Genomic DNA, 254,821 nt, shown 5'->3' on the forward strand with positions numbered 1-254,821 from the left:
ATTCTTATATCCTGACGATAGATCACAGAGTGTGATCCAAAACGTTAGTATAAAAACTCTCCCACAATCAAAACAACAAATCATCAGATTAATAGACTGTGGAGATCTAATATCATTAATCAATCCTTCAGCCAATATCATTAGACTTACCAGCATTAATAAGTCCGAGATTGTTTGCAGTGGTGGAGAGAGAGCCACATATGGCTGCCACCTTGAGCACACTGTTCTTGCCAAGACCATTTGCAGACTTCTTGTAATGTGGAGCATTCCAAGCCTGCTCCATATATTTCTCTGCTACAACCCTCCCTCCATTTTTATTACTTCTCCATGCAAAGAGCTTGCTTAGCCAACCCCACTTAGAAGTCTTGCCTTCTCTAGCCATTATTCTTGATAAGGCTTCTTAGGCAGGCTCAGAGGCTTGATTGTTGAGTTCCACTCCTTCAAATCCTCTATTTATAGGAAATCTAGCAACATTATTGTTTAATTACAGGCTATGAACATGCTTTCATTAGGTCTGGGCAGATGTTTTCTCTCTCTTCATTGTTGGTCGAACACATTTTACTCGTGGGTTTGTATGTGCAATCATATTGTTCCTATCATAACCCCCACATGGATACATTTTGAGATTTGTCTACTCTACCTTTACATTTATGACATTTATTTTATTGCCTTTACTGGTCCTCGTTTTGGATTGTTGTAACTATTGTGTGATCACCTTTGGTATAGATTTTTGTTGAGATTGTGTGGATGATGTATTCAGTAGATCTTAATAGTTCATTGTTTTATTTGTTGTTTTATTTGGATAGATGATAAAAGGGTCTTATCTTGAGGTATCATTTTTGGTCATATAATGAATATATTGTATTGTATGTAAAAAATTGTAAGAACATTTAATATCTTCACATATGATATAGATAAATGTTTTATTATATTATAAGATGAAGGAGTTATTTATGACAGATTATGTGATGCATGTAAAAACATGATTATAGTGAGTTGCATAAAATGGATGAAGAATCTTTATCTGATAATAGCTCATCGTATGATATCTTTTTAATAAAGATAATGAGTTCAAAAGAGGGCGTGGGTCATTAGAAATCTTATCCAAGTCTTTCTGGACCTTTTTTGGACCCATGATAATGTCTTGTGGTGGTTTTTGGGACCTCATTGAGTCTATATATCAAAAGCTTAAGATGGAGACATAAAGAAGATTTTATTATAATGATCTTAAATTTTCTCTAAAGGAGCAAAGAATTGATTTCCATGTTAGACTTCTGGCCTTGATATTGTATTGTCACTTTTGTTGCTCGAAATATATTGGCTCAATGCTTTTAAGGTTGAGTTTTTTTGAAAGGTTTATCCTAGGATTTAAATATGTGTAACTCAAGTCTTTTATAAGAATAGTCGGATGGAGCGCAACATTCGAATTTCAAATTCCCTGCAAGGCGGGAACTCTAGTTCCAATGGTGGGAGCGGCCAGAACGATGGAGCTGGTCCTATGGGGGAGAAGGATAAGCCTCTGGGTATTCCGAAGGCGGATGATATTCAGCAGGTTGTTGGTACTCTGCCAGAGAAGAAAGTGGTTTCTAAAATCACGGGGGGGGAGTCCAGCCCACGTGAAGAGGCCTTGGAGATTGGAATCGAATCTAGAAAATGGTCATCCCTTTTTGGAACAAGACCAACTGGAAAATCCTCTTTACCTCTTGTCAAGAATATATCTGACCCAACCGGTGGTAAGTTCGCTCTCTCTATCCCTGATTCGGTTCTGGTTCATAATATTAGCAGCATGTTGAACTCCCTGGTAGGCAAGTTTATGGGTCTGCGCCCAAACATCAAAGTTGTTAGGGCTTATGTAAATATGAAATGGGCTTTGAAAGGTAATGTTGAAACCTCGGCCTTGCCCAAAGGCCTCCTTACCTTTTCTTTCTCATGTGAAGAAGATAAAACAAGGATTCTCTGTGGTAGTCCTTGGATGGTCGGAAAGATAGCATTGGTCCTTCGGAAATGGCATCTGAATCTAAACATGAATGATTATCTTCTAGCGCAGGTCCCAGTTTGGGTAAAGTTACCAGCTCTGCCAATTGAGTATTGGGCAGAAAGCATTTTCTCTGGAATAGCAAGCTCCTTTGGCGAACTCCTCTCAATAGACCCAGTCACAACCTCAAAAAGGAGGCTTACTCATGCTAGATTTTGTGTAGGGATAGCTCATAATGCAGATATGCCGAAAGAGATAGACATTGTGTCAAAGCTGGAAACGTGGAAGCAACTGATAGAATACGAATCTATCCCCTTTGCTTGTTTTCATTGCAAGAAAGTAGGTCACTGGGCTAAATCTTGTGCTCTCAAGCCTAAAGGGGAGCTCAAACAAGCCAAACCTTTGGCTGAAAGTAAAAAGGCTCCAGAAAAAAAGGTATGGCAAGTCAAAAACTCAGAAAATAAGGAAGATGACTTTGTTGATAATAATCGCTTTCGACCCTTGGGGGAAAATAAGGAAGTAGTATCGTCAACCCCCGTCTCTAATCTCCCCACTCAGGAAGTCTTGAGGAAGGAGTTAACGAAAGTAAACAACCCCCTGGAAGGGCAGATCCGAATAGAGGAATCTAAAGGACAACCTGAATCCTTAAAAAAAATAGTTGAGATGGTAATTGCTGATACTTGGCCAGCAAGGAAGCGCCCAATAGAGAGGAACAGCCTGAGGAAGGGGAGATCACTGGCTCTCAAGAAGAAAAGACTGACTCTTCCCCGCTTTTGATCCGCTCTGAAATGCAAGAAGCCCATAAATGTGCTATATTGGGAATGAATCTTTCAGATTCATATCAAATTTCTAAAACAGTCAATAGTACTTCATAGGACTCCAGATTTCCTAATTGGGGTAATGAAGAAGAAATTTCCAGAATTCTCAGTAACCCTGAAGCTATTCTTGAGAAAGAAGTTGACTGGAAAATACCAAAATACAGGAATAAGAAAGGATCCACTCCCTCGGCTTCTCAATTAAGGAAGTCTAGTAGAATTGCTCAAGTTGATGTCGGGTATGTTTCCTCTTCTCCAGGATGACCTTCAAACCACAAATTTAGAGACAAGGAGGCTAGCAAGAACATAGCAGATGGGACTCAGAAGACTCTGAAGGAGTTAGGAATTGGTAAGTAATTATGAAGATCATCTCTTGGAATATTAGGGGACTAAATAATCCCCACAAGCATGATATTATTAGGAATATGATAAGGGATAGAAAACCTGATATTTTTCTTATTCAAGAAACTAAGATGAGTAGAGAAATGGTTGAATCTTTGAAGTTCTTTAAATTTGGAAGCATAAGTGGTGGTAGCTCGGAAGGTGCCTCTGGAGGCATTACAACCATTTGGAATCTCAATAGTGTTAAAGGTCATGTTCTTATTCAAGAAAACAATCTCTCTTGCATAAAATTTGAGCATTTAAAAGATGGAATATCTTGGATCCTCACTAATATTTATGCTCCTAATACCTTGAAAGCTAGAAGCAATGTTTGGAAAAAAATAATGGAAATAAGGGACAGCTTCAAGAATCTAAGCTGGCTAGTCATGGGAGACTTCAACACTCCCTTGAGAGAGGAGGAAAAATTTGGAGGAAGCCCCTCTTAGCTGGAAAGTAGACTAGCCCTCATGGATTTTATAAACTCTCAGGCTCTCAATGATGTGGATATACAAGGATGCAATTACACTTGGACTAACAGGAGGACTGGAAATGACCTTATTCAAGTTCGCCTTGATAGGGCTCTTATTTCTTATGACTGGCAAGAAACATTATTACTGTTCCCTGTTTGCTCACATCCGGGTTGGGTCTGACCATTATCCCATAACTTTTTATGCTGACCCTATAAATATAAGAAGGCACTTTCCTTTTAGATTTGAAAAAATGTGGACTCTTCATCCTGACCTCATTCTTAAAATTCAGGAATGGTGGAACATCAAAGTTGAGGGCACTGCTATGTATAGAGTTGTGAAGAAACTCAAAGGTATCAAAGACAATATAAGGTTATGGAATAAAAAAATAACTTTGCAAACATTTTTGAGGCCAAAGGAAAAATTCAAGAACACCTCAATAAAATATAGGTTCAAATTCAGAAGGATGGTTTCTCTACTGTGTCAATTGCTGAAGAAAATAAGATACTCAAAAAATACCATGAAATCATTGCTAAAGAAGAAACTTTTTGGAAGCAGAGATCAAGATGTACTTGGCTGAAGGAAGGAGATAAGAACACAAGATTATTTCATATGTCAACTATTAAACATAAAGCGGCAAATAGGATCACTAAACTGGTTGTGGACAATGGGGAGCTGGTTATGGAGGATGAGATAAGAAATGAGGCCAAAAGATTCTTTGTTGATCTCCTTTGTAGGGATCATAGACTGGATATTGATGCTCAAAGCTCTTTCCTAAATAATATTCCTAGCCTCATTGATGAGCATATGAATGCCTCCCTTTCTTCTATACCTTTGAACCAGAAGATCAGAAATGTTGTCTTTTCTTTTGAAGTTAACAAAGCACCCAGACATGATGGCTTCCCCATGTTCTTCTTCCAAGAATTCTGGGATATTGTTGGGAAAGATGTTTCCAATGGAGTCAAAGAATTTTTTGAGGCTAGAAGACATCTGAAAGAGATCAATGGTACCTTCATTGCATTAATCCCCAAAATTCAAGGTGCTAACTCCATGGATAAGTTCAGGCCAATTAACTTATGCAATTCCTTTTACAAAATTATTTCTAAGGTCCTTACTTCCAGACTCCTAATTGTTCTTCCTCCTCTGATTAATCATCAGCAAAATGGTTTTGTGCCAAGAAGACAAATCCTTGTTTCCATTATAACTGTTCATGAGAATATCCATTCACTTGTTACGGCTAAGAAACAAGGTTTCATCCTAAAGCTTGATCTCTCTAAGGCCTATGACCGGGTTGATTGGTCTTTCCTCATGAAGGTTCTTTTGGCTTATGACTTCTCTACCAAATGTGTGGATCTTTTCAAATAGCTTATTACCACTACCTCCTTTGTTGTTATTATCAATGGATCTCCCTCCACCTTCTTTCAAGCTTCTAGAGGACTAAGGCAAGGGGATCCCATTTCTCCTATCCTCTTCATAATTATGGCTGAATGTTTTGGTAGATCTATGGAAAGTATGGTGATGAGAGGAATTTTCAAGGGTCTCCAACCCTCTTCAATTGATCACACATGCTCCCACCAATAGTTTGTGGACGATACTACTGTCATGGGGGACTCAAGCATCTCAGAAGCTAGAACTCTCAAGGACACCCTATGTAAGTTTGCTTCTGCTTCTAGCCAACTAATCAGTTGGGTTAAAAGCAAAGTATTTTTCATCAACACTCCTGATAGGAGACAACTTAGAATCAATAGAATTCTGGAATGTTAGATTGCTGATCTTCCGACCACTTTTCTTGGTCTCCCTCTGGGCATTGCACCACCTGATTCCTTTTGCAGTTCTCTGGTGGACAAATTTCAAAAAAAACTTGTTGGATGGAAAGGTGCCCTTTTAAGTCAGGCTGGAAAGCTCCAACTTCTAAAAGCTTCTCTTCAAAGCATTCCTATTTATGCCCTTAGCCTCTTCAGAATTCCTGTTAAGTATTTTGATGCAATTGAGAAAATTCAGAAAAAATTTCTTTGGTCAGGGGTCAAGGAAAAGAAAAGAATGTCTCTTGTGGCTTGGGAAAAGGTGTGCAGACCGAAAAGTAATGGAGGCCTGGGCTTGAGAAGAATCTGGACCCTCAATGAAGCTCTCTTGTCTAAACAGGTTTGGAGACTGTTCCACTCTGACAGTGAATGGTGTAAAATCTGGAGATGTAAGTACTCTCTTTTGTCTTCTTCTCTTCCATATTTTATCAACTCTGATTTCAATATGAATGTGTCCCATATCTGGAATCATGCCTTTAAGTGTAAAGACAACATTGCCAAAGGGGTTAAATAGAATGTTGGCAATGGTAGGAAAGTTATATTCTGGGAAGATCCCTGACTTTTCGATAAACCTTTGGTTGATATCCCTAAATGGGCTCCTTATGCTCCCTCCTGTATTAGAATATTTGGCCCTTTTGTTGAGAGGAATTGGATAGGTGATAAATGGAAGAACATTGAAAGTATTCACCTGGGCCTTATTAATCTTAAGAACCATCTTTCTTCTATTTGGCTAAATAAAGAGGAAGACTCCCTTATTTGGAAATTTGAACCTAAAGGCAACATCATTGTCTCTTCAATGTATGGTTTTCTTGCCCTTGCCCCCTCAGAGAATCCTTTTTAGTCTAAAGCTTGGATAAAGGGCCTAATCCCTAAAATCATTTTTTTCTATTGGACTATCCTTCAAAATAAAATCCCGACCTTAGATAATCTTAAGGGTAGAGGCTTTTCTTTCCCTAATAGATGTGCTCTTTGTCTTAAGGAGGAAGAGTTTGTGGACCATTTGGCTATCCACTACTCCTTTACTGCTTCAATTTGGGAAAGACTTCTTAAGAATTTTTGCATTGATTAGGTTTTTCCTAACACTATCAGTGATTTGTTTCATTCTTGGAATTATCACAGGGCTAACCCCTTTTTGAGATCTTTGTGGCAGCTATCTCTCCCTCACATTCTGTGGGGGATATGGAAAGAAAGGAACAACCATATTTTTAGGGACACTTCTCCCTCCTAGGACGTTGTTTTCTAGAAAATTCAATGGGCTATTATGGAGAACATTGGTATCATTGGGAATCCTTGCATTTCTGCCAACCCCATGGAAACTCACATTTTAAGTTCCTGGAATCTGAAGAATGCTAGTAGTTCTGATCCCACTCTAAACAAAAGACTAGAAGCTAGATGGCATACTCCCCCACATGGTTGGCTCAAAGTCAACTTCGACAGTGCTGCAAAAGGCAATCCTGGTCCTACGGGATGTGGTGAAATCCTCAGAGATGAAAATGGTAACTGTAAGGAAGTGATTGATGTTCCTATAGGGAGTCAAACTAACCACAAGGCAGAAGCAATGTCTGCACTCCAAGGTATTCTCCTGGCCAAAAGATGGAATTGTCCCTACCTATGGATAGAAGGGGATTCTAATAACATCATCAAATGCCTAAAGGGAACCTCTAAGCCTTCATGGACTATCAATAACATAATAAAGGCTGCTAGAGATCTCATCAACACTTTTGAGAAATGCTTCATATCTCATATATATCGTGAAGCTAATGGTTCTGCTGACTAGGCAGCCAACGTGGCGGTCAATCAAGATAAAATGATCACATGGAAGGGTAAAGAGCACCTCCTCGATGACATCAAATCAATCATTTTTAAAGATCGATACAATAGTACCCCAAAGACCATAAATGGACAAAGTAATGATGAAATGGATTAAAAGGAGTGCTATTAGTAATTATAATAATGTAAGTACCATTTATTGCAAGATTTATGCTATCGCTTCCCATGCTTTCTGGGTATATTTGGTAGTTCCGAGAAATTTCTTGCCTAAAGTTCTCTACAATTCTCGACCTTTTGCTCTGAATAGTGAAAAAATGGGAGGAAATCAATGACGCTATGAACCCAGCAACTGCAAGGAGTGGAAGCAAAAGGAGGCTGTCTAGAACATTTTGTAGAAGGTTGGTTTTTCAAAGTTTATGGAGAGGCTCCATGGGCGCGATGCCACAGTTACTAATTTCTTCTGTAAAAACTAGAGAAAGGGCACTCTAAAGATGGGAGATCAATCAATCTCCATAGATGAAGACCTTATTGCTCAAGTTACAGGTCTCCGCAGAGAAGGAAGCAATTACTACATGTTGGGCCCATATAAAATTTCCATTCCATATGCGTCCTTGTTTGAAGTAATGCTTATCTAGTTCATTGGTCAAGAAATTTGTTTAAAATTTTGGTCATGTAATTCAGTCATTGTTAAGTTTTACTGCGTTGAAATTGAGCCTTGAACTTGAACCTTTTTGGTTCAAGGTTCAAAGTTCAACGGGCGTTGTTTTGAATGTTTTACCTCCTGCGCAATTTTTTGTCTTACTAGTCCTTATCGACATTTTGCATTCTCTGAACCTTGAACTTGAACCTTTTTGGTTCAAGGTTCAAATTTCAAGATTTGTCATGTTTGTGTTGTGCTGCGATGGTTTCGGAATGGTCAGAGTTTTATGTATAGGTTTCTTGGAAGACATGTGACTTGCCATGTGGTGACGACGCAGACTTTTAGAACATGATAAACGGCCACCGAGGGGAGGAATATTCTCTCTTCAATGATTTGAAATCTACCATTTATGGCAAGTATGTGTGAGGATCCATTATGTCAGAAGTGAACTGACTTAACATTTAAGGCATGCTTCAGCGCAATCATTTCAAAGTAAGGTCACATGAATCAAGAGTAATGAAGGCAACTTTTAGTAATGATGGGTAAGATTTTCTCGGCTTTACAACTGAGTAGTTGTCTCATTGGGATTATTATTTTCTTGAGAAGATTTTGAGGAGGAGTTTTCGAAGTGGGAGAAATAGGCTGCGATAGAGGTTTACAGAGTATAGAGGAAGGTATGTTCAACAACTTTCTAAATTACTGCAGTTTGTTTTAAAAGATCTGGGTATTCTGTTAGCTACTTGTTTCTGTTTCCACTTTCCTTCTTTGCCTAGGATTAATTGGGGAAAACCACAAACTAAACATGAGACCTATTTTACCCAAATTGATGAGATCATCTTCCCTTGTAAGCTCTTTACCAGAGTTAGGTGATACAACATTAGTTCAGCTGGATTTAGATGTTTTTCTAGAAAGAGTAAGGAATTTAGGTGCAGACCCCATGATGAGAGATGTAGCATAGAGGGGATTATTAGAAGTAGCCACCTTTTCCACAACTACTCCTTGCCCTGAGTTAGTCTTAGAATGTATGAATCATTATGACAAGGGTAATAGATGCATAAGGAAAAATGATGGTGAAGTCTTGTTGTCCATTGATAGACAGAGAGTAATGGCAGCCATGGGTATTCCACTCCGGGAACCCTATGAAGATTGGACCATTGGTAAATCCTACAAAGTTTTCTCTAAGAAAAAGCAGTATTATAGAACTGTTATTGCACGGAATTGGCTCCTAAAATTCCAAAAAGGGGGCTCGAGGCTGCCGAGACCTCTAACCCATGAACATTTAATTCCTACAATTCGAGGCTTGGTAATACTGTTGAGCAGGGTAAAGGATAATTCCCACTCTTTTTACTGGGAGGACTGAATGTATTTCTTCATCCAGGTCACTCTAGATAGAAGTCGGTTCATCAACTGGGGAACTGTCATTGTAGAAAGGTTACATGAAGGTTTGAGTAATTATCTGGGAATGCCTAATTTTTATATGTCATCCTATCTGTTATTTATGCTTGCCTGTGTGAGAGAATGGTCTGGGTTGTCTCATGTAAAATGGGTTCAAGGCATGAGAATTTATGAGTATCATCCTAGTCTCACTTTGAAAGGGCATGTTGATGATTATCTCTGTTGGAATGATGTTTTCATTTGAAGGCTAACCTTTGAATTACAAGGTAATTTGCATAGAAGAATGTCTGTAGAAGCAGTTGAGCTTGTTAACATATATGGCAGTTTCTTTATACAGTTTAGCCACTTCACTTACCTAAGAGTTGGAAGATTTAAAGGTGAACCCTTTAGACTACCCAGGTACGTTTTAGACTCCTACATTTTGATCAAAGTTTCTAGGCATCTTGCTTATGTCACAAAAGATTATGGTGAGGACTCCGGCACAAGTGAGATTTTTCCCATTGATTTAGGCCATTATAGCTATACGTCAGTCTTTGATGCACTAAATCTTGAACTAGAATTTAAAAGGTTTCATTTGAAGACCTTTGTGAAAAGGGATAACTTTGATAGTAAAGGTTTTATTGCTCAGTATGTGAAGAAGATGGTACCTGATCAACATGTTCCTTAGTTGGAGGATTATTGGGAGGGTTGCCAGGATGAATTTGAAGTACGGAGAAGGAGTTGGTCCTAATTAACTTTGAAACAAATTCATGACATGAAATTGCGAATGGATACCTTGGGTGTCACCACCGATGATGAAGACATACTTGATTCAGAGTTTATGAAGTGGGTCCATGATGAACCTCTTCTAGAAGTGGATTGTAGCAAGAAGATGGGAGATAGTATTCAGACACGCACCTTCACTGTAATGCGTGGGATGGAAAATTGGCTTAGGAGTTGCTGATTTCATCCGCCATGAGCAACCAGTTCAAGAAGCAAAAGTGGAAAGAGGAGTACCACAAGTAAAACTTCTATTTTGACTAACATTCTCATTTCTGATGCAGGAAAAGGACAGGCAAGGACTAAAGAAGAGAAACTTGAGATCAGGGTTGAGCTTTCTATTGCTAGTCGAGTGACCAGGTCAAGGTCCAAGAAGAGTTTCCAGCCGCCGGCTTCTCATCTCATTCTGGATTTGGATGCAGAAGAAACACTGTGCAAGATGACATCCCCTGTTTCCAAAGCAGACAAGGTTTCAATTGACATAAATACTATTTTCCAGGACCTAGGGACACTCAAAATCCAGTCTCATATAGACCATGCCACACCACCATCCTCAACAAGATTTCCACCAATGCCTTCAAAATAACTAACTCTAGCACCAAAATGGTTAAGCGATTCAATCACCAGGAAAAGGAATGTGGTTTCGATTTCAGTATCAATGGAGGACGCTGCGAGTAAATGTGTGGGAAGGTCTACAAAGCCCAAAAAGTTAAAAACAAAGGCTATGATTGATTTTGACAAGAGCACGAAGCATTGGACTGCAGATATTGCTAGACTCGAGTCCAACAAAGATGTTGCTAGGGCTTCTGAAGAAAACTACATTGTTGAACGAATTAATTTTGGGGTCGGAACCAAAGCTATAGATGTGAAGCATCTAGAGACTTCGACTAAACAAATTATCTCCTGTACTTGGAAGGACGAGAGAGATAAGACTGAGTTGAAACAAAGTTTAACACAAATGGCCCACTATATTCATGCTTTGTAGAATAGCCCATTACCATTGTCCCAACATTCAGGAGCATTAAGTCCAAAATCACCTAGCAATCAAAAAATCTTGGATGAAGTTCAATGAAACAGGATGATTGCCGAGGTTTTCTCAGAATGGCTCACCTTGATCATGCATCAGGCAACTAATTACATAATGGATTTGGTCCAGATTTTCAAAGAAGCCAATGAGGTCACCAAAGCATTGGACTCCGACTTGGTCTCGTGGCAGAAGGAGAAATCTAAGTGGGTTGTGATTTCAAAACAGATGCGTGATATTCAACATTATGGTCTAATGAACTTTCTTGCTGAGAATCAAGTGTCGGGATTAAATGAGGATGTAATGTTTATTTGTAAGGAGAGTATTGAGTGGCTTAACAAAATTATTGAACAAGGTTATAATGAGTCGGCCAGTCTGCGTGGAGAATTAACGGCCTTAAGGGCGACCATGCAGAAGGACTTACACTGCATGGATGTCCAATTACTTAAAGAAGATAGCAAAACCCTAGAAGACACTACGGAGATGATTAACCAGTTTAGTAGCCACATCAAACAAATCAAGATGGAGAAATCCTTGTTCGTGGAAGACTTTACGAGGATCTCTAAAGTGGAATCAATGCTTACTGTTTGTCTCGATCACTTGGATTCCCATAGAGATAAAGTGCAGATGGTGAAGAGAAAGAAGGAGCTCTAGAAGCAGAGAGTAATTCATATCAGTTTGCCACATGTAACTATAATCCAAGAGTTTTCAAAAGTGCATCGAGAGTGGAGCGCAACGAAGGCGGTGATGGTGTCCGTTCAAGACACCAACCCGAGCGATCACACTGGAACTGAGCAGACGACATGACTAGCACTGCTAGCAGTTGTTTGCCAGCGAGTTTAGTTATTTTGCTTAGTTTCGGTTATATAGTTAGGGTTTCTTTCTATTAACTCTTGCGAGTTAATTTTACTTTGGTTAAAAGGAACTATTGGGTTTCGTGACCTATAAATATGTTTTGTAATGACTTTGAAGAGGTTCACTAAGTTTTTGAAAAGACTCTTTAAGATTGGCTAAAAACATTTTGTGTATGTAGAAAGTGGATGACCATCGATGAATGCAAAATCTTGTTAACAGCTATTTTCGGTTTCAAATCTATGTGTTTGATATTTGAAGTTTGATTTCTGTGTAAATCTATTTCGAAGAAGGGGTTGTTATACTTTCTATGTGTGTAGAAAACTATTGGCAAATTTCATCTTTATAAACTTTTCATTTTGTTTTAGTGTTTGTATGAAGTCTGGCGGCTTTATATAAAAATTTATATATGGATCAGTGCTTGCATTCATTTTGTATTGACTGGTGTATGCAATTGCCTTTAAGTGCTTTTTGTTGAAAAGCATTCTATTGATTGTATGTAATTTGGAGTCGAACGAATATTTACTAGAGGGAGTTGTACCTTAATTCAGAGGTTAATCAATATAATGATTTTCCAACTGTTTGGTAAAAAGTTTGTCTGCCTTTCTATGATCCGCAGTGCTTTAAGATTAAAAAAATAAGGAAAGACAAATATGTTTACCAACAGATTTTTGGCGACTCTGCTGGTGAGCGAATAGAATAATTGATTTTAAAACCAGATCATCATTATAGTGTACTCTGTTCTTCATAAATGGTATTGCCTCTTGAATGGTTTTTGCATGTGTTGCAACCAAATCTAAACTGGGTACAAGAGGAACAAAGTAACATTACCTCAAAGTTGGATACTCTAGCCTAGAGGCATAGAAGAAGTCGAGCATAGTATGATAAAATAAGTGCTCTTCTTAGCGAAATAGAAAGATAATCGGATCAGCCTGTGTTAGTCTTTGAAAGAGTAGTAGTTCCTAGGTTTTTCTTTATCCACATCCCTGATAATCAATTCCAAATTCCCAGACATTTGTTGCCCTGATTGTTCCACACTGGACTCCAGGTCATATACTAGATCCCAGAGGAGGGGGGGGTTTATGATCCCATCTTTGAAGAATTGCAGAATTTAAATTTCCAATCCACCATCTCGCCCAAATGAAGGGCGAGGAGTAGACCTCCATCTCCTTTTCCATCATCACCTGCGTCTCCAGTTTGTCAAGCATTGGTCCTGCATGGTGTCGCCTTACCAATTTCATTTAATCCTACTCCTCTTAATATTATTCTCCCAATGGTGGCCAACAACCCGTGGGGGGCAACTGTAGGCCTGTTGAACCTAGGTTTGAACCTTAATCCCTTGCCAAAAGTTTCTAGAGATCATTTTCCCAAATTTAGCGGGGATGGTACGGTCACTATAGATGAACATTTGAATGCTTTCAATGTAGCCTGTGGAGTAATAGCGGTTCAACATGAAGATGTGGCTATCAGATTGTTTATCTAGACATTGACAGGAGTGGTGGCTGATTGGTTTTATCATTTGCCAAATAGTGTGATAACGACCTAGCAGGATTTGAAGACAAGATTCGAAGCTAGATTCAAGGTAGCTGAAGATGAACACTCCTGCCTAGCTCAGTTATCCCAGTTGAAAAAGGAACTTCCCGAATCCATGAGGGACTTCATAGCGAGATTTGATAAGATTCTACACAAGATTCTGGTCAACCAAAAACCTTTAGATGATAATCTCAAATGTTTTTTTATTAACTCTATGCCCTCTTAAATAAGTTTCTTGATTCATAGGCAAAGGGTTGCAAATTTGAACGCCGCTAAAACCCTCGCAGTTGAATTAGAGGATGATTTGATCAGTACGGGCAAACGGAAACCCGAAGTACAAACATCCAATGCCCAACCCACTACTTCCTCAGATCATGTTATTCAACGGTTAATGAATAATGTAATTGCCCTAAATAGGGAGACTCCTAAAGCAAGTACTTCCTATTCCCAACCATATCAAGATGTTCCTAGGAGATATCCTAATCAACAGGGAGGAGGTGGAGGAAGACAATTACAATTACCCCTTGTTCAGCAAAGACTTGCTATTGAAGCACCACCCCTCAAGGTAAATTCTTGTGTGTTTCATTTAACTGATGAACATGATGGTTCTTCATATCTAGAGATGGTTCATTTTTTGCAAATGATCAGTAAAGGAGAAACAATCTTAGAAGCAGATGAAGGAGGTTCCCAAAGTATGCCTAGCGACTCTGAAATTCATTATATGGAATATGTCTCCAACTCAGAAAGGGGAGGAAACATGTTGGTCTCTTTGGTAGATTCCTCATACGCAATTCTTACAAGAACTCAATAGAATTTGAAATCTCAAGATGTTGTAACACCCGTACACGGTACTGAGAAAGGAAAAGAAATCTTGACTCGTCATGGAGGTATGTCAAAAATGGTTCCAGGAGTTGCTCCTTCAAGTTCTGATTCTTTTACTAACCCTTTTGATATCATTGAGTTTTGCAAGACATCTTGTGTTTGGATTTCTTCGGCCGAGTATTTGAAATTAAACCCGAAAGAACTAGATAGATTGGTTGAATTTGTCAAGGGGGTAATTCCCATGCCTTAGCAAGTGAAACCCAGACACCCATGAGTATTGATTCTCTAGAACATGCTAATGTCAATCCTGCTCTAGTAATTCTTGTGGGCTCATCAGAGACTGTTCCTCTACAAGATGATCTGCTCGAACCCAACTTTGAAAATAAACCAGAACCTTTCTATGTGTCCCTATATATTAATGGGCATAAGTTGAGTAATTGCATAATTGATTCGGGAGCATCCGATAATGTCATGCCTTCAGCTGTAGCAAAAGCTTTAGGTTTAACCCTAACAAAGACCTTTGGCAAATGTTACTCTATGGATTCCAAGCAGGTTCCTTTATTAGGGCAAATTAAAGATGCGCAGGTTGCCTTAGTAGCACATCCTGCCAAAAGAATCAAGTTGACAATCCTAGTGGCTAACATTCCTGTTAGCTATGGTATGTTGTTGAGTCGCACTTTTTGTAAAGACATGGGAGGGGAAATTAGGATGGACTGGTCTCAAGTGATGATCACAGTTGGAAAACAGAGAGTCCTTTTGCACCCTGAAACGAAGGTTAAGTACGCAGTCTTTCCCTCAGATGATTTGAAAGCTCAAATTTTGTATCAAGATTGTGGCTTTGGCAATTACATGATATCGGCTAAACCTTAGGATGAGAGTATGGTATTGGATGCAGGTAGGTCTAATGAACTCTAGTCTATGGAATTTGATGGGAGTTGTTCCTCTTCTGGATCAAGGGTTGGGGTCATTTTGATACCTCCCTGTGGAAAGGTCATTCCTTATTCTTTCAAGTTGGAATTCCAAAACATGAATAATACAGCCGAATATGAGGCCTTGCTATTAGGACTGGCTGAAGCAAAGAGGTTGCAAATCAAAATGTTGAAGGTGAGAGGTGATGCAGAACTTATTGTTAAGCAGGTGAGGGGCTTATTTGCGGTCAAAAATGAGAGATTGAGACACTATAGGAATCATGTTTGGGATGAGATTGAAGCCTTCGATGCTTTTTCAATTGAAGCCATTCCTAGGGAGTTTAATTCGAAGGTAGATTCTTTGGTGGTATCTGCAGCCTTACTGGTTCCACACCCAGATTTCACAATCGACACTTACAGGGTTGAACTAGTTTATAGACCTAGTGTCCCAGATAATTCTGAATCCTGGCAGGTGTTTGAAAATGATAAATAGATTCAGAACTTTCTGCAATGTGTTGATATTTTTACATCCTTGTTTTATGAAGGTTCAGAGACAAGTTGTAAAGAGTTTTCTCCTAATACACTAGAAGAAGTACATGATGGGATGTTGTAGTTAAAAGGGAATAAAATTCCAAAGGGTTTAGTTTCTCTTGAACGTCTTTTCGACAAGAAAGATGGATATGTTAAGCAAAGAGATAAGGAAGCTCCTGTAGTTCAAAGCTTTGGGGAGTATGAGCAAATTAACATTGGTACCAATGAGGATCCTAAATTTTTTAATTTTGGAAAATGTTGTTCTGAAGTGGAAAGAAGGAAGTTCATTGATTTGTTGGTTGAGTTTAAAGATGTCTTTGCATGGAGTTATGATGATTTGAAGAACTTCAGGGATGGTAAGTTTCAACATCAAATTCCTTTGAAACCAGGTGTTAATCCATTCTGTTAGAAGTTAAGAAATTTTAATCCAAATGTAGTAGAAGCAATTTTTCATGAGGTTGACAAGATGTTGAAGGCCTGAATTATTTATCCTCTACATCATTCTACCTCGATTGCGAACATAGTTCTTGTTCGGAAGAAAAACGATGAGATATGAATCTGTGTTGATTTTAGAAACTTAAATCAAGCAAGTCTAAAAGATAATTATCCCCTACCTGTGATGGATCATATTTTACAAACTGTTTCCAGGTCGGAGATGATGTCTATGTTGGACACTTTTTCTAGGTATAATCAAATTAGTGTTGCGGAGCTGGATCAACACAAGACAACCTTTATAACTCCCTAGGGTACCTTTGCGTATAATAGGATGCCTTTTAGGTTGATTAACGCAGGAGCAACTATTCAAAGGGTGATGGATCTTTCCTTTGGACATTTGAGGGATAAGATTATTGTGGTGTATTTAAATGATTTAACTGTTTTCTCCAGAAAAAGGAAGCATCATGTGCGGGATTTGAGAAAGGTTCTAGTGAGATGTAGAGAGCATGGGGTATCCTTAAACCCTAAAAAGTCTATTTTTGGTGTCATGGAAGGAAAACTTCTGGGACATATCATTTCGCAGGAGGGAGTAAAAGTTGATCCACAGAGGGTAAAGGCAATACAACAGCTTAGTCTCCCCTCAAATAGAAATGGAGTGAGGTCCTTCTTTGGACGGGTGAACTTCTTAAGACATTTTATTCCTGATTTTGCTGAAATTACCAAATACATTGTGAATATGATGAGTGAAAAGGTAGCCTTTAAGTGGAATGAAGCTGGCAGAAAAGATTTCAAAGAGATTAAGAAGGAAATTGCACATGCGCCTACCCTGGTAAACCCAGACTTTAATAAGGACTTTATTATTTATTGTTATGCATCAGAACATACTATGTCTAGGATTTTGGTGCCAAAAGGTGAAGATAATGAGGAGGTGCCAATTTCCTTTATGAGTATTCCCCTGAAGAAACATGAGTTGAAGTACTCACAGATAGAGAAGCAAGCTTATGTGGTGGTAAAAGCTATGAAGCAGTTCAGGTATTATATACTTCACTCACATGCGATTGTTTTTGTTCCCAATTCTGCAGTAAAGGTTGTTTTAACTCAACGAGATGTTGGCATCAACAATAGAGCATCTTGGGTCTCCAAGATACAAGAATTCAATTTAGATATCAAGCCCACTAAATTGGTCAGAGGACAAGGCCTCTATAGATTGATGGTAGAGAATGAGTCCAAAGAGGAGGACAGTTTACCTTTAACCATATTCGTTGATCATCAGGATTCTTGGTTCACCAATGTGGCGTATTATATTACTTATGGAGACTGTCCAGATCATCTTTCTCCTAGGGAAAAAAAGAATTTGAGGTTGAAAGCTGCAAAGTACGTTATCTCTAATAACATATTGTACAAGAAAGGTTTAGATGGCACTTTCCTCCGATGTGTGGATAAACCACACCAAGAAGCTCTATTGAAAACTTTCCATAATGAAGCATGCGGGGGCCACTTTTCCTCTATGGTTACTGCATACAAAATCTTGAGAAACTGTTACTATTGGCCAAGGATGTTCCGAGATGCATACGCCTGAATGTCGAGGTGTGAGAAATGCAAGTTGTTTACAGGTAAACCCCAGATGGCCGCCTTGCCTTTGAGGCCCGTGGTAATTGAAGAACCATTTAAGTAGTGGGGACTAGATTTTATTGGTCCTTTGAACCCCATTTCCAATGTGGGGCACACTCACATATTAACAGCAACAGATTATTTCACTAAGTGGGTGGAAGCTATCCCCGTAAAGAAAACTACCTCAGAAATTGTGTGTACATTCCTTAAGGAGAATATTCTTGTCGGGTTTGGAGTCCCTCAGAAAATAGTCACAGATAATGCATCAAATTTATCTTCATCTGAGTTGAGCTTATTTTGCTATGATCACGGAATTTCTTTGGCACACGCTTCTGATTATTATCCGCAGGGTAATGGTCAGGCATAATCAAGTAACAAGAACTTGAACAACATCATGAGAAAGTTGGTAAGAGAAAATTTCAGGGATTGGCATAAGAAGCTACATGAAGCACTATGGGTAGATTGAACTTCACCAAAATGAGCCATAGGAATGTCACCATTTAAGATGGTATATGGTATCAGCGCACAACTCTCTCTTCCTTTGGAATTAGCGGCTTCTAAACTACATACGGTAAGATGCATTTTTCCAGAGCTCTCTTGAAAAATGAATCATGTACTTAACCAAGATTGAAGAAGAAAGGGAGAAGCTGGTTGACAAGATTATAGATCATCAGATGAGGGTTAGAAAGTTTTTTTATCAGAGAGAAAGGCCCAGAAAGTTCATGAAAGGGGACCTGGTGTTATTATGAGATAAAAGGAGGGAACCCAAAGGTGCTCATGGCAAATTTGAATCGCTATGGAAGGGGCCTTATGTGATTCACGAAGTAAAGAGGCCCAATTCTTTTAAACTTTCTTACCAGGATGGTTTTGAACTTCCCCTGTGCTATAATGGGCAAGACTTACAATTGTATCAATTGTAAATAGGCATCCCTTGTTAGTTTGTACATAATTTCATTTATGTTGTGCTAGTCTAGGTGTATCCGTTTTTGTTGAGAGATGTGTTGGGTCTCAAATCAACAGATTGGATAGGTTCTAAGGAAATGCCAACTCCTATGATCAAACCCTCCAGTTGACTTGGCCAACTTATAGAGTGAACCTATTTGGTTACTAACTCTCTCACTTTAGGCTCTGCAGAACCTAGGTGGGTATACCTATTCACTAGTTGTTTTCAATGACTAGTACCTTTTATAGTAGATTAAGTATCTTGATCTGGTTTCCTCCTATCTCACAATGGCATAAGTTCCTAGGATGGAGATATAGCAGATGAGTTCAAGATTGTTGTTGTGGAAGCTATTTGATCTTTGTGCTTAGAATTTCATATGTATACACTATTGCCAACTTACTCTATGCTTCCTACTCAATTACTCCTATTGTAAAATAAAATATGATGAATATGGTGATAAGTTGTAATTTACAAATGGCCAGTGCCTTCTTTGTTGTCTGGGCTATAGAGTCTTTATATTGCCTTAGGACTTATTGTGTGAACTTGTGAGACAGTTTTTAAACCCACCCCTTTTATGGATCTGTCAGTTACTATTTCTTATGAGATCAATTGAATGCCTATATCATAAGTTGCTTGAATGAATTTAACCCTACCTTTAAGGGACCATCCAGGTAAGCACTGCAAACAACAATTACAATTCGCAAGCAGAACTTTTATTTCAACCTTATGACATACAACATAAATTTCACTCAAAGAATATGAATAACCTTATCTCCTTTAGATAATATCACAAGCGACTGCTAATAAAAAAATGAAATAATCCACAGCACATATGCAAAGAAAAGACAACCAATTATATTATGTATCCGTCAAAATTTGTGTAACAGAAAACTTACAAGCTATCATATATCACTGTATTGTTGCTATCATCTTATCTCTTATTACAAGAAACCTTTCTCATATATATATGAGAGCAAAGGCTATTTATGAAAAGACATGTCTTTTCGAAATACTAACTGTCAATTTGAACATTCTTAACAAACTTCAGTAAAAAGAGATTAAGCATCCCTAAATGATGAATGTAATCATCTTCCTTAAAAGTCTTGATCTTGATGCTCTGTTTCTTTAATTCTTCTCCCTGTGAAAGGTATTCGAATATCATCTGGTTGACGATAGGGGCCATGTCTTTGCTTCGATCCAATCTTGACAGAGCCCGATCCTTGACGCTCAGAAGTTCATTCCAAAATTCATTCATAGATATCAATTCTCCCTCTTTATAAATCGAGGGCATTCCAATAGGGTTCCAATCATCCAATTCTTTAAGATCTCCTTTTAGCACATCTTCGAATTTAACATGATTTTCCATATACAAAGTCCCTTTTGTTTTCTCCTCTAGTGTCATCACATCAACACTGTTTATCACTTCATGCAATCGTGCTTTTAACCTTTCATGCTCTCTTAATGCCTTTATGGTCACAGTGTACACCCTCCAATAATGTTCAACATGGATGAGCATGGTATTGAACCTATGTTCAATGATATCATTAACCATTTTATCCATCTTTTGTTGAATATTACTCACCTATTTGGCAGCCTTCTCTGCTTGATATTTCCAATATAGAACATTAGAGACATCATCCAAGCTTCGTCCTGTGGGATATGCAGCATATTCATTTAAAGGAGTCCCTGTCTCAAATTGCAATATCCTTGTTTGTAGCCTCTAATTCTCCTCTTTAGTTCTTTCATATAAACCCTTATAGGTAATGTTTTCCCTGACCAAAAACTCTGTCTGATCCAGATTTGATTTGGCTACATCCAAGTTTAATTTTGCAGTGACCCTAGGGTCAGTCTTTCCTACCTGATGGACCATAAGGTGTCCAAAGGTTTCTTCAACATCTACAATGATTGGTCTTTTTCCTCTCGGATATAGTGCCCATTGTAGGAGAGCTTTTTGATCAGGATCATACCCCGAGCCCATGAACAATTTATCTACTTCTTGAGGCAATACCTGTTGATTTGTGTCTTGCTTCTTCAAGAATCCATCAAACAGAAGTGTTGAATTTATATCCCAACCTAAAAATATGATAACTCCAGCCTCCTTTAATATTTTCCTCCCCTTCTCAGGGGTCATATCTTTCATGAGAGCATCTATCTCATCTTGCAGCCTTCTCATCTGCTCTTCTTTTGGTCTCCTAGCCATAGTTCGTCTCACATGAGCCCCATTGTATTGGTATAAGAATGAAAGGAATTCTCCTGAGGAAGCAAATTCATCATCTGCAACAAAGTCTTCATGCTCTATCATCCTTATATCAACTATATCCCTAATATTAAAATCACCAGTTTCCACATCTACCTCTGCTTCAAAACCAGGTGGATAATCTTCTCTAGGGGAGTCAGCGGGGATGCTACTAGCAGTTGATTTTGGTGACATGTGAGCCAATGGCTTACTATCTCTTCCAATGTTGACAAAATGGAGGAACTGTGGGGGTACTCTATGCATAATCTCTTCCTCATGCTGAAGTAGTTTTTTGGCTATCTCCAAAGGATCTTGGAGGTTTCCAAGTAGTTCTCCATCCACCATCCCCCTTGCTCTTTTCCACTTGAAAGCTTCCTAGTCATCTTGCTTCTTTCTCTCAAAACCTTAGCCTCTTCCCTTTCCAAGTTCCTTATTAAATCATCTGGCATTTGAGCCACATGTATTCCAGCCTTTAGCTTCTGTGATGCCCTTGCAGCTCTTATATATCCCTCAGGATCAAAGTTCTCTCTAGGATCACCCAGAGTCATGACATAATAATCCAACTTATTTTGAAGTAAATGATAACTTTTAGAACTTTTAACAATGAAATCAGAAAACACCGGTAACCCTGGCACAATAGATTGTTTACCAAAATCTGTGAGATGTTTGGCACTAACAGCAGATAGTTGTCTTACAATCTCTAGACTAGCCACCCTGTTTGGCACTGTAATTGGAAGCATGTATGGCTTTCCTTCATACCCAAAAACCCTGATTTCTGTATGATTAGGGTGGCAATACCAATCACCCCAGTTGTGATCAATCTGAGACTCTGGAGAGAAGTCTTTTGGCCTGAGGAATCTTTTGATTTCAGGAGACAGAGCATAATTTCTATGTTGTCTGAAGGCTGCACTGAGTGGTTTTACAAAATATTCCTAAAAGTGCCAATACTAGTTGTTTATAAATCTTTGATCCCATGTAGACACCCACAACTGGACTGGCTTCTTCAAACCATTTTTATCATAAGCTCTAATGCTAAAATCGTCTAACTAGAAATTGACTTCTTGTCCACAATAAAGAATAATGTGCATTAATAAGGAATACAATGAGAAATGAACATTTACAAGGTCTCCTTTTAACTTCTCCAACCCATGATTTAGGGCTTCTGCAACATAAGTGGCATGGTCAAACGGCCTAGGGTCTTTTGATTGTAGATCAGCACAGAGAACCATAACCCCAATATCCATGAGAGGATGAGCTTCTAAGCCTAATACTTGAGCTGCAGCATAGTATGTATACTTGAAATACGGATGGAATTGGTTGACATCAAAAGGCACCTTGTCATCTTTACTGAAAGGAACTAAGGACTTTCCCACTTTTGGTCGGTGAATGGGTAGTCTCCATTTCCTATAGATGTCCTGTAAATTGAAGAACTCTTGCGACAGCTTCTATATGTCAATTTTCTCTTCTACATCCCAGTCTAGATCAAACACCATATCAATGGTCTATTTGTTAATTACCACCATAGGATTCCCTTGGTAGTCACATATGGTTTTTTTTTTGGGATCATAACAATCTACTAGGGCTTTGATTAATTCGACATCCACAAATACATTCAGAAATGCCAATTTCCCCAAAAAAAATTTCCACAGGTTACTCACGGGCTCAGGAGCATCCCTTCTCTTGTAACCAAATAAGAACAACTCATGTCCTCTGATTTTAGTCCATATGTCTCCTAAATGTTCAAATCTATCTTCCAACCCTTCCTCTTCACTTTTGATTTTTTTGGACCTCACACTGGATGCCGGGCACTGGTCTAACAGATCCTAAGCTAAAGCTCTACCCTCCTTTTTCTATCATTTGGGTTTCTCTTCAGGGTTCAATTCCTTTCCTTTCCTACTCTTTTTAGAAGAAGAAGATGGTTCCATAATTTCAATCAATGAGAGATATCACACTTACTTGGAGAATTGTCGAGCTCTTCTGACTGTTGTTTACAAACTTCAGCTAACTCCTTGTAGCTTTCCGTCTTCTGCACCAAAGTCTGGTTCTTATGAAAATTCGATCAATTCAGCTGTAACTGTGTGGGCAACTTGTGCAATAGTTAATGTCTCTGTGTTTATAACAGCTACTCAAATGTTTAAACTTAATTGCAGATGTGACATCCTCAACTTGAGCTTTTAATTCCTTCGCGGGAAGTACTATTCAGCTGAAAAGATTGTGAATCGAGATTTCGATGAAACCCCTGTCTTTGGTTGAATGCTTTAACCTTTCATCGAAAGTTCATTTTCCTCGATATCAACTCATCGGTGAATGGCCCTTGTCGAAAAACCATCTTCTAGTCTCCTTGAAATCATCCTTTCTTCGATGAAGTCTTTTTCGATGAGTTATTCGTGAGTCTCATCGAAATCATATTTCGATGAGTTTTATACTTCGGTGAAAGTTCACGCGAGCCTTCTAAAATCTTCTTTTCTTCGATGTCCTTCTTTTATCGATGAAATCCCTTTTTTTTAATCGACATATTGTTATCGATAAGATTTGCTTGTCGATGAATGCTTTTTAAGCTTCCTCAGCAATTTTATTTCCTGGACTTCACCTTTTATTGGCATTTCACTTTTCGATGAAACTGGGATATCGATGAGTGGCTTCCTTCATCTACCGAAAGAGATATTTTGCCGAAGACATCTTAACTTAGTGTTTTACACTTTGTGTTTTACTTCGATGAAACTATTCTTTCGATGAAACTCATTCTGAGATGCTCGACATGATATTTTGGCTCATGATCTTTTAGCTTTCGCGCCTTTGGGAAGATTTTTAAGTTCAAATATATTGTTCAATAGTGGCTCTGACTGAGGATGGAGGCATATTGTGTATGTCTTCAAGAATTCAGAATCTCTGGTTAGCGAAGATACATTTTGACAAGATATGGTATTTACAATGGAAGTGGATCAAATCTACTGTACATATAACAGAATATATCAAGAAAAGAAGTTTTTCAAGAATTGTCCATGTACTGGCAATTCTTGGACTTCACCTGTTGCACTTTGGAGAAGGTAAGAATCTTCTCCTTTTTTATCCATAATCACATATGGTCCGATCCACAAGGCCTTAAATTTGTCATGCTTGCCTTTGTCTTGACTCCTGGCATTCCACATTAAGACCCAATCACCCACATAAAATTTCCTATCTGCTGTCCTCTTGTCATACAATATCTTCATTTGATTTTGGATTTTGATATTCTACTTCTGAGCCTCTACTCTGACTTCATCAAGCTCTACTAACTGCATCATCCTTTCTTGTGAGGGGTCCTCAACATCTATCCCTTCTTGAGTCATGAATCTATGTATAGGCAAGAGATTGTCCAAAGGCAATCTGGCTCTTTTGCCATAAACCAACTCAAATGGAGATTTTCTCATAGATTTCTTCACTGTTACTCTATCTGCCCATAATGCAAAACTCAACTTTGAATCCCATGCCTTCTTGTTGTGTCCTAGCATCTTTTTAATGATCTTTAGGATATTTTTGTTGCTTGATTCGGCTTGCCCATTTCCTTGAGGGTGGTAAGGAGAAGAATGAGATATTTTGATACCATATTCTTCACAAAAAGTGTTGAATTCTTCAGACCTAAAGGACATACCATTGTCTGAGATGATCCTTGCAGGAACACCGAATCTAGTGATAATGTTCTCCATTATGAATTTTATTACCACTTTACTAGTGGCCTGTCTAGTGGGTATTGCCTCTACCCACTTGGTAAAATAGTCTGTAGCAACCAATATCCACCTGTGTCCTCCGCTGGATCTTTCTGATATCTCTCCTATGAAATCTATTCCCCATTGCTGAAATGGTTCTTCAGCTAGCATTGGTCTTAATGGGAGTGACCCTTGATATTTCATTTTGCCTGAAAATTTTTGACAAGCTTCACACTTTCTGACATATCTGTAAGAGTCAGTGAAAACACATGGCCAAAAGTATCCAGCTCTCAATATCTTGTGTGCAGTAGTCCTAGCCGAAAAATGACCACCACAAACCCCATCATGCATTTCTTGAAGAACTTTCTTTGCTTGGTAGTCATCTAGATATAATAATAATATCCCATCTCTGTTTTTCCAATACAAGTCCCCATTGACAATCACATATTTTGCAGATTTCAGCTTTAAAGTTCTTCTCTGATTATCAGTCATACCATCTAGACATTTCAAGTGCTTAAGGTAATACATGATATCAGTATACCATGTTGTATTCTCAATACTGAAGCTAGCTTCTTCCAACCCTACTTGATTTACACAAGACTCCTCAATCTCAGTTCTTGTCATGAGTTTGGCCAATCCTTGACCTTTGATAGCTTGTGAAATTTTGAGTTCAATGTTGAACTCTTGTATTTGGTTGATCCATTTACATCTTCTGCCCGTGACCTCAGTTTGTCTGAAGATATCTTTCACTGCTGCATTGGGAACATATGCTACAACTTCAGCCCCTACTAAGTATGCTCTAAACTGTTTTACTGATTTGACCAAGGCATAAGCTTGCTTTTCATTCAACTCATATTTTATTTCTGAGGGGCTCAAAGACTTGCTAAAATATGCAATGGGCTGCTCATACCCTTCCTGATTCTTTTGGAGCAACACTGCTACTATTGTGTGACATGAAGCGAATGAGAATATTATAAAAGGCTTGCTAAAATTCAGAGAGATCAGTACTAGTGCTTCTGAAATTGCTCTCTTGATTGCTATAAAGGAGTCGATTGCTTCCTCAGTCCAATCTATTTGGGCTCCTTTCTTTAACATCTTTATTATAGGTTTTATTATGTCTGCAAAATTTAAAATAAACCTTCTTACAAAATTTATTTGTCCTAAGAATGATTGGATGGCCTTGATGGTTCGGGCAATGGGAATCTCATTGATAGCTGCCACCCTTTCAGGGTCAATTCTTACCCCTTCCTTGGATACTATGTGTCCAAGTAATTTTCCTTCTTCTACACCAAAGTGGCATTTTTTAGGGTTCAAGGAAATCCCATACTCTAAGGCTTTCTTGAATATCTTTTCAAGGTGCTCACAATGATCATCGGCTTTCTTTGAGTATGCAGTTAAGTCATCTTGGTATACTACCATGATTATATCAATCAATTCTGCAAAAGCCACATCCATTGCCCTCTGAAATGTAGCACCAGCATTAGTCAATCCGAATGGCATTCATGCATAGACATAAGTGCCCCATGGAGTTGTAAAGGTTGTCTTATATTTTTTAGTTTCTTTAACTTTCACCTGATTGTAACCTGAAAACCCATCCATCGTAGACAATAACTCACACCCTGTCACCTTCTGCAACATGTTATCCATATTTGGCAATGGATAATTGTCCTTTAGAGATGATATGTTTAAGTTTCTAAAGTCCACACACAATCTAATATCCCCATTCTTCTTTCTGACTGGCACCAAGTTAGAGACCCATGTGGAATATCTGTAGGGTTCAATAATTCCTGCATCTTTCATTTTTATGATCTCTTCCCTCATTTTTGGTAACAGTGTTGGATTAATAGGTCTATGCTTTTGTCTAAATGGTTTAGCTTCTAGCTTAAGTGGTATCCCATGCTGAAAAAGATCTTCTCTATAAGCTTTGAGATCTTCATAAGACCATGCGAACATGTGTTTATACCTCTTTAGCAATGTTGTCAGTTGTTGCCTCATGGCAGAAGTTAACCTTTTCCCAATAAAAACATTTATGGGAGTTTCTTCATTTCCTAAATTGACTTGTTCCACATCACTTTCTTTAACAGCTGATCCTTTAGTCTCAATCACATCCTGAGTATTGAAAGCCCTTTCCAATGCTACTAGGCCTCTTGGTAATTTGTTTGACTTCAGTTGTATGATTTCATGTCCAAATAACGTTTCTTTACCTTCAGTCTTTTCCATAAAGTCATTGAAATTTATAGCCTAAATCTGATTGTGATCAACACACTGTAAGAATTTCAGCAGGTCTACATCATCTTGAAACACTTGCCAATTATATAAGTTGGCAGGAACAGATGGTCTTACTTTCATCTCTACTTCAGATATCCCAGTTAATGTTATATCATTATGCTTCAATGCAATACTGGCCAAAAAGTCTGCCATAATGTTCTTTGATCTGTCTATCCAGTTTATTTGAAAAGCATCAAAAAGTTCTATAGTATCCCAGACAGCATTTCTATACTGTTTCAATCTCAAGTGCTTTGAAGTATACCTCTCCTTCACTTGTGAGACTATTAACTCTGAGTCACCAAATACGCTAAGTAATCTAATTCCATGTTTAACTGCTATATTAAGACTAGTGAGTAAGGCTTCATATTCCGCAATGTTATTTGTGCACTCAAATAACAATTTGAAAGAATATTTTTAGGTTTCCCCTGTGGGTGAAATAAATAAGATTCCAGCCCCACTCCCTTCCTTGCTACAAGACCCATCAAAGAACATTTTCCACACTTGATCATCCTTTCCAGCTATACATGATTCAATGGGGATCCACTCGTCAACCTTAGGTTTTGTCAACTACACTTGGAAATTGTCCATATCAGTTTGCAAAAAGCATATTTGATTTGTTGATTCTTCCATGTCTTCTATGATATATGTGGACCGAGGTTCCCTATCAATTTTTACCTCATGTCCATTGATTGGAATCATAGCATATGATAAATCTAACTACACATACCCACCAATCATGTTCGACCATTGCCTAGATAGCAACATCCCATAGTTTGGAGGGACATCCACCACTATAATATCTGTTTTGTACGATGCTTCTGGACAAGCTACCAATTTGAATTCTACATCATTCATGATACCAACCACTAGAACTGACATTTTGTCCATGGCATAACACTTCCCAAAGGTAGTATCAACTTCCAATCCAAGCTCTTTCATCACTCCAACAGGCATAACATTTATGGCTGCTCCTGAGTCGATCATACAATTCTTCACTTTCTTATTGTTTACCACCAAAGTGAGATAAAATGGGTCTACTTGTGTTGGGTTTTTGGTTATGGTGGACCCTAAATATATAACTGGGGCCATTTGTTCATTATTGTCACCCTTTGGAATCTCTTGTTTCTGTTCATTTACTTTTTCTTTTTTGATACATGAAATCATCTCCAAAGTCTTATCTCTGTATTCAGGAAACTTCATTATTTCCATCAATGGAACAGAAACTTTTAATTGTGTTAATGCACTTGAAATTTCAAATGAAGTAGAGTGTTGTGCTAAAGGAAATTTTGCTATCTCTTCCTTTTGAACATCAGAACCCCTTGTACTATTCTTTGGTACAACTTCCTTAGTCTTAGCTACTTTATTTGTTTACTTGAGTGTCTCATCAGTTTCTTTTATAAAAAGACTAGCAGGTTTACCTTGCTCTGGATTCACCATTCTATTCCTCAAATCGTAAGTCCTTTTTGCTTGTGCAACGGCAGAGACTGTAATTCTTCTTTTCTCTTCTTCAGTGAGGATTCTGAGCTTAATACCTTCACCTATGTTGGTGATTACGGGTAACACAGAGCACTGATCAATGTTCATGGAATCTGATCCTCCTTCAAAGGATATCATGTTAACAGTCGGGTTGCCCATATGCTCCTCATAGCCATTCTCTTCCTCCTGCAATCCTCTTGCTACAGCACACAAAGAAGGAGCATGTGGCATATTGTAAGCATAACACCACATGTCATCATCTTGAGCGTAGTTTACTATTCTTTTCAAGGGATCTGGGACTTGTTGGTTATCCTTATGGTTCCTGTCTACTGGTCTTCCATCTTTCCATGTAGTGTTATAGGGCATATCATGCAACCTGGGCCTTTCAAGACGATAATATTGTTGCTTCTCTGTTTTGTTTACCCTCACAGATAGATCTTTTATAGCATTCAAAACTTTTTCAAGCTTATCCTCATCCTTGTTAGCTTTGGGTGCTTTAGGATTGTACAACCTTGCATCTTCTCTCTTTCCCACTTTACCAGCAGCCTTCCTGTTATTTTCTATAATAATGGCAGCTTCCATAACATCCCGGAGGTCTCTAGGATTTCTAGTTCTCAACTCATAGTTTGTTTTACTATCATAAGCATTGATGTAATATAGAATGCTTACCTCAGGTACTGGCTTCATCCTGTTGGGAATTTTGTTTAGAACCCTATTAAATCTTTTGTTAAAATCTACCACTGATTCATTTTGCTCCTTCTTGATGCTAATGATCTCATGCAAAGCAAATTCAGGGCTGTTATGGTCTCCATACTGTTCCAGGAATAAGCTTTTGAATTCTGCAAGACTTCTAATGGATGCATCAAGCAACGCTCTAAACCAATCTCTTGCATCTTCTATTAATGACTACATAAATAATCTGATCTTAACATCTTCATGTGGTAAACCAAAATCCTCTATTACTGCATCAAAAGCCTTACAATGAGATTCCCCTGTAATTGCATTACTTCCAGTGAACCTTGGTATTGCAGTCCTGATTTCATTCAGGATAGGATATGGGTACACCATCATTCCTAAGAAATCAAACTACCTCATTCGTTCCATATTAATTAGCCCATGCCCCCCATGAGGATTCCTAAAGTTTTGGTACATGTTATCATATAAGGGCATTTGATTTAGATAGGGAAAAGGGTATCGATTCTGGTATTGATGTTGAAATTGATCAGGGGGTGGACATTGGTTATAAAATTGACCTTGAGGTGGAAACTGGTTATGAGCAGCAAAGCTATTATGTAAATTTTGTTGGACTGGTGGTGCACTTGATTGCACATGATCATTCCTTTTGTTACTGAACAAGGGGTTCTCATAAGCTTTAAAATCATCACTCTTTGTTTTACTCACTCCCTGATCTGTCTGAGCATTTTTTCTGTAATTGTTTACATCTTTATTGAAGTCGTCCTCACCAACATTTATGCCTAATTTAACACATAACTCCAAACACTCCTGAGTCCTCCCAGAATCTCTCTTTTTAGCAGCTGCCTCCATCATCTTTCTAGTTAAATGTGTAAATCTATCTACAGGATCAGCCATACCTGATCCTGATGAAGGTGATGTGTTTTGTCTGGATCGTGCTTCGTGATATTCAAAACCAGGGGGAATTTGATATCGACCCTTTTGGGCTCTATATGCTGCAACCAAATCCTCGTTTACTAGGCTTGAAGTAGTTCCTTTATCCTGTTCTCTTAAAGGTGAATGTTGGTTGTTTTCATACTTATACTGATTGTACCTTTCTCTCATGAATTCATTCATGGATTCTTCTTTGTTTTTGTTCTTTCGTTGAGAGAAATCTAACTGGGATAAAGGTTGTCCTTTTGTGACTGATCTCCTTCCGTGCATAGATATTCCTCTCCCCTTTTTTTTAATTTAGAGTCGCCACCTCTCTTCTTAAGAGGAAAGTTTTTTCTTTCTCCTGAGTTCTCTCCCACAGCAGAGTCTTAATAATTCATCACTAGCAGAGTCGCCAATCTGTTGGGTCTCAAATCAACAGATTGGATAGGTTCTAAGGAAATGCCAACTCCTATGATCAAACCCTCCAGTTGACTTGGCCAACTTATAGAGTGAACCTATTTGGTTACTAACTCTCTCACTTTAGGCTCTGCAAAACCTAGGCAGGTATACCTATTCACTAATTGTTTTCAATGACTAGTGCCTTTTATAGCAGATTAAGTATCCTGATCTGGTTTCCTCCTATCTCAGAATGGCATAAGTTCCTAGGATGGAGATATAGCAGATGAGTTCAAGATTGTTGTTGTGGAAGCTATTTGATCTTTGTGCTTAGAATTTCAAATGTATACACTATTGCCAACTTACTCTATGCTTCCTACTCAATTACTCCTATTGTAAAATAAAATATGATGAATATGGTGATAAGTTGTAATTTACAAATGGCCAGTGCCTTCTTTGCTATCTGGGCTACAGAGCCTTTATATTGCCTTAGGACTTATTGTGTGAACTTGTGAGACAGTTTTTAAACCCACCCCTTTTATGGATCTGTCAGTTACTATTTCTTATGAGATCAATTGAATGCCTATATCATAAGTTGCTTGAATGAATTTAACCCTACCTTTAAGGGACCATCCAGGTAAGCATTGCAAACAACAATTACAATTCGCAAGCAGAACTTTTATTTCAACCTTATGACATACAACATAAATTTCACTCAAAGAATATGAATAACCTTATCTCCTTTAGATAATATCACAAGCGACTGCTAATAAAAAAAATGAAATAATCCACAGCACATATGCAAAGAAAAGACAACTGATTATATTATCTATCTGTCAAAATTTGTGTAACAGGAAACTTACAAGCTATCATATATCACTGTATTGTTGCTATCATCTTATCTCTTATTACAAGAAACCTTTCTCATATATATATGAGAGAAAAGGCTATTTATGAAAATACATGTCTTTTCAAAATACTAACTGTCAATTTGAACATTCTTAACAAACTTAAGTAAAAAGAGATTAAGCATCCCTAAATGATGAATGTAATCATCTTCTTTAAAAGTCTTGATCTTGATGCTCTGTTTCTTTAATTCTTCTCCCTGTGAAAGGTATTCTAATATCATTTGGTTGATGGTAGGGGCCATGTCTTTGCTTCGATCCAATCTTGACAGAGCCTGATCCTTGATGCTTAGAAGTTCATTCTGCCACTCATTCATAGATATTAATTCTCCCTCTTTATAAATCTAGGGCATTCCAATAGGGTTCCCATCATCCAATTCTTTAAGATCTCCTTTTAGCACATCTTTGAATTTAACATGATTTTCCATATACGAAGTCCCTTCTGTTTTCTCCTCTAGCGTCATCACATCAACACTATTTATCAATTCATGCAATCGTGCTTTTAACCTTTCATGCTCTCTTAATGTCTTTATGGTCCCAGTGTACACCCTCCAATAATGTTCAACATGGATGAGTATGGTATTCAACCTGTGTTTAATGATATCATTAACCATTTTATCCATCTTTTGTTGAATATTACTCACCTGTTTGGCAGTCTTCTTTGCTTGATATTTCCAATACAGAACATCAAAGACATCATCCAATCTTCATCCTGTGGGATATGCAGCATATTCATTTAAAGGAGTCCCTGTCTCAAATTGCAATATCCTTGTTTGTAGCCTCTAATTCTCCTCTTTAGTTCTTTCATATAAACCCTTATAGGTAATGTTTTCCCTGACCAAAAACTCTGTCTGATCCAGATTTAATTTGGCTACATCCAAGTTTAATTTTGTAGTGACCCTAGGGTCAGTCTTTCCTACCTGATGGACCATAAGGTGTCCAAAGGTTTCTTCAACATCTACAATGATTGGTCTTTTTCCTCTCGGATATAGTGCCCATTGTAGGAGAGATTTTTGATCAGGATCATACCCTGAGCCCATGAACAATTTATCTACTTCTTGAGGCAATACCTGTTGATTTGTGTCTTGCTTCTCCAAGAATCCATCAAACAGAAGTGTTGAATTTATATCCCAACCTGAAAATATGATAACTCTAGCCTCCTTTAATATTTTCCTCCCCTTCGCAGGGGTCATATCTTTCATGAGAGCATCTATCTCATCTTGCTGCCTTCTCATCTGCTCTTCTTCTGGTCTCCTAGCCATACTTCGTCTCACATGAGCCACCTTGTACTGGTATAAGAATGAAAGGAATTCTCCTGAGGAAGCAAATCCATCATCTGCAACAAAGTCTTCATGCTCTGTCATCCTTATATCAACTATATCCCTAATATTAAAATCAACAGTTTCCACATCTACCTCTGCTTCAAAACCAAGTGGATAATCTTCTCTAGGGGAATCAGCGGGGATGCTACTAGCAGTTGATTTTGCTGACATGTGAGCCAATGGCTTACTATCTCTTCCAGTGTTGACAAAATGGAGGAACTGTGGGGGTACACTATGCATAATCTCTTCCTCATGCTGAAGTAGTTTTTTGGCTATCTCCAAAGGATCTTGGAGGTTTCCAAGTAGTTCTCCATCCACCATCCCCCTTGCTCTTTTCCACTTGAAAGCTTCCCAATCATCTCGCTTCTTTCTCTCAAAACCTTAGCCTCTTCCCTTTTCAGGTTCCTTATTAAATCATCTGGCATTTGAGCCACATGTATTCCAGCCTTTAGCTTCTATGATGCCCTTGCAGCTCTTATATATCCCTCAGGATCAAAGTTCTCTCTAGGATCACCTAGAGTCATGCCATAATAATCCAACTTATTTTGAAGTAAATGATAACTTTTAGAACTTTTAACAATGAAATCAGAAAACACCAGTAACCCTGGCACAATAGATTGTTTACCAAAATCTGTGAGATGATTGGCACTAACAGCAGACAGTTGTCTTACAATCTCTAGACTAGCCACCCTGTTTGGCACTGTAATTGGAAGCATGTATGGCTTTCCTTCATACCCAAAAACCCTGATTTCTGTATGATTAGGGTGGCAATACCAATCACCCTAGTTGTGATCAATCTGAGACTCTAGAGAGAAGTCTTTTGGCCTGAGGAATCTTTTGATTTCAGGAGACAGAGCATAATTTCTATGTTGTTTGAAGGCTGCACTGAGTGGTTTTACAAAATATTCCTAAAAGTGCCAATACTGGTTGTTTATAAATCTTTGATCCCATGTAAACACCCACAACTGGACTGGCTTCTTCAAACCATTTTTATCATAAGCTCTAATGCTAAAATCGTCTGACCAGAAATTGACTTCTTGTCCACAATAAAGAATAATGTGCATTAATAAGGAATACAATGAGAAATGAACATTTACAAGGTCTCCTTTTAACTTCTCCAACCCATGATTTAGGGCTTCTGCAACATAAGTGGCATGGTCAAACGGCCTAGGGTCTTTTGATTGTAGATCAACACAGAGAACCATAACCCCAATATCCATGAGAGGATGAGCTTCTAAGCCTAATACTTGGGCTGCAGCATAGTATGTATACTTGAAATACGGATGGAATTGGTTGACATCAAAAGGCACCTTGTCATCTTTACTGAAAGGAACTAAGGACTTTCCCACTTTTGGCCAGTGAATGGGTAGTCTCCATTTCCTATAGATGTCCTCTAAATTGAAGAACTCTCACGACAGCTTCTACATGTCAGTTTTCTCTTCTACATCCCAGTCTAGATCAAACACCATATCAATGGTTTGTTTGTTAATTACCACCATAGGATTCCCTCGGTAGTCACATATGGTTTTTTTTTTTTGGATCATAACAATCTACTAGGGCTTTGATTAATTCGACATCCACAAATACATTCAGAACTGCCAATTTCCCCAAAAAAAAATTCCACAGGTTACTCACGGGCTCAGGACAATCCCTTCTCTTGTAACCAAATAAGAACAACTCATGTCCTCTGATTTCAGTCCATATGTCTCCTAAATGTTCAAATCTATCTTCCAACCCTTCCTCTTCACTTTTGATTTTTTTGGACCTCACACTGGATGTCGGGCACTGGTCTAACAGATCCTAAGCTAAAGCTCTACCCTCCTTTTTCTATCGTTTGGGTTTCTCTTCAGGGTTCAATTCCTTTCCTTTCCTACTCTTTTTAGAAGAAGAAGATGGTTCCATAATTTCAATCAATGAGAGATATCACACTTACTTGGAGAATTGTCGAGCTCTTCTGACTGTTGTTTACGAACTTCAGCTAACTCCTTGTAGCTTTCCGTCTTCTCCACCAAAGTCTGGTTCTTATGAAAATTCGATCAATTCAGCTGTAACTGTGTGGGCAACTTGTGCAATAGTTAATGTCTCTGTGTTTATAACAGCTACTCAAATGTTTAAACTTAATTGCAGATGTGACATCCTCAACTTGAGCTTTTAATTCCTTCGCGGGAAGTACTATTCAGCTGAAAAGATTGTGAATCGAGATTTCGATGAAACCCCTGTCTTTGGTTGAATGCTTTAACCTTTCATCGAAAGTTCATTTTCCTCGATATCAACTCATCGGTGAATGGCCCTTGTCGAAAAACCATCTTCTAGTCTCCTTGAAATCATCCTTTCTTCGATGAAGTCTTTTTCGATGAGTTATTCGTGAGTCTCATCGAAATCATATTTCGATGAGTTTTATACTTCGGTGAAAGTTCACGCGAGCCTTCTGAAATCTTCTTTTCTTCGATGTCCTTCTTTTATCGATGAAATCCCTTTTTTTTAATCGACATATTGTTATCGATAAGATTTGCTTGTCGATGAATGCTTTTTAAGCTTCCTCAGCAATTTTATTTCCTGGACTTCACCTTTTATTGGCATTTCACTTTTCGATGAAACTGGGATATTGATGAGTGGCTTCCTTCATCTACCGAAAGAGATATCTTTCCGAAGACATCTTAACTTAGTGTTTTACACTTTGTGTTTTACTTTGATGAAACTATTCTTTCGATGAAACTCATTCTGAGATGCTCGACATGATATTTTGGCTCATGATCTTTTAGCTTTCGCGCCTTTGGGAAGATTTTTAAGTTCAAATATATTGTTCAACAAGTTGAACCTTAGTCAGTTGAGCTGTGAAACCAAAGATCTTGTGATTCATTGCTAGGTACTTTACAAGTCCCAGTCCCCATGCAGAGCCACTATTGGGCCCATATAAAATTTCCATTTCATATGCGTCCTTGTTTGAAGTAACGCTTATCTAATTCATTGGTCAAGAAATTTGTTTAAAATTTTGCTCATGTAATTCAGTCATTGTTAAGTTTCACTGCATTGAACTTGAACCTTTTTGGTTCAAGGTTCAAAGTTCAACGGGCGTTGTTTTGAATGTTTTTCCTTCCACGTGATTTTCAGTCTTACTAGTCCTTATCGGCATTTTGCATTCTTTGAACCTTGAACTTGAACCTTTTTGGTTCAAGGTTCAAAGTTCAAGATTTGTCATGTTTTTGTTGTGTTGCGATGGTTTCACAAGGGTCAGAGTTTTATGTATAGGTTTCTTGGAAGACATGTGACTTGCCATGTGGTGACGGCGCTGACTTTTAGAACATGATAAACGGCTGCCGAGGGGAGGAATATTCTTTCTTCAATGATTTGAAATTTGCCATTTATGGCAAGTATGTGTGAGGATCCGTTGTGTCAGAAGTGAAGTGACTTAACATTTAAGGCATGCTTCAGCGCAATCATTTCAAAGTAAGGTCACATGAACGAGGAGTAATGAAGGCAGCTTTTAGTAATGATGGGTAAGATTTTCTCGGCTTTAAAACTGAGTAGTTGTCTCGTTGGGATTATTATTTTCTTGAGAATATTTTGAGAAGGAGTTTTCGAAGTGGGAGAAATAGGCTGCGATAGAGGTTTACAGAGTATAGAGGAAGGTATGTTCAACAACTTTCTAAATTAATGCAGTTTGTTTTAAAAGAACTGAGTATTCTATTAGCTGCTTGTTTTTGTTTCCACTTTCCTTCTTTGCCTGGGATTAATTGGGGAAAACCACGAACTAAACATGAGACCTATTTTGCCCAAATTGATGAGCTCATCTTCCCTTGTAAGCTCTTTACCAAAGTTAGGTGATACAGCATTAGTTCAACTGGATTTAGATGTTTTTCTAGAAAGAGTAAGGAATTCAGTTGCAGACCCCATGATGAGAGATGTAGCACATAATGGATTATTAGAAGCAGTCGCCTTTCCCACAGCTGCTCCTTTCCCTAAGTTAGTCTTAGAATGTATGAATCATTATGACAAGGGTAATAGATGCATAAGGAAGAATGATGGTGAAGTCTTGTTGTCCATTGATAGACAGAGAGTAATGGCAGCCATGGGTATTCCACACCGGGAACCCTGTGAAGATTGGACCATTGGTAAATCCTACGGAGTTTTCTCTGAGAAAAAATAGTATTATAGAACTGCTATTGCACAGAATTAGCTCCTAAAATTCCAAAAAGGGGGCTCGAGGCTGCCGAGACCTCTAACCCATGAACATTTAATTCCTGCAATCTGAGACTTGGTAATACTATTGAGTAGGGTAAAGGGTAGTTCTCACTCTTTTTACTGGGAGGACTGAATGTATTTCTTCATCCAAGTCACTCTGGATAGAAGTTAGTTTATCGACTGGGGAACTGTCATTGTAGAAAGGTTACATGAAGGTTTGAGTAATTATCTGGGAATGCCTAATTTTTATATGTCATCCTATATGTTATATATGCTTGTCTGTGTTAGAGAACGGTCTGGGTTGTCTCATGTAAAATGGGTTCAAGGCATGAGAATTTATGAGTATCATCCTAGTCTGACTTTGGAAGGGCATGTTGATGATTATCTCTATTGGAAGGATGTTTTCATTGGAAGGCTGACCTTTGAATTACAGGGTAATTTGAATAGAAAAATGTCTGCAGAAGCAGTTGAGCTTGTTAACATATATGGCAGTTTCTTTATACAGTTCAGCCACTTCACTTACCTAAGAGTTGGAGGATTTAAAGGTGAACCCTTTAGACTACCCAGGTACGTTTCAGACTCCTGCATTTTGATCGAAGTTTCTAGATAACTTGCTTATGTCACAAAAGATTACGATGAGGACTCTAACACAAGTGGGATTTTTCCCATTGATTTAGGCCATTATAGCTGTAGGTCAGTCTGTAATGCACTAAATCTTGAACTAGAATTTGAAATGTTTCATTTGAAGACATTTGTGAAAAGGGATAACTTTAATAGTAAAGGTTTTATTGCTCAGTATGTGAAGAAAATGGTACCTGATCAGCATGTTCCTCAGTTGGAGGATTATTGGGAGGGTTGCCGTGATGAATTTGAAGTACGGAGAAGGAGTTGGTCCAGATTAACTTTGAAAGAAATTCATGACATGAAATTGCCAATGGATACCTTGGGTGTCACCACCGATGATGAAGATGTACTTGATTTAGCATTTATGAAGCGGGTCCATGATGAACCTCTTCCAGAAGTGGATTGGAGCAAGAAGATGGGGGATAGTATTCAGACATGCACCTTCAGTGTAATGCATAGGATGGGAAATTGGCTTAGGAGTTGTCGATTTCATTTGACACGAGCAACCAATTCAAGAAGCAAAAGTGGAAAGAGGAGTACCACAAGTAAAACTTCTATTTTGACTAACATTCCTATTTCTAATGCAGGAAAAGGACAGGAAAGGATTAAAGAAAAAAAACTTGAGATCAGGGTTGAGCTTTCTATTGTTGGTCGAGTGACTAGGTCAAGGTCCAAGAAGAGTTTCTAGTCTCCGGCTTCTCATCTCATTCTGGATTTGGACGTAGAAGAAACACTGTGCAAGATGACATCCCCTATTTCTGAAGCAGACAAGGTTTCAATTGACATAGATACTATTTTCTAGGACCCAGGGACACTCGAAATCCAGTCTCATATAGACCATGCCACACCACCATCCTCATCAGAATTTCCACCCATGCCTTCAAAAGAATTGACTCTAGCACCAAAATGGTTAAGTGATTCAATCACCAGGAAAAGGAATGTGGTTCCGATTTTAGTATCAATGGAGGACGCTGTGAGTAAATGTCTGGGAAGGTCTACAAATCCCAAAAAGTTAAAAACAAGGGCTATGATTGATTTTGACAAGAGTACAAAGCATTGGACTGCAGACTTTGCTAAACCCGATTCCAACAAAGATGCTGCTACGGCTTCTGAAGCAGACTACGTTGTTGAATGAATTGATTTGGGGGTCGGAACTAGAGCCGTAGATGTGAAGCATCTGGAGACTTCGACTAAACGAACTATCTCCCGTACTTGGAAGGATGAGAGAGACAAGGCTGAGTTTAAACAAATTTTAACACAAATAGCCCACTATATTCATGCTTTGCAAAATAGCCCATTACCATTGTCCCAACATTCAGGACCATTTAGGCCAAAATCACCTAGCAATAAAAAATTCTTGGATGAAGTTCAACGAAACAAGATGATTGTCGAGGTTTTCTCAAAATGGCTCACCTCGATCATGCATCAGGCAACTAATTACATAACAGATTTGGTCCAGATTTTCAAAGAAGCCAATGAGGTCACCAAAGCATTGGACTCCGACTTGGTCTCGTTGTAGAAGGAGAAATCTAAGTGGGTTGTGATTTCAAAACAGATGCGTGATATTCAGTGTTATGGTCTAATGAACTTTCTTGTTGAGAATCAAGTGTCGGGATTAAATGAGGATGTAATGTTTATTTGTAAGGAGAGTATTGAGTGGCGCAACCAAATTATTAAATAGGGTTATAATGAGTCAGCCAGTCTACGTGGTGAATTAATAGCCTTAAGGGCGGCCATGCAGAAGGACTTACACTGCGTGGATGTCCAATTACTTAAAGAAAATAGTGAAACCCTGGAAGACACTATGAAGATGATTAACCAGTTTAGCAGCCACATCAGACAAATCAAGATGGAGAAATCCTTGTCCGTGGAAGACTTTACGAGGATCTCTAAAGTGGAATCGATGCTCACTGTTTGTCTCGATCACCTAGATTCCCATAGAGATAAAGTGCAGATGGGGAAGAGAAAGAAGGAGCTCTGGAATCAGAGAGTAATTCATATCAGTTTGCCACACGTAACTGTAATCCAGGAGTTTTCAAAAGTGCATCAAGAGTGGAGCATGGCGAAGGCGGTGATGGTGTCTGTTCAAGACACCAACCCGAGCGATCACACCGGAACTGAGCAGACGACATGACTAGCACTGCTGGCAGTTGTTTGCCAGCGAGTCTAGTTATTTTGCTTCGTTTCAGTTATATAGTTAGGGTTGCTTTCTATTAATTCTTACGAGTTAATTTTACTTTGGTTAAAAGGAACTATTGGGTCTGGTGACCTATAAATATGTTTTGTAATGACTTTGAAGAGGTTCACTGAGTTTTTGAAAAGACTCACTTTAAGATTGGCTAAAAACATTTTGTGCATGTGAAAAGTGGATGACCATCGATGAATGCAAAATCTTGGTAACAACTATTTTCGGTTTCAAATCTGTGTGTTTGATATTTGAAGTTTGATTTCTGTGTAAATCTATTTCAAAGAAGGGGTTGTTATACTTTCTATGTGTGCATAAAATTATTGGCAAATTTCATCTTTATAAGCTTTTCATTTTTTTTTAGTGTTCGTATGAAGTCTATCGGCTTTATATAAAAATTTATATATGGATCAGTGCTTGCATTCATTTTGTATTGACTGGTGTATGCAGTTGCCTCTAAGTGCTTTCTAGTGAAAAGCATTCTATTGATTGTATGTAATTTGGAGCCGAACGAGTATTTACTAGAGGGAGTTGTACCTTAATTCAGAGGTTAATCAATATAATGATTTTCCAACTGTTTGGTAAAAAGTTTGTCTTCCTTTCTATGACTCGTAGTGCTTTAAGATTAAACAAATAAGGAAAGACAAATTTGTTTACCAACACTACAGAGACAGGAAATCGAGCAAGGAGGCCATTGAAAGATATCCTGAAACGACAAAGGAGAAAAAGCGCCTGGTTAAGCTAAGGAAAACTTACTATCCACCTAGGGCTTTTGTTAAACCATGGAGGGAGGTCTTATTTGCTATAATGCGTTATGTAACTTTGGATGGTAGATTCACAAAAGTGTATGGCTACCATTTTATTTTGCTGAACTATTTTAGGTATGATAAAAAAGTTAATATCTCATATTTTTTCTTGTGTTCTATGGATGCTACCATTAAGGCCCATAAATAGAATCCTAAGGGTGATACAACCATGCATCAAGGTCTCATTGTATTAATTTATGACCACCTAAAAGCCAACCAAATAGCCCGCCCTCAACCTTCTATCTCTGAGTCTGAGGAGGAAGGGTCGGATTCTATTTTTTCTATGGGTGAGGATTCAGATAGTGATTCGATGAGTGAGTTCGAAGAGAGTCTGGATGACTCTGAAGTGGAAACTGGTAAGAAAAGAAAACATGTGAGAACCAAGCCTTCCTCCTCGAAGGGTAAGAAAAATTCTAAAGATAAAGTTCTTCAAATTAGCTCCTCCTAGGAGGAAGAGGTCTCTGAGGATTCTGAGAAGGAGGAACCCAAGTCTCCTTGGAAAAAGAAAAAAAAAATTTCTATTCAGACAAGGAACAAACAGAAAATACATGATGTCAATGTTATGGAGCTTAAGGAACAAGTGCAGAGAAAGAATCTGGATGTCAACCGAAATTTGGAGGAGGAGACCACTAGGGAAGGTTTTGAATAGAGAATTTGAAAAGTTGGTAAAATCACTGTTGGAGACATCCCCAACAAGGAAAAGGACAACTCTGGTGAGAAATCACCCTCATCAAATCCTCCTCTTGAGGGTTTGAAAGGCTTTGTGGACATCATTGATTGGATAATTACAAGTTACAAGAAAGTTGTGGAGGATATTAAGAAGCTCAATCACAGAGTCCAAATCCTGGAGACTATCAGTTTTGGCGGAGGCAAGTCAATGTAAGAACAGGTTGGGGATTTGACTAAAACTATCGCCAGAGCCGAAGAGATCAGAGATTCCTTTAACCCCAGGTTCAAACAAATCGAGAAAGACCTGACTAAGAGGAAAAATAATGAGATTGGTATGGATCAAAGAATGGAGGAAACTAATAAAAAAGTCAATAAAATTGAAGAAAGCCTTAAAAGCATTGCAGAACAAAGTTTAAATATTTTGAAGGCCTTAGCTGGCAATACGAAAATCCTCATCAGTAAAATGGAGGAGGAGAAGGACTCCCTGAAGATTGAACTTGACATTGATGGAATGGGAGAAGTGCAAGGACCTAGAACAAGGACTAGAGGTAAAAAGAAGGAGAAAAAGGCAAACAAGGACATGGAAGAATTCAAAGTTGTCGCAGAAAACTATGATCAGCTGGTGAATAAGGCGGAGGATCTCCTTAAGTCTTTTAAGTTGTGTTGTGTTTTCTCTGGTTTTTCTGCTCTGTCGTTCCTTTCTTTTGTTGTCTTTTCAGTTGATTGGTTTTTGCCAATTGTTTTGTAAGTTGTCCCTAGCAGATCTGGATGCTTCTTGATGAACTATCTTATGCTCCTTTGTTGAAAGTTTCAGGTCCTTAAAACCTGTTTTTCTTATTAATCAGAACTCAAGTCTTTAATATTGTTTTTCTTTATTCTTGTTCAACAATTAATTTACATGTCACTAAATTGTTTTTGATATAATATGTACAAGCCTTTCATTATGGAGCCAACTATTCTCCATACAAAATAGCAATTGATGAAAACCACAAAATTTGCAAACCACAACGGATTTTTATGTGATTTCCACTAGTTTGATCCTCTTAATTTGTCTTCTCAATGTTATTTTATAACAAAATATCTACTGAAAAACAATTGTGTTATGTGAATTTGTGTTTTACAATTGTGTTGTTTTGTATGGAGAATGGCCATTGCCTTTCTTTGTAGGGTCAATGTAAGAAATTTCTACATGTCATTTTTTCTACTTTATGGTCATAGATTCATGTGCATTTGTATCAATATTAGTTTAAATTGTAAATCTTAAGATATTAGTAGTGCAAATGTGTTGTTTTGCTTTCATTTAGTATTAAATCCACGGCTTTAGTTGTAGGAGGGTTTGTCTTTGTCATGCTCCTAAATGTTTAGAATGGAGAAGATTGAGAAAATTGGAGTTGTTCACGTGGTTACATGTTGCAAATTGTTAAATTGAAGCTCCTAATTGGTAGTGTAGAATTTTCCTTTGATTTCATGGGCTTTCGATTATAGTGGGTGTTTGATTTTAGCCAATTGATTATATGAGAAGCCATTAGTTACCTAGCTTCTATAGTTGCATGGATGATTCTTAGGTTGCATGTGCTTGCATAATGATCACATGTTCTTGCATGTGGGTTGTATTGCTTGCATATTGATGTATATTATGGATCTATATTGTACTAGAGTTACATGGATGGATACATGTGAACTGCATATGTGTTTTCATTATATGCATATTGTAAATTCATGGTTTTTAAGATCTATGGGTTATAAATTTGTGATACTCGAACATTTGGAATATGAATATAGTGGTTGGAAATTTATAGATTTTTTAGATGTGTTGATAGATTTTGATTTGTATGCATGGTTTTGTATTTTTTTATATTTAATCAAAATATATGGTTTTATAGATACACAAAGAGCTTTTTTGTTTAGGGTTTTCTAAATAATTTGCTTCATGCATGGTTTGAAGATTTTGTTTGTACCTTTCTCAATATACTTGAGTGTTGTATTCCTTATTAGATTCTTGAGCTATGGTTGTTTCATGTTGTAGATTTTTCGTGAACATATATCATTTTATATATTTAATTTTATTTAATTTACCAATCATTTTAAATTTCTAATATGAAATGATTTGCATACAAAATAGAATAAATTAGAATTGAAAGTTAGTTTTAAATCTAGACTTTTGTCTTTAACTTATTCTAAAATTATAATTAGTCATTGTTGATTTTTTAATAGAAATTTAATTTATTTGTATTAGATACTAAATGTTTATAAATTTTAAAGTTAAATGTAAGCTTAAAAAATATTGTGGTGATTTGATTAATAATTTTAGATCCAATAATACTTAATCTCACATAGAAATGAATTTGTACTTAAAAGTAAATAAAATATTTATTATTAATGCTAAATTTATAATATTCCTAACCATAACCCTTATAATACTTAATTATGGTTTAATTCTAGCCCACAGTGCACACATAACCAATTTTAAAAAAAAAAATCATAGTTATAGTTAAGTTATTAGACACAATACAATAGATTTGATCTAAATAATGCAAGAACATAGCCTAACTAATTACATTATGCATCATTTAAGATATGATAAATCTTAAGGTTAGGATTTGCATTGTGATTCAATTAATTTTACTAATGTTTGCAATCTATTAATTATATTTTTAAGGTATATGTTTTATTAATATTTTAGATCTAATGAATTTTTAAAAAGTAGTTTTATTTTTATTTAGTTATTTTTCAATTTAAAATATTTATTATTTATTATAAATAAATAAATTATTATTTTTATTAATATTTTTATTTTTGTATATTTTGACTTTGCTTTTAGTTTATTCTATTTTTATTTTTATTTTAGATTTAAATTTGAATTTATTTTTTTGGTCGGTAAAATATTTATTTTATTAATAATATTTAAAAAGTCTAAAATACAAAAGATGACATCACTAGTAGTATCAAAAAACAATTCAAAACCTACCATACCTACCTACCAACGTGCGGGCATAACAAAAAATATCACCCATGCTACCACGAACCCACAACAAAACTATTCGAAAAGGAACAAAGTTTTTACAAAACAAACAACAGAAAAAACTTGATGCTCATTCACCATCCCCATCAATACGCAGTACCTCTGCATTACTTTGTTTGCAAGACCTCCTTGTCTGACGCCCGCCCCTAACACCTTGACCATGCACACCTCAACCCCTACCTCTGCCCTATGGATGACCACCCCTCTAATAATCTGCCAGCTTATACTTGAGCTGAGATCAATCCATCATCTCCCTTCATAGTCCAGATGCCAACACTTTCTCCCTATCAATCACATAATCTTTGATAGTTCGCCACCCCTCCATGACAATGCACCTACGAGTATTTCTACCCTCCATAGATTTCCACAGAAAGAAAGGATGCACATTGGGAGGGTAATCGAGAACCGCCACCCAATCACTGAGAGTCGTGACAAACCCTCATCCTGGCTCTGCCAATGCAAGCAGGGCATCCAATCCCACCCTCCATTTTAGTTTCACACTAAGCTCCATTATTCTCTTCACCTCTTGGACAATACTGCACTCCAAGCCCCACACACAAAACATGGACAAAATGTCTGTATTTACCCTATACTTCATGTTTGCAAGCAAAAATCCATATCCCAAAACTTGACTGACCTGAATGAGAAAGAAGTGGTCATCTGTAGTGAATACATTCTTCAAATGGTCATTTGTGATTTTCCTCCAAAAAGCCATTTGTTGCTTACTTGCTTTCAAGCTGAAGTTGGCCTCCATGGGAATAGATTACCCATGAGCCGCTTCTCTAGGAAGTTTCTAGACCAAATCCAAGAAAACACAAATTCACACAAAGCATAAATAAACACAATATCAAACTTGAAGCCTCAAAGCATGTGGGCAATAAATGTCTGAGCTCCCACACTCTGCTACCTCAAAAAATCGCATCCTTCCCTACGTTAGGGCCGCCAAAAATAAATGAATCAAGACTCGTATCGATGCCACACATCACCAAGACCAATGTCAAATCAATGGCATCAAGATCACCCTGCCAACTTAACCACCAACTTGTACAACAAGTTGGCCAAAACATTGCCTTCTATGTACACATGCGAAAGAGTAAAAGATTTAAAACCTTCTAATTTTCTTTGAATAATTTTGATCCACTTGTCAATTTTCCAATCATGGGCGCCCCCATTTGCAATTGCATTTATTACTATTTGAGAATCCCCTTCTTGATGCAATTGATCAACTTTTATCATTTTGATAAATCAATTGCCAATGTTGTTGCTTGCACCTCTACTACATTGTTTGCCCCATTCTCCAATTTATGTGAATCTATGACAAGGATGTTTCCATCAGAGTCCTTAGCAACACAACCTGTCCCCAAAGGTCTAGGATTCCCTTTCAAAGCACCATCAAAAGTGACCTTCACCCAACCTTGTTCTGGTTTGATCCACTCCACATATTCCCTATACCTCCTAGGATTAACCCTATATTGCCCATTAGCAGGCAGATTTAAGTTTAAAATTTATTTTTTATTATTATGTCTTTTTACGAAATTATAAATAATAATTAAAATTTATTAGAGTTAATTTAGTTTATAATTTTTTTAATCAATCACAGTCAAAGCAGTATTTGCTTTTGAATGGAGCTATGAACCAGTGAGACTACATTTTTGAGGGGCATCATCGTCATGTTTGTTCGACAAGAACACCCTTATATCTTCTTGTGTCATCTTGTCTTCCATGCCCAAACATCACCTTCTCTCTCCTTGTGTGTAGGACACATGGGCCTCGAGTAGACTCGAACCCAAGACCTCCCATGTAGGAGGCTTGCAACTCACCGTTGTGTTGTGGGATCATCCCCCTTAATTTAATTTATAATTATTTATCTTATTAAAATTTAAATTTATTTTAGAACAGTTATATTTTGAATTTTTCTTTTAATTTATATAATACATTTAATTTATCTTTCTATCTCTCTATTTACCTTCTCCTTCTTCCTCTATGTCTCTCTCTCTCTCCATCTCCACATTTTTCTCTCTATCTCTCTCCCCTACCTCTATCTCCTTACCTCTTCGTGCATCTCTCTCTCTCTCTCTCTCTCTCTCTCTCTCTCTCTCTCTCTCTCTCTCTCTCTCTCTCTCTGTCTCACTCTATGCCTATCTCTATCACTCCTTTTTATCCTTAGCTCTCCCTATCTATACCTCTCCCTCTCTCTCCTCTCTATGTTACTCCCTCTTTCTATATCTCTATATTTCTCTATCCTCTATCTATCTATCTCTCTAAATATTGTTTGCACACTTCTTGTTGCTCCTCTACATCTCTATCTCAATATCTCTCACACTTTCACGCACACTCCTTGTTTCTCTCTCCTTCTCCCTCTCTATCTCTATCTATATCTCTCCTCCCTCTCTCTTCTCTGTATTACCTCCTTTATCTCTCTCTTGATCCCTTTAGCTCTATCTTCTCATCTCTTCCTCTCCTTCTCTATCTATATCTCATCATCTTTGTATTTCTTTTTTAACTCATGTTTGGATCCCTATAACTAGATGCATAGTTCATTTTAAACTATCACTTCTTGATTGAGACCTTGGTTGCACAAAAAACATCAATTTTTAAATGGCCTACCAATTGAACTTACACACTAAACAAATGTATGCAAAATACACCAATTTTTTCCCTAATTAACCTTTCACACCTTTTCGGCATACCCATTGCACACCAAAGTGTGATTGGTAGTTATACAAATGATTGATGTAATGATATATTGATTATTCTCAATTTATAATTGTCTTATCTATACTCCCAAATTAACCTTCAACACTTGATAATCAGATGGCTAGAGATCTCTTTATCTTTCTACTCAATTAGAGTACCAATTTTTTTATCCTTGACTATGGTGTATTAGTATAAATTAATAAATAGCTATATTTTTCTTTGCTTGAGGTTGGTTGTATAACATTGTTGAAATTGATTACAAATCCATTACTAAAGGTTTGGAAACCCTCTTTATTTTCTTGGTAGTGATATTAGGCCACATAAAAAAATCAACAAGAGATGAATCAACTTCTTTTAACTCTTTCCCCTACTCTTAGAATCTTGAACATTTTGCACATAAGCTTGTAGGGGAGGAGAAGAAATAGGTGGTAATTATATGCAAACATTAGAAATTAGATGAACCAATTTCTTAATTTTGCAATTGTAGTTGTATATTCTAGAGATGGGCATTTCTTTATATTTTCTATATCAAATTGATCAAATATAACATAACATTATTATCCCTTTTTAAAATGTTTTTATCTTGCTTAATTAAGGGATTCATAAACCTTTTTTTTCCCTAGGGCAATAATTCCAACTTTAACTAGTCCAAGGTAAGGAGCTTTCCTTGCTATAAGATAAACTGGATATGAAGTCATATAGAAATTTTGGCATCAGGTTTTCCTAATCATTTATTTCTAATTTCAAGGATGATAGTCAAAAATTTGAACATCCAAGGTTAAAAATTTCTAGCACTTTGATTTCCTACTAGTATATTTGAAATGGATTAAAAACTATTAATATTTGTTTGGTAATTACTCACAGCTGATCTGGCTCCAAAATGGCTGACTAACCTTTGTGTTATACACACAACTGAAAAATAAAAGACAGAGCTAATTTTGTCAAGCATGGCCGAGATCTATAATTTTTTACTTACCCTCGTTTTATGTAAAAATCGTGACGTTTTTGGAACCAGATTAACTACAGCCCTTGATTAACACCTTAGGCAACCTTAAATCATAGTCTGGGTGCCTTCAACAATAGTTAGGCATTATACTTTGCATGATGAGAAATTTGAAATGTCTCCTCAAACCACTATTGCATGATATCTAGGAACACTTACAAACCATCTTTAAGGTAAATATTTAAGTTTCTTTTAGATATTTGGTGTGTTTTAACAATCCATTTTTGGATATTTTTGCAATCCACGAAGACACCCCAAATTCCATTTTGTTAATAGCATGCAATCAAGGGCGTTCGGATGAGAACACATTTCTTTAAGGCATTTTGTCAATCAGTTCGCGTGCCTTGTCTAAGCTTACACATTTTGCATACATCTACTTTGGCAATTGCAGCTACATCATCTCTGTGAAGGATGTCCATACCCTGTTACAAACCTCTCATTTTCTCACAGGCCAGCAAAGGTCACAGAATCTGACTTTATAACAGCCAATCACATTTGGTTGCAAGTTTTAAATCCTTTTCACAAACGTTTTTTGTGCATATCCTGCAACCATAGAATTCCATGAGACCACGTTTCTTTGAGGCATCCGATCAAACAGTTCGTATGCCTTGTCTACACTTCCACATTTTGCAAACATGTCAAATAGAGCATTTCTAATTGTGGCATTTGATAATAATTTCCCTTACGTCCTACTTTAATGGATGTCCTTACATTCTGCTTTAATGGATGGTCATACTTTGTTTCAAAGCTCCCATTTTGGCACAGGCAGAAAGTACGTTGGCAAATAATACTGATCAGAATGGAAGCATGTTTGCTGCATTGACTGCGTTGTGAGGATACCCATGCCTCTTTTCTGAAACCACTTCCACACGCATTCTGAATCAAAAACACAAAGCATGTAATCACTGAAGTTTGATTTCTGATATTTCTGCAACTGATCACAGGAGTAGACTAACATGTGAAAAATCCGAAGAACCAACCTGCTTGACACGAAAGTCATCTGGTAGTGAAATAATGATCTATGAAAATGGCAACCCGGAAAATACAACGCTGTGCATTCAGAAAATCAGAACAAACTACATTTGGTAATAGCTTGGCAAAAATATCAAATGAGGTGTTGGGACTCTACAAACTGAGCAGTGAGCATATGAATGAGGAGAAAATGCAGGAGAACAATCCATTTGCCCTAACAATCAACTGGTTGCAAAATATGAATGCAAACAGGAAGCTACTTGGAAGAGCTGATATTGTGCAAACAACAAATTGGAACCAGAAGCCTCCAACTTGACCTTTCAAAAACTAATCAAACTCAAACATGGGAGTCTGAAAATTTGCAAAAATGTTTAGTTAGGATAGGTGATCATGATCCTAAGGGCTTCAAATTACTAATCTCCAAATTGGGCTACTCAGGCAGATTTGCAAATGTGCAGACTGAAAAATTTAAGAAACTGCATTTGGAATGAGATTTAGTTAAAATATCAAATGAAGTTCTAAGGTCTTAAAAATGGGTAGAGGGGTGTAACACCTAAAAATGTATCATTGATCATGTACTAATTATTCGTCTAAATTAGTTAAATAATTTTTTAATTATTTAATTCAATTTTTTCATTATCTTATTAATTATTCTATTTCAATTTTATCATCATTTAATCATTCAATCATTTTCTAATGTTAATTATATATTTATTATTTAATTAATTGTGATTTTTAATCCTTCAATTTAAATAATCTTTATTATTTAAATAAATGCATTTTCAATTTCTATCTTTAAACAAATTAATCATTAACTCTTTTCTAAATATTAATTAAATATTTATTATTTAATTAATTGTGATTTTAATCTTTCAATTTAAATAATCTTTATTATTTAATTAAACTCAATTTCTAAATAATTAAATAGTTTCTTTAAATTATTTAATTAGCTAATTAATTATCCAATTCCAAAGCCCCAAATTCTAATTTCATTAATTCTTCCAATTTCTTCTAATTTCATTTAATTCTCTGAATTCAAATTCAAATTCATATTTCTTCTAATTTCTCCTAATTTCAAATACATGTGCATGATTTCAAAAATCAAATTGAAAATCAAAGTCAAAATTCTAAATATATTCAAATAACAAATTGAATTTAAAATAAATTCAATATTTGAATTAATTCTCATGCAAAGATCAAATTGAAAATCAAAGTCAAACCGCAAGCACATGCTAAATTAATTAATTAATTAATTTAATTATCTTTTCAATCGCGATTTCTATCTTCCACTTTGCTTTTGTTCAAAAAGTTTTCAATTCGTTAACTATTCAATCTATTTTAATTGATTATTTCAATTAATTGATTAATTGCATCATTTCTTTAATTCTCTCCAGTCATTCTTTTTCTATCTTCTAGTTAGTTTTTCCAAACTAAAGTTTTCTTTGACATCAATCAATTATCCTCCAATCATTCATTTTCATCTTTCAATCACCTTTTTTCTCAATCAGTTAACTTAATTATCTATTCAATCAATTTTGTTCCACCTCCAAATCAACAGTTCAACTATCAATTAGCATGTGAGCTCACCTGAGTTCCACCTCTTGATCAATTTGTTCCACTTCTCAATCAATCCTCCGAATAATCTATAAATTGAGCATTCAATCTTCATTTTCAACAATCACGAGAATCACAAACTTTGAATCTTTGTGTCAATTGCAGGTTGTCAGCGCAATATTTGAGAGCCACCATACCACAAAAAGAAGAAGAGCAATGGAAGACATGATGCACAATAGGAAGTTCTACATTGTTTAGATTTATTCTATTATGCATCTATTTTCATTGATGTTTATTTTAAATTCTTTAATTGAATAGAGATTCATGATTTCCCTTTTATTTTTAATTGAATAATGATGAATTTTAGGATACACATTTTGGTGAACGCGACGTGAATCAACAACTAATTAACCTTCTCTGTTTTCTGTGTGATTTGTGCAAGTCGTATAGATTTTTTATATTTTTTGCAGGTTTTGTACGGATTACTAAGCGGATTCAACAATTACACAATCACATTTACAAAATCACGCAGTTGCATAGACAGATTCATGCAATCGATCACACAGGGTCACGCATTCGTGTAGACCCCATCACGCAATCGAGATAATTTTGTCACGCATTCGACAGGGTTATGTCTACTTTCTGTTTGTCTGGTTTTTTAGTTTTTTGTCCTCTTTTCTGATTAAATTTTGTATGAAATTGGGTAGATTTGAGAATTGTTTAACCTTGTTTGATGTTTTAATTATGACATCTTATGGCACGTAAGGTACAATTCAGGATTTCAAGTGCCAAGAAGACAAAGGAACAAAGGAGACAAGCCAGACGCTATCAGCAAATCCTAAAGGCAGAAAAGAAGATACAAGATTTAGAGGACCAACTAGTTATTAACAGATACAATAGCCTAGTTCTCTCATACACTTTGAAATGTGATTTAATTAATATAGAATGGTTTATAAGAGATCTTACTAGGGCATCACAACCTGTTTTGCAGTGTCCTGATCAGATTTAAAGTCTTCTTAATTTTTTGTCTTGTATGTTATTATGTCACGCATTCACTCTATCAAAATCACGCATTCGCTTTGTCAGAATTACGCATTCACTTTGTTATAATCACACAATCGTTCTGGTAGGATCACGCTTTCGCTCAGGTATAATTACGCATTCGTGCATTTTATAGTTAAGTTTTTTGTTTTCTGTGGATTTTTTTGGGTTACTAATTATCTGTCTTCAGCATGTGGTGAATTTATAGAGAAGATCAGATCATTACTAAATCATAAACACTCATGTTCTCACACTTCAATTTTGGGGCTTAAAATAAACCTAGTTAAAATGGACATGCATGCTCTCATATTTCAGTTTGGTGTTATAAAATTGACATGCACATACGTATTTCACACCTAAATTTGGGTTTTAAAATGAACGTGAATCAGACTTCTCAACAGAATAAATCACATTTTTTATTTTTTGAAGGGAAAGAACTTTTTATTGTGTTTGGGGTGGACCTACTATTACATCAACTACCTTTCCACCCACCTTCAGGGTCTTGGGAGAGAGGGAGAAGGTGATAGCAACACCCACTTTTTCATTTTAATAGTGAGGGGTATCTTTGACTAGGGATTTCATCACCCAACAAAGGTAATTCAAATTGGGATGTGTTGGGGATATCATCTTTCCCAGCATACTCTTGAGCGGGTTTTTCGAGCCACTATATAAATATACTAGTCAGGCGGCTAGACTATTGAGTGAATTCGACGTATATGGGGGTCTTCCCTACACCAATAAGCTTAACTAAAGTCTTAAGTGGCTTGCTCTGAGAATCCATTGTTGGATCGGGATCCCTCAAAATTTACAATAAGAACCAACTTAGTAGCCCAAATCCCACATCCAGTGATTCCGAGAGTGCAGACCATACCCCATAGATACCCTTCATGTACCTTGCATTATGAGACAAAAATTCCTTGGGGATAAGATCTTCGGATCTTCAGGGTAAGAGGGACTGACATGCCCGAGAAGTGTGTGCCATGGAGTGGAGCCAGTGCTGCCAGACTCTCTATCTATCTATCTTGTTTTGATATTTTATTGTAAGGGCCTCATTGAATGGTTTCCACTTTCCAGCCTAAGATTGTCTTATGTTCTTTTATGTGTATCATTGTACCAGACCAGTATTGAGAGATTGTCTTATGTTCTTTTATGTGTATCATTGTACCAGACCAGTATTGAGTCAATATTTGGGCTATTTCACGCCCTACCTTGCGTATCTCTGAATTCTCAGAGTTGGTCAGAACACAGTTCAGTCAGCTATATCCACCTTCAAACAACTACTCTCATATTTGAAAAAGAACAAACTTGTCTTACAAACCAGGATTACTTGAAAAAAGTTTAACTTGAAACATCAGGCAGTCCTGTAAACTCCAAAATTTTACATACTTGTGACCATAGACAGTCCTTGCATAGTCCTCATTTACATCCTCATATACGTCCATAGAATAAGTCCTTGCATTTATGTCCTGACTCCTTATTAGCGTTCTCATATACATCCTTAGAATAAGTCCTTGCATTGTCCTCATTATCATCATCATTTACGTCCTTATAATCTTTGCATAAGTCCTTGCATTGTCTTCATAATTAGTCCTTATTAGACCTCATATACGTATGTCTTAGTTTGTCATCATTTGCATAATCATCCTAAAAAGTCATAGCATGTGTCCTAATGGATCTCCCAGGTGATGGTTTGCTCCCTTTTGAGAAACCTAATCTAGTGCCAAATGGCAATCAACGAGAAATTATTGAAAGCTTAGATAACTTGGCTTGGCAATTAAAGACAAGTGCACCTCAATACATAGGAGTCGAGTACGATCTAGATAGAGAGTATAAAATTGCTCGTAGAATTGATAGAGAAATTGCTGCAGAACTTCTGAGAGAAGAACTTGAAAAATTTGCGTTCCAAAAATCTTAAAGTACTCAACAAGTCTCGCGTCCTAATCCCCAATAGAGAGTCTGGTCTAGTGTTGCCTATTCCTCATTTAGGTCTAGAGTCTTGCATTATCGTCATCTTGCATTAGGTTCTAAAGCATCCTCATATAGAAGTCTTAAATGCCTATCACAAGGTCACAAAGGGCAAAAAGTAAAATGGACCCAAACAATGACCCATTAGTTAATCCAACTTGGAACATGGACATATCAAGTAGTCAACTATCAAATCCTCATGCAATGCCCAAAATACACGAGTTACAAAAAAATTTAACACGTCTCAACAAGACCCACATGTCCTTATGATTCTAGACGCTCTTATACATAATGACAGGGACAAATATCTCTTGTTGTTATTACAAAATGGTGCCAAGTTACATAAAGATTTTGATGTCACAACAATCTTATCACCAAGAACTGCTTTAGGTCCAAATAGCAGCCAAATACCACATGTGCCACAAACACAAGCGATGACCTCAAGTTTCTCTCAGAATGCACCAACATCATCTATACAAACAAATGGTGTCAAACCCAAGTTCTCAAGCAAGTGCGTCATCCTCAACAATAAACGTTAGCGCACCAACACAAGCTATCATAGCCTCTCACACCACACCAGTAATGTCAAGTGTCTCGACACCTATTCAAACACAAGTTTCTCATACAACAAGTGCGACTCAACCTCTGGTTTCCTATTCCATAAGATCTACATACAATCATCAGAATACAAACCCAGGTTCCACTAATATAATGAGTACAACCCAGTCAAACATGGGTTCACATTTCGCTAATTTCATAGTACCTAGAGGAACCCATAACATGCAGAATTATAATTATGGTACCTTTCAACAACCGCCTAGTTATACTACCACGAATCCTTTTGTGGGAAATATACACGCACAAAGTGTACCACTAACTCAAATAGATATTTTGACCCAACAAGTATAGAATCTGCAACAACAGATGACAACTATGCAAACTGGTAACAATAAAAAGAGCTATACAATGCAGGACTTACGTCCTTATCCTTTTGATCACACATTATACATGCCACCTTTCCCACCGGCCACCATATTTTAAAACACCGAATTTTGACAGATACCGAGGGAAAGGTGATCCTAGAGATCACATCAGAGACTTTTTCACTGCATGTATAGAGGTTGCAACTGAAGACACTTATCTAATGAGATTGTTTCCAAAAAGTCTCGGAGGTTCAGCTTTGGAGTGGTTTTCACATCTCCCACCAACAATCACATCATGGGGTGAATTAGCTAAACATTTCAGTGCTAACTTCTCGCATAACATTGAAACCTCAGTTACATTGATGGTCCTATGTGCCGCAAAACAATATGAGAATGAAACATTTGTGTCTTTCATACAAAGATGGAGAGCTCTCTACAGAAGGTGCAAGACTATTATTCCCAAAACTGAGCAAGTTGACATGTTTACAAAAAACTTAATCCCTAAAATTAAGTACCCGATACAAATGCAATGTTTGACCACATTTAAACAAGTCACTGAAAAAGCCTTAAAGTGTGAGAAAGGACTAGTAGAACAAGGTCTCATAAAATATGGGAACAACAACAACAATGATAAATCCAAGTTTTGGTCAAGAAACAAAAATGTGACCAATGATGGTGTTGTAGATGCCCATACAGTGAACAAAATCAACCAATTTTGTCTTTACAAGGCCCAAGTCAATCATTTAGTCCACATACAAAGAATAACATTGTATCGACCAACACAAACATTTCACAAACTATGAACATGAAGTTCCCAAGGGTAAATGCTCCAAAAAGGAATTACACACCTCTAGGGGAACCTATTGAATCGGCGTTAAAGAATTTAATACAGACAAATATAATCACTTTGCTAGAAGTTAGAGTATATGAACCAAGTCCTTTCAAACCTACATGGTGGAATGATAACGATTTCTGTGACTATCATCGTACAAAAGGTCACAAAACTGCTAGTTGCTATAAATTGAAAAACTTAATCCATGACATGATAGTTCAAGGTGACATCACAATTGACACCAACAAAACTTCAACAAACACGAATCACACCATCTTTAAGGATCCATTTGTCAAACATGATAAAGGTAAGGCATCTACATCGGGAACACAAGACAACACAGCTAAGTACACAAAAGTCTCGTATGACTATACTATTCATGCTATTAGCTCAGGAGATGTAGTAAAGGGTGATTCACAACAAGAACTTGATGATGATGACAAATGTCAAGTGACTTATGACTATGATAACCAAATTTTCATGATGTCAAAAGCACAAAAATATGATGAAGACAAGAATCTTTGTCTTATGGACTAGGGGCATGAAGAACCATTTTATTCAAGATGGTTTGAAGATGAACTTATAGCACAAATCATGGATATCAGACTTGCATACAATTACTATAGGATTGGATATGAAATGAACCTTGATAACACAACATATGTTGCAAACAGGTCCCTCATAAGAGATAATAGAGTGGCTACAATCACAATAAATCCAAGAGACAGAGGTTGTGCAGTAGTCACTCGCAGATCAAAAGTAACTTTACAAGGAGTACCATCCAACCCACCACCAATAGTAGGGACCTATAATGTGGTTGAGAAACTCAAGAAAACCTCAACCTAGATATCCCTCTTTGAACTATTACGTATATCACCAAATCATAAAGCTATCTTGGAAAAAGCACTTCAATATTCACTAGTTGACAGAGATATAGATGAAAATGCTTTCCAATCCATGGTGTGGAATTTGGCTAATGGTACCCGTATTGTATTCACGGAACAAGATGTTCCTAGTGATAGACTTCTCCATAATGACCCGCTACATCTAGAAGCTTACATACATAAGAGAAGAATCATAAGAGTACTTATAGATGGAGGAGTTGGTCTTACATCTATACATTAAAGTTGGTTAAGGCATTAGGTTATTCTGAGATTCATATTGATCCTTCAAAAAGAATAAATATTAAAGCATATGATGATGAAGAGCATCCTTCAAAATGTGTAGTTACGCTACCAATGCAAATAGGACCTATAACAATAGAGGTTACTTTCCAAGTGTCGGACAGAGAACTAGGGTACAACATGTTATTGGGCCGCCCATGGATTCATGCCATGCAGGCCGTACCATCAACATTTCACCAATGTGTTAAATTCCCATACAATGGCATTGAAATCACCATAAAGGGTGATCCAAATCCATTCCAACACTGTAATCACTTAAAGGCAAGTGTAGATAATCAGGTACCTATTAATCAAGCAACACCCTTCACTACACAAATGAAGTCATTAACGATCACAAAAATATAGAAGAATACACCTACAACATTTTCTTTGAAGATTAAGGATGTTGGTTGTGTGGAATACTCCATTTCAAGTACCTCGAATGGAAAACAGTTATCTCTTTCTCCTAGGTCTTTTGGGAAGCCTTAGAACACAGTAATGAAATAAGATAAAGGAAAAGAAATAGTAAGATACGCAGATTCATGCTCTTTCATTAGGTGGGGAGACTTACAAGAAGAATCTATGAATGAAGATGTCAATCGCTGGATATACAGAGAAGAAGATGACATGACAATACCCAAGTTACCTTTAGATTAGTATAGCAACAGATTCAAGATGCTACAAAAATATGGGCGTGATGGTACCACAGGTTTGGGATTACAAAAGCAAGGAAGATTAGAACCTATTTTACCGAATGAAAACCCAAAGAATCAAGGGTTAGGATATAAACATGTATCAAATATAACAGAAGCAAGACAACGTACTATAGATATACTAAACAAACCAAGGCTACCGTTAGATTACATACCTCAAAATCAATTATCAGCACGAGTATTTCCCTCTTCATTTCAGAGAAGTGAGAAAACACCAACATCTCCTAGTATGGAATCAGATGGTGAAAATATGAGACAACTTCTACAAGAACCTAGCACACAGTCACCCAGCAATACAATATCTAAAACATCCTCACAAGCAAATATGGTTACAGACACGGGCTTAGCACCAATAAATGAGCCTAACCCTTGGTTGATGTCAATAATTTTGCCAAGGTAAACAACTCAAGCTCCACCCAATGAGTCAGATGAGGAAAGACTACGATGACTTATACCAGGTTTAAGAAGGGTATCCACCATACAAAGGAGGTCCACAAATCTATAAAAAACTTAGTTACAAGAACAAGAGGGGATAAGTGATACAACCTCAAAAAGGTAAACGTACATAGAAAGTGTGACAGATTCTCATGACTATGAATTCCTATCTGATCATGATGTCATCCCACAAGCAATAGACACGACAGAGGACCACAAATTGCCTATTGATGATGAAAATATATCAAGTCACCCAAATAACCAGGTATGTGTGTTATCATAATCTTTCACAATAGAAGGAAGCAATGACTTACCCCTTATACACTCACATTTGATTGATTGGGTACGAGAAGGAAAACCAACTCTAGATTGGTTTGAGAATGATGAAGCTATTGCAAAATTCCTTGGTGTCAGAGAAGGGTTTCCACAAGGTGATCATAAGACAGGATGTTCTATAGACCTGGATAGAACAACATACTTTTGAAAGGCAAGTGCCTCCATGGCAGAAGATGAAAATGAAAGTGATTGCAATGGCAAGAGTGAGTTAGACAACCTCCCTATTGAAAAAGAGAATTCAACATTACTTATGGAAGAGACTCAAGAAGTCAATATAGCAAAAAGAGAAGTTGTATATAACATCCACTTGGAAAAATCATTAAACCAGGACAAAAAGGACAAGTTCATACAGTTTTTCAAACAACGTCCGATCAATTTCACTTGGTATTATGCAGATATGCCAGGCCTAGATCCAAAATTGGTGTTACACCATTTACCATTGCTACCAGGAATTAAACCATACAAACAAAAGCTAAGAAAGATGCATCCATAGATTGCTTTACTAGTCAAAATAGAACTCCAAAATCTTTTGGATGTAGGCTTCATTAGACCTATTGACTATGCAAAGTGGATATCCAATCTGTTACCTATGACTAAGCACACTAGGGGCATAAGAATCTGTACCGACTTCCAAGATCTAACAAAGCATGTCCTAAGGAGGATTTCCCATTACCTAACATAGACATGATAGTTGACTTAACTGTTGGGAATGAAATGCTTTCATTAATGGATGGTTTCTCAGGATATAACCAAATCAGGATTACACCAGAAGATCAACACAAGACATCATTTACCTATCCATGGGGAACATACTACTGGAACGTCATGCCATTTGGTCTTAAGAATGTAGGAGCAACATATCAACAATATCATGGAATACTATGTGGATGATCTACTGGCTAAATCACATACAAGAGAAGATCACCTTGAAGTCCTTGCAAAGATATTTGATCAATCAGAGAAATAAAATGTCTAGTTAAACCCGAAAAAGTGTGTGTTTGGTGTAATAGAAGGCAAACTTTTAGGCTTTATCGTGTCTAACAGAGGAATTGAGGTTGATCTAGCAAAGGTCAAAGCAATCCTGAATATGCAACCTCCATCAACACTCAAGCAGTTAAGAGGGTTACAAGGGATATTATAGTCTATAAGAAGGTTCATAGCACAATTAGTAGATAAATGTCATCCATTTCAGTATTTACTCAGAAAAGGAGTCACCTTCAAATGGACAGAATAGTGCCAAGAAGCTTTTCAAGCTTTAAAGAATTATTTTCTAAATACTCTAGTATTAGTTCCACCTACTCAGGGAAACCCCTATTACTATATATATCAGCAACAAACTCATCTTTAGGAGCCCTAGTGTTGGCACAACATGATGATCAAGGAAAGGAAAGAGCAATCTACTATATAAGTAGAACTCTAATTGGATATGATCTTATTTTCATTCCTATAAAACGAGCATGTCTAGCAGTGATCTTCACATCTCAAAAACTTAGACATTATATATGTTGAGTCACAAAGTCCAACTCGTTGCACGCTTTGATCCACTCAAATATTTGTTAAGCAGAACAACATTGACTAGAAGATTGGCCAAGTGGGTCATAATTTTAAGTGAGTTTGATATAGAGTACGTGGACAGAAAGGCAATCAAAGGGTAGATTATGGCAGATCAGTTAGTAGAGGCTCCCTTGCAAGATAGTCACCCACTACTAATAGACTTTCCTGATGAATCGATGTTTACATTGACAACATCCACCATGTGGAAATTATACTTTGATGGATCCTATACAAATCATGGAGCTGGAGCTGGGATTCTTTTCATCACCCCTCAAGGTGATTATATCCCTAAGTCATTCAGAATAAATTTTCCCTGTACAAACAATATAGCTGAATATGAAGCTCTCATCATAGGACTTTGTACTGTTGTACAATGGAGGATAAAAGAATTACAAGTCTATAGTGACTCACAACTGATAGTAAATCAAGTCAATGATGAATATAACACAAAAGATGATAAATTGATGCCTTATAAACAAATGGTAGAAGATTATAAAGAACACTTCAGTAACATCACTCTTGAACCGATTCCAAGGATACAGAACAAGGCATTCGATGCCATGGCTACAGTAGGGTCTCTACTAAATATGCTTAATAATGAATACCAGTTTGAGTTTATTGTAGAATAATTGATGGTACCAACATATGAGATTCCCTCATTAGAATATGTATGTGTAATTGTGGATCTTCAATCCGCATGGTATAATGAGATATACGCACACTTACATACTTAGTATATGTCTCCTGATTTGTCTAGAAATCAAAAGAAAACTCTCATTCGACAAGCATCCAGACACACTATTATTGCTGACATATTGTATAGAAAGGGCCTTGATGGAAACCTTCTTCGATGTCTTGACGAAGTAGAAGCACAACTTGCCCTAAAAGAGGTACATGATGGAATTTGTGGGGCGCATCAAAGTGGCCCGCCACTATCAAAGAAATTGTTAAGAACTGGATACTATTAGCCAACTTGGGAAATGATGCCAATAAATATGTACAAAAATGTAGACAATGTCACATGCATGGAGACCCCATTCATGCGCTAGCACAAGATCTACAACCTATCACATCACCCTGGCCATTTTCACAATGGGGGTTAGATCTTGTTGGTAAAGTTATTCCCACTTCTTCCAATGGGCACCAATTCATCTTAACGACTACTGAGTATTTTACTAAATGGGTAGAGGCAATCCCTCTTACATACACCATCAGTAAGAAAATAGTGAAATTCATGCTTAATTACATTATTTGTCAATATGGTATTCCAATGTGTATAGTAATTGATAATGGACATCCATTCAAGAATCTAAAAATGAGATAATTGTGTGAACGATTTCAAATACAACAAATATTTGCAACACAATATTATCCACCAAGAAATGGACAAGTAGAGGCAACAAACAAGACAATATTAAAAATCCTAAAGAAAGTTGTCACTGATGTAGGACGGGATTGGCATCTCCAGTTAAATCCTTCTCTTTGGGCTTATAGAACAGGGGTACACACACCTACAGGATAAACACCATATTCATTGGTTTATGGTACATAAGCAATACTTCCTATTGAAGTAGAATTACCATATTCAAGAGTCTCCTTAAAATATATCATATTAGAGGAAGACTATCGGGTTGCAAGATTACAAGAGCTTGAAATGATCGATGAAAAGAAACAAACTGCTTTAAATCATTTGCAAGGTTACCAGAACAGACTGAGAACGAGTTACAATAAACGAGTATGCCCAAGGAATTTTGACGTGGGAGATCTAGTTCTCAGGGAGAACCAAAGTAACATAGAAAAACGTGAAAAGCTAGGGAAGTTTGAACCAAACTGGCTAGGCCCTTTTATCATAACAAGGGTTATAGGAAATGGAGCATATAATTTGGCTACCATGGAGGGAGATCCACTCCCTGACCCTATGAACAACATGCACCTTAAATGATATTATATCTAAGGGCTAGGTTAGTTTAGGTTTTTTGCATCCCATTTTATTCAAAGCACTGCATCACATATAGTTTCTTTTTCAAATGCATCACATTCATAAAATTCATGCATCAGCATACATATAGCAACATCAATAAAACAAGGCAATTTTTCAAGTTTATCATTTGTTTGCATTCAAGAGAAACAAGGGCCATCTCCTTTCTCAGATATTCGAACATGAAGTCTTTGAGGTCCTAAGGTCTTTCATTTTCAACATTACCCTGTGATGACACTTTACTTATGGTTGGGTAGTGATTTCACTATTTGAGACTTGTTAACCCAAAATCTATCAATTGCTATATCTCAAACACATTAACAGATTGAATTTAAAATAAATTCAATATTTGAATTAATTCTCATGCAAAGATTAAATTGAAAATCAAAGTCAAAGTGCAAGCGCATGCTAAATTAATTAATTCAATTAATTCATTCATTAAATCAATTAATTAATTAATTCAATTATATTTCCAATCTCTATTTCTATCTTCCACTTTGCTTTTTTTTCAAAAAGCTTTCAATCAGTTAACTATTCAATCTATTTTAATTGATTATTTCAATTAATTGATTAATTGCATCATTTCTTTAATTCTCTCCAATCATTCTTTTTCTATCTTCTAGTTATCTTTTTTCTAAATAAAGGTTTCTTTGTCATCAATCAATTATCCTCCAATCATTCTTTGCCATCTTTCAATCATCTTTTTTCTCAATCAGTTAACTCGATTATTTATTCAATCAATTTTGTTCCACCTCCAAATCAGCAGTTCAACTATCAATCAATATGTGAGCTCACCGGAGTTCCACCTCTTGATCAATCTATTCCACCTCTCAATCAATCGTCTCCAATAATCTATAAATTGAGCATTCAATCTCCATTTTCAACAATCACGAGAATCACGAACTTCAGATCTTTGTGTCAATTGCAGGTTGCTAGTGCGATATATGAGAGCCACCATACCACAAAGAGAAGAAGAGAAATGGAAGCCATGATGCACAATAGGGAGTTTTACATTGTTTAGATTAATTATATTATGCATCTATTTTCATTTATGTTTGTTTTAAATTCTTTAATTGAATAGGGATTCGTGATTTCCCTTTTGTTTTTAATTGAATAATGATGAATTTTAGCATACACAAGGGGTATGCCAATATGTTGCCAACATTGGGGAACAATTGGTATGTCATGACAAACAACCGGTCATGAAATGTAACCTTCGAAAATAGGCAAGTTGGACAATTCTGAAAATGTGGAGGATGCAAACCATTTGAGCCCTCAAACTAGGTACTTCAAAAATTGATCGAAAATGATTGTGAAGAGATGCAAATGGGTATGGACACTTATTGATAGGAGATAAATATGATCCCAAAACCACTTCTCATAACAATCACCAAGAATCAAGTTATTACCCTTCAAAATGGGCGACTTAGAAAAGTTTGCAGGGGTGTTTCTATGTGTCACAGTCAATGTTCACATCAAAAACACTTTGAATTTGAAGGTACAAATAGATACTAGGCATGGAAATAAAGCTTCTAGCTATGAGTAGACTTCTATTTTTAAATCTTGATCTTGAAGTGGAGGAGCAATTTCCAGAAGTTGTGGAATTCAATAAAGGTTTCCTTGGAGCACACTTCATTCTATTTTCTGTTGTAGGTATAGTACAACTATTCTATAACAGGTCAATGTATGGAGTACCTTTTTGGGTTTGCTTGGTGAATCTTCGGTGAGGCTGAGGTTACATGTGACCTTTAGATTGGTATGGGGTAATATTGTATCACATTCGAACAAGGTTTACGCTAATTAATGATATTAGATTTTTATAATTCATATTATTGATTGTAATTGTTTTTTAGATTTGATTGTGTGATAGTTTTTATATCAATATTTCAGATCATGCTTTGTGATCCATCATCAAGATAAAGTGTGATTAAAAATATCGATACAAAAAATATTACACAATCAAATCTAGAAGCAATCACAGTCAAAGCATAGGCTACTTTTCTCTTGTTTTCTTGGTAAATTCTAAGTAGGGTTAGGCAATGTTGGGACCAAATACATTTAATATTTGTAGTAAGGATCATGTTTGATTGTACATTGTAGAGTATGAGACATTGTATCACCGAGCTTCTTCCTTGACACATTTCACCACAATCCTTGGGGAGTATATGTAATTTTACGTCGCTTTTTCTTTATTTTTGGAATTGATTTGAGTTTCATTCCAATGGAGTATATGAGAATTAGAACCACATTCCGTGTATGTAAGGACCCACTAGTCCTAACCCTATACTAACTATCATGTTTGAATCATTAATTACAGTCTAAATAAATTTCCATTAATACACATGGGAGATTTAAGTTAACTGATATGCAATTAAAATAAATAAAGTGTAACTTAACATTCATGTGGTGAAATTTAACATGCATATTATTTACTTATCATGCAACGTAAAAAAAATGAAGTAGAAGTAAAGTTCACATGAAATAACATGAAGTTAGTTTTACATGCAAATCCATAATTGATTCAACATGATCAAGTTAACTAATTGAAATTAAATACGAACATGCAAGCATTATGAAATGAAAATTAACCAAAGGAAAATAAGTCATGTGCAAAAAGGACACAAGTTAGTGGGTTAGTAGGTTAGTGATTTTTCTCTTCTTTCTATTAGTTATGTATTATATGGTGACTTTCTATCGCATTTACATCATTAGACCCCATGGGTCCTTTACTTAGCTTTTTCATGAGACCATACAAGTCAATTACAATAAAGATACAATACATTTTATAATCATTACATATGATTCTCTAAATCTCTGTCTCTGGATGTATCATCTCCATTGCCATCAAACTCACCTCCATCTGCAATCTAGAAGATAGACATATTACCCAACCATTTTATCCTCCCAACCAAATGAAGCTTACGCTTCCCGGTGCTCATGATAAGCTCTTGTCCCTCACGATGGAGTTTCCTAGCAAACTGGAACCAACTGTCAGGAATGGAACCTGTGCATGCATGTAGTATCTAACAACCAAACTGTTGAACCTAGTTACATGTGTTATGGCAGGGAGAAAATCAAATAAATTATTGGCCAATGTTACCCTATTGGAGTAGGTGAAAATAAAATCACCCTTTCCTAGTTCATCCATAATCAAGCACATCTTTCTAGTGCATCCATTATAGACAGTAATTAGGATAAAAAAATTCCCCAATTATGGACACTTATTATTTTATTTTATTTTGAAAAAGGTGGTAGTGCCACTTAATATATTTTATTATATAAAGTTGATTCAAAGAGCTCTCGAAGAAAAGAACCAGTAAGAAAAACTTTGATCCTTGCTCTACAATACATAGAAAGGTTGTGAGATTTAAATCTCAAATATGCCAAAAAATACAATATCTTATAGTGTCCAGAATACCGAGTGCCATAAAACATCCCCCAGTATCGAATGCTTTCTGGAATATATTGAACAAGATGCAGTCTGAACCAAAACATCACGAGAGTTGTACACATTTACATAGCAGTCCACAATCTGTCTCACTTATGCATTTATCCAACTTACAGTCCAGCACGCTTCTCAAATCGATATCCCTTCATAATATATAGATACAGCAAAACCACAGGACCCTGCACTTATAATACTACACATACCAATTTATATCATTATGAAAAATACCACTGCATAGCTATATGTAATATTATCCTATACCCATATCCTCCAAAAATTTCCCCTTAAGAATTGGATAAGAATTGAAATCAAAATTCAGACCCATCATATTAAGTTCCTCCTTGGAACTTCCCATATTTGCCAAATGATCTGCAACCCAATTCCCTTCTCTATACACATGTGAAATGGTGAAGTTTGTAAATGTATCAATTAGTGTCCATGCTTGTTCAAGTAAATATCTTATCTGCCAATTATCAATATTTCTCTTTATACAAGCATTGATAATAATAGTTGAATCGCATTCAATGTGAATATAAGAGATGTTCAATTTTTTCACTAGTAGAATACCTTCAAGTAAAGCATATGCCTCTCCAAAGTTGTTAGTACCCGGTGGAATAAAAGCAGATTTCAAAGCAAAAACACATCCTATGTGATCCCTTATGCATACTCCTATCCCTGCATCACCTGGGTTCCCTTTAGAGGAGCCATCAAAAGTTAATTTGAAATGCATTGAATCCGAAGGACACCATTTCACTTTATTTCTATCAATTTTACTAGTTCTCACTCTCGGAAGACAAGGTGATACAGGAATAGAGATGCCCTTCTAGCAATTAATAACTTGACCATCCCAAGAAGTAAATTCCCTATTTAAATTGAACTGATTTTAAACATGAGCATTAACCAGTTTTGATACTGATTTTTCAAGAAGTAATGAGCATGGACACTTATTATTAGTATTACCAATATTATAATTTAATCATGAACTTTAATTAATCTAAGTTCCAGAATTGAGATAAATATATATAAATAATCAAATCTTATGTACTTATATATATATGAATCAAATTTTAATTCAATTGGTTTTGGAAGGAAATCAAATCCAAAAGCTAATCAATCTTATAGTATTATCAAGGCAAAATTAAGAAATCTAATAAAAAAATTTAATTCATCTACTAACTATGCGATTAAAACAAGATCCTTATCAGCATGTTATTGAATCCCTAGGATCGATCTATTGTCTATATTTTCCAGAAGTTTTACACAATACTATGTTGGATATTGTTGTTGCTAGGATATGTTGTTTTTATTGATGTCAACATATTATTGTGTTTTGGTATTTCGGTGGTTGCAGAGAGTTAAGTTGGTATTTGATCTGTTGTGCTCCAGTATGATTATATCTTTGATTGCAGATTTGGGAGTATTTGGGATGTTCATGTGTATCTTCAATTCATATGGTTCATGATTTGGTGCTCCACAAGTTATCTTTCTTGTCCCAATTGATGTTGTTGAGTGTTCTTGAGTATTAGTGTATTGATCGATGGAGATTTGATTAAGTGGTGTTGGTGCAGCTATTGCAGATGGTTTCAACGTGCTTGTTCATGTTTCCTAATTGTGTCCTATTTATTTTGGTGGTTCGTGTTGATCATTATGCACGTTATTGAAGATCTTATGGGTCTGATGATGTTCTTCGTGTTATGCGGTATTTTTCATGGTGTAGTGTGTTGTGGATGATCTTGCCAGGATTTCTTGTGGTTTTGCATGTTTGAGGATTTTATTTGGGTCCATGCTATGTTGTCTATGGCATTGTATTGGTTTAGTGATTGATTTATGTATCGTGTGATGTAATTTTGTAATTAGGTCTTAAGGGTTGAGTCGACCTTGTAGTCAAGGTTGATGATTTGTATAAATGGGTGTTATATTCATGTAATTTGGGTGTGTGGTTGTGTCTGCATTATCGAAGAGTGGTGTATGTGCGAATAAGTGAATTCATCTTTCGGTGTGAAGTGTTGAGCAAAGATTGTTGCAGGGTAGACAAATGAGCTTAATCAAAACTGTCATCAAGCATTTGGAGATGTTATTCTTTCAGCTCATGTAAACCAAATTGTTGTCCAAATGTTATTGTAAGGTAGTGAACCTTCGCAGAGGGTTGTATCCTTTCAAGTAATTATATTTTCAGCAGTAACCTCTAGGAAGTGTGCCTGAATGCATGTGCATTCCCCATTGTAACATTTACACATACTACTGCAGAGTATCATCTTAATGTGAGTAGGTCCCCACCATGGTTTTTCCCTCAACTGGGTTTTCAACGTCAAAAATCTTGGCGTTATGTGTGTTGTTGTTATTGTGTTTATCTTTATTCTTGTTGCAGTTGATCAAATCTAAATTTGTGTTTAAATTGTCTAATCCGGTGAAAACTAATTCACCTCCCCACCTCAGTTTTCCTTCATTGTTGTTGCCAACATACTAAATTTTACAATTTGAAAGAAGTCATGGATGAAGAGATATTCAACAGGGAGAGGAGAAAATACGCTTCCCCTTTTTTTTTTTGCAGATCAGGGAAATCATAAGGAGGAATAGCATGATTTGAAAGAATCATTTTATCCACTCAATCACAGTGTGATCGATTCAAGCTAGAAAGGGGAGAATTGACCAAATTTTGGTTTGGCAAGGTTTTTAAGAAAACAAATTTGAAAAGAAAACAGTGATGAAAACTTTTTCCCCTTGCAATGTAGAGGTAAGGCAAATAACTCATAGATACTCTATGCCCCACACAACCCAATTTGGGTGGTTTAGATCTACAGACGAGAAATTGAAGAGAGAGGGAGGGAGGTGTTTTCATTAATTGCTCCCAAAATAAATAAAAAACTTCAAATTGCCCCTACAGTATTACCAAGCAGCTCGTTTTGGACTAGCTGGGCAGAAAACGGTGAGGAAAAGGGGGGTGTTTACCTTACATACAAACCAAATCTTTTTAAAAACTATAAATTGCCCCTTAGAATTTTTTGTGGAATAAATAAAAGGAGGAGGTGTGATAAGGATGTGAAGTCTGCATCAATTGAATCTTCAACACAAATTGTCAAATGACAAGTATTTCAATTTCATAAAACATAGTAAAGAAATGAGGTGTGATGACAATAACACAAAAGATTACCTTTTAAAAGCGTAGAGAGAGAGGTTGGTGGTCTTCCTAAGTTGAACACCTATGTAAGGTTTTCAATTTGCAGAGAGAAGTTGGGTGATTTCTTCCTATGTGTGTTTTTGAATGGTTCTAGTTGCTTATAGGATTTCAGGCTGAGAAATTAATTCCTAAATGCATGGATTTAATTGATTTAAAAAAATTATATAATAGGGAGTTAAATGAGAATAATTGATTTGTAGCAATCAATTATGAATGCATGACTTATGCATTCCAAGCTTAATTTTCTAAAGTCTCAATTAAAGGGAGTTTACTCTAGCCTATCGAATTTTAATTTATATTTTAATCTTTTATTTATTTTCTAATTTAATATTTTAACTGTGCATGTCAATTATTATATTTTAATATTATAATTTACTAATTTATTTATCAACTATAACTTTAAAATTGATTTTTAATAATTTAACTTTCGATGTAATTAATTATTATATTTTATTTATTTATTTACTTACTTTTAAATTGATTTATTTATTTTAATTTTTTATAATTTAATTTATTAAATTATATTTAATTTGTGTTTGCACAAGGTTCCTTTTCGTGCGTTGTTGCCGACGAGGTAGGTGACTCCTCCTCAATCATATGCCTGCCTTCGACAGTTAACCCTGCAACCACCTCACACTCGACAAAAACGTCAAATCATGATAAAAATCATTATAATCATCATTAACTATAAAGTCACTAATAGTATTAAATATCATCAATATCATTTAATAACATCACAGAAAAATGTCCTTACGCACATTTATTAGCATAATATTATCAAATGTTAATAATATCAGTGTTTGGAAAATCAAAGCAATCTAAAACTTAGGTGTCTAGAAGGGGTCGTGACATCCTTCCCCACTAGGAAGAGACATCGTCCCAATGTCTTATTACAAAAATATGCATGAAAATAATAACTAAATCCATCAAAGTAAATGCAAAAAAGAACAGTCAATATTCTCAGCGTTTTCCTATGTAACATTGTCCCCTGAATATTGGTCCCATTGGACCTTATACTACAAGATCTCTCTCTTGCACAACTAAATAGTGCATCTATCAATAATATGAGTGGGCTCCACTAGCACCACCCCTGGGTTTTGTACCTGTAGTGCACGCCAATCAAGAATATGAGAAATATTGGGATGATAGGGCTTAAGCAATGAAACTGGGATGATAGGGCTTAAGCAATGAAACATGAAAAACATTGTGAATCCGGGCAAGAGTAGGCGGTAAGGCAAGTCGGTAAGCAACTAGATTAACCACTTCTAGGATGTCAAAAGGCCCAACATATCTAGGTGCCAATTTTGAGGACTTCTCAAAAGAAATGGAGCTCTTTTGAGGTCTCACCATCAAAAAAGACCTTTTCTCCTTCTGAAAACTATCAGAAGATCCTATTCTTATCTGCATAGCTCTTTTGTCTATCAACTACTTCCTTTAGTCTAGCTTTTATCAACACCTTCTATTCTTCCATCTCCTTAAGAAATTTTGGACCAACTAAAACTTTGTCTTCTACTTGGTCCCAGCTGATAGGTGTCTTGCACTTGCACCTGTAAAAAGCCTAAAATAGTGTCATGCCTATAGGTGAGTGATAGGATTTGTTGTATGCAAACTCAACTAAGGCAAGAAAATCTTCCCATTTGTATTGTTGATCCATACAATACATCCTCAATAAGTCCTCTACTACCTAATTTACTCTCTCACTTTGTCCATCTCTCTGAGGATGATAGGTTGTGCTAAAGTTCAACCTTGTCCCTAAATTTGCATTCAAAGTGGTCCAAAACAACAAAGTCATTCTTACATTCCTGTCTAAAATTATTAACGGGTATGAAGTGAGCTACTTTAGTCAATTTATCTACTACAACCAATATCATATCATGTTTATGCCTAGGCATAGGTAGTCCCTGAATAAAATTCATACTGATCACCTGTCATTTTTAATTTGGCACATGGTGTGAAAATAACAATCTTGTTGGATGCAGATGCTCATCCTTGACTCGCTGGCATTCAAAACATTGCCTCACATAGGTTATCACATCCTTCTTAAGTCCCAACCAAAAATATAAGGGTTTCATATCTACAACCATCTTATTCACACTAGGGTGTCTAGAATAAGGAACATTGTGCATTTCCTCCATGATCAAATCCCTTAGCCCTCCTTTGTTAGGAACATACATCCTCCTCATATATGTAAGGAGTCCATCTAGCACAAAAGTGTATCCATCAAAATGATGGTCGGAAGGATTAGTTTCTAAGGCGCTCTTGACTAACTCATAATGTTCATCCCCTTGGAGATTATCCAACACCTTCTATCTCAAGGTAGTCCTTGTGGTTTCTATCACTGCTAGGTGCCTTCTTTTGCTTAGGGAATTGGCCACTCTATTTTCCTTTCCCTTTATGTAGTATATGCCAAAATCATACTCACTCAAAAATTATAGCTATCTTCTTTGCCTTGCATTCAAATTAGGCTAGGTAAAGATGTACCTTAACCCATGATGATTAGTCTCTAACTCAAATGGCTTACCCAAGAGATAGTGTCTCCATATTTGTAGAGCATGAACAATAGCAGCCAATTCTAAGTCATGAGGTACATAATTGACTTTATGATGCTTCAATTTTCTAGACTCATAGGCTACCACCTGTTGATTTTGCATTAACACCCCTCCTATTCCTTCTCCAGATGCATCAGTGATAACTGTGAATGATCCATTTGGGTCAAGTATGTTGAGTATAGGTGCTAAGGTCAACTTTTGTTTTAGTAAGATGAAAGCTTGCCCAAATTCCTTTGTCCAATCAAATTTCCTTCCCTTCCTTTGGAGTATGGTTATAGGAATTGCAATCTTAGAGAACCTTTTTACAAATTTCCAATAATATCCAGCTAACCCTATACAGCTACGGACCTCAGAAAAATTTTGAGGAACTAGCCATTTAGTGATTGCCTTGATCTTTTCTGGATCAACAAAAACTCCATCCTCATAAATAATATGTCCTAGGTAATGGATTTTTCTTTGGAAGAAGGTACATTTACATAATATACCATAGAGCTTGTGTTCCCTTAATCCCTACAACACTAGCCTTAAGTGCTTCTTATGCTCCTCTATTGATTTGGAATAGATAAGAATATCATCTCTAAAAATCAAGACGAAGTCATCTAGACAAACTCTAAAGACACTATTCATAAGATTCATAAAAGTTGGTGCATTTGTCAGTCCAAAAGGTAACACCACAAACTCATAATGTCTATAGCGAGTTCGAAAGGTTGTCTTATTTATATCTTCATCTTTTATTCTAAGTTGGTGGTATCTTGACATGAGATCAATATTTCAAAACACCGTTGCACCTTTCATTTGATCAAACAACTCTTCAATTTCTAGAAAGCGGGTACACATTCTTGATGGTGACTTTGTTCAACATCCTATAATCAATGCATAAGCGGAGTGTGCCATCCTTCTTCTTGACAAAGATTACTAGTGCTCCCCATGGTGATACACTTGGTCTGATTAGGCCCTTGTCCATTAACACTTTCAGTTGTATCTTTAGCTCATACAATTCTATAGTTTCCATTTTGTAGGTTGCCTTGGATTGAGGTTTAGTTCCTGGTTGTCGATCAATGGTAAAGTCAAATTCCCTCTTGGGAGGCAATCTTGATAATTACTCGGGGAAGACAACTTGGTACTCTCGAAGGATAGGGTGTGCATCAAGTCCATTTTTATCATCCTCCAAGTCCTTGATGTGGACTGCATATATTTCACAATGCTTCCTTTGGGCCCTCTTAAGTTGTATTCCTGAAATATGTCTAAGTTGCAAAGGCTTCTTAACTCCTTGTATCTCTACTTGATTTCCTAAATCATCAAGGCATGGTATAATTTTGTCCTTACAATTCACTATGGCCTTATGATCAATCAACTAATTGATTCCTAAGATGACATCGTAACTTCCTAATGGATCTCTATAGAGATTTACTTCTGTTAGGAAGTTGGGAAGCTGTAATTCACTGCATGCTGAATATCTGTCTACCCTCTGCTCTACCTAGTTTCCATATTGCACATTCCAAGGTTTTGACATATAAATAGGTTTAATATTCAACTTAGATACAATTCTAGAATCCACAAAACATTTAGTAGCACCTATGTATTTAATAATGGAAAGTGCATGACCAAAAAGTTTACCATTAAGCGAATATGTGAAGCTTGGAAATCTTCTTGACAGTTGTCAACTGGAGCATGAATCTGGTATTGTGGCTGCCTCTTCCCTCCTGTCTCAGTTGTGTGTTGATCGCACTAGTTAGCATAATTTGGTTTCCTCCACAAATGAAACATCCATCTCTAGGTCCCTTCTTATACTCTGACTTATCCTTTCCATTGTTGTTGTTGTACCTGTTATTGATTGTTCCCTCTATTATTATTCTTATTGAATTTTTGTCCCTTACTGTCCCTGGTATTGTTCTTCTTTATGTTTCTGATATGTTGAGTTCCACCATTTTGATTGTTGTTTTGAAACTTCCTCTTCTTAAATTCTGAGTTTTTGTTTCTAGCTTCATATATTTGTTTCAATTTGTGTTCCTGCATAGTGGTCTTGTCAAATGTTGTTTTCATGGTTTCAAGACTATGCATTTCAACTTCCACTCCTATTTATGGTTGCAGTCCTAATATGAACTTATGGGCCCTAAAGTTCTCATTCATCTGATATTGTGGTACATACTTCAATAGGAGAAATTTTTTCCCAATATTGAGTCACTGTCATGTCTCCTTGAGTCAGTTTCTAGAATTCGTTTATCTTACTATTAAAGAAGTGTTGTGGAAGCCAGCTCAAAAAATGGATCTTCCTCAAGAGGTTGAGCTTTTTGCAGAGAGGACCAAAGCTCTGATACTAATTGTTAGACAATTCAAATAACCGGAAGACAACTGAGGGGGGGGGGTCAATCAGTTGTCACAGATTACTAGAACCATTAGCAATTAAAACTTTAATACCAGAACCCAAAACATTAATACTAGAATGCTTAAACCAAATACCAGAATAGCAGTTAAACCAATTAAGCATAAACAATAATCACAGAATAAATACCATCCACATGACACCAAGATTTATACATGGAAACCCGATAAAGGGAAAAACCACGATAGGAAGCCTACCCATAGTCTAATAATACTTTTGCAGTAAGTATGTGAATTACAATTTAGGGGTTTGCACTTGTAGCAAGTCCAACAGCCTAGAGCGCACTACTCATCATAAAAGGAGCCTCATTGACTACATAGAAATCCGGAGAAGTGTTGAACTACAAAAGATATCATCTCCTATACCTGAGTACAGTTCTGGTTAAGCTCAATACCAGAGGACTAAATCCTCTTACATTAACCCAATTCAATCTCCAATGATCAACCAAATCCTCTGCCTGAATGATATTACATTATTCGCACATTGCATCTCCATATCCCTTGATCTCTATCATATATATGATCTACAATGAGATCTTACATCTATATATACAAACCCTCGACCACAAACAATCAAGTCAGCCACCAGGCAATAAACCAATTACATAATAACAAAACATGTCAGCCTTAGACCAAACAAATAATATCCAACACATAAGACATCCTGGAAATACATCGAGAGGTCCAGTCCACATTTTACATTAAGTCGATCCATAACCTAGATCAACTGGGACCTAGTATAGGTACACACGCTAAAGAAATGATCTCCATTCGCCAAGTCTCGAACATGATCACCATCAACATCCTGAAACTTCACAAAAGTTGCAACACCACTTATGCAATTCATCAAATATCTTCATCAAAATCTCTACCGGTGAAACCCTCATTGGAACCAGAAGCCAAGCTTCTAATCAAACAGGATAGCATCCAATCATTAGACCAAAACCAACTTACTGAATATGAACATGAGTATCATGAATAATCTAATTCCATAACCAAATCATACCAGAGCCTATCGGACCATGCCAGATCTAAACCAACCAGAAACCACTCATCCTAACGGGACCAGAAGGGTACCAGTAAAGCATCCAAACAACTATTGTTGGCATCAATGACAAAACATCAATGCAACACATAATCAATTCCTCCAAATGCCCAACACATCCACTCATTCTTTTCTATTCCACTCATAAAAACACCTTTATTTCTCAACAGAAATATGTTCTTTCAAGTTCCATCCAACATCCACCTCCTAAGCAAGATCGGGACATCCCTTCCATCCTTCCTAATAATCTCTTTCCAAGTCAAGATCGAAGTATCCCTTCACCTTCATGTCCTAAACAAGATCCCATTATTTATTTGGATCCTTATCAAGATCAATCTTTCCCTTCATTTCCATGTCATAATCCTCCATTTCTCTCATAAGATTCCCTCTCAAATGAATCTACCATATCTCCTAGTCTCCCTCATGATCTTGATCCCTCTGTGCAAGTTGTTCATGAACCCCTTGTCAATTGAATCACCAATCTAGATCATACTACACAGGACAACTTATCAACTATTGTATGTGTGCCATCATCAAATGCCAACGTGGTGACAAAAACAAACATAACACTAGCTAATGCGATCAACACCTAGTTGGCTTCATCATAATCTTCAAGTGCATCAATAAAAACAGGCATAGCGCCCACTAATGTCACAACTTCGAAACCAAAATATTTTTTCCTCATACAACCACACTTGAAAGACTGGGGGAAAGAAGATTTACCATAGCTGAATTGGTTTGAAAATAAGGGGGCTATAGCATAAACTATACATGAAAGACTCTCATCTGGATATCCTATTGAAAAAGATAGGTTCATCCAACTCTTCAAACAAAGACCATTGAATTATCTACACAAAGTTCATACCAACTCAATAACAACATGCACCTACAAAGATATTGCATCTAAGGGTGGGTTCATTTCAATTTTCAACATTGTAGTTGCATATTTCTTTACTGCATTGAATTGCATATCTTCATGCACCATAGTTGCTTGCATGTCATTATTACTTTCTCATATAGTTGCATTAATAAAAACATGATAATTGTCTGTGTCATTCACCTGTCTGCATTGAAAGGAATGAAGGTTGTATCATTTCCTAGATACTTGTTCATGAAGTCTTTAGGAGGCCTTTAGTCATTCATCTTCAACATCGCCTTGTGATTAAGCTTTATCCTTAGTTGGGTAGAAGTTTCACTATCAAGTCTTGTTACCCAAAATCTATCAATTTCTATATCTCACACATTAATCAAAAGCTCTAAGTCATTACAGATACCTAGTTGGTCATGTGGCTAGTGAAAAATCTAAAATTCTACTTCAGTGTCATTGTGATTTTCATACCAAGTAGGTTTCATTACTTACAAGTCAAGGCAAGAAAATGAAAAAAAAAATGCTATGCCAATTTCCATCTCAAGGCAAAATAAAAAATGATATATTACTGAAATATCATGCATACAAGTGCGATAATAAAAGGCTTGATTATGGGAACATGCAAATAACTCCATCAGAGCTTTGGACGCCTGTTGGCAATGGAGCAATATTTGAGAGATTACGGCGCATAACCTCATCGGAGCCCTAAAAGCTTGCTGGCAGCGAGGCTCTATCCAGGATGCTTTTGAAGTTAGAATAACTTCCATAGCTAGCCACATAGGATTCTAAGGGTCTTTGATGGTTATAAGAGTCAGAATGAATTCAAATGCACACACATTGGCAAAAGAAGATCAAAGTTTCAAGAATTGATAGAGAAGTTTTTTGGCCTCTGTTCATAAATATTGGTTACACAGTGTGCTAGATTGGATGATCTAAAGCCTTTTGAGAACAGATTGAACTCTTATCTCTGAAACGTTTCACACCTTCAATTTAATCAGTGCATTTCAGAATGAGGAGCACACACATTCATCCTTGTTTAGGAACTGCATCTTCATATCGCATACTGCATTAGCATAATTTGTATTTGAAAAATTCATTGTCTCCACCACATTCTATAGATCATCATGTCATCACAATTTTGCATACTTGGGGGGCATAACTAAAAAAAAAAAAAAAATCAGATAAAGTCCTGAAAAAAATCTTAAACATTCAGATAAAGTCCTGAAAAAATCCTAAACATTTAGATAAAGTCCTAAAAAAAATCCTAAACATTCAAATAAAGTCCTTAAAAATCTTAAACATTCAGATAAAGTCCTAAAAGAATCAAAACATTCAGATTAAGTCCTGAAAAAAAAATCCAAAAACATTCAAATATCGATCCACAAAATACAAAAACATTGAAAAATCAAGCTCAGAAAATGGAAATACGCAATTGATATTAAAATCCCATGCAATTGAGAATATTTATCTTCAATTGCTATTAAAATCCATTGCAATTGCTATAAAAATCCACCGCAATTGCCAGAAAGGGGCAAAAACACAAAAAAAAATCAAAAAGTCAACAAAAAAAATACAAAATCATTGAAAAAATCAATTGAAAACTTGTAATAACATATCTCACAAGAATCAAATATCCTAGCAGATATCCAATAAACACTTCTCATGAAGTTAAACAAAGGATACAACTATCTTGTCAAAACATCTGCAATCAAGCTGATCAACTGTCTAATCTATCGAATCACTATCAAACTATCAACGTGATCACCATCTTGTCTTAAACCGAATCAGTACACTCGAAACTAGACAGGTTAGTCTTAAACAAGGTCCAAAACTTTTGAAACCAGACATTATCAAAATCACATCAAACATATCAAAGAAAACATAAATCAGTATGACTACTGCATTTTTGTTCTCGTTGGTTTTATCTTTTTATCAAATTGGCGAAGATCATTTCTTTTAGCTACTCAAGGATGTCCAAAAAAGTGACTAGAGGAGTCATCATGGGCATGATCCTTTTCTATGTTTGTTGTTTGTGGTTTGAACCAATGAATTTCTGGGGCAATACTTCTAGTGGGTGTATGTGATTGGTATGTTCATTCGGCAAGAATCCTATGCAAAAATAAAAGTCGAGGATATCTATGCATGTGACTACCGCACATACATCAACCCTTGGTGTTATTCCTTGAATGGAGGGTTCATTCCTTGTCTACTATGTGTTTTTTCTTTGCAATGAGATATATTTACATCTTGGTTCTTCATACCCTGGTGTACAAAGCTTCATTGTTACATAATAAGGCTCAGTGATGAAAATGTATTGCACTATGAATAAAGACAAGAAGACTATTCATCATCATCATATCATTTCATTTTTCTGATCTCATCATATTGATTGTATCAATCAATATCACTCTCTCATCAAGCATCTTTTCTTCAATCAACTTAATGATTCTTTCTATTATTCTTTCATCTAACATGATCTCTCTCATCACTTAATTCTAATCTTTTCATCTATGATTCTATCATTTTCTCATATCAACTATTCTATCTATCAATCAATTATTATGCACTTTCATCATATTTTGATCTATCATTTATCTTATGCGGGATGTATCCTTTATGAAACCAGACGTGATCATGTATATTTGTCTTAAACAGGATATATCCTTCTTGAAACTAGACGTTTTGATCATTTTTGTCTTATACAAGATGTGTCCGTCCTGAAACCGGACTTTATCTTTATCTTATCAATCCCATCAATCTTATCATTCAATAAATCTACAAATCATTCTAACCATTTCTTTTCTATAATCAAAATCATTCATGTCATCAACTAACCATTCTTCCAACTATTATATAACATTATTCTTCTTTCAAGAGATCATTCATGTCTTTAATGCACAAACAATCTCTCAAGTAACCAAATATTTTAAAATGGGAACTAATATTTTCAATTGCGAACTAATATTTTCAATTGCAAACTAATATTTGCAATTGCGAGCAAATAATTCAATTGTGAATCAATATTAGCAATTGCAAATTAATATTAGCAATTGTGTATAAATATACACTCAATTGCAAATTTGCTAATTTTTGCAAATTTACACATCAATGAAAAAATTGTGAAAAAATAGACAAAATGTGCAAATTTTTTGAATGAATCACCAAACTTCACATTATCGATTACAAGGATATTTCCGAAAAAATGGTCTTCATTCCACAATTTTTTGACCACTTTTTTCGAGGGGGCATTATACCCTAGTGTCACCGAAGCATACTGGGGCAGAAATTTTTCATTTTCTTTGAAACAATGTCGTTTTGACATTGTCTCAAAGAGGCACAAATGTAGACACCTAAAAATGTCTCATTAATTCTACACTAATTATTCATCTATTTAATTAAGTAATTCTTAAATTATTTTATTTAATTAAATATTTCTTCTAATCATCACATTTAACATTTCTAATCATCAAATTCCTATCATTTCATCATTTAATCAATTAACCCTATCTCAATGATTTTATTTTATTTTTGATCGGTAAAAGGCCGAAGCCATATAATTTTATTAGATTAAAAATTCATTACATCGCATTACAATCCCCGCTCAGTGCGGGCACCGGTGGGAAAGAGCGGAGAGGAGAAAACCTTCATCCTTGCCCAGGACATTAAGTCTAGATACAAAAGACCAATTATGATTACAGCATTACAACTTAGCAATATTATGAGATTATAGCATAATCAATACAATATGTCATCCTATAATGAACATTCACCTACAGGCCCAGAAGATTTACTATCCCTTCTCTCAAATTGAGGCAAAGGTCTGCCTTCGGGGACCACTTCTTATCAATAGACTCTAAATACCTTTCCACTATTGTCAAGGCACTCGGACTAAATGAAACCTCACATACCTGCAAAAACCTTCAAACCTTCCCTATAGCAGACCACGTCATGAATTGTTAGCCAATATACAATCGCATATCTAGGTTGCCAAGCATATTCCATAGCTGTTGTTGCAACCATAGATCTTTAGTATTGAAAAAGCACATAAGTATTGAGAAAAGCCCAAATCCTTAACATTTCCTTCATCTTGATCATAATTAAGACAGACATAGAAATAACCTAGCCTAGATCTGGGAGATAGAGAATCTCTCGCCCAAAAAGATCTTAAAGTCACATCACTTCTTTCAAAAAGTCCTATTCATATTTGACTATTTAGAAACCTACTCCTTTCAGAAAGACTTAATCATATTTGATTTTCAGAGACCAATTTCTTTCAGAAAGTCAGCTTATTTGAGTCACCAAAGAGAATTTTAAAAAACAATTATCCCCCTTAACATCAGAACCAAGCAAAACCGAAAGAAGGAAAAGAATGAGGAGAGATATCCATAATTCCAGGAGAGAATTAACAAAGAGTATCCTTTCCATGCTTCACAATTCTCTTTCAGAAAAATAAAATAGAAGTGGTCAACCTCCCCACCTCTATCAAGGCCTAAAGCTACAAAAAGATATATCATCTATGCCTTTGAATCTAAATGCCTAACTATATATAAATATACGCATACATATATATATACATATACATATATATATACATATACACACATATATATATACATATATATATATATACATATATATATATATATATACATATACACACACACACACACACACACACATATATATATACATATATATGTATATGTATATATATATGTATATGTGTGTGTGTGTGTGTGTGTGTGTGTGTGTGTGTGTATTTATGAATATAAAAGATGAGAGCACTGGTTCATCACACAGAGCCAAGAATTTAAAATACTATAGGAAGCTTAGTTTTCAGACATAATCTATTAAACCCACAAGCACGGCCCATAAAAGTCACACCAAAATTTAGAAGAATCATTTTAGGGCAGATTGAGAAAGGAAACTCATCGAACTAAAGATAGAAAAAAGCATATCTAAAGATAGAGCAACTATCAACCTTAACATCCATAAGTCTTTAAAAGTTAAGTCTGAAATAAAGTAAAAGTATTACAGTAAACCCTTTAAGAATCAAAAAGTAACGATAAGATAAACCCGGGACAACAGACCAACTATCTTGTCTGACACCTTCTCGCCCGCACCTAAGTTACCTTCTTTCCTGAGCTAGCCAGATAATTATCTAGGCTAGAGGTAGGGACGGGAGGGATGACAATGTCATCCAGGACAACTTCAATGTTTTTAGCTTCTAGATAGTTGGTCATCCACCTATTACATGACGATTTCCTAATATGCAAAAGCCACATAAGAAAGAAAAAATTCCTTCGCCTAGTCAGATTGTAGGCCACAAAGGCAGTCATATCCTCAATTTTCAGGATTCGAAATCCAGGCACCGGGTTATTCATTCGTATGAGTATATCATAATTGCAAGGCTTTGGTGTAGTTAACTCATATTGACAACCACCCTTTCAAGTTCACCCAGCAATTCTTTCTTGAAGACACTTATGCATAATTTTATCACAACGTCCATGTCCTTCTCATAATGCATAGCCACCACTAAGAACATAGCAGCAATATCAGAATTAGCCCTAGTGTGGTCTTCATTCGTGATATATTCCTCCCCAAGAATTTTCATGACCACCCTAATAACCAGGACATTCAGGAAGACCAGAATGCCTTTTTGTCTTTCTTCCTTAACTTCCCCTGTAAAAGCCATTTGACGCTTAAGCCCTATAAGCCTTAGCGAAGTATCCATAATGAGCTTTGAGTTTCTCAAATAACCATCTTCTCAAAACAAGCCCTTACTTATCTTAATTGAGTTTTGAAAGACGCCGAGAAATACAACTCATCTTTCTCAGTAAAGGACTGATTTGATCGCTAAAGAGTGTCAGAGGAGTGAGGATGAAGGGTCACGATGCAAGTTAGACAATCTCTGGGATCAAGGTAATAAATACCGCCACTGCTAGTTGAGCGAGCTCCTTAGTATTAGTTGGCTCATACGGCAAGGGAAGTCACTTCATCAATTCTAAGTATGCCGCCAAAGAAGGCAATACTCAAGATAATATGCTGACAAGATGATGACATAATAAATATGTTTAAAGGCATCTAACTACCCCTTTAAACTAGTAATATGTTTGTAGATGAATGTTACCATGTATCACCATATATATAAAATTCTATATAAATACATCCATAAATTTACATATACACTTATTAATATATATATGAATCTAACAACATCATTATCCTTTATGCATATCTGTATATAATATTTATATATGTATATTAATATATATACATCCATACATATATATGTATGTCTATATATATATGCATATCCATATATACATATATATACCTATAAACATAAATTCTTGCAATAGATGGCTCCGAGTATATTAAAATTGTATAAGTAAATATATGAGTATATATGTATATATTTCTATATATATGTATGTATATATATGTATGTATATATATGTATATATATGAATATAAGAACATATACAAATTATACATTGTGAATTTTTCCCGAATACCTTTGATATTTATAATCAGAGTGATAAGGAAGAGGATCGTGCTCTCATATCCAACATGTCTTAGAATACTCGGGATTTAAGACATGCAAGATAAAATTTCTCTACAACCTTCGACCTAGTCTTAACCATTTGTCACTTACGAAACCTACTACCTCTTAAAGGGGAGGCTAGGTCAAGGGACGAATCCCTGGGGAGATACCAAAACCTAACTAATAGAGAACAAAAGCCTAAGAGTCTAAACCTTACAACATATTCTCAAGACAAGAGGGAGGACTCTATCTTAACTTATGAACCGTCCAGCAACCCCTGCATTGGCTAATTCATCCGCCCTAGAGTTACCTTTTCTATAAATATGATTGAAGGTTGTTTTCTTAAAATCCTTAAGGAGGCTTAGAGCTCTTGACAAGATCGCATTCAGCTTCTAGTTAGGAAGAAAACCTTTTCTAAGGCCACTGATAATAATAGTTGAATCTCCTTCAATGTCGAGCTTACTAATGCCCCTATTTTGACATAAGAGGAGGCCTTCAACTAAGGCTAAAATCTCTACTTTACTATTGGATTCAATCCCTATAGGTTTGGCCAAATTAGTTAATTCTCTGCCATCATCATCATGTAGACAACACCCGATCCCTGCAGGACCTGGATTCCCATGAGAGGCACCATCGAAGTTAAGCTTAGCCCACCCTGTTTTGGGGACCTTCCATTTGCAGGCTTCTCTTAACTCCAATTCATTATAATTTCTTATTCCTACAAAGGGAGGGATCTTTAGACCTAACCATTTGCTTCTCATTTTCTCATCCTAGTATGTCATCTCAGAAAGTTTGCTAGGAAATTTAGAAGTCCTGCTATTAAGGGTTTCTACTACTGAGGCCTCAATTTTATTCACAAGTTGGAGCCAATCCAATTTCTTATCCTTAAAGAGTCTCCTATTGTGTTCCTTCCAAAGTTCCCAAAGAACCAAAGATGGGGCCAGTTTCCATAGCCCTCCAAAGAGGGAGTGTTGATGTAGAATGGGCCATGCTTGAAACATTCCAAGAATGGAATTAGGGAGAGTTGAGCTCCATCCTAATTTGTTACATAACCAGAGCCAACAATTGGAGGCATAATTACAATTGAGGAGGATATGATCCTTATCCTCTTATGCCTTTTCACATAAAGGGCATCTACTGGGTCCCTCAAAGCCCATTTTCCTAAATCTATCTGTCGTTAGAATCTTATTTTGGAGAGAAAACCATGAAAACAGTCCTGCCTTTGGCAAACACATCTTATCCTAACATAGGACTGAGGGGACATAAGTGCTTGAGAAAAGTTGCTGACTAAGGAGAAGATTATAACCATCTTTTGAGGTGTACTCTCCCAATTTTGATCCATCCCAGACAAGAGTATCTGACCCCCTGTTGAAAGTGGCCATTCTCTTATTAAGAATGTCTTGGAGCATCTATTTTTCCCTTACTGGGATATCCATATGATCTAAAGATTTACATTTCCAAACCTTAACTAGATCTTTGTCAATTAGCAATATGTAATCCTTAACATGCCTACCTCATACAAATTCCAGCACTTCTCTAGACGACTCAAGGTCTACACTCTTATGAAGGGCCTTGAAACCTCCCCAAGATTTTTTCCAAAAAAGGGCTTCTTCACCATTGCCTAAATTCCAAGATAATTTATCTAAAAAAACTTTCTTGTATTCCAACATAAAATTCCAAATGCGAGAACCTTTCGGGGGAGAAGATTCCCTAAAGAGGCTAGTATGGTCCCTACCTCTAAGATATTTGTGGTATAAGATTTGAACCCACTTGAGGTGGGAGACCTGAATATTCTCCAAACTAATATGAGCCCCTAGTGCTCTACTCTAGTCCTTAATATTCTTAATTCCAATACCCCCTTCTGACTTTGGCCTACAGATCTTATCCCAAGCCATAAGGAAGATATTTTTCTTCTCCACAGCACCTTGCCAAAAAAAAGACCTAAGATGTCTATACAATATTTCCTTTTGGACTGAGGGAGGTTTATACATGATAACTGGTAGATTGGCATCGCTGCCAAAACCGATTTGGCCATGGTAGCTCTCCCAATAGAGGATAGCCACTTGCCTTTCCAGGTTTCTACCTTATTCCTAATCCTATCTAACACTGAATCCCACAAATTAGACAAACCATTAACCTTATCTAGGGGTAGACCTAGATACTTGTAGGCAAGCCTACCCATATTAAAATTCAAAACTCTATAGATGTCTTTTTGTAAGTAGACCTTAGTGTTAAAAAAGAAGACTTCAGATTTAGATGGATTAATTTCCTGTCCAGAAGCCTTAGAGTAAGAGTCTAGGATCTTCTTAAATGCCTTTGCTTCTCCTAAATCGTTGAGCCCATATAACATACTATCATCCACAAATTGTTGATGTGTGGTAGGATCTAGGTTGCTAGTAATTCTAATTCCTAAAATCTGACTACTTTCCCTTGCTCTAGAGATCACTCTACCCAATGATTTCGCCATAATGATGAAGAGAAAAGGGGATAAGGGATCTCCTTGTCTTAGACCCCTAGAAGAGCTAAAAAATCCTTCAGGATTTCCATTAACTAACACTAAGAATTTAGGCATTGAGATGCATTCAAATATCAAGTTAATCCATGAAGAGGGGAATCCAAAGGCTTCTAAGAATTTGCACAAGAATCTCCATTCCACCTTGTCGTAGGCTTTCCTAATGTCTAGTTTTAAGAGCATACTAGGAGTTCCATTCTTCTCAACAGAGTGAATGGCCTCCTAAGCTATAATAACCCCATCATGAATAGACCTCCTGAGGATAAAACATGTTTGTTCTTCGCTAATAAAAAGAGGAAGGAGTTTCTAAAGCCTATTAGCTAAGGTTTTAGTAAAAATCTTATAGATGATTTTACACAAGGCAATGTGTCTAAACTCATCAAAATACTTAGGCTTTCCTTCTTTGGGATGAGGGCCAAAAAAGTATTATTAATTTCTTTGAGGCTAGTACCTGAGTTCCTCATGCCCTCAAGAGCACTCGTCACCTCCTCCCCTATGAAGGACCATCATTTCTGAAAAAAAAACTAGTCAAGAAGCCATCTAGACTGGAGGATTGAGTTGCTTCTACTTTCGCTAAAGATAATTTTGCAGTCACATTATGAGTTTGATCCTTACTTAGTAGTTTTGGAATACATTTTAAAAACTTGTCTTGGTCTGAGCAAAGAGAACTCCAATCAGAGTTGAGAATATTGGAAAAAAAGTCTATTGCCTCCCTCGAGATGATCTTAGGATCTTCCACCTCAGAGCCATTACACGTCTTTATCTTAGAAATTCGGTTAATGACTCTTCTAAGTTTCACACTATTGTGGAATAATTTAGTGTTCTTATCTCCCTCATCCAACCACCTCTCCCTGGATTTTTGTTTCCAAAAGACATCTTTTGCAAGAATATTTTCTTGTTCAAGAAGGAGTTTCTTTTCTCTGAGGAACAGAGCTTCATCCATCCCTTTCCTCATTACTACTTCGTTTACCTCCACTAACTCTGCTTCCACTTGAGCCTTCTTGTCAAAAATATTACCAAAATACTCCTTATTCCATCGAATGAGCTTATGCTTAATTATCTTAAGCTTATTAACTACCTTATAGATCCCAAATCGAGAGACCTCTGCCTCTTTCCACCATTCCTCTAAAATCCTAAGAATATTATCGTCTTTCAGACACATTTATTCAAATTTAAAAGGACATCTTCTTGGTCCTAAGTTGCCAAGAATGCTAAGTTGGATCGGAAAATGATCTGAGCCTGAGAAAGGTAAAATTGAGGCTTCTAAGGTATAAGGAAAGTTGGTGAGACTACCCGTTACAAAGAGCCTATCAATTTTTTCTGCTATGTTACTAAAACCTAACCTTCTATTGTTCCAAGTAAAGGCATCCTTAACCAAGTTAATCTCTATCAGGCCACTACGATGGACCCAATCTACAAAGTCTAAAGTTGCTCTAGAGATTTTACCTATGCCTCCTCGTTTCTCACATTGATTCATGATAGCATTGAAGTCACCTCCTAAAATGCAAAACTGACCCTGGGAGTTTGTGAATTCTTTGATTTCCTTCCAAACTCTTCTTTTTTCCTCATTTAGGGTTGGCCCATACACATTAATAATGAGAAAATATAGTTTGTGTTTCAAGCTGGTAACCCTGCCACTGATCCAATTGCCTTGAGACTCTAATAATGAGAACCCAATATTGTGTGGGTCCCAAATAATGGTCAGACCTCTAGAGGCTCTAGTGGTTGGGACACCTATAATATGTCTAAAGCCTAGTCATTTACCAAAGGAAGGTAAGTCAATTTTCTCTAATTTGGTTTCCTATAACATAACTAAATTAGGACTATAGTTAGATATATAGCATTTTAATATCTGTTGTTTGTTAGGGGCATTTAAACCTCTAACATTCCATGATAATACTTTCATGGTGTTGTGGGAAGGACCTTCCCCTTCCCTGCATGAAACATATTCATGAGTTTAACCTAGCCTTCAGCTATACCATCATTAGCTCTCAGCTCCGATAGGGATTTCCTGCCTCTCTTTTGCAGAGCTTGGCACAATCTGGAGTGGCCTTTTCCCCAACCCATTGTTCAATTCATAAGGCTTCAAAAGTTGCACCATTGTATTTCTCATCTAACTCTATTATGAGGGCTTCCATATCTGTGACCTTAGGGGGATGGGTAAAATTCATAATCCCTTTCCTTAGCAACCTTTTCTGTAGTTCTAGCTCATCTTTGTCTACTATTTCATCCAGTAACTTCTTCGGGATATCCTCGGTGACTGAATCACATAAATAATTGATAATAGAGTTTACCTCTTCCTCTTTTCGAACCAAATCTACCTCTTTTTCAGGCTTATCCAAACTATTGGGAGGTCCCAATGGTTGGGAAGAACCATTTTCTCCCAAATTGCTCCTGACATTCGAACCAACATCCTATTCAGGGATAAGAGTCATATCTTCCTCCTCCCCAACACCCCAATAACCAGTATCAAGATTGATTTCACCCTTTCCATCCTGAGATAAATTTTTGAATTCTTCCCTTATGGCCACTTCAAGGGCACAAACGTTCTTCACTTCCTTAGAGTTAGAAACTCCCCCCTGCTTATGCTTCAGAATATCTTCATGGGATAGCAAGGGAGAGGGATTCATCCCCTCATCCATACTCTGGTCACCTATAATTTCCCCTTCTTCTACCCCATCATATTGCCCTATCGATGGAGGGTTATCCTTAATCACAAACCCTCCCTTTTCCAAATTGAAACAAATATCCAACTTAGGGATTACTCTAGGGTTTTGAGAGGGAAAAACTTCTAAGACCGGTTCGGATGCTAAGTCTAGATCTAGAATCCCTTTATAAAATTTAGGGCAAATCTGGAAAGATGATTCCCTATTCTGATATCAATAGGGCTGAGTGAATTCACACTAATATCCATATTAATTATCAATACACAATTCAAATACTTCCTATTTTTGTCACTTATCTCTACGAATTTTCCTAAATGATTACCTATTTTCCTAATAATTTCCAAATCTATTAATTCTACTGGTAAGTTGGGGATCAAAACCGGTCTATCTACTTTAAATGACTCTACTTTTTTTGGATTGAAAGCAGGTTGCCATTCTAAAATTTAAAATCAAAGCCTTTAAAAATTAGAGATTTTCCTGTTAAGAATTCATTCTTATGCCTGGCATTTCCACAGTCAATATAAAGAAAACCCTCGGACAAGATAGCAATACTAACTATCCAATTGAAGGAAGACTTGAACCAATCCGCAATTACCTCTGTCAAGACTCCAAATCCGCACCATCTAGCAAAAACCCCAAATGTTTTGCAAGATTATTGAATCCTTTCAACCAAACTGTCATTGATTTCCTGCAAATTCTTCTCTTCTGAATTAGGGTTCGACATCATATTAGGCTTAACCTTCGTGGGTTTGGGAGTAGACAGAGTTTTGGGATCCTTGCCTTCCTCCACAAAAATCTTAGGTCTGGCATAATTACAACCTGACCTCCAATTATCCAAATTCCCTTTATATTTATTGTTATATGGCTTGATCCAAGGAACAAGTTTTACAAAACCTTCCTCAAGATTATGCAAATGGGTGAACCTGTTGGAGATAGACGACATGATAGAGCCTTCCTAGTGAAGGGTATTATGTTTGCCATGATCTCCATTTCTAGAAAATGGTAAACCTTTCATAGCACCCCTCCGATATCTCCTTGGTTTCACCATCTGCCATTCTGATTTTGCCTGAGGCAAACGAGCCCAGTTCACCGAATTGCAGGTTGAAACCGCATATTTCGTTTGCTCGAAAAAACATTTCTGTCATTCGAGGTCTGGATGTTTTCGCGAAGGAAATCGTAGCCATTTTTTTTCCTAAAAATATTATTATCAAACAATAATAATCCTATCTCAATTATTAATTAAATATCAATTATTTAATTAATTGCGACATTTTCCTTAGTTAAATAATCTTTATTATTTAATTAATTCAATTTCCTATGATTAAATAATTTCATTTAAATTATTTGATTAATTAATTTAATTCTTCCAAATCCCCAAATTATAATTCCAAATAATTCCATCGAATTTCATTTCATTTTTCCCCAAATTTGAATTTCACTTAATTCCAATTAATTTCATTTCATCCAAATTCATATTTCATCAAATCTGAATTTCAGTTAATTTCATATGCATTTCAGCATTCGAAGGTCCAAATTCAAATCCAAATTGAAAACAAAAAACAAATTCAATTTCAAAATCCTACAGCACATGCTAAAATCAGAATTGATTGATCAAATCAGTTATCTAAACAGTTAACTCAATTAACTCATCAATCTCCCATTTTCACTCAAAATCAGTTTTATGACTAATCAATTATTTTAGTCTTCTATCCATCTATTTAGTCTACTGATCAATCAATCCACTTATCTCTCCAATGCATTCAGTCTTCTTATCAATCAATTTAGTCAACTGACTAGTCTATTCAGTTCACTAGCCAATCTATCTAGTTGACTCCTCAATCAACCATGTTACCAGATCAATCAATTTCAGTTGTCTATCAATCAACACTTGAATTCAAATTCTCACCCCTTCTATGTTGAAAATCTATAAATTCAACCTCATTCTTCAATTCAATCTAGAATCATAGTCTTCAAAATTGTTGTCCATCTTATACAGGAAATCAAGTGCAATACATGAGAGCCATCTACACCAACAACAATGGAGAAGAACAATGGAAGCATAAGTGGAGAATAGGGAGTTTTAATTTGGTTTAATCTTTCTATTTCTATCATTTATTTCATTGCATTGTGTTTAAAATCAGCTTAATTAGTTAAGGATTTTTGTGATTCGTCCTTTCAGTCTAATTTGCGTAGATTTGATGATTTCAAACATGAATAAAGTACCATTGTCAGAAATCAAAGTGGAAGGTATACCAAATAGAGAAATAATATTATCTAGAAGAAATTGACAGATTACTTCAGTAGTAGTGGATTGAAGAGGAACTCCTTCTACCCACTTCGTAAAATAATCTGTTGTAGTAATGATGAAAGTATGCCCTTGAGATGAAGGAGGGGAAATTTTACCAATGAGATCCAAACCCCATAAAGAAAAGGGCCAAGAGGCCACTTGTGACCTAAGTTCTTGTGTGGGAGTGTGGATCAAATTGTTATGTTACTGACATTGATGACACTTTTTAACAAACGCAAAGAAATTATTTTCCATGGTTTTCCAATAGTATCCCATTCGGAGCAACCTTTGAACCAGATATTTACCACCAAAATGTCCCCCGCAAGCACCTGAATGTGCTTCCTCAAGAGAAATCAACATCTCAGTTTTGTTCAGACAGCGAAGGAGAAGACCATTATAACCTCTTCTATAAGAACAATAGAAAGGATAATGTATCTCGCAGCTAGCTTACGAATTGTAGCTCTAGCGTTCTTACTTGTAGAATCTGAAAAAGTACCATCGATCAAATATCATGAGATGTGAGTACCATTCATCAGAATCTATAGCCCAACAATAAGCCACATCACTAGGATTATCAATAATAGTTGGAGAGGAAAGATTGTGAATAATAAAATTTAAATCCACCAAAGGATACGAGAGAAGTGACACATGCCATCACATCCGCATGTCGATTATCCTTTCGGGGAATGGGCTCCATGGTGTAAGAGGTTAATTTTTCTAACACTGATAAGGCCAAATTGCGATATTGTGATAATTTGTCATGTTTAGCTTGGTAAGTTCTTGTAACTTGTCTTATAATCAATTGTAAGTCACCATAAATATGCAAATGTTAAATAGTTAGAGATAAAGTCACTTTAAGACCAGAAATAAGGGCCTCATACTTGGCGATGTTGTTAGTACAGAGGAATTTTAAATGATAAGATAAGGGAATAGGTTTTCGTAATGGAGATATTAAGATAACACCAACTCCCAAACCCGTACGACATTTAGATCCATCAAAATACAATTCCGAATAGGTTTTTGTAATGGAGATATTAAGATAACACCAACTCCCGAACCCGTATGACATTTAGATCCATCAAAATACAATTCCCAAGTTTTATCAACATCAATAGGAAGAACAAACTCATCAGGCAAAGATTCTTGATTGGGTAATGTAAGAGGTGAAGGTGCATCAGCTAAATGGTTGGTCAATGTTTGACCTTTAATTGCCTTTTGAGAAACAAATTTAAGGTCAAATTTAGTGAACATCATCACCTATTTTTCTAGACGTCTTGAGAGATCAGTTTTAAAAAAGAGGATGCTTTAAATTATCAAATTTGACAATAACATGAATCTCAGCATTCAAAAGATAGTGTCTCAACTTCTGAGTTGCAAAAACAAGAGCAAGAAAATGTCTTTCTATTCTAGTATATTGAACCTCATAATTGAGTAAAGTGCAGCTTATATAATAAACTGGGCATTTTTTACCATCGCTATTATGTTGCGCCGACAAAGTTGTGAGAGAATGAGAAGAAGCAGCGGTGTGTAGAAGAAAAGGTTGAGTAGGAATAACAGGTTTCAAGATAGGAGAATTATCCAAATAAGTCTTCAAATCTTCAACGCTTGTTGACAATCCTCATTCCATTGAAAGGTGATGTTTCTCTTAAGCAATTGAGTAAAGGGGAAAGTTCAATCCGCAAGTTGTGAAACAAACCTACAAATAGCTTGAATTTTTCCTTGCAAACTTCTCAATTGAGAGATGTTTCGAGGAGGTGGCATGTTAACTATAGCATCTATTTTATTCGTATCCACTTCAATACCATGATGCGATAATATGAACCCTAATAGTTTTCCACCATCCACACCAAAAACACATTTTTAGGGGTTCAAGCACGTTTTGTATTTACAAATTCTTTGACGAAGGATCTTAACATGGTCTTGACGAGATATAGACTTAGTTAAGATGTCATCAACATAATCTTCTAAGGTTTTATGCATGTAGTCATGAAAGATGAGAGTCATAACACATTGATAGGTAGTGCCAGCGTTCTTCAACCCAAAAGGCATCATAGCCCAACAGAATGTACCCCAAGCAGTAGTGAAAGTAATTTTGAAGTGATCTTGAGGATTAATGAAGATTTGATTATATCCTGAGAAACCATCCATAAAAGATAACAAAGCATGACTAGCAGTAGAATCTACTATCATAGCAATATTTGGAAGTAGAAAATCATCTTTCAAAGAAGCCTTATTGAGATCTCAAAAGTCGGTGCACATCCTAATTTTGTTATTAGGTTTGGAAACAACAACAATTTTGAAATCCAAGGGGAATAATCAATAGGGTGAATAATCATGCATCTAAGAGTTTTTCAACTTCAACTTTAACAAGCAAAGCTATTTTGGGATTCATCTTTCTAATTTTGTACTTCACGGGTTTAGCATTTGTAATTAAGACAATGTTTGAGTGACAATTTTAGGATCAATGTTAGGGATGTCAGAATAGATCCAAGCAAAGATCTCAAGAAATTCATGCAATAGTTCAAAATATTCTATTTGTTCTTCATCAGTTAGAGATTTCCCCATTTTATAATCTTCTCTTCATTACAAGGATCCATTTTGACATCAATAGTATCACTTATAAGAAGGTTACTTTGTTGGGGAACATCCATTGGCTGAGGGATTTCCTCTAGCATCTCATCATTAACTTTAATAATTCAACATCTTTCCCAAAGTATGCTTCCGCATTCAAACAATAGGAAAATCCACGATTATGGTGTTATTGAGGAAGACTATCATAGGCTCCTAGAAACTCGGCCAAGGAATCATCAGTAGAGAAGACATCCAAGGGAGGTGAATGAGAATCGAAATCAATGTATTCAGGATGTTTCAAGGAAAATGAATTAGGAGAAGATAAAATGACATTAACATTAAGGGATGGTCTCTTAGAGGCTTTGGTGGTTTGAAGGGATTATATCCAAGTCCAAAAGATGTTTCACGAGCGTTATTTTCTAAAGGAACTTTTATCCCTTTTTCTTGAGCACCACAACCATTACCATTATATCCACTCTTAGCTAAGATGTGAAAACCATGACCATAAAGAGAAATCATTTCCGTAAGGGAGGGTGGAGCCTCATATGTTTGAATGTCTTAATCAGTTGAAGTGGAAGTGGATGGAGGTGAATATTTTGAAGCAACCACAAAGTTGTTAATTAATAGCTTGGACAAAGTGGGTTAATTTTTAGGTTCATCCATATCTTTCTCCTTTTCAACCTTAGGTTCTCTTGGAGGGACTTTATATTCTCCCACAAAGGTAGGCGTAAAATCTAAAGATCCCCAATCATCACCTAAGAGGACCACCTTGGGAGAAGTGGTCACTTCGGGAGAAGATGGTGATTCAATTTGCGTGGAGCCTTTCTCAGTAGTATTGGACTCACTAGGAATACTTCAAGAAGTAGGGATGTTTGAAGAAGAATTAGAAGTAGTTGAAGGAGAATTAGAAGTAGTTGAAGAGTATTTAGAAGATGATGTTTGCAAACAAGCTTGTAAATTATTATCGGCAAACAAAGTATACATCTTGTTGTTGTAAATGAACTTAACTTGTTGATGCAAAGTGGAAGGAACAACTTGCATACAATGAATCCATGGTCACCCTAACAAAATATTGTCATTCTAATTATTGGGCATGACATGAATAGGTGTGGGTAAAATAACTGGTCCTACCTTGATAGGTAAGGTTATAATACTTAACAAAGACCTAGCCACATTATCAAAGTCGTGAATAGTAAGAGAATTTGGTTTAATAAGAGATGTGTCCACCTTAATATTGTGTAATAAACTAACGATGTACAAACATTAAGGCCAGAGCCATTGTCAACTAGGGTTCTTCTTATAGTGTTACCATTAATAAGAACAACAATCATAAGGGGCTCATATTGGTGTTGAACCTCATGAGAGGATAATTCATCTTGTGTGAATGCTATTTGAGCTTTAGGTGTTGTCATGAAGTCAATCAAAGAAGCCATATTATTAGGTGTCACTACAGGTGGGACATCTAAGGTCTTTAAAGCATCTTGTAACATTCCATGATGCATAGATGAAGTTTGAAATATATCCCAAAGAGATATCTTGGCGGGAGTAGCTTTAAATTGTTCAATAAGGTCATACTCCTTACCAATAGTTTGTCAAATACGAGGTTCTTGTGGAAGAATAGGTTGAGAAGTAGGAAGTGAAGATGGAATAACCAAAGGAGGATTAGGTTTCCTATTGTTCCTTGTGTTGTATGTATGAGCAACCAAATTATAACTCTATCTAGTAATTTTTTTAGCATACTCATAAGGAGTCTTAGTGGGATATCCTCCTTGCAATGTAATAATAGGTTTATTGGGATTGCAAAAGGCATCATTACTATAACCACCTTGAACCACAAAGAGAGGCTTATTAAGAGGTTGTGATATTGGAGAAGGACTGGCACCTTGAACCACAAAGAGGGGTTTACTAGGAGGTGTTTGAAAGTTGTGTTCATTCACATTTATCGTGTTAATTAACCTCTTAGATGTGTGATCATTGTTTGAAGAAGTTGTAATAGACATGAAATCATTAAGAGCATCATCCAACATAGCATGGTCATGTCTACTAAATGGCTTGTGTTTAGACTCAAAAGGAGACAATTAATAATAAAGCGGATTGTTATAAACCATCATGTTAATAGATTTGGAGGATGACCTAGTAGGAATGACTTCATGGGAAGAATCATTCATCTTATCTTCATCATCACTATGAAATGGCATAGTAACAAGGTTGATTAATCTTTGGCAAAATGTTGGTTTAGAAGGCTTAGGGTATAAAAAATCATCAATAGACTCATCAAGTTCTTCCTTACTAAATGCATAACCATCATAAGCAAATGCATCATCATATGAATGAAAATCTTGCAAATAAAGGTCCGACATATTTGAAATGAAAAGTGCATATAAAACCTAAAACACAGAATGCATTCGATATTATTTTTGATATTTTTATGTTTTTGAACAAAAATAAACATGCAATAACTAGATCTAATTGAGAAATGCAGATCTAAGAAGGTTGGGTTCATGTCAGGTTCACCAAAATGTGTAAAGAGAAAATGGAATCGGGTAAATTAAGACCTAATCCCACTCTCATTCACACATTGGAATACAAAAGCTCCTAATGAGATGATTCACTTTGACTTCCTCTTATGAAAGAGAGTTAAGGAATATATTTTAGGGTTTCTACTCCTTTGCTGCTATAAAGAGGAAACGAGCTAAATGCAAGTAAATGATGAACTAAGCTAGGGAGATGAACAAAATTGATGACATAAACTGAAATAATAGAAAAATACAGAACTAGAAATGAGACACAAACTGTAGAATAGGGAATGAAACTTATATGTGCACCTATCACTAGAAATTGGGCTAAATTGAGATGAACCAGAGCGTTGGACGCTTTGGTCTCGGTTACTACACTATCCTAAAACTCTGGAATCTGTAACCTGAAGCTCTAAGACACAAAACTGCCACATAATGCCCAAAAATGTAGAGGACCAGGGTGTTGGGTGCTCTGGTCGAGGACCAAAGCACTAGGCACTACAATCCTAGGGATCTAGGACCTCCTTCTAGATCTAGATTTGTACTTGCAAATTTTGGATTTTTTTAAGACCATTACTTCGTCGGATTTCTATACCTGCACTTGCAACTTGAAAAATGGTGTTTGGGTGGCTATATAGGGTTTTGCCTTAGTCAAACCCCTTGTTTTGGTGATTTCCACCTCCATAAATATCCAATAATGTATTGAAATGTGTGTTTGCTAGAATCTTATGTGTTTACATGATCCTAAATGAGCTAAAATACAATATTAGAGTTCTACCCAATGTTATGAGTATAAACCCTAGATGTAAATGGGAATGCTTCAAATCACCAATGTAATAATGGATCTATAGCAATTATGTAGATCTAAAAACAAGTGTTGTGAACTCATATGAAGACATGAAAATAACATGAAACCATACCAAACCCTAAGGGAGAGGTACAAACCAATCTACAGTCAGTGATCTCCTATTATTCTTCAATATCTCCAAAGCTTCAATTGATGATGAAATGGTTTATGTAGACTTGATGAATGCTTGATTTGTTGATTGAAGAGTTCACATAACCTGTAATTTCACTTCACAAGATGCTCCTTCAATTGCTAGAAAATGGATCATTCAAATGAGGAAAGGAAAGACTATATATATGAAACCCTAACTTTGTTTTTGATCAAAGGTCAACCTAGAATTGATATATTTTCACACAAAGCTGGATTTAAACATTATAATACCATCAAAACATGATGCTAAAATTTGGGGACAAAAAGTCGGGACCAATGTGATTCACACTGGTTCGATCAACTTTTTTCCAAATTTTTAGGGATATGAGGTATTATGATTATAAGGTGATTCCCAAGTTGGTGCGACAATTCTAGGTGTTTAAATATGCAAAATCAGGCCTTGAAGGTTGAAATAGGACCTAATTAGGGCTTTGATGAATTAATTGATTAAAAGGATAAAATAAAAAGGGGCACACTTAGGGTCAAGGGGGCAATTTTATGATGTGTAAAGTGATAAAAGAGGACTTTAGATTTAATTAAATTAATTAATTAAATGCTTAAAGGAAATTTAAAATGCAAAATGCAACACACTAAATCAGGTGCTAGCCTAAGCGTGGAATTGTACCACCCAATTAAGGGTGTGCAATTTATGAGGCTACAGTTTTGTCTAGAACATTAGCAATTCTAGGCTTAATGTTTGCATTTCTTCTTCCTTAGGCCACTGAAATGGGGCCATAATCACATTTCGACATGATTCATCAATCATGTCGAGACCATCATCTGTTCATCTTCAGGAATTTGTAGAGATAAATCAAATGCAACAATTTGATCCAAAGTCAACCTCATGAAATCCCTTATGAGGACCTCCCTTTCATCAACACAATCTTCCCAAAAATCTTCTAAATGAGGCACATGAAAATATTGGCTTGCTTCATAAAGATTATTTCTAACATAGCCATTACTATCAAAATTGTTCCTCGAGGGCATGGAGCAAAAAACAAACTCGGTTAATAATTGCTCAGAAAACTTAGCAGCTTCATTACTTTTACAAGTACAATGGGATAATCTTAAAGGAAAGGTATATCCCTTATTTGTCATGGCTACATATTTAATGTTAACAAAAGCCATTTGGTGACAAAGCTCTAAGAACACAAGGTAATTAGAATCATACCTTGGCAATTTCAACGGGGCATTTTCGTAACCCTGATTCTTAGATAGGAGAAAGTGCTAAACTGGATATATAGTAGCTACCAAACTACATTATCAAAGAGAGAACTTTTGTTGAAAATCTTCTCTCTGAGGCTCTCTCAATTCTTCTCATAAGGGTCATGAAGAAGGCATCATGGATGCAAGAAGCTTTTTTCATGCCTTCTTTCTTTTGCAGATGAGGAAAACAATTATATATAGGGATGCCTTTCGTGATACAGCCTTCTTTCCTTAAACCTAGCCAGACTAATTCTCCAATGGCTAACACATCGAACAACACAAAGCATAGATTAAATTGTTGCTTCTTACTGAAATTCACCAACTATTCATGCAGGAATTCACTCATAAAACTCACCCAATCCACATAACGGTTATCATCACAAATAGTCAAAATAAACTGACACATCCATTATTAAAAATATTCCACTTCAGGTTTCCCAATGGTGCGATACAACAATAAAATCATGTCGGTAATATCATCCCAGAACAACTCAATCTTTATACGATAAGGTAGCTTGGATTTGCCTTTTCTCACCACTTTCAACCAGTTTTGAGCAATATGGAAGAAACACCAATCTATCTGATTTTGGAAGAATTCCTAACCCGTCTGCAAAGAGACACCCACATACTGCTCTCTTTCAAGTATTTGTAATGCAAGAGCCATGAAATCAACATCAATTCTTGCTACTGTAGACCAATTCAAGCCTCAGGTTTCACAAGAGTCGGGATGATAATTTTGAGCACATGCAAAGACTAATTCAAGATATGCAATTGCTGGGGGATATCCTCCATCTTGCAAGAGCTCGCTATCTATAATTTTATGTGCAATGGGAGACCTATTTTGATTTTGTAACCTCTTAATGATATCACGAAAGGAAAAATCTCCAATATCTGGGCCTCTCTTATTTTATCCAAGTGGTTTTTTATAGGGTGCACTACTTTAGGTTTCATTTGGCTCAAAAGATAGTAAGATAGTGCTTCAGCAATTACAAAGGGAGTTAAATTGAGAGTCAGTGTGGCAAGAATATAGCAGAAATGGGTACTCATGAGCATGAATGCAAGAAACTCCTTTCAATTTCACCTACAGAGATTTTATTTTTCAACTAAAATAATTGGGATAACCAAAATTTCCTTTCAAACCTAATTTTTAAATACCTGCAAACTTGTCGTTTCTCACAATTCTCGAACTACTTCAAGCTCGTCTTTCAAATACAAAAAGGCTACATAAAAAGCTGATGACTATATACACACCTGGAGCATGTAATTATTTTATTTATGATGGCTTCTTGTATTGTCTAGGTAATTTAAAAATGAGTTGTCATGTCATTCATTAAATGCTCTCGGTATGTAATGTTTGTTGATGTCATTATAGGAATGTATTTACAAAGCGAGCCCCTTGTTCCATTTGGGATAGGGTCATCGGTAAAAACTTGAACCATAGAACCATCAAAATGTGTGTGTGAGAGTTCCCTAAAAGTGCAACTGACCAATAACCATGACATGTGAGGACCCCTTGTTAATCTTCGCGAACTTACGTTTACCGAAGATCGAGTGATTGGGTAGAACAAGACTTTGGGAGTTCATCAAAGTTCTAGGGTTAACATTCCAACCTATATTATTACAGGATCGGTCAATCAGATGTCTCGAGAATTAAAGGGGCAATGACTTGTTTCCAATAATTTTTGAAAGACCGATGGGGCGACACATACTCTTAAGCCTTGAAAGGTAAAGAGGGTAACATAGGTTTACGGCACAGAAAGTAAAAACACCATACTGAGGCCTAAGTGAGGACAAAAATTGTATAGGGATACAATTTAAAATACTACATCAAGATAATTTGTTTACATAATATGTATTTTATAAGTATTGGTATTCAAGGATATTTCTCAACCATGACTACATTGCTTTAGAATCTTCCCGAGTAAGAGTTCCATGATTACCTAAGGGAATAGTTAGGTTTTTGTGTACTAATGAACTAGTTTAGGTCTGGTATGCATTGCCCAAAAGGTATTTTCTAATTTCTATTTTAAAGTGTACTATATTGTGATCATTGTTGATATTTTTTCTTAATTATTATAGATGATTGGAGGGTAAAAAAATGTGTTTTTTACTAGTCAAAAAATGAAAAAAATTGTGTTGACTTTTTACTTGGGTTGGGTATTAGTACATTTAGTCATGGCAAACACCTGGGCAAAACGGATATCAGTTGGCAACTGATCCAATTGGATATAGGTTACTAATCGATATCCATTACGTCGATGATTCTACATATATTAATATAAATTTAAACAAATATCCGATTTTGGATCAGATATCTAATCTAATTGAATATTTGTTTGCTTTGAGACCACAAAAAGAAAAAACAAATTCATCGTGTGTCATTTTTGCCCACAATGGCTCTTGACCCAAGGCAAGACCGAATGGATATTAGAAGGCAAAACCGATATTCATTCTTCCTAATCAAAATCAACCTCTAGATTGATCTAAGTTAGGTTTTTCAATTGTTTTCTTTCTTTTTTGTTTTTTTTTTCCATTTGTTTTTTGTTTTTTATTGGAAATTGGGTTTTTTAATATGAATTATGGTTTGTATACTAAATATTTTTTAATTTGAACTTCAATCATGGTAGATAATCCAAAACCTGTACTACCAAACTTTGCACCACCAAATCCTCCCTCAATTCAGGATTTGATTAATATTAATTTGACTGAGTTGAAGAACATTTGTGGGTTGTATTATAGGCACCCTTGTCTATCCTCAATGACAACCACATTAGATTCAATAATTTCTAATGTCAAAACCCTCACAATCCAAAACAGTTTTGTTCTATTGTGGCAAGGGTCATGAGGCAACACTATGTCAATGGGTTGTCATATGACGAGGTCAAGGATATTGAAATTAGCAAAGCCCAATTAGTCACATTATTTGTCAATCCTAGAACTAGAAAAGTTGTTGATGTGTGCAAACCAAAATGTTCTATTAAATGGTGCTAGCATCAAGGTATAGTAGATAACTTCTGGGATCGTTGGTGGATGGTTTCTAATAAACCACCCAACAACAATCTTGATGTCTCTCTATATTTCCTTTGCAAACTATATGCAGAGTTTGTCCTAGGTAAGCATGTCAATTACTTTGACATAAGAAATTTTCAGCGTGTGAGTAGAGGTATACCCTAAGATAGACTAGGGGCACTTTGAGTAGTGCAGGGCCCATATGTTTTACCTCCTCATCTTGCTCCTCCACCTCCACTACCAAATCTAGATATTATTGCAAAGATAGCCTCGCAGAGCATATTGGCTATTCATTCTTTCACTGGCCATTTGATTTCTCAGACCTCGTCACTCGCTCAGCCACAGGACCTTGATACTCCTGGTGGATCAAGTGGTGTCGGTATAGCCTCCTCAGCTCTACATATTTGTGTGTTGCATACTTGCACTATGTGCAAGGACACATGTTTATGTCCTCTTGGACAACCTATCAAGCCACCCATTGACTCATCTGATTACGAGGTGCACAATATGGCTACTGTACCACATGAGACGGAAATGATAGGAGTATATCGTAGAGATTTGTCGCATTCTAGAGATAAGGAGCATCTTGGATCTTACTAAGATAATGTAGTGGTAAAACTTAACTTGTAATTCAATAGTGCATTTTATCTTAGAATTAATATTTATAAGAGATATCAATAAGTACTAATATCTATTTACGTGGTTCATTTAACAATTGATGATGGAGGAGGACATGACACAAGTCCAACATGGCACCATTTATGCCATTTTCATTTTGCCTTGAGAGTTAGACGATATACATTTTTGCACGTAGATGTTTACAATTCTTTTATTGTATACATGCATATCACTTAAATTGTCATTAATTAAATTATATATTAATTTATATGTTTATCTTATTTTACTCTTGTAGGACACTCCTAGTATGGTCGAGGTGCAGTGTTGTCCAACCTCTGGAAGTGCAATGATCGACCAAGGAAAGGTAATTAAAGGGAAGTTTAATTGAATTAATAGTTTAAAGAACTTATATAACTTATAATTGTAGTATGAATTAAAGATGTTAATTTTTCAAATGTATTAGATGATTATACATGTGTGCATAGATTGATAGTCTTACATAGTTATTTTTATGTATAGACACCTATTGGTTATACATCATTGTTGACTACTCCCACAACACTTGAAGAAGCATCAGAAGAGGTACCCCAACAGGTATGTGTTTCCTTTATACTGTAGATACATATATTTAGATAGATAATTATATATTAACTTGTATCAACTTTATGTGATATGAACATATAGGCTTATACCCAATATGACAATGTCATGGAGCCTCTACCACTAACATATGCCAGGACTCATGGTCGTTCTAAGGGAGTACCATATGTAAAACATCTTTTGGAGAGAAGACGTAGAGTTGAGGTAATCAAGAATTTTATTTTAGATAAATTATAGTACAAAATATATCTATTTTGATGTTAATTTGACAATTATAAATTATATTATATAATCAATCTAACTTGTGGTTTGAATTGCTATTGTGCAAGCATGTTCAAAGCCACAAAATACTTCATAGAGGGTCGATTTTGATGATCCCTCACAAGTTGAGGATGTGCTACAGACATGTAGTAGTCACTTGTGGACATGTGTATAGCTATTTGGCATGTGTATTTTGTATATATCACGAGATGACATATGTCACATTTTGTAAAACTTTGTTTGACTTCACGTTTATGCCATTTTTTGTATATGGTCATACACAATTATTGTATAATTTGATACATAAAAGTTGATATTAATTCTAATTTGTTCCTCATGTGCATGTCTTCCTACCTTTGAAACTTTAATTTTGAATGTATGATTAGTTTGAAATGGTTATGTTATGAAAAATAGCATGTTATAGTATTTTAATGATATTGCACTTCAATAGAACTTATGAATGACAATCAATATTCCATCTAAATTCTAAGTGTTAAAATTTGGCTGCCTTGGGAAAATTCACCAAATTATATGACCATTTTGGTATTGTTATTAATCATAACATGGACGCTTAGTAATGATGGATGACAAGTAATCAAAATTGGATTCAATTTCATGTTCTATCTCCTTTTCTCTTTGTATTGCATCCCTCTTTTTCATAGATACTATACTATGTTTTATTTGCACTATTATGTGATGTTTAGACAATGTTAATTGAATAGCAGTTCAAAAAAAAATTTGAGAAATGATTTTATTTGTTAGATAATGATGTTTTGAATTGCTATCTAATCATATATTCATATATGTTAGAATGATTAACGAGATTTTGGGCTAACTACATTCTTATGACCTAGTCGTTGCAGCAAACTCGTTGTCCTCTGAGAAGGGGGGGGGCGATTATCATTAGGTAGAGGATGTAAACTGGAAAAAGGTAGATTTGCCATCTAAGTCTCTTAAGCCTGTTAGTAATAGTCTTTCCAGAGATGTCGGTGTCTTAGGTTGCTAAGTAGTGATCTAGATTTCCAGTTTGTCTAGCCCTAGATTGTCAATTGAGTTGTTAGGGTTCCTTCTTTAATGTAAACTCATGGTGTTGACTCAAGCTTTCGTATTACTAAGTTCAAAATTAAGAATTGATCAATTAAATCATTGTGGACATGTGCCACATAATAAAGATAGCACAAGATCATTTTTTTTTGGTTGGTAATATATATCTTTTATTAATAGAGAGTGAATTACATATCAACTTTTCAAAGTATCAAAAGGCCTACATTATGCAGGCGATCACTATCTAGAGCCCTACCACCTACCAACCCACCATTCCATCAGAACAAGCTTTCAACCAATTGGCTTTCTTAAAAATTGCCAACACTTACAATTTTTCAAAGGGTTTCATACAAAAATTTCCAAAATTGAAACCCAAAGCTAGCAATGCAAGGCAAAATACAAACTACTTGAAACCCAGACTTCAGAAACTACACCACAGACATCCTTCTTAATAGATATAACAATTTACATTAAAACATAGCAACTCAACATTACATGTTCAATCATTTTGAAACCAAAAAGACAAAACAAAAAGACACAAATACCCCGAGACACCTTACCCTCCAGAAACTAGGGCACGCTTGGAGCTTGTCCACTTAGTCCTTCACTAGCATCGTTCCACACTTCACCTCTCGCAGCAACACTGGTGCATACTATCACCCTTTTCTTCTGCTTCAACCTCCGCACACCAATCGTTTTCCTCTTGCCCTTGCATCCTTCACCAATTTCCTTGCCCTAAGGCTTCACCTCTTTCTCTTTCAAGTAGAGCTTGAGAGAGTCCTAGCCGATGGCCACTTCCGCTTTGTGCTCTTCTCTGTTAATCCCAAAAGGCCACCGCATGAAGGGCACCAATTCCCTCAGTTCATGAATTATGTCAATATCAAGCCCTTCACCCACATCAAAGCCTTCCCCAGGCATGGCCATATCCAACAACTCCATCAACCCACAAAGCCAGTCATCCTTAACACATTGTCGCAACACCTGGACCAAGACATCTTTTTGTTCTCCCAACTCCAACCCCATGCCATCATCATCGACACCACGTCCACATTCGCTCTATATTTATGCATTGTTTTAAGAAAACATTCCCACGTCTCCATTATTTGCACAAAGGCATCATCACCAAACTTGAAAATACACTTAATTCTCTTTACAGAGACTTCCCCCACAAACACCAACTGCTACTTGTTGGTATACAAAGTAAACGTAGCCTCCATGCCTTTCAACACCTCATCAACCATCGCCACCAGATGCATCCAAAAATGGGCCCAAAAACCTATAAATAATTCCCCATCACATCCCCACATTCTCAGTCTTACCAAATAATTAATGCATTTAAAGGCCCCATTGTATGCAGCCATCCACATCATCCACCTCTAGATCTCTGAAATATTTGACATGATTTCTACCCACCTCTTCAAATGATGTCACCCACTTGGATAGAACGTCAGCAACTTCATTGCCTCTCCTTCTCACATGTGTGATGGTGTAGTTTCTAAACAAATTTAAATTATTTTTTAATTTGCAAATAAATTTATTTAAATACCATGCTTGAGCTTCACCTTTAATGATTGCATTGGTAATAATTTGTGAGTCACCTTCTAGATGTAGGTTCTACACACCCAATTTAATCCCCCATTGAACAACCAAAAGAGTCACTTTAGCCTCTGCCTCATTATTCATACTCTGAGAGTTTTTGAGCTCCATCACCAAAACATTCCCCTTCCAATCTCTGATCACAAACCCTGCACCTGATACTCCGGGATTACCCTTTGAAGCACCATCAAATTTTGCTTTATACCATCCTTGTTGAGGTACTTCCCACTTTACTGAAAGCCGAACATCACAAGTCAGATTCACCTGACAAGGCCCATAAACGAGCTAAGTACACCAAGATAATTACAAGAGTGTTGGCAAACAAAAAAGATATTATATTCAAAATACTTTATGACTCCTACATAGGAAAGAATTTAGAGATTGGGTAGCAATTTTTAATCTATTATTGGGATTCCTAACATATGTGGTGCAATAGGGGGAACTCATATCAAACTCTAGGTTCAACCAAAGAATTCCTACAATCCTAATGATTATTTGTCAACCCATGGTTTTTAAAGTGTGCTTTTAGAAGGGGTTTGTGATGTAGACAAGGGACGTGCTATGATGCATCAAAAGGATTAGATGTATTTCAATCAAGCTCAAGGAAGGGGAGCTTTCACAATAGCCTAAAATTCAATTGCGAGGATGAGCGATTTCAAGGCTTGTTCTTGTGGGCAGTGGTTCCTTCTCTCTTAGTGCCTCTTTGATCTCATATATTCAATTTTAATTATAGAATATGCACTAAAGGACCTATTCTATTGAAAATTTCTAGCAAGTATCTTTATTTAAGAGATGGTCCCCTCATATCGTTTCATTTTTATTAAAGCACTTAAAAGAGAATTGCTACCAATAAATGATACTTTTTTATTGAAGTTTTATAAGCTTAACCACAAGATATTAAATTATGAGTGAGAATGTTTCAAATTCTAAAACCTTTTATGATTAAGTTTTTACAAATTAACCATTACGAATTTTCAAGCTAGAGTGCATATCGGACCATATTCATATATGATGTATCCACTTTTTATAAATACTTACAATGCTGAAATTCACATGCCTCCATTTTGTTTTGGACCATTTTGAGAGAATGTCTCAAACCAAATACATTTCAATAAATAGTACAATCTTGTGCAAAGTTGAACTTAGTGCACTTGACTTCATCTCATCTATTTTGCACACCTTACATTTATTACATACCTCATACCTTAGCACTCGTTCCCCACGTTGATCCTGCCACTTCATTGTCATAGATCAATCCCCCATCATTCACTCCCCACCTTGATCTTGCCACTTCATTGTCACGGATTAATCCCCCATCCATAAATGTGACCCCTAAGATTCAAAAGATCAAATTCAATTTTCAGCCAGCTCTTATTTTATTCTGACGTTAAGCCAAAATGGTACATATTTTGCATGATTATTGTTATTCACTAGAATAACACTTCAATTAGTGCATTAAAAGAAAAAAAAATTACTTCAAAATCATCATCTAGAACATTTGCACACTTGCTTCTTGCTTGTTGATCTTAGCATGACTGTAACGTCAGTCCTATCAAGGGGGTGAATCTAGGAGAACATGACACTTGCAATTAGGTGATCTCCCTTGAGTGCTTCTAAACAATGCCAATCCTTCACATTCAATGCAGAGTGATAATTGAGTGAACTGGGGAACAAAATCATACAAACCAACAAGATCAAATCTGCAAACTACAAAACAGATCCACAGTTCAACTAGGAAGCAATCAAAAGTCTGCACAAAACATCATATAGAAGACACATTAAGAGTATCGATTTTCCTATACTAGATCATCAAAGTCAGTGCCACATCAAATTTGTTCATCTGCGTCATTCTTAGAGCTAAGTATTGTCAACCATCACAATTAATTTCCTAGCTTGGCATTTATTTCTAAATTTATCTGTATTCCTCGAGCTATCTTCTATTAATCTAGCTTATAACTCATGCCAAGTTATATGCATTTTATTGGATAAGCCTACAATAAGCTTAGAGAAAGGCTATTTTCCTTAATTCCATAGGTTAAGAATACATCTTATTTTTTAAGTCTAAAAGATAATCTCAAGGGTTATTTATTGCAAATTCATTGATTGTTTTGGTAGTAATTTGGTAACTTGTGAAAGCAATTAGAAACCATAGCAAGTAGATATTTATAAAACAGCAATCAGTACATCTCATTTTATAAGGTTAGGCACCCTAAGCGATTAGAAATACGGATAGAAAACCATGTTGTTCTTGAAGCTTTTAAATTGCTACATAGATCTTGGGTTATGTTATGGTCAGCTCATGAGATGCTCGGTGCTTCTTCATAAAACTTTTTAACTCGAGTTAATTGATAAGTGGGGAGACAAAATGCAGGTGTGAGCCCATAGCCTGCATCTAAATTGATATTTTTTCTATCATTTGAATTCATAAATTTCAAACATGCATGAGGAAAGGAAAGGTTTAAAACACAAGGGAAAATATTTGTATTAACATAAAACTCGGGACTGATCCAATCTTTTTCCAGGACCACAGAAATTAGAATAAAGCAATATCAGTAACATGATATACATCACTGGAACATGAACATGTTAGTTTCATTTAAATCTCCAGAAAATTCTGGAAGCAAAATATTGATTGGTAAGGGTACATTAAAAAAAACTATTGTCAATAATATGCATTGTCAGTAGACACATCCATGCCATTTTACAGTCTAGGCAGCATCTCCGAAAATATCTTTATATATTTTCCATCCGTATCTTGAGGATCAATCAGTTAAAGATAATTCTGACATGGATTACATCTTTACAAAATTTCTAGTATATACAGGTACATGAAAGGATCTCCATATGCACCCATGAGCATCCAATACATAGTGAATCGCTTTTGCCTCATTCTTACCCTTGCAGGAATCTAGGGAATGAATTCTTAAAGCATCCACCAAACATAGACCTAGAAGATGGAAGTGGCTCTATAATAAAGAATTTCGAGTCCTATCACCTTGATTTTTCTGAACCCCTGTTCATAGCAACGCAATACTAGCTTCCATCCCAATTTATATGTATCAATAGAGAGGCAAACCACATGGTATGTCTTCTCCATCGACATATAATTATAGTCCAGGATATTGAACTTCAACTACAGGGAAAAAGAACACAGAGTTCCCATGCAAGGGTTTTCCCCCTTTACATGATAAATTAAGGTTACAGAGTGCATAAGTTGACAAATAATGAACATATTCTACAATCATGCCTTGGAATCACGAACGGACACATGCAAATCTTGGTTGGGAATCAGAGGATCAACCTTTGCATGCATGCAGAGAATTATTGAAGCATAACACTAAGAACAAGATAGGAAAAATAATAATCGGACCTTTCCTTTTTCTCTGGAACCTAAACAATGGATCACTGTTGAAATTATCTGTAAACACGAGCGGCTGTTGTTATGTACCGTCCCTTTTCCAAATCATATATTGTCTTCACATTAGGTTTTCTCCATCTTGATAAAGACCATGCTGCAAGTCCTAGTAAAACTAGAATTGCAAACAATGAAAAAAATGTAAAAGAATCTTCCCCAAGGATCCACGAAGGTTGAGCTGATGACAAATCTTCTATAGTATGCAAAATGAAAGCTCCCAAAGCCCAGTCAATTGGAACATTTCCCACTTGATTTGTAAACCGCACCCTGAAATAAGATATAAAAAGCTTATTTTAAAATCTGGTGGAAAATATTAATCAGACAGAAAATTTTGGAAATTAATCAGACAGAAAATATTTAGTATCTAATATGAATGTCATGCTGAAATCATTTTAAACTGTACATATTAAACATCTCTATGTATATCCTCATCATAAATGCATCTTAATACATTGGCCTGATTCTCAAAAGATAGTGCATCTCCCAGGTGAAATGTGACTGCCATACTAGCACCAAACACTGAACCTTCATTTCCCTCTGAAATTGCATGCTTTTGCAGTAACTGTTGGCACAGGTGAGAAGCAAGTAGAACGTGGATTTTGTGAGAGAGAGCTGAGGCTAAAATCTCCATAATGTTGTTAATTTCTTGACCAAATCCCAAAGGTTAAACGGCTTTTTGGGACCAGAAGTTATTTATAGATATGAGATAGTATGCTATAGGAGAATGGCTCCCTTTTCTCCTTTTAATCATGCATCTTGCAGATCTAAGGATTTTTACAACCTAGAATCAGGAGTCATCCTCTTGTGGTAAGGATTGTACACAGATTTCTGCAAAGGCCACTAGGAATAACAAAGTTTCTCCAATTTGTCTTTTAGGGGATCATGAGTTAGTTGTATTTCTAAGTTCCTAGCCCTCTTGTTAATGGTGTGACTGTAAAAATTGTTTCTTCTCAGCCCCAAGCCATTAATGATATGTTAAAGACTGCAGATTTGGTTCATCGAGGTAAAGCTTTCCGATACTGAAGATTTCATCTCCCGTCTTAAAATGAACTTAAAAATTGTTTCTTCTTAGCCTCGGGCCATTAATAGATTCTAAGAAACTTAAAATGAACCCTAATGGTATATGGCAAGAAAGTATGAATACAAAGGATTATCAAAACATTTCAAAGCCTAACTCGGATTCTCACCTTTAGCTAATGAGGAAGTCTAGGCATTAAATGAAGAATAATTATGCAGTGTAAGATTAAATCAATTTAGATGTCTCTTTTTGCAACAGCAGCTTGAAGAACCAACTGGTCTTCCTGAGATTGTGATGTTCCCATATTGTCAAATAATAGTAATCTATATTTGAATATGATTATGCATCAATTATTAAATTATGAATTTATTGTTCATTTGAATTAAATATTATTATATTTGAATGCACCTCTTAATAATAAACAGATTATTATATTATATATTTCATTAAATAACATCTTTTAAAATTCTTATTAATATTTCAAGATCATTAATTGACAAATCCCAAAAAAGAAATGATCATCATAGAAACCATAAATAAATATTAAGGAAACAAATGAATAATCATTCAGCATATTCAAATAATGGCAGACCAGATCTGACATATCTGACACATGTCAGATCTGTCTACCCTTTGCATCAATTAAATCATTAAAAGGCAATGATCATATTAACATTTGTTAAATTATATTCTAAGTCATACGTTTACATGCTGCAATTTGATTAGGGGAACATAATAGTTTGTTGAGCACAACAAATAACTAATAGAGATTAGTAAACAGACACGTCTTTTTCCAATGGGTATAACCATCGATTAGAGACACGATTTTTCAGCGATTAGGGAGGGTATAAGAGACTCATTGCCATGCATCTAAGGAGGCATCGAATGGGGAAGGAGAAAGGCAGTTCGGTCAATTAACATTAGAACAGCAGTCACCAATCTTTATTGGTAAGAAAGATTCATGATTTAATATTGATTGAACATCATTGATCAGATCAAAACCAGAACTGTTATTAAGTTACAGGCAGTAACATCCTTATTCCTGGTGGAAATGCATGGGGATGTGCTTAATACGTATGCTTAATATATGCAGCCTCATAATATTCTTATTCAGAATTTAATAGTAATATAGGTATGACAGTCATTCATATTACATAAAAGATTTATATAGATTTATATAGTACAAAATAAGGATAATAGAGTTATATATGATAATGATGTTAGCAAGATTTATAATAGTTTGATATACATATATATATACTTAAAATAATATTGATAAGATTATATGTATATATATTATTATGGATATAATGAATTAGTTACTTGATTATATTTCCTTAGATTATTTATATATGTGCGTATGTCTTATCTCGTAATCAATCAAAGGAATGAACGGAGGAAGTACGTTAGGGAATTGCAGTTTACCGGTTCTCCCAAGCTAGGTAGGCCACCCCAAGGGATGGAATTGTCATAGTGAGACGTTCCTGCCTCTTGTGGGCCAAGAGGTGAGTTGTCATAGTAGGATGCTGCGCGCTCTTGGGCTTAGTTGGGTTGAGCAGTTTACAGGCGCCCTCACAAGGCTTTCCTACCAAACTAAACTATGATTGAATATGGGTAGAAAGACATGTTTATCATTCTATGTAATATATTTGCTACTAATCCACGTATTTATTTGTCTAATCCTAAATTTATTGAACGACTAGATGAAGTCACTCTCATAATTTGAAAAAAAAGATAAACTATATTGTGGAATTACTAATTTAGTGCAAAATTCAGGTAATCTCAAGTTGGGGACATTACAGAGATTCTGTTCTCAAATGGAAAAAACAGCAAACTATTAAAAAAGAGATTTCTGATGGCCATGTAACGAAGCTTTTCCTAAGAAATATTAGGAAACCAGCACTTCACTTGAGATTGCAAGGACAGTTCAAAAGGGGTAAAGAAAGTTTCTAAAGGTTGTCCATAAAATAAAATCCTTATAATTTGAAAAGGAATAGATGCAAAACCATTGCCCTGGGAGGTTATCTCCCCATGATATGCCAGTGGCCAGCTAGCATTTGAAAGATAGTGCCCAATTTACCCAGCCTCCCTGATCTATATGGTGTGCCCTGTACTTCTATGGTGTGCAGTCTGGATACACACAAAGATCAAAGTGAAGCTTTCTATCAATAATGAAGCCCTTATTTGTGCCTGGTTGGTATGCATGCTAGCTCTGATCCAAGCACTTACTAAAGGAGGAAGCCCCCACATTTAGATCCAGTCATGAGATCAAGTTTTTTTGTACTATTTTGCATAGTTTTTTGTTTCCTTTCTAGTTTCAGCCTTCAGGTAAAAAGAAGCTTTCCTTTCCATGGCCTATAAAACAATGCATCGTAATGTTTTATGGAAGTGATATTAATCTTCATGCAACCACGTGTAAGGAGATTCAAAATGCTTATGATAAACAATCTAGAACACTTGTCCTTGAATCCTTATATAAAAATACTAACGATAAACCATCTAGAACACGCTATGAAAAGAAAACAAAAAAATACAAAATATAAAAGAAATAACAAGAAAACCATCTTCAAAATATGGGGGATTCAATATGATAGCACTATCCTTTAGGGACCAGATTCTACTGCCTATAGTCCATATGGACCAGAACAGAACAACAATTAACTAGAACATGGGCATGTACTTTAGTTAATACCATGGTAGTTAGAATTGTGGGACAAAGGCATCACATGCTCCAAAATCTTTGCCAATGGGGAAAGCAGCTAGAAGGTGAAAAGCCCAAGGCAGTGGATTACATTTACTGTTGCCCCTCCCCCTACTGACAAATGCTTAAAGGTACTTGTGTGCTAAGTGGGCTCCCTTGCCTTGTAATTATTTCCAACATAGATGAGAAAAAATGTCATTAAAGTAAATGATTATTCATGGTGATCATCTCAAGATAACTTTAAAACATCAGATCATAGACAGAAATAACATACTGTGAGACTTGTATTTGACATATTTGACTACAACTGACAGAAAAAAGACAACATATCAAATCAAGCCCAAATGTTTTTTGTTTTTATTGACCTGCTATCAATAAAATGCGTTGATCCTAAAGACCTTCAAGAAACCCTGCCAAATGATAATAAAATCCAAGCACTAGAAATTATCAGCCATGAAATAAAAACATGTGAAACCAACCTCACTTAGCTTATTATAGAACAGTGCATAAAGCTTCATAGTGTTATTACTGGTATCAATTAGTGATACAAATTCTGTAGTTATTCATATCCAAAAGAATTCAAGGTGTTAACTACATCACCGTGTGCCACTGGATCAAGAGGACTGAAAATTGAAATATAATGCTACCATCAAGTTCTTCTGCAATGAGACAAGCACTAGCTTTCCCACCAACTGCTGCATAGATATAAATCTTCAACCAACCACCATCTCTTTCAAGCATAATTGATAATGATGTAATGAAAATTCCTTTTAAGTTTAGGGTTAGGTTTCCTTCCACTGCTTTTACTAATTGATCTTCATTTTTATTACATTTTATTGTTTTCAAGTGCAAAAAGGAGGTTTCATTTTGTAGCTTCTAGCCATCTTGTGATATCTGTGGAATTGGAGATCAACATTAGATTTTGAAAACAATCTTTTGAAAGACTTGTAGCGTGTAGTCTATTCTGATAATTTTTACAGTTATTGCTTAAAAATATAGTGTATTTATGTCGCCAATATTGCAGAGTATTTTATTTTGTCTCAATTTACAAATGATATGCAAGCTTAATCTTGCTGCTCAGAACAACAATGATATCTGCAGATCTTTATTCATAGAATACCTTAGAAATTGAATTTTTTTGATGTCTGATAATGTAAAAGTCTTATTTATACTTCACTGGTGATTTTATTAGGGTTTCCTTTGTTACTGCCAAATCGAGTGACGTCAAAAGAAAGTTTGACAGATGAATGACAATGTTAAATACTGAATTAATAGAAAGGTGGCTCTAATAACTTAAATAAATTTCATGGGGTAAAGCATAATCTTATCAATTTATTTTTGGGTAAGGTTTGAAATGGTGGACTTGAAATTCACTGAAAGCTTTGGATAGCTTGGGATTAACAGTGAAACTTTACTTACCATGAATCTATGGAGTGCATTATGATAAAATATTTTGCTCCATGTGCAGTGAAACTTTATCTTCAAATTATTATCCCACTAAGCCTTATGAGTGTGGCTTTTAACTTTACTTTTCGCTTATATTCAATTATTTATGGCTTGCCACATTTCATGTATTTAACCCTTGGAGAAGGAAAATATCCAATTTGTAAGCTTCTATTCTGTAAGTAAAGACCTACAAATATCAATTTCATGCTACATAACAATAATGTTAGCACAAAGTTTTCTTTATTGTTGGTAAATAGAAAAAAAACGTCCATGATGCAACATCAGCAGCATATATATAATATACTTTCAACAATCTATATAAACAAAAAATAAGACTAATTAGTAACACGTCTTTCAGAGGACTGATTCTAATATCAGATCTCTTCTCCCTGCACACATATAGCATATTTATAATTAACAAATAGAAGATAAATGAATCCAGTCCTCTTTATATATTTCAGTCTTCTTTTAACAAAATTAATCCAACTGTGAGAAGCAAAATAGTAAACTCATTGCTTTCTCTTGCAATCTTGACACAAGTATCAATTGTGGTTGCATCAGATATTTAATTCAATCATTTTATTTATACATTTGAGACAAGGGGCTTGCCACAATTGCATTGGGAGTACCTGTTTTTCATTACTTGCATGTTCCAAGTAAGATGAAGTGTTCTTAATTTAAAGTTTGACCACTCACTTGGACGATAGTGTTACTGAAAGAGGTGTTTCTTGTTATTGTAAATGTCTATAAGTGTACTGCACCAGGATATATTTTTTTGGTAATTGATAGACACCTATTCCTAGTGACTGTGGTGAACCAAAAACGTGTTGGGCCTAGATGACTTCTAACTTAGTAACTATTGATTGGATAGCTAGAAATATTTACAATTTGCTAGTTAAATAGTGCTGACAAATATGGACTTCTATTCACCAGGAATTATATTTAGAAACTATGTTAATCTATAATCCTCGTTGAAAAATAAGTCCTACGCAAACTAACTAGGTTGGTGCACTAATCAAAAGGACAATTTGCCCCCACGAAGATTTCAACACTACAGGAATCCCACTGAAAATTATACTATTTACTCTTCTTGATCATCAATATATATTTATCAAAGAAAGTTTACAATTGTAATTTTATACCCTAGGTTTGTTAATCAGATTTATATCCTTTGATTATGCCCTAGATTGTAATCAGATTTGTAGCATTTTAATAAGTCATCATTCAGTAAAAAAATCAGAAATGAAGTAAGAAAACAGGAGAGAAACACACATACCCTGGGAAAACCTCCAAGGAGGAAAAACCCAGCATTAAAGACCCACAGGTCAGATTATATATTCTCCTCTAAGATCACAAGTACAATACTTAGCTTCTTTGTCAGATCTGATCCTTTTGTATGGCAGATCTGCACTTCTAAGTTCTTCATGTCTGTACCAAAACAGCCTATGTCCTCTTGGACAATTTCGCACAAGTCTGAACAATTTTGCACTCCTCCTTGAGAATTCGCACCTTATCAGACAGAGCTGATTCGCTTTACTTGGAATTGAATATGTTTGACTTGCAAAGTGTCTTTCATTTATATGCACCTTTAACTCTTATTTGCAAGTCGGCCTCCCTTAAATTTTGGTGCCAATATATATTATTGTGGCGTGTGTATTTAGGATAGCGTGAAGAATAGGGCTGGGCATAGACTTGGGGTCACATTACCCTTTAGGATAGGGCCCAGACCTAAAAGGGTTAGGATGTTGCCTTAAGGCAATCCGAACCCATATATAGCCCTAGTTACAAACAACAACAATAAGGAAGATTTCTTGTCAAATCTCTTCTGCATAAGTTGAATGGTTCCCATCTCAATTATGAGACTTCTCTCTTCTATTTGGAACCTTGCCAAGAAATTCAATTAATTTTGGACAGAAACTTCTGTCTGCAATATCAATTGATAAAGGCTAGTCAGACGAGAAACAAAGACATTGTTGGAACAATCTACGAACCAAGTCATCTAAAGTGTACCAATATAACCTATATATACTCCACTACAGTATGCAAGTATATTTACAACTTAGAGAACATCAGATACATAAAACTAAAAGGGGACCAAACCAGATCAGGAATAACACCATTTGTAGATGGTGATAAAGTATGTAAATAATTTAATATGCTTAGAGTCTTAAAACCAAATGGGGCCCATTGATTCTATTTGAATTGATTGTGAGATCCACTGTTGTAAGCATTTCTGTAACTTACTAATTCATTTTCAGGATTTGACCTTTGCCTTCAGCTTATGAGTCTATCATGCCATTAAACTTGTGCTTCACTTTATCCAGCCAAAGATGTAGACTTGATAGGATATGTCTCTTGGTTTTCTCTCCAGATCATCTGTATCTTTAAAACGTTCCCACTGAACAATTCTGAAAGGTCAGATCAATTGATGACTCAGAGGTTACAATTTTAGACGAAATGAAGTTCGCTTTCTTTTCATTTTCTTGTTTGAACATTTGTTCCGATTTATCCTTCTTAAAGTTCCAAGTGAAACATGGTTGAAATATGAGGGATTCTGTTCTTTTTTAAGTTAATGAAAAATCCAAAGGGCCTGATGAGATACCCAATCCCCACTGAATTCTATACGGTAAAAGAAAACATTATTTAAATGGTCTCCATAATTTTTGTTTAGGAGCCTCATCTGTTAGCTCTTTGGGGTAGCACTTCATTTTTTGTGTTTTCAATTTTGAGCTGGTGAGCCATTACCGAAGGCAGGTGAAAGGCAATCATGAGAAATTTGAGATCTACAACTTTGATTAATGTTCTAAATGAATCTCTGATGTTAGCATGGAAAATTAGACTCATACTACCAAATTTTGATTTCTGATACTCTTATTAGTTTTCTAGATGATTCATTTAAAAACTTCATGGCTGGTTGAGAGGACATGACACGGGCTAAGCATCAGAAAAAAAGTAAGAATAAGGAATCCAAAAAATTTAAATCCTTACCTTTCATCATTCATAAAAATCCCAAGACTGTCATTCAGTAATGCTACAATGTACGCTGATGAAAAACAGTACTTCAGCAAATCTTCTTTGTCAACATCATGGTGTTTCTGTTGCAAAACTGCCCAATCTTCACCACAATACTGTTCCCCTGCTTTCTCTATGTCAGAAAGTGAAGCCCTTGGGACAAGCCCAAAAAACTGTTGTTGTGAGGGCATAGAGAACAACATTAAAAACCGTGAGCTACAGAGGACAAGTGAGAATCCAAAAGTTGTGTCTCGTTAAAAGAAAACATTCCACATACCATCTAAAATATAGTGGTAAAATAAAAACAAATGGATAGGTTGCATAAACCTGAGATGTATAGACAAAATTTTCAGTTGCAAAAAAATTTCCATGCAACTCCGGTATTCGCTTTTTACCAGTTTTACAATGCTTCCATAAATATTTACACTCCTCTGTATCATCTGTATAAAATTCACAAATCATGAACTGCTCAGAATTCAAGCTTATTACAGAAAGGCAAACTACATTAACACATCCTCATAGACATAAAGTGATTGTTATATAGGCTCCGTCAATATTACTAAAACAAAGTAAGGCCAAATCACTAAGTAGCTATTTCGAAAATAGAACAATCACAAGGTTCAGTTAATCAATGAATATTGTCTAGAAAACATAAAATACTGAGTCACCTGATTTGTCGCAGGAATTAATTAGCAGTTCTAAACATTAAAACCCAAGATATGAACAATAAAAGCATTAAGCAAAGGTTTTGAAAACTGACTAGACAGAACTTTTAACCATTCACCTATCAAAAACAATGGCTTTGACCATAGTTGGAGCCTTTGACAAAGCTAAATATTACATTAGACAGAAATTAGAAATTATAGGATTGATGATGATAATTTCATTGATGAATCCTTTTCAAGCAATGATTTAGGTGATTCAAAAACTGATTTTTGATGCATGGTCTTATGCCTCAGCTCCATTCAGATTAGCTGTAGGTCCAAAGTATCATGTAGTGAAAATTTCAAAATAATAAGAATGAGAGGCATCGCTACATAACTCAAAATAAGTGGTTCCCTCAAGCAATTTTATAAACATGCCACTGTATTTTTGGAATGAATGCAATAAGCCATTTGTATAAAATAAGGGTTATACGTCAACAGAAAGTAAATGAAGGTTTTAATAAATGCCCAAGAAATATATCACATATCTAGTCATACACCATGTTAAATATACAATCACAATCACTCGTATCACTGATTGGGATATGCTGTAAGAGAGATACTATAGAAGAAAGATTGTTTACTGAATTGACCCCAAACAAGGAGTGATTAATGCCAATAGCTTCTTTGCACTCAAAGACACATCTTAATTGCACTCCAAGCATAACTAAAATTTCGATCTCCATAAAAGCCCAAAGAAAATGAAATAACATGCAAATCAGAATACCTTGCCCTTGGCTAAGTAATCCCAAGGCCGCATTTCTACATTCTGAGAAGTTTCCTCTTGAATGGACTGCTGAAAGTTTCCCATTGTCGGTTATCACTGAACCAGCAGGAAGCTGCAACAGTTCTTCTGAACCCATGGCATAACCTGTTGGAGTACAAGGATCTACCACAACTCCTTTCTCAACTGAACAAAAAGCACCCAAACAACAAGATTTCATTAAACATATAAAATAGATATGCATCTTTACCAAGAACAATATCATACAATCCAAACACCCTCCATCAGAAACAGATAAAAAATTCCATTCCTCTAATAAAGATGTACCTTGCAATTAGTCTGGAAGATGTGTATCCAAAATTCAACCTTTAATTAACATCTTAACAAGGTTAATCTATATTGGTATATCCTCTGAATTATCAAGAAAAAACATAAAAACTTTACGAGTTTGAATAATCAACCCTTTTTAATGTGAAAGGGGTTGGCCTAACAATGTATTAATAATTCTATAAGAAGCTTAATGCTGAAAGCCTGAAACAAAATGTTCCTCTACAGACTCGTCGTTCCTTGCAGAAGCTACTTAAATTTATACTTATTTTTCTAATTTGTGAAATGCTTTAACGACACCCCTTCACATGTAATTTATTCATCTTTTCCCCTCCTTAGAAAGATGTCCTCGGAAAGATGAAGGTGGATATGTTTAGCTGTCCTCTAAGTTGGCATCTTGTGCAAGTTATATACCCTAAGGCATCTATGAATGGTTAAAATCTTCCCACCAAGACAAATGCCTTTCCCATAAGTGGGTAATCCCTTTTATCTATGAAGAACTCTTATTTGAAAATTTTCAAAAAGACTGAATAAATTTTTTGATAAGATTTGAACAAATTTGGAACCTAGACCTAGTAGCTTTATAATTGGGAAACAAAAACGAACTAGCCAGTCCTCCAGAAAAGATTTAATAGAAGTGAAGAACAAAAGATTGAAATAGATTAGCGAGCACTAATTGCAAAGCAGATTTTAACCAGATTTGTGTGAGAGCTATGAAGAGAATTCACACAATAAAATTTGCAGTAAGGATGTACAAAAAATTGACAAAAGCTTTTGCAAAATCTGAGACAGTAATAGCTTTATTACTACAAAGGTCATATGAATAGCCTCCAAAGAACATCATATTTCTATAGCATGAGAAGCTTTATCCAAAACCTAAGATACCGGTTCTTGGCATTTTAGGCTGGGTCCGGGTCCTAGTTCTTGCCCGGTCCTGGTCCTCCCCGAGTTTTCCCTGGGTTCCACCCGGCTCCTACCCACGTAGATGGGTTCTCTGTGGGTCCACACATCCACCTGGGCAGGACCCGGGTGGAACCCAGGGAGAACCCAGGTGGACACAGAAGAACCCAGGCCCATGGGTTCCCAAAAAACGGGCCCATGGGTCATAAAAACACAAAAACCAATAAAAAAACACTTTTTTTAATATTTTTTTAACATGTAAAACCATTTCTCTCTAATCTTTTCCAATATGCTTCATCGGTCTGCTCTGAATTCTGTTCTTATCCTCTACATAAGGCTGCTCATATATTCTCTTGTTCTATCGCACCAAGTTGTTCTAGACTACTGCAGATCTGCTTTTATTTATGTCCTTATTCTGTTCATCCTTTTGTCCTAATTCTATTCTTATTCATCTCTGTCGTGCTCTATTTTAGGATCCTTTTTTCGTGGTTGAATGATGTTGTATTAAATTATTCTTTGTAATATCTGATATGTTTATAACTACTGTAATATATCATTGCAGAAGTCACATTGTATATTTCATTTTTGTATGGGTTGTATCATTGTAATAATCAATAATGGTATTGATAGCTTATAAATTACATAGTTATATTTTATAATTTTGATGTTCAAACATATATATATATATATATATATATATATAAAATAACATATATATATGTGTGTGTGTGTGTGTGTGTGTGTGTGTGTGTGTGTGTGTGGACAAAACCGTACCCAAGATTTATTTTTTTTGCCGAATCCGTACCTGAATCCGAACCCAAACCGGTGACTTAGTCCAAAACTATTCAAGAATTACAAGCTTGATGGGGCAAAATGCAGTACTCAGACTTTAATGTGCATTAAATAAATGGCTTTAAAAATGGTCTTTTAAAATTCTACCTATAAAATAAAGTATGGTGAAGATTACTTAGGGAAAACAAAACAGGACTACATGTCAAGAATCCAAGACAGCAAGTGAAGAATCCAAAGGCATAGGCTTATCAATCTCTAAAGTTCATAAAAAATTCTCATTCAAGAGGTTCTCCAAAAAAGGTCTCCTTTGTTTCTTTTATGTTCCTTTCATAAGCTTTGTAGGCAGCTAACTTTGGAGGCTGCACGATGTTGGTTTTCTGCATATCTCAAAATAAAAGTATTTTCACGTGTGTGACCTTTTATTATTAAAACAATGCAAGTTGCTTTACAAATATCTTTGATTAGCTTTTATAGAACTTAAACTCCTACCAAATAAGTTTTTAAATTCATAATATTCCAATTTGTTCAATCCGATTTTCAATCAATGGCGGAAAAGATTTCTCAAGATGGAAAAGGAAGTGACGATGAATACAGGTCATGGACTAATCTATTGATCAGACAGTTAGCTGGGTGACATTTGATGATGTCAGAACTTGTTCATCACTGACCCTTAATCTTACAAGATCCAATGATTGGACAAGCTTTGCAAGGTGAAGAAGAAAGACGTTTGTTAATAAATTATTTACTTGTGATCATAGTTATCAAATCCAGTTCAATCCAGAATTTATTGGACTCACTAGAATTGGTTTACATCAGGTTCAATCCAACTTTTTTGGACAGGCCAGATTATCCAATCAGTATTTTCCAATTATTTGAAATTTTACCTATACCTTTTTTTAAATTCCAGAATTTTTTTGATATCCTAAAGGAATCAAAGTTTTCAATCTTGGTACTGGTGGTTGTCATGGAGGTAAACAAGCTTTTATCCAATTGGTTAGAGCAGGTAACTTACGACATTTTAGGATGTAAGAACTCTTGGGTCACTGTTGTGACCATTTCACACATCGCCCCATTAAAGTGGGGACCCCCTCTTTTTTGCTTTTATTTTGCCTGTTCTTCTCTCTGCTTTAGGGTTTTGAATTAAATGAGTGAGTCGTCTGGATTAGGTTTAAGCCTTAGGGTTTCCTTTGATATTTTCAAGCCGAAGTCCAGTCCAATTTTTGACAAATTATTAAGCATCCTCGCATTGATTGCAATTTTGAAATATGATGAGCCTGCCAGGAAGTCAAGTTTGTCTCAGGATGGGTCCAGTCAGGTTTTGAGGGCAATTTCAAGTTAGGTTTAAAGGTGTTAGCATTTCAATGATTAAATTATGCAATTTTGTCCAGGTGAATTTTGACCAAATTTTGGAAAGTTTACTAACTTGCCCCTGGCCTTGGAAATGGCCTAATTTTGCCTTGTCAAGTGATTGAAGACCAAAAATATGGATATTTTAGCCTATAGAGGTGAAATCGCCCCTGTCCCTCACCCAGGGACCAGGGCGAAATTGATATTTAATGCAAATTGGTTATTGACTGGCTTAATTTGTTTTGTGCAGGATCGCCAAGGGATATGATCGAACACGAATTGAAGATTTTGAAGATTTCGAAGACTCAAAAACGATGAATTTTGAAGATTCAAAACAAGATCGCTCTTGTCCCTCACCTAGGGACCTGAGCGATTTTCCTCAAACACATCTCCTTGGACATTTTTGGGATTTTGACTCTTGGTCATAGCTTGCAAAATGATGATACCTTTCCCAGCAAAAGAGAATTGAGATAAAAATTGTAAAGATTTGACCCTAAGGACCAAAATCGCTCCTATCCCTCACTGAAGGACCGGAGCTTGTTTTTCAGAATTGCACTACCCTTGCAGGACTAAGACAAATTTTTGATTGGAAGAGGTCAAGGAGGGCACGTTTTGTCCATGGAATATAATTTGAGCGACCAACTAACAAGGAAATATGCTAAAATGACAAGGATCGCTCCTGTCCCTCACTGAAGGACCGGAGCTTGAAATCCAAACTTACGTTGTCCACACAAGAGTTAAGTGATTTTGCGATTTAAGGAGGTCGGGAGAAGAAGGCTTTGTTCATTGAATATAACTTGAGCCGTCTACGAAGTTGAAAATCAACCCAAATTGGCTAAGGCGCTCCTATCCTTGACCAAGGGACCAAAGCGAATATCAAAGGTAGCTCCTGTCCCTCTCCCAGGGACCAGAGCGATTTTCCCTCAAGACATGTTTTTGGCCAAAGTAAAGCAAATTTCAAGCTTGATATGAAGGAAAGAGGGTATAGTCACTCCGTTGAAGATAATTTTGAAGGTTGCAAAACACAAAGTGAGCCCATAATGGCCAAGGTGCTCCTGTCCCTCTCCTAGGGACCAGAGCGATTTCCTCATAAGGCAAATTTCCCGCAAAGTTAGAACGAATTTTATGTTGGAGATGAGTGAAAGAAGGCACAATCAACCCGTTGGAGACAATTTTGAAAGCTGGCGAAACACAAGTGAGCTTGTAAATGCAAGATCGCTCCTGTCCCTCTCCAAGGGACCAGGGCGAAATATAGATTGTCAAGACTCCCTCTCCAAGTTTGGTCGGATCCAAGCCAAGGCGCATGATAGAGATGATATTAGGAACGCTTCGAAGAGGAACAAAGTTGCAAAGACCACGAGAACTTGATGGAAATGGCCAAAGCGCTCCTGTCCCTCACCAAGGGACCAGAGCGAAATATTCAAGAGTGCCTAATTCTAAGATGCCGCTTTCGTTTCAAGCATTCAAGATGGAGTAAGCAATGACATTTTACGCCTTGAAGACAATTTGATATCAATATGATTGAGGATTTGCGCCATGGACTAAAATTCGCTCCTGTCCTTCACTAGAGGACCAGGGCGATTTCTATTAAACTAGTCATTTCCTTCCAAAACCATATCAAGGCGAAGTCATGCAAGGTTCGAAATGTCTTTAGGAAGACGATGGATAAGGAGTTAACGTCAAAAGTCGACAATTTTAAGCTCAAGTATAAAATTCGTTCCTGTCCTTCACTGGAGGACCAGGGCGATAATCTTTGGAGGAGCTCATTTTGTCTTGGAAGGCAAGTTAAACATGCATAGAACAAACAAGGATGATCCTTGTCTACCTCGCAAATTGAATTGGCAATTAAAAAGGCAACAATCAAGGATAAAAGGACAAAATCGCTCCTGTCCCTCACCAAGGGACCAGGGCGAAAAACACACTGGCCAACCTTCCTCTCCAAATTCGGACGAATCCAAGTCAAGACGCAAGGCCAAAGTGATGTTTAAAAGGTTTCACGAAGGAATGAAGTGACAAAGGCCATCAAGTTGATAAAAATGGCTGGGGCGCTCCTGTCCCTCTCCAAGGGACCAGGGCGAAAATGCTTTAAAATGCACTCATGTCAAAGATTGAATGGATCAAGCTCGAAATATTCAAGTAAAATGCCATTTTGGGCGTCCAGGATGAAGTGTTGAACGTGAAGAGCAAGAATTACAAGGCTAAGAAGCATGAGGCGCTCCTGTCCCTCACCAAGGGACCAAAGCGATATTACTAATGTCCCAAATATCTCCCATGCTAGGCGCCAATATCCTTCAAATTGCATTAAATTGCCAAATTCACTAAAAAACTTGAAATACTTTGAAATTAAATTGGCATTTAATGAGGGCGCCTAACATTTATTAATTGATTTTAGCCTTTTAAAAAATCGAAATTCAATTGCAAAGGCATTTAATTAATTAATTAAATTATTAAATGAAAGGAATGCGCTTGGGGTTTTATTTTAAATATTTTATAAAGGTCGGCCTCCTTTCTATTTAATTTTGTTTGTTATTCGCTTCATTTACACCAAGTCGGCCTATTGGAGATTGCCAAGGTAAGCGCCTATATAGTGGGGGGGTGTTGAGCGATTTTAATCCATCATTCATTCATTTGTTCAAGTGCGATTTGGAGAAGCCATAGAAGGAGCGAAATCTCATCCAAGGAGAGGTGCGAATCTTGATCCAAGGAGAGGTGCGAAATCTCAATCCAAGAGGGAGTGCGAACTTTGTTGGAGGTAGAGCGAATTGTTCCTCAAGGCATTGAAGGCTAAGGGTGGTGAAATTGCTAGAGGAAGCTCACATTGAAGACTTCGATCCACATTTTGCCTAGCAAATTCCTTAAATTTTGCATCTTTTTTTAGAGCTAGTTCTCCAAGAAGGGTATGGTGAAGATCTTCCTAGCCTTTTTTTGAAATTTTGAAATTTTGAATTTCCAATTGCATAATCGTCATATTTAGGAAATGATAATTCAAAGATTTATCATGAAGTTTCCTAAATTTAAAGCTTAAACTTGATCTATATTTTTTTTACGCTCCAAGGTATATTGCTCATTATGAAATGTTGTGTAGGTATCACGATGGCGACCCCAAAGGCAGGAGCATCCACCAGTCGTCCAGCCCTCATGAAGGAAGATCAAAGGAACGAAGAGTTGGAGACCAAGATCGTGTCGAAGTGGAGCAACATTGGAGATACCAACTTGGGAAACTTCAGTGTGAAGAAGTTTCGAGAGGTCCCTTACATTGGGAAGCCATCACCTGTCGCAAGGAGAATAATTGAGAGTGGCATTATCAAGGCGGTCGGCTTCCCTCCAACAGTCCAGTGCCATGAGCTAATGATCGAGTGTGCCCGCCATTATGACCCACAGTCAAGATCGATCGTGTCCAAGGAAGGAAATACTTTGGCTTATCTTTCAGATGAGGCTATCAGTGAAGCTCTCCACCTGCCAGAACATAAAGACATGATTTACAAAAGCTTGGAAGGAGCTAGATCCATGTACGAAGATGATCCAGACACTTGCTTGAGCATCATCAACAAGAATTGGCTACTCAAAAGTCGTCCTCGCCTGAGCAAGATTCCCAACACACCACATAGGATCGACTTCCAGGAAGAGTACAGAGATTTGATAACCTTACTCAATCGAGTTACAGGGGCTCCTCAAGCCTTCTATTTTGAGAAGTGGATGTTCTTCTTCATCCAAGTGATAGTTCAAGGAAAAGGAACAATTCATTGGGCTAGAATCATTAGCCATTGCTTGGACGTACAGTTGAGAAGACTGAAGGCTACTAAATCCTTCCACATGAGCTCGTACATCATATATGCCTTGATCAGGAGTTTTGAATATGCAGGACTACCTCACAGAGGATCGATTGGAAGAGGACCTGGAGAAGTCAGAGTTTGTGAATCTTATGTTCATTTGCATCATCCACCTGGGAGTAATTACAAGTTAGTCAATGATACCTTCACAATGAACATCACCAAGACACTGCAAGGCGGGATTCATAATCGGCTATCTCAGGAGGCACAAGAACTTGTAAAGAGGTATGGTGCTTGGTTTATCCAATTCCAGAAGTTTACATATATCAGAGTTCATGGGTGTCCTTTACCTCCATATATGTTGCCAAGATATCCGACAGACAGGATAGTACTACTTGAGGTAACTAGGCAACCGGCAGCTTATGCGAAGGCATTCAGACATAGACATGGAAATGGGATTCCTGTACCTATCATACTAGGAAATTCAGTTGAGGTATGTCCTAATGTTCCAGCTTTAGATGATGCAGAAAGGGAGTTGGCCTTGTATTCATTTTCATTCTTTTCATTGAGAGAGAATTTTGATCCTTGTGGACATTTAGAGGAGACAGTTGGTAGAAAATACAAGCATGAATGTCAGGTAGAAGACTTTTGGATGAATCTCTCAGATGATTTGGAAGTGAAGAGAAAGATGCATTCCAGATTGCCTTTGGATTACATCAGGAAATGCAAAGTTTACAGAGTGGCCGATCAAACTCAGGACAGTGGCAGGCACCTCCAATCCTCTTATGATAGAGAGGACAAGGCAGTAAAGATAGATTGGAATGAACCTGAGGTTGTGGACTTGAAGACTCTGATGGCTCCAGTTTTGTCCTGTACTCGCAGATGGGTTGATGTGCAACATCAAAAGTTGAGAGAGCAAAACATATCAATGACTTTTACTTTGGAGGAAAGGTCGACAGAAGGAGCAAGCGTAAGTGAGGGCCATCCTCATCCTAGAAGCACAAGCGAAGGCAATCCTCACCCCAGAAGCGTAAGTGAGGGCAATCCCCATCATAGAGGTGCGAAGAGGAAGGAAAGACCTGAGAAAAGAGAATCTTCCAAGAAGAAGCAAGAGGCCAATCGAGATCGCTCATCCGGCACATCTTCTCGACAGGAGAAGAGGACACTTGAAGTTGAGGAATCTATGGAGTCAATGGTTCAGAATGATAAACCTGAAGAAGGACAGGCATCTCAACGATCATCAAGTCAATCTCCCCAGGTCAATGAGCTACATGAAGACAAGGATGATGATGAAGCAACATCTCCTCTCCGGAAAGAAGAGTCACTACCTAAAGAAATACAAGTTAGAGAGACAAGGTCCGCCATTCCAGATTGGTTGAAGGAGAGATTAACAAGGGTAATTGTGATCGAAGACAAAGATAATGTGATTGATTTAGATAGCCTTGTTGGAGATTCTCAGGGAGTAACAGAAAAGAGGAAGGCCACCAAAATGTCCAAGATGATCAGAGATGAGACAGGGTCCAGGAAGTTGCAGATAGCTACACCGGCAGTGGACAAATATGAAGGTGAGATCCTTGCAGAAGAATATGATGTAGAAACCGTTGAGCTTGGTCCACTCACCACCGAGCAAGCATTGGATGAGGCAACTGATTCATTTGAGGCACTTAAAGATAAACTTAAGGAAGAGATGGAAAAGAGTAGGAAACTTGAGAGGGAGGTCAGTGCTTGGAGAGGCTACTTTAGCCACCTCAGTCAGCCTTTGGGACGTCAGGATCCAGCAGTATCTCCTGTGCAAGCACTTCCCCTTGAATCAGTTGGTGAAGCAGAGAAAGTTAAGAGCTTGGTCCAGCTTATGAGCTCTTGGATTGACAAATCCCATACAGTTGCTGTCGAGTTTGCAACAAGAATGATGCAGACCATTCATCGGGCTATCCAGGTCCTTGAGATCATCCACAACCTAATGATAACAGTAGCCGCCTTTGCTCATACTAAAGATGTTATCATTCCTGTCCTTCAAGTAATCAGGCAAACTCCAAGAAAGATCTTAGCACAAGAAAAGATAATGGATGGAGGAGCTCATAATTTACTCCAGTGGTCTACTTTACTCCAGATGAAGGAAGTTCTCTTCGAGGACACCAGCACTAAATGCAATCAAGTAGAGGAGGTCATCCATCCAATCCAGGACAAAGTGTTTGGGGTTTTATGTACTATTCTCGGCAGAAGGATCGAAGTTGAGACAGATGTGGATCTTCAAGAATTAGAAGAAAGGGTCAAAGTCATCTTTTGCAAAGATGAGAATGTGATTACAGATGAGCAAAGAGATCAAATGTTTGCTACTATGCTCCTGATTGAGAAAATTAAGGAACTCGAACCTGAATGGGATGCAGCTCTTCTCAAGGCCTTTGATCAGATTATTCACTTGGAGGAACGAATGAGGAATCTTCCTAAGATTCCTATTGCTGAGATCGAGGGAATCGTGTCCAGATTCATTGCATATGCTAAAAAGGAGCATTGGAAAGGGAATAAAGTTCTAGAAGAGAGGTTGTTATAGATGACATGGCACCATAATTGTCATTGGTCTATGTTTCCTAGATTTTTGTGCCAAATTAAATATTTGGCTATGCATTTAATGTTGTGCAATAAAAAGGGAACTTTTGTAATAAAACCCTAATTAGGGTTTAGGTGTCAGAATCTCAGCCATTGATCTTCTTTTGATCTGGGTTGTTCATTGTAATTGAGGATGCTATATATACCCTCACTCATTTTCATTTTGTCATTAGAAGAAATTAGAGATTAGAGAGAAAATAAGAAATAGATTAGAGCTTTTTGGAGAGAAGAAAGTTATTTTGTAGCAAGATTGAGTTTGAAGAAAGGATTTCAAACAATTGTTGTCTATTTTGGCTTTGAGATCAATAAAATATTGAAGTTATGGTGTTTTATTGCAATTCTTGTGGCTATCTTCATGGTTGTTCATTTTCTTGAATCATTCTCAATTGAAGTAGTATTTAAGTTTGAAGGACTAAGTGTTGGGCTTGATTTTGGTGAGATTCACGTTCCAAACCACTAGCTTCTTACTGATTGTGGGAACGCCTTGCGTGGTCCACTGGAGATACCTGAATTACTTAAACCTTCAATCGTCATTGAGCATTGGATATGTGCCTTTGTGGTAGTGTCCATGATCCTTGATGAATTGAAAAATCATTTGTTACCTTAGAAGATCGCATCAATTTTAGTTGGGTTGTTACTTCATGGCAATATTGAAATTGGTAGAATCTTGCCAAGTCTAGCCTACATTGGGTCATTCATAGGATTAGATTAGAATTTATCCCTTGCAAACCCTACCTTTTGATCTTTTTGAAGAAATTGTTAGTTTTAGGAAAACTTGTTCCTGCAGCTTGGAGAACGTAAGGCCCCTTGATGAAACAGCATTCACAACGACCACTGGTGCTTATCCACACGTAGAGACCCTACATAAAACAACATTGGAGTCACCCTGATTGATCCTTTTTTGCGACATCTTCAGCAATCAGAGGCTTTATTCAAGAGAGGATAAGGTACCCTTGGGTATTTTATTCTGTGTATGATCGTGTACAAAATACACGTCAACAGTCACAAGTCCTTAGATAATGAGGGGATCAATGGTAAAGCTTGTAATAAAGTTTTAAAACAGGATCTAATCCTAGCTTTCAGTCTTCATAAAGATAGAATGAAAAGTGTTGTTGCTTTGAAATTTTAAGTTTATTATGAGTGAGAAAGCACCTGCTACTAGATTGATTTTGGATCAACAAATGAGATTAGCTTTTTGACCCCAGCCTTTGTTAAAAAATCTATTTTATGAAGTTTTCACTTTTGTTTTGGAAAAAATATTCACAGGCACTTGCCTACAACCTAGCTGTACAGTGGCTGGCATTGGGAAGAGACAAGGGACTACCACCCTTGACCCTGTAATGTGTAATGTCCCCTATTAGGATATTTCTATATTTTTGCCCAATCACCTTGTAAATGCACAGGTCTGCTGTTTATATCAATCTGATCTGCTGCCTATACTCAGATATATATGTGTGTACGAGAATCCTTTCTATTCCATCAGGTCTGATTCTCTGGTTATTGATTTAATGTTTTCTCTTCTTTTCCTTCAATGCCTGCTTGATTGTTGTTTGCAGATTTGTTTTTGTCTTCTGATCTCCTCGATAAATGTTCATATCATTCTTCCAGATTTTCTTATAATTCTGATTTAGATCTGCTCCTAAATCTGCTTTTAATGCTTTAGATATTTTGCTCTATTCCATGGATCCTTCCTTCTCAAATGAAAACTTCTTCCCTTTATATCCTCCAATGTGAGGGAGAGTCACACCTCTTCATAATGGTCATGACCTTTCACAATTACCACCCTTCAAACGGGTCACAACCTAAGATACCGGTTCTTGGCATTTTAGGCTGGGTCCGTGTTGTGACGTTTTCACACATCGCCCCATTGCAAATGGGGACCCTTGCTTTTTTGCTTTTTAGGGTTTGTTTTTTTTAGGTCTTTTAGGGTTTTGTTAGTTAGTCTTTGCATTTTGAGTGCTGTCGGGGAGATCAATAGGATAGCAAATTTGGCTAAGTCTGAAAGCCCTGATCTTGAAATTTGGCTAAGTCTGAAAGTCCTGATCCTGAAATTTGGCTAAGTCTGGAATGTCCTGATCCTGAATTTGACTAAGTCTGGAAACTGAAAAACCTCCAAAAACTAGATTTTGCAATATAACTCTTGGAGGTCTGAAACCACTCTCAAACATCCTGAAAGTATATATGGAATATAACTTAAAGTATAAGCTTTCTTATACTTAAATGTTATATTCCATAAAAATTATCCTGATGGAGAGTTCAAAAAGTCAAATTTCGCTCCTGTCCTTCACTGAGGATCCAGAGCGAAAAGCGCTCCTGTCCCTCTCCAAGGGTCCAAGGCGAATCGCTCATGTCCCTCACCAAGGGTCCAGAGCGAAAAAGCTTAGTGGAGTCATTCCTGACCTTGTTTGGACAAATTGAGACATCAAAGGCATGAAGGAGGACGTAATCAACCCATTGAAGATAGTTTTGAAAGTTAACAAGGCATAAATGAGCTCATAAAGGCCAGGGCGCTCCTGTCCCTCTCCAAGGGACCAAAGCGATTTTCCCTCAAGACAAGTTTTTGGCAAAAGGAAGGCAAGTTTCGCGTTTGAGGTGGGTGAAGGAAGACGCAATCGATCCGTTGAAGATAATTTTCGAAGCTAGCAAAACACAAGTGAGCTTATAAATGCAAAATCGCTCCTGTCCCTCTCCCAGGGACCAGGGCGAAAAACACATTAGCTAACCTTCCTCTCCAAATTCAAACGAATCCAAGTCAAGACGCAAGGTCAAAATGATGTTTAAAAGGTTTCACGGAGGAATGAAGTAACAAAGGCCATCAAGTTGATGAAAAATGGCTAGGGCGCTCCTGTCCCTCACCAAGGGACCAGGGCGAAAATGGTTCTAAGGAGCATTCGTTCCAAAAATTGAATAGATCAAACTCAAGGTTTCAAGTAAAATGCCATTTTGGACGTCCAGGATGAAGTGTTGAACGTGGAAAACAAGAATTGCAAGGCTAAAGTGTAAGGGCGCTCTTGTCCCTCTCCCAGGGACCATAGCGATCTTGTTGATGTCCATTATCTTGCCATGCCTAGGCGCCAATATCATCTATGACACATTAAATGCCAATTTCGATAAAACCTTGAAATATTTTTGAAATTAAATTGACATTTAATAAGTGCGCAAAACATTTAATAATTAATTTATGCCTTTAAAAAATCAAAATTTTAATTATAAAGGCATTTAAAATTAATTATTATTAATTTAAAAATAAAATTGGGGCGCTTGGGGTATTATTTAATATTTTATAAAGGTCGGCCTCTCCTTTTATTAAATTTTAATTATTTTTGGCCTGCTTTCCAAGTCGGCCTATGGAGAGATGTAGAAGGTGAGCGCTCTATATACTGGAGGTGTTGTTTCACAATTCAAATCATTCAATCATCCTTTCAAGTGCGATTTGGAGAAGCAAGGAAGGAGGTGCGAAATCTAGCTTGTGTGGAGCGAATTTCTACCAAGTGTGGAGACTAAGGAAGGCGAAATTCATCTTGAAGGCTATTGGAGAGGCGTATTTCTTGCTAGATTGGAGGATAATTTCCAGATTTTTGAAGACATTTGAAGGCGAATTTCCAGATCTTGAAGAAGCTAGTGGAAGGTGGAGTTCTTTTCCAAGCTAAAGGAGGCGCATTTTGCTAAAGGGAATCTTGATCTACATTTTCGCCTAGCAAATTCACCTTATTTTTGCATCATTTTTTTCTTAAGAGTTTAAAACTCAAGAGGAGGTATGGCGAAATCATCTTGACACCCTTGTTCAAGGTTTGATTTTTTAGACATTTGTTTTGGAAAATCTAAGTATTGCGTAGTTAATTAGAAAATGATAATTCAAAGATTTATCATGAGGTTTCCTAATTAAAATCTTGAATCTTCCTTTTAAAGTTTAATTTTTAGATTTCAAGATATATTATTAATTGTGAAATGTTGTGTAGGTGTCAAGATGGCGACTCCCAAGCTCGAAAGATCTACAAGTCAGCGAGTTCTCATCAAGGACGATCAAGCAAGGACAAGGGCGACCTCCTCCAGCCTAGCATCGACAAGGACGACCTCCTTCGATTAAACATCAACAAGAGCGACTTCTCCAATCCAGTATTCCAAGGCGAGGTACATCAATCATCCTACACATCAAGGACACAAGAAGTTAGAACAAGGGTTTGTTGAAGAAGTAGATAGTGCCAGATGAATTAATTAAAGCTAGCTTCTCAACAACATCAAGTTGAATATTTACCAAGTTACAAGTGTCAGACGAGGTGGCATCCTAGTCATCACTTCTCCAGTCAGTGTGGTCCACCTCAGCATGTCTAGATTCAATGTACCTAACTCATGGAAGGTGGCACAAACTCCGATGTACCTACCCCGACTATCCATTGGTTGATTTTTCCAGAGAGGACATGTGTCCAAGCAATACAATTATTTCATTGGTCGAGCATTAAATGTTATGTAATGGTTGTAACAAACCCTAATTAGGGTTTTCATTGTTGAATCTTGGCCATTGATCTCAAATTGATCTAAGCCATCGAATTGTATTGAGGGCACTATATAAGCCCTGGCATTTCATTTGTAAAGGAATTAGCAGTTAGAGAGTTAGAAGATGGTTGGAAGAGTTAGAATATAGTTGATAGAATAGCAATTAGAGTAGAGTAGAGAGAGAAGGCAAAGATTGTTGCCAAGATGTTGTTGTAAAAGACTTGTAACTTCATTGAAGAAATGGTGAAATTTATGGGTTGATTCGACAATTTGCATGGTCTTTATACTTCTCATATTTGATTTCATGTTATTAGATGAGTGGAAGAAATGTGCTTGATTGATGGTGAAATTCATATATCCATACTACTAGCAGTTTGTTGATTGCAGACTTGCCTTGCGTAGTCGACTGGAATCATTCAGCTTAAGCTTAACTTCAATTGTCGCCTCTTCATTGATATGCATCAACCTGATGGTGTCTATGCCTGCAGTGATGATTTGAACATCATAAAGCTTTCCTTCGAAGATCACACTAGCCTTGTGGAGATGGTCCTGCGATGTCAAAACAAGACCTAGTTAGAATTTCATCAAAGATCAATCATTGCTCCTACATTCTTAGTGTTAGGATTAGATCCTTTCCTCGCCCTCATCTTTTTTCCTTTTTTTTCAAGTCAAAGCTAGTAAGATCCTGTGTTCCAGCAATATTCAAAGCAGATCAGAAGTTCAGGCATCAAGTGTAAGTCCCCTTGTGATTCCAGCAAATCACATCATACCACAAAGAGCTTATCCACACGTAGAGACCCTACATACAAGAACCTTGAAGTCATCCTGATTGATCCTTTTTCGCAATATCTTCAGCAATCAGAGGCTTTATTCAAGAGAGGATAAGGTACCCTTAGGTATTTTATTCTGTGTTTGATTGTGTACAAAATACACGTCAACAGTCCGGGTCTTGGTTCTTGCCCGGTCCCGATCCTCCCTGGGTTCTCTCTAGGTTCCACCCGGGTCCTACCCAGGTGGATGGGTTCTCTGTGGGTCCTTCGTGGAACCCATCCACTTGGGCAAGACGCGGGTGAAACCCAAGGAGAACCCGGGTGGACCCAGGAGAACCCAGGCCCATGGGTTCCCAAAAGCGGGGCCCACGGGTCATAAAAACACAAAAACCAATAAAAAAACACTTTTTTTAATATTTTTTTAACATGTAAAACCATTTCTCTCTAATCTTTTCCAATATGCTTCACCGGTCTGCTCTGAATTCTCTTCTTATCCTCTACATAAGGCTGCTCATATATTCTCTTGTTCTATCGCACCAAGTTGTTCTAGACTACTGCAGATCTGCTTTTATTTATGTCCTTATTATGTTCATCCTTTTGTCCTAATTCTATTCTTATTCATCTCTGTCGTGCTCTATTTTAGGATCCTTTTTTCGTGGTTGAATGATGTTGTATTATATTATTCTTTGTAATATCTGATATGTTTATAACTGCTGTAATATATCATTGCAGCAGTCACATTGTATATTTCATTTTTGTATGGGTTGTATCATTGTAATAATCAATAATGGTATTGATAGTTTATAAATTATATAATTATATTTTATAATTTTAATGTTCGAACATATATATATATATCAAAGTTCCCAGACTTGGACTCGGCTCTGACTCGGCTCGTGACTCGGCAACGACTTGGCAAAATAAGAAAACCTTGAAATTTAGAGATTTTTAACGATTTAAAACTTGTTTCATACACCCATTATTGAATTAAGCTTAAAAACACTATAACATCATCAAATAGAAGCTAATTTGATCACATACATAAACATACATCCATCACATGCGTAGAAATGTAAATTGTAGCTGAAGGAATTAGAAAACATAGACATATAGAGTTATAAATGTTGTCCGATGTATATAAAATCCATGACTTCCAAAGTTCCCAAACATATATGTAACTGTAAAGTGTAAACAAAAACAAGTCTATGGTTCAGGCTCTAGCTCAGCCTCGTCTATCTGCCTCCTAGAAAGGCGTCTAAGGTAGGTCCTGGATTACTAAGTAGCCATAGTCTCTACCTGCGATGTGCCAGTCTAAGTAGCCATAGGTGATGTGCCTGATCGTGCTCAATCCTCCTCCTCTGCCATAGCCACAGCCTCAGCCTCTCTGTTTGCCTAGTCAACCCACTCAAGGTCCTCATCAGTGAAGACTGAATTGGTGGACTCAGTGAGCCAATCAGACTCGGGGTCGACTTCCTCTAGAGTGATCGGAGAGGAGTCAGCGTCCAAAATTTGTCTGGTCCTGAGACAGAGGTTGTAATGAACAACGACTAGATCATTCAACCTCTCCACAGACAATCTATTTCACCTCTTCGAGTGGATGTGCTCGAACATGCTCCAATTGCACTCACATCCAGAAGCGCTGCATTACAACCTCAAAAAAATCATTAAAAAATGTTATGTTTTTTATGTTTTTTTTACTGCACTTTTTTAAGTGACGTCGATCGGGTCACAACCCTCGGACTCGGCAAGTCTGGTGAATCATGCCCCCTGACCCGTTCGAGCCCGGGTCAGGGTCACCGTGACCCGGCCAGGGTCACCCGGCCCGCTGACTCGCATGACTCGCCGCGAGTCACGGAACTCTGATATGTACATATATATATATTGCTTGCATTTTTTCTTGTTTGTAATTATAAATTGCTTGCATTTTTTCTTTGTTAGTTCTCTACAAACTGGGAAAAAAAGCCACAACCTTATGGCATCCACATTATTTTATTCATAAGGTCGTATTAAAAAAAAATTAAGTTGCACATCTAGATCCTTTCAGGTGTTGCAATGCATCATAGCTGTCTACAACTCAAATTTGTCATCAGTCTGGAGATTAACCGAGTAATTCAAACTCATATGGCCAACCCTTGTTCAAGTCCTCTACCAAAATGGAAAATATGCCCCCCACCATCCCTCCCCCCCACCAACAATAAATTATTGAAGGATGCAATTTTCTGGTTATTATATATACTTTGGTTAATATGTCAGACTTATGACAGTTCTAATGTTATTTCCCTTTGTTTAGCTCCAGTAGGCTCACCATATGTGTGAGATCTAAGTTGCTTGCAAGTTGAAAACAGATAAGTGTTAGACCCAAATCCCGCCAAATTGTGGGAAAAGTTAAAGGGAATGCGGTAGCTTAAAAAAATATGATTTTGATATTTATAACATCCGAGCAACACAGAATGCTCTTCTGAAAATAAATCACTTAAGAATCCCTTCAAACTGATGAAGAATGAAGAATAAAGGAAAGGGATATTTATGAAATTTAATTGCTTTCCGGGTTTCATTTTTTAAATTTTCTGCTTATTGATTTTTCCTCTAATCATCTTGATTCTTAGACAAATAATTTAATACAAAAGATGTTTTCATGTTTTTCCCCAAGTTATCCTACCAATACCAAACCAGCGTATCAATATGACAATACCCATACCAAGCAACTTTGGTCTTAACCGTTAGGTTGAAAATGATTGCCATAACCTGTAAATTTACAAAAGCTTTTATATTATTATAATTCTTAATTACCAACTAAAAAAGAGAATGCAGACACTGAAAATGGCACTATATTGTTTTATGAAATTTAAAAGTAACAACCCAAAACCCACTTATGCTTTGAAGAGAAAAACAATCAGAAATAGATCTTTTGAAACAATAATGTATTTCCATTGCACAAAGTCAAATACAAAAAACAGTCCTCTCTTAACGCAATGCTTACTATGTTGCAAGGTGTGCACCCTTGGTCTCCTTGTGTTGTGCAGCGTAGCCCTCAGGTTTGTGACATGGCTTAACCGCCTCCTGTGGATTCTATAAGTCTAGTGGTTGTATGGGGCATTAACAGGTCAATCTTTTGGTGCAACGGCAACCACACTTGTAACAAGTGGTATCATAGCTTGCGCTGAGGGCGGGTTGGTTGCAAGGTGCAGCCCTTGGTCTCCTTGTGCTATGCAACACAACGCTCGGGTTTGTGACATGGCTTAACCGCCTCTTGTGGATTCTATAAGTCTAGTGGTTGTATCATGCATTAACAAGTCGATCTTTCGGTGCAACAGCAACCGCACTTGTAACATATTGTTCATTAAAAAAACTAAAATAAATCATGAAGGTATTGTTCCTCACTAAACTGTAGGTAGTCTCCCTATAGGGAAGTTGCCATCAAGCTAAGCTATTGATAATATTCATTAGTAAATCCAATTAAAATATAAAGTGGTAGAAAAGGACCCTACAACAAGCAAAGGAACAAAGAGTAAAACTAAATCACCACAGCAAATAAAGAATAACAAAGAGTTAGACCAAAGTGGGTAATCTCTAGCCATAGAATAAAATAACAATGAAACCAAAATCTTGGAGCAAAATGCATAATTCTAAACTCAATTTATCAATAATATTACCATTGGGGAACGCATAAAGAAGCCTCTTACGTTGTCAGCTATTGCAATTCAAAGGCTTTAAAATTAAAACATCTATAACAACATTAACCTTAACAACAAAAAACAAAAGACCCATGCTGCAACTGTATTTTATATTGTAAGTTCCATAAAAATCATCAGGAAATCCTATATCCCCATAGTGCCTGTTGGTTCCAAACATATAATAACAAAGAAATGCTCACAAAAACAATGCAATATAAGTATCATTATCTTGAACTCAACATACATGCTCTCTAAGAGAATAGGCTTCCAAGTTGTGAAGAATATATAATATGCAAGAAGAAAGGATACCTAAGTTGATAAGAACTATTACACTTTTATGTCAAAACTGAAAAAAGCTAACCATCTACAAAAAGTGCCACTCTTTAATACTGAATTGTATTTGTTAAATATCTACACTCCTCTCCAGCTATCTTCTTGACACCAACAAATGATTTTGGCACTACAGTTACTGCTCAGCATATCACTATGCCTGTATCTGTAAGATTTTGGTACCTATAACAATCCAATTACATCCTAGATAATTCTCATTCCCTGGGCCCTGTGCAAGTAATCTTAGATATTGCAGTCTTGGGTAGTGTTGATATGCTTTTTATGACACCTCAAACTCAAAATAAATACTAAGTATCCTATCCTCTCCTGAACAAAGACTCCTCAATTGCTAGACTGTGTGATCAAACGAGGTGACTCCAAGGTTTCGTTAGTCAAGTCTTGACTTTGCAAATGTATAGACTCGGTTATAATGATGTGATATGCTAGCATCACAAAGGGACTTATGTTTATGAATCACAGCTGAAACTTGATCATCTGATCTAGAAATTCAGTGATGCTTTCTTCCTACACTAATCCGAACTCAAACAAAAGGCAAAGGGGAAAGGTTTTAGAGAAACTAATCTATGCTAACACCTAAGGACAATTATAATAACGGATAATGCTCTAATAGACGAACTCCTTCAAACCAAGTTTTGCTTCGTCATGATAACAACAACTACACAAAACTGATGCGATCTCCCAAGGAAATGAAGGATTTTTATACTGCAAACCATTCATTCAAATACCCAATGCTGAAGCAATCCAAATGAAACATTCGCAATTGAATTATTGCAATAATGAGGTTCAAACTAACTTTGCATTGTGACTTATAATCAACAAACCACAAAAAGTATGAACCAAGGAATTCATCACATGTCATCACATTTCTCCATTAAGATCAATGAACTTGACCTAACTGAGAAGTAACAAGAAATCATGCAATATGTAGAACACAACACAAAGAACCACCATAACTTCAATGAAACTTATGTGTTGATGTCAACATAGTCTTGGCAACAATTTCTTCTTTCTCCTCCTACTCTTCTACTACTTTCTAAGGCTATCCACTATTATCTATTGTCTATTGGTCAACTATTCTATTAACCTTTACAAATGAGAAGGCTAGGCCTTTTATAGCTCTTCTATTACAAATGAATGGCTCTAATTGATTCTCAAATCAACGGCCAAGATTTAACAATAAAACCCTAATTAGGGTTAGTTACAATTAACACCCTCTTGACCAATAAGATAATTATATTGCTTTGATTACAGGTCCTTCTAAGTGAAGGATCAATAGGAAAAAAGGTTAGGTACATTGAATTCAATGCGTGTCCCACCTTGAGCAATATCTCTTGATACTCAACATTATCAATTCCAGTGTGATGATTATGGAACATATTCCCAAATTACATCATCTTCTAGCTTTGATTAACTCTTCTGAAACTATCTGCTCAAGAGATGCATTCATTGATTTCATCGTTTGCACTTGCACCTTCATGATGCCAATACTTGATCTTCACGTGTAGTCATAGTTGTGTCTTCCATGCACATTTGTTAGTTTGTGCATGATGTCCTTTTCTTATTGTATTGACCCTGATTCTTGGAGAAATCCAAGAGTGTTGTAGCATTTCCTTTGAGTCTCTTCATTTAATTTTTCTATGATGTTGATCTCTTTCATGTTGAAATTCTGATGCATCATTGGGGCAACCTCTATCATAATGTCGTGCAAGCCTTTCTTTCCCTTCATGTATATGGATCTTGAATGCTTGACCTTGATCTCCCTTTGTTGTCATTGAGTCCTCTTCCATGCATCTCATCATTCATGCTTGTAAATTTCGATCTCTTTGTTACATTGTTGAACCTTGCATCTAGGCATGAGTTGCACGTCTTCATGTTGGTGTGGAACTGTTCATCTTGTCAAGTTCTCCATTTGTTCACCATCATGGTGAAGTCTTCAATCTTGTACCTATGCACCCTTGATATTGTAATGCTCCATTGGCTTTTGCATCTTGAAATCACCTTGCATTGCTGCTCCACTCCTTGTATCAGATTTGCAAAACAAACACATACTGTATTAAAACATTAATGTGAAATCTAATCTTTAGGTCTGATTTTTTCTTTTTAGGTCTGATTTCATTTGCTCTCCAAGGTCTGCTGATAATTTCGCTTGTAATCAACCTCGAATTCACTTTGATTTTGATTCTGATTTGTCTTGCTAAGTGACTTAAATTGATCAAACTTGATTGTAGGTCTGATTCTCCTTCCCATCAGCTGGACTTGGCCGTAACATTTCAGGATTTTGGGGCAGTCGTAAGATTTTAGGATATTGGGGCAGTCATGTAAGATTTCAGGAGTTTGGGGCAGTCATGTGAGATTTCGGGATTTTGGGGCAGTCATGTAAGATTTCGTGATTTTCACCTACTTGTGCAAGAAATTGAATTTCATGATGGATCATGCATTGATTGTTGGGTAAGAGCAGATATTCACACTGTTTGTGCAATAAAGCAAGGTCAGAAATCCACTATGCTCATATATAAACTAAGGGCAGAATTTACTAGTGCTTATGTATGAATTGAAGTGGTTGCAACATGAACAAGAACTGAAGTTGAGCAAACTTTCACCATACTTATGCATAAAAGTGGAACTTTCACTCTCTCATGCATAAAAGAGGAACTTTCAAGGGCTCACGCATAAATTCATCACTTCACACGCTTAGCAATCTTTGCAAGGCAACATTGGGGATACATAGGTTAAAAGTATTATTTGCAAGACATCTAGCCTCACCTTTCAAAATCTTCACTTTCAATCCCAAAAATATTGCGAAGAGAACACTAAACTAACTACAAAATATTGCCAAGTGAACGCTACACTAACCAAAACACCTAACCTAGCCAGCGAAAAGAGGGGTTCCCATTTTGCAATAGGCCGATGTGTGAAAACGTCACAACAGGTAGAATTGACACCCATAAAAAAAAGACTAAACAAAAATAAAAAACACAACATAAACATAACTACACCTCAACCAACTTTTGTCAAAACCCCCATCCTCCTATTCACCAAGCAAACTCAAGCACCTAAAAACCCTAGAATGCACCATATGCTCAGGGTTGGAATTGCACCAAGGTACTGTTCTAATTTCACTTTTGATGTTATCATTAAGTTACATCGATGTCAGTGCTCTTTTTTTGCCAAGAGAATTGTCAAGCTTGCAAAAGAAAGGTAAGTTTGTTATTTTATTTTAGTATGAAATTTCTTTCAATTTTTTTGGTTCTTTAATTTTATTTTCCACAAATAATGGCAACTTCTAATTTTATTTTTTAGCGAAAATATTGGAGTTCTATTAATGAGGCATTGTCCATTCCACACAAATCAAGACAACTACAAGAATTAGGAACATCTTCACTCACTTGCTACATTACCCAGGGACATGTCCTAGACCTGAAAAAATCATCCCTATCCTAGGGACAGTCCATGGACATCCCCTAGGCATCCCTAATTTGCAGGAAAACCCAAGAAACGTCCCAAGAAAAGGAAAACGGCTTGGGCCACTACCGGATATGTCTAGCCATCCCAAGGATAGCAGAGGACGTCTGGGATGTATCCCCACCGTCTTGGGGACAGTCGAACATCCCTAGTGATGGCCCAAACTAACAAAAAAAACACTTTAAACATTTAAAAAAGGCATTTTTTATTTGTTCAGTGGACGCCTACCTCCCAGCTTGCCCTAAAGGAAATAGAGCTCTCATTTTCACTCATTTCATCATTGTCAGTGAAGAAAAAACAAGAGCAGCAGCACGATTTAAAGGGAGAAGTTTTCTTTTGAGCAAGGATATAAGGAGCCAGCTGGAAAAGAGTTTCAATCGAAGAGTGGGGCTGCAAATCCTTCAAATAGGTAAATTTTTCCTTTCATTTTATTTTTCAATTTATTTTCAAAGTTTGAAGTATGAAATGTCTCATTTTTTTCATTTTGCATTTTGCATTTTTTTAGTTCAAAGTTGCATTCAATCCCAAATAAACATGAGCAGCAGTAGCATAATTGAATAACTTGCCAAGTACTCACGAGCCAATTCGCCAGGCAAGTCACTTGCCAGCAAGTTTTTGTAAAATTCACGGCAATTTTTGCTTGAAAAACTCCTGAATAAATGCAAAATATCATGACTTTTCCTTGAAAAACTCATCTAGTTTCATAAAATTTAGTTTTTCTTGCTTGTAGTTAAAAAAAATGATTTTCAAGGGTTATGATCTTCACTCTCTTTTCTCATTTTCTCTAAAAAATTTATATCATTCGGTTTTTCTCATATCTAACTCTTTTTGTAGCTTATCATTGTTGCCCCTCAAATCCATTAGGGTCTCCACTCCCAAATCGCCAGTAGTTATTGGGATCTCCTTTCACATCTTTTGGACCCCATGTTGGGGGTCTACGAGTGGAGACTAGAATAAAATTCTAATTTTGATTTATATATGACGGAAATTAATGATATGCTCAACAAATTTAATAATGTGTTTTTTCGAACAAAATTTTTAAAAATTTATGTATTTTAAAATGTTCAATAAATTTATTGAGTTATTGCCGATTTTTTCATATGTTTTTTGGCGAGTCCCGAGTTTTTAAAAATTTTCGACCAGCCAAGTCCGAGTTTTTCAACTATGGATAGTGGTAGTGAGAATGCAAATGCAAGTATTGAGGATGGTAGTAGACAGAAACCAAACCTATTTAAGTGCCCTTCAAAAACCATGGAAAAATATGCAAAGGGTGAAATATCCCCCTAGGGATATTAATTCCAGAATTTTGAACAACGAACCACATAAATACAACATACCATTTGCATGTAATTGATTTTTCAATTAATCCAACAAATTACACTAGAAATCATTAAATTCCAGATTGAAACAGAATTTCTAAAATTTAGATATGAATATAGCCTCAAATCTTTAATAGAACAACAACAGCAAAATCCAATCATAGCCATAGAACTTACAATCTGATTGGATAACCAATAAATAAATCTTGAAGTACAAAGTGAGTCACCTGCGTGATAACTTCAACTGACAATGGGTTTTCGTCCACTGCCTCTAAGCTCGAGGGTTTGCATCCTCAAACCTGCTGAAATCTAGAGCTTCCCAGAAACTCTCCAAGAGAATCAATTTCCAAACATAAAACCAATCATGCGAAAATGAGCCTCTCCAAGTTATTAAATAGCTCAACCCTGTGACTCTTCGTTCGCCCACTGCCTGTCTCTTGGAATTCCCTTCTATTTATTAAATGACTTGACTTTATAATTCGATGTTGAAAGTCACTTTAATCTGCATTAATAAATAATTAAATTCAGTTGTCTTTTAAATTGTTATGTTTTGACAACTTAAACTTAATTATTTAAATGGATTTCCTAATGTCCCAAAAAGGAGACGTTACAATCCTCCCTCCTTAAAGATTGCTTGTCCTCAAGCAATCATGTATCTGCTTATCAATACCAGGATCCCAAACCATCCTCAGGAAGACTGTTCTACTAATCCAATGTGCCACACTAATTAAAACATATGTATACCCATGGTGAAGCAGCATATCTTGGTCCATAAGAGTCAATGCACCAAACATGTCACTGCCTAGATCCCATATAAATCTGTAGAACCTGCTATAAGCAATGAAGGAGTTTGTCAACCATTCACCCGAAGTAACCGTCCATGCATGTAAAAAAACCAAACTAGATGAAGATGAACCCCCTAATGCCAATAAACCAAAATGAGGGAATACCCAAACTCACTACTATAACTTTGATCAGCAACATAAATGATTTCAAACATGTCACCAAACCAATGCCAATCAAAGAAAAACCTCTCACACTCCATCTCTATCCAAGAGAGGCATCCTTCAACACTCCCATACCACTGAGTCGCTAATGTATTTAATGCAAAATCAGGAAGTGCTATATGATTCCAACTAGGACAGCCACCATTCCATAAGAAATCAAAGAGTATGAAGTCACCAAGGAACAAATATATCGCTGCCCTATCAAGAAAAATCAGAGTTCCGTGACTCGCGGCGAGTCACGCGAGTCAGCGGGCCGAGTGACCCCTGTCGGGTCACGGTGACCTTGACCTGGGCTCGGACGGGTCAGGGGGCGTGACTCGCCTGACTCGCCGAAGTCAGCAAGTCACTCCTTGACTCGCCGAATCCAAGGGTCGTGACCTGGCCGGCGTCACTTAAAAAAGTGTAGTCAAAAAAACAAAAAAAACATCACTCTAGAGGAAGTCGACCCCAAGTCCGATTGGCTCACTGAGTCCACCGATCCAATCTTCACTGATGAGGACCTTGAGTGGGTTGACTAGGGCAGAGAGAGAGGCTATGGGTATGGCTATGGAAGAGGAGGATAGAGCATGATCAGGCACAACACCTATGGCTACTCAGACTGGCACATCACAAGCAGAGACTATGGCTACTCAATCATCCAAGACCTACCTTAGACGCCTTTCTAGGAGGCAGATAGACGAGGCTGAGCCTGAGCTTGAGCCATAGGCTTGTTTTTGTTTACACTTTACAGTTACATATATGTTTGGGAACATTTGAAGTCATGGATTTTATATACATTGGACAACATTTATAACTCTATATATCTATGCTTTCTAATTCCTTTAGCTACAATTTACATTTCTACGCATGTGATGGATGTATGTTTATGTATGTGATCAAATTAGCTTCTATTTGATGATGTTATAGTGTCTTTAAGCTCAATTCAATAATGGGTGTATGAAACAAGTTTTAAATCATTAAAAATCTCTTAATTTCAAGGGTTTTCTTATTTTGCCGAGTCCGAGCCGAGTCCGAGTCTGAGGAACTTTGAGAAAAATTGATGACAATGTCAAGATTGAGGTGTGTATGTCTTCACTGCCCAACACGGATAACTCTTGAAGGTCTGATTCACTACAAGTGTCATCAATAAAATCAACTTCTTCACCCATGGATTGATCACCATTAAGTGAAATTTCAGAGCTGGTAAAGACCTACTTATCATCATCCTGGAGCATGGCTTCTTCCAAATTTGAAAGCTCATAAGTAGCCGCTGTCCCATGACTGAAACCGCTCTGAAAACTACTTATATACCTTGTTGCCACAGCCATTTCATTGCTGCAAATTGTTATTTCAACATTAAAATTTATGGGTTTGTTTCCTTGCTGGTCCTTCTGCTCTTCATTGTTATCAGTTGTACAACAAATGGCAGGAACATTGTGAATTGTTTCATCCCTACCAATAGTATTGATCCCTTCAATGATTTGCATCATCTCCATGCTCTTAAGATTATCTTCTTCTTCCTTAAGTGTCGCTGTAGTAGAAGTCTGATTTGCCGATTTGGATAATTTATAATGCATCAAACTCAACTGTAAACAAAGCTCGTCCACCTCCTTCTCCTTATCTTCTGCAAACTTAATAGCAAGATGCATGTCCATAAGCAGCTGCAGATAATCTAATTTCATCTTTTCAAAAGCTTCTTTGATTGTGCCCAACTGAGTGCTAGTGATTCCACTTGCAACTCCCTTGTGTCTCTCCTCAACTTGTGTTTCCCAAATAAGATCCTCAATGTACTTGTGAGATTCATCAGCCCTAGCTAGGACTTGTATAACCCTTCCCTCTATGACTAGTAATATGTCCTTCAAATCTTGCAATGCTAGGGGCTTTGGTTCAAATTCATCTATAGTAAATGAGCTGTCACATATCAAATTTTCTGATTGGTTATCAATTGTAGAAACATTTTCAGATTCATCTAGCTCACTAGAGGATGGCATGCACTCCTCGTGAAGATCAACTACGGTAGCAACATGATCATGAATGGGTTTATTAAAGAAGTTTTTATCTTTTCCTCCTTTATCAATAATGACTTGTAAATCTCCAATGAAGAGTTTGGAAAACCCCTCACCTGAAGCGATTGTTTCTCCCTTCAAATTATCCACCTTAGCTGATTGAAAGCCATTATCCTTTTTGCTTTCATCATGCCCAATAAGAGATGTACTCAAGGCTGTAACTTTAGCTTGCTCCTCATGAGACGTGGAAGCACTCTCATCTGTAATTCTGCCCTCATTACCAATTGGCTGCAAAGTATTTTTCCCTTTATTAGTTCCACAAATATGATCAAGTGTCCAAGCTTTCTGACATTTGAAACAAATCTGATCTCCTCATTTGGTTCTTGCTCTTTTTCGGAGATCCTGAAACCTGTAAACCCATGGAGATTAGTTCATTTTCAGTCATCTGTTCCCTAAACCTTTCAATTTTCTGCTCAATCAACCCTTTGGAGAACTCATAAGCACAATGTGAGACAACCAACTCCTTTCTCCAAATAGCTAACAAATCTGATTGCAAATGCCTGCAGATATCATCATCCTCATCTAGGATCATGGACAATATGTCAAACATATTTGTTTTCACCTTATCTGAATGGTGTTTCCTGATTTCAGCAATAAAACAATTGAGCATTTGAAGAATCAATTCTTCACATTGGAGATCCAACATAAGGTTGAATGATCTTGTCCTTGCCATAATTTCTAAAATTTTAGCCCTCTTACCAAAAGTAGGGACTTTGACATTATATAACCCATGTAGACTCTCCACAACCAGCTGTAGAACCTCTTTCATTGTATCATCATCATAAGGTTCTCCGAGTGTTATAATCCTCATGATCTCAGAAAAGCAAGAAGTAACCACCAACTTAATCTCATCATCTGGATGCCTTAACCACCTGTGTTGTTTCAAGGTAGTCAATATAGGAGACATAGCTAACTGCAACACATCACAAGGTGACTGCTCAATAAGGATTAAACAGTCTTCCACCCATTTAAGCTCGCTCATGACATCATCCTTAGATCGTAATTGATCACTGAGCTGAGTACCTACTTCATAGAGTGATCTTGCCAAATGTTTAATATCTTCAATTGCCATGGTTCAAACTGAAAATCAGAATTGTGAATCTTAACGCTATCAATTTCTCAAACTATCACAGCCACAATTACAGTGTTTACATGGCCATTGCAATCAATACAACTCCCTAAAATGGCTTATAATTCAAAATACAGTGGACAACCAAAGAACCTATGCCTTTTGTTGTAGAAGGAAATGATTCCAAGGATGTTAGACCTGCAGTTTTTGCTACTCATCCCAACACTCAATAATGTCCAGCTCTGTCAATCAGGCTTTAGCAGACATGCCCAGCACTGTGCAAAATGGATTCACGGTGACTCTACGACTCACCCTTCTCTACAATTCCAATGGCTACACTCAATAACAACGCGTCCCTGTTTTCCCAAAACTAGTCACCGAATCCTTGTAGAATTTGTTCAAACAATTGCAATGCTTTCTCCCTGTATTTTGATTTCTTTGTTTCTAGTTGTCTTAGGTAAAAATGACTGATTTTTTCCCTATTTGTAACTGAGGTTAAGTTGTTCCTGGTGCGTTTGGTGTTTGATGATTTACATTCATGAATATTACCACATTCAAGAACAGAACATTAGTATTAATTTGTCACCAGCTATCACAAACTGAATTCCATGATTTCCAATCTTGATTTTTAAACAACACAACTCCCATCGAGTATTCATTAGTCCACTTACAAGTTACGATTGACAATCCTGACATGTCACCATTGTAATTAGAAAATCTGAAGCTTGAGGTTAAAAGAGCCTATACGTTCATTGGAGAATCAACCAGTCAGCTCAAAAACTCAACACGCCCCAACTCCACACTAATCAGCCCAGGAATCACTCCACCTGAGAACTAACACCACTGCTTGCAGCTGCAGTCACCACCACGTGACACCAAATGGGTGATAAACTCAGTCAAGACATGTTCTAATTGAAGTTAGCGGCAGCTAATCACCATTGTACCTGTGTTCTTGCTTGTGGGTAGACCACACCCCCATTTTACTCCTTGTTGGACCACGAACTGGTATCACTAACTCCCATGCTGTGTAGAATGACCAACTTCACGTGAGCTGCTGCCAATCAAACTCTGCGACTACCTCTAGAAAGGTTGTAATATGTTACGCCTAACACAAAATGAACTAATTGCATCAAACCAGCGTTGGAAAAAAATATAATCCTACATATTCGCTTTGTCTAAGACTCTCAGCGCCATCCACCCACTTGACCCAGCGGCATATTTGAATAGGGAGCCATTCTAATCCTAGGATATACGTTGTTTCTACTGCAGCAATTCCCACGTGAAGTGCAGGAACCAAGAGACAAGTTGGACAAGTATTAGCAACAGCCTTTAATGCTTGGACTGCGAAATAGATGCAAGGCTAAGATACCAATTCTTGGCAAAATGGGCTAGGTCAGGGTCTTGGTTCTTGCCCGGTCCTAGTTCTCCCCAGGTTCTCCCTGGGTTCCACCTGAGTCTTGCCCAGGTGGCTGGGTTCTCTGTGGGTCCTGCCACAAGAACCCAGCCACCTGGGCAAGACCCGAGAGAACCAAGGCCCGTGAGTTCCCTAAAACAGGGCCCATGGGTCATAAAAACACAAAAATCAATTAAAAAAACACCTTTTTTAAACATTTTTTTAACATCTAAACCCTAAATTTGCCCCTTATGATGGATGAAATGCATCAAAACATATATATAATTTTGATGTTTGAAAATATATATAATATATGTGTATATGTGTGTGTGTGTGTGTGTGTGTGTGTACAGAAACTCGTATCCATACCCAAGAAAAAAAAATTGTCGAATCCACGAATCCGTACCCGAATCGGTAACTTAGATGCAAGGTGATTCCCTAGTGTTGATCACAACTCTTCCCACAGCTGAGCGGAGATCACTTTCGAACTTCTTCACTGACCCCCTGTGCTGTGTAGTGTGATTACCAATCTCCACACTCAGTGCTTTCCACTTCGATCACTAAAGAAAGGCAGATATAAAGTTCTCCATTCAGCATGTAATATGGAACGACTCTTCATGCCATGAACAATTCCTCTTCCATCATTTAAATCAGTAATATTCTTTTCAAAGACTATTGTCTTCAGCACCTAGCAAATGAAATATTATCGCACTTGGAAGCTTAATATTAAAGCTTTGATTAGCCCGAGTTGATATTCAATAATCATGACTTTAACAATTAAAAATATATCTTTCTAAAGTAAGGCACCAAATATTAAGCTTCAAATTATCAAATCGATAACTTAAAAGATTCCTTTGATAAGATATTACTTTATTTCTTAATGCCGAATTGAACTAATAAAACTCAGCACCACACGGTATTTCCAATAAATGCTCTGATTCTCCAATAATGATTTGCCTATAAACAAATGAGAGTCCTCATTTGAAATTGACGATCTTTCAAATACCACGACTGAGGGGCTCTTGCTAATGAAAAAAAACGGCTACCATACGTAGCACTATGACTGGCTTAGAGTCCAAACCGCCCACCATTTATTCCCACGAACGGAGAAGTTGAATCCGTTTCCACCAAATGCATGAAATCTTCAGTCCTGTCACCTCTTTCGGGTACCAACCATTTGCTCACGGCAACAGAAGATGAATCGTCAAAGCAAGGAGACGCACAAACGCAAACAAATTGCCATCCAAGGAATGGTTTCATAATTGAAGATTCATGAGCAATTCACGCCTTATGTTTTCTACCTGAAGCATGCTTGAAGGAATACCACAGTTTAGCATGAGTCTGGAATTGAGGAACTATCCACAGGAGATAGCCACCGACTCACACCTACAAATGAAACAAGCCTGCATTTCACTTCGATTTCATCATATGCTTAAGCCCATAATCATTCTCGCATGGCACTTTATTGAATCGGCATCCCTTCAATAGTCACAACGGATACACAAGAATCGGGTCCAACAATATTAGAATATCGGCCTCCTCTAGTATCACCCAAAATAAATAATCTCCAACGGTTGTAGTTGGGATAAAAAATTCAATTGTAAACTTCGCTTTCAAAATATTGTTTTATTTTTTTTTACAATTTTAAGGATGTCATTTTCCCTTCCCGTGGTGAGATAAAAATACATTGAAGGATTTTTCCCGCGCTATTCCAGTGCCATGTGAGAATGAATGATGCTTCTGTTGTGTTAGCCCTGAATTTTGACCCCATTGAAGAACTTTAGGACACTGTAAAAATTTTAAAATTAGATTGGTGGGAATGTTCCTTTTGAGTTATTAATTTAGCAACCTGATCAACATTAATTTTATTTTATTCAAAAAGGGAGGAAATGTCATCTTAAAGGTGGGCCCTTGATCCTTGTCCACATTGCTCTGACAAGAAACTTATACAAAGAAAAAATACCCTTTTCCTATAGAGGTGGGTCTCATGCATTATGGGGTCATTCAACATACGTGGTTATTCCAAAAGGTGTTCCTCGAAAAGGAGCTTGATACTCGACAGAAGACGTTTCTTGGTCTGGCCGAGTCATATTACAAAGAGTTGGACACGTGGCTGTTTGAAGGGCCCCACTCTCTGCTTAGGTAAGCTCCGAGTTTTACGATTGCAAAAAATTAAAAAACCATTCAGGACTCGGTGGGAATCTTTTTTCCACTTCAACGAGTCTCGGGCAAGCAAGAAGAGGATAATGTGTGCTGAATAAAGTCCGAGCTGGCAGCTCGACACTCGGTGAGATGCCAGAATTGGTCTCAGCAAGCCCCGATTAAAAGGGAAGTGGACCGTGTGGTGATTGTAAGGGATGAGCCGTCAACTCGGCACTCGGTGAGATGCCTAAGCTGATTTCAGCGAGTTCCGAGTTCAAGAAGATGGTATGCTAAGATGCGAGGAGGATACAAAAGGATGACGCGTGTCATTCTCAAATGCCAAGACAGATTATACGAACAGTTGCAGACGGTGATCAAGTCAATAGCAGAGGCCAAAGTTGGCATGAGTGAAGTAGAAACACACTGCATTCTTAAGTGCGAAATGTGTGATCAAGAAGCATGAAGATCACAGCAGAATCGTCCATTCATGATGATCCTAGATGGAAAAGTAATAAGTTTATTGTAGACGATGGGACAGGGAGATCAAGGTGACAGGGATTAAAGATTTACATGGATAAATGTAGTGATGATTTTTGAAAGATGACTAAATTGGTAGTGGAGATAAAACATGGATAGCTTTGAAAAAGCATATAGCAGGAAGATGGCATGCATGAGTAACTGCATGAGAATAAGCTTTCTCTAACCCCAAATCTCTATAAAAGGAGGCATTAAGCTACGGCTTAAACCACTAGTTGTCACAATAGTCCTGCATGTTATCATGAAAATGGTTGCAAAAGAAGGATTCTCGTTTGTAAGGCAATATTGCACGTTCATGATTTTTAAGTTCTATGATACGGGATGGGAAACATTGAGACTAACTATTTTACAACCGAAGGGACCTTGAAAATGTGTTGGACAACTGAAGGGGCCTTGAAAGGCCCTTTCAATCGCAAGGAGCCTCTCAAAGCTAGAGCCTCTCAAAGCTTGTCCACATTTTCCCCTTCACCACCAAATGGAAATGAGGCAGTGGAAGAGGGGACAGAGGTGATAAGAGCACGAGGGAGTAGGTTCAGGCGCAACATTTTGTTGAGTCTGAGAGATTATTGAAGTTGTAATTGCCCCTCTGAGTAGAATACTGCTCTTTCAGCTCCTCTTTCCATTCGAATGGCTTCCATTCTAGAAGTATGAGCTCCTCCTTTGGTTTCAGGGATACTCCACTTCTTCGGTCGTGGAATTTCTCATCAAAGTTGTGGAGCTCCTCTGCTAGTAGGAATGGTGCAAAGCATGCCTCCATTGAGTTATCTGCCATGCGATGGTGGCACGGCTCAAAACAGTTAGGTGACAACAGGATTTCACTTTCCATCAGGCAGTTAAGACGCGCAGGCTAGGTTTTTTGTCTCTTTTGGAACCAGCAAGGTGGTCTCTTTTGGCACATAGGAATGACGTGTCAATTTTAGAATTAGCTAGTTGTAAATAGCCTGTAGCTTGTGCATTCCTTAATACCAAGGTTGTATTAAGGGTTCTGAGTTTTTTTCATTTTCTGGCAGTTAGAGTAGGGTTGTGTATTATCTTTCGTTGGAGGAAAATTCCTGAGGGAATGAATGTATTAAATTTTCAGTAATTTCAATTAGTATATGAGCAGACTGTTAAATTATTACAAAACTGTCTCCATTTGTATTTCTGGATTTCATATGAACTGAAATATTAAGTATGTTTTGATTTGTCTTGATATAATTGTATGTCAACGTGTGACTGTGTATATGGGTTTCCTTCAAGGAAGGAACTAAAGTCTGTATGCAAATCATTGTGAATCTAGGAAATAGTTCATGGATTAATAAGAATGGTTTATGTAATAACAGAAGGAGCCACATTAATGTAAGGCATTGATGTTTGAAGAGCTCCCTAATTTGAGGCCAGTTACTGTTAGGATTTACATTTATGACCTAAGAATTGACTTTGTGCCCTAGATAGGCACTAGCCTGTTAAGGTCCAGGATTTGTTTCAGAAACATCTCTTTAAGCAATCTTCCCTCTAACCCTTTCTTTTTCTCTTAAAGTTTTCTATTCTGTGTGTTCTCGTATATTCTCAGCGGTAGAGCAAATGGGGTTTAAGCTCAAGTCTAGAGAAACGCATTTAATGTCCTTATGTATTTGAAAACATTCCATTTTTTGCAGGCCTATAGGTAGAAGTGTTGCTAGTTCATTGTTTACGTAGGCCCAAAGTAGGAACACCCTCTTAAGCATGATGGAGCTCGAAGTGAAGAAGGTTGTAAGAGCCTTGTTAATATTGGAATTCCCTATCCTTAGTCTGTTGATAGTATATACACCACATTGAAGGTTTTATCCCCGACTCGAGATGTGATGAAATTCTTAGGACCGAGGGTTGCAGGAAAAAACACCAACACGCTGCGACTGGTAAAATATTATATCGACCTTCTCTGCAATACTCCTCAAGGGTCAGGTCGCTTCGTATTTCTTTGCCAAAAATTGGATTCAACCACATAAAGTCTCTACCCAATAGTTCTATCGCTCCACAAAAGTTCAGGCCACAATATTATAATATTAAATTTTTCTTCAACTCCATCATGAAGCCACTACTTTTCAGAAGCATAAATCCTCTGGAAATTGCAGAGAATAAATTATTTTTGTTATTTCTGAAATAAACCCTTTCATAAAATACCTCCAATTTAGACCTCAAAACTTCTGTAACTGTCTTTGTCGTTACAAAAAAAGAACCCTCAAAGGTTGCAGAATTTTTTTTAGCTCTGATACCATTGAAATATCCCCCTAGGGCCCTAGGGATATTAATTCCAGAATTTTGAACAACGAACCACAAAAATACAACATACCATTTGCATGTAATTGATTTTTCAATTAATCCAACAAATTACACTAAAAATCATTAGATTTCAGATTGAAACTGAATTTCTGAAATTTAGATATGAATATAGCCTCAAATCTTTAATAGAACAACAACAAAATCCAATCATAGCCACAGAACTTACAGTCTGATTGGATAACCAGTAAATAAGTCTTGAAGCACAAAGTGAGTCACCTGCGTGATAACTCCAACTGACAATGGGCTTCCGTCCACTGCCTCCAAGCTCGAGGGTTTGCATCCTCAAACCTGCTGAAATCTAGAGCTTCCCAGAAACTCTACAAGAGAATCAATTTCCAAACATAAAACCAAGCATGTGAAAATGAGCCTCTCCAAGTTATTAAATAGCTCAACCCTGTGACTCTTTGTTCGCCCACTGCCTGTCTCTTGGAATTCCCTTCTATTTATTAAATGACTTTACTTTATAATTCGATGTTGACATAGAAAATCACTTTAATCTGCATTAATAAATAATTAAATTAAGTTGTCTTTTAAATTGTTATGTTTTGACAACTTAAACTTAATTATTTAAATAAATTTCCTAATGTCCCAAAAAGGGGGCATTACAAAGGGCCTTTTCAATAAGAAAAAACCTCCTCCTATATGTTACAGCTAAGGATCAAAAGCCAAAAAATTCAAGGGGGAGTAGGGTGGGGAATTGTCATGTTTTCTTGACAGATTTTAGAGGCAGCTACACAAGGGTAAGGTCTCAGTTTTTCGTACACGTCGTGGAGTTAAAGTTTGTTCAACACTAAAAGATGATGAGAAGATAGAGTGACATAGATTTCACATGGAGGCAGAAATGTGGGCTCAAGGTGTGGCAATGTCGGCACCTTTTGCAAGTGCACAATCATCTTTGCCTACGTCATCCACAATTTTAGTAGTCAAGTTGGCACAAGAGGAAAGAGGAAGATGAGAGGTGATGACAAGGGAAGGTCAATTGAAGCTATGTTTAATGTGCAAGCATGAGAAGCAATAAAGTCTTCCATTGCCAAATTCTTTTTTCTCATGCCATCCCATTTCATGTGGCCCATTTCTCTTACTTGAAACAAATGACCAAAGATGTAGCCATATTGGTCCCTCATTCATACCCCATGGAGATCATAAGCTATGCATTACCCTCTTAGACAGAGTATTCCAAGTTTAATGTGCTAATGGAGGATATGAGGCAAACTTGGATGAGGACGGGTTGCTCAATTGTGATGGATGGGTGGACTGATGTTAGACATTGGCCACTCATCAACATCATAGTCACATCCCCTATTGGTTCTTATTTTTGCATAGCCATGGATTGTTCAGGGAAGCATAAGGATACAGACTTCCAATTTACCATTTTAAGAGATGCCATAGAGGAGGGTGGGCTCTCAATGTTGTACAGGTGATCATCGTATCAGCACATGTGCGCCAATCAGTTGGTTTGATGGTGGAGAGTGCTTACAAGAACATCTTTTGGACCCCATGTTGTGTTCATACATTGAACACTGCATTGAAATACATAGGGAAAATAGACTGGGTGAAGCGAGTGTTGGTAGAAGCTAGAAAAATTCAAATGTTCATTTGCAACCACCACACCTCACTTTCTCTCTTCCAATCATTTTCAAAGTACTTACTCAAACTTGTTGAGACGGGGTATGCCACCTCATTTTGTTTCAATATATAGAAACATTGGAAAATTAAAATTCTGAAACTTCAAACATTTGTATTCCAATTATATTGAGCCTTCTATTGCGTAGTTAAATATGGTTATATTAGCTCAAACTAACCATATTGGATGGTGGAAATGGCATGGGAGGGATACACCACAATTGAAGATTGTTGCCACTCCCTTACTTGCACAAGTAGTCGGTTCCTCTGTTGTAGAGAGGAATTGGTTCACATATGGCTTTATCCACTCCATCAAGAGGAATAGACTTACCTCTAAGCGAGCGGAGAAGCTAGTGGTCGTGCATAGTGCTCTTTGACTTTAGGAAGACGTTGCCCAGGTTGATGAGGAGACACCAAGGGGATTGGTTGGGATTCATTGGATAAGGTGGACCATGACAGTGGCAATGACTCAGAGGACTCTGATTTTGATGGGATGCAAATTAGGGGCAGCAGTGTACTTCGATTTTTTGTATTTTCATGACGTAATTGAAAATGAAACTATACGGCAGCAGTGTATCCTTTGGGCATTTTGTTATAAGTTTATAATTTGTATGTTATTTTTTAATATCACATGCATATTGACAACAAATTCTAAATTCTGAATGCATATTGAGTGTTGACAATGAATTTTAAACACAAATGTTATAAGTTAAGGTCCTATAATGTATATATGCCTGCTTTATCCATGTTTTCATATAAAAATTTAAAATTTCCCTACATATTTTTTTTTTCCCTATATTTTATATAGCCATCCCTTTGCTGTCCACTAGCCGTCCCCAAAATTGGCTTGAAAAATCGGAGACTTGGAGGCACGTCACCCTATCCCGGAAACTCAAAGTAACCTTGCTTGCCTAGTGATTACCATGAAAGGTCATAAATTAAATTATACCTCTTTCACTCTGTGAACCCAGTACCATGTGATGATTGGGATGCCTCATAATGATTTTCTTTTTGTTATCAACTTTTGTCCAAGCCATCTGATTTTCCTCAACTTTATAATCTGTAAAATAAAATGAATCATTGCAAGAATGATTTATAGAAGCCAGTAAAGATTGATGAAAATTAGCAGCCACTCCCCATTCTTCTTCATTAGACAATTTACATGCTCACTCTTCTATTAGAGACCTCATTGATGCCTGCAAACTCACCAAATTTCTAAATTTACCAGAGACCCTTGTTTCCATTTCATTCATGAATTCACCTGAAATTTTGTTGAAACTGGCGAGAGATAACAATATCTGAATCTTTTGGAGACAAAGGAGTTGAACCTAGCACCTACTCTTGCTCTCTCACAGCCTTGAACCGTTACCCTTCATCTGGTTTAGAATCCAAGGATTTCAAAACAGGCACAACTCGCTTTACTAATAGATGGGAGAAAGAAGCTTCCTGTCACCAAGTGACCTGATTTTTGGCTTAGCCATCATAAATTCTAAGGCTTAAACAATGCCTGCAGCAGAATGGGATATTCTTATTATCTAAAACTTGTTTCTAAATCCTATCTTCCACCTTTAACCAAATCTTATCATGAAAACCTTTGGATATATCTAACTCAACCTAAATCCTAGCCACAGTTGAATGAATCAAACCATCTGTTTGTGGGTCAGCTACCAAAAATTTATCTGGCATATTGCCAAAGCCCTGAAAACAAACATCTACCCAAAACTGCCTACAGAGCTAATGTAACCTAATCCAGACCAGCATAGCTGAAAATGTTTCAATCATCGGATTGAATGCAGGACACCATGGCTTTACAAGAAAAACATTCTTCTCTTAAAACCATGAGCCATGTTTTCAAATATAAGATATATCTTCTATCATTTCACACAACACAAAGAAATCTTGAGCACTAGGATAAATTTCTATAGAGCTTTTGATCTTTTCTGCCTAGCATTTTGAGATCCACAAATGCCGATCTGCCAATCTTGGCCAAAGAGCATGAAATCTGCATATTAAACCTAAGTTGCTAGTCCTAGTATAGGGATGGGTATGCGTACGGGGTTCAAGTATGGCAGTTTGATTTTTCCTTGGGTACACCATATAGGTACTGATTCAGCTGTATGTGTTTGTGTCTGTGTGTGTGTGTGTGTGTGTGTGTGTGTGTATGTGTGTATTTTTACTCTAGAGGTATCCCCGCGACCCAGCCCAATGCCCAAACCACCTTACCTTGGACTTACTGCCAAGTTGGGTCAGGAAGGGGCGAGCTAAGGCGAGACTAGTCCTCTAGGGTGTACGCAGCCGCCCACAAGCCACATGCATCGGGCGAACCCAAACCTCGGAGTCGAACCCGAGACCAATGGGGAGCAAACCTACGGCCCAAGCCATCTCCGCTACTCATGCGGGCTATATATATAGACCATGGTTACCGAGAGACCCGTCTCCTACCCCTTGAGATGTGTCTTCAATACTGGCGATGTCCCCGGATACTTTTAGATGCATACGGTGTTTTTGGCTACCATCTCCAAAGTCTCCAAATTGATGTCTCCCACCAAAAACCTTAGGGCAAAACACAATAAAAGGCGAATAAATAAAATAAGCCTGCAGCAAAGCAAATTCATAGGGAAATAACTAATAAGGAAACCGCATCGCAGGAAGACAAAAATCCATGCAAAGTTACAGTGATCAGATCTACTGACAATGTAGACTTTTTGAGAGGGGCATAAACTCTTGCATGACTAATTTCCTGACATTGTAATGGTCTAAAGAGAAATTGCCTTTACTATTTAGCCAACAATATTGAGTGTGCTTAACACCTATATTAACTTAATTTTACTAAACCATTTAGACTGGCTATGGTACTAGTAGAATGAGCAATTTTAATTTCAATTTTTGTTCAATTTTGAACTTAATGTTACCACTATTCTCGTTTTCAAAATTCTCTGTCATCATATTTTCTGAAAATTATTAAATTACGTTAAAAAAATTAGCATCTCCAAGTACCCCCGTCTCCTGGTAACCTTGATAAAGACATATATCAACGCATGTGTGTGTGTGTATAACTCATAATTGGCAATAAACAAAATATAAAATATTTAAATACCTCGTAATTTTGAAAAAAAAGTAAAGACTTATAGATTCATAATTCAGTGACTTGTCAAATGTAAAACAATGAAAATTACAATTGACATTCAATAATCTTCATTGAGAGCATCAAAGTCAACATTTGGTTCAATTTCAGTTGGACCATAATGATTTAAAATGCTACTTCCACTAGCCATGTCATATGGCAAACCCAACGACAAACCAGACCCATATGGATATGCGGGGGCTCAGGGAGAACCCAATAACATAGTATTTAACCTCTCTTTGCAAATTTTTCTTCATCATACAAAACTTCTTGACTCAAAGCAAGGATAGGCTGCTCATCAAAACACAGAAAGATACTCTTCTCCTGCAAAGAGTTTGTGATAGCAGTTGTTGCATCTGTGTTATCTTCTTCGGTTGTATCCTCTAAACAATTAGCCAACAAAGATCTAGAATCAACCTGCATAGATTTTTTTTTGGATAAATCTCGAATCCCAGATTTGCAACCCTGTTTACAAGGACTAGGAAAGGCCATGGTTTTCTTCTGAACCAAAAATTTGGGGCCCAGCTCTACCACATTTGTCATTTACAAATTGCTCTACAGGATTTGCAACAATTTGGACAGGAACATCCATTTGAAAATGTCCAACATTGATTTATTGATTTAACTTTTAAATTTTTAATTTATCATATTCATTTTATACAATATTTCCCCAAGTTTAAGGGACATCAAAAAAATTCCAAGATTTTGGGAACAGCAGGGAGAGACTATTTAAATATTAATAAAAATTTCATATTTAAAATTTTAAATAGACATAAATTAAAAATAAAAACTTAAAATAAGTGAAAAGATGCAGAAATTTTAAGCATCTTTGAGCCTATTTTTTTCTAATCATTTAAATAGTGGTTGTAATATTATAAAATATAATTTTTTTATCTAAAAAATATTTGTTAAAGAAGGCTAGAAATTGTTACAAAAACGATTAGTTGTTTGTATATTGATAGTTAATAATATAAGGTAGTAATTTGTATCATAGTTGAACTACTCGCCAAGGCTCGGAAAAAACTCGGCAACTTAAAAATATGCTTAAATTTAATTAGAAATGCATTTTTTTGGGCAATCAATCGAAAACAGGCCATCCAAAGGGTGGTTTCAATATGTGTTGTCTGCCATGGCCAATCCAAGTCAATCCAATTGCAAAATTCAATGAGGAGATGCATCCAATGAGTCAATAAATGAGTACACAAAAGAAACAAGCTGATTCTAGATATATTTGATTGATTTAAATGCAAATTGGGTACAAAATAGCATCCTCATGTGGAATGTTGATGGACAATAGTCTGAAACAAAATGAAATAGCAAATTGTTTTTGTAAAACTAAGAGTAAATACTACATCAAAACATTTTACATCTTCCTCTTCCCACCTCTAGTGAAAACGAAGGGAGAGATAGAACTAGAGGGTCTAGTCCTAGGAGTCTGATGTGGCTCCTCCACCTCGCCAAAATGAGGTTGAGGGTGGCACCCCTCGCAAGGGTCTAGGGGTGAGAGAGACAGAGGTAGAGAGATAGGTCTAGATCTTGGAAGAGAGGAGAGAGTGAGATAGAGAGTGGTAGAGGGAGAGGATAGAGCAAGAGTGATAGGGAGATAGATAGGTATAGAATTAGTGGTAGAAAAAGAGAGTGAGATAGAGAGAACGAGAGAATGCTGATAGGAGCCTACTAATTACTGAAATTTGACTAAGTTTGAAAATTTAAAAGATCTTCTAAAACCTATATTTTTCATTATAGCTCCTAGAGATCTGAAACCACTCTCAAACATCCTACCAATATATACATGAAATATAACTTAAAGTGACATATTGAAATGTGAATTATACTTAAATGTTATATTTCATGTATATGTTTTGATGAAGAGAATGAGACTGACTTGTAAAAAAAATTAAATAATTTTTTGACGTGTTTGGGCCTCTTTTCTTTTATGCAGATGGGTTTTTTCCATAGACTCGCCAAGTTTTTGTGAAGAACTCACCAAAAACTCTACAAGTTTTTGTGTGAGTTTATGGAGTAAATACTCGCTGAGAAGAAAAACTCGCGACTTTTTTAAGACTCGGTGAGTACTTTGCGAGTCTTCCATCTATTTGTATATTGATCTCCTAATTATTCATGTCTTAGTTAACAGCGATTTGAGGGAGTTATTGTACACTTAGCTACTTATGATTGAGGGAATTAGTTGTCCGTTAGTTTCCATCATTTATGGATTTACTACCAATAATTTGGGGGTGCTGGAGTTGGGATTATTAAAAAATGTGTAATGGCCCCTTTTAGGAGGCTGTCAATTCCCAAAGAGCAACATATATTACTACCTAGTATATTACATTAATTCAGAGTAGATAATTAAAGTTGCTCATAATTCAACTTAATGTTGTCATTACTCCAATCCTAACTCCTAATCCCTTCTCATTCTTAATCCCAAAATAGGGCATTGGCTTGTCTAGAGTGCTATGACACCACCTCCCTAATTCAGCCCGGACATCAGGAACATCAGTCCTTTCATCCTTGGCGCTCTTTCATCTTGGAGTGGATTTACTCTGCCTCTCCCTAACAGCACCCATCTCCCTTGGAGAATAGAATTAGAATTGATTAAGCATTTAGACCGTGAATATATTTTTCTTTCAATTATTAATAATTATGAATGTATATAAAATTATGTATGACTCTCATACATATTGCAGTCTATATAAATATTACTATTAAATTCTGCATAAGAACATTATCAGGCATCATAAATTAAGCATACATATTAAGCACATCCCCATGCATACCACCAAGAACAAGGATGTTACTGCCTGTAACTTAATAACAGTTCTGATCTGATTTGATCGATGGTGATGTCATTGGAGGCTTTTGATTCCTTTACTTTATATCTCTCAATGTGAGGGAGAGGTCACACCTCTTCATCATGAATGCCCTTTGGCAAGAGATGCACCATTTCACCACTAGCCCCCTTTGAAAGAGTGCAATTCTTCATTATTTCCGCCTTTTGAAAGGGACACAACCTTTCACAATCAGATCTGCACTTTTGATTCCCAAATTATCCCCCTCTCAAATGAGGTTCTCTTCTCCCTTTTAGATCTCATGTTTGAGGGAGTCACAACTTTTCATTCCATGTCTTTTGACCATTCATTAACTTAATTAAATTTTTGATTATAAGGTAATGCTGCTACAATAGCTTGGTGCTTGAGGATGAAACCCTTCAGGTGTGAACCTAATCATCTTGGGATGAAAGCCCTCAGGAGTAGTATGTGGTGCAGAACAATAGCAGGATTGGGCTGGTGATCAGTTGGCATACTGCAGTGTCTTTAGGCGTATAAATGAAATTCAGATCTGTATGCTGGGCATTCTGAATGAGTTGTATTTGACTAGTTGCTCTGCATTTGAATGTATGTGTTTTCATAAAGATAATATGAAAAATATTTCTTGTTTGAGTCTGTCAAGATTTGAGTTCTGTATGCATTGTTTAGGTCATTAAACCTATTATGTAAGTTGATGTTGATGACATCCCTAGAAAGCAAAATATAGTTACATATTACAAACAGCAAAAATTTACCACTTTCCTCATTAATTGAACAAAAACTGCATTAACGAAAAATTGCACCAACATAGAGCTGATACAAGCAATAAGTGGAATATGCATAGCTCTAACAAGTAATGAGTCACAAGATATCATCATAAACAAACAACCATACAAAATTCCATCCAACAAGATGCTTTTGATAAAATGACATCCAAATGCTCTTACAAAACTAATCTGGTAGCGTGGTGACTTACACGAATTGAGTGCCCCTAGAACAAGCATTTGGAGCACTCCTTCCCATGCTGCTTCCTGTATGAAACAAAATCATAACGTCAAGTATAGCTTAAATAAATTCATTTTCACATTGAACAATGATATTCCCCTATTGTAGGTCAGTAGTAATGAAAAATTGCTATCCATCAAAACTGACATAATTATCATAGAGCACACGAAATAGATACCACCAAACAGAGAGTCATACACAAAGAATAAACATAAATCGGGGTTGTCAGGACAGAAGATGTCTGCATTAGATGCCAACGGTGGTACTAATCCCCAATCAATTTTTCTTTGCCAAAGATTTGTATGGACTTGAAAATATACCTATGTTAAAGAAAGGAGGGATTTAGAAGAAATGGTGAAAATAAACATACAAATAAAAAGATAAAAAGTTCAATTACACTTGCAGAATTCTTACAAAGAATGGCCATAAAGCCAGTTGACACTGTTAAACTCTCAAAAAGTACCCTACAAATGTCTGAAAACGACTAGTGTACCAAGTAAGAAAAAATCAGACTTGACTGTACTGGCTTTCCAATTGAATCACGCTGAAAGAAGTTGATGGAATTAGTCATGAAATACCCATAGGTATATTTACATCAAACATCACAATCAGTTGTGAAATGTCGGATTTGTTATTGTGGCCTTATTTTCTGGAAATGGATGATGAGATTATTGTTCATGGTCACTGCCCAACAATCATGCCTACACCATCTATGCCTTATAAAGTTGGAAAAATGAGTTTCATAGAAAATTTCAGTTTTAGAACATCCACCATACAAGGATAGTCTAGAATAAAAAAAAAAATAGAAAATATTCATCTACCTTTAGAATGATGATAAAATTAAATACAAACAATAGAGAAGATTCCTTAAAAGTTACACCACTGAAGAGTTTAAGATAAAATTTTGGCAAAAGAAAGAACTTTTTTGTGGTTATCAAGTGCCTACAAGCCTTTGAATGCAATATTGCAGGAGCAAAATTGAGCAGCAAATAGTTTCTTCTTAAATATGGGGTGCTTTGGCTGGAATATTTGTACTAGAAGCTAGTTTGTGCTTGGTCATCAATCTTTTAATACTTCCAGCTCAGCTTGTTAATGGGAAGTGAGTTAAGTTCTAGAATGCTTAATTTTTTCAAGTTTTAGCTTGAAGGTTGTTTAATGCTTTTCAATTTGAAGTTTTATTGTCAATTGATTTTCAAAATATTAAAAACAATAAATTTGCAACCACTTGCATGGACAAATGACATTTTTTATCTGCACCATTATTGTATTTCACCTTGATTTACCTATTCAGAATTTAGCATTTTGGAAATCAAATTGTTTAATTCTAATTTACTGGATTCTCCAAGGTAACCTATTGTGTGCATTTTACCTCTCCTAACACAAATCCAAGCTTTCATACAGCATACAAATATTATACTTCATAGATTCAGCTACATTCATTTTGATCTTCTCCCAAACATAACTGATATCCCTGATATCCTGCTGAAAAATTCTCCTATTTCTTTCCTTCCAAATGTTCCAGAGCATAAAGATGATGTTAGTTTACAACACGGACAGGAAATAATGACCATGAGGCAGATGGCTCTGCCATGCTTGAATCAACTGTTCAAAGGACTGAATGTTGACCCATGAAAGATTAAACAGTTTAGATAAAGACTTCATTGTCCAAACATAAAACACAACAAAAGGGGCCATACAAGCCACATTTCACAAGACCATCCCCAGTTAAGATTCTTTCCTTTAGCACCAACCACACAAAGAAACTCACCTTGGGCCAGAGAGCAGGCTGCCATATGAGTTTGAAGAAGTCCTTCAACAGTTAGCACTTTGACATTTGATTTCATTGTTATTATCTTTTGGGAACATTTAATGCAACAAATAGATGCACGGGGTACTTTTTATCAAATTACTGGATGGCACTGCCCCCAAGATCACCTTATAAATTTCCTGGCCTGTCATTGAAGAAATGTCATGTCCTCTATATTCTTGTTAATTTCTATTGTTGGTGTTATTAAAATAGAAGTGTTTCTCAACACTATATATATATTTATTAATAAAAATTTAACTTTAAATATAAATATATAATATAAACCAAATTTTGAAATTTCAAACTTCGCGCCCAAATTTGGGTCCTATGGGACCTAAACGAGCAGGTACAAGTTGGAGCTTGGCACACATTTTCATTCATATTTTTGGATTTTAACAATTCGCAATTTGTGATCTCATATCTGCATCAAGGACAAAGTCCCTTGTTGGCGGATAGCAATCTATGAGGCCAGAAACTCTCTTAGCTTGCAGTTCAGAAGTAGGACAAAAACCGTAACCTCTATTTGTGCAGTTCTAAGTATGGTGCTGCAATTGTGCAGAATAGGTTAAATTGGTGTGTTGTAAGTAGCCTAGCAGGGCACTAAAGTTTTCCCAGGCAAGTCATTGTTGTCAAGTAACCTGGAGATGCATGTATATACCAGATCTGAAGATATTAATGAACCTGCAGTCAAACACGTAGATCAGGCATTTTGCCCACCTCTACACAGGACAGCAAGCAGAAATCAGGTGGATTTGAGGATCAAAATGAAACCCTAATGCTGTTCCAGGTTGCCAGTACTCACAGTCAACACCATCTGAGCAAATTGAAATCCTTTCAGGCTTGCAAGTTACAGCAATAATTATTTGCAAGAAGAATTCATTGTCAACCCCTTTCGAACAATGCAACAGCCCCCTTATATATACATGAATCTAAAGGGCAAAAGAAATTTTGCCCAAACCCGAGCACGAACCCAAACCGGTAACTTAGGTTTCCATCCAACCTATGTTATTGCATAAATGTTTTGGCCCTACCAGCTATGTTCATAAGAAAATATCAAAATAACAAATGGGAGTTTCCTGAGAACATGAGCAGAAAAGAACTTTGGAAACAATGAGAAAAAAAATACATGCAGAACTGTTTCCACACATATGGAAACAATGAGAAAAACAATGTATATGTTATCACAAGTATAACTAATTCTTTGAGCTTGCGAAGGAGCTAAAATTTTGAATGAATTCCGGAAGCTTTAACCTATGCAAAAGAAAGTGGCAAGTTTTGCAAGGACAAAGCAAATGGTGGGTCTGAAATTATTTTGGTCAAGGGAAATAAAATCAGAAATTGAAGAAAATTAGGATTAGATAACAGGTCAATGTTGATGCATGAAAAGGCTTGTTGATGTGTGCATACCTTGATGTGTTTGTAATGTCCCCTTCTCCTTAGTGATCATTCAGGTGTTGATTAGCCTATTCTTTTGTTATTCCGGTAGGTTGATTCGAAGATATAAGGGATGAGAGGCTGGCATTGTCAATTATTTATTGATGGAGAAATAAATAATATTACTCTGAGCCCATAAAGTAATATTATAAGGGAAAAGTCACTTTTGGTTATAAAATTAAATTATAAAAATAAAGTGACTTAAGTTATGAAATAAAGTCATAAAGTGACTTTATTAAGAAGGTAATAAAATATAAAGTGACTTCATCATAAAGGCAAAGTTATAAAATGAATTTATAACATTTATTAAGCCTTCTAGAAGTAAGAAGAACTTCTTGGAGGGAAAAGTTTATTAAAAATCACACATTGTGATATTGAGGTCCAACAGCAGTTTAGAAATTCTATTTAAGGGGTTTCCTTCCTTCTCCAAGGATTATGATATGTGATTGTTTGATACTTGATATTTCTCCTTAGTTGCTGGTGTGACAGTGACAGCCATTTCTGAGGACGAAACCCCTTGGATATTTGTAGGTTGGACGGAAACCCAACACGACTTGTGAGGTGGATTTATTCAGAGTTCATCATTGAGCTTATTTGCAGAATTTTGAGCAGATTGGTGGAAGTTCCAGCTAGGGTTTGGACACAATAATAGAGCCATGTTGCAGGTTGAAGGTTAGGTGAATTTATTTGATATTTCTAGCTAAGGCAACCTCTTGTAGGGCATGTTTGGAAATGATTGCAGAATTGGGTATGTGTTGCATGTATTGTTTGTAAATTTCTGAGTAATTGCAGCATCAAATGCTATAGTAATAAGTGCCAAAATTCACCATTCCAATAGTAATATATAAGGGTTTACAGTTCCATTGTGAAAATTCTGTTATTTATATTTATTGCACGTTTTTATCATTGCATGCACAAGAATATTCAAGATATGAAATAAACACCAAACATATATCTAAACAAATTCATAAATTCCATCAAAATCCAGACAATAGGATATTTCAGTGTTGCTATTCAAAATTTACATAGAAAGTATTAACTTGCATTTTAAACTCATGTAAGACCTCTTCAGTCATTTAGCCAGTTTGTTCTTGAAGCTCCTTGTGCATCCCAAGATTCCCCACCCATGGTAAGAATCAATCTCCTGGTATCAGCTTCCCATGTACCCCCATACATAGCTTCCACTGTCAATCCCCTAAGTATTTAGATCAACAGAGTCACAGACCAATCACCGTAAGCTTTTTGGATCAACAGAGTCACAGACCAATCACTGTAAACTTTTTGGACTTGTGGATGGTGCTTTTCCACAAACCAGTTCAGATTTGATTCCATTTCTATGGCTAGCTTTTTTCAATATGTGTAAATGTACTTCGGTAAATTCAATTTTAATATTAAAGAAAAGTCACATGCTGATAATCTGTATGTCAATATTTAGTAGTTAGAACATATAATTAAACATGTGATGTACATTTTCCAGGGTATAGCTATCTAACAATAAACACTAATTTACTTCAGTTTATGACTTCTATATTTTTCCTAATTTTTTCGATATGGATCCCCTATATCCTGTCAAAGACTGTCCCTTATTTCTTAACATGAATTTTTTTGGGTCTCACTACACTTCCTGAAAATTCATTCACGAATAACCCTCATCCTCAAAGCTTGAAGAAATATATGAAGTGATGCATATTTAGGATACGAGGCAAAGAAAAATTCTACCTAAAGGTACCTACAATCATGTAATTCTGCAACAATAGGTGCAAACCCACCTTTGTGGCCATACGGACAAGCATAACATATATTTGTGACCACAAGGGAAAAGGACTTAAAGGTTGTCATACATTAGACCATCTCAGTATCTGCAGCAGAAACTGTTTGATCATGAAGCACAAAATATATTCCTCAAAGGACCTGGCTTTTACGTATTTAACATCAAAACGTGAAAATGGCTTTGTAAAGGAAAAAAAATGTCTTGGGAGGTGGAAAAGCCCTAAAACATCTTACCTGACCAAAATGAAGAAAGCTCTGGCTATAAAGATCATATGTAACTCCTCCCAACGTTAAAATATGCAAATCCTCAGGGTCAGGCGATTTTTCTGGTACAAATGTAACCTGCAGTTTAGAGATGCACAAAATAAATATGAACATGTTCAACAACCTTAAATTATAAGTACCTTAACTAAATAATTTCAAATAGCATTGCTGATGACAAATAATTTACTGGACGAACTTAGAAGAACAAATAGAAAAATGGTACCATGCATGACATTGGAAATCTAAACATTTCACATAAAAACTTCCAAAACCCATGTTGATACATAAGAAGGTAGTTGCAAAACATAACAGCATCAATCATGAAATTCATCAAACTTGATACATAGGAATCTAGGCTTAGAACTACAGGCTTCTGCCAGCTTTGTTTACTAATGATCTTTTGCATTATTAATAAGAAAACAACATTACGTTTCATCACACAAAACTATATACAAATGATTACTCTCCCTTTAGTTCAAATTAAAACTTAACTCATTAAATTACTCATCAACAACATAGCAAGACATATAACTACAGCATGTTCAATAGGTATTAAAAGAACCATAGAGAACCCTTTCTTTGGTTTGGCCTTGATGACATACTTCAACTGTAAACCAGACACAATGTTGTGTTTGAATACCTCTATATGTTTGCTGCTTGGTGATACCCCAAGTAAAAATTGAGTAAAACCTAAACATAGATATAAATGTGGAACCAAATCTTCAACAAGAGATATGAATAGATTATTAAATTGCCATTTTATGTTTCCTCACACTACCTTCAAGTAGCATTATGTCATTTGCAACTTGCCTAACTAGTTCTTTCTTCTTCATATGCATACTGCATTCTTCTGCATATGGATGTGTTTGAATGTCTATGTAAATACAAAAACTTGTGTCTTCTATTATTACTATAATATCAAATGGCTTCTATCAGCCATCAAAGACTCAGATAAATTGTGGTGAAGCATATCTACCACCTTCAAGAACATAAATCTAGTACCAGCTAAATTGCAATAATTGGAATATTAAAATTTCTAACACAAGGTGTATTAACCCTAGTCTTTGGATTCTTGGAATGACCACAAGCAGCACAAAAATTGGTATTAATGAGAATCTATAAACTCGGTGATGATGGATCTCAACCAGGGTTACACGGGCTTTCCTGGTCATCCATGTGACCTATGCATTTCAGATGTGTGGGGATTAGTCAGGAAATGTCTACTGGGTCATCCCCAAAAGAAATGGGGCTTGTACAGAGGAAATGACCTGGAGAGTTGGAGACATTAATGTCCCTGGTGTCTATTACAGATTTTTTTTAAACAAACAAAAATGAGTGAGCTGATTGCATGTGTTGAATTTTATCATTTTCCATATTTTTTAAGCTGACGTCCACATAAAAAGAGAAAAAAATCCCATCACTAACATTTTTAAGATGCATCCACATCCTGAAAGCACCATGGAACACAGATATCAACTAATCAGACATCTCGTTCAAGGATAGTAAAGCAATGAAACTGCAAAGAACCAATATTCTCCTGTAAATTCTGTGATGTCTGTCAAATACATTAAATAAAACAATTGCATACAAATGTTTAGCCTCACTAAGCTAAAAACTCCAAACATGTTTGTGAGTTGGTTCGATGTAAGGAATTTGTGAATTAATCCATTTAAATTTTTTATCATCTACAAAATCTTTCCATAGAAGAACTTTATGTTTATATTATTTGAGCTTCATTTACTTGGACATTTATAAGAACACATATTTATCTGCCTCTCTTTTCAGGCCAATGTTAATTGCAATCTAAGGTTTCTAATGTTATCAAATTCCACAAACGTCCATTCACTGCATCAGGTGATCCATACCACTGGGCCCAGGATGGTGGCACATAGGACATCACAATAACCTGGCTACTAAATCACTCTACTGCTAAACACATTCAACATAATAACACACAAACCATTACATATTCACAAGGACACAAACACGGCAAGATCCATCCAATCAATAGCAGGAGGAAATGCATCTTAGCTGGCTTGTCTAATTAGAAAGATGAAAATCCAATCATACAAGCCTTGAAAAATGCGGCACACCAACTCTACAGGATCCAGATGAGCTGTGTAAGTTGCAGTGTTGAGATACATGACACTAATCTACAGATGTGATAGCACTGAGGTGTCAAGCACTGTAATTGGACCTCGGTGATTTGATCTGTAGATCTCCAAGACCTTGACAAAGATGATAATGAGGATGGCATAAGGCTTTGCACAAACCTGGATAACACAATGTGTAGCACGCCTCTGCAGAACCCACTGACATGGCATGCCAATTTGGGGTGGACCAATTAAAATGAGTTCCATTTGACATGCTGTCAAAGGTAGCTGGTTTGTTAATAATCTAAAAACCATCAGATTCACATTCAAGTACAGTTAGGTTGTTGATAGAATAGAAATGCAGTTTTATTTCAGGGTCAAAAATAACATAGCAGACTCATCAAAAAATGATATTTTAACATATTTGGATACCTCTCAAAAAGCTACATAATTATAAAAAAATGGCAGCTCATTTTGAGTATGTATACAAATGTTATTACCTCTGCAGATTTCAGGGATGGAAAAATGACAGTTTTGGCCACAACTGAATTCCTCTTACTAGTCTGACTGCAGTTAGATGTGTCCCTAAGAGAAAAGGGAGCTACTCATGGTTTCAGCTGCATCAGAATTCATCACAGGGTGCCAATAACAGTTTCTGTCTTGATTTGCTACACACAGGGAAATATAGCAGAACTGAAGAGTCTATTCACATAAGAGCTATGTTCCACGGGGACGTGTCCCCTGCCCTTTTTCCCTCATACCCGTACTGGGGACAAAACGGGGACGCTGGGACGGGAAATTGCCGTTTCCTTGGGGTCCCATTTTTGGCAAAATCATCAGGGACGTTCCGGGGACTGCTCTTGGGAAGCAGGGGACGGCAGGGAACGACCAGCTGTCCCCAGGACAGCTGGCCGTCCCCTATGACCCAGAATTTTTTAAGTCAAATTTTTTTTTAAAAAACACATTTTTAATTTATAAAAGAGGTTCGGCTGGTCCAACCAAGACCCCAAATAAACATTAAAATATAAAAAACCCTAATCTAATGCATAATACAAGCAAAAGGAAGAAAAAGAAACTCATTTTGACATTTGCAGAATAGGAAAAGAGCAGCAAGAAGAGAAGAAGCAGCTGGTTAAGGAGTGAACAGCAGGTGAAAGAGGAGCTTAGGCCATCAAATCTACTTCACTAGAGGTATGTTTTTCATTTTGCATTTGTTTTTGTAGTTTGTTTTAAGATATTTCCAAGTATTTTCAATTTTTTGAACAAAAAGGGAGGGCATTGTGGGTTTATTTTCTTTATTTTTTAAATTGCAGCTCTATTTGACATTCTCATTCAAACAAAATCATGAGCAGCTATGAGAGTGGTAGTGACAATAGTGATAGTGAGAATGAAGAAGTTGAAATTGAAGAAATTCAAAGAAAGACATAGAACTAGAAGAGAGGCAGCCATTGGGGAGACTTCACGAACTATGAATGTAGCAGGGGCAGCAAGTTCAACCACAGCCCCAAACCCATTTGAATGTCCTTCCCAAATCCTCAAAGAGTTTGCAAAAGGCCCATTCAACCCCAAAAAAACCTCTATTACAATATGCTACAAGAATTGACAAAGATAAGAAAAAAAATTCAGGGGGTAGTAGAGTATGGGAGTGCCATTTGTGCCACAAACAATATAAGGGCAGCTATACTAGGGTCTATTCCCATCTTTTGTGGTTAGGTGGTCAAGGGGTGAGAGGTTGCAAAAAAATAACTCAAGCTCAAAAAATTGAGGCAACTAGATTGCATATGGAGGGCGAAGCATTAAGTAAAGAGACTTCAATAGAGAATATCAGTTTGCAGCCTAGTGTGTCAAATTCAATGGATAGTGCTTGTCATAGGGGAGAGGGTGCCATTTCTAGTAGAGGAAAGGCAAAGAAGACTAAGAGAGAAACTAATGTTTATGATTTGTTTAACAATCAAGCACGCGAGAGGGCTGAAGCCTCTATAAACAAAGTTTCTTTTTGCTCATGGTATACCATTCCATGTCTCACGTTAATAATATTATAAACAAATGTTCAAAGATGTCATATGCGCTGGCCCCTCATTTGTTCCACCTGGAGAAACTAAGCTACGCACCACCCTTTTTTTCAAGTCAAAGCTAGTAAAATCCTGTGATTCCAGCAAATCAGACGTTCAGGTCATTGAAGTGTAAGTCCCCTTGTGATTCCAGCAAATCACATCATACCACAGAGAGCTTATCCACACGTAGAGATCCTACAACGAAGAACCTTGGAGTCATCCTGATTGATCCTTTTTCGCGATATCTTCAGCAATCAGAGGCTTTACTCAAGAGAGGATAAGGTACCCTTGGGTATTTTATTCTGTGTTTGATAGTGTACAAAATACACGTCAACAGAATTGGCGCTAGAAGGAGGGCGAGTACTATCATGCCTCGATCATTATCAAGCTGTTCATAGATAATCATATTCGCAAGGAGTTGTGCAGAGCTTTTGTCCCTCCTCCCGTGCACAACAGAATTGGCGCTAGAAGGAGGGGGATCGCGATATTTGTTTGAACTACTGATCCTACCAATTCGCAAGGAGTTATCCAGGACTTTTTTTTACCCTCCTCCACGCTCGACAGAATTGAATTAGGAGTGCCTGACAGCGAACACGAACTCTTGAATCCAAGGAAGATCAGTGGAAAGCTTTTTCTCAAACACTCGACGGAAGTGATACAAAGAAGGAAGGTGATCATTGGATCGTCAGTTGGACTTACGCAAGAAGGAATCAAGCTGGAACCAGTTGAACGTTCAAGTTGAATCCGAGATATTCAAGATCTCTCTTATTCTCGAAAATCAAAAAAAAAAGTAAAAAATAGAAAATCAAAAAAAAAATCAAAAAATCAAAAAATCAAAATAGAAAGATTTCTCAATGGAGCGACAACAGTTTCACGAGGAGCAACAAGTTGATTTTCCTGAACTTTGGTGGAGATTAGATATACAACTTTATCCACAAAGATTGTCCGAGTTTGCAAAGCCAGGGCAGTGTCGAATCCACGAGACAGAAGAACATGATGAAATGCATTGCTTGAAGTACTTATCAAGGATGGAATCGGCAGCGCAGGGAAAAATCTTCTTTTGGGATGTCCCAAGGCCAGAAACAGAAGAAAGCAATTTCAGTGTCCCAGAAACCAAAGATCCTCTTCTAAGCTTCATGTGGATGATCGAGAGTCAACTCATTTTGGATGGTGAAATGCGCTTAGAAAACATATTGCTACCATTGTGGTGTAGAATTCACAACTCACCTCACTCTGAATTTACTTGCTCAATATGTGAAATGGCTATCAATCAAGTCAAAAACCAGTTTGGAATGCCAACTTTGTCCGAGGAAGAATGCATTATGAACAAATCTTGGGGTGCTCATCTCGCAGTTGAATTTAGGAGAACCTATGAACAAGACATTGCTCCAGCATCTGATTGTGAGAAGGATCAATTGTACGTTGACGATACAAATGCACCTGAGGAACAATGTATAGATAGCCCACCATGCCTTGCACCTGAAAAGGAATACCATGAGACAAAAGTTGAAGAATCAGTTGAAGATACTCTAGCAATAACAAAGGAAGATCCAGGAGTTGAACAAGCAATTAAAGGAGAACATGACTCATTCCTTGAAGAATTCTCGTTTATGCTACAAAAGGAGATCCTTGAGATTGAATTGCAAGAGTTTTCAAATGGCCTCATTGAAGAAGACAATCAAGTTGACATATTGAATGAAGAATCCAGATATGAAGAACAATTCGAAGGGGCGCTTGAAGATTTCATCACTCTCGTAATATTTGAGGAAGCATTGAAGGATCTTGTAAAGGAAACACAAATGGAATCACTGCCAAATTTTTTTCAAGATAAACAAGTTACTGTGAGTGATATGATCCATCATCAGCTCCGACCTCCCGAGACTATACTTGAAGAAGAAAAGCCACCTGAGATTATCTTTGATCCACTAGAGGAGATGTTTGAAGCTCAATCCATCAAGGAGACTCTCATTTTTGAAGATATGCTAACAAAGTTTCATGAAGATGCCTGGTTTATGCAAGATGTCTCAATGAAAACAAAGAATGTTGAGCTATTCGAAGGGGCGCTGAGCTTGTTTCAAGAAGAACTTCCTAATCAAGATCAACATGTTGTGGATGCTCGTGGAATAGTTCATCACCAATGGCGACCTCCTGAAGCAGTTGGTGACCTCGCTTCCGACAATGCAGTTCCGTATGAGCCTGAAATATGCCAGGTTGTCTCTTTCCTTAATCCTAGCTTTGAAAGTTATTATGATTTTGATTATGGGGATTTTGGGAAAACAACTTGCATCTGGATTGATCATGGTCCTAACGAATTACCCCAGTTGATCATTTTGAGTGAAAATTTGCTTGAGTATGAGAGATGCATGGTGAGAGTTTGTCTTTCTGTGTTTAAGGATGAATTTGCCCGACTGAGAACCATCACGTTTGCCATGCTCCTGTTACACAACCTGAGAAATCATGTAAAGTCATGTACATATTTGGCTTCTTTGAGTCATGTCGAGTCTAGGACTCTTGTATATAGGTTTAGAGTAGGTTTTCTTTTTGTGTCTTTAGTTAGAGGTCTTTTGAGCCTTGTTCTTAATTTGCCTTGAGTCATTTGACTCATGATCTAGTGTTGGCTCAGGTAGTTTAGTTGTTTGCCTTCTTTAGATAGTTTGTTTTTGATGTGCGCTTTAGCTTAGTTTGCTTTGAGTCAGTCCGTCGGTCGGTTTGCTTTAGTTTAGGTGTCTTTAGTGGGAACCTCCATCTTGTGAGAAAGGTGTTTGTGTTGTTGCTCACACGTTGGCGATATCCTGGATCTTATGTTAGACTCATTTCTTAGATATCTATTCATGAAGTGCTCGGAATCCGAGGTTGTTCCTCTCCAGTTTTATCATCTGATCAGGACCTGTATTTGACTTGGAAGGGAATCATTTTCTGTATCTTGATGCCGACATTTGTTGATTACTATATCTTTACACATTAATAGACTCTGAGTCATTATGGTTTTCAGGCAAAGCTGTGATTGGTGAAAAATCTAAAATCTGACTTTAGTGCCACAGCAATCCTCAAACCCTAGTAAGCTTCACTGCTTACGAGCCAAAGGAATTGACGGAGTGAAAAAGCAGTATCAAAAGAAAAAAATGAGAAAATGAAAGAGAAAAATGAAGAAAAAAGAAAAAATGAAATGCAATGAAACATCAAAATTGGCTAAAGGGGAATATGCGAGTAACTCCATCGGGGCTATAGACGCCTGGCTGGCAATGGAGCAATGTTCGTAAGCTTGCGGCGATAACCTCGTCGGGACTATGGACGTCTGACTGGCAGCGGGGCTCTATCCAGGATGCTTTTGAAGTTCAGATAAACTACGTAGCTAATCACAGGGGAACCTGAAGGTTATAATTGTCTTGTCGAGAGGAATGAATACACTTGCACACACCTGGGTAATCAAAGACTAAGTGTCTGGATTTGGTTAAGGATTTTCCTTCCACTTTGAGTACATTTTCTAATCTCCTGATAAGTTGGGTTGAATTTTCCGGAGGTTCTAGGTGTCAATTGAGTCTTTATCTCTGAAATGTTTCAGGAACATTTATTCAAGGTGGCGCTAGATGTTGTGACGTTTTCACACATCGCCCCATTAAAATGGGGACCCCCTTTTTTCGCTTTTGTTTTGCCTGTTCTTCTCTCTACTTTTAGGGTTTTGAATGAGTGAGTTGTCTGGGCTAGGGCTAAGCCTTAAGGGTTTCTTTTGGATATTTTTCAAGCTGAGTCCAGTCAAATTTTGAAAGTTATTAAGCGTCCTTCCGAGGGTTGATTATTGAAGTAAGATAAGTATGTCTCAGGTTAGGTCTAGTCAGGGTTTTTTGAGGGAAAATTCAAATTTTGTCTAAGTGTTAGCATTTTGAAGATGAAATTGTATATTCTTGCCTAGGTAAATTTTGATCAAATTTCGGAGGCAAGATGATGCCTGAAACACAAAAAGTGCTCCCGTCCCTCACTAAAGGACCATGCCACTTTTTCAAGATAATTGATTCCTAGCCTTGAAGATGACCTAACTCTGCCTTGTGAAGTGATTGGGGACCTAAATTTTGAATATTTTAGCCAGAAAGGACAAAAGTGCTCCCGTCCCTCACCAAGGGACCAGAGCACAAATGTTATTTTATGCATATTTGTCACTGACTTTTCTATTTTGTTTTGTGCAAGGTCTTCCGGAATGATAATTCGACATGACTTGATACTTTTGAAGATTTTGAAGGCACAAAAATGGTGAATTTTGAAGGTTAAAAGAAAAAGTGGTCCCGTCCCTCTCCAAGGGACCAAGGCAAAGTGCTCTCGTCCCTCACTGAGGGACCAGAGCGAAAAGACTTATTTGGGCCATTCCTGGCCTTGTTTGGTCAAATCGAAACATCAAAGGCATAGTGGAGGACTAAACGAACATGATAAAGCATCCAGACTTGATTGAAAACAATAAAATGATGAAGTTTTTGCCTAGAAGGTAAAAAGTGCTCCCGTCCCTCACTGAAGGACCAGAGCACTTTTCTTTATATGCACAATTTTAGACCTCTTTTGGACATTAACTTCTATTCATAGCATGAAGTAAGATGAAATCTTCCCTAGCAAAGAAATTTCGAGGTGAAAAGTGAGACAATTTGGCTTAGAACGCAAAAAGTGCTCCCGTCCCTCACTGAAGGACCGTGCCACTTTTTTCAAATTTGCACCATCTTTGCAAGGGTTAAGGGAAGCATGTTTTGTCCATTGAATATAATTTAAGCAGTCTACAAAGGAGTAAATCAACCCAAATGACAAAAAGTGCTCCCGTCCCTCACTGAAGGACCATCCCACTTTTTCAAGTTTCTCTTCATTATTCGATATTTTATGGCAAAACTTGACTTGGATAAGAGGGAGAAAGGGTGTTTTATGCCTTAACCACGATCGAAGGTTTAAAAGACAGAGAAGTATGCCAAGAAGTCAAAAAGTGCTCCCGTCCCTCACCAAGGGACCAAGACAAAAAGTGCTCCCGTCCCTCACTGAAGGACCGTGCCACTTTTTCAAGTTTCTCTTCAAGTTTTTATTCTGCAGATTCAATAAGGCCTTGAATTCAAAAAGGGGGAATCATTTTTATTCTGCAAATTCAAGGATAAGGTAGTATTGTGTGGAGACTATGGGCTTTCGTTTTGTTTTTCTTTTCTTTTTTTTTTAAAAGTGATCGCCGAACATTGTTTTACTGAGTTGTGTATGTGGATGGGAGTCGAAAATGTTGGTGTTGGTTTTTAAAAGAGTTGATGCATGATTTGTTTGTCTGTTGTGATAACTACTCTTCTTGTGACTAGACGGAGTTTATTTGAGACGAGTATGATGAAGGAGTTGGCTTTGTGATTGATGAAGGAGTTGGCTTTGTGATTGACTTGAGCATGGTGTTTTAGGTCATGCGATGTTATGAGTCAAGCATGATGTTCTGAGTTAAGTATGAAAATCATTTTGTAAAAGAGTGTGTGGTGTTAATAAAGGAGGCAAGAGTAGATATATAAATACAAGAAGATCATTCCAGACCTGTGATGAAGAACAAAAAAGGGAATTTTGTGGGAGACTTATAGTCAGTTTCACAACATAATTGAAGAAGGATTTGTTGCAGATTTTCAAGGAGGTTATGGAGTCGAGCATGTGTGATGGAGTCAAGCATGTATGTTATGAAGTCAAGCTTATCAGGAGTCAAGAATTGTTTTCGGGGGGTGTGTAATTTTTGTATGGTTTCAGTATATGTGAGTTGGTGCTCACTTATGTAATCAGAGTTGGTGCTCTCAGTGAATTGGTGCTCACTTATGTATTTATGAATTGGTGCTCACTTATGTATTTCTGGTTTGGTGTTCATTTGTTAATTGAAAGCTATTGATTTGTAGTGGTTTTTTAACCAAAACTGCTAAGATATCGGTTCTTCCCCTTTTGGCCTGGGTCCGGGTCCTAGTTCTTGCCCGGTCTTGGTTCTCCCCGGGTTCTCCCTAGGTTCCTCCTGGGTCCTTCCCAGGTGGTCGGGTTCCTTGTGGGTCCTGCGTCGTAGGACCCACAAGGAACCCAGCCACCTGGGAAAGACCCGGGTGAACCCAGGAGGACCAGTGTGAACCCAAGCTCGTGGGTTCCCAAAAACGGGGCCCACGGGTCAAAAAAACAATAAAAAAAGACTTTTTAAAATAGTTTTTAATTAATAAAACTCTAATTCGCCCCTTTATGACTTTTTAATAAAGACTTGAAATTTGAATATTATCTTTTTTGCAAATTATGAATATGATATTAGACTTTAGTTATTAGTTTACTAATTACATTTGCGATATATGAATATTTATTGGCATTGGCAATTATGGATTTATCATTTATCATTTATGTATGGAAAGTCACATTGTATATTTTATTTTTGTATGGATTGTATATATTGAACATATGTATTATATATATGTACGGACGAACCCGTACCCAGGAATTTTATTTTTTTGCCGAATCCGAACCCGAACCAGTAACTTAGACCGAAAGGATTTTACACGTGAAATTTTGTGTTCTCCGAGTTGATGTTTGCTCTCTCTATTCTATATCTTTGTTTTATGTGGTTTCATGTGTTTAGAATTTTAAAATACTGATTACCCCACCGCGACCCCCACCCCCAAGTATTTTTTGTGTGCTTTACAAGTTGCCCTTTGATATGATTTTCTTAATCATAAGAAGTTGCTTACCCTTAGAGATGCTCAAGCAATCAATTGGGAAAATACCAACATGTTCATTGATTCTATTGTACTATGTACTAGAATGGAATTTAAGTTTATTGATTGGATGAAGCTAAATGTGTGGATCAATTCCTCTTTGTTGTATAAGAACTAGCACCTTGTGAAAGAAAATGAATGGCAAGTAACCTCAACTCCAGTGCATCCTTGCCATGCCATGTCCACCATCCAATAGGATTAATTTGAGCTAATATAGCTCTATCCGACCTCACCTCTGGTTTGTTGAAGGTTGGACCATGAAGATTGATAAATGCAAGCCATTGCGTGCATTGTAAAATAGATTCCTCTTCGATGTACATTTTCCCAAGGGCCTTCATAAAGCCTTCTTTCACCTCCTCATTGTGAGATGGAGGCACTCTCCTAGGTCTTGTTGCATACCATTTGGGATTGAGAGCATAGGCTGCCATATGAAGCGGGGTGTTCATAGTGTTTCGTCGTTGCATCACAATGGACCTAAGATATTCCTCATAAAATCCCAAAGTAGGGTCCTGTTGATGTGTTTTTTATGCACATGCGAACATAGAATAAAATACCTAAAGGTACCTTATCCTCTCTTGAATAAAGTCTCCGAATGTTGAAGATGTCGCGAAAAGGATCAATTGGGATGACTTCAAGGTTCTTTGTATGTAGGACCTCTACGTGTGGATAAGCTCTCTGTGGTATGATGTGATTTGCTGGAATCACAAGGGGACTTACACTTGATGACTGAACGTCTGATTTGCTTTGAATATTGCTGGAACACAGGATTTTACTAGCTTTGATTTGAAAAAAGGAAAAAAGATGAGGGTGAGGAAAGGATCTAATCCTAACACTAAGAATGTAAGAGCAATGAATGATCTTTGATGAAATTCTAACCAAGTCTTGTTTTGACATCACAGGACCATCTCCACAAGGTTAGTGCGATCTTCGAAGGAAAGCTTTATGATGTTCAAATCATCACTGCAAGCATAGACACCATCAGGCTGATGCATATCAATGAAGAAGCGACAATTGAAGTTAAGCTTAAGCTAAATGATTCCAGTTGACTACACAAGGCAAGTCTGCAATCAACAAACTGCTAGTAGTATGGATATACGAATTTCACCATCAATCAAGCACATTTCTTCCACTCATCTAATAACACGAAATCAAATATGAGAAGTATAGAGACCATGCAAATTGTCGAATCGGCCCATAAATTTCACCATTTCTTCAATAAAGTTACAAGTCTTTTACAACAACATCTTGGCAACAATCTTTGCCCCCTCTCTCTACTCTACTCTAATTGCTATTCTAATCACCTTCTAACTACTCTCTATTCACTAACTCCTTTCTAACTGCTTCCAACTGCCTTTACAAAATGAAGAGTCGGGGCTTATATAGTGCCCTTAATACAATTCGATGGCTAAGATCAATTTGAGATCAATGGCCAAGATTCAATAATGAAAACCCTAATTAGGGTTTGTTACAACCATTACATAACATTTAATGCTTGACCAATGATAAAATTGTATTAATTGGACACATGTCTTCTCTGGAAAATTCGACCAATAGATAGCTGGGGTAGGTGCATCGAAGTTTGTGCCATCTTCCATGAGTTAGGTACATTGAATCTAGACATGCTGAGGTGGACCAATCCGACTGGAGGAGTGATGACTGGGATGCCAACTCATCTGACACTTGGTTGATGTCAATTTGATGTTGCTGGGAAGCTAGCTTTAATTGACTCTTCTGGAACTATCTGCTTCTTCAACGAACCCTTGCTCTGACTTACTTTGTCTTTGATTTGCAGGATGATGATGTATCTCGCCTTGGAATGCTGGATTGGAAGAAGTTATTCCTGATGATGCCAGATCGAAGAAGGTTGTCCTTGTCGATGCTTGACTGGAGGAGGTCACCCTTATCCTTGCTTGATCCTCTTGGAGGAGACCGTCCTTGATCTGGCTTGATTTTCCAACTAGGGATCTCCATTTGATGCCTACACAAAATATTAAAGTTAGTCTTTTGAGCATCAAACCTCAAAGCATGAAATTTAAGACCTTTCAAAGGTAAAACTTAAGATATTAATTTGAAAAAAGTCATGATAAATCCAGAACTATACATTTTCAAATTAATCATGAATGGAAATTGGATTTTCAAGACTTAGATTTTACAAAATTGCAATGGGATCACAATAAGTCTTGAATAAGAACTTCAAAAATGATTCTTCATATCTCCTCCTTTGAGTGCTTAACTACAAAACCTTGAAAAAAATGATGAGAGAAGACCGGATTTTGATGGACAAGGCTTAGTTTATAGTCCTCCTTTGGATGAATTACGCCTCCATTAGTCTTCAAAAGAATTTCGCCCTCCTTAGTCTTCAACACTTGGTAGAAATTCGCTCCAAACAAGCTATATTTCGCACCTCCAATTTGCTCTCCAATTTCGCACTTAAAGGAATGATTGAATGATTTGAAATGTGAAGCAACACTCCTCCAATATATAGAGCGCTCACCTTCCACTTACCCATGAGGCCGACCTAGCAAATAAAAGGTGAAATAATAAATAAAACCTCAAAAGGAGTAGGCCGACTTGTCAAATAAAGGCAAAATAATGCCTTGTGCGCTCAACTTTTAATTTTTTTGATTCCAAAATTAATTTTAGATGCCTCCAAGGGAATTTTTTATTAATTTCAAGGCTTAAAAATTAATTTATTAAATTCAAAATGCCTTAATTTAATGTGAATTTGATTCAAAATCTCCAAAGGGCTCAAAATTAGCAAATTTGGTGAATTCGTTAAGAATTTCAACACTCAAGCAATGTAGAAAATGAAGGATATCACAAATTTCGCCCTAGGCCCTTGGTGAAGGCCAGGAGCGATTTTTTATTTTGTGACTAAAATCCTCAATTTTCAAAGGCAATACAATACTCATCAAGTTTCTTGGGGTCCTTTTGCCTTATCTCATCCTTGCCTTAGCACAATTTTGAAGAAAAGTTGTAGTTTTTTGCAAAAATCGCTCTGGGCCTTCAGTGAGGGTCAAGAGCGCTTTTGCAAATTTAAGCTTGTCCATGCCTTGTTGTTTCTCCCAATTATCTTCAACGGATAGAACACACCCTCTTCCATTTATTTTAATCACAAAATTTGTTTTGTCCTTGCAAGAAAATTGCACTTTTAGAATCTAGCTCCGGACCTTCAGTGAGGGTCAGGAGCGCTTTTGCAAATTTAAGCTATTTTCTCACCTTTCCCTTTGAAATCACCTTGATAAGGAAGAACTTTCCTTTTTCATGCTATGAATAAATCTTTAAGCCCAACAAGTGATAAAATAATGTGTCTTTCAAGAAAATCGCTCTGGACCTTCAGTAAGGGTCAGGAGCGCCTTTTGCTTTTTGGGTTGATTTCCTCCTTTGTTGACCACTCAAATTATATTCAACGGATAGAACATGCTTTCCTTGATCTCTTCCAATCATAAAATCACTTTGATCTTGCAAGAACAGTGCAAATTTGAAAATCAAGCTCCGGACCTTCAGTGAGGGTCAGGAGCGCTTTTGCCATCATGATCAAATTGTTTCACTTTTCATCTCGAAATTCCTTGGCTAAGGAAGATGTTATCTTGTTTTGTGTTATGAATAGGTTTTCATGTCCAACAAAGGATAAAATAGTGTGTCCACAAGAAATTCGCCCTGGGCCCTCAGAGAGGGTCAGGAGCGATTTTGATTTGTTGCCCAAAATTCATCATCTTTAATGCTTTCCAACCTTCAATTTGCATCAAGTGATGTCTAATCTTCTCTTCGGGAGACCCTGCACAAAACAAGTTAGCCAAAATTAGTGCTAAAATAAACTTAAATAAGATTCTCGCCCTGGACCCTCAGCAAGGGTCAGGAGCGAAATTTACAATCTAGGCTAAATTGTTCAATCCTTTAGTTTCAAACCACTTCACAAGGCGAGGTAAGATCATTTTCAAAGCCAGGAACAAGATTTCAAATTCAAGCGAGTTGGCATATGATGTCTACAATGAATTTCGCTATGGACCCTTGGAGAGGGTCAGGAGCGAAATTCCTAATCTTGGCCAAAATTCATCATTTTCTTCAAGGTTTTCAATCAATCCCAAAGTCCAAACAAAATGCTTTGCAAATCAAAATTTGGTCAAATAAGGCCAGGAATGAGTCCTAGGTTGATTTTCGCCCTGGACCCTCAGGGAGGGTCAGGAGCGAAATTCGCTTTGGACCTCCTGAGAGGGTCAAGAGCGAAATTTGACTTTTTTGAACTCTTCGACAAGATAATTTTATGGAATATAACATTTAAGTATAAGAATACTTTAAGTTATATTCCATATATACTTTCAGGATGTTTGAGAGTGGTTTCAGACCTCCAGAAGTTATATTGCAAAATCTAGTTTTTGGAGGTTTTTCAGTTTCCAAACTTAGTCAAATTTCAGGATCAGGACTTTCAGACTTAGCCAAATTTCAAGATCAGGACTTTTAGACTTAGCCAAATTTCAGGATCAGGACATTCAGACTTCATCACTTATCAACTTGACCTAACTCAAGCAGAACCTGCTATCCAGGTGATCCCCTTGGCGACACTCAAAATGCAAAGGCTAACAGACAAAACCCTAAAAGACCTAGAAAACAAACCCTAAAAAGCAAAAAGCAGGGGTCCCCATTTGCAATGGGGCGATGTGTGAAATGGTCACAATAGGTCCCTACAATGAATTGCTTGCTTGATGTGTCCAAGCATGTTATCAAAGGTATCAAGAGTCTTTCCAAGGCTAGGAGAGTCAGTATCAACACATCTAACCACTCACACAATAGGCTCAATAAAGGAGCAAACATATCTGCAAGAGCAAACAAGTTACAAAAATTATAGTCATCAAAAAAATGGAAATATTTTACAAGTTAGAAACATTAATAAATTATTAAATTATTATATTAGAAATTAAATAATAAAATCAACAATTTTCTTACCTCATTGTGGACCACCAATCATCATCAAGGATTTTTTGTTTCACACATCTTTTCAATGTGCTTGCCTCTTGCCATCTACCCCACTCTGCATTGACCACCATTAATTGCAATGCCTCTTGAACCTCAACCATCCTCTCTGGCATATCTAGTCTCCATGGGCTTGAGGAATCCCTACCTCAAAAATGTCCTGAACAAAGCAAAATAATTGCACATCTCTAGCCTTTCACACCATTGCCTTCACCCAATCTATCTTCCCAATGTCCTTCAAGTATTGTTCAATGCATGAATAGAACATGGGGTCCAAAAAATGTGCATATAATCACCCTCCACCATCAAGCCAACTAGCTTACACACAAGCTAAGTTGATCACTACCTGTACAACATTAGAGGCTCCAACCTCTTCTATGGCATCTTTCAAAATTTAAAATTGGAAGGTTACTTCCTTCCTTTTGCCCAAACAATCAATAGCTCTAAGAAAATAAGAGCCAACTAAACTTGTGACAATAATATTGATGAGTGGTCGATGTTTGATATTGGTCTACCCATCCATGATGATGGAGCATCCATCCCTTATCCAAGTTTGTCTCATATCTTCCATCAACACACTCACCTTGGAATACTCTCTAATCTCTATCAAGGGGCGTGGTACATAGCTTATGTTCTCCAAGTAAAACAAATGAAATACCAGCAGCTATCACATCTTTGAACATTTGTTTAAAATATGGTGAACATGCCACATGAAATGGTATGGCACAAGCATAAAACTTGGCAATGGAGGACTCAACCACATCTCCTAATTGTCTGTTGAATATAGTTGCAACATTTGTAATTTTTTTCTTTCCTCTAGTAGAAGTAGAAGTAGAACACTCTCCCCCATGAAATCCAACATCTATGGATCTTGTAAGTAATGATACGCTAGGCTGCAAACTCTCCAATGAAGTTCCTTACTTTTTTGCCTCGCCCTCCATATGCAATCTAGATGCCTCAATTGTCTCAACTAGAGTTATAGCTACACGACCATTCACCCCTTTACCACCTAACCACAAAAGATGACAATAAACCCTTCTATAGCTGCCCCTATATCCTTTGTTGCACAAATGGCAAACCATTCTCTACTCCCCCCTAAACATTTTTTCCTATCCTTATTGACTCCTGGTGCAAATTGCAATAGAAGTTTATTGAGGTTAAAAGGCCCTTTTGCATAGTTTTTAAGGTATATGGAAGGACATTCAAATGGGCTTGAGCTTGCTGGACATAGTAAACTCCCACGCCCTAAAGAACCCCCAATGCCTGCCATATTTCTATGAGTTCTACTTCTAGGTCTACTACTTTCTTCCATCTGAATCTCAACCTCCTCACTATCACTACTCTCACTGCTGCTCACGATTTTTGTTGTTTAACAATTTCAAACAAAGCTGCAAGTTCAAATAAAAGGAAAAAAAAATTACATTGCCCTTCCTATCTGTTAAAAAATTTGAAAAAATACAAAACAAACTGAAAAACAAAAGTAAGATGATGAACTCACCACTAATGTAGTGGATTTGATGTCCTAATCTCCTCTTTCAACTCCTATTCACTCCTCTTTAACCAACTGCTCCTCTCTTGCTGCTCCTCAACACAAGTTTTAAAGTTTTTTTAGAAAAAGTTTTAGTTTTGGTTTTGGTTGAAGGGGCGGGGGGTCCTTGTGTGCCCAGCCATGCCTTTTTTTAATTTAAAAATGTTTTTGTTTTTTTTTTAAATGGACTTTACACCTTGTTGGCGAGTAGGGGATGGCTAGCTGTCCCCTATCATCACCTAGCTTTTGAGAGCCATTTCAGGGACATTTCCTATTTTCTGGGTAAACAGGGGACAAGAAGGGGACATTTCCAAGTCGTTATGGAGTCCCCAAAATGTCCCCTGCAGAGGATGAGGCAAAATATGGAAGGGACACGTCCCTAAGGAACACAACAAAGTTTGGATTATTTTATGGTATCAGAAGTGGGGATTCTGAGAGAATTCCCAACAATGGAAAATGTTTTCAAAGAAGTAGAATTCAACTAGCCAGAGTCCTCAATGATCAATATTCCAACTTATCAAAGACCTACAAATTATAATAGAATGTTTCCTAAGAACCTATCTTTTCCATGAAATGTTGGGCTTTATTAAAATACTCAAAGGAAATAGTTATTCGAACTACAAGGATTTTCTATGGTGGAATAGATACCAACATTAATGACAAACTTCCTTGATGTGAGGCTAATAGTAAAATATGGCTGAAAGATCAATCAATCCTTGTGGTCATCATCACCTTACAGCTTGTTGATGTGTTTTTTAGGCACATGCAAACACACAATAAAATACCCAAAAGTATCTTATCCTCTCTTGATCAAAGTCTCTCAAATGCTGAAGATTTGCATAAGGATCACTTGAGACAGCTCCAAGGTTCCTAATATGTCGGGTCACGACGTGTGGATATGCACAGTTGGTCGTTGTGATTTGTTGTTCCTCCAAGGGGCCTTACGTTGAATAATTGAATGCTTGAATTGTTGGAACTTAGATTCTATCTACTTGCTTGCAGAATTAAAAAAAGGGGAAAAGGCATAAGGTTTAGGAATTCTATTCTAATCCTAAGAATGCAAGAAAAGGCTGAATGATTTGATGGAATCCTACTGGGCAAGGTCTCACCATCAAATCGAACAATTTGACACCAGCTCAGTGCGATCTCCTAAGGTATAATTCAAAGATGTTCAGATCATTCCCATCAAACATTGATTACCATTCAAGTTAACGCATAAACAATGGATGTATAACAATTGAAGTTAAGCTCATATAATTCCAGTTGACCACGCAAGAGGCTAGTGGTATGGACTAAATGGATTCCACTCTAATGCATTCAACAATTTCCTCCATTCAATCTAATCAACATGAAAGTAAATGAGAAGTAGAAACCATGGGACTTGTTGAAATAACACATTTCACCATAACTACAATGAAGAGTATCTCTATTTACAGGTCTTAACAGCAATTCCTCCTCCTATTCTTATCTAACTTCTAACTACTATTAATCTCTTATTTTCTATTCTTCTCCTATTCACTAATTCTCTGCTACTAACCATTAACCTTTACAAATGAAGAGCTTGAGCTTTATATAGAGAGCTCATTACAATGAGTGGCCAAGATTGAACCCCATCAATGGCCAAGATTTTAGAATGAAACCCTAATTAGGGTTTGTTACAACAAACTTTATTTTGGCCAATGAAATAATTACAATGCTCGGACACATGTCATTTCTTGAGTGTTTGACCAATAGATAGTGGGGGTAGGTATATTGGAGTTTGTGCCCCCATGGGTGAGTTTGATTCATTGAATCAAGACATGCTGATGTAGGACTTTCTCTAATTAGTGGAGTAGTGAATGGGATGCCACCTCAATTTGTACTTGTAGACCTCATATCTCATCATAAGCAATATCCCTTGATACTCAATGTTAGTCACTTGCTCAATGTGGTGATGATTGGAAGCATCATTGTGGTCAATTCAATCTTCCATCTTCGCTTGCTTATCTTGCCTTGAGGTGATTGTATGATCTCTCCCTTATACTTTGGAGTTTTGCCTTCTTCGTGTCATTATGATTCAGTGAGGGTTCTTGAATACCTCAAAATCCTTCTTGTGTAGTCACCTTCCTTGAAACCCTGGTGCTTGCCGATGAAATCTTCCCTCTTGAAGACATCTTCCTTGCATCCTGAACCTTGACCTTGATGTAGAAATTTCTTCCTTGGAGTACTATGTTGATCTCCATACAATCTGCCCCCTTTGATCTCCTCCTGTACCACCTGCAAAACAAACAAATAGGTATCAAACACACATGATATATTATTACCTTTACACTCTCTCTCAATTTGATATGATCTCTGATTTTTTGTGTTGCAGGTCTGATATGTGCATCTATGGAGGAGATTGCTCCTATTGAGGAGCAAAGGAAGCCATTCCAATTGAGTAAATCTGCTCCTTGCTGCCTGAATTCGCTGTCCTTGTTGATTGAAGTTCGCTGCCGATGCTGATCTGATTCACTGCCGATGCTGATCCGATTCGCTGCTCTGCTCTTGTAGAGAAGAAATTCGATTTGAAATGATGATCTAATGAACATTTTGAATCCCCTTATATAGGCGTCTAAGGAAGAGATGTGTCTCTTAGGGGTGAAGGCCGACTTGGTTTTAATCAAATAAAATTAAATTTATCTCCTCAAGGTGACCGACTTGTTACTTACCTCGTGCATTTTCTTTTTGAATTCAATTTTAGGCGCCAAATGTGTTTGTATTGCATTGCTAGGCGTTGTATTTGAGCACTTCGCTCCTAAAGGGGAGCAAAGGAACTGATTTTCGCTCCTAGAAGGGAGCAATGGAATAGGAATTCGCTCCAAGATAAGAGCAATGGAAGTGACTTTAAACTCGGCTCACTTAGCTAGATTTCATCAATTTTACCCTCTTATGTCTTAAGTTTATCACCTTTCTTATGAGAGATGCTTCAAGTGATCATCAAAATTGCCTAGGAAGGAATTTTCCTCTCATGAAGGAGCAAAGGAAGGTGAGTTCACTCCTAGAGGGGAGCAATGGAAGCAAATTTCGCTCCTAAAGGGGAGCAATGGAAGACACGTAGCTCAGTTTTACCCACTTACCCTTCATTCATCAGCTTATCTCTTAATTTTTTAGTCTCCATATGCAAAAGTCATCAATGGATGCTTTGGAGATGATTTCGCTCTCATGAAAGAGCTAAGGAAGAGTATTCCACTCCTGAGAAGGAGCAATGGAAGCACATTTCGCTCCTAAAGGGGAGCAAAGGAAGTCATTGCAATTTAGACACTTAGCTCAGTTTTCATCAACTTACCCTCCATTCATCAACTCATAAGCATCAAATCACCTTCATGTGAGATCTTAGAAGCAAATTCGCTCTCATGAAAGAGCAAAGGAAGGTGATTTCGCTCCTAAGGAGGAGCAAAGGAAGTGTTTTTCGCTCCAAGACTCAAGCGATGGAAGTGACCTCAAATTCGCCCTCTAGCTTGGTTTGATCAACTCATTTCTTGGTATTTTACCATCCATGCATGTGAATGTGTCAAATTAACCTCAAGGAAGGCCTTAGAAGCAACTTCGCTCCTAACCAAGAGCAAAGGAAGGTAAATTTGCTTCGGATGAGGAGCAATGAAAGTAATTTTTGCTCCTAAAAGGGAGCAAAGGAAATCGATTCATTTCTTCATCTTCCTTCCTTTCATTTGTCAAAACCATGATGCATTTACCTCTTTCAACGATCAAAATGATGTTAAAGGTACTAAACTTGCTCATCACCCTCAAATATGAAAAGGATGTCCAAATCGCTCCAAGATGAGGGCAATGGAAGAGGATTTCGCTCCTGAGAAGGAGTGAAGGAAGTCAATTTCGCTCCTGAGAAGAAGCAAAGGAAATGACCCCTATACTTAGCTAAATTCATGATTGCTGATTGAGGATTGAGTTCATTGCTTGAACAAAGACATGATAGGATGGCCTAAGGTATTTGAGATGTCTTAGAAGGCTTGGAGAGGAGGTTCGCTCCTAAGAAGGAGCAAAGGAAGCAGAATTCGCTCCAAGAATGGAGCAAAGGAAGTAGAATTCGCTCCAAATGAGGAGCAAAGGAAATTTTCATACACTTCGTCAAATTTCGCTCCCGCAACCTTCCTCTCAATGAAGTATAATCAGATTACTTGGATGATGGAGGAACTTATTCAATATCTAGTGGAATTTCATCCAAGGGTTTCACTTATCAAACCCCTTTCTTCTAATCTTGCTCAAATGACACCTTACTCGACCTCTTCCACCTAATCTCACATATTGCTCCTATGAAGTCAAAGGGAGTGACTACTAATGACATGGAAGAGCAGAGGAACTCACTTCACTCCCCTAAGAGGGCAAAGGAAATCCAAATTGCTCCTACGAGGGAGCAAACGAAGTGAAGATCGCTCCTGCCAGGGGGCAAAGGAAATTTTCCCATAGTTAGTCAAATTTTGCCCAACTAACCTTCCTTACCTTCTATGCTCAAATTGACACCACTTGACCTTCTTCCAACCTAAGGAGGGAGAAATGACTCTACCATTGCCTAGCCACCTAAGAAAGTGCACTTCTTCAAACGAAAGGCTAATAGCAAGAGATTCTACCACTATCCTAGAAAGCAGAAAAAAGTGGGGGGTCCCCAATTGCAATGGGGAGATGTGTGAAAACGTCACAACACAACTATCATTGAAAAATACTAAAATAACTTGGAATAGAGGATCCAACAATAAAGGGAGGAAAGGATATGAGGAACCACCAAATAAATTATAGTTACACCCCATTCTGGGACCATATTTGCATGAACAAGAGGAGAAACATGCAACTTTTATAACTAGTTTAGAAATCATGGCTCTATGCTTGAGCAAGAATTTGACCATTTTTTGCAATGACTGATTTGGTTGAAAGTAAACCTTAGGTTGTCCTGAATATCAAATGCCTGTTCTATATTGGGAAGCATTAGAATCCATTGCCTTATTTGCTAAAGTGAAACAAGTTGATGCCAGGGTTCTATATTGTCATTCATGGATGGAACTCTCCAAATCACCTAAAACTTTGTAGCTATTGATTACAAGTTTTGCAGTTGGTCTTCAAACCACTCAAAGAAAAACACTTCAAGTTCTCTCAAGGTTATGACCTCAGATATGTTAACGGTATAGAACGGTAAAATTGACAAAACAATGAGATTCATTGTTCTAGTGGATGGTAATCTAGTAAAAACCACTTTTTGAAAGGTGAAAATCAGACAAATTTTCCTCAGCTATGTAGCCAAGGAACATTAACAAATCATATCAAAAGCTCTAGTAGATCCGCATAACATGTTCCTATAGACATTTATTCCTAAAGAATCCAATGGATTACTGTGTTTGGCTATGTGAATCCAGAAGAAATCAAGATTCGAAAAAGCTTAAAGAAGTTGTTGAAAGAGCCCAAAATACATCAACATGGAACATTTCTTTTAGGAGGGGTAAATTTGTAATAAGACCAATATATTTTACTAGAAGAATGCTAGACAAAAGAGAAGGTTGATTGTGTACAAAGAATAAGCTTATTCTAATAGGATGGAATAAGAATGAAGTAAGTTTATTTAATGATGATAGGAAGAGATTAAAGCATATGTTTATTCTAGGAAAGTAGAATAAAGACAAATAAACCATTCAAAGATTAAAAATTGTTGTAGATTAATAAAGCAACTCAACTCATACAACGGCTAATAGTTTTAACAGGATAGAGCAAGGGCAAGGCTTTTTAAATGAAAGTCTAATACCAGAAATATGTCTACATATAGAAGAAGGCTTCCTTGTTAATACCTAAGGTAAGAATTATTGTAGTGAACATTTATTTCTTAATGTGTCCGACCTTGTTAGACAAGCATTTAAAACATTAAAGATCAGTTTAGGAGGGACTTAGCTAAGAGCTTTGGCTGAAATGTATATTATCCATATTGGAACTGAGTTTTATTAAATTTAGGGGTTCGCTCTCACTCACCTCTCTCGTTGTCAGTCAAGACAAAGTTCTTTTATAATTAAATTTTCTTTCAGAACAGAAACTCTTTGCACATTTTTGTTTTCAGAATTCTGATCATTTCACAAAGATTAAATGAGAAACATCAGGAAATCAGTTATTTTCTTAAAACAGATTTACAAACATTTTATAAAAAATAGAGAAAAAGAAATATTAACAAAATCAAAATTGACCAGAAAATTGGGAAAAATTTTCTTAACCCCGATCTAAATGCCTTATAATAGACAGCAGACATACAGTTCAAGTTTTAAACTATTATTAAAGTAACAGATATTCTACAGAGAATGAAAGATTATACCATATTAGATGGCACTGAAAGTAATCAAAGAGTGGAATCTCATCATTATCAAAATATCATCTAGAAGGTAACTCAATCACCATGGATTAATAAACCAAAAATGCTGCATAAAATTGAGAATAGTGTGAAGATAAGAGATTAACAAAACCTGAAATGATGCCCCACCAAGTTCAATTATTCCAGTCGTCTTATGTGGGTTTCCTCCTAGAGTTCCAAGTGCATAATTTGCAGCAACCCATGCAAATATTCCTTCATCTGCACCTGTCTTGTTCATGAGAAATAATAGTGTGTTCTTCAGTCAGCAAAATATTCAAAGATGAATATAGAATTGAGAACACAGCCGATAATTAATAATGCAATTTAAATTGTCAAATCATATATGTTAAACACAAATCAAAACGGATTATATCATAGCAGCATTACTCAGGAAGCACAATGGACTCGGCAAACTGTAATGGACACCCTAGAATGCCCAAAAACTAAACCAGCCGCTAATAGGAATTTGGTCAAACAGTTTGCAGCCAACTCCTTATTTCACCGTTTAATGTTTAAACCCCTTATGGCTTCGGAAATGAAATGCTTGTTTGTTTTTATGTCTTTGCATAGATTTGAAATCACATAACATGAACAAGAAGGAAACTACAATAATATGCAAACTGAAGATTGAACTACTGCTGATAAGATGTTATTTTCAGAATCAATAAAATCAAATACATGGCAGATTATCAACTCACTAATTATTCCAGCATTATTGACATGATACTCCAGCAATCATTTTCAATCTTGCTGCTACAGTGACATGAATAGTACCCGCGTGAATAGTAACCGCATGAATAGTACCCGCGTGAATAGTGTTGCGGCAATATTAATTTGTCTTCAATAGGTCCAATATCTTCCTAAAATCATCTCCTCAAAATGGCATAAGCATCAGACAAGTAGGGAAGAAGATATGAACAAACATTAAATCTGCCTGTAGCTGGAAATGCACCCAATCTGCCTGATAATGAAGCTGATAGCAATGGATTTCAAAGGCCAAACCCCAGGGGAATGACGTCTAGAATGTCACAAGTGAGGATAGACGTCCTCTAATGCCAAGAACGGATCTGCAACTCACACATACCAATTTTTCTCATATTCAACATGCTGAATGAAGCCACAAAAGCTTCCTTTTATTCTTTCTCCAAGGGACGACCCAACTCACTAGAGCAATGTGGGATAAAAGATGTGCAATATAAAACATATTAAAATATTCACTTATGTCTCCCTTGGGTGCCCCTTTGATTTGCACACATCCCCATAAAATAAATATTAAAGTAACACTTTAATATTTTACAATTAAATTAAATGTTACTTTAATAACACTTCAGGCATTAAAATATATTAGCAATCGGACTCCAAATAGTGCGAGTGATACTCGTCGGAAAGCTCTCGCCGAGGAGTATCGAATCCAATCACCAAAACTAGCCTCCGTTGTGTCTTGCTGACTTACTAAAATTAGTAAGTATGCTTGAAACTAAGTAAATCAACTCTGTTTTGGCCCAAACTGGAAATGACTGGGCCAAAACACTCCAAAATCCCCTTAAACCCTTCGTTAGCCCTCGGGACCATGTAGAGATAGGCTAACGCACATACACTTGGTCAACTGCTAAAGTGGGGACATTACACAAACCAAAAGTATAAATGGAATTCAATTGCTTGGGATTTAAATTGGTAAAATAAATCAGGAAAAAAATGCTGCTTTTCCATCTGGCACAGCCTAAATTAACACCTTCAAGATCACAGGGACCTTCGCGGTGCAATGCATTTTTCATAATTTTACAGCTTTTATCCGAGCTCTAAATTCTTCAAAAAATGCACTTTTAAGGTTAGTTATGTTTATTTTAAATCTTGTCCTTTTTAAATGCAATTTTCGGCCAGTGCTGGACCCAGATCAGGATCACATCCCAGCCCAGACTAATCCAGTGGCGAACCTACTAACATGGTATTAAAATACATGCAAAATCTAGTTTCATTCAAACAAACATTAACGTGTCCTCCATAAAAGTGAAATAACTTTACAGTCTTATGAAAGACCAAGAGTTCATCCCAGACAAACTCCCTCAAACAGTATTTGTTTGAATTCATTTAAATTTAAAAAAAGTACTTTTCTATTTTATACATTCATATATGTTCCCTCGAATGTCTGTGTAGAATTGTCGTGCAATTCATATTTTAGAAGAATTTGAAAGGTTGATGTACAATAAACTTTTCACTTGGCAAAGCTCTGAGCATCAACTTACCAAAGAGTTGACAATACATGTTTTCCAAGAAAGAAATAAAGAATTTCTATTATGTTAAGGTTCATGCTTAACTGAAATTGGCTAATGGTATTTAGATGATACATTTAGGTGAAAAGACCCTAGGTTATGAGAAATAACTAAACATAAATCACAATAGAAAGAGAAGAAATCCGAAGGTGGTAACCTAAATATGTTTAAACCAAAAATGTAAAACATTGAACAAATACAAAGATCTCCACAGGGACCCCTCAAAGAGTCATTGGGTTGTTGAAGATCAAGTAGGAGATTATGAAAGGAGCCAAAATCTTCACATGCCTGCAATAAGGCTCAAGCCGAAAGAACCAACAATATTGTTACTTATAATAGTTAAAGGGTTCGAGCAGCATCTACAACTGCTCATACAAAGATGTCTAGGGCATACTTGGAAAACTCACCAATCACCAAGTACTTCTGGGTTCTGTGTAAAATATGAGTACTCTTAGTGTTTAATCACAGAGGCAAACAAGGTAAGTTTATGGCAAGTACTTGCCGAGTTCTGGTGAGTCAAACAAGGAAATTCGCAAAGATGCAGATTGGATGCACAACCACAGTTTGGATGCAGTTTGTACAGCTTTTTTTTGGTTACTTAACCCCACATGCCATAGGCAAGCCTAGCACACCAAAACTGCATCCTCAAAAACAAGTTGCAAGGATTTTTTGTGGATTTGAAGGACTTATTTGAGGAATTCAGTTTCTAGGTTAGTGATTCTTTTTTCCTTTTTTTCTTTTTCTTCCAAGAATCTCTTTTTTAGGTAAGTGCTACCAGAGGAGAGAGCTCCCAATTACAACAAAGACCCTTTCAAAGACATACAGCAGAATCTAAGTTATTACAAGCATGTTAATTTGTTTTCTCCAAGAATGTAAGTTACATTGCAATGAGTTCGATTTTTAAAAATTTGTATTGCCAATTTGTACTGGTTTTTTGAATGAAATCAATTTTTCCCCTTAAATAAAAGGTTTTACATGAGTCCAAAAAGTAGATTTTTGTGTTAATTAATAGAATGTCATATTTAATATTGATATTCAATTAAATTGTATTTGGGTATTTAAACATGTAGAGTAGATATGATGGCATATGGCTCCAAATCAAGCTCAACATCAATCTCTCGAAGCCATCCCACTAGATGCAAAGACCATGCTTGGAAATATGCCATAATGGGACTAGTAGTGGTGAGTGTGATTTGCACACTATGCATGAAGAAGCTTGATGAAAGCATCAATCACCTCATATACAAGCACTCCTTGCTTTGTTGAATGAGAAGAAACTAGAGAAGACGAGAACACCAGCAACCATAGCAACAACCATTAATGCTAATATGCAAGTCAATACGGAAAAAGATATGGCAAATATTTGGGCTCTAGTAGTGTTTGAAGCAAGCAATGTGCATCCACCTCATCCATTTGAGCAAAGTGCAAACACAAAGTCTTTTTGTACCTAGAAACATTCTTTGAGCACAACATTCATTGTAAGGTGCAATGTGGAACAAGAAGATGCACCAAGAAGTATTAGAATATTTAATTATATTTTAGTCACCTATATTTAGTTCCTTGTTTAATGGTCATTTAGCTTTTTAGTTAATTAGCTTTTAAGCTTTATTTAGCGATTAGCTTTTTAGTAGTTCACTTTAAACGACTTGTTCTTAATTTAGAACATCGTCTTGTAATCTCTATATATATGCTTGTATGTTGTTGAATAGATTATCCAATTATTTTTCATGGTATCAGAGCGGGATTTAAAATTTTTTGGAAAATTTATAATTCTAAAATAATTTCTTATTGAAATTTTTCTAAACTTTTTTCCTGGGCGAATTGGATCAAAAGTTTTTGTAGGTCCGGCCTGCTAAGGTTTGCTGGAAGTTTTTTTTGAAGGTCGTGTTTTTCCTTTCCAAAAATCATGTTTGTTTTATGGTGGAGATTTTGCAATTTTTGTGGCCTTGATTTTCCGAGTTTTCCGCGCGATTTTTTTTTCGTGTCGTTTTTTAGGACGACCGCAATTTTTGGTTCGACCCACGTCGAAAGTTTGTGAGGCAGTCGCAGCTAGGGTTTCCTCCCCGCACGAAAGGATTTTCCCCTTTTTTTTGGCTTGCGCGATATTATTTTGGCGAGTTGTTTTTTTCCAACCCACCTTAGGAAATTTTCGACAAAAAAAAAATTCACGTCTGGGTGTTTTCGTGGCAGCGGCAACGGCAATCTTTCTACCCACGTATATTTGCGTGATTTTTGGCGATCTAAGTTCAAGCGACGGATTTTGCTCGATTTTTTGCAATTTTCTGGGTGCCAAAAGTGGGTTTTTTGTGTGCGTTTGACGTTTTCTTCGGGACGATTTTTTACTTGGCAATGATTGCGCAATTTTCTGTCTATATTTCAACTGCATATTGGAATCTGTTTTTTGTCGATTTTTTTTTTTTTTTAAATCATGGTTTTTTCTACACCACCTAGGGTTTTCAGCAGGTTTTTTTGGGTGTTTCAGAAAGATTCTGTGTTTTTCAAATTTCAGCACCTTGAGTTTCGTGACAGGGCTTTTCATTTTTTTGCAGTTTGACCTCGTTTTTCGTGCAGAAGAAAACGGGAGGGATGGCATCATTGACAAATGTCATGTTGGAGTGGTTAGAAATTCAACGGCCGAAACTATAATACCTGGAAGCAAAGGATGCTCTCAATTTTTGAGTATCGTTGCCTTGAACAAATTGTTTTGGGCAAGGCACCTCGTCCTAAAGCAGCAAGTGATGACCAGGACAAACATGATACAAAAAAATCAAGAGGTTGTCATGCTTATCAAGTTATCTGTCACAGATGATCAACTCCCTCAGGTACCTTCAGGTAAAACAGCTAAAGGGATTTGGGATCTCTTGAAAGATCTTCATGAATTGTAGAAGATGCAGGCAACATTACAAAATATATTTATTCTCACCCTTGGGTTCTTAGCTTGATGAAAAAACCAACCAAGGGGAAAGAACTTGTAAAACAGGCTCTCACAAGGTTTGCAACTAACTTCCTAACATTGAAAAGCATTACTAGTTTGTTGACATCATCTAAGCAAATGTCTAAGAGTTGAGCATCACTAGACTTTCCATATAAAGAAGGTTAATGGAGAGGACCACAAAGACAATTTTTGATAATGTCTTTGCAAAGCGAACTGCACAATTGGTCAAGGTAACCTCAAATTTCAATTTTAATTTCAAATGGAACCCTTTATTTTAAAAATTTAAAAGTATTTAGTTTCCTTGTAAATTTGTATCTTTAATTTGTTTATATCTATGATTATATAGGTGTTGAAGACCTCGGTAAGAGTTTTGCATTTGGTGATGGGGATCAAAACCCTATGGAATAATTTATGAGGCCATGGATAGGACCAGCAAGGCCATCTAAAACTATTAAAAGGGAGATGGAGACAAATTTGATCCCATTTAGGATATGACTGATCAAAGGTGAGGTTTATGGAGGGCCTCTATACATGCATTGAGAGGATGACACCCAAGGTTGAGATGAGCGACCTTGTTATTTCAAAGTTGCAAAATTACAAGTAAGATAGAGGAAAGCTCCCTTCTTTGACACTAGTTGTTTGAGGGAGATTCTTCCAGACACCAAGTAAAAAGATTAGAGTTTTTACTTATATCTTACAAGCAAACTATATTTGCTTGCTTACAAACTAATGAATATCCTATTTGCATGTTATTGGGGTGGAAACACCCCAAATGTTCGAAATTTAGCCCTCCAAATGTTCTTATCAACCTTGTCACACTTTTGGCTATGAGCACAATTGTTGGTTTTTGATGTCATTCTGAAGAAGTGCAAAAAGTTGACTCAACAAAACCTCAATGACCTAGTTTTTGTGTAATACAACATTCGGCTTCACACAAAAAAGGTGAAGGAAAAATCAAAGGAGCATATCGATTTGGATGACAAAGATCCTTACAATGATTGGATCACACTGGATGAGAAGCCTTCCTTGTCTACAGAGGACAAGATTGTTGATTTTGAGAGGCAGGCTAAGGAGGATGTGTTTGTAGTAGAAGCAAGAAAGATTGGATTGGATGATATTGATGTGGTACAATCATTGCCATCCAATAGCAAGGTGAAGCCACAAGCATAACCTTCTAGGCCTAGTGAGGAGCCACAATCAAGTGCGAGGACTAGACACTCTCCCCAATTTTTCACTAGAATGGTGAAGAGGAAATTGCAAAATGATGTAATTTGCAACTTCCTTAGATATGCAATTTAAGATGATGTTTTTCAAAGATAATCATAAATTCATAATAGCTACGTAACATGGGGATGCGTCCCTGGGCTAAAATCCCCCATCCCCATACCGAGGACATTTCGGGGACTTTGTAATGTCCCCACTTTGAAATAGAATTTAATAATAAATGATAATAATCAAATTAAAACATTAAAAACTAAATTAAAATATAAAATAATATAATTAAATATGATTAATTAAAAATTAATTAAGTTAATAAAAAGTCAAAAGACAAGAAAGGAAAAGTTGTCTCCCTCAACAATGAGATATAAAAGGGAGAAGAAAACCTCATTTGAGAGGGGGGGATAATTTGGAAATAAGAAGTGCAGATCTCATTTAAATAATAAGTGCAGATCTGATTATGAAAGGCTGTGTCCCTTTCAAAGGGTAGAAATAATGAAGAGTTGCACTCTTTCAAAGGGTGCTAATGGTGAAAGGGTATGTCCCTTGCCAAAGGGCATACATGATGAAGAGGTGTGACCTCTCCCTCAAATTGAGAGATATAAAGGGAAGGAATCAAAAGGATCCAGGAGATCACCATCGATTAGATCAGATCAAATCAGATCAGAACTGTTTATAAGTTACAGGCAGTAATATCCTTGCTCTTGGTGGTATGCATGAGGATGTGCTTAATATGTATGCTGCCTGGTAATGTTCTTATGCAGAATTTAATAGTAATATTAATATAGACTGCAATATGTATGACAGTCATACTTAATTTTACATACATTCATAATACACGAGAAGTTAGCATACATATAGTCTAAATCATGTTATTACTGTCAGTATTTAAGAAGATGGGAATGAGACGTTTCCAAGAGGTGCAGTCTAAATCCAGACAATAAGGTGATTCCCAAGAGAGGGTGGGGATCAGTGTCCCGAGAACCTTGAGGGACAGGGTCCCAAGATAGGGTAAGGGATTGGATCTGTAACTTTGAGGGAACCTATTGTATTTGGTATCTAAGCGCTTGGGTACAATTCACATCCTCTTCTTCCTTAAAATTGTAATAGTAGCAGGGTTTGATATCTATATTAAGAACTATGAATAATGAAATTAATCATCTAATGAGGAAAATAAATAAGCACTTGTTAATAACTAATTGAAGAATATCAATTACTATTAATATATTTAAATAGATCAGGTAGAGGACATTACAGACTTGGGGACGGCCAAGGGACGTCCCACCGCCGTCCCCAAAAATGCAAAATTTGTGGGAAACGTCCCGTAAACTTGGGGACGGCAATGATTCTCAATGGGGACATCCCCCCTTCCCTAATATGGTTAGGGGGCGTCCCTCCGTTCCTAATATTGTTAGGGGACATCCCCCCGTCCCAGGGACGGCTGGCTGTCCCCCTTTTCCCAGCACATTTTTAAAAAAAAGACTCAAATACTCAAAAAGAAAACATTTTTTAATTTTATTATAGGTCTGTAAAATTGGATTTTCACTTCCAAAAGCACTTAGAATTAATGAGCAGCAGCCTGGTAATAAATTTCATAAACACTTAGAACTCAGTAGTGCGTAAAAAAGTGGTTGCAGGTCTGCAATATTGGACTTTTCACAATTATGAAAGGTAAACGGGTCTGAATCATAGCCAAAAGCACTCAGAAGTATGAATAACAGCTTGGTATAGAATTTCACAAACACCCAAAACTTTGTAGTGCATAAAGAAGCGGTTGTAGGTCATAATAGAAATGGAAGACTCTCAAAATATCCTCCAACCAGAAATAAACAATGAACTACATGCAAACAAGTGTTGGCATATTGACAATGTATTTTCAATTATGAATGCAAATTGAGTATTGACAATGAATTCTGAATTATGAATGCATATTGAGTATTGACAATGAATTTTGAACACAAATGTGGTATGTTAAGGTTCTATAATGTTCATATACCTACTTTATCCATATTTTCATACGAATATAATGTATAAATTCATGCTTTATCTATTTTTCATATGAACATTTAAAATTACCCTATATATTTTAAACTTTCCCTATATTTTATATAGTCGTCCCCTTTGTCGTCCCCCCGCCATCCCCAAAATTGGCAAAAACTTTGTCGTCCCGGAAACTTGTCCCGTCGTCCCCGTCCTGGAAACTCGGGGTAACATAGCATAATAGTTATTGACTAGCTATTGCAGTTACTTGATTATGTGATTTTATAATCTATTTGTATTCATATTTAATAGAAGGCACTTCCACATTGTTTTATAGGTTCATTGGATACATTTTGTAACTGAATTTTGCATTAAATTTGTGTTTTTTTAAGAAATTGAAGTATTTTTTTTAAATTGTAAAGTTTTACCAAATTTTTGCGTAGTCAGAAATTTTGGGTCCGTCAAGATCAAACCATGTCCAAGTATGCAAACTAGGGTCTAAGGCTAAGGAGGCCAAGCTGGACAATCGTTCGTGGATGCAAGTTCTCCCCTAGAGCCCCTCCTTGAAATTATAATTCGATGTTGTCATTAATTAAGGAGAGGAATACTCCTTATATAGAAAATTATAAGACTATCTTTCCATAATGGAAACGATCGAGAATAGAAACACGAAAGATAGAAAGGAAATTTCCTAGAACTAACTAAAGACGAAAGACATAAACAAAAGTTTCTAAATACTAACTAAATGACTAAGATGACCATTATATCAATATTACAATATTATTTTAACACCCTCCCTTAATGGTCATTCTACTAACTACCCTACAGAAGATGTGACATATTCTGCAGGTCATTTGGCCATGAAGGCAAAAAAGGCTGCCCCCTTCACCTCGGAACACTCTACGACATGAGCCTGTTGTGGAGATCCTCCCTAGTTTTGCAAAACTTCTGGATATGACCAAGTTTACCATAATCCTTCCAACATGATGTTGGGTAACAAAGCCATCCCTCCCATTATTCAGAGACACCGAGATCAACTTCTCATAATTCGCACAAAAAAACAAAAAAAAACCCAGAAAAAAGCAACACCCTTCATGATTTTTTGTGCAAAAATAAAAAAACCCAAAATACAACAAAACCCTTCATGATTTTTTGTGGAAAAAATTAGAAAACCCCCAACAGAGAAAGAACCCACGATTTTGGTGTGAAAAGTTATGCAAAAAATGAACAAAGAAACCACGATTTTTTAAGAGAAAAACATGCAAAACCTTACATGACTTTTTGTGAAGAAAAATCAGAAAACCCATCCAGGATTTTTTAGAAGAAAATCGTACAAAACCCCCTAGTTTGTTCAAAAATTTTACTCGCGACCATCACAAGTAGTAAACAGAAATAAAACTCCCTGATTTTTGTGGAAAAAAATCAAGCAAAAACCTTCCATAATTTTTAGTGGAAAAAAGTCAGAAAACCCACGAAAAAATTCGCCAAAAAAGAACCTAATCTCTGATACCATGAAATGATAATTTGATGTTGTAATTAATTAAGGAGAGGAATACTCACGGAAACGATCAAGAATAGAAACACGAAAGAAGGAAAGGAAACTTCCTAGACCTAACTAAGGACAAAAGACATAAACAGCAGTTTTTAAATACTAACTAAATGACTAAGATGACCATTATATCTATATTTCAATATTATTTTAATACTCCTAATATTTAGGGGCAACAATCTTTTGGTAGTCAATAAAAAACTAGTAATGTGTTTGTCTCAGTGATCCATGTGGAATACAAGGAGTTGACCTTCTAAACCAAAATGAAGCAAATTCAATATGCTTGAAATGAATCCAAAGCACTCTAGTGGTAACAGGCAAAAAGAGAAACATCTTACTGATTTATCTCCCTCAAGACCTAAAATGATTGGATTTAGGAATACTTAACAGCTCCAATGCCTATAGTGGGATCAAAGAAGAAAGCAATCAAGCCTTGTTGAAAATAGATAGCTAGTTCGGATTATACTTGATTAAATTTTAATGTTGCCTAGTGGCAATTAAAATTTAAATATATTGTAATAACTTGAGCGATTACATGTACTATTGGGCTGGGCCCAAATTGAACAATATTGTAACTTGTAAAATTAATGTAGGCCCCAAATTGGGCGCTAAAGGCAGATTGTAAAATGTAATTTGAATATGAAAAAGGGCGGCAATCTTGCCCAACCAACTTGGGTAAATTATGAGGATGAATCTTGTATATAAACAAGATTCATCTTAAACATCAAAAATCTCATCTATCAAGCGAATATCTAATCTGTCTTATGCGAACTGAATATCCTATCATCCAAAGTTGTCACCTTGAGCGAATTTGTTCATTGAATCAGATAATCAGTTTGTGCGAACTTGGATATCATTGTGCGAAGTTGGTGAGCGATCTAAGCCTCCATTCTATTGCGATCTAGTCTGATTATTGGGCGAACTTGTTAGGCATCTTGCTAGGCGAATTTGTGTCTTCATATTGCTGTGACCTTCCTCTCCAAGTAGCGCCGATATTCTGCCCCTTGTGAGACAGCGAAATTGATATCCTGCAACAGCATATACAGTGATTTGATTTGAGCAAAGTCTTTGTGAATCTGCCCTAGATCAATAGCACAATCAAATAAGTAATCTGATCTATATTGTACATGTAATCTGCTTATGATTAAAAGATTTGATCTGGATCTTTGATGATGGGTTTTTCCTCCAAGAGGGAGGTTTTCCCAGGGTACTTTGGTGTCTTCTGTGTTATGAGTGTTTCTGATCACTAAAATTAACAAGCCTAACAAATATAAGGATCCCATGTGAGGATCCACATTTGACAATAACAACTTCTTGGAGAAAAGGACCATGAACATTTGATCAAAGTACTCAAAGGTGGATAAAAAACCATTATAATCTTTATATAGATAGTGGTATCTTTTCTAAATGTCATTATAAATATGACAGCTAAAATTAAAGAAATTTTCAGCCTCGATTCTCTAGTGGGTAAAGAGATGGCAGATATCGTCACCCTACAAGATATGGTGATGGGTTTCAATGCACAACTTATTTGAGCACATCCATAGATGAGTTGAGGAATCTTAATCTATGTAGCCATTGATGGTAAGTTAGTCAAGCTGAAAAATGATGCCCTCTGCAGTCCATAAAATATGCTCAACAATTTGGAGTTGAGTAGTGTTGTGACGTTTTCACACATCACCCCATTGCAAATTGGGACCCCCTAGTTTTTGCTTTTTAGGGTTGTGTCTTAAGTGTCTTAGATTTTGTCTCTAGTCTCTAGCCTATGCAAATGAGTCAAGTTTTGTGCAATTTGGAGGAGTCATCAGAGTCAAAAAATGAAGCAATGGTCGAATGGATGTTTTAATGCTACAAATGGTCTCAGAAGGGTCGAAGGAGTAAAATCGCAATTTCTCGGGGTCAATTCTAACAACTTCCTATTTTTTTGGAAATTTTGCTTATCCAAAGTGTTGTAATTTTCTCATTGGCCAAAAAGAGTTATTTTGCAATTAACCCTAATTAGGGTTTTATCAATTAATCTTGGTCGTTGATCTCAAATCAATCTAGGCCATTGCTTTGTAATGGGGTGCCTATATAAACCCTCCTCTCATTTGTAAAGGGAGAGATTTCTAAGAAATCGTTGTAGTGATACTTCTTTAGTGCTAAGACATAATTCATTGTTCAATTGTTGGTGAATTTTTGTCTACTTTTGCAAGTTAGCATGGTTTCTTGGCTCTCCATAGAATAGATTTCATTTCAAGTTGTTAAATTGAATGAAGGATTTGATAGAATTGCTCAATGTGGAATTGATGTGTTCATACTTTTGATAGTTGGATGATTTTCAGTTATCGTGCAAAGTTAACCTGAACCAATAAAAGAAACCTAATTTCTATTTTTTATTCATTGTTCAAAATGTTGGTGAGTATGAGCGATATGAAAATCTTTTGATTTCCTTAGAAGATTGCACCGTTCTTATGTAGTTGTTGAAGTTGGTGAAGCAAGAATTGGCTCTTGGATTCCACTTTTGCAATTTCGTGTCAAGAGTTCATAGGATTAGATTAGGATTAGAACTATCTTTCTAAACCCTCATCCTTTTGCCCTTTTTTTCCCAAGTCATAGTAAAAGTAGGATTGAAAAGAGCTTATTGCAAAATCATTCAAAAAAGAAGAAAGTTACAAACGTCAGGTATCAACAAAATCCTTTAATTGATTCGCTCCTCGAACAATTACGTAAGTCCCCCTTGAGATTACCAGCATCTTCACAACGAACTAACTAAGCTTATCCACATAGAATCTGGAACCTTGGAGTCATCTTCGTGATCACACAGACCATCTATTCAGCACTTAGAGGATTTTGATCAAGAGAGTAGGATATCTAAGGGTATTTTATTCTGAGTTGTGCGTGCATAAAAAAAACACCAACAAGTAGTTGTGTAGAAGTTGATGTTACCTAAACGTGTAAAACACTTGGAAAGTTGTGCTGATATGATGTTTCTTTGGTGCCAGTTTCAAGGTTGAACCACATTGCACAGGTTAACATAATAGTTTGGCGACTCTGATGGATGGAATAGGTCTTCATAACCATCTAGCAGCAATAATCAACATTAGCAAAAGGCTCCCAGTATATGGTAATAGAAAGAGGTCTTTTCTTTTGATAAAAGGAAAAATATATATTGATGAAAACATATTTACTATGAAGGAGGAAAACAATATAAATTAACCAACCTTTCAAGTTTAATCACGTTGCTGCTTCAAAGCTAAAGTACAGGTACAACAGCAGCTGATTTTCAAGCATCAAACAGCTGTGTAGTACAAATGTGCTGCTAGCAAGACACCCCAAAGTTTTGCAGTGTCATGCAACACATAAATTTACATTGGAATGGTAAAATTCAGCTAAGGGGCTTGAAAGGACAAAGGAGAGCTAGTGCTTCCCTGAACTATGGTGACCATGAAGATATTAAAGACTTTAATGTCCCCTTCTCAATGATGTGCTTTCAGTGGTCCATTGGCCTATCTCAGGGACCCGTAGTCTATGTGGAATGAAGAATTAGGGTTTCAAACGTTGGTGCAACATGCACTTACTATTTTTAGTAAGTTAGGGGTTGATTGTTTGGATGATGCTATCTTACTGAGTTTTCCATGTTTTGTCACTGGGTGCGAAGATTATGTTTTTCGGAGCTATATTGCTTGACTTACTATTTTTAGTAAGTATCAGTTCAGGTGGTTCTATTTATAGCAGGGCAGTTCAGAGATTCAGTTCAGTCCAGTGGATGGTTCGGCACTTCAGTCCTCAATTCATTTGGGTTTTGAGCAGTATTTGGCTTGCAGGATGATTTATTAAATATTAACACTGCATTCTAAGGTTAATATTTAATTATATTATTTTGGACGACTTTGGGAAATAGAAGTTTATTTTATTCAAGTGATTGGGCATAAGGGAAATTGAACTTATTTCATGAGCATCACTCTATGTTTTGTTTGCAAGTTGTTGTCCTAGGTAAAGTTCGAACTTGCCTAAGGGAAGGGGATGCCATCCTTGAGGGGACTTATTTAATATTTTTCAAATGTGTTTGGGCGCCCTTGGGGTGTAATGAAGTGGCATGTAATTTGGGTGTATTTGGGCGCATTTGCAGTTGAATTTAGGGAGCAAAAAAGTTATAAATAAGAGCCTTGGGCTCTCATTTGGATCATCTAAAGAATTTGCATTGTTATGCTGCCGAAATGGAGAGCAAAACTGAACTTCGGAGTTGAGGCTTCCTAGCTAGCACAGTTTCGTACTTGCACTATAGTACCCAGCTGGTGGGTGTGATTGAGAGTGGATTTTGGTGTGAGGATTTTCAGTTTTAGAGTTTTGGTGAGTTTTCTATGTTGCTGGTTTGGAGTGGCTGAAGCGGATTTTTGTTCATAAATCTCTACCTTAGTGTCTGTTTCTTCTGGGTAGAGGCTCGTCGGAAGCGCATTGGAGAGCCGATCATTCTTCTGGAAGGGCGTTTGATTTAATGTTGATTGGAATTTTGGGGAGCAAATCGAAATTCTCAGCTGGTCGTACCTTTCTGGAGTTGCCTTGGTTTGTGTGCCATCAGTGTGTGGTGATTTTGGTGCTGGTTTGAGCTTCTAGTTTGTTCGCCTCCGTCTTAGCAGTTGTTCGCCTGAGTTCGTGAGCATTTTGGAGCTGATTCGGAAGAGTTATGGGCATTTCTATGTTGCTGGCCCATTTCTGGAGATGCTGGTATTTTTAAATCAGAATTGTTGTTTTATGATTTAGCCTAAAATCAGTTTTAGTCTATGATTGAATGTTTGTAGTACTTCATTGTAATCATCTTGTATCATTAGTTAGTAGTACTAACCTCTTATTGAACTTGAAGTGCTCATTGTAATCCCCACTGCATAAGTGGAAGAGGCTGACAGGGCCGCCTTAGTGTTTTGTAATTTCATTTGTACTTCTGTCCTCCCGCTGAAATATGCGGCCGAGTGATAGTTTTTATGCATAAGTCCTCCCGCTAAATAAGCGTAGAGTGATTTGGTTCTGGTTATGCTTTTGTTCCCTTGGCTGGTTTACCGCCAAGTTTTTGGTCTTCATCCTGCTGAAAAGTGGAAGGGGCTGGCTTGCCACCCAATATTGTACTTGCATTTTAATTTCCAGCAGATCAGTGAGCTAACGAACCCCTTATCACCGTATGCTCTCACTTTCCCACATTGGGCTCTTGGTGATCAGAAAGTGGAAGGGTTACTTTCAGCAGTATTGAGATTATATTTTCTAACCATAACGGGTTATGGTGTTTGTTTGTAATCCTTATTGCATTAAAACAAAAAAAAAATCGGGATATTACAAAGACAATCTTCCACTTGAAGAGCTTGCCAAGGGTTCAACATCATCTAGAATGGGTTATTAAGTACTACTAACTCCTGATCCCCAACATTTACCACTGTGTTATTTTATCGAGTTTGCAAGTTCACACCTATCCTTACTTCCATGCCTTGTGGGATGAATTCCCTAGTATCGCGAATCCCATTTCCCTTTATGTATCCTTTTGGAGTCAATAACACAATGATACCTTTACTTGCTTTCTTTGGGCATGAGGTACAATGTAGTCTTGATCCCCAATCCTTGACAAGTAATATGGCTATGAGGTATCCCTGAAACTCCAACATTTTGCAATATTCACTCCGACCTATCTCCCTGCACAATCCAAGTCACCATTAATGACCAGATTTAACACTATAACTACTCCAAAGAAGTTTTCCTACCCATAAGCAATCATCCATCTTAGGAGTGTTGATTCCAATGTACTTTTAGCGATAAAGACAACCATGTCATCGATAATGCGATGGTTGAGTTTTAGCTACCGATGGTCCTCGCAACTATTCCAAATCACTCATTCAATGGATATTGTGGTATCTAAACACGCTTTGCACGCCACATCCATTCATCGGTAGTTCCTCCTCGGTTCTCAAAGCAACAAGACAACTAACAAATCACCATATATGCCAATTTGTTTTCCAACAGAAGAGTTGATCATTTTACAATTCCACAGAATTGCAAGTGTGAAGGAGCTTCTAGGGTTCCAACTCTTGCATGTCCAATTGCCATTAGAGCAACAATGTTTGTAAATCACAAGGTTGTTAATATTGTAATAGATATTAAATGAATGTTGCAAGATTCTAATACATTTCAAGCTTTGTAATAGTCATTTATTTATTGCATATGGGTTTTTGCAATCTAGGGGATGGATTATTAAGTATGTTCATTTGTTTGATATCATATTTGTTGTGCATGTTTACACACAACTCATATTCCTTTTGATTTCAATGTCTTGTCTTTCTTGGTGTTTTGTGACTTTGTAACCCAATAGATAAGGCACTAGTCCTAGAAGAAATGATTCACCATGCACCTAAACTAAAAACATCATTCACCAATATATTAGGGGTAGGGAGTAGTTTGTATGCACTTCATGATTCAACATTATAACAAGGATTAACATCCTTAGCAATCCTTAAATTGCTATCATCCTAGAGAGTCGTCTTGTGCATGCCCACGTCCTATTATTATGCAATGATGTGCCCATCATCTTAATAAAGGTTATTGCAGTTATTCCTTGGCCTAATGACAATGTTTGGGGTTAGGTGTACACCAGGTACTGCTATAATAGTTTATCCATTTGTATATCTTCAATAGTGTTTAATCCTATTCATTATACCTCTACGTAAGCCCCCTAGGTCTAGTTGAGCCCAAATATAGAGGAAGTCTTACCCAAGTTGCCTTGCTTGATCATAAGTTAGAGGTCTATTTCTTTGGATTTGTTACCCTTGGCGCTCAAGGTATGGCCTAGCTTGAGGAATTGAGGACCTACAACTTTGTGCACTAACAAATGCAATCAAGCATGACCCATGTTTCAATCCAAACTTACACATGAAAAGGAGACCTAATGTCATTCAAGATTTACAAAAAAATTATTTGAAACAAGCCAAAAAGTCACCTTAACTTTTGTTAAGGCTTATGGGATCCAGTTGGATCGATTTGAATTTAAGGTACTATAGATTCTTTGACTACAACTAGAGCGAGTTGTGCTTCGATCTGATGAAGTTATCATCCCCATGGCCTTAATCTTCTCTTTCAAGCACGCAATTGTTGAAAGGATCCCTTTTCAAAGGTTTTCCACATGGAGGCCTCGCAAATAATTGAAGAGATTAAATGAGGAAAAGTTTAAAATATTTTTCGCCTACACGCCGCGTGTCCAAAGGTTAAAACAAGTTTCTCGCACCCTCTTTAAAAATTTTGGGGTTTGGAAGAGTGCACCCCACGGAAGGCCCCACATGAAAGATGTGCGGAGAACTCAAACAAGACACATAGAGGCCTCACAAAAGTTTGAGCTCAAACCAAATGGTATCACTCAAGAAACTCCACTGAAATGCCACGTGTCCCAAACATGTGGAGGCCTATCAAAATTATGAAATAAGTTCACGAAGCCATGATGAAAAGTGCCACTTGTCAGTCGAGCGGAGATTTCACAAGCCCTTGATTCAAGAAGGAAGCGCAAGCACACCATTGGCTGGTTAAAAATAGAATGAACCTAAATGCCCAACAAATCCAAAACAAAAACAGACACCAAAGGGTTTCAAAAGAGGAAACCGCATGCCAAAGTCGCTGGCTTTAAAATGATTTAATAATCTAGGTGGTGCTCATGCCTTGAGTTAAGGAGAAAGAATAATGCAAAAATTCTTCATGCAAGGATAAGTTACAATGGTCGTCATGATTTGACGAACACGCAGCGGGTTCGTCAAAGGAGGATTCAGTTGCAAAAATCATTCTGATTCTTAGGAATGATCTCTTTAAAAGCCTACAAGCATTCCTGTAATAGGAGTTCAACACTTTTGAAAAAGAAGAATATTGTAATTCTCTTTCTAATAAAAAATTGAAAGAATATTTCAGAGTTCAGTAATTTACATCTATGGTCTGACCTTAGCATATTTGTTCTTAGGTTGGCCATTGGATTGTGCCTTTGTTTGCCTTTCTCTTGTCTTGCTTAGATTTGCATGCTCTGTGTCGCTTTAATTAAGAAGCAGTTGTTGTATAGTCATTTCGGCTTCTCATTTCTTGTTAAATTTGCGAAGAATGGATCATGTAGAATCTTTTACTCTTCCATTTTCCTCATATAAGAAATTAGATTATGCCATTAAGAAGCAATCTTTTAAGAATGGTTAATTATTGCGAGAATACTGAAGAATTACTCTGCTTTCCATTGAGCCTTGGCTAGTGCTACCCATGAGAGGATTTAAAAGCTATACCCTATGTCTGATTCACTTTGTGCATTCCGTTCTCCTCTCAAAAATAAAGGGTTGTGGTGTGATGTGCTCACTTTGGGAAATCAGTGTTTCTTTGTGATTTCCACAAAACGGGAATTTAAGTGTTGTAAGAGCTCTGCTTCCAGCATATCACCTTAGTTTAGCTTTTTCCTTTCTTTTCCCTCTCCCCTTTCTCTTTTCCTCTTAAAATGAAAAGCCGTTTTCTAAAATCCCGAAGGTTTTTTCACATATCGCAAAATTAAATCAAACATCCCACATCTATGAAACTCCTGGACAGCCCTTCAAAGGTGCAAACCTTTTGGGGATCAATAGGTACTTCTCTACCCACTTGAGGAATTCAAAGTTTACTCATTCTTTTCAGAAATACAACTTTAAAGCTAATGTGATCAACCCCTAATTCATTTAGTTCATACCGCTGCCACATTCTGAGATTATCATCAACAAAAATTCAAGGGATTAAAATTGAACTATTTTAAAAATTCCTTTCATTTAAGAAGGAAAGAAAATTAATGTTATGTAGGCTACTGTCCAGGCAAAATATAAAATTTACTATAAACAATACTAAATTGTGAAGAATCCAATAACTCTATTTTTTCTTAATTTTGCTTTTTGCCCTAAATCTAACTTTTCTATAATTTAGTGAAAACTAGAAAATTTGGAAGACTACCCAAAATAAATACCCTAGTTAGTGTTTCCTATCTTGTGTTGTAGATTGTGACCCAAATTGAAATTCCCACACTGCAATAAGGCAGGATATAGGTCCAGCAGTCATATGGCTGGGCTGTGGGATGTTAATACTGCATGAATTCAGTGCAAGCCATGTTTAAAAAACTAATGAATGTTCCAAACTTGCCACCAAACCATATTGAAGGTAACCCATAACATAATCCAAGATATAACAAAGTAGAAAAGGAATTCGGCCATATTTCGCTTAAATGCCTTGTTGATGAAGTTGCATCTTGTCCAATAGAATGTTGCATTACAAGAAATTGTGTTATTCTTCTTCCATAACCATTTTGTTTCATTATTTGCAAGAATGATAAAATAGAAGAAAGCTTACCTGTTATGACAGAAGCCCAATTGTCCTGAAAACCAAACCCTGAAAACCTGAGTACCCTCCTGCAAGACTCCAAAATTCTCTCCTGAGTTTCCTCCTTCAACCTTCTCAATCCTGCTGTCGCCATCAAATGAATCTTTGTGCCACTCCTGTAAGAATGATAAGTTTCAATACACGAAATTATTTTGCAAGTATAGAATGGTTGGCCAATATATTCTTATAAGTCAAGAGGATGAAAAAAAACAGAGGATTTACTATGATTTGATTAGTCCATTTGCTTTATGTACAATTTATATAAAAGCACGCTCAGAGAATTTGCTTCTAACACTGGACATCCACAGAAACAACCTTCACAAGAAGCAAATGCATTCAGAAGGTCCTACTGTCCAATTAAGCCTTAAGGATTTTAAAAGTTGTTTCATCTATCTAATTTGATATCAAAACTTGAGCAAATTATTTTTGGAAATTTTGTCGTAGAAGTAATCTTTGCAAGAAGCAAATGCAACCGATAGGTCCTACAGATAAACTTGGCCAAAAAGACAATAAAAGTAATGTCATCTCGCATGAAAACTTAAGTGAACTATTTTGAAACTTTATTATATAAAAAAATCTTCATACAAACCAAATATGTTTGATAAGTCATACAGATCAATTTGGCCTAAAGGATGTTAAAAGTAATTATGCAATTTTGGTTTTGACAAAAAATGTTATTAAAACCAAAAAAAGAATAAGTAAATGAGCTTGATAGATCCTGTAGACAATTTTGGCATAAAAAGAAGTTATTAAGACCAAAAAGCAATAAGTAAAATGCACTTGACAGATCCTTCAGACAAATTTGGCAAAAAAAATGATAAAAGTGATCTTGTATCAAAAGAAAAATTTGGTACATAAACTTTTGTAAAATTTGTAATGGAAAGAATCTTGGCAAGAAGCAAATACACTTTGGCCCAAAGATGGTAAAAATAGTCTCATCTAATCTCAAATGAAACTTATGTCAGTATTTTATTGTGGATAACGTTGCTATATAAACAAGAATTGCAGGAAACAAACACACTTGATAGGTCGTACTGACTGACTTCACATATAGAATTATAAAAGCAATCTCATGTCATCTGACATAACTATTAATTTATAATTTAAGCCAATATGTTCTCTTTGGGAAATTTACTACAATAACAAACTTTGCATGAAGTAAATACAGTTGGTAATTCTACAGATGAAGTAAATACACTTGGCAATTCTAAAGATCCATTTGCAACTATGTCAAAAATTCAAAGCAAATATGTCAAAAATTTGCCAACTGGCTAAACCATGTTTTTTTTTATTTTGTTAATTTCATAAATTAGAAACTTGTAAAGTATAAATGTGGCTAAAAAAATATAGCTCCTGGAAAACACTGTACAAACAATAATGAAAATGATCCATTATGAATTGTACCACAAAATGTGGAATTTCAATATTGTTTACACAGTACTTTTCTAATTTAGCCCAGGGGACTTTCAAAAATCATATCAAGCATATTTTTGTGACTGCAAATTTTGTGAAAACTACAGAGTTCCAAGCCAAGTGAATTTTAGCAAGTTTAGTTGTCCCCACTCAAGAGACTCACAACTCACTAATAAAACACCTAAAAAATAAAGGAAAAGGATAAAATACTTCTAGCTGGTAACCTATGTTCCACAAGGATGAATCGCATAGAAATTTTTACCCATATCTGCATCAGAGACATTTTGGAGATAGAGAAATTGTTGATTAACAAGGTAAACGGCACAATGAATATTACCAAAATAGTGGTTTAACCAAATAAGGTATGTGATTGAGCCAATATAATAAATATACCTATTTACCCCAAGTATCTGGGACAGGGATGGCAGGGGACAACAGGATGAATTTCCGAGACGGCAAAAATTTTGACTTAGGTAAAATCTAAAACTAAAACTAAAACTAAAACTAGAGATCTCCTAAGTTTATATATGTGTGTGTGTGTGTGTGTTATTATCTCTAGTTTGCTAGTTTACTAATCTCCTAAAATCGCAAACATTATTATCATAGTAAAATATGATCCCTCGTCTATCTTTCATAATGTTTAGTAAAATATGTTATTTATTTATTTATTTATTTAATTTTTTACATAAATTCAAATATAATATAATTTTATTATTATATATATGTATGTAAATGTATATATATGTATCTATATCTATGCATATGTATATGTACACACACACACACATATATATATATATATACATATACATCTACATATACATGTATATGTTGTATATATATGTATATATGTATATGTACACACACACACACACACACATAATGTAAGGACGTAACCGTACTAGTACCCAAGGAATTTTTTTTGCCATACCCGCAAATCTGTACCGGTACCCGTTCCGTACCCATACCCAAACTTGTAACTTAGATTTTCACATAGGCTCATGGTTTTAACTTTTTGTAATGTCCCCGTCAAATTAAGCTTAATTTGGTATTAATAGAGTGAACTTTCTTTATATTATATCATTTTTTATATTGGCGTGATATATTATAATAAGAGTTCTTTTCAATAAAGATTGATGTTTAATATTAGTTTGCCTAACTATTATTTAATGATTTAATCTGCGGGAGTTGGTTCCTTACAGGAATTTTACCTGTTTGTCTCCTTTAAATAAGATTGGCAAATAAAGAGGATTATGGAATTTTTATTAAAACAATGCTTTGAAGATAAATTGTCTATCCACGGGATAGCAACACGAGTTGAATAATTCCTTTCACCAGCTTCATCTGGCCTATTGGAACTACGTGATGATGAGTCCCTGCAGAATGATCCAGTGGCGTGAGTACTGTGTGTGATATGTGATAGGAGGAACCTAACGGAGCTTGGTGGAGGATTAACACAGATTCCATTCATTCCTGGTGAGCAACGGTGTGCAGATTGCATTCTTTCCTGCGTATCCATAACGGCACGCAATTTTTCTTCTTTCCCCAAAACTCGATATCAGGTGTGGTCTTTGACAGACCGACGACGCACGCGAACTTCAACCTTGCAGCACGTTCAGAAACGCACACACTCCTCATACGCAGTAACCCGATATTGGGAATGGTCGGGTTATGCCTATTTCCTCCGCTCGCCTGAATTAAATAAACTGGCAATGGGTGTGCCTAGAGCGTGCTCCTACAGACGCGAATAACCAAATCGGGAGTAACAGATGCTGTGAGAGAGGCGGGTAAATATTTACCGAGGTGCAGAAATCGTATTACATTCATATTGTATTCATAACAGTGAGCCATCTGCTGTACGGTTCACGGGAAATGCGTAAAGACTACCAGCTAATAAAGACCCTCAGTTAGCCATCAGCCACGAGAATGGGAATAAACAGCCCCTGCAAATTACAGGTGCACTGTGTGATGCCCAATTGAATCTTGAATAATAAATACTGTGTTCTCTATTAAACCTGAGAGTTAATTTGGATTTGTATGAATTAAATTATTCCATAGACATTTTACTGTTTAATCTGGGCAAACACATCTATTTGCAAACAGTCTTAGTGAGGAATTTTACACTTTTGACTCATATCTTGGATACCATTTGATGGTTTCTAGTTTCTGAGTTTTATGTATTGGAGGCATGGGTAGAGGATTATAAGGTTTTTCCATAGGTACTCTTATGCTACTGATATATTATCAAAGGGATAAGTAATTGTATTGGTGTATACACATTGTTGAGATAAATCCAAGCTTGAGTCTCATTAGTGTGGAATTTGTTCTTGCAAGGGTTTCTCCAACAAAATTCATTTTCAATTTGTTATGTTTGCTTCTTCATTGGTATATTTCTATGTTATCGGGGGACGCGTCCTCAGGCCTAAATCCCTCGTCCCCCTCCTGGGGACGTTTCAAGGACACAGGGACAGCTAGGGGACCCCTCCATCCCCAAAATTGCAAAAATTCAGGGAAACGTCCCGGAATCTTGGGGATGGCGGTGATTCTCAAAGGGGATGCCCCCCTCGTCCCCAATATGGTTGGGAACGTCTGTGACGTCCCCTAACCGTCCCGGGGACTGCCAGCCGTCTCTCTTTTCCCAGCACAAAAAAAAAGAACCGACTCAAATGCTCTAAAAAAACATTTTTTAATTTTATTATAGGTCCGTGAAACTGGATTTTCAATAATATGATGGGTAAACATTTTTGAATCACTTCCGAAAGCACCTAGAAATAATGAGCAGAAGCTTGGTAATAAATTTCACAAACACTTAGAACTTGGTAGTGTATAAAAAAATGGTTGCAGGTCTGCAATATTGGACTTTTCGCTGATATGAAAGGTAAACAGGTCTGAATCATAGCCAAATGCACTAAAAAATATGAATAACAGCTTGGTAATGAATTTCACAAACACCAAAAACTTGGTAGTGCATAAAGAATCAGTTGTAGGTCATAATACTAATGGAATACTATCAAAATATCCTCCAACTAGAAAGAAACGATGAACTACATGCAAACAAGTGCTGGCATATTGACAATGAATTTTCAATAATGAATGCGTTTCGAGTATTGACAGTGAATATTGAATTCTGAATGCATATTGAGTATTGACAATGAATTCTGAATTATGAATGCATATTGAGTATTGACAATGAATTCTGAACACAAATGTGGTATGTTAAGGTTCTATAACGTACATATACATGCTTTATCCATGTTTTCATATGAATATAATGTTTATATACATGCTTTATCTATTTTTCATATGAACATTTAAAATTTCCCTGTATTTCTAAATTTTTCCCTATATTTTATATAGCTGTCCCCAAAATTGGCAAAAATTTTTGCCGTCTCGGAAACTCGTCCTGTTGTCCCCTGCCATCCCTGTCCCGGATACTTGGGGTAAATAGGTATATTTATTATATTGGCTCAATCACATACCTTATTTGGTTAAACCACTATTTTGGTAATATTCATTGTGCCGTTTACCTTGTTAATCAACAATTTCTCTATCTCCAAAATGTCTCTGATGCAGATATGGGTAAAAATTTCTATGCGATTCATCCTTGTGGAACATAGGTTACCAGCTAGAAGTATTTTATCCTTTTCCTTTATTTTTTAGGTGTTTTATTAGTGAGTTGTGAGTCTCTTGAGTGGGGACAACTATACTTGCTAAAATTCACTTGGCTTGGAACTCTGTAGTTTTCTCAAAATTTGCAGTCACAAAAATATGCTTGATATGATTTTTGAAAGTCCCCTGGGCTAAATTAGAAAAGTACTGTGTAAACAATATTGAAATTCCACATTTTGTGGTACAATTCATAATGGATCATTTTCATTATTGTTTGTACAGTGTTTTCCAGGAGCTATATTTTTTTAGCTACATTTATACTTTACAAGTTTCTAATTTATGAAATTAACAAAATAAAAAAAAACATGGTTTAGCCAGTTTCTAATTTATGAAATTAACAAAATAAAAAAAAACATAGTTTAACCAAATAAGGTATGTGATAGGATTTCTGATATATTTTGTTGGGAATGTTCCCAAAATGAGCAAGAATGGACAAGGACACTTAACCAACCCCTACGCCTCAACCTACAAAAAAATTTATATTTAAATATTAAAAAAATCCTTTTTAAAAAAACAGAGCGGGAGCACCACAAGGACACCCACAACCCTTTTCAATAACCCTAAACCTAAAACAAATACACCTAAAAAATTAAAAGCAGCCTCATTTGCCAATTTCAGTTTTGTGAGAAGAAGAAAAAAGAGAACAATCATGAGAAGACAAGAAAGAATCAAAACAAAATCATTTGAGTAAGTTTACCATCCATTGCTCATTTGCACAATCATTTCCTTTTGAAATTTTTTTTCTTTCAAAATTCCAAACACTTATTTTATTTTATTTCCGTTTTTTGTTTTGTGTTTGCACTTGTATTTATGTTTAAAAAAAAAATTGAGCAACAATGAAGGTAGTGAAGGTTTAGAGGTTAACATTCAACAAAGAGATCATAGAGGTGATAGGAACTCTTTTGGTGTGGGAGTGTTGTAGGTATTGTGGATTCAAATAACCCATTTGAATGCCCTTCCCCTTCCACTCTCCTAAAATCTAATGCAAAGGGTCCATTCAATCCATAAAAAACCCTTTCACAATTTGCAACAGCCATAGATAAAGAAAAAAATTTAAGAGGGACTAGAATCTAGTTATGCCATTTGTGCAACAAGGTTTATAAAGGCGGCTACACAAGGGCTTATAGTCATCTTTTGTGCATAGATGGGCAAAGAACTAAAGGATGTGAAAAAATAACCCTTGCTAAGAAGGTGGAAGTATCTAGATTGTTCGTAGAGGTTGAGGAAAGAAGTAAGGGAAAGCCAATGGAGTCCATGCAATCTAGTATGCCATTGCCTACACAGATCATGGATGATGCCTCAAGGTCTAGAGGGTTCTTACCAGGAAAAGAGAAAGGATACTAGTGTTGCAAGGATGTTCAATATGCAATCATGGGAAGCGGTTTATTCTTTGGTTGCCAAATTTTTCTTTGCCCATGACATCTATTTCATAGGGGCACATTCACCCTACTTCAAACATATGTTGAAAAATATAAATGCCCCCTAGAGAACATAAACCATGCAACCACCCTCCTTGATAGAGAGTATTTTCCTAAGGTGAATTTTGCGATGGGGGAAATGAGGGAAACTTGGACAAGGATGGGCTGCTCTATTATCATGGATGGGTGGACCAATATTGGACATCAACCACACATCAATGTTATAATCACAAGTGCAACTAGCTCTTATTTTCTTAAAGTTATTGATTGTTCAAGGAAGCAAAAGGATGCACTCACAATTTCAAATTTTAAAAGATGCCATAAAAGGATTTGGGGCCTCAAATGTTGTATCAGTGTTCGCTAGGTTAACATGTGCATATAAGTTAGATAGCACGATGGAGGGTTCTTACAAGCACATTTTTGGGACCCCATGTGTTCATGCATTGAACAACACAATGAAAGACATACAAAAGTTACATTGGATAAATAAAGTGGTGAAAAAAATAAGAGACATGCAGATTTTCATTTGCAATCACCACACCTCGCTCTTTTTAGGACTTTTCAAAAAAGGAATTCCTCAAACACATGGAAACTAGATATGCCAACTACTTTATTTTGTTAAAGAAGGTGTTTGAGGTCCATGAGCCTCTATAATTAATGATGGTTGATGTAAGTGGGGAGGATGGCTAGAGGTGAACACAATTGAAAGAAAAAGAGTGAAGCAAATGATCCTTAATGATGATTAGTGGTCTACAATGAGATAAGAAATTTTTATTTTATTATTTATTTATTGATGTTAGTAACTTGTAAATTGTAATATTTTTTGTAATAGCATTCACTAGTTGACATTTGATTTTTATTCTTTTTTATTAATTTTGCTTGCAGATACGTTTGCTCTATCTCACCTGTTGTACAACTCATTAGATATGCTAATACAGATTCTCCTAGTCTTCAAGAGATTTATGAGCCATTTGACAACATAATTGGGTAAATGAATAAGCAATATATAGCATGTATTTTGATTTAGGATTATATGGGGAGAATATCAAGACCATTAGGACATGGTGGTGGAACACTATAAACACCTTGTTTCATATGAGGAAACTATGCTCTAAATCCCAAATGGTATACATTAAGGCATAGGAGAGTGTATCTATTGTGACCTTTTCACACATCGCCCCATTGGAAACGGGGACCCCCTCTTTCCTGCTTTTCGCACTTTGTTAGTTTAGGGTTTTTGGCAGTCAGACGGCAATTTTGAGCTTTCAATGCTCGAGTCTCGTTTTTAAAATGATCGTGCCCAAGGTCTTAATCGAGGTTTGAACTTTGAATCTTGAAGTCAATAGGATCAAATTTTTAAAAATGTCAAAAATGTCAAGATGATCCTAAATTTCATCTAGGTCTGAAGTTGCAATAAGTTTTAATTTTGAGCGTATAATGTGTTTTAGAGGTTGCAAATTGTTGTGATTTTGTGCTAGAGCATTAAAGGTCCCTATAGGAGTCTTTTTTTTCACTCCTAGGAGGTGAAATTAGGTCTAGGTGCACAAAGTCCCAATGGATCCCTATTATCCCCCACTCAGATCCAATTATAACGATCAAAGTCCCAATGCAAAATGATAGAATTTGATAAGTATGGGCTTTACAATGTGAAAATCACCATAGTCCCAATGGAGAACGCTTCTCCCCCATGAAATTAAGGCATAAAATCAAGTTGTCCAGATGGGAGACGTTTTTCCACTAAGTTTTGAAGGCAAAATTGGACTTTGTCCTGATGGAGGGTGTTTTTCCACTGAGTTTCATGTGTTTTTTGGAAAATCCTGATGCATCTAGATTCTCCACTGCAGTTGTCCCGATGGAGGTCATTTTTCTACCAAGCCTTAATGAGCAAAAATGAACATGGAAAGTGAGTCATGACCCACGTTTTTCCACCAGGAGGTAGATGACTAAGTTAAGTGCAATAATGTTGTCCAGATGAGGTGCAAAGCTCCAATAGAGGAGAAAATGAGTGAGACGAAGTGAAGTGTGGACAAATTTACATTGTCCCGATGAGGTGCATTTTTCCACTAGGATGAATTGATGAATTTTATTGAAGTTTTATTGTCCAGATGGAGTTCAATTTTCCCTTGGAGGTTATTTTGATGAGTTTTGATAAGTTTTGGAGTCCAAATGAAGGATGTTTTTTCCTTGGAGCTGAATTTGTGGACAAAGTGAACGAAATTGTCCAGATGAGGGTCGATTTTCCCCTCAAGGTTATAATGTGCAAATCGGGTGATTTTAAATGAAAATTATTTGTCCCAATGGGGTTTGATTTTCCCCCAGGTGGCTGGAATTGAATTCAAGTGAAGTTTTAAATGACAAGTGTGCCCCAAAATAATATTATTTTGCCTTGCTACAATTATTTAATGATCAAGTGTAATGAATTTAATGTCAAATGTGGAATCCCAATGTAAATCGATTTTCCACCAGGCTGATATAAGGCAATTTTTTTATCCCACATTGCTTGTGTGGTGAACTTGGAAGGTGAAAACAAGAATAAAAGAAACCAGCCAGCATTAAAGTAATATTAGAATGCCATTGATTTGACAGTTTGCAGGCTGATTGTGGCGCCATTGCTGGTTTGAAAGTTTGAGTTTGTCCAAGTGTGGCTGATTGTGCCATTGGTGGAAGGATTCCAAGCTTTGTTGCAGATTTGGAAGGCGATTTTATGCATGTGACGCCATTGTGAGGTGACAGCGACTTTCTATGTGGCTGATTGCACCACATTTTGGGGCGATTTGGAGTGATTTGTAATTGTTGGTGAAAGGGCGATTTTGCCTAAGTTTGTTTTGGGTGCCATTATTGAAGAGATTGGAGACATTGTGTTGGGTGCCATTGTTGGCCCAGTCTGAAACTGCACTTCCAGCTTTGTTCTCAGGCTGAGATATCATTCCCAGCTGCTAGCTTGTGCCCAGGTGTGGCCATTTTGGGGTCTTGAGAGGCAAAACAACCTAAGTGTGAAGGTGCGCCATGGCTGTGACCACTTCCAGCCATTGATGTGAAGCTTATTCTTACATTCTCAGACTATTGGAGGGACATTTCAGACCTTTGAAGGGCATATCCAGACTTTGCCTTCAGAAAATCAGACCTGATATAACTTTGACATCTAAAATCAGTCATTTTTTGAGTGTACTCAGACTTGCAGATTCAGATTTCAGACCTGGATATACACTTTTGAGCTTCAAATACTTCATTTTCTGAGTATACCAGGGTGTCTTCAGACTTACATTTTGTGATCAGACCTCATTTAAGTCTGAAAATCAGGTTTATAGAGGGGTTTTGTGCCCTATTTTGATCAAGATTCATGTTGTTCTCAAAATTTATGTTCCATATCATTGAAATTTCTGATTTTAAGCCTTTAAAAAGTAGCAAAATCATTAAAAATCAGAACCTAGGAAATTCTGAAACAAGTTATCATAATTATTTTATCATGATATTAACTTTGAACTTCATACAGGTGCCATGTCTGAGGCGGGAATATCAGCGAGGAAAAATCAATTGAAGGTTGTCCAAGAGGGCTTCCATGCAAGGTCATTGATATCATCCCGATGGAAGAAGGTCACGGACACGAACATGGAGTACTTGGACATGAAGCAGATGAGGCGGAGAATGTTTGGAGTGAAGAATCATCTTCCTTCCACCCTATTGCCAAATATCATGAAGAGTGGAATCTACAATGCGGCTGGCTTTCCACCTTCCATCCAATGCAATGAGCTTGTATTCAAATGTGCAATGCATTATGATCCTCAAACTAGAATGATCAAATCACCTAAGGGAGCAGTGTTTGCATACCTAGCTGGGGAGTCCATTGGAGAAGTGTTTGTGATTCCTAGATGTACAGACATGCAAGAGATGACTAAGGAAGAAGCCTTAGCAAAATTTGAAAGAAGAGCAGAAACATGCATGACAGTTATAAACAATGAGTGGTCCTTGAGATGAGGCGTCACCACTCCAAGTTACCCGAGAGACTCCTAAGTTCGGATTTCAAAGAGGAGTATAGTGACTTAGTATTTTTGCTCAACAGAGTCAATGGGAGCACCTCAACAGGCACTATTTGAGAATTGTATGTACTATTTTGTTGAAGAAATATCAAAAGGAATGGTGATCAACAGGGCGAAGATAATCAGTGATAACCTTGACATCCAGTTGAGAGGTTTGGAGAAAACGCGGACATTCAGTACAACTTCTTATCTTGTATACATACTTGCTAGATATGTTGTGTACAAAGGATTGATACACAGAGGCAAAGTTGGGAATGTGCCAAGGCAGTTCAAAATTGAACATTACAAAAGGGTAAACGATTCTTTCACCATAAACATCACAAGACTGCTACAAGGCGGGATCCACAAATGGTTGTCCAAGGAGGCAACTACACTTATTGAGAAATATGGATCGTGGTATATCCAGTTTCCTACCTTCACATACCTAAGGATTCAAGGATTTCAATCTGAACCATACAAGATTCCTAGGTATCCGACAGACAAGATGGTTTTGTTGGAGGTAGTGAGACAACTTTTGGAGTATGATTTCCTCCAAAAGGAAAAGCACAGAACAGGGATATCTCTTAGACTCTTCCAATTGAACTTGGAAAGACGATGGAGGTATGCCACAACGCAGCCGCAGCAAATTCAATTATTGAAGAATTAAAGTTCTATCGTCTTGGAACCTATAAGAGTGAAAAATAATTGGATAGATTAATTGAATGATATACAAACATATATATAGAGTTTGCAAGACGATGTTCTATAAACAGAACAAATCATTAAAGTGAACGACTAAAAAGCTAAATACTAAATAAAGCTTAAAAGCTAATCAAATAAAAAGCTAACTATGCATCTTTAATAACGAAGCAATAGTTTACACTTAACGAGCTAAAAACTAAAAAGCTAAATGACCATTAAACAAGGAAGTAAATATAGGTGACTAAAATATAATTAAATATTCTAATACCCTCCCTTAATGGTCATTCTATCTATTACACCAAGCTTCCCTCTAAATTTGACAAACTTTGTCGAGCTCAAAGACTTGGTGAAGATATCTACAATCTGATCTTCTGTCAGAATGTACTGCAATATCACTGATCCATCTGCAACATGCTTGCGGATGAAATGACAATGTAGTTCCACATGCTTGGTCCGCTCATGAAAGACTAGATTTTTGGCTAATTTCAGAACCCCTTGATTATCACAAAACAGGGGAGTAGGTCCTGGTTGAGACATTTGCATGTTTGCAAGCATACTACGTAGCCAAATTGCCTCACATGCTGCCTTAACAGTTCCCCGATACTCTACTTCATTCGAGGAAAGAGCTATTGTCTGTTGCTTCTTGCTGGTCCATGTGATTGCACATGTATCCAAGCTGAAAACATACCCAAAGGTTGACTTTCTATCATCAACACAACCTGCCCATCAACACAACCTGCCCAATCTGAGTCTGTAAAACCAACCAGCCTAGGATCTTTGCTTCTATTGTACAGAATGCCAAAATCAGGAGTGCCCTTCACATATCTTAGCACACGCTTCGCTGCAACCCAATGTTCAGCTTTTGGGGCTGACATAAAGTGAGAAATATAGCTCACAGCATAACTGATGTCAAGTCTAGTGGCGGTGTGATAAATGAGACTGCCCACTAGTTGTCTGAATGAAGATTCATCTACCACAGGTGAATTTGATCTGGCTGATAATTTCAGCCCTATCTTGTCATGTCCCCTCTTTAGTATGACATGACACTTTATGTGGATTTGCCTATTCCAGACTCTCGTAGGCAGATGGTTGTGATGAGAGAGTCATTTTGGCGTTTATTTGGTGATTGGATGGCTCATTATGCTCTTGGAGACATTATATTTATTATTACTTTTTATTTGGGGCCAAAATGTTATTGAGGTGCACTTTTTATTTTATGAAGTAACTTTTTATCTAAAAAGTGCAATGAGGCTTCTAGAAGATTCTATTATGGATACTTCTAGAAAGTCATGGATACTTCTAGAAAGACTAAGAGGCTTCTAGAAGATTCTATTATGGATACTTCTAGAAAGTTATGGATACTTCTAGAAAGACTAAGAGGCTTCTAGAAGATTCTATTATGTGTATAAATAGACCCCATGGGTCTCTCATTTGGCATCGAAGTCTATTTTCTCTAGTGCATCTACTTGAGCATTTGTGGAGCTTGAAGGTCTGCAAATATCATTGATCTTTGGGAACGATAACTCCCTTAGATTAGCATAACTGAGGAAGTGAAATATCTTCTGAAGGGTTGCGTTATTGGAGATGGTACTCAGCCATTTCATGTTGGATTTCAATTGAAGGTTGATTTGAGGGCTTGTATTTGGTAAATAAGGGTTTTGAATTCATCCCAGCTCAAAATTTGGTACTGCAGCCGCACAGTACGACCCAGGTACGGCCTGCAGCAGGGACAGTATGGTAGTGACAGCAGGGCATTCTTGGGACAATCCAGTCCTCCTTTCATCAGCATTTCATAATCGGAGTTCAAGGAGCGATTTCAAGGTTCCATTGCATGGTTTTTGTTGTCAATTTTTATGATAGAAGTGCACAGTTGTAACAGTCATATATGTATTCAGAAAACAGTCCATTGTAATCAGACATTGCTATCTTGTAGTTGGATTGATATAGTAGAGAAGGTGCATTGCAAGGTCATTGTTCATGTGTGATAGTTTATACATTCTTTTGTCATAAATTCAGTGCTCATGTGTAAGAGTTTGTAACAGTCATACATTTTTAGAAAATTAGTCTACTGAACAATGCAATCAGAATTTGGGAAATTCATGATATATTAGCATTGAAGTCCTTGCATGAATATTTAGAGTTTCATTATTGTTTATTGTGTTACATTTCAATATTGGTATTGTTATCTCAATTGTACTTGATGCTCAAAACAACTATCATATTGAAACACTACATCACAAACAAAACAATTCAGTGCATGCCAAGTGTTTGACAAATTGTCTCAGTTCAGATTTGGGGTTTATTAGTGGCCTTTATAGTAAGGGTCATTACATATCTCCATAGGTGTAGATGCAGATTTGCAATCCTGCATTCGAAATTTATCTAGCAAGCTCTTGGCATACTTTGACTGAGAAATGAATATGTGGCTATCAGTCTGCCAAACCTCTACACCAAGACAATAATGGAGAAGTCCCAAATCTGTCATGTCAAAATTCTTGCACAAATTCTGTTTGACTTGCTTGATCAAATGTGCTACACTACCAGTAATGATGAGATCATCAACATAGATGACTAGAAATAGAATGTCATCACCTTTTGCTTGGCATACAAATTGGGATCGGAAGGACTCCTTTGAAATCCTTGATCAATCAAGCACTTATCAATTTTTATGTACCATGTACGAGGAGCCTATTTGAGGCCATAGAGTGCTTTGACTAGTCTACATACCTAGTGTTCTTTTCTGGCAACCTTGAAACCTAGAGGCTGCGTCATGTAGACTTCTTCCTGCAAATCACCATTGAGGAAGGCACTCTTGACATCCATTTGATGGACTTTCCATCCAAATTGAGATGAGAGAGCGAGGACAAGCCGAATGATACTCATCTTGGCAGTGGGAACAAATGTCTCCTCATAGTCGATGCCCTCTTTCTGTGAAAACCCTTTTGCTACTAACCGAGCCTTGTACTTATCAAGGGTTCCATCAACTTTATACTTGACTTTAAACACCTATTTGCAGCCAATGGGCTTCTTCCCTAGAGGAAGATCTAACAATACACAAGTGTTGTTTTTCAGAAGACTATGTTGCTCAACTGCCATAGCATGTTCCCACTCAGGTACACCTTTAGCCTCTGTATATGACTAAGGCTCATAAATACTATGAATGTTGGCCATAAGAGCAAAATTAACTGTGTTCTGCTTGCTCTTATCTCTATCTGATCTACCCTCAATGAGCTCATCATCATGAAGATCACCAATGGTCTTGGCCCACCACTTAGGCCAGAGAGTAAAAGTACCAACATCTGCTGCAGGATGAAGAAGAATACCTGGAATATCTAGAGCAAGCTCATCCGGATGTGGATTCGGATGGTCCTGAGGAAAGTCGGGTGGTGCAATGTCATGCCTGGGAGATCCCACAACTGTAGAGTCAACTAAATCCCTCCCAACAAGTGTAGCTAAGGGAAGGAGAACACCCATACTTGCAACCTTTGGAGGCTGATCCTCCGTGCTCAAATCAGGAGAAGGCTGCTGAAAAGGCCCTCGTTCTTCATCAAATACTACATCTCGACTGAATATGAGACGATCAATGTCTACATCAATCAGCCAATAAGCCTTATTGGTTGTCACTGTAGTCGGTGAACATCAATTTCTGACTCTTGGAATCCAGTTTGGTGCACTTGACATCTAGAATCCAAACATATGTTGTAGAGCCAAAAACTTTCAAATGACTAATTTTGGGCTTCCTACCAGACCAAGCTTCCTCTGGAGTCATCTTCTTAACGGCCTTTGTGGGAGACCAGTTCAGAAGATAGACTGCAGTGAAGACTGCTTCCGCCCAAAACTGCTTTGGAACATTTCTATGCTCCAACATAGACCAAGCCATCTCAGTGACTATACAGTTCCTGCGCTCAACAACACCGTTCTTGTTGAGGGGTGTAAGGTGTGTTAAGCTAATGCTTAATGCCATGTGATGCACAGAAGTTGGTGAACTCTGTAGAACAAAATTCCCCTCCATTATCAGACAGAAGAGTGACTATGTGACAGCCAGACTCTTTTTCCACTAAGGCCTTAATCTTCTGAAACATGGTGAACACCTCTGATTTCTGCATAAGAAAATACACCCACATGCGTCTGCTGAAAACATCAACAAATAATAGAAAATACCTGCATCCAATGACTGATGGAGTGTTCATGGGACCACAAATGTCCGCATGAATGAGCTACAAGACCTTGGATGCTCTCCAAGCATCTCCATCTGGAAACGGAGTCGTATGCTTCTTTCCAACTTGACAAGCTCCGCAAACTCCATGATTATGAGTTTGAATCTCAGGTAATCCTACAGCTAGATCCTCCTGAACCAACTGAGAGAGATAGTGGACATTCAGGTGCCCATATCGTTGATGCCAAAGAGTGCTGATGGAAGTAGTCCTAGTTGCCATGGCGAGCTCCTGAGAACCACTAGAATCATATCGTTGATGCCAAAGAGTGCTGATGGAAGTAGTCCTAGTTGCCATGGCGAGCTCCTGAGAACCACTAGAATCAACAAGTCTATAAAGACCATGATCCTCGATGCCAACTGCAACTGCAGTGCGAGTCTCCCTGTCAACAATATTGAACTTGTGCAACCCAAAGACGACATCCAGCTGTGGAGAATGCTCCATAATCTAATTGACTGACAATAGATTGAGCTTCATACTAGGTACAAAGTATACATTGAGGAATATCAAATCCCTTCCGCCAAATGAAATTTGAACGTTGCCCTCGCCGACAACAGTATACTCTTCGCCTCCTCCAAATATCACTGAATCAGTGAAAGGCATGTACTCTGTAAACCAATCCCGATGATGTGTGAAATGCCGAGAGGCTCCAGAGTCAATGTACCAGGTTGATGATTGAACATCATCAGATGGGGTTTGGGCCATGAATGCATAGAAGGCAGATTCCTTCTGATCAGGATGCGTGGCAGAATTGGCTTTCTGCTTGGACCCTCCCTGTTTGGATCGCTGGGATGCTATCAACTTCCTACAATCTTTCAACAAATGGCCAAACATATGACAGTAGTTACACTGTAAGCTCTTCTTCTTCGAAGACTATTGCGGTTGACCTTGACCTTGACCTTGACGTTTCTGCTAGAAGGACGAAGCTTTATCCTTGCTTTTATTTGAAGTTATGGTTGCGAAGGCCTGTTCAGTGGATGAACTAGCGCTACTTCCAAACTATTGCTTCCATCGATCCTACTACAGAAGCTTGTTGCAGAGATCAGGAAACTTCAGATCAACACTAGTAGAGGAGATATTGAGCATATCAATGAAATGCTCGTAGGATCTGAGAAGGCTTTTCAGCGTGATCACTACCATATCCTCTTCCACCATGGTTCGGCCTATAGCTTCCAACTGGTCACGGATGTCCTTGATCTTCATAAGATGTGCCTAGATGGATGACTTCTCATCCATCATGATAGAAAACAGCATTCTTCAGAAAAAAAGCTCGGCTCTTGTCAGACGTTTCATGAAGATCCTTCAAGAGATCCCAGATCTCTTTAGCTGTTTTACCTGAAGGCACCTGAGGCAGTTGATCATCTGTAACTAAGAGTTTGATAAGCATGACAGCCTCTCGATTCTTCACATCATGTTTGTCTTGATCATCCCCTGTTGTTGTAGGACGATATTCCTTGCCCAAAACAATCTGATCAAGGCAACGATACTCAAAAATGGTAAGCATGTTTTGTTTCTAGGTGTTGTAGTTGCAGTCATTGAACTTCTGACTGTGTTCCAACATGATGTTGGTCAAAGATGCCATCATGGAAACCGAGGTTGAGGTCAACCAAGTGAAAGCAAGAGACAAAAGAATTTGATTAAAAAATTAGAATAGTAGCTGCAAAAAAATTGAAACCCTGGAGCGGAATTCGAGGCACAAATCCCAATGCATGAATTTCAAGGCTTGGGAGAAACCCAGAAATTAAAAATTTCTGGCAAATTTGATCCTTGAAAAAATTTCTGATAAAAATCAGAAAATAATAATCTACAAAGGAAATATAGAATTTTTTTTTATAAAAAAATATTGATTTTTGTTAAAACCAATAAAAATAAATTTTTTGCAGGTATGACCATAAAGCGTAGGCATCGCCAAAACCCTAGGTGCCGCTAGAAAAGCACAAGTCAGTCAAAAAATCGCAATTCTCATAAAAATCGCACACCAACACAGATAACATGTGAAAATCACGCCAAAACCTGACACAAATCCGTCAGAAATAACGCGAAAATCAATTCGCACAATCTGAAAAACGTGAAAATTGCGTCAAGGTGGTGAAAATCATTAAAAAAAAGGCGATTTTGGGAGTCGCAATGCCAAAAATGCCCTAAGAAAATCGCGTCCAGAGTAGAAATCCGCCTCCAGAAAAATAGAAATCTACAGGTAATAGAACGCGATTCTAGGAAAAAAATCGCACTCCTAAACACGAAAACCCTAGCCACGAATCAAAACCCTTGAAAATCCCAAAATAAGACCTACAAAAAATCACCCAGAAAAGAGAAAAGAACCTACTTCCTTGTTTTAAAAAAACAGATTTAAAATCTATTCAATAAAAACTTCAAAAAAAATTTAATAACAAAAATTTCGAAATTTTTAATTTTCATGCTCTGATACCATGAAAAATAATTGGATAGATTAATTGAACAATATACAAACGTATACATAGAGTTTACAAGACGATGTTCTATAAAAAGAACAAATCGTTAAAGTGAACGACTAAAAAGCTAAAGACTAAATAAAACTTAAAAGCTAATTATGCGTCTTTAATAAAGAAGCAATAGTTTACACTTAATGAGCTAAAAACTAAAAAGCTAAATGACCATTAAACAAGGAACTAAATATAGGTGACTAAAATATAATTAAATATTCTAATAAAGAGCAAGGATCAATTTGATCCATTTCAGAGAATTGTAACAATCAAAGGATGAAGATTTATACACAAAATCGACACCGAGGACTATTGGGCTACTCTCATGGATTAGCTCGCAGTTAGAAGGAAGATGTGGTCTCGTATGTCAGTGGACTTCATGAGAAAGTGTAATATTTTCTCCATTCTAGATCAAGTACAAGATGACGGTGAGCATGTCCATCCGCAATATGTAAATGAGAAAGACAAACCCATCATGTCTCCCAATTAGATGTAGCCTGAATTGGTAGATTTGAATGTTCTAATGAGAGAAGTGAATGATTACTCCAGGGAATGGGTGGACAAGTACATCAATGAGTTAAGAAAAATGAAGGTCACCTTTACCTATGATAAAATGAGAAATGAGGAGTCCTCTCTCAATGATGACAAAAGGACAAACAGTAATGCAAAAACACATAAAGATGAGGAGAGTCAGGCTCCCAAGAGAAGGAAAGGTATGACTAGAGAATCACAAGCGAGAGGCAAGGAAACTGTTAGCCAACATTCTAGACAGAAGAAACACAAGTCTAACACTCCATCTACCATTAGCTCCGCATCTATGAAGGAGAATGATATGACAAAGAAGGATGATGAGTCCAGACAGGATTCCGATACGGAAATCCTACCAGAAAACAATCAAGAGTTACATGCTACGGCACAGTCAGCACCACATGATGATGATGAAGAACAGTTGAGATCTCCTACAATTCAGTTAGAGGTCAACTTGGGCAACAATGTGGTAGATTTAACTAAGGACAAGGATATCGATGATGATGTTATTTCAGCCTTGAGAGGACTTGATCAAGACTTGGGCCTCGAGGACGAGATGGAAATTTCTACTATTCCCGATTGGTTGTTGCAGAGCATGGAGAAGAAGAAGATGACAGAGGCGCAGCCCACGGAAGATATCGATGACTTCCTAGCCAGGGTTGGCAAGGAAAAGGAACGGAAGAAGGCTAAGGTGTTCTCTAAGATTACTAGAGATGATGCAGGTGTGCATATTGCACAAGTGGTTGTCTTGATGGGTGATAAGACCAGAAATGTGGTCATTCCTATGGATTATTAGGTCACCACAATTGACCATGGACCTACTACATAGAAGCAAGAATTACAGGAGTTAGATGACACGGTCAAGGCAATTGAGGCACGGTTGAATAGGACTATTGAAAAGAAAGAGATGATTGAGTGTGAGAACAGGAGACTCAAAGAATATATTGAAGGGATGAATTCCCAAAGGCATGAGGATCTTGCTTTTGTCTCACCCATTGCTATTGATTGTGGATTCCCCTTTGACTATGAGGCAATGAGGAATACAGATTAGGAGGTTGGAAAATGGATTGAGGATATTTCAAAACAAACGGCCGATTTCCTAGCTCAATTCATCCGGGCATTTGATAAGACATCGATGCTTATATTCAAGATGCAATATTTGGAAGGAGTTGGGATGATTTCCAACTTGTGCAGGAGAAGACTATACCTCGCCTCAAAGTGTTGAAGCAAACCCTACGCCTACATTGATCCAGGAGGGAGACATTCAGGCAGGTGATGTTTATGACTTTCAGGGATGGTATTGTTCTTTGGCTATGCGGTGGTCTGCTTATGATCATGCAAGACAAGATTGCACAGCGATCGAAGGATTGATCCAAGATATAAAATCAAAAATCCTTATGTCCATTGAAGAATTATTGGGACTCGATGTCCATGCTTCCAACAATTTGAACTTATGAGAACTGAAAGAAAAGATGAAGTTAATCTACTTCAATCTGTTAGAGTCTTTGAAAAAGAATCAGCTAGATGATTTGGTTTCTCTTGTGACCCACTCAACAATTTGCAGAAGCTTATGCCAGATTGGGAAAGTGTCTTTGATACTTGCTCAAATGCCTTGGATGTGATCGATGCACAACAGGAAGCTTTGCCCAGTGTTACGATGGAGGAACTCAACATAGTCTTGGCCAAATTCGTGGAGTATGCAGCTAGAGAGGGGGATGCAGGTCGGAATTTTTATTCCATTTTTGTTGCAAACCCTAATTAGGGTTATTTTAGGGCAGTGTTGGCAAGATCTTGGCCCTTGATTCTAAATTAATCTTGGCCATTCATTTCATTTGAGACTCTATATAAACCCATTTGCCTATCATTTATAAGGGAGATATTTTTGAGAATTGTTGTCTAGATGTTGCAAGTTTGAATACAAATCATTGAAGTTTGGTAGTTTTGTTTAGATTTTGTATGCATTTGTGGTTTTCATTGCCTCCAAATTTAGATTAGAACTTAGATTAGAATTTGCTTTCAATTATTTTAGGTTGGATTAAAGAAGTGTTGAATGCATTTGAATAAGATTCATATAATCCATACCACTAGCTTCTTGCTGATTGTAAGTTCGCCTTGTGTGGTCAACTGGAATTTGAATTGGACTTAACTTCAATTATTGCACGTCCATTGGTATGCATTGCCTTGATGGTATTGATGTTGATGGTGATAATTTAAACATCTATAACTTTACCTTAGATGATTGCACAAAGCATGTGTTGAATTGTTCTTTAATGGTGAAACCTTGCCTAGTTGAATTTCATCGAATCATTCACTACTTCTTGCATTCTAGGTTATAGATAAAGTTAGAATAGAATTTCTAAACCCTTATCTCCCTTTTGCATTTTATTTGAAAATCCTTTTGTTAGAATAGATTGAGCTAGAATTGCAAAATCATTCGAAATAATTGGCAAACCCATGTCCATTCATGATAATCTTGAATCATGATAATCTTGAATCATTTAGAACATTTATGTAAGTCCATAAGTTAAAACAGCAAATCACATCAGCCATTGAGTTACCCACATGCCAAGAACTGACCGTAGAAACCTTGGAATCATCTTAGTTGATCAGATATTTAGCATCTGAGGTGATTTTGTTTAAGAGGGGATAAAATACTTTGGTATTTTATTTTGTGTTTGATCGTGCCTAAAACACACATCAATGGTATCCTACAATAAAGCGGCAAAAGAAGGGCTCATGAAGGCCCTTTAAAAGATGTATAGCGATGAGGAGGCAACTTTCCTTTAAACACAATGGCTAGCCTTTATCAATATTTGGGTTCTAACATTTAGAAAACCAAAGGTGGTAATAGATAGGGGTAGATTAGCTCAAATCTGACCCAACTGAATGGTGAACATGGCATGGCAAAGATGCTAAAAAGTCAAGGATGCTTGTTAATCACCTCCTTTCACAGGTTGTCAATTCCTCTATTGCAAAGGAATTAGTCCAAATACAGCTTGATTCATTCAATAGTCAAAAGAAATGGGCTTAACTCTTGATAACTAGAGAAGTTGGTGGTCATGCATAGTGCCTTGTGACTTGAAAAGCAAAAAACTCTTGAGTATTGACAACCTTTAGCTGCACAATGGGATGTTGATCTTGAAAATGCCACACAAATTGATGATGAGTTGGTACGTGAGAGATTGGTTGGGATTCAACTGGATGAAGTCATCCCTCACACTGGCAATGCCTTAGACTGAAACTCTAATTTTGATTTAGGCAGAGATGAGGAAAAGGAATTGTAGCAGCAGTTCTAGTTGTCTACAATTTGATTTTATCATTTTATAGTTGCAGCCTTTCAACTTTTTCATTTTGTTGTAAAATTGTATATGAACAATGATAATGGAAATTCAAATGATTAGACATTGAAATGTTGTCAATTTCCATGTCAACTCATGTGAATTCTCAATTCAGCTCTAGTTTTTCATAATAATGTTATATACTGAATATGGTGAATGCTTTCTTATGTGAATATTTGAAATTATTTATATTTTTTTACTTTCCCTATTTTTGAATTGTTGTCCCCTACCATCCCCATCGAGGAAACTTGGCAGAACACAGCTGATTACCTATCCCCTCCTTCATATTAACATCTAAATGTCTGTTTTGTGGCTCAAACAATAGAAGAAAAACAGGATTTACGGTACGAAGGACTTAGGTTGATCAGTTTTTGTTTGACTTTTTTGCTGATTATTTTGACCAAGTCAATGTCATGCCCCCGCAATGAAAGAAGATTAAGAAGTGTCATGCTAAGAAAATCATCTTATTTATAAGACTTCACAATTTTCTGTGATCTTAGATCAAAGGAGTTAATGTATCAACAGTAATCATCTTTATAAAGCAACGATGGGAAGGCAACGATTCTATTACATTGAAGGCTAACATTCTAAATCCGCATCGATGCATAAACTTAAGTATATACTGCGATCCATATATAAGATAACAATGCAACAAATATGTTAAGGGGTATGTAAAGATTTATGCTTACATTAATACGTGTTACTAATGGTTGATGAGATGCGATAACAGCAGCAGTTTATTAGTTAAAAGGAAAAAGACAATTTATTAAGAGTCGCCACTTTTACAAGGGTGGTGTCCATGGAAAAAGACCATAGAAACAAGACTCAGACTCAGCATGGACTCGGCAAGGGTGACTCGACTTGAGACTCGAAACTCGACACAAACTCGGCAAAGACTCGACAAGTCAAAAACCCAAGAAATTTAGAAAATTTTAAGGATTTAAAACTTGTTTCATGCACCCTTCATTAAATAAACCTTAAAGATACAATAACGTCATCAAATAGAAGCTAATTTGATCACATACACAAGTATACATCGATCACATAATTATAAACACAAATTATAGTTGAAGGAAATAGCACACTTAGATATATAAATATTGTCAAATGTATACAAAACTCATGGAATATGAAATCCATGACATCAAATCTTCCAAACAAATATCAAAACTTAAAACAATAACTAGAAGTCTATGGCTTAGAGGAGCTTGCATCCCTCCTACAAAGGCATCTAAGGTAGGTCCCACTAACTAGTGGGGATTTGGGAGTGGAGACGCTAATAGGTTTGAGGGGCAGCAATGATAAGTTGCACAAGCTGTTAGATGTGAGAAAAACCCAACGAGAGAAAAAGAGAAAAGAGAGAGTGAAGAGCACAAAATGATCTTTGTATTGGGCAAAATGATTCTTTTAGGGACACTTTAGGGTTTTCGGATGCAAAAAAAATGTCAAAAAATCTTTGTTTTTGTTATTTTTTGAGATTATAAAAAAAAAAATTGAGTCTAGTTGAGTCCGAGAGACCAGACTCAACAAGTCCATAAGACTTAATGAATATCACCCAGACTCGATCGAGTCTAAATCCGAGCCCCCAAGAGTCGCCAAGGGTGACTCGACTTGGGACTCGTTGATTCCAAGCAAGTCCAGGCGAGTCTCGGAACTATGGAAAAGACATAACCCTCCACCACAAATTGAAATATATATATATAGCATATTGGCCACTCAAAAGGGGCATTGAAAAGCAATATAGAACAGTCTAATTATAAGAAAATCTGCATTTCAGAATACAGCAATTTGGTGTTCTAACAAGAATTGTGGTATGCATGATGAAGATGTTGTCTAACTTATGATATCTTATGTATTTGGTAGTTAATGATGTGAAATACTAACCAATCTAGATTCTTTATTTATTTATTAAATTTGCTTATTATCCTACAAACAATCATGTAGAGGTTAGTAAGGAAATACAAGTAGGGAGGGCAGAGACGGTCCCCCTTCTAAGTAGACCACCCCATGTGGGATGCACATGTTCTTGCCACTTGTGGGCCAAGGGGTGTTGTATCACACCCTTGGTCTTAGTTGAGGCGAATGTTCTAGAGCACCCTATTGTGCTTTCCTCTCCAATCTATACAATGGTTGGTTGTAGAAGTGAAATAAAGAATGGAAGCAATCGTATATGGGTTAATAAGGATACACGAGTAGGGAGGGCAGAGATAGGTTCTAGACCACCCCATGTCAGATGGACGTGTTCCTGCCACTTATGAACCAAGGGGTGTCATATCGCCCTTGGGCTTAGTTGCAGCGAATGTTCTAGGGCACCCTATAGTGCTCTCCTCTTCGACCCCTACTATGCTTGATTATTGGAAATAAAACTATAAATTAGATCAGCATATGAAATGGTATTTAATTTAATTGCTTATTTACTTTAAGTTTGAATTGCTATCATATGTTTTAATTATCGAATATTATTTGTAAACAAATTTTGTTGTGGAATTATTACTTTGGGCAAAAATTAGGTATAGTCCGCCTGAAATGATAATTGATTGTTGTTATTAACAAAGGAGAGGAATACTACTTTTATAAGCAATCATAGAGGATCTTTCCATAGAAAGATTCTAAATACTAACTGACTTACAGAATAGAAAGATACTAAAAGCTAACTAAATGACTTAAATGACCTTTATAAGCTAAATATTCCATATAACTTTAATACCATCCCTTAATGGTCATTCTACTAACTACCATACAGAAGACTTGTCATGATCTGCTAGTATTTTGGCCATGAATGCATAGAAGGCTGACCCCTTCTCCTCTAAATGCTCTACGACATGAGCCTGCTGTTGAGATCCTTCCTGGTTGGATTTTTGATCAACCAACCGCTTTCTATAGAACTTTTTCATATGACCAAGTTTACCACAATAGCAACACCCTACCGCTATCCAAAGACACAGAAAACAAGATTAAAAAACAGCCTCTCAAATACCTTCAATTTTTGTTGATAAAAAATCGAAAAAAAAACTGAAACCCACGATTTGTTTTTTTATAAATCGTGCAAAAATTTTGAATACCCATGGTTTTCTGGAATATTGCTCTAAACCTTCACCGTTTTGAAAATCCATGATTTTGCCAAAAATCGTCAAAAAAACACTGGGCAAAAACCCTCCACTGCTTTGGAGAAAAACAGCAACACCCAGAATTTTGTATAAAAACATGCGAAAACTCTATATTTTTGCAAAAACATCATTGATCCTAGAAACCCTAGGCACAACCCAAAACACTGCAAAAGATTGATACCCATGATTTTGATAAAAAAATTAGTGCAAAAAACTCTAGCTGAAGCAAACCCAGGTCTGATTAAAAATCACAAAATTTGAAAAAATAAACAGCAAGAAAACACTATTTTATAAAAACTCGTCAATATTTTTGTCAAAGAGCCATGATTTTGTCAAAAAATCATCAAAGATACAACTACATGAAACCCTGTCATGGAAAAAACTAGTTGCAGACACTGCAAAAAGAAAAACGACCCATCACGAGCAGAAATGATGAGCAAGCACCCACAATTTGTTGAAAAAATTGTGCAAAACTGAGAAAATCCATCGCAATTTTTTAGAAACGGCCCAGAAAAACCCTCAGCCAATGCAATTAAAAAACCCTCGACCAAGAAACACAAACCACAAACTTTATCAAAAAATTGTTCAAAAACTTTGCTAGTAAAAACAACCAATCTCCAGCAGAAAAAATCACGAATTTTATTCTATTAAAAACCCACAATATTGTTTTAAAAAAAACGATCAAAACACTTCTAGAAATTTCCTTGAAATTTTTAGGTAAATAGACCACGAATTTTTTTTAAAAAATCACCAAAAAAAGAACCTATGCTCCGATACCATGAAATGATAGTTTATTGTTGTTATTAACAAAGGAGAGGAATACTCCTTTTATAAGCAATTATAGAAGATCTTTCCATAATGGAAACGATCAAGAACTAAAGACGGGATAGAAAAATTCTAAATACTAACTAATCGACTTACAGAATAGAAAGCTACTAAAAGCTAACTAAACGACTTAAATGCCCATTATAAGCTAAATATTACAATATTGCTTTAATAACAACTAGAGGGGACATTATAATCACGATTTTCTGAGCATTGACACTTTTTAATCTTTTTTCATGGCAGGGGCATGACAGTCAGTTATCCAAAAAAATGGATCAGAAGCTACTATTTTCAGCCATGGAATTGTCTAAAGACCATGGAAGCAAGTGATTGTTCTATTTTGCCATGTTCCATTGCCAAGAAGTTTGTTCTCAGGTAAGAGGCAGACTTGGGGTGATCCAGAGCATCTCAAGGAATTCCTGAAGCAGAAAATCAAATGTTCATTATGAGAGAATTTTAAATGGTGATGAAAACTCAGATTGCAGTAGGCAGAAATTTTGCTACCATCCCAGCAATTTCACAATCAACACTAAGTAAGTGGTGTTTTGGATACAATCAGAACAGAACATGGAAGATAAAAGGTTTTATGTTTGATTTGACCTCCTCAACCTTTGTGCTTCTTTTTGGCAATAAGGAAGGACGTGAGGAAGGCAAAAGAATACCCCAAACAAATGCAATGGGGTTGGCTCTCACTCATTTAGTTTAAGTTTTGAATTGCAAGTGTAAGAACAGCATTTGCATGGTACAAAGACCATAGTGCAGGTGTTCAAGTTGATTGTACAATGTTGTCAAGCTCATTTTCATCCTAGAGGCATTGTAAACACTCATAGTAGACCAAAAAATAATGGCATGATAAGAAAGAGCTCCAGCCTCCCTCTTCTAGAGTTTTCTTCCCTTTGAAGATTTCTCCGTGTGTAACCATGTGTCTCAGTCTTGTTTCATGGTCGTTTTGCATTGTATACTCATGTTTTTATTTACAATGTTGAAACTATTTTGAACATATCTAGCTGATAAAATAATCATTAAAGGAGAACAGATGATTAAAAGTGTTTTGTGGGGTTGACAAAAAGATATCCACTAGTGGTGATAGCTCAGATAACATTTCCAGTATTTTACGGATCAACTGGTGTCAAAGAAGGGTTTTATACATCCTTACAAGTGTGTTGTTGGTTATGCCCTCTACAAGATCAAGTGCAAGTGATAATTCAATCCTCTTTGAGCCTTAGATTGGTACTAGAGAGTGGAATAAGGAAACTAAATCAATAGCAAAGAGTTTGGACAGAGTAGAGGATGAATTGGAGGATCACATTTAGAAGCTAGAAGAAGTTGCAAGAATTTCCAGCTCAATGATATATATTGTTAGGATTGAAAGCATTATGCTTGCCTTGACTGAAAAACGAGGTACCCAAAGAAGTGTGACGAAGAAAAAGAACCTAAGAAAACTGAGCAAGAATAAGGTCGGTCATCTTATGGTGGATCCTTGAAGGCTGAAGCTAAAATTGCCCTACAGCTCTTTGATGGAGAAATAAGTGTAAAGAAACTTATCCAACAGTTGCCTCAAATGGGGGTATATTTTAGTTTCCACTAAATGTCTCCTTGCCAACAAATCTCCCTTGCAAGAGTTAGATATCTAGCCATGTTCTCACATGGGTCAAGAGCTATGCTCATTCCTTTGAATTTCAAAAAGTGCCACCCAATCTCCAAGTGGGAGAATTTTAAAAGGCTGCTCAATAAGAAGTTTTAATATATTTGTAATGAAGAAGAAAGGGTGATGCAATAGCATTGATTCAGACAAGGACAACGACAAAGTGTGCAAAAATATACAAGTCAGTTTCGGAAAAAAGTTGTACAATTGGGTGTAATGTCCCCTTTTGGGATTGCCCTAGATCTTGTCCTTGTAGATAACAAAGTCTGCTAATTTTCACCCTTATTAATTCTGCTATTAGATATTGATCCATTGACTAACTTGTCTTCTTTGATCTTAGGATGATTCCTCCAATTCCCCCTTCTCAATTGAATTAATCTCTTCTTTATATCTTCATTTGTGGGAAGTCACACCTCTTCATAAGAAATGAGTCATCACTCTTCATTGCTGCCCTTTGAGAATTATAAATTATTCTCCAAATTGATCTCCCTTGGATGTCCTCCTCAAATGAGACTTTCTCCTTTTTATATCCTCCAATGTGAGGGAGTCACACCCCTTCACCATGTCTGCTCCTTTGCAAGGATCACAACCTTTCATAATTACCACTCTTTGAAAGAGACACAACCCTTCATCATTTCTGATTATTGAAGGAACCAATTTCTTATTTTCTTCTCATTCCTCTTACACATCTTACATTCTTTCTTTCTTCCTCCATCCTTCTCCCCCTTTCAAATGAAGTTCTCTTCTCCCTTTTATATCTCATGTTTGAGGGAGTCACAACTTAATGTCCCATTCCTAAACTGAGATCAGTCCCCGCTAAGCATTATCCACTGAGATCACCCAAATTCGAGAAGTCTCCAATGGAGACGAATTTGTAAATAAGATTTGAAAAGAGACCAAATAATCTTTATGATCACTATATCAACCATATCCGAAATCAGCAATCCTATAGATCAATGTCTATTGTTAACCGGTCAAAAAGAGAATAAAGAAGATAATCCCAGCCATTGAAAGGTCAAACATGTCCAACGTATATACAGTTCCGCTGTCTCAAAAGATGCATAAATAACGCAGAGATATTGTGGTTAATTGGATTGATCGATCAAGGTATATAATCGATACATAAGAAGCGGTCATAGGAGTATCAACGCTTCACACCGTGTGTTTCTAATCAAGGGGAAGATATCTATTAAGGAAACATGGCGCCAATACAAGACTATCATGATAGAAGATATCAATCAACAATGTAAATGATTGGTGAGAGCGTATACGTCTCAGAGAGGTCATCATCAAGAACTAAATATTGAACAAAGTTGCTAGAATATCAACCGGGTATATACCAATCATGGTAACAAATATTATCCATAGGTGATAACCGTGTTTTCATGATCGTAAAAGATCATCCACGATTAAGGCATGAACCAACAGTAATATAGAAATCAAGCTGGGCAAATGCCGATAATTAGATTGCATTGACTAATGCACACCATAACCATTCACCCATCGATATCTGTTGAAATGAAAGCAAATGACTGAATAGCGATTATGAGTAATGAGTAATGCTTAAGATAACACTTGATTAATTAATTAACCGACATACTAATGAATGAAAACGACCTGGTTAAAATACAAGTAAAGGAGCAACGATTCGCATAAACAATGATAGAGATCAGCAGCAATTGTAATAAGGAGTCACGACCCCTTATAAAGAAAACATGAATGGGAGAAGGTGTGACTTTCAAGATGCAAACCTTCAAGGGTAATGGATACATAAGTCAATCAGATCGCTCATTCCAAAGAAGGAAGAATTAGTATCTATCATTTATCTGCAGATGTGAAGAAGTTTGTGGGCAGACCGAAGGCCAAAATTATCGAGCACCAAAACCAAGGCATATAAGTGTTCGACGGTCAAGATTAGTATCAACCAATTCAATATAGAAGCCATTCTAAAATAGGACGAAGGCAGTATAATTTACATCTAGTCATCTGGATCCCATAAATTATAAGCAGAATTTAAGTGTCTCAGTAGGGGACATTACACTGATGTTTGAGGGAGTCACAACTTTTCATCTCATGCCCTTTGACCATTCAATAAACTTAACTAAATTTTAGTTATGGTTATGTTTAATTTGATTCTTTTATATTTATAATTTACATTTTATATTTTTTTTTATTCTTTTGCATTTTAATTTTTATTGTTTATTATTAAATCCTATTTCAAAAAGGGGACATTGCATTGGGATAGGATGTTATGGATCATGAAGCACTCATGAAATATGTAGGTGGACTGTTTTAAGTTTGAACACTAAAAATGTTTGTTTTAATTGTTAAACCCCACAATGAGGCATGTTCACAAGCACATTACCAGAAAATAGATAAGAAGAGAAGCACTTCCTACATGCCAAGACAGCAGGGTAAAGTATAGCAGCAAGGACGATGACAAGGGTAAGAGCAAGCATAATTGCAAGAAGAATGCTACTAGATTACAACAAATACCAAGGGCAAAAGTAAAATTACATTGCTCTGATTGTGAGAAAGATGGGCATTCCAGGGTAAGATGTTGGAAGTTGCATCTAAAGTTGGCAACTTCATGGAAGAAGAATTAAAATAACAAGAACGTCACATGTGTGACCGACGAGAATAAATAGATTGTAGCTCAGAGGTTGATGAGAGACTGCTGTGCCATAGTTCATTAAAGTACATGTTTGGTGGATGAAGGTCCTTCAAATGAAGAGGAACTCAGTAAACTCTTCCAGATCAAAATTCAAGTGAATGGCAAGAAAGTAAATGCTTTGTTTGATACATGCTCTCAGGCAAATTTGATTTCTCAAATGCTGGTTTAGGAGCCTAGTTTGAAGGTTGAAGACCATCCACATCCTTATTCCTTATGGTGGTTTTAGAAAGGAGTGAATATATGCGTGACTAAACAATATATGTTGCAATTTGGACTCAATCTCAAATTTAGCTATCAGATGATTGTAGATGTGATTATGTTGGATGTTTGTGGTGTCATCTTTTGAAGTCCTTGTCTCTATGTTCCACCGCAGATAGAGATGCTCAGTTCTTGCCTCTTGGCAAAGTTTTGGTACATGCTTTGGGAGAAGATGGATACTCGTTTGAAACATTCCACCACTTCTCATCCTCTAGTCAATGGGCAAACTGAAGTGATGAACCACACCTTGGGGCAGCTCTTAAGGGACTATAATCAAAAGCATCCAAAGTCTTGGGTGACAATTAAACATACAAACAGTATTTGTACAATAGGGCAGTCCATACATCCACAAACTTTGCACTATTTGAGGCATATTTTAGTTATTTGCATCCTAGTCCTTTTAATTTCATTTTGGGACCGTCAAGATAAGGACTATAAAATGCAGACTAGAAGGTCCACAAGGCTAAACTATTCGTTAACAAGGTTTGGCGAATTCATCTCCGATGCCAGAGAAGTTTAAGGAGTTTCGAGCTAGGTAAAAGAGGTGACATGACCAGCATAGAGTGCAGCACAAATTTTACATCGGTGATCATGTTTAGATGTACTTAAGCAAAGAGAAGCTTCAAGGATCAAGTGAGAGGCTTAAGCCAGTCCATTTCAGATTTTGGAACAAGTGGCAAGTGAGAGGCTTAAGCCAGTCCATTTCAGATTTTGGAACAAGTGGGAGAGACTTGCCTCCCTACATGAAGGTTTATTCTATCATTGATGCTGACAAACTCCATTTGTTCAAGCCTTCAATGTTGGATGAAGAGGAGTATCTGTTGTTGCCTTCCATTGATGACTTAGCTCCAAGCAGCAATAAGGAGCTAGAGGGTGATATGGTTTTGGACAAAAAAAGTGCGAAGGGTAAGAAAAGGAGATCAGTGATACACAGTTAGTGGGGTTGAAGGGGCAGTGGCATCCCAAAGAAGATGTGGGGAGGAAGTTTACTAGCTTGCTGAGTCTCTGAGCTATTGGGGACCAAAGGCATCCACTGTGGGGACATGTGATCTGAAAAATGGATCAGAAGTTGCCATTTTCAGTCATGGAGTTTTTCAAAATTGTGGAAGCATGTGTTTGTCTTGTTTCATTTTGTTTCACTGCCTTAATGTTTGGTCTCAGGTCAAAGATAGATTTGGGATGATCCAGAGAATCTCAAGGAAGTCTTAAAGCAGAGGACCAGGCAATTTTTTAAGAAAATTTTGAATGGTGACAAAACTGCCGATTTGCAACAGGCGACGCTTTCACCGTCACCCCCCAACAATTTTGTAATCTACACTGATGACAAATGGTGGTTTCGATACAACTAGGACAAATGTGGAGGATTAAACGCTTTGACATTTCATTATGCCTCCCCATCATTTGTACTTCCTTTTAGCACCAAGAAAGAATGTTAGAAAAGCATATGAATACCCCAAACACACTGGAGAGGGATCAGCTCTAATTCATACTTTCATTTGATTCAAATTTTTACTTGTGCATTTTCATGGTGTGGAGACCATTGCGCAAGTGCTTGAGTTTATTATACAGTTGCTAGACTCATTTGCGCCCTTGAGGCAATGTAAACACTTGTAATAAACTGGAAAATAGTGGTATGACGAACAAGAACTCACTCTTCCAGATTTTTCTTCCTTTTCGAGGGTTTCTTCAAGCGTAACCTTGTGCCTAGATCTTGTTTGGTAGTTGTTTTGCACTGTATACTTCTGTTATGTGTGTCTTAATGATGTTACAACTATTTTGAACATTTCTAACAGATAAAATAACCGTTAAACTTAGAAGATCAGTTGTTTGAAGATGTCTTATAGGGTTGAGTGGTAATTGCTAGGAGAATATATCTAGCAGTGTACGGATCAGTCGCCCAAGCCCAAAATGGACCTCTTAAGTCCAAGTAAAAACTTTTTTTTAAAAATTAGTTGAAATTTAGTTAATTGGTGAATCAAATTTTTGAAAATCTTGTTAAAAGAAAGAACAATTAACAAAAATATAGCTCAAAAGAAATATGCATGCCTGTAATTTTCCGGAACCTTCTGTTTTGCAAAATTCAAGAGCTCCAGGATCGAATCCCCGGCCCTCTCCGGCCTCGAAGCGAAGGACGACAACCCCGGTTTCGTCTTAAGCGAAGGCGCTCCTTTCCCCGAAAAGCTCACAATCGGAAGCTTACCTGTGCCCTCATTCACATACTCAAAAACATAAATCCTTGACCCCGTACTACCTGCATCTATGATAATTCCATAGCCCCCGCTCCTATGGGACGAGAATTGAACGCCACGGGCAACGGATAATAAATAGAAGAAGAGGCATAAAATAATCAAAACCCCTACTACAAAGCACCAATTGTTCCTCCCCTGCTTTAAATTGTTTGATGCGTATAATCTAGGCATAACTGGAAGCTGCGTTTTTATGCGGGGCTGTAGCTTTTGAAATGCTTCCATTTTTGTGTTCTCTTCGACAGCCGCTGTTGAAGCTGAAAGCGACCGCAGGGAGTTTGAATTTGTGCGGCGCATCAAGGCTCTAAGCCTCCCGAGGCCCTGAACATTGGCACGCTGTAGCGGCTTAGATCGGAAGGAATGTATTGTAAATGTTTTCAGGGATTTCGATCCCCCGACCTCGCCTTTCTTTCCTCTCTGACAATAATACTGGGGGAGTAGGATTAGTGCCTAAATTGCTGTTCGGGCTAACAGAGACAATATATTAATTAATTTTTAAGTTGGGTTTTACATGAGACGGGGACTGCAAGGCTTCCAATACATTCACGGGTCTCGGAGTTCATTCATTTTAATATTTGGCAAAGTATTCGGCGATCTTTAAGATTTAGTTTAGATTTACTTGCCAAAAAGTCTTCTCTTTCTATTTTATTTGAATCATAATTGTTAAAATATTGAAATATTGTCTTTGAATATTTACTTTAGAGGTAGGTTAATTAGTCTATAGGCTATATTATATGGGGTTTTCATTAATATCTATTTCATGTCATTATGAGGTTTTCTTTTGTCGGTTTACGGTTTATGGTTTACGGTTTTCTTCTTGTCAAAATATAGTCACGCATAATGTTGCCTCACACAAGAATTATTATTCAACGTCACCTCTCCCACCACTCAGTCATACAAATCCAATTTGTTTATTTATATTTCCAATCAACAGGAAGCCCACTCATTAATACATATGGAGTTAGTAAATGCAGATAAATCCATCGTGCAATGATCTTGTAATGTCCAGTAAATGCAAATCATTTTAGGGGTGATATTTTATTTTAATTGCCAACTACATCATTGTCTTCGCCGCCTACAATATCTACAAAAACGCTGCATCATGTATACATAAAACCCACAACGCCAATAACAACCTACATGTACACGAGTACAAATTAGCACACTACTACAAATTATACTATGATCAAGGTCAGTAGTTATTTTGGGTTCAATTGATAGCTGTCTTTTTTAAAAGTGGCATGATAATATTTTATTTTATTTCCAGTTTATGTTTCTAAATTTCTTGCCTCTACCTGCAAGTACTTGCGCGTGTTTTCCCCTGAGCAAGTATAAATCTTTTTCTTGCTTAAGAAAATTGAACAATCTCATAAAAAAATATGTTTACATTTATTTTTCTTCTGCGATACATTTTCTTTATATATAAATAGAACAATGCCTAATTTTGTGTTATATAAATATATGAATGAGAAAAATAAAACTCTCAGAATTTTTATTACAAAAATGAAGTACATTATACTCACCTTCTACCACATTCAGAAGAATAACATGATATTTAACACAAATACAAATTTCTATACAAAAAATCGGTGTCATTCAATTCATTCTTGAAAAACTCAATACCATTCTTAAAAAAATTTCATCATGTTGCATCAGAGACCTTGAAAGCAATTTTGATGTTCATTACTACTAGCTCTACTGCCAAATATCTAAATACATATGGCATTGTCACCATGGCTTGATTTGCACACATGGCAGGTTACCATCTTGGCATTGATGTTGCCCAAAGGTAGACTCGTCAATGCATCACTTCTTTCCTTTTAAAGGATAGGCAAAGTTGGCAATAACCCCCCGGATTTTGAGCAAACATCTGTCGCGTGATAATTTGAGCTTATATGAAGTCTAACACAAAGTAAAAAAGTTATTCATCAGTATTATCCTCATATTTTTGTGTCTAACTCCATTATATATATTAAATAGTAGGATTTAACGAGTTTGTCAAAACATAATAGGCTATTTAGTTATGAGGTTGGACATATCTCTATTTTAATTCATCTTTATCCCCCATTTATCTCAAACAAATTAAAAAAGTCTTTTATACTCACCCTAGTTCATTAGTCTTTAATGTTTTATATTATGTCATAAGTTGGACTATGGTTGAACATGTATATAATTGTTCTTCAAAGTAATGAGTTTGACATCAAACTAGTCATAAGTAGCCATTTTTAAAATGGAGTACCCTGGATGTTCAAATCAGCCAAGAGGCTTTTGAATTGGTTTTCCATTGCAAATTATACTTGCAACCCTCTATTTGTTCTTTTACCTTTGTACATAGGTTTTGTTTTGTGCTTAGTTTTGCAAGAAAGTTGTCAAGAAATGACTTAGTGACATATCAACCATGTTTTTTGATTTAACCATTTTTTAATCATACCTCCCCGTTTCATAGGATTTTGGTCCCTGACATTTTAGGAAATTAAAAGATGGAGAAATTCCTTGATGCAAAGGTAGGGGTTGTACGATGTTTTCAATCTACTTGGACAATGGTCTTGCACTCCACCACTTAAACACCCTTAAGACACTACTTGGTTTTTGGGTCGTAGACCTTCTTTAGATTTTGGACCAACAACATAGGTTATTGTTCACATGCATGTTTAGACAGTGACATCACAACAAAAGACCTTTGGAGACCAACTTCAATGTCATACGCTCATCCCTTGCATTTGGGACTGCTCTCAATTGATTGGTCAAAATACCAAATTCCAAATTCTTCAGCCCTACTCCCTTTAGGCTTGGTTGGACAGACCCTACACAAGGTGGATACACTTTTATGTTGCCCTTGCAACAGTGAGAGACTTCTTCAATATCATTGTTTGCAACATGATCATGATTGATTACTAGGATTGTGGCAATCTAGATAGTTAGGACAGTCATCCATATGTGATTTAATTTTCCTTGTTATGTCTCTTAACCACTTCTACAAGGTCTATAGGGTCTCCTCACTCCCTTCTCTGACACCATACACATAGCAACCATTCACTTGTCCTTGAAAAGTAAATATCTCCTATTTCACTGGTTAACATATGACTCTCTGGGGACAATCATGCATTTCTTGATGTTTGGACTGCACAAAGACCTACAGTACCCTAGGAAAAGTCTGCACCAACCCCTACACTCCTTCACTTCCTTCTCCAAAACCCCAAAAGGCTTGTCTTGCACTTACATCTTCACATTTACCCTTGCTCTGCTTTATCGATCCGATACATCACAAATATCAGACTAACAGTCACTCTCATCATGTGCCACTTTGGTCTTTGAAGCCTTGCACACATGGGACATGAAATGTGACATAAAAATACACCTTCCCAACCATTTTGGGATTTTTTCAATGACGAGAAGTGACATTATACATTTATTTATCTCTCAGCAAACCCTAGGTAGGCTTTTTGACAGATTTTAGAAAAATGAGTATAACTTTATCCAAACACAATGGATTTAAATGAAACCAAAGGAAAAATTGAGAGGATTCACTCCTCTATCATATCCAACCAGCTTCCAATGACAACAAGAAATATTTCATAGCAAATAGAATGAAGAATCAGACTACAACGTCCAAAAATGCATAGGAAACTTCAACTTCATTAAGCAAATCTTTCAAAATTCAACAATCAACCCTTGGATGGCATGCCAAAAGCCTATATATACTCATCCAAGTGGGTTTCAACCTCTCAACTGCCAAAACCCAACTTGCAACCATATTTTGAAAAATTTGTTACAAGGTTGCAAAAATTGTCATGTCAGCCACTTTTCCAATTTTTGCCCAGTGGATCTCAAACTTGCACAATTAGGTCCCAATACATCAAAATGGCCTCAAATGGCCTTATTTACATAAAATGACACAAAAAAAAAACTCAAGTTTTGACCCTGTTGGCCAAACCTAGGTCCCTAGGGTGCTACTGCACCATACTCCCAAGGAAGAGAAACTCAATTTCCACTTGAGTTCAAACCTACAAAAGTACATCCATGCTGAAGGATATCATTTTCTAACATCCAAGTGGCATCCTCCATAGGAAGACCTTTCCACTTGACCAGGTACTAGTAATAAGTCTCCTTCCTTGTCTTTTTTAGCTCTTTAGTATCGATGATGGCCTCCAACTCTAAAGGCTTGTTGGTTGGAAGGTCCTTGACCCTTGCTTCATCTGAGAGAACTGAGGAACCTTCACTATCACCTGCAACAACATCCCCTTTATAAGGGTATAGATCAAATACATTAAAAATAGGAGAAATGGCAATACCTAGAGGAAGCTTTATCTCATATGCATTGTCTCCAAACTTGTGCACCACCTTACATGGCCCTATCTTCTTCATTTGTAGTTTAGAGTACTGCCCCTTATGCAACCTTTTCTTCCTCAAATGAGCCAAAACCAAATCTCTAACCCTATAGTGAACCTCTCTCCTTTTTAGATCGACACGATGCTTATACTTTTCTACACTCTTTTGGATATTATCCTTGACTTGTTGGTGGATCTCTTGCATAGCCACAACAAATTGCTCACCCTCGACAATCCTCCTTTCCATCGCACTCACATCTCTAAGTTCAGAAAGATCCCTAGGCTGCAAACCATACACAATTTCAAAAGGACTCTTTTGAACACTCCTATTCACCGAGTCATTGTAGGAAAACTCAGTTGTGGGTTGAATGCTCCTTTGTGAGGCATCTGAGAAGGTTCCCAAGGCTCCTATTAACCACCTTGGTCTACCCATCAGTTTGGGGATGATAGGCAAAACTAAAACTCAAGTTAGTACCAAGTTTATTCCACAAAGTTCTCCAAAATTGACCAACAAAATTGCTATCCCTATCTGAAATAATATTCAAAGGTAAACCATGAATCCTTACCACCTCCTTGAAGAAAAAACTTGCAACATATGAGGCATCATTGGTGCTTTTACATGGGATGAAGTGTGTCATCTTTGAGAACCTGTCTACCATGACAAACACTGAATCAAATCCCCTTTGTGTTTTGGGTAATCCCATGAAAAAATCCATACTAATGGACTCCCCAAGCCTATTTGGGATGGGAAGAAGCTGGTTTAACTCTACATTGGTGCTACATCCCTTTGCTCTTTGACAAGTAACACATTTCTCTACAAAACTCCTTACATCATTTTGCATCTTAGGCCAATAATAGTGCCTTCTTACCTGCTCCAAGATCTTATCTAAACCAAAATGACCTACAGTGGGTAAAAGTACAAAGCCATGTCACACTTATACAAAGAAAATGGTAAATGTTGATTCAACTTTTTAAATTAAATCTATAGAAAGTGAAATATATGTTTTGAATTTTGAAATGATGTAAACTAATAAAAATTATATTGTTGTCAATTTTATGTTTTTAATTTTAACAAAAATTTAAAAAATTATTTGAATGTAGTTTTTTATAAAGTAAATACTATAATTTAGTTGCTGATAAAATGCTGAAATTGAAGTTACACAAGCCGCCACACTTTATTTAGTAAATTTTACCTTTTTTTCTTTAATTTTTTTGTGTATATTGATAACTTGAAACTTTAGTGCATGGATATATTTTTTACTATTTTTTATAAATATATATTTTTCAATAAATTTGAAAAGTTATGTGTGTTGAAATATAACTCTTTCCAATTCACACCACCTTTTTTCTTAATTATTTATCCAAATTAGAAAAGAATTATATCTTCTTGACATAGATTCTTTTCTCTACTGCATCATATATTTTTTTTTAAATTAAATGAATTTTAATATTTTTCCATGACAAGATAATCAACCTTATATTTTAGTGTTGATTACCTACTTTCAATAAAAATAAAATATAAAATATAAAAAACTAATTAAAATATTAAAAGGTACATATTTTGGAAAATTCACTTATAGATCTATAAAAGGGTATTTTTAGATTTAAAAAAAATAAAATTATAAGAGTAGGAATTGTTTTTGATTAAGAGTAAACAGGTTTTGGGGGGACCAAAAACCCCGTAAACAGGTTTTGAGGGGACCCGAAACCCCACAGGTTTTGAAGGGACCCGAAACCTTCAAATTATACCAAGATCTGGAACCCACATAACCATGTTGCTAAAAGAAATGAATATCAGGGAACCAGCAGCCAAGCCACAAACTGGACACAAAGAGTCCCTAACACAGAAACAAGGGATTTACAAGGCTCCCAAAACCTACAGAATGTTGGGGTTTTGAAAGGCTCCCCTAACCTTCATTGAGGGTTTTAGAATGGCTCCCAAAACTAGCAAACAAGGGTTTTCCCAAGCTCCCATAACCAGTAACATAGTCATCAGCTTACCAATAGTACAACTAACCCTTAACCAAAAACCATCACTAGCCAGTCTGGGCCCTTTAAAATTGCTAGCATCCAGCATGCCTGTGGAACAAACAACACTCCCACAACCAAAACACAAGAGAGAAATATGAAAGCACACATGGGGTTTCAAAAGGCTCCCCTAACCTTCATGACATACACAAGGAGGGTTTTGAAGGCTCCCTCAAACCCCAAAAGAAACTAGAAAGCATGGTTAAAAAAAACCCAGCCCTGACCATGAAAGAAATGGCAGGTGGCCTCAACCAACAACTCAAGCAGCATCCTCACCCACGAGACCTTCTCCCACCATCTCCCCACCTCAATAGGGAAGAGGTCCACCTCAATAGGAATAGAAAGAAGGCAGAACGTCAGCCTCAGAGACACTCTCGTAGCAAGCAGAAACTCGACTGCTCCCAACCACCAGATCTCCACCTCTATGGGAGAAAGGGCCACTTCAGACAGGCTGGGAAGAGAGAAGTCCAAAAGCCCCCATAATACAATCATGGTCCAACAAAGAAAAATCTCCTCCACCACAGAGGGAGGGCTAACCAAAACAGGGAAAAAGTCGACCAACCCAGTCTCAAGATTGAGAGGAAGATCCCTCATAAACACAAAGACTCCCTCACAAGAAACGGTAGAGGGCCCAAACAAACCATTCACATCCAAATAAATCCTCTCCATCTTCAATAGAGAGCAAACTCTAACCAAGGCAAAGCCAAGAGAACAAGGGGAATGAGTAGAGGACAACCCCTCCAAAACAACCATACTCTGCCAAGACCACACAAAGCCCTGTTTCCTGAGACCCATAGAAACAACAAGGGACAGGGGATCCTCCCACATGGGTTTGAGAAAGCCACACAGAATAGTCTGCAACCCATCGCAGGGCACCAAGGGCAAACCTGCACCACCAAAAAGATATGACCAGGCAAAGAGGGGGGGCAAAAAACTCTGCCAGTCCCTGAGAGGGACCCATAGTTTGGCCAGACATAGGGCATCAAAGCTAAGACACCACCACGTGAGATCAATGGCCACCAAAAAGGTTCATCTCCTGAGAGCAATGAACAACAAAAATGATCTCACCGCACATAAACACGAACAAGGGCGAGGTAAACACACCGCCCTCCTTAGCACAATCAAACCACACAAAGCCTGTGCAAATACCAGAGAAACCAATATGGGCCAAAGAGAAGAGGCTCCCCCCATTTCCATCTGCCTCATCGTCTTTGTCTCCATCGCCTGAATCCTTAAGCGTCGAAACCCTAGCTCGCCCTGCTCCTCCTTTCCCACTCATCTTTTTTAAGAGTAGGAGTTGTTGAAACAACGAGGTTTTTTATTTTTTTATTTTTTTGGTAATTAGACCCAAAGTGGTATAAAATATACACTTAGAAGACACGTCCAATTGGAAAATTTGTGGCCCATATATAACTTAGTTATAATGAATCTATATAGACCATATGTTTGACTAAAATTAATTTTCAGTTATAATTACTTGAATTCATTTGTGCTGATAAGTTGGCCTGAAACGTGACACAGTTTTGTGCTTTTATGGTTTTCCTTTATCAAATTACCCCTCATTGAATACTTAGGCACACAAGTTTGAGCCCCTTTGAACAAAAAACCCTCTTGAATTAGAAAATCAGAATTCTCCTCATGAAAAACTCCATTAAATTGACTACAAGAAGTATATATCCTTCAAATCATCATTCATCAACATACATACCTTTGAGGGATTCAATACCCACACTTTGTAACTGAATTTCTTGGACCATTAATGTCCTCCTACTCAATGCATAAACCACCTTATTGGACTACCCCTTCTTGTGCTTGATGGTTAAAGTGAAGCTTTGCAAGTATTCCACCCACTTGATGTGTCTATGGTTGAGTTTGTCCTAATTATTTAGAAATTGAAGAGCATGATTGTCAATATAAATAATAAACTCTTTAAGAAGGAGATAATGTATCCACTTTTTCAATGATTGCACCATGACATACATCTCCAAGTCATAGGATGAATACTTCTTCTTGGCTTCAATGAGTTTCTCATTGAAAAAGGCAACCAGTCTGCCCTCTTGACTTAGGAAAACACCTATGGCAAAGCCACTTGCATCACATTTTATAGTAAACACCTTGTTGAAGTCAGGTAAAGCAAGGATGGGGTGCTCTGCAACCCTCTTCTTCAAATACCAAAAATTCTTATCAGCCTCATTAGTCCAAACAATTTTTTTCTATCCCCCTTTATAGTGTCTATGATTGGAGCACATACATGACTGAAACCCCTTATGAATTTTCTATAAAAAATTGCAAAACCATGGAAACTTCTCACCTCAAAAATTGATTTTGGAGTAAGCCAATTCAGTATGGCTTCAACCTTGCTAGGACCCATCTTGTGTGTTCCCTTGGTGACCACAAAACCAAGATACATCAACGTTGTCTTCAAGAAATCACATTTCTTCAAGTTTATCATTGGTTTATTTATTCAATATTCTCAATACCAAATCCAAATGATGTAAATGCTCTTCTTTAGTAGGACTGCAAATCAAAATATCATCAAGATATACTACTCCAAACTTACCAATGAAGGGCTTTGGGACCTCATTCATGAACCTCATGAATGTACCGGGTGCATTAGAGAGGCCAAAAGGTATTACCAACCATTCATAAAGTCCTTCATTTATCTTTAAGGTTGTCTTCCATTCATCTCCTTGCCTAATTCTGATTTGGTGGTAGCCACTCTTCAAATCTATCTTGGAAAAGTAGGTTGCTTCGCTCAAGCAATTCATGTGATCTTGAATCCTTGGTATAGGGAACCTATATCTAATTGTAATCTTGTTGATGGCCCTAGAATTAGTGCACATCCTCCATTCACCATTATTTTAGGGGGCTAGGACAGTAGGAACCACACAAGGGCTAAGGCTCTCTTTGATCAATCCCTTATCAAGCAATTCTTGAACTTGCCTCTTAATTTCTTCATTATGCTATGGGGTCATCTTGTAGGCTAGCTTATTAGGTAGATTGGCTCATGGTATGAAGTCAATGTAATGACTAATATCCCTCATTGGTGGTGGGGTTTGGGAGGTATTCTACCGCAATGTCCTCGTACTTGTTCAACAACTTTTGGATCTCCATAGGAAGATTATCATCCTTTATTGTTGTTCAGACAATCCTTGGTCTGATCACGACTGCAAATCCTACTTTCTCCTCCTTCATGGTCTTTAAAAACTCCTTTTCTCCTACCAATATCACACTAGGCCCTACTTGTGGTGTTTTGTCTTCATCTTTCAAAGGTGTGAGGGTGTATGGTACTCCATCCTTTTCTATGGCATGTGTGTTCTTTCTCCCATCATGTTTGGCATTCCTATCATATTTTCATGGTAAACCAAGTAGTATATGGCAAACATCCATAGGGATTATATCACTTAGGACCTTGTCTTTATACCCCCTACGTGGAACTCTACCCAAGCTTGTTCATTCACCAACACTTGTTGCCCTTTGTTCAACCAAGAGACCTTGTAGGGGGTGGTGTGAGACATCCTCTTCAACTGTAGCTTCTCCACCATTTCAACAAAAACCAAGTTACCAGTACTACCAAAATCAATAACAACTTTACAACATTTACCTTGGCTTTTACATGTGGTCTTGAAGAGTGACTTTCTTTGTTGTGGCTCTTTCTCCATTGGCACTTTGTTCAAGGTTCTCTTCACCATGAGAGATTCTCCAACTTTTGGATCAACATTGTGTGATGGAGAGTTAACACTCTCACTATCTTCCACTTGTGCTATCTGATTTCTTCTTTCTCCTCCAAATGAAGTAGTGGATTGATTTTCAGGGCATTGCCATGCTTGATAGCCTGCAAATTTGTTGCACTTGTAGCACTTACCACTAAATCCACTTGATCCTCCTCTTTGGCCTCCAAATCTGCCCCTATTGTTGGGTTTTATTCCCCTAAAACTGCCCCTTGAATCTGATTTATGTTCTTGGAAATTACTAGTCTCTCCTTAAGACCTTTGGGACCGTCCTCTACCAGCAAATGTCCATCTTCCTCTAAAATTTGTCCTTCCCCTACCTCTACTATGTTTCTCTTTCTTTCTTTGTGATTCTGCTTCAACCTTTAAGGCTAATTGGTAGCATTCTTCTACCATTTCAGGGATAGTGAGGCTAAGTTCATCTTGAAGGTTGTATCTCAACCCATTTAGGTATCTTGCCACCTTGTCCACATCCTCTTCCATATGACCCGACCTAATGCTCAATTTGTAGAACTCCTCAGTGTAGGTTTTTACATCCATATCTTTTTGTTTTAAGTTTTATATTTTTCTATACAATTGAATTGCATAGTCACTAGGGAGGAATTTTCCCTTCAAATTTGCCACCATCCTATCCCATGATGTGATTTTTGGTTTTCCCTTCTTCTTTATCTCATCTTGTATGTAGTCTCACCATAGGGATGCATGCCCCTTCAATTTTGTCCTTGCCAAATTTACTCACTTCCCCTCAGGTATCTCCTCAAAATCAAAGTACTTGTTCGTGTCTCCCATCTAATCTAGGAGTTCCTCTCCATTCAAACTTCCAAAATACACTAGTAGGTCCATCTTGACCTTAGGACCATCATTCTTGACAGCCTTGAGCAGTCTCTCCATCCTCAACTCTTCAACATCTCTCTCTTCCTCTTGTTCTCATTGCGGTGTGCTCTCTTCACCATCTTCTTCTTCTTCTTCTTGGTCACTCACATCTCCTATGACTACTCCTCTTCTCTGATTGGTTTCAACTACATAAAGTCTGGCTTGAAGGATCTTTGTCAACTCCATCATCTCTCTCATCTCTCTGGAATGCTTCTCTTTCAATTCACTCACCTCTCTGGTAATTGGATTCCCTTTTGGAGGCATTTTTACTTTTCTTCACTTCAACCTTTCCCTCTCTTAGACCAACCTTTGCTCCGATACCAATTTGATGCAGAGGTAGGGGTTGTACAATTTTTTCAATCTACTTGGACAATGGTCTTGCACTCCACCACTTAGATATCCTTAAGACACTACTTGGTTTTGGGGGCTTAGACCTTCTTTACATTTTGGACCAACAACGCAGGTTATTGTTCATATACATGTTTATACAGTGACATCACAACAAAAGACCTTTGGAGATCAAATTCAATGTCATATGATCATCCTTTGCATTTGAGATTGCTCTCATTGATTGGTCAAAAGACCAAATTCCAAATTCTTAAGCCCTATTCCCTTTAGGCTTGGTTGGACAGACCCTACACAAGGTGGATACACTTTTATGTTACCCTTACAACAGTGAGAAACTTCGTCAATATCATTGTTTGCAACATGGTCATGATTAATTACTAGGACTATGACAATCTAGACAGTTAGGACAGTCATCCATATGTGATTTAATTCTCCATCTTATGTCTCTTAACCACTTCTACAAGTTGTATAGGGTCTCCTCACTCCTTTCTCTAACACCATACACATAGCGACCATTCACTTGCCCTTGAAAAGAAAATATCTCCTATTTCACTGGTTAACATGTGACAGTCATATATGTTGTTTGGGGATAGTCATGCATTTCTTGATGTTTGGACTGCACAAAGGCCTACAACACCTTGGGACAGGTCTGCACCAACTCATACACTCCTTCCCTTTCTTCTCCCAAACCCCAAAAGTCGTGTCTTGGACTTACACCTTCACATTTACCCTTACTCTGTTTTATCAATTTGATACATCACAAATATCAAACTAACTGTAATGCCCGCCAAAGTACCCTAGAGAAATTAACCAACTAACATGCAAATAGAGATAAAAAAAAATTTAAACATTTACTAATGCAACACATACCACTATCTACACATATGCATCAACATCCATTAACATGATATACACATCATCTTTATCACATAATCACAAAGCATGATACACAAGCGGAATTAAACACAATACATCAATAACATTCCCTAGGGTATCTCAACGTCATTACCTAATCTATCCATAAACAATAACAACATGTTCACTTCTATAACTCATTGCATACTAACTCTATCATTAATCATTCATTCGATTCATATACATATGATCATTCACTTTCCTATAGTATGAATACGCCCATTAAGTAAGCACATACTAACCATCCCTTTAGGTTCATTTTAAAGCACCAATACCAAATGTTCCTAATCCCAATCATTTATTCATTTCTTACATCATAATCTAATTCCAATATGACCTATCACATTTCCAATCCTTTACATGATACCAAATACATATAATATGGGTTAACTCACAATACTGGTTCCCACTTTTTGGCCAACTTTGACACTTAGATGAACATTTTGAAAAAAACCTTCATTTTCCGACACCTATAAATTTTAAACCGTTAAGAATTTGGAGATGATGTAAACTAGTGATTTGTAGCATCTTGTCTGCAGATTCTAAATATATATTTTCAATTGTATTGATTTTTCCATCTCCCTCAAAAAGTAGTTTTTTTACAACAAACAACATTTTTGAAGAGTGATGTGCATCCCAAAATGCATAACTTTTTTCTATTAATGATAAAAAACTCAAGTCTTTCAAATTTTGGTTTGTAACATGAATACCCTATGCATGGAGGTGGTTTGATAGTGATATGTTTAATATTTTTCATTTTATTAAGTTTTGAAGTTTAACTAATTATAATTTAGACATACGTGTACGTTTGAGCACATAACTTGTTCTATATATATCAAAATTCTTTTTTTTTTTTTAGAAAGAAGAAATCAATACCTAGTGCATAGATATTTTTCAGATTTTTTTTGAATTATTTTACTATTTTTCCCAATGCATTGAACAAAGAAGTTCATGTTCAGTGAAAAACCTATATTTGGTAAAATTTAAAAAACAAGATCATAATACTCACAATGTAATAAAATTATATTCGTTGGAAAGCTTGCTTCGATGACTATCATCCTACATTTTGAGTTTTCAAGATTCTCTCACTTGAGCCTTGAACTAGAGGTTTGAAGGCAAAAATTTCTTAAAAGTCTGAGGAGTTTGGGGAGATGCCTAGGGAGTTGGTTTGATTGAACACCCCTTCGAGCGAAGGGAGTTCGAATGAACCCCCCTAGTTTGTTCGAACGAACATGGACATCACAAACATTCACATAACAACCATGTTCATTTGAACACCCCCATTTTCAACGGTCGACGTTCGTACGAACCCCAACCGACATAATAATATATTTTTTAAACAATTAACAATCTCATATAAATAAAGATGTTTTTATTCATTGTTTCAAACACAAATTATCAAAAGAATTCACATTTTTTAGTGAAAGAAGACATTTGAAGGTCATTTTAAGAACATGGGGAACAAAAGGACAAGGCAAAATAAAACTTCAAGGAAGTATTCAGCCAACATGGAACAAAGATATCAAGAGCTAAGAATGCAAAGATATTATGCACGTATGTACATCTTTACTTAATTTATATTTAATTATACATGTATTACGTACCTAAAATTGAGCTAATTGATTAGTTAAATATCATTTTTATGTAATTATTTTATCTTAATTTTTAAAAATAAATTTAATTTAATTAAATTAAGTTTTAAAATGATTTTATTTTAATTATTTTAAATTATTTTAGTTTAATTAAATTAAATTTATCTTAATTATTTCTAAATTATGTTATTTTCATTAAATATTTTTAAGTGTGTTTGTGTTTTTTTAAATTATGAGACAATTTGAATAAATTCATTAAAAATAATCAAATTTAAAAAATTTAGTCTATCACTCTCTATTTAAATATTTTTATAACTCCTCTTTCTCTCTACTTAGTATTTTAAGAATCTCTCCCTATATCTCTTCTTTCTTAAATTACTAGGACCTCTCTCTCTCTCTCTCTCTCTCTCTCTCTCTCTCTCTCTCTCTCTCTCTCTCTCTCTCTCTCTCTCTCTCTCTCTTTACAACCTCTCTTTTTCTAGGAAACAAACAAATTTTTGGAAATGGTTGGATTAAAAATAACCTTGTTTCAATTTAGTCTCTCTCCCCCCTCCCTCTTTAGTCTTTAAATGCCCCCCCCCCTCTCTCTCTCTCGCGTTAAGTCTATTCAGGACCTCTCTTTTTAGGATCTCTTATTAGGACCCCTCTTTCTCTCTCTCCCATTAAGTCTATTATATATTTGAAATATTATTGCATTAAAATTAATCTAGTTTTAATTTAACTTATTTTTAGGACCCCTCTCTCACCCCTTAAGTCTTCTTAGGACTCTCTCTCTCTCTCTCCTCTCTCTCTCTCTCTCTCTCTCTCTCTCTCTCTCTCTCCTCTCTCTCTCTCTCTCTCTCTCTCTCTCTCTCTCTCTCCACCCTTAAAATTCTATAGTAACAAACATAAATTTTTAGAAATTGTTGGATTAAAAATAACCTTGTTTTAATTTAGTCTCTCTCCCCTTCCCTCTTAAGTCTTTAAATGCGTAAATCTCACTTTAGGACTCTCTCTCTCTCTCTCTCTCTCTCTCTCTCTCTCTCTCATCTCTCTCTTCTCTCTCTCTCCTCTCCTCTCTCTCTCTCTCTCTCTCTCTCTCTCTCTCTCTCTCTCTCTCTCTCTCATTAAGTCTATTATATATTTGAAATATTTTTGCATTAAAATTAATCAAGTTTTAATTT

At 36.8% G+C, this 254,821-nt stretch overlaps 2 protein-coding genes across 2 annotated transcripts in view; both read right to left on the reverse strand.

Annotated features, from left to right (window-relative positions):
• The window catches only part of LOC131029984 (NAD(P)H:quinone oxidoreductase), a 1,448-nt gene extending 997 nt beyond the window's left edge, over window positions 1-451 (reverse strand). Inside the window, exon 1 of the mRNA XM_057960667.2 lies at window positions 151-451. Within this exon, the coding sequence (XP_057816650.1) occupies window positions 151-382 (232 nt within the window). The 5' untranslated portion in view covers window positions 383-451. The remainder of the gene's footprint in view (window positions 1-150) is intronic.
• A 105,234-nt stretch (window positions 452-105,685) lies between these two features.
• Window positions 105,686-240,349, reverse strand: LOC131029966 (probable apyrase 6). The gene is made up of 9 exons (XM_057960650.2): window positions 239,644-240,349; window positions 207,299-207,444; window positions 188,117-188,229; window positions 164,249-164,356; window positions 158,975-159,029; window positions 116,138-116,320; window positions 115,034-115,146; window positions 114,683-114,879; window positions 105,686-106,796 (listed from the first exon to the last, which is right to left on the reverse strand). Exons 1-9 carry the CDS (start codon window positions 240,138-240,140, stop codon window positions 106,529-106,531), a joined length of 1,680 nt encoding a protein of 559 aa, XP_057816633.1. The 5' UTR covers window positions 240,141-240,349; the 3' UTR covers window positions 105,686-106,528.
• Between the last annotated feature and the right edge of the window lie 14,472 nt (window positions 240,350-254,821).

This window comes from Cryptomeria japonica, chromosome 10 (assembly GCF_030272615.1).
Source record: "Cryptomeria japonica chromosome 10, Sugi_1.0, whole genome shotgun sequence".
NCBI lineage: Eukaryota > Viridiplantae > Streptophyta > Pinopsida > Cupressales > Cupressaceae > Cryptomeria > Cryptomeria japonica.

Excerpts from the sequence above, each read along its gene's own strand:
- LOC131029966 (XM_057960650.2), bottom strand. The coding sequence starts at position 240,140 with ATGCGCCGCACAAATTCAAACTCCCTGCGGTCGCTTTCAGCTTCAACA. Across the intron at positions 207,445-239,643 it reads AAGGTTCCGGAAAATTACAG|GAGTGGCACAAAGATTCATT; the intron begins GCATGCATATTT and ends TCATTCTTACAG. Across the intron at positions 159,030-164,248 it reads GCTTTCTTCATTTTGGTCAG|GAAGCAGCATGGGAAGGAGT; the intron begins GTAAGATGTTTT and ends TGTTTCATACAG.